Below are 288,358 nucleotides of genomic sequence, written 5' to 3'. Positions count from 1 at the left end.
AGTATGCATCTTCATTTATTTGGGTCTTCTTTGACTACTTTTAATAGTATATTTTAGTTTTCAGCATAAAGATTTTATAGGGGCCAGCATTGTGGTATAACAACTTAAGCTTCAACCTGCAATGCCGACAGCCCATAAGGGCATCAGTTCGATTCCTGGTTGCTCCACTTCTAATGTAGCTCCCTGCATATGCCAAGGAAAGCAGTGGAAGATACCCAAGTGCTTTTCCCCTGGCTCCTGATTTTGACCTAGCCCAGCCCTGGCTATTGCGGCCATTTGGGAAGTAAACCAGTGGATGGAAGAGCTCCTCTCTCTCTGTAACTCCATCTTTCAGATAAATATTTAAAAAAAAATCTTACAGATACCTTTGTAAGATTAATACATAAGTATTTTAGGATTTTTGTGGTGATGATAAACAATATGTTTTCATATTGCCTCTTGGTTTTCAAGTTTCGAGTATCTTTTTCTCTAATTTTTATTATTTCTTTCCTCTTACCAATTCAGAGTTTGGTTCCTTCTAGTATTTCTAGATCCTTGAGATGCAATGTGATTATTTGATGCCTTTCTAGTTTCTCGATATAGGCATTAATTACTATGAGCTTTCTTCTTAACACTGTTTTTACTGTACCCCATAAGTTTTTATATATTGTGTTGTCATTTTCATTTGTTTCTAAAAATTTTCTGGTTTCACTTTTGATTTCTTCTATGAACCACTGTTAATTCAGAAGAATGTTGTTCTCTCTCCATGTGTTGTATATTTTCTGGTGTTCCTTAAGTTGTTGATTTCCAGTTTCATTCCATTGTGTTCAGAAAAGATATATAGTATGATTTCAATTTTTTTTATTTTGTTGATACTTGATTTATGGCTTAGCATATGGTCAACCCTGGAGAAAGTTCCATGCACTGATGAAAATAATGTGTATTCTGCAGCTGTGGGATGAAATGTTCTATAGATATGAATTAGGTCTATTTGGTCAATAGTGTAGATTACTTCTGTTGTTTCTTTGTTGATTTTGTCTATCTGTCCATTCACGAAAGTAAGGTGTTGAATCTCCCATTACTACTGTATTTGAGCCCATGTCTCCCTTTAGTTTCATTAATATTTAAGTAGCTAACAATATAGTATAATGAGTTAAGCCACTGCCTGCAATAGCATAATCCCATATAGGAATCTTTTCAAGTCCTGGCTGTTCTATTTCTTATCCAGCTCCCTTTTAATGGAGGCAGTGAGAAATGGCTAAAGTGCTTGGGCCCCTGAACCCATGAGGGAGACCCAGATGAAGCTCATGGCTTCTGGCTTCTACTTGGCCCAGCCCAGGCTGTTTCAGTCATTTGGGGAGTAAACCAGTGGATTGAAGATCTCTCTCTATATATATCCCTCTCTGTCTCTGTAACTCTGCCTTTAAAATAAATAAAATAAATCTTAAAACACATGCACAAAAATTAAATAGCCAGGTGCCCTAGCATTGGTTGCATCCACATTTACTGTAGGCACATTTTCCTGTTGAATTGATCCCTCAATCATTATATAATGCCCTACTTTGTCTCTTTTAACAGTTTTTTTTCTTGTTAAAGTCCATTTAGTCTGATAATAGATTGGCTACTCCTGCTTGGTTTTGCTTTCTGTTAGCATCATTCCACTTTTAATCTGTGTATATTTTTGTTGGTGAGGTGTGTTTCTTATAGGTAGCAAATAGATGGGTCTTGTTTTTTTTTTTCAATCCATTCAGCCAGTTTGTATCTTTTAATTGGAGAATTTAGGCCATTTACATTCAAGGTTGATTGATAAGTATCAACTTGGTCCTGACATCTTCTCATAAATATTCTTATGGTTTGTTTTGGATTTTCTTTGTACTTTTGTGAGTTGATTTTCTGCATTCACATTCTTTCATAATGCTCTCTTTCTCCATTCCTGAAGTATCACTTGTAATGCTGAATTGTGGGGCAGGTATGTTGCATAGTAGGCTAAGCTTCCACCTTTGGCTTCGGCATGCCATATGAGTGCCGGTTCAAGTCCCAGCTGCTCCTCTTCCAATACAGCTCTCTGATATGGCCTGGTAAAGCAGTAGAAGATGGCTTGGCCCCCTGCACCCATGTGGGAGACTCTGAAGGAACTCATGGCTCCTGGCTTTGGATCAACCCAACTCTAGCCATTGCAGCCATTTAGGGAGCAAACCAGCAGATGCAATACATTTCTCTCTGTCTCTCTCTCTTTCTGTCTGTGACTCTCCATCTCAAATAAATAAATAAATAAATATTATTTTAAACAGCTAAATGAGTAGTAACTCATTCTTCCAGTTTCTGTTTGTTTTGGAAGGTCTTTATTTCACCATTATTTAAGAATGAGAGCTTTGCTGGGTATCATTTTCTGGGTTGACATTTTGTTTTTTTTAGGACTTAGACTATGTCTTGCCATTCCATCCTAGCTTATAGGGTTTCTGATGATAAATCAGCTTGTATCTAATTGGAGATCCTTTGAAGTTAATCTGGTGTTTCTCTTATGCACATTTTAGGATCTCTTTTCTATGTTTTCCATTTGAAAGTTTGACTATAATGTGTCATGGTGAAGATCTTTTCTTTTCATGTATATTAGGGTTCTGCATGCTTCATACACTTTAATGTCCCTATATTTATCCAAATTAAGAATGTTTTCAGTTATTATTTCACTGAGTAGGTCTTCTAATCCATTCCTTCTTTCCATACCTTCAGAAACTCCTAAGACATGTATGCTTGGTCATTTGATAGTATTCCATAAAGATAAAATGCTATTTTTGGTTTTTCTACATTTTTATTCTTTATTTTTCTGGATGTTTCCAGAGATTTGTCTTCTAGCTCAGATATTCTTGCCTCACCAAGTCTGCTGTTAAGGCTAATATCAAGATAAGACGCTTCTGCACAGCAAAGTAAACACTCAAGATTGGAAAAGGGCAACCAACAGAATGGGAGAAAATATTTGCAAACGATACATCTGAAAAAGAATTAACATAGAGATACATAAGGAGCTCAAGAAACTCAACAACAACACAATAAGAAATCCAGTTAATAAATAGGTGAAGGAATTTAACAGACATTTTTCAAAGGAAATGAAATACAAATGGCGAACAGGCAAATGAAAAGATGTTCAGTTTCCATTAACCATCAGGGAAATGCAAATATAAACCACAGTGAGGTTTTACTTCATCCCAATTAGAATGGTTATCATCTGAGAGTCAAAAAATAACAAATGCTGATGAGGATGTGGGGGAACAAGTACCCTAATAATCTGTTGAAGGGAATGTGAACTAGTACAACCATTATGGAAGACATTCTGGAGATTCCTCAGAACTCTAAAAATAGATCTACCATATGACCCAGCCATTCTACTCTTTGAATTTACCCAAAGGAAATGAAATAAGCATATGAAAGAGTTATCTGTACTCACATGTTTAAAATAGCTCAACTCACCATAGCTAAGATATGGAATTACTCCAAATATCCCTCAATTGATGATTAAAGAAATTGTGGTAGATATACTCAAAGAAATACTACTCCACCAATAAAAATGAAATTCTGTATTTTGCAACAAAATGGATGCAATTGAAGATCATTGTGCTTAGTAAAACAAGCCAATCTCAAAAAGGCAAATAGATGTTTTCCCTGATTTGTGATAACTAATGTACAGAGTACAAACAAAGTAATATATATATATATATATATGAACAAAATTGACATTTTGAATTTTTTTAAAAAAAATTTTATTTATTTGAAGGTCAAAGGTACAGAGAAAGAGTTAGGAGGAAGTCTTCCATCTGTTGGTTTACTTTCCAAATGGCCTCAGAAGACAGGGTTGGGTCAAGCTGAACCCAGGAGCGAGGTGACAGGAGGTTCATCCAGGTCTCCCTCATGCGTTCAGGGGCCCAAGGATTTCCACCATGTTCTGCTGCTTTCCCAGGCCATTAGCAAAGAACTGGATTGGAAGTAGAGAAACCAGGACTCAAACTGGCACCTGATGCTGGCATTGCAGGTGGCAGCCTAACTCACTATGCCATAATGCTGGCCCTGAGATTTGATTATTGTTTATAACCCTTGTCTATACTTCTGGAGAATGGTGTTTTTGTACTTACTAGTCCTTGAAATTGCTATTTAGTGTAGGGTTAAGCTTGTGATTATAAAGAAAATTCAAAGTATGTCATCACAAAAGTTAAAAGAAAAATGAGAAAGGAAGGAATAGGGAGAGTGGGATTGAGAGATGGAGGGTATGGTGGGAAGTATCATTATGCTCTTAAAAACTCTATATATAAACTCAAAAAATATGTCTACTGCAAAAATCAAAGGGAATAAAGGAAAGAGGGAGTGAGGTTTGATGGAGGGAGGAAGGGAGGCAAGTATGGATATATTCATAGAATGGTATCTATGAAAATCTGCTCTCTTTATATTAATAAAAATTAAGAAAAAGCCCCAACTAAAACTAAATGTTTTCAGTTTCTGAGTGTTTGTTGCTAGTATATAGAATTATGATTTTCTACATCTCTTCTACCCTTGCTAAACTCTTTTTGTCCTAGTACCTTTCTCTTTTTTTTTTTGTAAAATTTTTGGGATTTTTGTCTTAAGGGAATCATGTTATTTATAGGTAGAAGTGGTTCTATTTCTCATTTTTCATTCTACATGTTGTTTTCCCCTGTCTTGTTGTACTGGCTTGGACTTTCATACAATTTTGAACAGAAGTGGTGAGAGTAGACATCTTTGTCTTAACTCCTGATTTTATGAGAAGTGCATTTAGTCTTCCATCATTAAGTATGATGTTAACAGCTCTTGTGAGAGTATACTTTATCAGATTGTGGAAATTTCCTTTTATTCCTAGTATGCTGAGAGTTTTTGCTTGTTTATTTATTGGGAGAGAATGTCAGAGGTTTTAAAACATTTGCTTATTTATTTGAAAGGAAGAGTGACAGAGAGATATAGAGATCTTCTATCCAGTGGTTCACTCCCCAAATGGCTGCAATGGCTGGGGTTGGACCAGGCCAAAGCCAAGTGCCTAGAACTTCATCCAGCTTTCCCATGTGGATGTCAGGGGCGCAAGTACTTGGGCCATCTTCTATTCTTTCCCAGTTGCATTTGGGGGAGCTGGATTGGAAATGGAACAACTGGAACTCAAACCAATGCTCATAAATGATGCTGATGTCACAGGTGGAGCTTAACCCAGTGTGCCACAACACCAGCTACAGAATGTCAGATTTTTATCAAAGGCTTTCTCTGTGTCTATTGAGATGATAAGTTGCTTTTTTCCCTCTTCTTCTGTTGATGCTATGAATTGCATTTACTGATATGATATGTTACATTTGACTGATACTATTATTTGGGGATCAACTTGACTTGGTCATGATGTGTTATATAATCTATAACCTGCTGTATTATTTTACTTTACTTAATATTTTGTGAATATTTTTGCATCTCTGTCCATAAGAGACATTGGTCTATAATGTTCTTTTTTTATTGGTTTTATTTTGGTATTAGCTAGTGCTGGCTTCATGGCCTCACAAAATTAATTGAAAAGTGCTCCTCTTTCTTTTATATTCTTGAAGACGTTGTCTATAATTGATATAACTTCCTGATTAAGAATTATTTTTCATGAAGAAATTTAAAAAACTGATTCTACTTTAGCATGCAGCTAAAATACCAAAATCTTTCATTCCATGAGGGAGCATCTATGAAGATAATTTTGCTGGGGGGAGTGTTTTTGAGTTATATATAGTGAATGCAGTTTCAATGGTTCCAGCTCTAGCATAAACTATGCTGACTTTGGAAGAAAACAAATTTATTGGGTACATCCTTTGTGCTAGGCACTCAAGTGCTATGTGTTCAGAATATCTTTTATACCTTCCTAGGTGAGAAAAGAGTACCTCATGATACCTAGGTAAATTCTTTTTATTTGAACTTGGCCAAATGATAGCACTATACTTTATTTAAAGAAAAAAACCCTTAATTTTGTTTCCTGATTTTAAAGATAATATATCATTGTTGTAATCATTTTAAATAAAAATAATAAGTTATGCATTTTATGATCTAGGGACTTCTAGTCTTATCTGCAAGCAGCAAAATACTATTTGGAGATATTAAAGTGGGAGGTTTTTTTTCTCTGTTATGCTTTCTAGAACCTTTCCTAGTCATTCCAATACTAGTGATAACTTTTTGTTTTTAAGATTTATTTTACTTATGTGAAAGGCAGAGTTACAGGGTGGGGAGTCAGAGAGAGAAGTCCTCCATCCACTGGTTCATTCCCCAAATGACTGCAATGGCCAGGGCTGTGGTAGGAGGAAGCCAGGAGCCAGGAGCTTCTCCCAGGTTTCCTGGGAATGTGGGTGCAAGGGCCTAAGTCCTGGAGCCATCTCCTGATGCTTTCCCAGGTGCATTAGCAGGGAGCTGGATCAGAAGTGGAGCAGGAAGGACTCAAAAACTGGTGCATGCTATCGGCAGTGGCATAATCTGCAGCAACACAATGCCAGCCTCTAGAGGTAACTTTTCTCATCTGTTACTCCTAGGTCATATTGATGCAGAGAGAACAGGATACAATTTTTCAAATTTTAAGTTCTAAATAAGCTCTAGTTCTTGAAAGCCAAAAGCAAAGACAATATTTTGGGGAAGTAAAACACAGGTATTGTTTAATTCTCAATCTCTTTAAATAACTGGACTCAAAGTCCAGAGGATTCAGATCATTGATTTTATTTCATGAGTGATACAGTGAATAAGAGCTTTTACCCACCAATTTCTCCCAAAAATGGACTTGACCAACTTTCAGGAATAAAAGAACTGTTGGTGCTGATAGTAGACATAGGCAGGACCTGTCTGCGAGTTCAGGTTCCATTTTCCACTTTGTCTTAACCTTGATTCCCATTACTTGGTCCATGAATGGTGAATGAAAGAAAATGTAGGTAGTTTAGGGATATTAAATGGTCAAGTAGATCATTGACTGGCTTCCTCATTTACAGCTTGAGGGGGTGCAAGATTCGTAGAAAATATGAACTACAATAGAACTTGTGAGCTAAACCATAGCTGAGGCTGTAGGAAGAAGTAAAGAGGACTCTGCCCCTATTGTATCTCTTTTATTGTACAAAGTAGAAATTTCTGCTTTTGTGAAAGTAAAGGGAAGGTAATATTCATCCTTACACCACTTTTCCCATTGCTGGGGAGGCTTGATCCCAGGAAACTCATGTACTCAGCCAGGTAGGAGCTTGTGATTGTATTGCTCAGCTCTACAGATGGTAGAGTGTGTATGTGTTCAGTTCAGAGAGTGGAGCATGAAATTGAGAAAAAGAAACCATTTTCTATGGGGTTAAACTACACCTTTGATCTTCTCTGATTCCTGTGTTATTTCTCAAATGGACCAGAACTTGAGATACAAGAAGATTATTATTTATTGCCTCCCACCATAAGCTCAACAATCTTGGTACACGGGCTGGGAACTTGGAGAACTATTTGGAGACCAAAATACAAGAGAAATTTAGCCTTTCACAACAGCTGAGGCAAGCTCTGATACTTTAATAGGTCATTTGTTCTTGGGTATTTGACCTTTTGAGTGCCATTGGTCTCTCCTTTTGTCTGCTCTGCTGGATTTTAATGAATATAAAATGTTCTAGTTAACTTTGACTCGAAGGCATAAGGAAGTCTTGTGAAGTTATGCTTTATTACATAGGCATTTAAAGTGTTAGTGGCTAGGGCTGTGAATTTGGCATAATAGTTAAAATGCTTCTTGGAATGCCCACATACCATATTGTAATCCCAGCTTTGCTCCTACTCCCAGATTCCTGCTAATGCACACCCTGGGAAGCATCAGGTGGTGGCTCACATTGTTGTATTCTGACTATCCATGTGGGAGACCTGGATTGAGATCCCAACTCCTGACTCCAGCCAGGCCTCAACCCTAGCCATTGTGGGCATTTGAGGAATTAACCACCAGAAGAGAAGTCTCACTCTCTCTGCATATATCTCTTTGTTTTTCTCTCTGTGTCCCTCAAACAAAAATGTATTAGTGGTTGGCCAGTTGTTCTACCAAGATTTGAGGCTTTGGCTTTAAAGCTATAGAAATCAGTGTATTTGACACAGTGATTAAAATGCTACTTGAGATGTCTGCATCCCATGTGGAGTACCTGGTTCAAATCCTGGCTCCATTTCCTATGGAGCTTTTGGATAGTGTGCATTCTGGGAAGACAGCAAATGATGGTTCAAGTACCTGGGTCCCTGCTACCCACGTGGGAGACCTAGATTGATTTCCTGGCTAGCCCTGGCTTTTGCAGATATTTGGGAAGTGAACTAGCAGTTTGAAGACCTCTCTTTATTCCTCTTCCTTCCAAATAAATTACAAATGAAAATCAAAATTTGTAAAAGGTACTAAAAATTACAAGAGCTGAAACTAGATTACACATCATTATAGTGTCTGAGACATAGACTTTAAATTTTATTTGGTATTAGTAGCTAGCATCAAAGCAATCTGCTTTGTTTCTATTACTCTTTATCTTATTTGGAAGTGTTTTAGGTCATAGGATGAAGGAGAAAATCAAGGAGAAGGTTAAAATCATACCATCACCCCTCTCTTCTTCTGAGAGACTTCTTTGGGTTTATTATCTATTTTAATACAAAATAACAAAAAAAGCCTTCTAAAAATATTCTCAAGGAAATGCAAATCAAAATAAAAATGCTGTGATACTATGTCGCATCCAACAAAATGGCTACTATTAGGAAGATAGCAAGTAAGTGTTGGTAAAGATGTAGATAAATTGGAGCCCTTGGGCACTTTGGTGGAAATATAAAATTATGTAGTGCTAATGGAAAACAGTATGGTAATTCCTCAAAAAATTGGGAATATTATTACCATATGATACAGCAATTCCACTTTTGGGCAAAACACTAAAGGAGTTGAAAGCAAGGTCCCAAATAGATGTTTATATACTTATGTTCATAGAGATGTTATTCACAACATTCCAAAGATGGAAGCAACCTAGTATCTGTCAACAGATGAATGGATCAATAATATATGCTATATACATACAACAAAATGGTTTTCAGCCTTAGAAAGGAAGAAAACTCAGATGCATGCTACAACTTGCATGAATATTGATGGTATTATGCTAAGTGAAATAAGCCCATCAAAAAAAAATGCTGTGTGATTTCATTTCGTGAGCTACCTAAAGTTGTCACATACGTAGAGACAGAAAGTAGAGTGATGGTTGATGGATGATGGAGTGGAGGGAATGGAGATTTGCTTAATGGGGATGTAGTTTTCATTTTCAAGATGAAAGAGTTCTGGAGACTGGTTATACAGCTATGTGAATGTACTTAACACTATCGAACTGTGCACTTGAAAGTGACAAAGATGGTAAATTTTGTTATGCATATTTTACCACAATTAAAAATAAAACTATTAAAAAATACTTTAAAAATCCTTCTCAAAGAGAAGTTAGCTTTGGCTGTTTTCCCCTTTCCTGTCATATCAGTTTGCCTGTCCTCCAATAACTCAAATTTTGCTTTAAAGTAATCTCTCTTTCTCTTGTTTAAAAAATCTTTCTTCCTTTACCTGAACCAGAGTTTAATACAAATACTTTACCAGGAGATGCAATCCCAGGGCAGGGAGATTGGGGGCAAAAAGAGAGCTGAGAGGGAAAGAGGGTATTATAAGGTAGTACAATCCTTGAGTTGAGCACAGGTCCATAAAACATCATGGATGGTTCCTCAGGTCATATGGGTCATTTCTGGAAGGAGGAGAGAGGAATTCATTTGCCAGCCTCATTTGTCAGCCATTCAATGGTCGAACCTCTCATTGTAAAGAGTTTTCTCCCTTACACTTTTAAGCTACATCACCTGGCCCCTTAAAAAGATAACTAATTTGAAGTTAGCATAAGTCAGTCTGGTGTTTTATTTGCACAGTAGAGTAGCTATAGATAAAAATAAAGTACTGCATGTTAATAAAAAAAAAAAGAAGAAAAGATTCTGAATGTTTTCACCACAAAGAAATGATTCATAGTTAAATGGATAATAGGGCACTCCAAAAGTTTTGGGGAAAAGTAGAATTATAAGATTAGTTCATTTTGATACAAAGCCTTTTTGAAAACAATAAATAGTTTCTTCATAATACTCATTCCCACGAACTTTTTGAATATCCCAGTACACTCACTCTGATTTGAACATTATATAATATATCCAGATGAATTGAAAAGTCAACAGGTATTTCATAAGTATATATAATTTTTATGTATTAAACATATTTTTAAAAATAGAGATAGTTCCTGGGGAGGCTAGGGCGCATGCCCTGTAAGTTTTAGCACTTCCTCCAAGTCCAGAAGTCTGTAGAAAGAGCCCATACCTTTATGCATATGGTGGGGTCCCAGTTCTTTGGCTTGGCTGTGGGAGCTGCTGTATGGATAGTCACAGACTGCACATCGGAGGCTGTCCCTGCAGGTTTGGGGGTGTTGGGGTTGCTTGTGCCATCAAGAGGTCTCCATGAGCAAATGACTGAGTTATCTAGGAGATAGGTGAGAACCTATCAGATCTAAGGGGCATATTAACTGTGCCCTAAACAGGGACACACAAAGGAAAATACGGTAAATCTGTAAGAGATGGTGTAATTTAGCTGCAGCAATGCTGTAACAAACATGCTGCAAATGACACTATCTGTGGAGGCAGCAGCAATACCTGTATGCTGAGAGTGCCTATGCTGGAGGCTGTGATGTTGTCAAGCCAGTGCTCAACACAGGCCTTAGTGGGACTGGAAATTCCTAGAGGCTCAATTTTCTTGATGGAAGAAACCAACCAACCTACTTATCAACCAAAGAATGACCTGGAGGGCAGCGGTGTGGCATAGCAGCTTAAGCTGCTTTTTACAATGCTGGCATCCCATTTCAGAGCGCTGGTTTGAGACCCAGCTGCTCTGTTTCTGATCCAGCTCCCTGCTAATTTGCCAGGAAAGCAGAGGAAGATGGATTAGCAACTTGGATCCCTGCTACCCATGTTGGAGATCTGGATGGAGTTCTGTGCTCCTGGCTTCAGCCTAGCCCAACTCCATTTGTTAAGGCCATTTGCAGAGTGACCTAGTGGATGCAAAATCTGTCTCTCTCCCCAATTTCTCTGTAACTCTGCCTTTTAAATAAATTAAAAATAAATATTAAATACAGAACTGATGACTTCCATCACTGAAACGTCTAAACATTGAACAGAGGCAAGAAGTTAAGCATATGCTCAAGGGAATTCTCCCAACCTGTAATTATGGGAAATATCCTTTTTTAATTAATTTAATGATAAAGATATTCTTCTCAGAAAGTTTCATTTCCACGTTGTACACTCTAGACAAAGACTGGTACACTGGCAAAGCTAAAAGCTATGGAGACTGTTTCTCTCTCTTATTAAGCTCTCCTGGATGTCTGCTTGGGTCTTGGCAACATCTCTGGGTCTGTAGGTTTCAGAAGTTGAAATCTGAGAGTACCATTTTGACATTTATTGCCAATCTAAGAGGCTGGGGATTTACTTGTGGGTTTTTGTTTTTAAGATAATGAAAGTATGCATCATGCTTTAGTATAACTATTTATTTAAATTCCTGGTTTCTTTAACCAGTGGGATATAAAAAAGGGTTGACTGTATTTATTTGATTTGAAAATTATTTAAGAAACTTTTCCTATCCCATTGATGGGGAGCTCAGACTGGAGGTGAGACAGGGTTTGTCTGTGACCCTGTGGCTGAAATGAAAGAGAAAAAGGACTAAGGAGAAATTTCCTTCTTGACGCATAACTTACAATGGGGAAGGATATTAATCTTGGACCTCAGTTCCTCCTAGAAAATTTGATAATGGGATAAAATTATTAGTGTTCAAGTCTGGAATATGAGTATTTCAAATTTGCCTATTTTAAATTTTATTTTTATTGATTTATTTGCAGTATCTTTATTCTGACATTTGATCTCATTGTCTTCATACATGTTGAATGAACTGGATGGAAATGATCTATAACAAGATACATGGTCCAGAGTATAGTATGAATTACACTTCTACTTTTGCATATTTTATAGGCAAGAGTGAGCTCTCCAACTTGGTCCCAGGAGACTACACAGAGAGACAGGTTGGGTTATTGGAGGAAACTGTCTGATAAAGTTTGTGTTACTCCTATAAGACAGCCTGTCTCCTCCTCCAAATGGGACAACCAGTCTGCCTCCAGGTAAAATGTCATGAAGACTGTAAAACTGGTTACAAGTCTTTCCCATTTACAAGTGTGATTTTAACATTATTAAAGGGTAGACGTCTGGCATAGTGGTTAGATCTCCCCTCATGATAGCCACATTCCATATCCCAGTATCACAGTTTGAGTCCCAGCTCTACTTTTTTTATTGAGTTTTTATTTATTTATTTATTTGAGAGGTAGAGTTACAGACAGTGAGAGAGAGAGACAGACAGAGAGAAAGGTCTTCCTTCCATTGGTTCACCCCCCAAATGGCTGCTATGGCTGGAGCTACACTGATCCGAAACCTAGAGCCAGGAGCCTCCTCCTGGTCTCCTATGTGGGTGCAAGGGCCCAAGCACTTGGGCCATCTTCCACTGCTTTCTCAGGTCACAGCAGAGAGCCGGATTGGAAGAGGAGCAGCCGGGACTAGAACTGGCGCCCATATGGGCTGCTGGCACCGCAGGCGGAGGATTAACCTACTGCGCCAATGCGCCGGCCCCCCAGCTCTACTTTTGATTCCAGCTTCCTGCTAATGCACATCCTAGTGCTTGATTCCCTGCCACTTCTGTGAGAGACCTGAACTGAATTACAGGCTCTGCTTTTGGCCTACCCCAGCCCTGGCTACTTTAGACATTTGGAAAGTGAGCCAGTGGATGGGAAATCACTCTCTACCTGTCTATCTCTTTGCATTTCAAGTAAAATTAAAATATGTAAACAAAAGTTTTTTTAAAAAAATCAGTATTATTGAATATCAGTTTCGTACCACTTTGTGATTTAGTCAGGATAGGGACTAATATCCTCAGTTTCTAGAGGACACAAATAAGATACAAGAAGTAAGGGTTTGCCCAACGTCATATATGTGTTTTTTGCTGTGTGAAGTATTTGCTGTTGATATTCCTAAACAATAATATAAGGTTAGAGACAGACTAGGAACAGAGACTTTAAAACAAGATTTGAATCAACATGGACAGCATGACTTCTTTTGAAGATATAAAATTCTATTATATGTCCAGGTATAAAATTCTGCTTTATGTTGTATATATACTTGAATAAAACATACATTTATGGGTATAATACATATTCAGGAGTCCTATTGAATGCAAGGCAGTAAACTCAATACTGAGAATTATACTGATGTAGTGACCAGTCATTATCTGCATGAGCTTATCATCTGGTTAGAACCATATGATAAAGACCACTATGGCTCCAGATCACACATAGTCATTGATGTAAGAGGCATTGAAAGCCCTATGGGTGCTCTGATTATAGAGCATGAGCACTTTTCAGTTGGAGTGACCAGAGCAAGGTTTGTGAAACAAGTGACACTCAAGCTTGTTTTGAAGTTCACCTATGTTTACAGAATTAATCCTTCATAAAATTTCTTATTCTCATCCACGTCAGCTTCTCTGATAGGTTGCCATCAGTTTCCAACATTGTTTGGTTTCCCTGTTTTAATAACTGAAAAATTTAAACTGCTCCTTTCTTCATTCATTCATCTGCTAATTCCACCAGTATGAATTTGAGGATCTAAATGGCTTTAGGAAATGGGAATATAATTACAACAACTATAATCACAATCACAAGAAGTTGGTCTTTGTGTAGAGGAATTTATCATTTATAGAGAATTGGTCACTTAAAAAATTGTGTTTACCATAAAATGTGTCAAGTACTATGAGAAAGATAGGTGGTGCTATGTACTTTGGATTCATATAAAAGGGACACCCAACCAGGAACATTTTCTGGAGAACTATCAGTGATATCTAGGTTTACCACTCAAAAATGAATGGGAGAGTTGGTTGACTAAATGGGGCCGGGGAAGCTAGAAGGTTCAGAGCATTTGAGAAATTTTGTCCAAATTATACCTGAATGGCAAACCTGATCAACCTCAATGATGTGGATCAAGTGATTTTATTATTGGAAAATGGCAGCAGAGACGTTATTATTAGGATTACCTCAGTTCTTTGCCTTACATGGAAGAAGAATTTCCAAGCAGACAAGCAGAGAAATTTAAAAAGATTTATTATAGTCAAAGACCTCTAGCCAGAGTGGCATGGAGGGGGGCTTCCAAGGGAAGAAAAAAAATTCAAAAAGGCCTCATAGCACTGGGGTTTTTAAGTATAATTTAAAAGGAAGAAAAACTTGACAATCAGATTGGCATTCAGTTACCAGTTGGGGACAAAACCCATCAAAAGACCTGATTTACAATTCTGCATCCTGTCTGGCCTGCTCAAGATAAAACAAAAACCATCCAGAAGGGTGGGACAGGTAACTGGTTTTCGCAGTAAGCTGTGACCTCAGGAAGAGCTCCCTGGCTAGTCTCAGGGTAAATCTGGAGATTCTGAAGAAAGGAGGGTGGCCTGTTTGTTCTTGCTAAAGACATTATTTTGGGAGAAGAAGCAAATGTTTTATACCCCAAATTCTACTGGGACCACCCTGACTACCTATAAACCCATCTGACTCCTCACAATTTCAGTTTTGAAGATCTAAATTTCTTCTCATAATCACACATCCCACTTGAGTGCAGGTCTTGTCAGTTTCTCCACAGTTGCAAAGGAAAATCCTGGGAATGGGAAAATGTTTATGAATAGTAAAGCACTTAGTCTATCAAAGAGGAAAGGAAGATGCCTGTGGGAATTCTAATGATAAATTCATAGCTGGCATGGCACTGCACTGAGCAAAAATTATTTTTCTCCCAGTATGAGGTTGAGGACATTGAAAAAAGACATAGATCTGTGCTTATTTTCATAGAAGAGGAAACCAAAAGAATTGTAAGAAAAGGTTAGTTATGAGTGGATTTTGTCAGAGTCTATAGACTTTATTGCCTGAAAATTTTTTTTAAATAGGGTAGATAATCTAATTTGGGCATTGTTCTTTGTGACAGGGACAAGGCCCTGTGTTCAACAAATTGTTTCCTCCTCAAGGATCCTCCACAAGACAATGTTTCTGAGTGTCCTAGAGGTTACTTTAGGGCTCAGTTTTATATGATTTGAGTTTTGGCCTAGAGAATGTGAGTAGACTGCTTCCAAGATGGGTCCTTAACAATATCTCGCTTACCCCTCTCTCTTTTTGGAAGACAATATTATGCTTTTTGTAGCAGAAGCAAGTTGTATCTTTTTGTCATGGCTTACAAGAACTGTAATACGAACAAGTAACTGCGTGCTAAGCCACAGCAACCTATGGGGTCATTTGTTCACCAAAATAGACTCCCATTGGCTCTGTCCGGTGCACACATGCTTCTAGAGACCTTCCCATGCCCTCCTTTGCATGTGGTAGGGGTCGTTTGTGATAATAAGGCTCTATGGTTTACTGGACATAGGAAGTGAAAGAATAGGAATCAATAAAAGTTTTCATGTTTTTTTAGTCTGTATAAAAATAATGATGGATCAAGATGCACTTTTTCAAAATAGACCTAGTGAAAAAGGGCAGGTTTGAAGATTAAAGGGATAAGTTTAAATCTGGGTATATTATGTCAGAAGAAGAGTTAGCATTATATCATGGATGATCTCATAAATATCTTTGATGGAGAGCATCATGGCCTCCTATGTTTAATTTTCATATATCCTATCTGTACCTCATTTGTATTTGTTTATAAGTTCCTTCAGGTGAATTCCAGAGGAATCTTGATCCATGCATTCCCCCTTAGAGTTGTGGAAATGATTCTTCTTTTGTGTTGGAACTGTTTTGAGTTGTCCACACACCTACATGAAGTTACTTGTTTAAATCACATGTTTCCTTTCTTTGCTTTCACTCCTTTTTCTTAAACTTTTATTTAGTAAATATAAATTTCCAAAGTACAGTTTATGGATTACCATGGCTCCCCCCCCAACACAACTTCCCTCCCACCCGCACCTCTCCCATCTCCCGCTCCCTTTCCCATTCCATTCACATCAAGATTCATTTTCAATTTTCTTTATATACAGAAGATCAATTTAGTATATATTAAGTAAAGATTTTATCAGTTTGCACCCACACAGAACATGAAGTGTAAAATACTGTTTCAGTACTAGTTATAGCATTAATTCACATTGAACAACACATTAAGGACAGAGATCCTACATGAGGAGTAAGTACACAGTGACTCCTGTTGTTGACTTAACAAATTGACACTCTTATTTATGGCGTAAGTAATCACCCGAGGCTCTAGTCATGAGTTGCCAAGGCTATGGAAGCCTTTTGAGTTCACTGACTCCGATCTTATTTCGACAAGGTCATAGTCAAAGTGGAAGTTCACTCCTCCCTTCAGAGAAAGGTACCTCCTTCATTGATGGCCCATTCTTTCTACTGGGATCTCACTCGCAGAGATCTTTCATTTAGGTTTTTTTTGTTGTTGTTTTTTGTTTTTTTTTTTTTTTTTGCCAGATTGTCTTGGCTTTCCATGCCTGAAATACTCTCATGGGCTCTTCAGCCAGATCCAAATGCCTTAAGGGCTGATTCTGAGGCCAGAGTGCTGTTTAGGACATCTGCCCTTCTATGAGTCTGCTGTGTATCCCACTTCCCATGTTGGATCGTTCTCTCCCTTTTTGATTCTATCAGTTAGTATTAGCAGACACTAGTCTTGTTTGTGTGATCCCTTTGACTCTTAGACCTATCAGTATGATCAATTGTGAACTGAAATTGATCACTTGGACTAGTGAGATTGGTACATGCAACCTTGATGGGATTGTATTGGAATCCCCTGGCACATTTTGTCCTGAATCTTTCAATATAGCATGCTTTCACTCTTTTAAAAACATATTTCTCATTGGGTAGATCATAAAAGCCAACACCAGATGCCAGATCCAAGTTTGTTACACAAGTAGTTTGGAAGGTCAAAATGATCTTCACAAGTTGCATACCAGAAACTAACTCAATTTTTGATTTCCCCAAATGACTTTTATTGTGAAATCTGTTTTTCACATCTCACCATACTTTTCCCTAATGGCCTTCTTTTGTATTTCAAAATAAAACCAGGAGAAAGTATTTTCGAAAAGTCATTGGTTTTTTATTTTTCTTTGAAATCTCTTGGATTATTCTTTGATGTTTCTTCCTAGAAAAGTATTTTGCCTAGAGTAGGTACTAAATGGGTATTTGTTGACTGGTTTGAATACTTTAGTTGGTTTCAGCTGGCAGAAAACTTAGGGCTCACGTAGTCCAATCATTTCCTTTTTATAGTTTGGGAAACAAAAGTTCAGAATACTGAATTGTTTTGGCCAAGGTCACACTGGGTAGATACAGATCTGCTGCTACTACTGATGATGTTGCTTTTTAAATTATGTGCATAATTCACCAAGCTATCATTTATCTTATCTGATTCTTACAATAACTGAGGTAAGAAAAAACAGTTGTTACCAATACTTCCAGTTTTTTAACAACTGGTGAAATTAAGGCCTCCAGCTCCCAGACAAGTCAAATAGTTGGCTATTGTATTCATTTATTCCACAGATATTGATTGAACTCCTGTTAGGAGCCAACCATTGTTCTAGCTTTGTTTTAGAAATAAAGATGCTGTCCTTCTTTTATCAAGAGAAATAAGAGAAAAAATACTTTAATAAATAGCCAAAATGAACGAATTTGCCTCCTGATTACAACCCAGTGGTAACATCTTTGTTAATTAATTAAAACAAATGAAATTGCTGGTGGATTGATTAATTCTTCTTTCCTAAAGAGGAATAGCTTCTTTAAAGAATTTATCCTGTGAAGAATGCAAAGCATTTTAGATGCAGTAATAAAAAGAGGGCTTCTGAGTTATATAATTTTATGTGCTCAAGAGAATATGGGGAAACATCAGTACATGTTCCCTTTTTCTCCAGCTCTGAGATTTATGATTGGTCTGTTACAATAATAATAACTGAATATTGGCGCAAGAAATATATTTGATTCAGTGGGTAACATTTGACAGCCGTAACTTGTGAAATGTAGAAAAGTTCTTGCAGGAAGCTCCAGCAGAATATGTAATATACAAGAAGGTATTCAGGGAACAGAAAAATAAAAATCAAAGGAACCTGCTACCCAATCTGTTCCATTAAATATGAAAATTAAAATGCCTTAGCAAAATGCTTTCTCTTCCTCTCTTCTCCCAACAAACAAAAGCGTTGGTAGGCAGCCTGAAATTGCTCATCAAGGAAAAAGACCAGACTCGGATTTTAAATGCCTTCCTCTGAATGAAGCAATTAATGCTAAAAGGAACATGTTGTCTCCTCAGCATTTGTAAGGTAAAACATTCATTGTACTTGTTGGCACTCTATCCAGCCTCTACTTGGCCTAAGCAAGTAGAGAAATGGTTTGCTGCATGTGCTGTTGACCTCCAGTAATCAGGAGGCTTTGGCTGGTGAGCTTGACAGGATTGAGTCTCCTTTGGTTAGGTGTGTGCCTGGGAATATGTTCCTGAGTCCCTCCCACGCCTATCCTGACTTGCTGACCTTGCCAGTCCCATCAAGGCTGGCATCACCTCCATTTAAAAATAGTTTTGAAACGCTTTAAAGCAACAGGGTATAATCCATACTTACTTGGATTTGTTGAGATTCTTCAGCCTTTTCAAGAATGTTTACTTCTTAAAGATACTCTCTGGTCATGGGTCATGTCATCACTAGCTCACACGTTTACTCCAAATGCATTAGTTAATGACGTGCAGAGTGCTGGAGTTGGCCATGGGAGGTCCCTGGAGTGGGTACACAGAAGAAGACTTAGCGCTTGTTTTCAAGAAGTCATGGTCTAGGGTGGTGGGCAGGAGAGGAGTCCCTCGTGACAGTGAAGCATGGTGGCTTGGAACAGAGGCCTTGCAAAGTGCAATGGGAACTCTGGAGTGTTGGGGAGAGCCCCCTCCTGTTTGGGAGTAAAGCTGTGGCTTCTGTAATTGTAAGGCACTGTGGAGACCTGCCGGGTGGGGTGGGAAAAGCTGAGGCACAGGTGGCCAGGAGGGTTTGGATGTCTCTTGTCCTCAGACTCCCTGGAGGGAAGGACATCCTCTTTCATTTGATTCACATATACATCTTTCCCATGAGAGTTATGGGAATCAATATGTATCTTTAGAACTTACTTAAAGTTCTAATAATCTTGGCAACAGGAGGCAATGTTCTCTGTTTCACGTATGAGGAAATGATTTATCTTACATAGACATTATTTCATGGTCAGTGCATGAAACCAAACAATTGAAATGTTTTCACTTTCAGTTTAGGATGGTCTGCAGCTGGCATGGAGCAACATAAATATTTGTTAAATGATGGCAGAGACTGCACCTATGTTTGCATACAATAACCTATGATTTATTTTACTAACCTGAATGTCCAGTAGACTTTCTACTGAAGTTGTGATATCTTACAATGAGATTCCAAGAAATTCCCTTTAACCTTGTCTATTTTCAGTTTAGTAGGTGATAATTTAGGTCAACGTTTATTCTAAATGTTTGCTTATACTTTTTTTTTTAAAGATTTTTAAAATTTAGTTGAGAGGCAGGGTTATAGATCAAGAGAAGAGAGAGAGAGAGAGAGAGAGAGAGAAAGAGAAAGGGAGAGAGAGACAGAGTTCTTCCATGTGGTAGTTCACTTCCCAAATGGCTGCAATGGCTGGAGCCAGGCCAATCTGAAGCCACGAGCCAGGATATTTTTTCCGGGTCTCCCACTTGGGTGCAGGGGCCCAAGAACTTGGGCCATCGTCCACTGCTTTCCCAGGTGCATTAGCAGGGAGCTGGATAGGAAAAGGAGCAGCCAGGACTATAACCAGCGCCCTATAGGATGCTGGCACCACAGGTAGAAGATTAGCCCATATGCCATAGCACCAACCCCCTTGCTTATATTTCTTGTTTTCTAGTCTCAGATGAAAATGATTGATTTTTTCCATTGAATTCATTTGTAGACAAATACATAAAGAAGTCTGCTTTATATTCAAACAATATGGTTTTGGTACAGTTTTAAACATTTGCTTTGTGATGATCACCTGGCATAATGGGGGAAACTCTGTACTGTAGGGTCAGAGATGTGGTTCAAATCTTCGTTCTGCAACAAACCAGCTGAGGAACCTTGGACAAGCTCTTTTTCCCCCCTTGGTCTCAGTTGTCTCAGGTATAAAATGGGGCTCTTAATCCCAGCTGACCTCCCTTACTGTTGTTGCAGATCAAAGGAAGTGATTTAATTAAAATAACACAATGAACTATAAAATGCCACTCTAATGCAGGTGCTCATTATTCACTGAGCCCTGGGCCTGTCAGCCCATGTGATCTTCTAGGGGTGTTTGTTTATAGTCAGTTAAGTCCTCTTCACCTTCTCCTCTACCCCTCTGAGATCCACAGAGATGGGGAATTAGCCAAACAAACAAACAAACAAACAAAAAACCGGAGTGGCTCCCATGTAGACAAATCCTCCCCTACTGACCCTTCTCTGGTCTTTCTAGTTATGTCTTAATTACAAGGCCCAAATGAACTGGCACCTTCCAGCCCACCTTAGGATTCTGGCAGCTTCAGGGCCTCAGTTCTCAGAAAAGACTATTTTCTCCTTGCAGAATTTTTCATGTCAGATGTTTTTTTTCTTCATTGTGAGGTTCCATTACCTACTCAAAATGGAGCTGCAGGGTTTTTTCCCCTTGGTCTGTTTTTGTTTTAAGTGATGAGAAAGATGCTTCCGTAAGAACATCACACTGATGGCATTCCATCTTTGTTGTCTCATATCACATTAACTTTCCTGACAAAGTGAAAGGTAGATTTCCCCCTGCCAGCACCATAAGCACTACTGATGCTTCGAAGTGAACTGGGTTCTTTCCCCTCATTCACAGCATCATTATAGATAATAAAAATTCTGGAAGCAGGACTTTGCTGGCAATTTTGGTTTGGGGGATGATGCATGAGACAGAGAAAAGTCCATTTGGAGCTATGAGGTGCTGACACTGGGAAAACTCCTTGTTCCAGATAAAATAAATCAATTTGACTCAGCAGACACATGGAGGGTAGAGCTACACGCTTGTAAGGTGACATGACCTTCTTCTAGTATAAAAAAATACCTTTCTGCTTTCAGACAGAACTTGAAGGCTATGCTTCTTTCTTTAGTCAAAGGAATCTGATCATAGAAGAAAACAAGCTTGAATCCTAGTTTTGCCACTTATTAGCTATGCAAAGCTGAGACTGACCACTGATTATTTATAAAGCAGAGAGATGAAAATACCTGCCTTATCACTTCCTGGTGTGCTGTGAAGATTAAATGAGAATTGGATCATGTGCATGATGCTTTTGTTTTTCTTAAAGTTGATTTTTAAAATACTTTAAAAATTTTAATTTATTTGAAAGGAGGGAGAGGGAGAGGGAGAGGGGGAAGGGGAGGGGGAGGGGGAGGGGGAGAGGGAGTCTTCCATCTGCTGGTTAGCTTTCCAAATGCCCACAAAGCCCAGGTGAACCACGCAGAAGCCAGGTGTCCAGAATTCAATGCAGGTCTCTTACATCAGTGGCAGGTCCTCAACTGCATGAGCCATCACCTGCTGCCTCCTAGGGTGTATATTATCAGGAAGCTGGAATCAGCAGTGGAGCTGAGACTCCAACCCAGGTACTGAGATATGGGATGTTATTGCCCTAAAACAGCATCTTACCCACTATGCCAAATGGTCATTCCTGCATGATACTTCCTGAATTTTCTTATGGAAATGGAGGGACATGTGGTTAAGAGCGTGGGTTTGGGGACAGTAATATCCGATTTCTGAAGATTGCTAGCTCTGTGACCTTGTATAATTTGCTTAAACTTGCTGAACTTAGATTTCCTCATCTTTCAAATAGGATCTGCAGTAGCAAATTTACAGGGACATAAGAAGGATTGAAAGCTGCATGTGAAAGTTTTAATGTCAGTACCTGTTGTATGCATTGTAGAAGTCCTTGTTAGTTATTATCTTATTTCATACCTACAAACCCTGTGAGGGAAGAAGGAAAGTATTATTTATGTGGCTTCCATTGTAAAACAATAGGTAAGTAGAAGCACAGATAGAATGTGTTATTCTATGGTAAAGGGGTATTCTGGGGCTTGAATCCAATTTCCAGACTTAAATAAAGTAGGAATATGATGTAAAACAACAGATATTTTTTACGCCTGTGACTTCTGTGAGTTAGTCTAAGACTGCATCCTCTGTTGAAAGCAAAATATTTCTGAAAATGTCCAGAGGTTTCATGCTGTTGATGCTGTTGATTCACAGGAAGCTCATTGCTGTGCTGGAATCCTCAGAGTTTGCAACATCCTCTAAGGAATATCTTTGATAATATTTGTGGTCCATTTCTGTGATGCAGAGAAGGGAATATGGGAGTTTCAACCAAATGGGAAAATAATGATACCCACGAGAAGTTGTTTTCAGTAGCACCACAAGGCCATCACCCACACACCGACTCCCTCAGGATCCAGGGCTCCAGAGGGCAGAATGTCAGCACAAAAAGGATCTCAGAGATTATCTGGGTCATGGCATACTTGAAAAATGGAATCTACCAACAGAGTCACAAATGTACCTGCAACAATATGTGCTATTGGCAATGTGTCAAGTAAGTGGTCAGTTTGAACCAAGACTTGGGGCTCTCTTCTTCTTTCTCATCACATTTCCTTTGGAGGTGTTGTAGGAAATCTTGACATGAACACAGGACTATCTTTTTAGCCTCAAGGCCAAAAAAGGAGGAAATACATGGATACCAGTGGTTAGAACCTCAGGTGAAAATCTTAAGTCTTTTTAAAATAATGTGGTGATTCAGAGGAAAGAAAACCATAAGTGGTTTAGAGAATTGAGGGAAAAACAAAAACGAGGTGACCTTTGAGTGGAACTCTGATGACCAGAAGCTATGGAAGAGAAAGAAGGATTTGCAATGATAGCCAAGAATAAAAAGACTCTCATTTCCTAATGAGGCAGAGGAAGTCTAAGTCATCACCCTCTCTCGGCCTCAGTTTCTTAACAGGAAAGTGAGGCTACACATAATTCCCTCTAGGTTTAGCTGGTTGTGTGAAAGTGTTTTGCTCAAATCTTCCCTCTTTTTTATCATCTCCTTCCCCAAACCACATCACAGGTCTCAAGACGTGGGTTGACTCTTGGTCTCCTAAGGATCTTCTTATGGGTTGTTGGTGGTTCTTTCCTTGCAGCTTAAAATTCTGCAGAGCCCTTCTATCGTTGGCTATTTTAAAGGGTAGGTACTACAAATACCCTTTAAAAGTAGAGTAGGTTTTACACAACTGCACAATGAGAAAATTCCTTTGAGTCATGCACTCTCCATGAACTCACTTTGCTGGAATCTCATGGCTGACTAACCTCTCTGCCTCTCTTCCTGGAGCATGGGCTGTCATGGTGCTTGGATGGAATCATTGTGCCAAAACTGCCAATGTTGTATGAGTAGAGGCTGAAGGAGGGATGGAAGAGAGAGCAAGGCACAAAGTATTGGAAGTTTGGTGGACACAGGCTTGCCAGATCTTGAAAATAAAAATACAAGAGACCTAGTTCAGTTTAAATCTTAGATAAACAAATATTATATGGTAACCCTAGGTGAATTGGACAATAAAGATCAAGGGGGTTAATCATAACAAAAATATGTTTTAAAAGAGTTTCTCATTTTCAGAGTCCTCATGTTCCTTATCTCAATTTGATCTCATATCAACAAAAGGTCAGTGCCAATTTTCTAATTTTAGAGATGATGAAAGGTAAGGATTAGAGAGCTTAGGTTGACTTTTCTGAGGTCATGCCACTAATAGTTAGCAGTGTGGCTCTTAAGCTCAGTTATATTTACATTTCTTATTTTGAAAAAAAAATTAAGATTTATAAAACCTTTTAGAGTCTCTGTATTCCCTTTATAAACCTTTCCTAATTTTGATATAAAACCAAAGAACAAGGATAAAAGCTAAGACATTAACCTTGATATAGTATACTACTCATTAGAGTACAGACTTTATTCACAGTTCACCAATTTTTCCACATATGCCCCCTTTTCATTTCTAGGATCCACTTCAGAGTCTCACATTACTTTTAGTTGTCAGGTCTCCTGCCATCTGGAACAACTTCTCACAGTTTTTCCTAGTCTGTTATGATCATGACATTTTTGAAGAGAACTGATGAGTTATTTTGTAGAATGCCCCTCAGTTTTTCATGGTTTTCCATTATTATACTGAAGGTATGGGGGAGGATAGCCGAGAGGGGACGTGTCCTTCTCAGGGCATGATATCAGGTATATCATGTTGATACATATTATTGGTGACATTAACCTTGATCTCTTAGATAAGATGGCATCTGCTGGGTTTCTTCACTGTAAATTCACTATCTATTTTCTCTTTGTTATTAGTAAATATTTTGAAAAGGGATACTTTGACATGATAGCAATATTCTGTTTGTACTTAAACTTTCACTGATTTTAGCATCTCATGGTGAATATTTCTTGCTGTATTTGTTATTTTAGTTTCCCAACAACCCCTTTCTATTTTCATCATTTCCTCTGCATTTAGTACCTGGAATTCCTCTGTGGGAAAGAGTTGGTGCTTTACCACTTTTATAACTGTTCAGTTTGTTAAATTCTGAGTGTATTGTTCCTTTTTCTAAAGCACAAATGAAACACAAAGTGAGAGTTTCAGCTATTGTAAAGGCAGGATGGTTTCAGTTGCAAAGTAGAAAGGGACCGGAAATAATTTGTTTCACTACTATTGGCCAAATACTTCCATACAGGCAATCTATGCAGAACTATGAAGACAAGAGAAACACTCTAATATAGTATGCCAGCATTGCAAGTGGTGGCTTAACCACTGCATGACAACATTGGTCCCATAGGCTATTAATTTAACTAGTAATCTAATCAATATAACAAAATAACATTCATGAGAATATCATCAGTAGTCCCTTGGAGTAGAGTGTAGTGGGATGCCAGCACTGGCAATTGAGAATTCTTCTTCTATAGGCAAAGGGTCTATTATCAAGGAATCATTTATATATTGAGGCAGAGATTCTATTATGAGGCATGCTATTGTAAAGAGTAACAATCTCCATTACACTAACACCATAAGGAGAAATCCTTCCTACAGAAGGGCTAACTCCAGTTCTAACAGGCTTTCATGTACGTTCTTGCTCAACTGCACATACTAACCTAAGGTAGGGTGCAGATAGGTTCCAGATGTAGGGAAAATTCTACACTCTAGAGATGAGGAAATGGAGATCACGGTCATGTATCATTTTTTTTATTTGTTTATTTTATTTATTTATTTGAGAGGTAGAGTTACAGACAGTTAGAGGGAGAGACAGAGAGAAAGGTCTTCCTTCTACTTGTTCACTCCCCAAATGGCTGCAATGGCAGAAGCCAAGCCTATCTGAAGCCAAGAGCCAGGATCCTCCTGTAGGTCTCCCTCATGGGTGTAGGGGCCCAAGCACTTGAGCCATCCTCCACTGCTTTCCCAGACCACAGTAGCGAGCTTGATTGGAAGAGGAGCAGTTGGGACTAGAACCCCGCTCATATGGATACCAGTGCCATGGGCAGAGGATTAACCTACTGTGCCACAGTGCCGGCCCCCATGGATCATTTTTTGCTAACAGTGTTGAATCTCAATCTTGGGCCCAAATTTTCTGATTCTGGGGTATATATATGTATTTCAACTTGAGCTTCAATCTTTCATATTCAGGAATTTTTTTTCACTTTTATTTATAAACATAAATTTCCAAAGTACAGCTTATGGGTTACAATGGCTTTTCCCCCCCATAACCTCCCTCCCACCTGCAACCATCCCCTCTCTCGCTCCCTCTCCCATTCCATTCACATCAAGATTCATTTTCGATTCTCTTTATATACAGAAGATCAATTTAGTATATATTAAGTAAAGATTTCAACAGTTTGCACCTGCACAGAAACACAAAGTGCAAAGTACTGTTTGAGTACTAGCTATAGCATTAATTCACATTGAACAACACATTAAGGACAGAGATCCTACATGAGGAGTAAGTGCACAGTGACTCCTGTTGTTGATTTAACAATTGACACTCTTGTTTATGGCGTCAGTAATCACCCAAGGCTCTTGACATGAGTTGCCAAGGCTATGGAAGCCTTTTGAGTTCACCAACTCTGATCTTATTTAGACAAGGTCATAGTCAAAGTGGAAGTTCTCTCCTCCCTTCAGAGAAAGGTACCTCCTTCTTTGATGGACCGTTCTTTCCACTGGGATCTCACTTACAGAGATCTTTCATTTAGGTTTTTTGTTTGTTTGTTTGTTTGTTTTTTGCCACACTGTCTTGGCTTTCCATGCCTGAAATACTCTTATGGGCTCTTCAGCCAGATCTGAATGCCTTAAGGGCTGATTCTGAGGCCAGAGTGCTGTTTAGGGCATCTGCCATTCTATGAGTCTGCTGTGTATCCCGCTTCCCATGTTGGATTTTTCTCTCCTTTTTAATTCTATCATTTAGTATTAGCAGACATTAGTCCTGTTTATGTGATCCCTTTGACTCTTAGTCCTATCATTATGATCAATTGTGAACTGGAGAATTTATCTTAACATGAAAAAGAAGAAAAGAATTTATCCTATTGAATGCAGGTATTTGATATATGAATATAAAGGAAAGGATTTAACATATATATTTAGTTAGGATAAGTCATATGATTTTGCCTTTTTGTGAAATTTTTTACACATTATAAAATAGTGTGTGGATATGTTCTAACATTTATATATATGCATATATGTCATTCTAATATATACATATGCATATATATTTCAACATTAGAATGCATTAAATTTAAGTATTATATTTTCAATATATATGAAGTTACTTTAAGAAGTGTATGGGAAAATGGAACTGAAACATAAGCCAGTTTTCATGCAAAATTTTTCTGATTCTGTTAGCAAAAAATTTCCTGAATATCAAAGATTCGGATCTGGCTGAAGAGCCCATAAGAGTATTTCAGGCATGGAAAGCCAAGACAGTGTGGCAAAAAACAAACAAACAAACAAACAAAAAACCTAAATGAAAGATCTCTGTAAGTGAGATCCCAGTGGAAAGAACGGTCCATCAAAGAAGGAGGTACCTTTCTCTGAAGGGAGGAGAGAACTTCCACTTTGACTATGACCTTGTCTAAATAAGATCAGAGTTGGTGAACTCAAAAGGCTTCCATAGCCTTGGCAACTCATGTCAAGAGCCTTGGGTGATTACTGACGCCATAAACAAGAGTGTCAATTGTTAAATCAACAACAGGAGTCACTGTGCACTTACTCCTCATGTAGGATCTCTGTCCTTAATGTGTTGTTCAATGTGAATTAATGCTATAGTTAGTACTCAAACAGTACTTTGCACTTTGTGTTTCTGTGCAGGTGCAAACTGTTGAAATCTTTACTTAATATATACTAAATTGATCTTCTGTATATAAAGAGAATTGAAAATGAATCTTGATGTGAATGGAATGGGAGAGGGAGCGAGAGAGGGGATGGTTGCAGGTGGGAGGGAGGTTATGGGGGGGAAAAGCCATTGTAACCCATAAGCTGTACTTTGGAAATTTATATTTATTAAATAAAAGTTTAAAAAAAATGGTCCTCAATGAGTGTTTGCAATATGTATTGCCAAGAATAATCTTTAAAGTTTCTCATTTAGGGTAACTATTCTCTTTCAAAATGGGAGAAGGGATCTCCATGTTGAAGTAAACAAGACCTATAGCTAGAGTTCCATAACATTTACAGTAATTCTTCTCACAAGAAGAATAGAACTTTGTATTACTAAGCTTTTAGACTATATTTTCTCATTTAAACACTGTAATAATGCCCAATTGTGGAGATCCTTTATTGCCAACATTTACCCTGTGTTGGCTTTCCAAGCTGACAGAGTGGTACTGAGGTAATAAGCCGAGGCCATCTCCTTTGCTTGTTTCCTTGTCTCATCTTATGAAGTAAGATAACAGCACAGGAGAAACTAAAAGAAGGTTCTCCTTTCCTTAAAGAAAACCTTTAGCCAGTTGTGAATTTCCATCTCAAGTATTCAAAAGAACACTGCCTAAGGTTTGTTGTGACTGAGCCATGTAACTAGGCATCTTGCCTTCTGCTTTAGGCCTCAGTTTATCTTTCTACAAAATGCAAACTTTTAATAGGATCATCCCCACGACTGGCTCTGGCTCTGATAGTGTGTAATTCCATGCTTTGGGGCTTCGGGAGAATGAGCAAATCGCAAAGCTGTATTCCAGAACCACGCTGTCTTACTTGGGCTCTACTTTTCCTTGTATTTGGAGTGAGCCCAAAGAAAAGGTCATTTTTGCAGACATCTTGAGGTTGTGCTCCAATGTCCTCATTAAATAACAGGAGCAGAGACTGGCAGGCCCAGGGGAATATTCAATCAAGGAGGAAAACGCCAAGTCATAACCAGAACCCTATCATCAGAGACATAAACACAAGCATTCATTCGTGGGTTTTAGCTGAAATTGTGTTCAATTGTGTGTGCTCTGTCTCTTATACAGGTTCCATTTGTCAAATGTGTGCAACCCTTCCACTAAGTCAGTCACAGGGGCTGGGAAAGGAAAGAGAGAGAGAGAGAGAGAGAGAATGAATTACAACTGTAAATATGCTCCAACAGCGAAAGATCAAAACAGACAGCCTCTGGCTTGACTGGGTGAGTCACCCTTGCAGTCAGACCACAAAAACAAGCGTGGCCTCTCTTCTTAGCAGCAGTCTTCCTGTCTAGAAAGGAAACACTGCTCTGATTGGAGATACTGGCCATGCTACAGACTTCAGAGCAACTTAGGCAATGGAACAGACAAAAGGGAGAACAGGTAAAACAATTTTTCCAAGTGCTGGTGTCAAGAACCAGCTTCTTAATTCTGATTCGAGGCTGCAGGAAATGCTTTTATCTTTTTGCTTTTGGTTCTTCAGTATGGTGGTCTTCAGCTCCAGTATGGGGCATACATTTTACAGCAAATAATATAGTTGTTTTGCTGGCTGAAACTTGCTGTCTAGGCACTGAGCTGAGCTCTGTGAGAGATGGAGAGATAATCATTGTAAGGAACATCTCACGGGGAAGTGGGAGGAGTACATGCATGATACTGCGAACTGAAATATGTGTTGAAAATAGGAAAAAATGAGCTCATGCAGGTATGAGGCTAACAGAGGTAGATCTTGATGTATGGTCTTCCAGATTGAGGGTCTAGTGTGAGGAAGGCCTATGTGTCCTAAGGACTTAGCAGTTAGTTTGGGTTTAGCTTGGCATGTTATGCTGGGACCAGATCCTGAAGGGACTGAACACCAGGATGAAGGTTCTGGGCATTATCCTGGATGCTGTGGAGACAGGAAGGGAAGGAGCAGGGACACGAGGCGAAGATAGCAGGGCCAACTCTAGGGAGGTATCACAGGGGAAAGCAAGACCTAAGATCAGTTAAAATACAGGAAAGAAATTAATTATGGGCCCTCACGTGGAAACGTCCCCATGGAGGTAGAGAGGAGACCGTAGCGTTACCATTTCTTAGCATCTAATCTATTCAGTGAGGATGTAACTATGAGATGTTCACCATCACAGAATGGTTTAGTGTGTATTAAAGTCAGTGGGCTGAGGTGGATGTGGGGCCATGAAGACGGTGCCACCTCCAGATGACACAAACAGATGGAGATTGCTCACTTTATAGAGATATGGGGGTGAATAGTTTTTGCTAGACTACTCACACTGAAGGTTTTAGTTGCTACATGGGGTTCTGATGGCCACAGGCTGGCTACTCAACCCATACTTCCTTTCCAGCCTATTATTTCTTTCTTGCCAAGGACCCGGATCATGGTCTTCAGAAGGTAGTGATGCCTGGGAAGAAGAACCACCACCTCTCTGGGAGCTCCACTCTTGCTGCCTGTCTGACCTTTAGCAAGTCACCTGCCCTCTGTGGCCATGGTTCATCTGTGAAACAAGCATGTTATGTTATTCAGCATCTTGGGGCCTCCCTGTTGCCAGTTGTTTAAGGGTATATGTGTAGAACAAGCAACCTCCTTTACTAACATTATCTTTCTCAAAAGAAACTTGTTTCATTGACCACTCCTGCCAAACCTAGGAATAAGCAGTGCAGGTATTATTATTTTAAGCACAATGCACAGATGTAATAGCACTACCTAGAAAAGGTAGGTAATTTTCACAAAGAGATACAGTGATCTTATCAGAAGAAGCTCAGCCACCTGACCCCCAATCCAGGGCTCTCCCCATCCTATCAGGCTATGCATGTGCATAGGTTCAAGTGTTGCAAGAAATGTGCTCAGTTTCCCATGTTTGTTCTGGAATATACTTTTTCATTGTTTCTCCTGAGTAAGATCAGACCAACAGAAAGGGAATCACTTTACTGGGGTCACTGCAAAGTTGTACTGGATAAATGCATTCCTTTAAACCGCTTCCTTTCATTGGGATGTGTGCAGATACTGAGCTCGCCTTTGTGGTCAGTACTTCAATGACCAGTTGAAGAGGTCATGCACTTGGATATGGTCAGCAAGCAGATTCTGGATCATCTGCACTCTTTCGTGTGGGTGTCTGTAACCATAAAATTGTAAGAGCGCTGAACCGAAAAGGACCTTGGGGCTCATAAAATCTAATTCCCTGCCCAGGGCTTGATCTTTCCATAGTGGTTTTAATGGCTGTGCAGCATCTTCATGAACTGCATAACTTTTGGATTCTAGCTCTTTATTGTCAATTTTCTCTTGACGTCTTCACATGGTGGCCTCACAGTCAGCTTCAAATTCATTATGACTAAAGCAAAACCTGTGTTACCTTCCCCAAATACTTCTCTTTTCTTCTCAGATTGCATTGCCACCTATTTAATCCAACAAGCTAGTCATTGCTCCTTTCATAACCACCCTCTTCTGCATTTTCTGAGTCCTGTTCCTTCCTCCTCTGACATCTCTGTACCTCCCTTCTCTTTTGTACTCACTTCCATTGTCCCCCTTCTGGCTGTATAGGAGCTTCCATGGAGTGTCTATGAGCTTCCTAACTGATTTATCAGATCCTTAGTAGGGAAATCTGCATTTTAAATTTCTAAATGGAAATGCAGGATGCAGTTCCCAAATTTATCAACCATGGGATCTTCTTACTGCTCTTCCCCCTAGGGCATCTTTTGGGAAATACTGATCTAGCCTTTCCTGATGAATTATAGTTCCCTATAAGTATCACATCTGTCCACCCTCTTTGTCACTGAACTTGTTATTTCCTCAGCTTAGAATGCCCTTCTTCCTGATCCTTGCCATCTGTGGAAATCCTACGCCTGTTTCATGGCCCAATTCAAGTGTCTCCTACTCTCTTTGATCTCATGACCCAGCATAACCCCTGAGCTCTCAGAGGACAGTGTACTTGAGACTATTATAATATTTAAAGTATATTCAAATTTTGTGTCTGTATCTAACTCCCAGCAAATTCTAAGTTCTTTAAAGGTTGAGAACTATATGTTACTCATCTCTGTGGCCAGAGTCTAGAATGTTGTCTCTGTCTTCTTTCACTTCCTTCAACACTGATTGGGAAATTTGGGGTTGATGCATCATGCACTTCATGCAACAAACAAGCTTACAATTTTAGGACAGTGGACTGAAGCTTCAATATCATCTGTTTAGGGTTTTGTGTTGGGAGTTTTAGGGACACATGAACCTTCAAAAAGCTTCTAATTAGTAGTCTTGGTAAATAAAGAATCCTGATTACTGTTAATGGAAACCAATGCTGTTAGCTGAACAAAAAAAATGAAATTTAGTTTAAGATTATAAGGGTGGGAGATGGCACTGTGGCACAGTGGGTTAACACCCTGGCCTGCAGCACCGGCATCCCATATGGGTGCTGGTTCTAGTGCTGGCCACTCCTCTTCCGATCCAGTTCTCAGCTATGACCTGGGATAGCAACAGAAGATGGCCCACATCCTTGGGCCCCTATACCTGTGTGGGAGACTTGGAAGAAGCTCCTGGCTTCGGCTTCGGTTGGGCGCAGCTCCAGCCGGCCAATTGGGGAGTGAACCATCGGATGGAAGACCTCTCTCTCGCTCTCGCTCTTGCTCTCGATCTTGATCTCTCTCTCTCCACTCTCTGGGTAACTCTGACTTTCAAATAACTAAATAAATCTTAAAAAAAAAAGATTATAAGGGTATCAGAATCCAAGGGCACAGAAGCATCTGTGTTTGAACTGAGAAGGACCAGAGGATGGAGAGCCATATGGGACCTAGGAAGTAGTCTTGCTTTGCCCTTGTTGTTTCTGTAAAGCTGTTTTTATCATTCTTGCTAGTCACCTGCATTCTTTGTGTTTGTAGCTATTTGTGATTTGGAAAACTGTGTCAGGTATGTGACTTGCAGTGAACATCACATGTAGCTGAGTTACCTCGGAAACATCATTTCCCCCAAGTCTTTCATCTAAATTATGACAGACTTGACTGGCTCAGATGTCAGCTGTGGTGGTCGAGTTTGACAATTTCTGCATTAAGTCATTTTTCAGATTTGGTGGGATTGTAGAAAAAATATAAAACGTCTTGGGAAATAGTGACTCCATGGGGAAATTCTTTTCCAACTCTGGATTCCAATGCCCATGGCCAGTCAATAAAACTTGTTTTGTTATACTAAGAAAGCATAAGATTCCTCTCATATGTGTAACTCTTCCTCCCTAGAAACATTCCAGACATCTCTAACACCTGCTGCCTTCTCCCCTCTTCATCTCTAGTAAGGCAACATATTCATTTCTCTTCCTTGACTCTCATTTGCATCACAACTCTGGGCCACACCATTGATGTTATGTATATTTGCCAAAGTATCTTCCAGGATCCAAAAATGTTTAAGCAATTCCTCAGTCCAGGTATTCCTCATCTGAAATCATTATGCCTCCCTGTGTATACCACCCCAGGATTTATAGTATTTCTATGTTAATTAACTTATTTAGTCTCCACAAAAAACCCATTCAGTCATTCAACAATCTTTATGGATGACCTACAATATACCATATGGTAGGATAAATATAGGGATGAAATTTTGACCAAAATGAACGTGATTCCTGTCCTCGTAGAACTGACAGTCCAGAAGACTGAGTTCATATTTTTTTTAAGGTTTCATTTATTTATTTGGAAGGTAAAGTTACAGATAGAGGCAGAGGCAGAGAGAGAAATCTTCCATCTGCTGGCTCACTCCCCAGAGGGCCTCAACAGCCAGAACTGAGCCTGATCTGAAGTCAGGAGCCAGGAATTTCTTCCAGGTCTCCTACATGGGTGCAGGAGCCCAAACACTTGGGCCATCTTCCACTGCTTTCCCAGGCCACAGCAACCTGGACACAAACTGGCACCCATATGGGATTCTAGCTCCACAGTGTGGGGAGCAACTGGGAGCAACTCGGACTAGACTAAGTTACTGGAATTAAGACTTATTCTATGCATCTGCTTTCCCACAATACGGCACTGAGAAGGGAGTAACAGCTTCTACACAGCTGCCTCCAGTTCAACCAATAACCGAGTACGCTGCTCTCCTCCTGATTGGAGGAGAGCAGCGTACTCGGCCTGTGGGTAGCAGAGTTGGGATTGGTGGAAGAGGACTATAAAGGAGGAGAGAGACAACATGCACCAGGAACATCTATCTGAAGGATCACCTGTGCAGCCCCCGAGAGAGCCAGCCGGCGGTGTGCCGCTCCCCCGCGGAAGTGGGGAAAGTGGCAGGGGGCCCGCCCCTCCACGGAGGTGGAGGGACGGTAGCCAACCTGGGAAGAACCAGCAGCAAACCCGGGGAGGGCTGAGCAGATGAAAGAACAGCACAGGGTCCTGTGTCGTTCCTCCACGAAGAGGGGGAGCAACACACAGGACAAGGCTTAGCCCACTATGCCACAGCACTATCCCCAGAGTTCATCTTTTTCTTTCTGCTTTTTAGATATAGAGACTAAGGCAGTATGAATTGTCCCATGTAGGTGGTATACAGCCAGAAATCAAACATGAGCTTTCCATTCCCAACCTAGAACTCTAATTTTGCCACCATCTTGCCTTACAACCATTGGCAAATCCCTGAGCACCATCTAGGAGTTAACTAAAAAAAATAAAAAGAAAAGCCAATACCAATGAGAATGTCAAAGTGGCAAATATAGTGGCCAAAAATATGAAAACTAAGTAAGCAACTAAATAAACCAGCTTCTGAAAACTCCAAATTGTGTGTGTGTGTGTGTGTGTGTGTTGGGGTGGGGAAGCTCCCAAACCAAAACAACTAATGACAGCAGCTGCCAGTTGAAAATGAAATATAAAATCATAAAATATATTTTTTCTCAAATCTAGAACCCAGCAGGTATCCTTAAGTTGTACAAAGCAGTGTTTGATGTGAGCATCCAATTCCAGCTGTGAACAGAACTCCACATTTATGTCCTGCCCTCAGCCCTTATTCACTGGCTGCGCTGCTCTCAAATGCAAACAGCCCGAAGTACAGCTTTGCCTCTTGCCTCTTGAGGATGATTGATAGGGTCTCGGTGGGGTGCCAAGAGGGAATGGGCCAGGAGAGGGAAGCAGCATCTTTAATAGGGATGTCCTCCAAGCCACAACACTTTGTCACTTCTCTTAAGCAGGCACCCTCCCCATCCTCAAATCTCTGTACGTAGCAAGTGCAGGTCTTGGTTGTAAAACAGGTAGAAAAGAAGGTATGGTCTTCCTTCTCCTGAGCTGTAATAGAAGATCCTCTAAAGTTAAATCCAATGAGTATTTATGTTTGCCCCCATGCTCTTCCTTGTTAAAGTAGAAAGGTGTAGCCTCAGGACACCTAATTTTCAGCTGATGGGCAAGCATCAAGGGGAAAGAAGAGTGTGAGTTCTCTTAGACATTCATTAAGAGCTTGAATAAAATAAGAGTCCTGCGTCACGAGGAGGAGACATAGCTGTAAGCCACGATTCCATTATAGTTCCGTGTTTTGTGGAAGTACAGTGGAGAATGAGACAATCCATCTGGGTGGGTGCCTTGGAGCTAGGGTTTGCTCAGCAGGACAACATAGCTAAGGTTGTCAGGAAAATGAGAAAGAGGGGAAAACATTGCATGTAAGCAAAGGCTTGCTGTGAAAGTGAAAGTTGTGTTCAGGGAGTGCTTGGTGAGATGCTGATTGTGTCTCTGGTAACAAAGCACTGTGTTTAATGAGGAATAGTTTATGGTGGCTTGAGTTTTAAGGTGGTTAGCGACTTTAAAAACCCACCCAATTAATTCCAATGGCTTAAGAGAGTAGAATTTTATTTATTGCTCACCTCCAAGCCCAGTGCAGGTTGGAAAAGTCGGGAGAGGAGATATGGCAGAGGCAGTCATGCAGAGGCCCAGGTTCCTTCCATCTTGTGCCTCTTTTCTCCCCTTAGTTCCTAGAGTCTTTGTCATTAAGATTGTGGATGGGGAAAGAGAATGAGGACTGTGAGCACAGGAAGCTTAAAAGGTGAGATTGGAAGTAGAGTTCTTCAATTCTGTTCAGAACCTAGCTACATGGCACACTTAACTACAAAGGGTCCTGAGAATGAAAGGCTAAGGGGGAAGATATGCATTGTTGAGCACAACAGTATCTACCACAGCTTGGAGTCTGGAGAATAGGAGGGTGGAGAGTGGAGGAATCAGGGCATTTTACAATACATGATAGGACTTGATGAAAGTCTTGTAGAAGTTTCCTTAAGGGGAAAACATGATAAAAGAGTCAGGCAGGGCTCTAGATGAGAGGTGCCCTGTGGCCATACTCTCAGAAGAAGATGCATAATTCTAACTGACAGGTGTTATACCCAAATAAGAAAAAAAATCTGCTACGATGGTGAGAAAATTGTCAAGAAATCATTCCAGCTCACCTTTTAAAATGGGAACAGTAAGAAACTCAACCAAGTAGACAACTTACAGCACCCAATGTTGTAGAGCACTGTATGATTTACATACAAAATTCTGAACTACACTCACAATAACCCCAGAAGGAGGAATTATTAGCCCTGATTTCAAATGGAGAAACCAATGCCCAGAGAGGTTGAATGACTTTCCCAGGATCGCATAGCAAGGAAGAGTTGAATCTGTAGTTCAAACTCGAAGTGTGCTTTCCCACAATTCTACAGCTCCTTCTCTGCAGTGGGAGAGATACTGACCTCACTTTGAGAAATTTATCCTGATCCAGCCCTGGACCTGAAAGCAGGACCCTAGGGAAGTTCTCAATTACCCACACTTCTGTCTGCCTGACTTTTGGAGGCAGTGAACCAACTCCTTGTTCAGAGAGCACGTATGTGTTAGCTGTCAAGCAGCGCGTGCAGCATCTGACAAGCCTAATATCACTGTTTGTATTATCAGACAATTACCAGCTGAGCTCGTATTCATAATTTGACTAACAACTCGCGGCAATGATTATTTTTCGTCTTCTGGCAAAACAAATATAGCAGCATTTTCTTTTCAGCATCAGCGCTGATGCTCCTTGGCATTCTATCAGCTGAAAGATTTTTTTAAATGTTAGTCGTACTCCCCCACATCTCACTAACTTTACAGTCCCCCATGGCATCTGTGTGCAGTGAACTGAGCTGTTGAGACTAAATGTAATTTGCAATCAAGCTTCTGTTAACATGGAAATGTACCGGCTGGTCTGCTGCAATATGGGTTCTCATTCTGTCTAGCATATGGTTGCATTAAATCCAGTCTCCAGAATGTCTCTTGTTACCACATTGTCAATCCGTGCAGAGCAGAGAACCCTAAAAAACCACTAAAGGAACATATTTTTGGAATTGGCTCTTCTATTGGATCTTGACAAGAGCTGTCCAAAGACATACTTGGTTACTTGAAATGAACTAGCCCTGTCAGATCTATGCACACATACACACAGAGATACAGTAAACTTGAAAACTGGGGTGAGGCTCTGTAGTTACAAGCATAAGAATTACACAGGGGAACAAAAGAAAAAGAGAAGGTGAAGGCTCGGCTCTTTAGTTATGTTTCAGACTGGTGTATTTATTTTTTTCTTGGTATCTCATTATTGGAGGTCCCAGAATGTTGAAGTTGGGTAGGAGTTTGTTGGTCTTCATAGTTAAAAGCGCAGGCTTCTGGGTCTGTTGGATGTGCACTTGAATCCTGACCTCATCCTCCTCGATTTGGTGACTTTGGCCCCATCGTTACCCTTTGTGCCTCAGTTTCTTTATCTCTGTAATGTATGGTAATAAGGCTACTCTCACTACATAAGATTTTGTGGGAGATTACATGTCTGATCATGACACCTGTCTCAATGATTGTCACTTGTATTAACTACCTCTTCCTTGCAATCTCATTCTCAATTCTGATGCTTAAAAACCCCACACAACATTATACACTCAATGCCTCAGTTTCTGGCACCCTTCTGGTGTCCTGGATATTAGTCCCTTCAGAGACAGCCCATTCTTTTCCATAAAACCCTGATAAACAGTTATTTTCTTATATTAAACACAAGCCTCACCTCTCCTTCAAGCCTTTCTCCTGGGACACATGGAAGAATTCTGACACAGTGGTTCCCCTTCAGTTATGATGAGGAAAGCACTCTGCTTCATATTGATTCATTGACTTAAAAACTATGTACCAGAGAGAATGTTTGGCCCCAGGGATGGGTCTGATGAGTCTATCCTGCCACCAACAAGGTGGCAAACAGGTTAAAGCCGATTAAGATACAAGGTAATAGGATCAGTGGTGGTGCCACAGGCAGATGATCAGGGGGTCACTTCATCCAATCTTGAGTAGCTTAAAATTCATAGAGGGGGATAAATACGCAAGGAAGTGGGTGCCTTAGCCAGAAGTAGTATTATATTCACAGATTGTACAAATGGCTCTGAGTACTTTAAGGAGAAAATTTGTTCAACAAATGAAGGTACTTCAAAATCTTTGTCAAAAATTAAAATATACCTTTATTTCAGTGCAAAAAAAAATTCAAAAATCTATTCACATGAAGGGTCTTCAAACAGCACATGGGGAATTCATATTAAGACAAAACTATGCATGGGCCCCAAAATTTTTGTAGCAAAATTAACTAGTTTTAAATTCTGTTTTTCCACAAACATTTTATCACTGCTATTAATTTTATTTGAGAGATGAGAGAGAGAGAGAATGAATCTCCCATGTGTTGGTTCACTACCCAAATGACTGAACTACCTGGAGCTGGGCCAGACCAAAGCCAGGAGCTGGGAATTTGATCTTGGATGCCAAGGATCCAAGTGCTTGAGCTATCATCTGATGCCATCCAGAATGCACATTAGTAGGAAGATGAACTTGAGAATGGAGCTGGGACTGGCAGCCAGACACTCTAATTTGGCATCCTAGCACACAGCCTAACTGCTATGCCAAATGCCTGGCACAATTTTCCACAAGCACTTTGAAGTACCCTTATATTTATTGAGCACCCAATTGTGGTAGACCTGCAATGAAGAACAGAACAGTTCCTTTTTGAAATCTGTCAAAGTTACAGTCTCAAGTATTCATCTGTGTGGACTTCATACACATACACATTATATTTAACAGCTGTGACCAGTGCTAGAAAATTAAATGGATCCCTGATTTGGATGTGGGTGGGATATCAAGGAATGCCTCTCTAGGTTGCACTTAGGTGGAGACCTGGAGATGAATAGCAGTAAGAATGGGGGAGACAGGGAATGCGCATGTGTAGATATGAAAGAGGAATCAAGCTTGGAGACTTGAGGAATTGGGGGAATCAGAGTGATAGGAAGCAGGCTGAAAAAAGTGATTCCACTGTGGAGGTTTAGTGAGTGCAGGGGAAAGACAGGGAGTTTCAGGCAGAAGAGGCAACATACACGGAAGGCCAGGGGCCCAAGAGGACACATGTGGGTTTAAGAAAAGCTCCATCCCTTGTGTAAGGAGGTGAAATGGTCAAGGATTAGTGGCCAAAAGTAGAGAGGGAGCTAACCAGGGTCAGAAATGGAAGCTTTAACTGCATCAAGGAATCGATTATGTCTGGAGACTATACAGAACCACTAATTAGATTATAAATTGTCTTATTTTTTTTGTAAAAAAAAAAAAAGTATTAATCATCCAACTCATTGGTGAACTTCAAGAGGACAAAGGCATGTCTTCTATATCTCCGTATGCTGTCCCCAATCCATCTTCAATTGCTGCTTTTTTTTTTAAGATTTTATTTATTTAATTTTAGAGGGCAAGTTACAGATAGAGGGAGAGACAGAGAAAATGATCTTCCATCTGCTGGTTCTCTCCCCAAATGGCCACAACAGCTGAAGCTGGACTGATCTGAAGCCAGGATCTTCCTCCAGGTCTTCCACGTGGGTGCAGGGGCCCAAGGCCTTGAACTATCTTCCATTGCTTTTCCAGGTGCATTAGCAAGGAACTGGAATGGAAATGGGCAGCTGGGACTCGAACTGGCGCCCATATGGGATGCTGGTGTTGCAGGCAGAGGCTTAGCCTTCTATGTCATGGTGCTGGCCCCCAATTGCTATTGTTTTAGTCCTAGCTCTTCCTTGTCCCTTAGTTCCCAGTTGAGATCTGTGATCTGTGAACGCTGATTCTCTGCACCTTGTGGTAGTGATACGATGCTATGGTCCCTGGATGTGAGGGGTTAGCAGGGTCTGACGACCTCAGAAGCTCTAACATCAGCCACTGCAGTGCTTGTAGCCTACTCCTGCCTGTTGACAAGAAGGTTTCACCCAAAGTATGCAGGATGAATCACCCCGTGATGGGATGGTTTTCCACTGCCACTTGGCCATTCCTTCTAAAGATCACAGGAACCAGGCCTGTTACTGTTCAACCCAGTGCTCAGACTCAGACAGGAACCCATTAGCTCAATTTAATTAGAGAGTCAAACACTTCCAAAGCAACTTTAATATAAGCCTACTTCCCACTACCTCATAATATATTTAAAAATATTTTTGCACCTTTAATGTGGGAATGATTTTCTTAATTCTTTCAGCTTCCAAACTCCATAGATTCAAGATATTTAGCTAGATACCAAGTAGAACAACTATTGAAGTGGTGGTCACAATCCTTTGATCAGTATCTTTTAGAATTATTAAATATGATATTTTTAGACTCAATTATCTGTGTACCAACTTGACAAGCACAGTAGTTCAGGTTCAGTCCTATCATACCGCAATTATTAACACCACCTTTTCTATAGCATTTTATAGTTTTCAAAAAGCTTTTAAATCAATCAGCTGATTCTCAAACGATGCTAGGACAGATGGCGGTGATATTATCCCCATTATACAGATGAACATATTGAAGTTCAGAGTAGTTGAAGGGTCTCTCAGGGTGGCAGCTATATGCTTCCAGCTTTGACACTGAGGACACAGATTCGAGGCCCAAGTGACCTGAGGTACTGCTCGTCATTAACAGATTAGGGGTACTAGGAGGAACAGCTGGCTCTCTGAAAATGGCTGAATGGCTGCTGACTTAGTGAACTGGAGCAAGTCAGAATCCTTTCAGGTTAGCATTAGAGCCTACAGTTAGGAATGAGTCTCCCAATCCATCAGAAATCTATTGTTATACTCCATTGTTCTTCTGTTCAGACTGACCCCGAGCAGGTTTGGGTGTAGACGATCCTAACTGGATAATGTGCTTTCAAATTCTTTACCTCTCTTGATGCCTGCAGAACCTATGTGAGATTCGAATTCTTCTATCTGTCACATTCATTGGGAAATGGGACTCCATTATGGGGTGAGATTTATTCCATGGCAAATAGTGAATAGAGAACCACTGGTGGCTTGAACCGTGGGCCCTTCTCGCCAATGCCAGGACTGACTCCACATTTCCAGAGCATTCCCTCAAGCCTTCTTGCTTCTTCCCTTTCCTCTATGTGGCTTTCCTCTCCTGCATTACAAGTCTGCAGGAAACCCTCCCAAAGCCTGCGACCAGATCTGCTTTCTAGAAAGGTTCTCATATCAATCATAGATGTTTTAGTATGAATTTAAAACTTCAGGTCCACTCTTTTAATTCTCATTGTCATCATCTTGATGTTCTTCATAACAATTTCTTCTTGAGCTCTTACTGCACTACTGGCACTTGGAATATAGTGGTGAACCATCAGATACCACCCATGTTCCCCTGGGTTTAACAGGCTTGTGGTCAAAAGTTTTGGTCCTAAGAGAAGACATCAGGGTTCCACCTGCCTCATAGGTGATCATTTGTTTCTGTGATTTCCAGGCACTTTTAATTTTTAATTTGAAAGTTAGGAATAGTCAAATACTGGGTGACATATGAGGAGGCTTTGAGAATTTTGTGGAATATGCATATTATGATAAAATTACACATGGATTTAAATTTTTATGCCAAAATATAAATTTTCTCATTACATTTTCCCATGAACTTTCTGAAGTACCTCCATAAAGGCAATAAAGAGGAAAAGGTACAAGAAATAGGAATTATGTAATTTCACACTTCAGAAGAAGGAGGCGAGTGGTTTTGCTGTCCCGTGGAGCATTAAAATACCACAGGAGGGATGGATGTGAGTGTTTCTCAATAGCCCTAGGAACGGGCAATAGATTAGGAGGTTCTAAAGGGCTTCCCCTTTTAGTAAAGGGGATTACATTGCTTATTGTCACAGGACTGAACACTAAAGTCAGAAAACAGTGTGGCTTTGTTGTTGTTGTTGATGATGTTTTGGAACAGATAACTACACAATTAATAACTACACTGATCTTTAGAAGTTATTGCAAGTCTACCACAAATAGATTGTGTCAGATAACCCAATTTCCTTTTTTTTTTTTTTAATCTTGCCACTAAATTAGGAAGGTAGCAGGATGAGGAAGTTTCAGTCATGTACTCGAGACATCCTCTTGTGATGTGATTGTACCTCAGATGGTAAAATCTGAACAGGGTTTTGTCATCTCCTGGTTTCATAGTTGAATGAGCAAAAATGACGCATGGGCTTTGGTGTAAGAACAAGAAGACATTTATTTTCATTGTTCAATAGTTTAAATTACTTTTTTTAGAGATTATGTAGAAGAGGGAATGCTCAAATTTTCAGATGATACTGAACTAAAATAAAAAGCAAATACCACATATTGGCCCAGTGCGGTAGTGTGGTACAGCAGCGAGAATTCTGCACTTGGAGGAGGGAGGGTCTGCTCTTGTCTTTTGTCTCTGACTCTCAAACTCAAGGGAGCACTGAAGCTCTTTTGAGGGCTATCTCATCACCTGTAAAGTAGCAATAAGTTGGCTTCTCAGATCAATATGAGCATTTAATAATAAGTGTTTCCAGGGGCTGGTGTTAAGCCGTAGTAGGTTAAGCCACCACCTGTGACACCAACACCAAGATCCCATACATGAGCGCTGGAATCCCGGCTATTCTGCTTCCAATCCAGCTCCCTGATAATGCACCTGGGAAGACAGCAGAAAATGAGCCAAGTACTTGGACCCCTGCGACCCACATGGGAGACCTGGATGAAGCTCCTGGCTCACAGCTTTGACCTGACCAATTCTGGCTGCTGCAGCCATCTGAGGAGTGAACCAGTGGATGGAATATTTCTCTCTCTCTGCTTCCCTCACTCCCTTCCTCCCCCTCTCTCTGTAACTCTGACTTTCAAATAAAATAATTTTTTAAAAAAAACTAGCGTTTCCAGACTAGTATCATGTTTAGTGCAAGTTTTCAACAAATTAATAGAAATAATAAGAGTAACAAAGGATTCATAACTAAAATTATCTATAGCATCTAGAGCACTAGGCAGAAGCCAACACAATGAGGTAAATAATATCTTATGATATATGTATAAGGATGGTCTTAAAGGTTTCAGGACTGAATTTATGACACTGAAGCTTCTGAGATGCACCTAGCACACATCAGTCATTAGTGTGTGTTAATGATGGCTTGATTGGCCCACCATGTTTGAAAATGAAAACATGATAGAGGAATCTGTATCAACACTATGTCAATCTAATGTCTTTACTTATTAGGGTATTTCAGAAAGTTCATGGAAAATCCATAATATGAAAAAAACTATATCCATATATCAAATACTTTCTTGTACCAAAGTACACTTTTAATTCCATTTGTCATGAACTTTCTGAAAGACCCTCATATATGAAGTACTGCTGTGTTGAAATCAGTGTGGGTATATTTATTCTGCATTGTTCTAAAGAACTAAACTTGACTAAGATCAGTGGAAGTCAAAAGAAAAGAAAATTTAATGATACTAGAACGTGTGTAGCAGTGGGGGCTTTCCTGTAATGGATCTGGGTAGTTGAGAGACAAGAGACCCTTTATCAGATTCGCTGGTTTTCCTTGTACTGACTGCAGTGCAGGCAGCACTGATTGCATGAGGGGTGTGGGGAAACTTCATTTGTGCTCCGCCATCACTGTGTTGGCTGTTGAATGAAGTGCTGGTGGCCAAAGTGTACGCATGCGCCCCCACCTTCAGTAAGATGGCAGCCACGGGAAGAAGTAGCTCCCAAGTCTCCTTCAGGGAGCTGAGTGTGACTTGGAGGAGTGGCAGCAGTTTTACAGGAAGGAAGGGATTGCACTCAGAGAACAGAGTTAAAGCTAGAGTATTGAGACATCATAATGGATTTTCAAAAGACTGTTAATGTTAACAGCAGACATTTGGCCTAGCAGTTAAGAAACCCACATCCCACGTCGGTATACCTGGGTTTGGTACCCACTTCCAGCTCCTGACTGCACCTTCCAGCTAATGCAGACCCCAGGAGGTAGCACTGATGCCCCAAGTGTTCGAATTCCTGTTACCCCACACAGGAGACTCTGACTGAGTCTCTGGCTGTCAAGGACATTTGGGGAATGAAACACTAGATGTGATGTCTCTCTCCCCTATCTTTCTCTTTCTATCTCACAGTCCCTCAAAAAATTATGTTTCTAGGAATGAATGCATGTTACCTGGAGGGAAGGGTTAGATCATAAAATATGGCAATGGTCTGCAAGGAATGAAGAAAGCTATGTATCTTTTGTGCCCTGTGCACGTCCATGTCAGAGCTCTGATCTCACATTCCACCATATTATAATCACCTGGGTCAGTCCCCCGGACCCTGTGAGCTGTGCAAGAACAGAGACCGTGTTTTATACATCCTTGTATCTTTACTTCTTACTCTAAGCTTCCACAGCTTATGAACTCAATAAATCCCAGAGAATGAAAGAATAAATAGATGAAAGCGCTACAGCCCTCATTTAAAGGATGGGTCCTGGCATGACTTATGAAGAGCTCATGGATTCTTAGAGGCTTCTTATGAATTTGTGCTGAATGTAACATCAAGAATTACTTCTAGGGGCCGTGCATTCTTCACTGTACTCCTTCAAATGCTAATACTAACAGTAACTTCTAATATTTACTTAGTGCACTGTACACAGCACCATGATAAATGCTTTACCTACTTCAGCATTTAATATGCACAGAATTCCTCTCAGGAATGTATATATCTTCTGCATTGTATATAGATGAGGAAGCTAAGGTATAGAGACACTATTTAGTTTGCCCAAGGTCACGGAGTCAGGATGTGATAGAGCCAGAGCCTGAACCTAGGTCTGTTTGACCCCAGAACTTCTCTTTATTTGTTTCATTAAAAATCTTTTTTAAAAAAAAATAAAGGCAGATGTTTATGCACATGCACACACACACAAAGAGCAAGAGAGAGAGAGAGAGAGAGAGAGAGAACGAACAAGAGAAATATCTCCTATCTTTGATTCATTTCTCAAATACCAACTATAGCCAGAGTTGGGCCACGCTGAAGCAGGAATCGGGCAAATCCGTCTGGGTCTCCCATGAGGGTGGTAGGGACACAACTACTTGTACCATCTCCCCTGCCTCATAGAGTGTGCATTAGCAGGAAGCTGCAATGGAGAGTGGAGCAGGAACTCCAATCTACTCACTCTGATATGGGTTGCAGGTATCCCAAGTGGTGGTCTGACCACTATACCAAACACCTACCCCTGGAGCCTACATCTTAACTACTACACTAGCCATGGAAGGCAGTGTTTGGACCAGAGGAGGACAGGGTTATCCAGTGAGTCCTTTCTCTAGGGTAAACTTTCTGCCCACTAACCCCTTTAGAATTAAAAGAACTGTGTTTGGTTAAGAAAAGTTGAGTTTTGGGGCTGGCGCTGTGGTATAACAGGTAAAGCTGTGCCTGCAGTGCCAGCATCCCATATAGGTGCTAGTTCGAGTACCGGCTGCTCCACTTCCAAACCAGCTGTCTGCTGTGGCCTGGGGAAGCAGTGGAGGATGGTTCAAATGCTTGGGCCCCCGCACCTGCATGGGAGACCCAGAGGACGATTCTGGGTCCTGGCTTCGGATAGGCACAGCTCTGGCCATTACAGCCAACTGGGGAGTGAACCAGTAGATGGAAGACCTCTCTCTCTCTGCCTCTTCTTCTCTCTCTGTGTAACTCTGACTTTCAAAAAATAAATAATTCTTTAAAAGAAAAAAAAAGGAAAATAAAAGTTGAGCTCTGCCAAATTTGGTCTCAAATTCTAACGTAACCTCTGCTCAAGCATGGAGAAAGAAAATGTCTTCAGGAATAGGTTAAGTATAGAAGGGCTGGACTATCATGATGACAGGGGGAGAACTGTCCCTCTCCCTTCTCTCCATAAGCTGCTATACCAGCAATTTCAACATTTGGTTAGAGAACGAGGATTATAAAATAGCAATAAAAAGATTTAAAGAAGTGAAAACCCAAAGACTTTTTTGGCTTTGGGCATATTTTAGTCTGGGAAGTCCTTTGGACAATTTTTCGTTCTGCACTTAGATTGGGATGTCTTCTGTCTGGCAGTCCCTTGGCTTCTGAGGAGCTTCACAGATCAGCACAGGACACAAAGGCAAAGAAGTCAGGGGTTCTATGCTTAGGCATAACTGTTTTCTAGCCTGGAGAAGGAAAGATGACCTATAGCATTTTCAGTCTAGCCAGCAAAGTGCTCTCAAGTAGGGAAGGAGGCCAGAGCCCAGGGAAGGTGCTGGCTTTAAACTATTAGGGTTTTTATCAAAAGGAAATGAAATCAGCATACTAGAGAGATAGCTGTTTCCATGTTCATTGCAGCGCTACTCACACTAGCCAAGATATATAACAATTCAAGTATCCATCAAGGGATGAATGAATAAAGAAAATGTGGTCCATATACATAATTGAAAACTACTCAGTCATAAAAAAGAATGAAATCATTTGTGGCAACAAGATGAACCTGGAGGACATTGTTAAGTGAAATAAGTTAGGCACAGACAGACAAATGCTGCACGATCTCACTTAGACTTGTGGGATCTAAAAAAGCTGGTCTCAGAGAAAGAAAGCATAGCACAGTGGTTCGCAGAGTGTTGGGAAGGTATTAGGGAGGGCAGGTAGACTGTGATATGAGGAATAAGTTCTGGTGGTCTACAGGACAATAGGGCGGCTATAGTTAGAAACATTGCAGTGTGTATTTCAAAATAACTAAAAGAGAGAATTCGGAATGTTCTCTCTACAAAAAAATGATAGATATTTTAGGTAATGGATATGGTAAAAATATCATTTAATCATTATCCAATGTATACATGTATCAAAACATCACATCATGCCCCATCTATGTGTCCAATTATTATGAGTCAATAAAAATAATAAAACTGGAGGAAAAGTAGGTCCTGCATGTTTGTGTGACTTGCTAGCTCCTTGGGTCTGGCAGATGGGGGTGGGCAGGAAGTTAGGGAGATGTGACAGATGCTTACAATCTGTGGGTGTTGCTGGCCAGAAGATGGTCACCTTGTGCTTGTGAAGTATAAAGTCAAACCCAAGTTCCTCTGTCTTGGGACACAGAATGTCCTCTAATCCTTTCTCAACCTACTGGAAGAACGTTTTCCGAAAGCAGTGGAGTATACGGAACACATTAGCTGCCTGGGGTTCTAAATCAAGGTCGTGAATTCCATTGCCATCGAACTTCTTGGTGTCTTTCTGTTTGTCTGCAAGGACAGAGATGAAAGGCGACATGCTAAAGAACCCTACCCCTCCTTCCTGATTGGTAAAAGAAAACTATCCACACACTGCCATCTGGTGGCCACTACTAGTCACTGCAGTTTAAATGAGAAAGTTCACTCAACAAACTTAGAAAGGACTGACCTGCTGCCGGCCAGGAGGACAGCAGAGATAAACAAAACATGGTTTCATGCCCTAAGGGACTCACAATATATTAATGGAAGATAATGACATGTCAACAAATAATTACTACTTGATAAGCACACTTTTAAGAAAAAGCTATGAATGACCTCTCTCACTGGGTGCTTAGGGAAGATCACCTTTGGGCTGGGTTTTAAAGAATGCCTTGTTTAACACCATAACAGGGAGCAGGAAGTCCATTCTAAACACCCGGAATATCACACACAAGTACATGTATAAGTTTAGCTGGTAAGCAAGGAGTAGGAGACAGAAGATACAGACATAATGCCAGTCCAGGCCTTAAATACCTGACCAAAATGAAGAGTCTACTCAAGAGTATTTAGCAGCAGTGGGATCAGATTTGGATAATTCTCAGGTAATAGGATCAGATTTAGGGGTTAAAGCAGTATGGATAACTAGTCTGTACATAGGCTTTTCTAAACCCCCTCATTACCAGAATTTGCCTATGGAAACCCATTATGGGAAGTAGGCAAAACTGTAGCTCTTCTGGTTAACACATAATGAGAGTTCAGAGTCTGGAGAAGAGTCACCCATTGTACTTCTCCCATCCTTGCTACCTGCAGGGGGCTTTGGGCCACACCAGTGGTCCAGTCGAAACTCATTTGGTGGCTGCTGCTACGGAGCATTCCTTACCTCAGATGGCCATCTCTGCTCTGGTTTTAGAGCTAACTATATCCTGTCCCTCCTACGACATGAGATGTTCATAAAATAGGTTCCAGATCTTTTCCTCTCCCATGTGCTGGAGCTGTTTGCAGTTCTGGAGACCTGTTTTATTCATAAATGAACTTTGCCAAACACATAGCCAAATCACCTGCTCCTGTCTCTCAGTTTTATGTTGCTAGAGGATATGTGTTGGGGGGTGGGAGACCAGCCATCTCTGAAGCGTCTATTAAATATCTTTTGTGTGCTGTCCATGTGTTAATTCACATTCAGTATCTACAGCACTTAAGTCATCTTCAAACTACCAGTCATCTAGAGTTAGGAAAAGAAATATTTGGCTCTTATCCAATGGCATGAAAACTGCTGCTTTCATTCTAAGAGCTGCGCTGTGGGAAAGTGTTCAAGAGCCTTTTGATAAGTGGCTGATTTATTAAGAATTCCGGAAGAATTGTAGGACTTCCTATTCTGTAAGTTCGTGTAGCCTCTGGATGGTATTTGCCACAAGAGGAGAGATTTCAGCCCAGGAACTGACCAAGAGTAACCGGTTCCCTGATGGGCAGGGGCTGTTTTGTTCCAGCCGGCATGATTATCTTCTGCCCTCTTCACATCCCCACTTTCAAAAGCAAAACACAAATTCCACCCACCAAACAGCGTTTCCTCTTACTGCTTCTCATGCTCCTTGTCTTTACTCACGCCTTGCCCACTCTCTTTGCACGATGGGGTCAGTTTGCTCTCACTTTCCCACACTAACTTCTCTGTTTCAAGCCTGTGTCCGGAACTGCCTCCCTCTCTCCATCTGGCGGCTGACATCTGCACGTCATTCCAACGCAGGCCCCCACCTTTTCTTAGAGGCCTTTACAAAAAGATGTTAGCTTTCACTCTGACTCCTCCCAGTGCTTTATTATGTACATAGTGTTTTCCACATGGCTGAATAACTACTTTAACATGGATTCTTGCCTGCTTTACCTAGGTTAATTGCTAGTTTCCTGAGAGCACACTAACCAGTGTCAGTCTGTGTACCTAATGCCAGGTTTAATAAATGTTAACTGAGTGGCTATCACACGTTAGAACTAATGGGTCAGCTGTTCTCTGTTTTATTAGACAAAATGGAAATATAACCTCGCCTATTGCCTTTGATAAAGAACAACAAGATGGGAGTGTCTGTGTACTTGCAGACTTCGTGTGGCTGCCTACCATTCACTCCCCTTGTTGAGTTGTCACTGCTCATTTCTGTCCCTGTCTTGCTTCATTAAACTGTGAGCTCCTGGGAGGAAGGAAGCTACAGTGCTTGGTGTGGGAACTAGCTCACAGGGCATGATCAATAAGTATTTTCCCATGCATTCTCCAAGTAGCTATGTGGGTTCATCTGAGTACTGAAGGCATGTGGAACCTCAGTAAGACTTCTGCAAGCCCGCTTTTTTTCTGTAATCATCCTGGATGTAAGTCAGTGAGATAGTGAGCACGAGCAGCGCTACTCACATGCTGTCTCGTGTTGTATGACCAGATCCAGAGTTCTCTGAGGACAGGGATGAGGGGATGTTAGTGCCCAGAGCCTGAGATGGATGACGGTATCTCTGACTCTTCCAGTTCCTGGCTGTGTGACCTGTGCAAGTCTCTCCTTGTAGGGTCCTAGTTTTCCCGTCTGTGAAATGAGAAATTCCTTATTCTGACAATGCCTTGGATTCATTTGGTTTTTGCCTCATTGACCAAAAAAAAACAAAAACAAAAACAAAAACAAAAAAAACTGACTCTGGATGATTGATTAGACCCAATCAATAAATGGAGAATTAGAGTTCAGTTCTGGTTCTCATTGTATTGTTTTGTTTTGTTTGTTTGGGTGCTTTTAAAAAGGGAGAGATAGAGAGGTCTTTGATCTGCTTGTTCACTCCCCAAATGGCTGCAATTCTTCTTGGTCTTTCATGTGGGTGCAGGGGCCCAAGCACTTGGGAATCTTCCGCTGCTTTATCAGACCATCAGTAGGGAGCTAGAGCAGAAGTGGAGCAGCAGGGACACAAACTGGCGCCCGTACGGGATGCCAGCACTGCACACAGCTGCTTATGCCACAGGCGCTGGCCCCTCTCATTCTGTTTTGAAAGTGCCTGGGTAAAGACCTGTGACAATAGTTCAGATGGCACGTGTACCTCCAAAGTGTTCTTGTGGCTTCAGGAACCTCAGGCATTCAGAAAAGCAAGTGGTTTTGTAAGCATAGAGGGCTATATTATTAGGAGCTCACAGCATAGAAAAGGTTGTTATGAGTCGGGAGATATAGCTGATATCCCAGCAACAGTCTTCTCACTTCATAGTCTAAAATTATGTGCTGAGTATTTTGGAGATACATTTTGGAAACACAAATCTGACCCTAAATATAGCCAAAACTGTGGTATTTCAAAGGGCGTTGGAGTTGGGTATTACTTTGTACTTAGTTACTAAAGGTGTTACACTTCTTTGGTTGTGAGAAAGAGAAACCCATTCAAGTTAAATTAAATAATGAATCTGGGAGCCAGGAACTTCACCAAGTTCTCCCACGTAGGTGGTAGAGAACCCTCTAGTTGATCTATCATCTGCTACCCCCCAGGGTATAAATTAGTAGGAAACTGGAATTGAAAGTTGAGCCAGGACCCAAACCCAGGCACTCTGATATTGGATGCAGCATCTCAACTGGCAGCTTACCTGCTAGGCCAAATGCCCAGCCCTAGGTACACATGGCTTATTGAGGGCATGTCTTTAGAAACATCTCTTAGGGAATCAGGAAAACAGAATAAGGAAGGAAAGAGCTGGACAATAATGTGGTCTCAGGTATCACATACCCTTCTGATTCAGGAGAAACCCGGAGTATAACTCATGCTGAGTGTTGTCCCAACCTGAACCAAGATATTATTTTTACCCCATTATCAGTTAATCACTGAATGTGTGGTGAGTCCACTGTCATCAGCCTGGGAAGTTCTTGCAAGATCAAGTGTGTAAGCCATAAGCTATAGCACCTGCAGTGGTTGGGAGATAGATGCCCCAGTGGCTTTTGGGATCAGGGTAGAGCAGCAACAGCATTTACAGGGACCCCTGCATGTTTGCTCTGGAGAGCTTGGCTGCAGGCAACAGAAATTCTGGCTAGTATAAGTGAAAAGAGGAACTGATTGGAAAGTATGGAGCACTGACTGATCTGAGCAGAGGCAAGAAGATCAGACCATGAGTAGAAGCTAAGGCAGTCTTAGGGTACCAAGACTTAGAGGATTCTCTTACAGTGAGGGTTTTCCAGCCACAACTGATTGGTCAGGGCTAAAACACAAACATCATGACTGAATGTCACCAGGCATTGCCATATCCATTCTAAATGAATCTTCATTGTTCCTCCAAAGCCTGTACCTTTGGTAAAAACACCAGATTAACCAAATACACATCCTGCGTCTATCATCTCTATGCCTGGAAGTGAAGAGAGTATAAGATGGCTCTTTTTTCCTTCAATGTGAAACAGGCATCACATCTCTCTAATATCTCACATTACAGTATAGCCTTCAGAAATATTTATGTATATAATTGTATACGTATGTATACAACATGTATATATATAACATATATATAATATATATATTGAATTCTAGACAAGAAAACATGAGGGACTACCAAAATATTTCTATTTAAAAAAAGATTTATTTATTTATTTATTTGAAAGGCAGAGTTACAGAGAGAGAGAGAGAGAGAGAGAGAGAGGCCTTCCATTCATTGGTTCACTGCCCAAATGGCCACAATGGACAGGGCTGGGCCAGGTGGAAGCTAGGAGCCTGGAACTTCATATGGGTCTCCCATGTGGGTTGCAGGGGCCCCAGCACTTGGGTCATCTTCTGCTGCTTTTTCAAGTGCATTAGTAGGGAGCTGGATTAGAAGTGGAGCAGCTGGGATTTGAATTGCTACTCATATAGGATGAGTGGCTTAATCTGCTGTGCTACAATGCTGACCCCAAGAAGAGTTCTTGAAAAGCTTGAAAAGTGGATATTATGACCCTCATTTCATAGTTATGAAAACTGAAGCTTAGAAAAGTGACTTCATTCATGGATTCCAAGAGGTTAATTACTGCATTTCCTTGTTAATCATGAGTTTTTGAGCATTTACAAGTGTGGCACTTTAAGTGTTGGGGATCCAGCAATCAGAAAAATAGGTAAAAATTCCTACCTTCATACAGTGTGCATTTCTATGTGTTCTGGTGTCTGTGGGAGGGAGGCAGAAAATATCATGTAAAGAAAACATGTAGTGTATCAGATGATGCCAAATGCAGAAAGAAAAAAGTCAGGGAAGGGGAGCAGGGGGTTACTGTGCTATGATGTTTCAATTCTGCGTTAGATAATTAAAGCAGGCCTTGCTAAGACCATGTCATTTGAGCAAAGATCTGAATGAAGTAAGGGAATGGCCATGTGACTGTCTGGGAAAAGTGTCCTAAGCAGAGGGAATAACGAATTCAAAATGCTGGGAAGAATGAGCACAGCTGTCATGATTGAGGATCCATGTGAGGCCAGTGTGGTTGGGGCAGAGGGAGCCAGGAAGAGAGCAGCGGAGGGGGTATGATCCAGGGGACAGCTGGTGCAGATCATCGGGCTTTGAAGATCATAAAGATCTTTAGGCAGAGGAGTCACATGATCAGACTTACATGTCTAAGGGTAGAAGCATAAGAAGAAGCAAGCAAACTGGTTAAGAGGTTACTGTAATAAGCTAGGTGAGTAATGTGGGGGGAGTGCTGTGATTACAGTGGTATCGATAGAGGTGATTTGCAGATGTAGTTAAATTAAAAATTTTGAGATGGGAGATTATCCTAAGTTATCTGCATGGGTCAAAAGTAATCCCAAAGATTCTTATAAGAGGGAAGCAGCACAGTAAGAGAGATTATCATTCATAGTAGCCAAGATATGGAATCAACAACTGAATATTATATTGCATATATTATATTATATATTATTATACTACATAGATTATTTATTATAGTATATGGATACCATTGAGTCTGAACAGGGAAGGAAATCCTGTCTTTGCAACATCATGGATGAAACTGGAGGAAGAATTATGTTAAGTGAAATAAGCCAGAAAAATAAAGGCAAATACTGTCTGATTTCATTTTTATGTAGAATCTAAAAATGCTGAATTCTTTGAACCAGAGAGTATCATTTGGTTAGCAGGGTTTAAGGGATGGGAGAAATGGGAGGTATTTGTCTAAACCTACAAAATTTCAGTGGTGCAAGGTGAATAAGTTATGGAGACCTAGTGGGCAATATGGTGACTATAGGTAACCATATTGTATTATATGCCTGATTGTGCTAACCACTTCTCAACACATACCAACATCAAAGCATTCACACCATGTTCCTTAAACATATGATTTTTATTTGTCAATTATACTTCAACAAAGTTGGGAAGATGTGAAGATGGAAGAAGCAGGGAGAAGGGAAGCTTCCATGCCTTATTTTGATGATTTTTTAAGAAAAATTATTTATTTATTTGAAAGTCAGAATTACACAGAGAGAGAAGAAGCAGAGAGAGAGAGAGAGAGGGGTCTTCCATCCACTGGTTCACTCCCCAGATGGCTGCAACAGCTGCAGCTGTGTTGATCCAAAGCCAGGAGCCAGGATCTTCCTCCTGGTCTCCCCGGCAGGTTCAGGGGCCCGAGGACTTGGGCCATCTTCCACTGCTTTCACAGGCCACAGCAGAGAGCTGGATCTGAAGTGAAGCATCCAGGACTCGAACCTGTGCCCATACAGGATGCCGGCATAGCAAGCAGCGGCCTTACCCACTATGCCACAGTGCAAATCCCCTGTTTTGATGATATTAGAAAGGGGCCATGAGCCAAGGAATGTAGTTGGCTTCTAGAAACTGAAGAATCAAAGAGAAGAGAGAAGATTTCTCTCCTAGATCCAGTGGAAAGGAATGCAACTGTACAGATATCTGACCTCACTGGTAAGAAAAAATTGGGTGTTGTTTTAAGCCACTATGTTTTGGGTGATTTGTAGTAGTAGCCAGAAGAAATAAATACATGTTGTATAATGGAGTTAGTGCCAACCCTACTTACTGATGGTTTGGAAGCAGAGAACAAAAGTGTCAAAGCTAATGTTTAGATTTTGTGTAGGAGCAGCTAGAAGGATGGAGTGCCTTCTACCTGCTCTGGAGGTCATTGAGTCCATGTCCACCTGCTCATGTCCTTTCCACTTGAACTACACCAAGAGGTTGAGCCTGGACAACACTCCTGGGATATATCCCCAGCTTCTCTGGCCAGAGGGTTTCTCTCTGCCCCACTGCTTCCCCTTGTTGCCCAGCAGTCCACATCTTCCCTGCAGCCTCTCCTGGCTGGCACTCCCTTGCTGTTCGCTTATGGCCTCAGACAGTGCAGAGCTGGATGAAATTAGGCACATATATTTTCTTTTAAGGCACAGTTGAGAAAACACTGAGGACATGAAAGTTGTTTTGATGTTAACTTCACTAGGTGGAGGCCTGTCGACTGTCTGCAGATGGGATTCTCAGACTGAGGGACAGAGTCCTTATGTGGATGAGCACCAAGACAGTTACTTACGACCATCATATTCCTCTTTTGGCCAACCTCAGTCCAGGACAAGAGGCACTTCAGTGTAGTGAAAGAAGACAGGCCATGGGCCTAGAGCACCTGATTCGGACCATGGCTCTCCTGCCAACCCATTGCCATTCTTTCTTTTTGAACCCCAGCTTCCATACCTGTACATTGAGAATGGCAGCACCAATGTTTTCCAAATGCCCTCTTGGGCCTGGTTCTCACTGGTGCTGGTCGTGTGTCTTCGAGAGAAGCTTGAATGAGTGTTCAGCCATCAGCATCCCAGCACTGTTCTGTCTTGGGTCCTGAGGAGCAGGCACTGACCTGCTTCTCCTGCCTTCTCTTCCTTGCCATCCTATTGAGCTTTATTCTGATCCTGGGTTTGTCATTGCTTAGGCCGCAGATACTGTGCTTCTGTTCCAATTGCCCCTTGCTTTACGTGTCCACAGGACACAGCAGTGAGAGCGGATTCCATCTGGGAGAGGCCATGGCAGATGGTCACTCTTCCTTTCCAGGCTGAACATTAAATGCTAGGAGCTCAGTGAGTGGCACCCTCCTTCTGACTTGGAGTTCTGTTTGACGGACACATAGGCCAGGTTCTGGACACCTCCTGTTCTGGTTTGCCTGATGACGCTTAGGGTGAAAGTCAAGGAAAAACAGAAAAAAAAAAAAAAAAAAAAAAAAAAAACAAAGAAAGAAATGAGTATCTGTTTAGGGAGTATAGCAAGCATCCTTGACCCTCTGGGAGAAAGTTTCCATGAGAATAAAAACAAAAACCAAAACATTGTGTTGTTGTATCCCTGGAGGATGGCAAATCCGCAGTGTGAATGCTTTCCCATCTTCCTCCCTGGGCTGCTGGGCCTACGTGACAGGAGTGTCATGGGTCCTGCCTTCCTGGCTCTTGTGAACATGACCTGTCAAGTAGCCTCAGAGCCTGAATTACTGGTGTCATGTACTGTGCCATTCATGTCAGAGAGACCTGTAAAGGCTATAATAAATAAGCAAATGGGTTCAGGGGACATTATCTATTTACCGTGGCATTTTATGAATGTTACATCATTCTTTTGATTTCCAGGGGCTGTGTTTATAAAACAAACTCTGGCCAATCCTTTTATACTCAAGAAACTATTGAATGTCAACATCATAGACATTTACCATCACTGTTTGAGGGTCCCTCAAGCTATTTCACACAAGTCATAGTAACCACCACTATTTTCTGGCATTCAAGCTGTTCTTTCCCCATTTTTCTTCTGTATTTCCCCAAACAGCCCTGTGTACTAGGTTTCGTGCAGCTGGAGAAACTGAGAGACTGTGGGACCTAAGGCCTTTTAATAGCTTCCAAAGGGAAAAGCAGGGATCACTGTTCTTCAAATGCCCTTTAAGATTCCTCTGATCATGGAGTTCCATTGGCTTAGCCTGTCTGCTGCACTTTATCTAGATCTTGCTGGGTCGTGGCTCTTGGCCTTGCCTTTACAGCTGTTTTCTCCTTTCCACACACTCTCTTCTGAGGAATAAAACCATATTAATTTTCACCATTGATGGTGAAAAAAAAAATTTCACTTTCTGCTAAACCGTCCTCAGACGCACACTTCCATCCAGAGAGCTCGTCAAGGTATTGTTTCTTTTTGCCCCAACGGCAGCTTTCTTCTTAAAACTAATTATTGTGAAAGCTGTTTAGATAGCAAAGTTTATTGTCTCCAGGATTTTCTTCTGAGATGCTGGCAGTTATTCCAACAATGATAAAAATGTGCTCCTCTTACACCACATTTACACCCTGCTGTCCTGGGTCTGTGCCATTCTATGCTCACGACTTTTTGTTTCAATGCTAAATTTTAGAATACTTCTAAAAAAATTCTCAGAATGGTAATTAAACTGAGCCATACACATGAAAAAAGGATAAAGTTTCTTTCCAGCTTTTAAAATAAAGAGATATATATGCAAAGACAGAACCAATTCCAGTTTCACAAGGAAGAGGTCTTAGGAAGATGTTGTTTTCTACCAGGTGAAGGAGGAAATGAATTTGGCATTTCAGGTAGAGGGGACAGGACATACAAAGTCAGAGAAGCAGAAACACGTGCACCATGTCTAGGTAGCAGGGAAGGGGAAATGAAAGGAAGGTGGGAGATGACTCTGCAGGAGAAGGTTGGAATTGGAAAGAAGAGCCATCACCCCTGTCGTGTTGATCTCACTGAACTTAGGCCCAATAGAGATGAAGTGGGAAAGCCGTCAAAAAACTATTGAATACTGTACTAAGGCACTGGGTGTTTGCTCATGATGATGCTGTTGTTTTTGTCTTCATTTTTTTTTGTTATTATCTACAACCTGAAGTCATCCAGACAGCAATGAATTCATTCAATGGCTTGTGTGGTTTAATGATCTGGTATGTTATTCTCAGTATTAGTAGTGGAATGAGAACTGAGAAACTGGACATCTGCTTTATTCATGAACTACAGACTTATATCCACAGATATAGGGTAAGATTTCTTAAAGCAGATGATATATTGATGAAATATTTTTGTCATGTGTGTGTGGGTAAGTGGTTCATAAAATGCAAAAATCCATTGTGATAAGTTTTTGAGCATTTGAAGGAAGTGAAAGAGGTGGTCTTCTCAGAGACTGCCATCTGTGTATCACAATAGGTTCTAAAATTGAAATTCTAAAGGAATGCCTCTGTGGAGCCTGAGTGAGTGGATGGATGTGGAAGTCAAAGGAATGCTGGGGAGAGTGTGGAAGATGTAACCTGGGGGTCTGGGATTGGCTCCTGATCGCACTAGAACTTAAGGATGCAAGTTAGCACCTCTTGGAAAACGGATTATGAGTTGACTCTTCTGAAAGACAGCAATGGAACTGAGAGGAAGGAGCCTAGTCAATATTCTAGTTGACTCTCTAGATTTGATTGAGTGATCTCCTGTTCTTGATGGGAAAATGATGATCCTGCATGCGAATCAAGATGAAGGAACCCAAGCCCTGCTGCATCCAACTTATTTCAGATGATCTTCATTTGGGGGGATATGGTAGAATTTGATTCTCAGGAAAGCCTTTCTCCAATTAGAAATATTGGAATCAACCATCTATTTTGTACCATTGTTATTTTCTTTATTTCCATTTAGTTTTTCTGAATGTTTGGTAAATTTCATTTTGAATGTGTCAGCCTCTCAGTTGTGCTAAGCAAAACAGAGAAAGAATGTGTTTACCATGAGCTGAGAACAAAATAGGAATAGTATGTCTCTCATCCTCCTTGTCCTCCCCAACTCTGGGTAATGGAGACTAGGCTTAGTGGTGGCAACAGGAACCAAAATAAAAGAACTCCAGGGAAAGGCAAAAGCCCAGAGGGAAGTGTTGGGATACTGGTGTTGCTCTACCATGTTCATGGGCCAATTTGTTTTCAAGTGTATTTTTCTATGGGGGATTAAAATCTTGATTGTCTAATGACACTTCAACAGGTTTCCTTTTTGGTGCTCAGTTAGTTGTCACCAATCAGGGAGAACATATGATATTTGTCCCTTTGGGACTGGCTTATTTCACTCAGGGCTATGAAGATTTTTCGTAAGCTGTGGTGGTGAGGAAGGACTCCAGGAAGAAGATACATCCTGATAAAAGGAATAATGTGGGAAAGACATGGGGACATATTTTGGGATTTATGACAGTTAATTTGACTGGCGTAGAAGATACACAAAGGAAAACAATGTGGAAAACGGGCAAAGCATTGTTGTTGAGTCTTTAATGACAGAGTTATAATTTCGTACTCTGATTTTCAATGAGGAAACGAAAGGTTGAGAGCTTTTCTGAGCACGAGGGTTAGTAATGTGACAACAAAGATGCAATAAGTGGGGTCACAATTCAGAAGCTGTTGGGTTTATGTCTGATTCAGGAACTCTGGCAACTCTGGCTGCAGTCAGGTACTGATGGGTATCTGAGTCTGTGATGGCTGGCATGGGGGAAAGGAAGATGTCATCCCAGGCTCCAAATCAAGAGGAGAGTAAGGATCAGGACATGCAAGTGGGAAAGCCTGGGGGACCTTTGCAAACGGATTAACCGGGCTGCTCTGAACATCAAATATAAGTTGGGGAACTTGGAGAGATGACCAAATCTGTCATTGTGCCCACTTTTCTGACCGGTAAAAGGCAAAAATCTACTGTACCTCCTTACAGGGATATTGCAAAGATTAAATGATTAATATTTGTAAGGTGCTTACAACAGATTCTGGCACACAATATGCTCTATATATTTGTTAAACAATTAGAAACAAACACAGGAAGAAGGTTGATCTAACATAGAGTTACTAATAACTTTTCCTCAGAGTGACTACTTCTCACTAGGGCATGGATTCACCTTTATAACACCTTGTTTTAGTTGATATATTAAGTGAAATGTTGGTATGTGCCAGCTCAAGTTATCTGTGATTATGTCTCAAGGCAGAGCCCTGATCAACACACAACACTATTCAGCAAATCCCGGAACCTTTGAGAATGCAAGGCTGGTGCATCAAATGTTTTGCATATCACCTTTAGTTTGTGATCATTTTCATAGACAATTATGCAATATATGACACAAAATAAGATTTAATAGTTTTATTTTATTTTATTTTTAAAGATTTCATTTATTTGAGAAGCAGAGTTACTGAGAGAGGGAGAGACAGAGAGAAAGGTTTTCCCAAATGGTTGCAATGGTTGGAGCTGGGTGGATCTAAAACTAGGAGCCAGGAGCTTCTTCCTGGTCTCCCACATAGGTGCAAGGGCCCAAGCACTTGGGCCATCTTATATTGCTTCCCCAGATCATAGCAGAGAGATGGATCAGAAGAGGAGCAGCCAGGACATGTAGCTATGTGGGATGTGGGTGCCACAGGCAGAGGCTTAGCCTACTATACCATAGTGTCAGCCCCTACTTTTAGGTTTAACCCCTAACATTTCTTAGGGATTAAGAAAAGAGCTTCTTTAATTAAATGATGAGAGTTTCATGTGGCAACAAAGCATAGTAGAAAAGGAAATATTACACTGAGGTTAAAATTCAGTGTATGATGTTAGGTCACTTACTTTTTCTGTGTGTCTTAATTTCCCAAAATTTAAAATGAAGATATTAGACTTCTGTGGATATGATTGGGATGACTTCTCCCATGACTTTTTAAAATTAAATACACTTGGGTACCTTCAGTGTACACCGGGGAGGCAGCAGAGTGACCCTGGAGTAACTGGGATGGGTCCCCATGAGCTGTAATATCTTCGGTTCTAGTCTCATGCAGCCCAGACACACCTTCAGTAGGTACCCCACTGAGACTTGTTCTGAAAACACCTGGGAAAGATCACACTTGCAAACAACAGTCTGGGATCCTAAAAAAATACATATTTTTGAATGTGGTAAAACTTTTTGGATAATAAAGAAACAAATAAAAATACATCCATTTGTATATTTACCTGTCTTTTATGTGGTCTTGGGGACCTTTTTCCCCACGGCAAAATGAACATTTTTTCCTGTGATGTGAACAACTGATCTTCCTGTCACATGTCTTACAACCCCTGTGCTTCACTCTTTTTCTTAAAGTGGGACAAATTTGATTCAAAACACAGTTGCGAAAACTTAGGATGCTAACGCTTCTGCTTGATTTCTACTTTTCCAGTCACTGGCATTTGTCATTCTTTTTACCTCTCTTTAAAATGGAGATAAACTAAAAAAAAAAAAAAAAAAAGCTTCCGTTTAAAAAAAGGTATCTGAAATTTCACAAAGTATGCTGGCATCACAGCATTCCATGAATATTTAATCATCAGCGGCAAGACAGGAGGTTGGAGAAAAAAATCAGGTTGTGATATTTGGGAACAGCAGGTGTGGGAAGGAGGGTGTTGACACCCTCTGAAAACGAAAACGGATAAGGCATGTTGTGTGGCAGGTTCCCTCAGCACTCCCCTGTCACCTGGAGCCACAAACGTGCTTTAAGAAAACTCTAGGGAGCTGGAGCTTGTCCTTCCTGGCCCCACAACCCCTTGCACGACATGGCACATTCTGAAAATGGGCATGGGTTTTGATGAACTCCTTCCCTTCACAGGGGCCTTCATGATTTTTCTTTTGTGGGTCTTCTTATTGTGAATTCAGCTCTGGACCCTGTCCCTGTGTATTTTTCCCCCTGTTACTATCGCTAAACAAACAACTTTGTTTTGTAGAATGTATCAGAGAGTAAGGGTACTCAGCTACAAGAATTTCGGAAGGATTTTTGAAACACAGGGTGTACTTAGGATTCCTCAGATCATGGAAAAGAGACAACAGTGATGACTCACCTATACACAAACTACCTGCCTTCTAGGTTCATCACACACTCCACCCACTCTACCCCCCGTGTTCCAGACACAGGTGTCCCTGCTGCCTCCTTGCAGTAGGGCTGTTTCATCCTTCAAGATCTTATTGCTGGGTTTTTGAACAAGTTCTACATCAGGGCTTTCTGAATAGTTATGGCAGTAGATTAAGAACATGTAACACTTTGGTTCTCAAACTGGTATAGGCAAAGCAGCCTTCTGACCAGTAATACCATGGAGGGTGCTGAGCCTACTCCCAGAGAGTATAAGTCAGTAAAGTCGGGAATGTGCAATTTAACATGCTGTTCTCAGGCAGGTGGCCCAAGGACTGCCTGCACATCACACGCATCTTTAAGGGGAGGGTTTGCTTTTCTGGATGTTTTTTACACTAAAGAATGAAAAAGTATGGGCTAAGACTGGAGTCATAATACCCAAACTATGGGTTTGGCTTTGATTCAGGTGTTCATATAGTGTTAACTGTTGCGCAAAATTCTGTATGTTCCAAGAACAAGAGGAGGGATGTTGCTGGTCAAGAACTAAGACAAAAGAATCCACCCTGTCATCCCCCTCCCAATGTAATTTGGGCTATCTGTGTGCAAACTCAGTCACAGTTCACAGGAACTCATTTAATTCCAAGACAGGATCACCGAGCATGGCCCCTAATGCATTATACAGATGAAAATCAAGTGCAAACTTTTTCCGAGGTATTTCACACCCTCAGTGATATGGCCTTGGCTTTAGAGTCCGCAATTCTTCTTCACTCTTCAGATATTCCAATGGACTAGAACATTCAAAGTCTTCAAATGTGTGGCCAAGTGATGGCGTGTATGGGTGAGGTCCAGGCTAAATGCGGCCCCTTGAGGGAGGGGACCTCATTGGTCCAGAGGAGATTCTCTGCCAGGTGACTAGTTCCTGCTCACTCCAGTCTCCTTCTTTAGCCACAGAGTTGCCACCCTCTCCATTTGGCATTGGAGGAATTCTACAGCAACTTCCTCTCTAGGTCACCTCCTAGAGTCAGAACACAAGGTTTTTCTTGAATTGTCTTGTGGCTCTCATTATTTTGCTTTATATCCTAGGTGAAGTCTTACCTGAAAATTAGTCCTGAAGTCATCACTATGCAGGTGTCAATAGCTTGAAACTTAGTACCACAGAACACCAGCCATTGAGGAGCCCTCAATTTGAGCTCATTGACACCTCTTTATTTTTGTAGATGAGGCCAGAAAGAGAAACTTGCCCGAGTATACACAAGGGGACTATTAAAGTTTATGGAAAAATAAAACTAAAAATTTTGTTGGAAAAGATTTTTGAAGCCCATAGATAGCCTTTTCGTAATATGCATTTCTTGCAAACTTTTTGAAGACTCTGCACTTGCTCAAGGACACCAAAGAGTTAGTGAACCAGTTAAGGAACTTTCCATACATACCCACAGATGCATTAGGACACCTTTTACCCTAATTAGTGCTCTTACTTTCCTTAGAGTCTCAGTGTTTCCAAGGCTTGTCTTATTTACATTGTAATTTGTCACACACTCTTAATTTACATGTTTAAATTTTGTCAGGGTTCACCTCCGTCCTTGGATTTATTCCCTGCTGAGATTTGTGAAATGTTTCAGGCCTTTGAATAGGAGAAAAGAGCCAGTAAAAATCATTTCATTTTACTGAGTTTTTAAAAATATTAAGATCATCTTCAACTTAATTTGATAGCATATATTAAGCAACAGAATCTGCCCTGGGAACAGGACTATTTTACTTGTATGATAGGGCAGTGAGTTTTTCTTCTGTGGATCCCAAACATGCAGAAAGGAGGTTATAATCCAAAAGAGAATTGATGGCATCAAAACTGACATGTTTGGTATGTGAACTCTAACCAGAAATAGTGGTTTCTCTGATGGAGGTGGGCTGTGATGGCTTCCTGAGGTCTGTGTAAGATGCCATTCAGCTCTGAGTGTGGGGTGGCAACTGAATAGGTCCCACATTCACTATAGGGTAAGCCATGTTTTCTCCTGAGCCCTGTGGGCAGGGTGGAGCCCAGGTGCTTAGTAGGAGTGGTGAGCCAAACCCCAAGTGTGAGTCAGATGCCTGATCCACCCAAGATGGGGATAGATGATATAGGTGGGGCCTTTGGCAAGTTTCATGTTCTGGCTTTGTCCTTTCTTTGGATTTAGACTTGTAAGAAAGCGTGTTCCAAGGCAAGGCTGTACTGCATGGAATCCTTCTCTCTGCCCTTTATGGTTAGCAAAGCTACATCATCATTTTTCTCTTCCCAGTGCTTCTAAGTTCTAGATTGCTTTATGAGAGTGGAAATATAAGATTAGGGATAGGACCAGCTACATAGTTTTTGGGACACAGTACAAAATGAAAATGCAGGTACAAATTATCAAGGATTTCAAGATGGTGAACAGAATGAAACCAAACTTGAGGCCTTCAGTGTATAGGGCCCAGTCCAACTACACAGAGTGCATGTTCATGAAACCACCTTGGCAGGGGAGGAGTAGATCAGGGAGTGGGATGGAAGACAGGGTGGAGAGCAAGGAGGAAACTCACTGAGTCACCTCATGCCAGATTGCCTCAAACCAAAGCCAAATTGACAAGAATTATTCTCTGTATACAATGAAAGCAAAAGGTGGTGCAACAGGTACTGCATCTAGGTGTTCAGTCTCAAGCTTTTGCACCAAGAGACTGTGGAAAGCAAGAGTGAAGGAGACACAGAGGCCAAAATAGAGGAGGTGATCCACTGCGGCTCACGTTGCCTGTTTTGCAAAATGGGAACTAAGTCTGACTCTCTAACTTCCCTATGGGTTCCTTTTCCAATCCTTGGGAAAGTTGAATAGTATGAAATTATTCCCTTTCACTGTGAGTTAAATTGGAACTTAGGTATAAGAATGAGATTCATAAAAGGAAATGAGAGAAATGATAATTGAACGAAGAAAACAAAACAGTTAAGAAAGCCAAAGCAGTTTGAGTCCTGTCTGATACACAACATACAGCAACACAGACAAATATCTCTGCAGCAAAACAAATTGGGAAAGGAGTGGATATTTTCAAATAAAATATGCACATTTCCAAGCAGCCTTGGGCTCATCTGATAAGGGACAGATTGTCCACAGTAAATAAAGAGAAGAGAAAAGATGCTTTGTGCTGAATTTAGTCCCCTATTATATCAGAAGGGGCCTTGTTTCTCCTTCTCTAACATGTCACCTCTTTAGCTGCAAGGCATGGCCCCACCTTAAAAGAGGGCAGAGAGCCAAGTATCAGAAGAGACACCAACCACAACAGAGTGCAATTCTAGTGATGTATGCTGTGTGCTATTGGAACTTAAGGAGAAATTCATGCTGCTTAAATTTCTCAGCTGATAACCTGCCTACATATTCTGTTAGTTTCACCAACTGCTGCCAGTATCTATTGATTATCACTGGGCTCTTCTTTCCCAGAAGACTCCCGGAGAGAGGGATGTTGCTTGGGAGGCAGGATGTGGGACTTTTGTAGATAGCACCTATTTGGGCTTGGTGATACAAGTCTACATACCAATTCTTCTCTGCATGATCCACTCAGGGAAGACCTGGGATTGAGTTGGTCAGGTTCTTACCTGGCCAGGAACCACCACTGGCATTTCATTCTACCCATCTGCTTCTCCAGGTGGAAGGTAAGAGAATAGCTCTGTTGAGGCTATCTGTGTGACCATCCACAAGCTGTTCTGTCCCCCTCTGGAAAATGGCAGCAAGTCTAATAAAACCAGATAAGTAATAATAACCCAGATAAGTAACACACTACATCCCTTTTCACTGGCACTAGCATTGAAGGAGAGGAAGAAAGAGAAAAACTTTTTTTTTTTTTTTTTTTTTTTTTTTTTTTTTTTTGACAGGCAGAGTGGACAGTGAGAGAGAGAGACAGAGAGAAAGGTCTTCCTTTGCCGTTGGTTCACCCTCCAATGGCCGCCGCGGCCGGCGCGCTGCGGCCGGCGCACCGCGCTGATCCGATGGCAGGAGCCAGGAGCCAGGTGCTTTTCCTGGTCTCCCATGGGGTGCAGGGCCCAAGCACCTGGGCCATCCTCCACTGCACTCCCTGGCCACAGCAGAGGGCTGGCCTGGAAGAGGGGCAACCGGGACAGAATCCGGCGCCCCGACCGGGACTAGAACCCGGTGTGCCGGCGCCGCTAGGCGGAGGATTAGCCTAGTGAGCCGCGGCGCCGGCCCGAGAAAAACTTTTAAAGGCTGTCATAGAAGAGAGAAAGGGGTAAAACATCAGAGAGAAATCATCTCTAAATGGATATCTAATAAAAATATTTTGAGTTTCTCTTCTCTTGGTTGTTGAGCATGTCATACACAGGCTTTTTGTCTGTCTGTATGTCGTCTTTTGTCTACATACAGCCTTTGATAGGACTGGGAAGAGTAGACATGAAGTGAATTCCCATATATACTCAGTCACATGTTCTGTGATAATAGTGCCTCTTATTCATGCCAGTGCTGAGAATTTCAAAGCTCTCCGACCTCTGTCATCTCATTATCCTTTGCCAACAGCCCAGGCAGGTAGATGGGATTTGGATTATAATTCTCCTGGTGCAGAAGAGGCAACTGAGACTTGGGGGTGACTGAGTTGCTCACCCTGATCCCAGTGAGTGGCAGAGCCACTCATGGGTTTTTTTTCTATGATTTGTGTTCACCCTGGATGTACTGTGTCCTGCTCCAGTTACAGTAGGCTGGATTGTGATCAGAGCTCAGGATAACCCTGGAGAAGGGTTCAGTAGCCCCAAGAAACCTGAAAATTTGGTGGCTGCCATGTGAACAAGGGGCATCTTTTCAAAACTTTTGCCTTTTAATATAATGTGCTTCAAACCACAGGGCTTTGGTTCATTCTTCTCTTAAGAGACCAGGCTACAGTCCAGCCTCTCTCTGTTCTGCTGCTCCTTTTTTGCCCCCCACCCTGAGCCATCAAAAAGACACTTAGAGCTGAGTGGGAATAGTATTTGTCCCACAATTACTCCTAATTGCCCTGTAGTTTTGTGGTGTCTGAGTGGTGTGACCTAGATACCAGTTTTGTGAAACACTCTTTCCAGCCCAGGGTCTGTATTAGGGAGTGAGGGCATCAAGCAGTGAAATCATGCGACAGTGGCTTAGTCCAGCTCAGAGATAACCCTTATCTCTCCCTTTACCATCTGTTGTGCCCTGGTTCTCCTTAGCAGCCCAGATCCAACACCGCCTTTCCTTCTGTAAAGCCTCTGTGGACTTACTTCCTCCTCTGGATTCCCACAGTGCAGGTTCTGATTATGTCTATGTCCACCTTCATTTTCCACATGGTGTGATATGAATTGACTCACATATTTCATCTTCCTAAACTCTGTATGCCAGGGCTGTGTGGCATTCATTTTTCTATCTCTGTCTACCTGGACAACTGAGGATGGCCAAGGCAGTTGTTCAGTTAACTGCCTGTGGAATGAGAGCCATAGGAAAAAATCGAGCACTTATCCACCTGTACCTTATTTTCTGTATAATCTCTCTATGACCTCTGTTTGCCTGGAACTTTGTACAACATCATTTTTTTAGTGGGGAAAGTGTGGATGTACATCAGTTGTTTTTCCTTCTAAATTGAATCCAACCAAACTAGTTCCTCAGTGCACGCCAGTTTCTCTGGCCACCAAATAAATATAAATATAAATATAAATATAAATATAAATATAAATATAAATGGATGAATGAATGGATTTATAGGATTTAGAATGGAAACCTGAATTTTAATCATATGTATTTAAATTTTTTTTCTTCCAGCAATTCACCTGCTCATGCAGTTCATATTTCATTTCACTTTGACTCTTTACATAGAATACACTAATTTGGATGTCAGAATGTATTCATTAAGATTCTGTTTCATTTTTAGCCCAATTGCTGTGTTGGATTTTTTTTCTAGGTTGGTTATTGTATGTGGCCTTTCAAGTTTTATCTACATCTTTGAAAGAGAAATTATGTTTCCAATTTACAGATATTCAAAATAAAGAAATAAATAACTCACAGAACACAACAAAAACAAACAAAAGCTCAAAAAGGCAGAATTTTAACTTGCCATTAAGTGATAACTAGCCAGTAAGTGATAGATCAAGATTCATTAGAGATATTAATTGATCACTATCCATTCAATATGAATTAATTATCACTACAGTCAGAGAATTGTTTGAGAATGAGTAGGTGAAGATGTGGTCCTTACCCTGAAGGGTCTCAGTCTAATGAGAGGAAAACCGCATAGAAAACAATGTCCTGTACTTTAATAGGAACACTGACCAGATAGCCTGTGTCTGTGTGTTCTTGTTCTCATTGGAGCATCCTACTCTACATGTCTCCTGTATTTCTGATGCAAAAGTGGTGGTGATGCTTACAAACACTAATATCCAAGAAGTCACATCATCATAGAAAGCATTAATAGCAGGAGTGTAGGCTTCAGTCTTCAGCTTTCTTATAGCTATTTGTAAGCATACAGATGCCATGGGAGAATGGCCAGAAGGCCATTCCTGCTCTCTCCAGTCAGTTTTCATCAAAGAGGAAGTTGGCAGAGAAATCCAGAGCTTCTTGCAAGGGAGGACAGCAGGGAGAGTTATGTCATTGCAGAATGGGAGAGGCCCCGCCCACCAAACCAATTCCCTGTCTCTGACAGGTTGTGTTCCACCCTGTAAACATCCTCAGTCCTCCCCTCTGACCAGAGCGCAGAAGCCTCAGCCCACCTGGTGAGGAGAGATTCAGACTGAGTGGGGTGACAGCACAAGGGCACTCTCCTGCCAGCCTCATTGGAGCCAGCCACACCTCCGCTGTAGTCTGGCACTTGTTGCCAAGGAAGAGAAACAAGAACCTAGGGTGCCACAGGTCTAGTGAGGTAAGACCAGCAGGCTTGTCACTGGTTCTGCAAAGAGCTGGGGTGTCTCTACGGGCTGATTGCTCCTGTTTTCTAGGCTGAATTTCTGATTGCTTCCACCTCTGACTTGCAGTTGATGTAGGCTCATCGTCTTACATCACCATGTAAGATTCTTCCTAACTGCCCCGGGTTGATGAGGTTTGTAGAGCGGTATTTTTCTGCCTATAACGTCATTAGACATGCTCACATATGTACTGATTTTGATCTTAACTGCCCTGTAAGTATGGTAGGATAGGTATAATTTTCACCATTCAGTCCCCTAGTGAATGGCGCATACTCAATGGAAGTGATTTGTTCAAGTTGGTCAGCAGACTAAGGCCAAGATTAGATTAGATCCCTCCTTTTTCTTCCTCTGCTGTCCCACAAGGCAGGTCATACCATAATCCGAAACACAGACATTAAGAAAGGCCCTCCTAAATTGCCAGATGGACAACACAAGGTGATTATTCCTGTTAGAAGAGATATTTTTTTAATTCATCTGAGAGACAGTCTGTAATGACACATAGGGTCTATCAAATAGTGCTGTTTTTGGAAAACAAATGAGAATCTGTGTATAAAGAGGCCTTGGAGTGACATGCAAATGTGAGGGAGAAGACCCTGTGGAATCTGAAACTTGCTTTGGATCTTTGAATGAGAAAGTTTTAACTTGGGGCTAAATGCCATTCTCCCATTGTCAACAGCAGCATTATGAGGTACACAGCACAAAGGCCCTGGGGGACTAGTCTAGCTTTTCAGTCTAAGGGGGGGGGCACCCCTAAATCCTTCCAAATTGAATCCTGCAATTTCTTCTCTTACATCAGCTATCATCTTACCTTATTGTTCTATGTGTTCAAGAAAATCTCATCTTCAGTGATTATGTAGTTTATTTTTTAAAATGCTAATTTTAGCTATTATTGTCCCTTTCATGCTTAAAAGGTTATGCAATTCTTAGTTGTAGAAGGAAATATTTCCTCTGTTTTGTGGTGTGTGTGTGTGTGTGAGAGAGAGAGAGAGAGAGAGAGAGAGAGAGAGAGAGAGAGAATAAGAAAAAGTGAACATTATGACAGCACCAATTTATTCCATGTGGACTCACAACAGTGCAGTGGGGTGCAATGATATCTAACCATTGGCAATCTTGTGTATATTCTTAGTGTCTTTATGGCTGTATGAGTCCTGGAAAAAAAATCACTTAATTCATTACCTTTTCCCAAATAGAGAAGCAGTGTCCCAGAAAGATGAATTGGTGTGTAAGGTCACATAACCAGGCATCACTGGAGTTGGGAGTCCAATGCAGATCACTTATGTGTTGTGTAATGAATGGTACCAGGTATCCCAAAATGATAGCATTAGCTGTGTCATTTTGTGCACTGTACCCAGATGTCCTTTAAGATTTCCTCCAATTAAATATTTCAGAGCACTTTGACCTTTCCTTAGCATTCGGTGGAAATGTCATCCTCCCCCACAGAGCAGAGGAATTTGCTAAAGAAACTTCTGTGCTTATTGGCTTGGTCCTTATGGAATATTTGTTTCAGTCAGATTTTAGGAGTGCTGCTTCAGTGTTGGATGGAGCAATGGGCAACATGTGCTTGAGCCCTCACTTTCTTCATCCATTCTGAATTTTGCAACTTTTAGGATCCTCCTGAAAAGGTGTCACTCAAGTCAGCATTTGTAATGCATGTTGATTTTTTTATTCAACATTGTAGAATCTAATGGCTGAGCCTTAGATTTCATTTAATCCAGAGATGCAGATCAGTAATCCACAGGTGCATCCAGCATGCAAATGTAATTCTTAAATTGCTACAGTGTTAAACTTGTTACAAGTAATACCCAGTAAATTTCTTGTAAAAAATCTAAATATCTTGTTTTTCAGGAAGATCAGGATATCTGGTAATAATGGATCCACATTCCCACATGGATAACACAGTGGGTGGGTCTGGGTAGCATCTGCTTCCTGTGGGTGGAACAAGTATTCTCCAATCCTCCACAGCCCCCATCTTGTACCTGAGTTAGGCTACCAGGTACTTAAGTTTGTCACTACTGATCTCTTATAAACTCTGAGGTGTTAGGGTTCCTTGAAATGCTTCTTTTTGCAGGGAAACCTAGTTCTACATAACTAGGCCATGCCACAGAACAATGTCATCAGGGAGGAGGTAAAGTTAATTCCTTGGACCAGACTTGCATGAGTGGTAAAAGGAGATATGATGATTTCAACAGAACTTTCCATTTGCCCTGACACCTACCAACAATATTTTGTGAGCTAGATATCAAGACTCTGTGACTTAAAAGCTAAAGTATTAAGCAAACTGACACAGCTCCAACATAATCTCTGGGTGCCTACAAGAGAATAGGAAGGAAAATTGACACTTGCCTTTTACTCAAGCGATCAAAGACAAAAGAAATTAAAATAAATGACAGCACATGGATGGCAACACAGTGCTCTGTCTTTCCAAATAATATAGGACAACTTGCTAAAATCCTAGAAACTAATTCAGTTATAAATTTTCTATTATTCATTCAATAATATAATAATCAGTTCTTGATCATTTACAGTGTTTGTGGACTGAAGCTTGGAAATCTAGGGAAGAAGAGCAGAGAACCTTCCCCAGTGGAGCTTACCATCCAGTTTTTGAAAGTGTGTACCCCAATAACTAATTCAGGACATAATATAATAAATGCTATTGTTTTCCCGAACAAAAAGATATTTACAGCAACTATGATGATGAAGAGAAAATGGCATTTGACCTGGACTTTGGAAAGTTAGAGACAAGAAGAGTTTTCAGCGAGAGAGAAGTTCACTCAAAGCCACAAGTCAGGACTGCCTGCAGTGTCCTTGGGGATTGGACAACATTCGCTGTGGTTGCATTTAGGTACAGTGGGACTGAAGTGGAGTAAGACTGGAAGCCTGGGTCTGTATACAATTCTGGATACTGTGTTGACTGAGGGTTTCAGATTAGTGAATCTGGTGAGGCTTGCAGCTATTGACCAAGTGTTAGCCCAAGCTTATGGCTATCTAAGTCTATAATTTGGCAGAGGCAGAACATCTATATAGGTGTACCTTCCAACTGCTTTAACTCTTTCAGGAGAATTAGCAGGGAAACAAACAAACAAAGAAAAGGAGTATACAGCACTTCTAAATATAGTGGACAACATCAGATTCTAAGTGAGGGAGGCTAGGAGGAATTATACAGTGGAATTAAAAAGATGGGTAAAATATTTTTAAATATATTAAGCAATTTGCAAGAAATATTTCTAAACATATGATAAAGATTTTCTCTCTCTTCTTCTGCCCTCTCTTGTCTATTTCTGTGAGTTATCTGAAAGTTAGAAAAGTGATGTTGCATAAATTCTTCTGAACTTCTGGTGTATGGAGCGTTGTTTATTTGATCAAGTTCATGCTTTTGTCTGGGAAGCAATTACTCCCTAAGAAATAATTGTAGAAGTTCCTTGGATGTACCTGTCCTGAACTCTTCCATAATGAACATTACTGGAAAATAGCATAAATATGTGTGTGCTCCACTGAGGTTCACAGCATTCCTAGTCAGTTGGAAGGAAGGTTCTCATCCTGAAAAGGCTCTCTTGGTCAGCAGAGAAGGGTTTGCAATACCCTGAAGCCCAAGGTATTTGGAAAATAACCAATTTGTCTTTTTTAAAAAATAAGATTCATTTATTTATTTGAAAGTCAGAATTACAGAGAGAGAGGGAGAGCTGGAGAGAGACAGAAAGAGAGATCTCTTATCTGCTGGTTCACTCCCTAAATGGCCGCAATGGCCAGGGCAGGCCACAAGCTTCTTCCTGGTCTCCCATGTGGGTGCAGGAGCCCAGGCACTTGAGCCATCTTGCATTACTTTCCAAGGCTCATTAACAGGGAGCTGGTTCAGAAGTAGAACAGCCAGGACTCGAAGTGGCACCCATATGGGATGGCAGAGCGCAGATGGAACTTTACCTGCTATGCCACAGCATCAGCCCCCAAAATAATCATGTTTTTTCTCATTTTTATAGCATAGTTGTTTGTGGAACTGCTTTAGAATTATACCTGTCTTCAAAGGTCTGTGCTTCATGGGAAGTAGGTAGGTGATCTGATGTAGAGTAAGATGAAATATTTGATAAAATTTATCCATTAAAAACCATTTATTGAGCATCTGTTCAAACATCTATTCATGGTTCATTCATTAGGTATAGTTTATCACATATCTGTTCTATATTTTGTAAAGAAAATTTTTTTAAAATTTTTTAATTTTTTATTTTTTTTGACAGGCAGAGGGGACAGTGAGAAAGAGAGACAGAGAGAAAGGTCTTCCTTTGCCGTTGGTTCACCCTCCAATGGCCATTGTGGCCGGTGCGCTGCGGCCTGTGCACCTAAATGGCCGCAATGGCCAGGGCGGGCCACAAGCTTCTTCCTGGTCTCCCTTGTGGGTGCAGGGGCCCAGGCACTTGAGCCATCTTATGTTACTTTCCAAGGCTCATTAACAGGGAGCTGGTTCAGAAGTAGAACAGCCAGGACTCGAAGTCTGATCCGATGGCAGGAGCCAGGTGCTTCTCCTGGTCTCCCATGGGGTGCAGGGCCCAAGCACTTGGGCCATCCTCCACTGCACTCCCGGGCCACAGCAGAGAGCTGGCCTGGAAGAGGGGCAACTGGGACAGAATCTGGCGCCCCGACTGGGACTAGAACCCGGTGTGCCGGCAGCGCAAGGCGGAAGAATAGCCTAGTGAGCTGCAGTGCCAGCCTAGAAAATTTTTTAAAGATTTATTTTATATATTTGAAAGATGGAGTTACAGAGAGAGAGAGAGAGAGGGAGAGACACACAGAGAGAGGTCTTGATCTTCTGGTTCTGTCTCCAAATGGCCACAGTGGCCAGGGCTCAGCCAGGCTGAAGCCAGAAGCCAGGAACTTATTCCAGGTCTCCTGCGTGGGTGCAGGAGCACAAGCACTTGGGCTATCCTCTGTTGCCTTCCCAGGTGCATTAGCAGAGAGCTGGATGAGAAGTGGCGCAGCCAGGACTCTAACAGATATCCATATGGGATGAGGGCTCTGCAGGAAATGGCTTAACCCACTACCCCACAACATCGGCCCCAGAAACAATTTTTTAAAAGATTATTTATTTATTTGAAAGGCAGTGAGAAAGAGAGAGAGAGAGAGAGAGATCTTTCCTCTGCTGATTTTCTCCCCAGATGTTCACAACAGCCAAGGTTGGGCAAGCCAAAGCCAGGATGTAGGAACACTATCCTGGTCTCCTCAGTGGGAGACAGGGGTCCAAATACTGGCACCATCATCCACTACCTTCCAAATCCTTTAACTGGAAATGTGACTGGAAGTAAAGTAGCCAGGACTTGAACCAGGTACTGTGATATGGGATGCAAGTGTCCAAAGTGGCAGCTTAACCTACAGTGCCATAACACCCATCTCCAGGAATGGGACTGTTAAGATATATCAGGTGCTTACTTTTAGACAGGTTAATTTTGAGATGTTGAATAATGTGTTAAGATATGAATCTGTAATTCAGGGAAGATAACTTAGCTAAAGATTTTAAAATGGGAGTCATCAATATATACATGACATTTATAACAATGAAATTAAGTGAGATGCTATAACATTTTAGGGTTAGGGAGGTTAGGAGAGCCTATTCAATAGTGCACAAAAGGGAAAAAGAATGTGGGTTGCAGTCAGGCCAGCACTAAAATTATTTACAATTCCCAGTCAATGGTAATAATGAGAAGAATTTTTCATTTACTTTTCTATAAACAATGCAAATCCTTATTGTCTACACTATGCAGACCATTCTTACCACTCCTTCTACCTTCTGCTTTACTCTGCTTCTACTAAGGCTGGGAGAGGAGATGGAGAAGCAACAGAGTGGTGGGCAAGCACTAGGGGAACAAGGTGTGCCCTAGGAGCCAAGTGAACACTTCCACCGAGGAGAGAATGCATCAAAGAGACAGTGGTTCCAAGAGCTGGATTTAGAAGATGTTTGAGGACTGAACATGTAGCCATGCATTTGCAGTAGGCTCAAGACAGACAAGGAGAAAAGGAATTGGAGATAGTGCATGTAGATGTTTCTTTCAAGGTGCTTATTTTTAAAGGGAATCAGAGAAAACAGTACTAACCATACTAGAAAATGTACTAAAATATAGAAATGGAAAGAGACAGACTTTTTTTTTTAAGGTGCGAAAGATGATAGAACTGATTTTGTAGAGAGTGTGACTTGATTGACACACATAAATAGAACATTTTACTTTCTCTTACAGTTCTGTGAAGTAGTTCTCATAATAAGCGTTAGTTCACATTTTGGGGGGGTAAGAAAAATGAGACTCAGGGGGATGAGGTCATTAGCCTCACTCATCCTGGTTTCTACTGATAGAGTTTATGGTTCTCTTCATTGCCTTACTCTACCTAGATAATTTAAGAGATCACTTATGGTTCTAGAATCTTCTATAAAACGTTCACTAAGCAACTAAGGACCTTTCGTAAGTTACAGGGAGCTCACACTTTTCTCCGCAGGTCTCCTGAACTGATAGTGATTCTACAACAAATGCAAGCTGTTTAGATCCCTAGAAAGGAACTAAACTCAGTGTGTACATCAACAAAAACTTGGAAGACTCTTCCAAGTAGGGTAAACACAGATTGAATTACATGTATGTTAAAAGTTGTGGACTCAATCTCTCATGCCTTTGCTCCTGGACTTATTCTGACATCAGTTTCTTCCTACAGTGAATTTGTGTCTGTGTAGTTACACCTATGAAATACTCTTTGTTTTTTAGATTTATTTTATTTATTTGAAAGAATTACACAGAGAGAGGTAGAGACAGAGAGAGAGGTCTTCCATCCGATGGTTCACATCCCAGATGGCCGCAATGGCCAGAACTGTGCCAATCCGAAGCCAGGAGCCAGGAGCTTCTTCCAGGTCTCCCACGTGGGTGCAAGGGCCCAAGGAGTTGGGCCATTTTCCACTGCTTACCCAGGCCATAGCAGAAAGCTGGATCAGAAGTGGAGCAGCCGGGACTAGAACCAGCACCCATATGGGATGCCAGCGCCTCAGGCCAGGGCTTTAATCCACTGTGCCACAGTGCCAGCCCGGATATACTCTTATGTTGAGTGATAGTTTCTGTCCACTTGAAGGTGATGCACAGTTAGGGTTCTTTCTTTCCTGGAGCTCCAATGAGACATTTCTGGTCTCAAAGTTACCTGACTCCTAATTGAGACCTAGCTACTCTTTCTAAGCAGGGGTAAGTTGAAGCGTATGATTTTGACTCAGCCATGCCTGACCAGGTTAGAAAGCTTTGCACCTTGTATGTCACTCCCACAGTGGTGGCTGTCCTGTCCCATCACTGGTGGCACCTAGAGGCAACTTGCTAGAGTGAAATAAAACCTTGGTCTTCCAAAAGCTAGTTGTACTGGGTCCTTGGTGTCCTCTAGTGGTTTGCCTTGTGGAAAAATTACTAAATTCATAGGTGTTCAGACTGCTCAGTGTGACTCTCTGTGGGGCCTCAAGAATCCTTCTATTGTACTCTGTGTAGATTGCCATCTAGTGTTTTACCTGGCCAACTTATAATTATTAGCAGATCTGATTCTTTCATAGACAATGCTCTCCTCAAGGACTGAAATTATATATTCAGGTTTCCTTCTACTCTCTACTTCTTTCTTTCCCCTAGTACAAAGCTTGGCCCAAAGAGATTTCCCCAAGATTGTGTTTGAATTTCTTTCATGTCACTTAAGTTTCACAGGGGAAGTTAATTTGTATCACACAGGAAAGAAAGTGGAGTACCCAAGTTCAACACATTCTTTTATGGAGAATTAATTAATTATGCAAGTCTAATCTATAGCTTTGGAAGCCAACTTGTGTGGTTCGTTTTGCTCTTTATTTATAGGGACATATGAGCTTGTATAATTGATGTGTCTCTTCTGAAAATTTCTCTTCATTACTTCATCATTACACAAGGCCTATAACCCTCCTTGGTATCATTATAATCATTAACATCTGCTGATATAATAGAATTTTGCTTTTTCTTTAGTACACTTAATTTATGAACAACTCATACCAATTAAGAAGACATATGAAACTCATAATATATATCCCCCAACGTTCAATCTCACAACTTAAAAAATAGTACAAACTGGGGGCTGGCGCCATGGCTTACTTGGTTTATCCTCTGCCTGCGGCACCGGCATCCCATGTGGGTGCCGGGTTCTAGTCCCGGTTGCTCCTCTTCCAGTCCAGCTCTCTGCTGTGGCCAGGGAGTGCAGTGGAGGATGGCCCAAGTGCTTGGGCCCTGCACCACATGGGAGACCAGGAAGAAGCACCTGGCTCCTGGCTTCGGATTGGCACAGCACCAGCCGTAGCAGCCAACTGGGGAGTGAACCAAGGGAAGGAAGACCTTTCTCTCTGTCTCTCTCTCTCTCACTGTCTGTAACTCTACCTCTCAAATACATAAATAAAAGCTTTTTTTAAAAAAAGCAAGTCAAAAGGAAGCAACATGAATAACGAACAATAGAGAATGAATTTAACAAATATGGATAGTTTTATTTGTACAACAAAACCCATGAATACAGTGCTGCAGGAAATTATTTATTTGCTTATTTCTGGCTTTGTTGAGGTCTAATTGATAAATAAAAATTCTACATAATTTCAGTGTAAAATACGATAGTTTGACATATGTATACAATGTAAAATAATTACTACAATCAAGCTAATGAACATATCTGTTACCTCACTACTTATTTTATGTGTGTGTGCTATGCAACTATAAGATCTATTCTCGTCACAATTTTCAAGAAAGGAATTATTCACTAACTAAATAGTGTAGCTACTACTACTATTATTTGTGGGAAACAGGGTTTAAGGGGCAGAGTGACCATTGGTCAACTTACAGCTTTACCTCTTACTGTGTGACTCTCAGCAAGTCCCTTAACTGAGCTTCAGTTTCCTATCTTACAAAATGAATACAATTACAGTCTCTGAACCATAGGGCCCTGATGAGTCTCAAATAATCAATGCAGGTAAAGCCAAGTAGCTGGCACAAAGTAAGTGCTTAGTGAGCACAGCTGCCATTGTTGCTATCAGTGTCCCTTTTCATGTCAAGTATAAAGACATTTGGCAAAGCATCTACAATACAACTCTAGTTTTGAAGTAGAGAAATCGGATTATGAAGAAATAAATAGAGAATATTCCTAAAGGATATATATGTGTATATATATATATATCATAATTATATACTTTCATTTTCCCTGTATAGTGGTTTTAATAAAGATTTCTTGGCCGGCGCCGCAGCTCACTAGGCTAATCCTCCGCCTTGCGGCGCTGGCACACCAGGTTCTAGTCCCGGTCGGGGCGCTGGATTCTGTCCCGGTTGCCCCTCTTCCAGGCCAGCTCTCTGCTGAGGCCAGGGAGTGCAGTGGAGGATGGCCCAAGTGCTTGGGCCCTGCACCCCATGGGAGACCAGGATAAGCTCCTGGCTCCTGCCATCGGATCAGCGCGGTGCGCCGGCCGCAGCGCACCGGCCGCAGTGGCCATTGGAGGGTGAACCAACGGCAAAGGAAGACCTTTCTCTCTGTCTCTCTCACTGTCCACTCTGCCTGTCAAAAAATAAAAAATAAAATAAAAAAATTTGTTTTCCTTCTTTTGTGTGCAATCTACAACATAATAAGAACAATTAAATGGGTCCAAATAATGATTAACATCAACCCCTAAATATTAGTATCTATAGATGTGGCATCTCTTTGCCTATCATCACAATTATCCTCGTGGTCAAATTACTGACACCTCTTCACACCATGGTTATAAAGAACACAGGACCCGTGTTTGACCAAGTGAGGCTGATTACTTTCATGTTCCTCTGCCCTTGTTCCTGTGCCATTCCACATGCAGTGCACATCGTAAATATTTATGAAGCGTCTTTAGGATTTGAACACTCCATGTTGGCAGTGGTAGTGAGACAAAGCTGAGCCAAGGATGGCTTCTTACCTAGAGGAGCTGATAATTGAGGGAAAAGCCACTTACAGGGTTCGTATTGTTCCATCTATTGAAGAGATTCCTTTGCCCCTTAGAGGGATTTGGTGATTATGGAAACAGTCTGTAAGGAAGCAGGACTGAGTCAGCCCATGGTCCCCGTTTGGCAGATTTCACAAAGCAAGTGTATTTCTCTGTCCCACACATACAGCAGTCTCTGACCTGGATGTAGCCCCTCCCAGCTTCTTGGGTCACCAGTACCTTTTGACAGGATTTCTCCTATGGTTACTTGCTTACTTGTTACCTGTTTACCTACTACCTTCAAGGGTGCCAGAATTTTATTCTGCTATTCCAATCAAGTCCTTTTGTACATATATCCTGACAACCGTGTTTTTATACACTTGATTTACTTCGAGATTCTGTTTATAATATTCTTTCCTTTAATCATAAGGACAATGTTACTCAATGTAAAGAGCACTAGACATTTTAGAAAAGCATAAAAATCAGCCTGTGCTTTGATATAGCAGGTAAAGCCACTGGCTGAGTACCAGCATCCCACATGGGTACCAGTTTGAGTCTCAGCTGATCCACTTACAATCCAACTCCCTGCTAATGCACCTGGGAAAGCAGTGGAGGATGGTCTAAGTGCTTGTGCTCCTGCATCCATGTGGGAGATCCAGACAAAACTCCTGGCTCCTGGCTTCAGCTGGGCCTAGCCCAGGCTATTGTGAACATCTGGGGAGTGAAGCAATGGATGGAAGATTTCTTTCTGTGTCTCTCCTCCTCTCTCTGTAATTCTGACTTTCAAATAAATAAATGAATCTTAAAAACAAAAGTGTAAAATCGTTCACAAGCTGGTAATGCAAAGTTAATCATCTTTAACATTGGAGTGCATGTGCTTCCAAAGTGTGGGTGGGACATTTTTATATAATATTTTATAATTTACATTTTATTTTATAATAAAATCTTTTCATATCAATAAATATCTGTCTACCGGATTATTCTATAACATCTTTTACTACCCTCTTCTCCCAGAGTTAAGCCCCCTTTAACAGTTCAATATGTTAATTTCTAGTATTTTTTTGCTTTTTGCATAGACTTCAGGTTTTGCAAATAAAACATAGGGTATATGTAGCTTAGGATCCCACTCTTCACTTGCTGCTATTATGTGATTTTTTTTAACCAACATTTAATTTTCTTAAAAAAATATATTTTTTTGACAGGCAGAGTGGACAGTGAGAGAGAGAGACAGAGAGAAAGGTCTTCCTTTTTCCGTTGGTTCACCCTCCAATGGCCGCTGCGGCCGGCCCAACGCGCAGATCCGATGGCAGGAGCCAGGTGCTTCTCCTGGTCTCCCATGGGGTGCAGGGCACTTGGGTCCTGCACCCCATGGGAGACCAGGATAAGTACCTGGCTCCTGCCTTCGGATCAGCGGCCATTGGAGGGTGAACCAACGGCAAAGGAAGACCTTTCTCTCTGTCTCTCTCTCTCACTGTCCACTCTGCCTGTCAAAAAAAAAAAAAAAGAATGGAGGCTCCTCACTCGGCCCATAGAGTCTGAGGCTAGCAGAGTGGGATGGAAACTTAGGAGCCAACTAGCTCAATACCTTCTTAGTACCTATAGAAAAAAAAAAAAAAGATTCCCCAAAAAGGAAGAAATGACTTACAGATGAACCCAGAATTCCTGATTCTTGCTTTTAGGCCTTTCCCCACCATCTTTTTAGGTCTTTTCACATGGCTACATGTCATTTACTCCATCCCCCATTGCTTATGTTTCTCTCATATGTATTTAGCCAACCATTAGACTCCTTGAGTCATTTCTCAAACTTTTAAAAGCAATGCTTTGCCTACTATATTTTAGATATTTTGATAGGGCATTAGCTCTTCTAATTCTTACACTGTCTGTAAGATACATGCTGCATCTACTTCATGTTTCAGAGAACTGAGAATAAGAAGCAGCTGGTAAATTGAAGAGTCTGGATTCAAGCCCAGGTCTGTCTGACTCCAGGGCTTTCATCGCTATGCAGTCTACTTCCTGATAAAGATATTGATTACATGAAATGAATCAATTCATATCTGTACTGCCCCTTGTCCATTATCTTGTGAAAGGGTTGACTTAATTAATTCTCCAAACATCTGTGTGCTTGAGTGGTAGGTGAATGATCTTGACCCATCAACCACAAAGTTGTGTTAAACCAAAATAAAGGCATCATTCAGGCTCCACTGAAGGAAGCGCAGTGTCTGCCTTGGCCATTCCTGCTGTTTGGCTGAGTTCTCAAATAGGATGTTGTCTCAACAGCGGAAGACAAACAAGAACTGAAGTTTTACAAAAGTCGTAGAAATTGAACAAGAGATGAAGAAAAACCTTGTTCAATACTATGTAAGAAATCTCTTTAAGAGTAAACACACCTCTCAGGGAGCAGCACTGATACCAGGGAGTTGCTGAAGCGTTAGCAGGCATGAGGAATATCTAGGATATGCTGAGCCATGGATTTCTCTTGGCCATTTTCTTTTGACCTTTTCTCAGAGACAGCTGGGTTATGCTATTATTTCTTCACCTCTGGGGTAATACAGGAGGAAAGAAATTACTTCACTTGATTGTTTCAGACCAATCTTACTTATGGTTGAGGCCCAAGGTCTAGATCAGCTCAGTGTGGACTCTTTTCTCTAGACTGTCCCCTTTAATACCCTCTCTCCAAGGCTTCTTTTTAAAACTGGTCACTCACACTTCTTCCTCTCCTCCTCCACACCACTTGCTAAGTATGACCTTTGCTGTGAGGACTGTAACTCTTGCCAACTCCCTCTGTCCAGTCCATCTGTAACTAAGGGCTTTGTTCTCAGAGGATCTGTTCACTGGAAGTGCCTTGAACTTATCTAAGCAAACATCCTCCACTCTCGCTTTCCTCATATAATTTACATAACAGGGTTGTAACTTCTTGGCCTGCATCACAGTTTCATGACTTCTGATATAAGCTATGCCCAACAGACACTGTCTCCATCTCTCCATATGTCTTTTGATTTATTTCCTAAATGTAGCCTTTGCATATCAGCGAGCAGATAAAAACATTGCCTAATAACACAACTATTTTCACACAGGAAATAGTCTTTATTAATTTTAAACTTTTTCTGACTTTAATTTTTGGAAATTTTCGGAAGCTCAAACTTTGGTATGTTTTCTATTTTTTTTTTTTTTTATTTTTTATTTTGACAGGCAGAGTGGACAGTGAGAGAGAGAGACAGAGAGAAAGGTCTTCCTTTGCCGTTGGTTCACCCTCCAATGGCCGCCGCGGCCGGCGCGCTGCGGCCGGCGCAGCGCGCTGATCCGATGGCAGGAGCCAGGAGCCAGGTGCTTTTCCTGGTCTCCCATGGAGTGCAGGGCCCAAGCACCTGGGCCATCCTCCACTGCACTCCCTGGCCACAGCAGAGGGCTGGCCTGGAAGAGGGGCAACCGGGACAGAATCCGGCGCCCCGACCGGGACTAGAACCCGGTGTGCCGGCGCCGCTAGGCGGAGGATTAGCCTAGTGAGCCGCGGCGCCGGCCTGGTATGTTTTCTGTATGAGATGATTTTATTCCCCTTAATGGTGGGTACTCAGGAAAGAGAAGTAGATGATGAAAATGTGATATTTTCTAATTAGCTTATCTTATCACTTAGGCTTTGGCAGGAGAAGTACAGAGATTCAGTAAAAATATAGATGCTTTTGAACTTTCAAATATTTTGATGGAAATACTTTTTCTCATTAGATATTCTCATTCCCATTGTGGAAAATTATAAAATATATCTGAGAAAAAATATACTATGCTACTACCCATTGAAGATCAATTTTAACACAATAGTGAAATTCCTTATAAATCCCTTTTTATACATAACTATGTTTTTATAAAACCTAAGATCGTGCCATTTGTTATATCCCACTTTGTAACTTAATAAAAAAAAGTATGATGGATGGATTTCTATTATATTTGTACAATATTAGTTTTAAAGGCTAAATTATATCCTACATAAACTATGTCTAATGTTCAGGTTTTTGCCATTGTAAATTAATTATTAATAAGATATTATTGCATTTTTTAAAAAGACATAGGCATAAAAGGTGCATTTGGATTTGCTACTGGAAGATGATGAGTTGAAAGTAGACAACACTTATTGCAAATGATACCTCTCTTTGCAGTGCTCAAATACATCAATGCTGCTTGTAATATTTGCTGGTTTACCCCACTTTCTTTATCATGAGACCTACTGTGTTATTATATATGTTGGTTTTTCATCTATGATTCCTGGCTCGTTTCTCCTTGTTATTTACAAAATGACTAGAATAATGGTTAAGCACTTTAGAACCCCAAAACGGGCCTCAGAAAGCAAGGTTTCTCTCTCAATCTTTCTTCCTCTCACTTTCCCTCTCTTCCTCTCTCTCTCTTTCTCCCTCTCTCTCTCTCTCTCCCACTTCCTCCCTCTTTCTCACCTTCTTCTCTCTTTTCACTGGTATCTTTTTCTCACCACAGCCAACCATAGAAGCTAGAATTCCTCTTCCTCAAGGTGGACCATAAAAAAGAAAAATATATTCCAATGTTCCCCGCTTTTCTGTCTTAGCTTGTCATAGAGCACATTAGTGATCACCAGACCTCTGTTTCAGAAGGGCTTCTGCCCCATGCCCACCTTCATAATAAACCAGTAAACAGAAATATTTTCTTGAGCTCTATGAGACATTTGAGCAAATTAATGGAACGCAACAGAGTGGTTGTGTGAGCTCCAATGTATACTGGTTAGTCATAAAGACAGATAATAACCTGGGGTTTGTGACTGACATCTAAAGAGTGTGGGGGCTTCCTGGGGACTGAGCAGTCCACCTGAGGGCTCTAGCTCTAGGTACACAGTGTTAGAACATAATTGGTTTAGATATACCAGCAGGTATCTCCTGCTGCAGAATAAATTTCTTGCCTGCTGTTGGAGAACAGTCCCCACATCCTTTGGGGTTACACCCATCTTCTGTGTTGGTTGTTGTGGTTTGAGAACAGAAGGGAAGCTCACCTGCATCTATAATTAGGTAATATTTAGTAAACTAGGGCAATAATCCTTGAGATACCTGTACAACATGGGTGTTGAACTAGCACATGCCAGGTCCCTCCTGAACTGAAGATTCTATATGCAGTAACCCCCAATAGGGTAGCTGGCTTTAGCTACTATTTACAGAATTTTCTAATTAGCTTATCTGACTAGTTGGGCTTTGGCAGAAGAAGTACAAAGATTCACAAACACTCATGGCATTTGGAGCCTGATATCACCTGCTTTAAGTGGAATATAATTGAGTAAGTAATGAATATTAAGTAGATGTAATACTAAGTATTACAGATTAACCTGTTTCATTAAAATGGGAAGATAAAGCTTCCCTCACTGATAACAGGGATATTATGGTGACGTGTCAAACAATTCAGTGATCTCTTTCAATACCATCCAGTGTCACAATGAAGTTCTTAGATTCAGAAATGCTGCCAAGTAAGAGTGCTGTGGACTTACCTGTATACCCACAAGAAGAGTGAATGGGAACGTTTTTATGTTCATAAAGAGGACAGATTCTCTAGGTACAGATGTTCTTTGCTTTCATGTTCTGAAGGGATGGACACTCTGTGGGGGCAGGAATCAATACAGTGAGCATGCACACAGGCCACACAGACAGCATCAAGTTTGGGCCTTGTGGACTGCAGTATGTATCTTGTCCCCTGGCCCAGGTGAAACAAAGGCCCTCTGGGAACATTTGATGTATCCCTGGTCTAAAGACATTGCATCTCCTCCAATCAACCCCCACATCTTGCCAATAGCCTTGACTTCATCATGACAGGAATGAATCTTCCATAAAAGCATTAGGAAACCTCTTTCCCCTTGGCATCCTGGAGGCACCGCCAACATTCTTTGCTTAGATTACATTAGTGCCTCCTACTTCTGTGAAAGTCACACAAATAGCTCTTCAAACATGGATGATCAAGATGCCTCACTGATTTTTTTTAAGATTTATATTATTTATTTGAAAGAGTTACAGAGAGAGGTAGAGACAGAGAGAGAGAGAGAGAGGTCTTCTATCTGCTGGTTCACTCCCCAACTGGCCACAACAGCTGGAGCTGTGCTGATCCAAAGCCAGGAACCAGGAGCTTCTTCCACGTCTCCCATGCGGGTGCAGGAGCCTAAGGACTTGGGCCATCTTCCACTGCTTTCCCAGGCCATAGCAGAGAGCTGGACCGGAAGAGAAGCAGCCAGGACTAGGAAACGGTGCCCATATGGGATGCCAGCACTTCAGGCCAGGGCTTTAACCTGCTGCACCACAGTACCAGCCCCAAGACGCCTTACTATTTATAAAGCACTATCAACTATTTTCACTTGATCTTCACCAAAAAATCATATAATATGACAGATATCCATAAAACATTTTAATAGATGAAGACATACATATATAAAAAGGCTGATCAAAACCAAACATCAAACCTCCCTCATAAACTAGCCTTCACGTACATATTCAGAAGAGCAAGGAAATTGGAAAAGCTTGGAGGGGCATTTTGATTTTCTCAGGATGTTTCCTGTCTGCGCTGGCTAGTATCGCTCATGACACTAACAGTAGTTCCAGCAGCTCACACATAAATGCACATCTAACCCTATTTTCTGATTTTCTGGTCATATTTATGCACATCTATACATACATAACTGTATTTTCTTGCACAGCCATATTTTAATTGTTTTGTTTTCTTATTGAAATATAGAAAAACAGAAGGTCATTTGTGTCTCTTATCTAACAGGCTTCAGCAAGAAAATGTGAAAATTTTTAGTTTTATTTCTTAAACATCCTGAGCCATCAACTCTAAAAAAATAATCTTAGCATAAATCTGAATAAATCTTAAAATGGAATGACTTTCGTCTGTCCATACTTCTGCCCTGAACATCATTATTTTAATGAGAGCTATCACTATTGCTCTAGCTCTTGCTTTCCTTCTCTCTGGGTGGAGTTTTCTAGATCCACTTAACTTTTCCTGGCATCTTGTAGAACATGCTGGACTCCAGGTGTTAACATCCTTTCCTTGGTGGAGTGAAAAGTACTCAAAGTAACTTTAGAATTATTTTTATTTCTAATTATTCTGTCTGATTGCATGTCTTTATTAGTATTCAGCATTTTAGAAGCTTAATGTATAGTTCACTATTAAAACACAGATTGTCCTTCAATTATAATGTCCAATAAGACAGGTCACCAGTGGCTATTTTTTAGGCTTAGGCTCCTCTTTCTGGTCTTGTCCCACTCTTTTCAGATACCACTTCAAAATATCGCCCATTGCTTTCAGAATAAGCATCTCCTCCCTCCATTTCCTGCATCCCTAGCCCTGCTCTCAGCAAAGGCTGTGGTTGTCATGGCTTCCCTCTCAGAGAGGCTTCAGGCAAGGAAGTACTTCCTTATTCTGTTGGCCACTAGTGGTGCAATGTCTACTGCGATATCTGCCACAATTGCGTGCACTATGATACACAAAGATGATGCATTCTGTGGGCATCTAATAAGGGTAGAAGAAGTCATGATTCCTTCCCTCGGCAAGCTCACAATCACCTCCTGGGGAGCCCAGTCACAGGTAATGACTCAAGAACTGGCTTGGAGAAGATCATGGTGCCTGGAGAGCAGAGGAACTTTGCTTTTCTAAATTACCATCATGTTTAAGATTCTGAGAAATGGTAAATCTGGAGTTGGATCCAGAAGATAATATTTCCTACATTCTCTTGTCAGGTCTGATCCCTTCAGCCCTGGGAAGAGAGTCTCTGAGCAGAATCCTCTTTTCATTGTATGTCATGAGCATTCTACCTGGTGAAGACATTTATTACTGATTCCTTTGTTCAGCTACTGAATAGTGAACACTTTGTTAGCTTGTGCTAAGGATATCAAAGTGAGCCAAACTTCATCCCTATCCTAAAGAATCTCATGTACTACTGGGGAGAACATGAAAGTTAAGGCAAGCTGTTTGCAATATGGTAAATACTCAATGGAGATGAGGAAAAACAGTGAAGAGGTACCTATCTTAGGAGAAGAGATTGATCAGCGAAGCCTCTAGCTGTTGTCTAAGCTGAGACAAGAATGGCAAGGGTAAAGGAAATGAGGAGTTTGGTGAACTTGTAGGAATAATTATATGGCTAAAATATAGATTATCAGTAATGTGGGGCAGAGCACATGGTAGAAGAAAAGAGAGAGGGAGAGACTTAACAAAATAGAGCCCCTATAGGTTTAGTGGGGTTCATATCTTGGAGGTATTGCCAATTATTATGTCGCCTAGGAGTTCGGGGATTTCGCAGGATGCAGTCATTGAATTCAACAGGTTCAATGAAGGTCAAATAGGTACCAACAGGATATGATTTGTATTTTTGGAGGATTTGTCTTCCTCCTGTGTGTTTTGCCAAATTAGAGAGCATAAGATTTGTGGGACAACAGTTAGAGAACTTTCATAATGAACTTCAGGAAATGAATCAAAGGAACAGAGTAGATAATTAAGTAGATATTAAGGAATTAAAAAATTAAAAACTACATGACCAAGTGTTTGGTAAGGTAAGCAAGGTAAGCCTGGGAAATTTACTAGTTGTGACTTCATCCACTGAAATTGGAATAAGGAGGAATGAGTTTATGAGGACATAAGAAAATTATAAGTTCATCTTTGGATATGATGACTTGGTTCATTAGGATACATATCTAGTTGAGAATTTTATAGATAGATTTGTAGCTTGGAAGAGATATCTAACTGAACATACAGGTGTGAGAGTCACAGTATAGAGCATGATTAGACAATGAAAACATCTAGAGTATACTTGAGAAACATCAGTTTGTGAGAAATTGACCTCCAAGAAAGAAACTATAAGCTGTGCACAAAGAAGTAGAAAGAAAGCAACTGGGGATCTAAAGTTCTAAAGAACAGAAGAAGCCTAGAATTTCATGAAAAATACTAAAACAATCAACTGTATCAAAGAAGTCAAAAAGGATAAAGTATAGAAAGAATCAACTGGATTCAATTATAGAATTTAGGTGAGAAATATATACTGGGACCTAAAAGCAGATTTCTATATGTTAAGGTATTAATGGCCTACAGCAAGGTGGATTTTTGTTGTTTTGGTAATTTGATCACCAGAAACAATAAATCTATTAATCCTTATACTTTCTAAGCCAAATGGAATGAATGTGTTCTTTTCCTCTTGGAAAGCCTTAGACATTGAAAGAGAGTGATCAGTGTCATCTACATTTTCTTTCTCCTCATCTGAATTTCTCCAGTTTGTGCTACTGGTGCTCATATGGCACAGTTAGTGGTCCCTAGAGGTCTCTCAGCATCCATTTGATAACTCCTTTAGAAATATAAAAGGTCGTTTCACAGGCCATGGGTCAAATTTCCCAGTCTCATAATTGAAATGGAAGTGGGAGAATAAAAATCATCTGTGATACAAATCAGTGTCTCTTCATTAAGTCACATAACAAGTATTTAACCATCTGTCTGAAATATACCAAATTGCCCCCAAAAGAGGAAAGTGATGATTTGAGTAAGATTTTAAGTGGTGTCTTCATACAGCTCCTCAGAGCCTGAGTTTATGGGGATAGGAGATAAGTGATTTCAGAGTCCTAGAAAAAAAGAGTCATCAAGGAGAACAGGTTTATCTTGCTCTGTAGGCAGCTAAGACATTCCCAGGAGTGTGAGGCCATCAGAACAGGAAAGAGGAGCCTTGAGCCCATGTTCCTCCTCTAGTTTGCTTTTAGATCTGAGATAAGCCAGTACTCCACTCCCATCTGAAGCTCTTGTTTTTATTTGTAAAATGAGTTGTGACACAAAACCAACAGAACACTCACTTTGACAAGGATAGTCTTGTCAAGGCACCAATAGATTGATATTTCTTTATTTGTATGATTGTTAACTGGGTGTGTTTGTTTTATTGTAATTCATGGATCTGTACAATTATAATCCTTGAGTGCATGCCATACTTCAATAAAATGTATAGTAATAAAAACCTCATTAAAATAAAGGCTATAATTTTTATTCTTGGGATAAAAAACTATTTTCAGCATTGGATAAATGCCTTTCCCAAAATCTCATGAAATCTGAATGGAAGAAATCATAATTGGCCTAAAAGAAAATCTAGATTTAGATGACTTTCTTGAACAAAATTCCCTACCAGGAATATCTGACTATGGAAATTGTGTTCCTGTTCCTGCCTGGCTCAAGGCTTAATGCTAAGAGGGTAGTAATTCCTGCTAGGCACTATTTCACATACTCTTATGGATGACCCCAATGCTGGGACAGAAGTTGGTTGCAATTTCTAAGGACTGCTATGATCTAGTTCTTGAATCAGCATTTTCAAAACCAGGGATCCTGTTGTCTTTGGAGCGAGAAGACCAGGGACTGTTGTAGGTCTGATTATTTTGGCCTCAATGGATTGGAATTTTCTGATTTTTCTGCTCTTCTTTGCCCTTTTTTTTAATTTGTGTTTAGAAAGAATCTTTGAATCATTGCAGACTCTCTGAATAAGATCAGGACCAACATCTTTATCTTGGTCAGTTTCTTGCAAGTTGCTTTTCTTTCTTCCTTTCAGCTTGATGGCCCACTGACAGCATGGCTTCCTTCAACCTTTTCAGATGCATCCTTTGCCTACTGTCTTCTAACTCACAAATTATTTTTTGAGTTTATATTAATATAAACCTCTGGAATTAGTGGGGTAACTCCATGATTTGGGGGGAAATGTGAATGGAAAAACTTTAGAGACATAGATATATGGGTGAAATAGATGTGTATTTCAAATTATAATAATGAACAGTTGCATATTAAAAGAAGGAAGAGATTGATATTCTAGAAAGACAGAAAGAGGGAGAAATGGGCAATGCTGGACCACACTCAGTGGGACTCACCTCTTCAGGGCCTCTAAATCTTTAATTAAGTTGTTATCCCCGTGAAATTCTTAAGTTGAGTGGAATCTTTACAGTGCCAAGCCTAGACTCTGCATTTGGGTTGACTGTGAGGGAACTGTGCCAGCAGATATGGAGGGCTGACAGTGGACAGAAGGGAATACAGAGTAATTTCACACACTTGTATCATCAAAGAGTGGGTAGTTCTCACCAAGTGGAACCAGCTCTTCAAGAGCTGGGGGCTGGGAATGAGTAGATGATATCTTGGTAACACACACGGTACTACCTGCCCTTTTTGTAACACACCCTCCTCTCACCCCTATGCCTTGGCCAGGAATGTCCTCCTCCCACTCCCAACTATGCAATCATCTATGAGGCACCTTTTTTCATGCCTATAACTTCCCATACTGCCTCCCTGGCTCTCCACTCACTTACTCATGCTACTCTCATCTTCTGTATCCACTGTATTTTGCACATAATATCCTATTATGTATCATAGAAGGCTGCAATTGTTTGCTTGTATTTCTGCCACCTCCACTAGACCAAGAGCTTCCATAGATTAAAGACCGTGGCACAAGGGTCTATGAGTGTCTGTATGAATGTGTGTGTACAGATGTTCCTGTTCAAGCCTTCACGGAGAATTTCACTTTCTGAGCACTCACTGTTTATGAGGTGATATGCAAAGAAAGATTAATCACATATGAACCTTTTGGTTCACATCTGACACTGAAGAGAAACAAGCAGGATGTCCACTCACCCATTTAAGGAAATTCTCCTTAATCCCTACTCTAGATCATGCCCACCCTAAATGCTGGACCATGAGTATAGCATAATTCTTGCTCTAAAATTGCTCATAGAAAACATACAAAAGGAAATTGTGTTGACAAAACAGTGTTATCAATGCCACAGGGACTCAATTGTTGTCTTTAATATGTAAGAAAATGACTCTCAAGTGATCTATGACCTCACAAGATTCTCCAGTCAATATCCCTGTCTTTATCAATTCTTTTATTTATCCTTTTTAAATAAATCTCCTCCATTTAGTAAAATACACCATCCTTTCAGGATAAGAACCTTAAGCAAGGTGGATATAGAAGGAACATTCCTCAACACAATCAACACAATATATGACAAACCCACAACCAGCATCATATTGAATGCAGAAAAGTTGGACTCATTTCTACTATGATCTAGAGCCAAAGAGATGCACACTTCCACCATTGCTATTCCATATAGTTCTGGAAGTTTTAGAGCTAATAGGCAAGAAAAATAAATCAAACAGATATGAACTAGAAAGAAAGAAGTCAAAGTATCCCTGTTTGCAGATGATACAATCCTTTTTATTGGGAAACCAGAATATTCTACCAAGAGATTATTGGAACTCATAAGAGTTTGGTAAAGTTGCAGAACATAAAATCAACGCAAAAATTAATAACCTCTGTATACAAAAAAAAAAAAACAGTACCATGGCTGTAAAAGAATTTGTAATATCAGTCCCATTGATCTGTAAGATCAGTCCCACTAGTAGCTACAAAAAAATTAAATATCTTGGAATAAATTTAACCAAAGATGTGAAAGATCTCTACAATGAAAATTACAAACATTAAAGAAAGAAATAGAAAAAAACACAAGCGTGTGAAAATCTTCCATATCTGTGGATTGGAAGAGTAAGCATCATCAAAATATACATACTACCCAAAGCACTGTGCAGATTCAATGCAATCCTAATCAAAATACCAAAGATATTCTTCTCAGATCTAGAAAAAAACTAAACTAAAACTCTTATGCTACACTCTTACGGAAACACAAGAGACCCTGAATAGCTAAAGCAATGTTATACAACAAAAACAAAGCAAGAGACATCACAATACCAGATTTAAAGACATACTACAGGGCAGTTGTAATCAAAACAGCCTGCTACTGGCACAAAAATAGATGTGTACAAAATGGAACAGAATAGAAACCCCAGAGACTACTACATGTATGTAAAAACAACTAATCTTTGATAAATTAACTGAACCCAATGCCTGGAAAAAGGACAACTCTTCAACAAATGGTGTTGGGAAAATTGGATCTCTTCATGCAGAAGTATGAAACAGGACCCCCACCTTACACTTTATACAAAAATCAACTCACAATGGATCAAAGCTATAAATCTATGACTTGATTCCATCTAATTACTAGAGGAAAACATCATGGAAACTCTGCAATACGTTGGCATACACAAAGGCTTCTTGGAAAAGACCCCAGAAACATGGCAATAAACGTAATAGACAAATTGGATTACATAAAGCTAAGAAGCTTCTGCACTGCAAAGGAAACACTGAATAAAATGAGAAGGAACCAACAGAAAGGGAGAAAATATTTGCAAACTATGCAACTAATAAAGACTTAATATCCAGAATTTATAAAGAGCTCAAGAAATTCAACAACAAAATAAACAATCCAGTTAAAAAAGTGGACAAGGAAATGAACAAGCAGTTTTCAAAGGATAAAATGCAAATGGCCAACAGACGCATGAAAAAATGCTCAGGATAGCTAGCCATCAGGGAAATGCAAATAAAAAAAATGATGAGGTTTCACCTCACCCCAGTTGGAATGGCTATCACACCAAAGTTTTAAAAATACTTAAATGCTGGTGAGGATGTGGGGAAGAAGATATCTTAATACACTATGGGTTGGAGTGTAAACTAGTACAACCATTATAGAAGACAGTATGGAGATTTCTCAGAAATCTGAAAATAGGTCTACATTATGACCCAGCCATCCCACTCCTGGGAACTTATCCAAACAAATGAAATCAGCATATGAACGTTATTTTTAACTCCCACCCCCATGTTTACTGCAGCTCCATTCACAATAGCTAAGACATGGAATCAACCCAGATGTCCATAAACTGATGACCAGATAAATAAAATGTGGTACATCTACACTATGAAATACTACTCAGCCACAGAAAAATGAAATCCTGTCTTTCACAACAAAACAGATGCAACTGGAAACCATTATGCTTAGTGAAATAAGCCAGTTCCAAAAAGACAAATATTATATGTTTTCTCTGATATGTGGTAGTTAATATAGAAATCAAAAATACATGCAGGAATGGAATGGACATTTTGTGATTTGACTGTTGTATTTATCCCTGTTTAACTCCTGTGGTGCTGTGGTCTTTCTACCTTTTGCTTGTTGCATATTGTGGTTAGCCATTCATTAACTCTAGTTATAGAGTGGATTGAAATTATGTTTTTTGCAAAAATTAAAGAAAAAATAAAGGAAGGAAAGAGTGGATTTGGGAGAGGGAAAGGGGGAGAGAAGGAAGTGTCATTATCTTCTAAGAATTGTACCTATGAGATACATGAAATCTGTTTACTTTATACTAATAAAAAATTTTGAAAACCTAACACCTCAAAGAGGAGATAACCAGGCCTCTAAATTCTTTCCTTCATAAGTGTAAGAATAGTTATTGAGGCTCTAGAATGTCTTTGGCTCTGGTCTGTGTGAGATTCCCAGCTCAGCTGTCAATGTTCTTGCACATCTGCTTGTTGTGGACTTGCATAGGGTTTCAAAGAAAACTAGAGCACAACATTCCAGAATCTCCATAGTAGGGATCCAGTGTTAGGACTGTTATGGCTAGGCTGATGCCCTGGCTCACTAGGCTAATCCTCCGCCTTGCGGCGCCGGCACACTGGGTTCTAGTCCCGGTCGGGGCACCGGATTCTGTCCCGGTTGCCCCTCTTCCAGGCCAGCTCTCTGCTGTGGCCCAGGAGTGCAGTGGAGGATGGCCCAAGTGCTTGGGTCCTGCACCCCATGGGAGACCAGGAGAAGTACTTGGCTCCTGCCATCGGATCAGCGCAGTGCACCGGCCATTGGAGGGTGAACCAATGGCAAAAGGAAGACCTTTCTCTCTGTCTCTCTCCCTCTCACTGTCCACTCTGCCTGTCAAAAAAAAAAAAAAAAAAAAAAAAAAAAAAAAAAAAAAAAAAGACTGTTATGGCGATTTCTCCCTTTGATCACATAGCATTTGAATTACAAGGAAATTTGCTCAGTTGGAGTTCCCTTGATGAAGACAAGATGGGAAAAACCATACAAATACATGAGCAACCTCTCACAGGATTCAACATTCAAGATACTGGGAACTAGTGAAAAATTAGTCAAATAGTGAAGAGTCACGGAGTAAGAAAAAACCTTAGGGATAATTTAGTTCAACAGCTTTCAAACTTGACCAATTTACTTTTCAGAAGCCCAATAACAGGCCAATGCTACTGCTTTGACCGAAATGTTTTAGATGAATTGAGGCCCCAACCATTCAGTGCTCAGGGCCTCCAGCAGTGGTTTCCGGGAACACCATTTGCAAACCATCAAGTCTGGCCCCTCCTTTTGTAGAACAACCTGTAAGGAGGAAAGGGGAGGTGAGGAAGTGACTTTCACAGGGTCACACCTCTTGGCCTGGCCCTGTATCCTCCCCACACCCCTGTGACTCACAACCCTGGTAGTAGAGCAGGGTTTCTACCTAACCTAGGCAGAGCTGAAAGGAGAGACTCTCCATCAGTTCCACTTTTCTCCAGGACATAGAGGAGCCCTGCTGGCGTGTTATCACTAATGTACAAAATGTGAAATTGTGGAGACTTGTTTGCCAATTTTCTTATCTCAACTGGCACAGAAGCAGGCTTGTTGGAGAGTTATGAGGTGTTAGAGTATTGTTGTTTATCTCCACACATCCCTCTGCTGTTCTCAGACTCAGGAAAGGCTGCACACATAAATTCACATAAATTACCTTTACAAAATGTCAAAATTAAAAGTAGATTTTTATTTTAGGTATGTGCCTGGAGGATGTTAACCCCTTCATGCTGGTAGAGATGTCACCATCAGAAAATACAGCTGAATCTCTGATTAGAGCCCAGGCCACAGGAACTAATTTCTGTGCTCCATCCTCACCCCCATCCTCACACCACCTGCCAAAGGGGAATAGCTCTTCTTAACAAGCCACAGATTTCTGTTTCTAGTCTGCCCACATATACGATTTTTAATCCTTTGGTACTCAAAATGCCATTTAAAAAAAAACATTTTATTTTAGAATAGATTTAAATTTACAAAACAAAACTTGGGAGGTAGTAATATAAAGAGATCCCACATACCCCTCACCCTACTTCCTCTATCATTAACACCTCAGATTAATATATTTGTCACAATTAATGAGCCACACATTCTTTATTGTCTTTATTCAATTTTTAATTAAATAAGAACTCAAGGGAGATACTTAGTCCTTCTGGGCATCAGTTTCATTTGTCACAGGTGTATGTGATGGTCCATGTTTGTGTCTGCTCTAAAAGTCATGTTTAAAGTTAAACCCCTAGTGACCGTATTAAGAGGTAGAGCCGTTAGGAGGCTCTGCCCTCATGCATGGCATTAGTGCCTTGTAAAAGGACCGTAAGGACTTAGATTTTTTTTTACCCTTTTGCCATATGAGGAGATTGTGTTCATCTGTGTACATAACATTCAAGGCACCGTCTTGGGAGGACAGAGGAGGCCTAAGCAGACATCAGGTCTGCTGGTGCCTTGATGTTGGACTTCCCAGGCTCCGGAAGTGGGAGAAATGATTTCTGCTGTTTATGCATGACCTAGTCTCAGATATTTATTATGGCAGCATGAAGGGATTATGACAGCAGGGATTTCAATAGACAAGGGTTTGCCAGCATGGCAACTTGTCTTCCCAAAGATCCAGAGATAAAGTTATGGGGATGATTAAGAAGCTGCTGGAATCTGAAACTGCTGAGTATCACAGAAACCTAAAATAGGGGTTAAAAGAATCCTGTGTGACTTACAGAGGCATCAGGAGACAGATAGGGAGAGTGAAGAAAACAAGGGAGTGAGTGGCTGTGCAGGCTCAGCAGAGGGGACAGACACAGAAGGACCTGATAGACATCAGAGAAAGAAGAGGGCAGGCAGGGCTGAAGGAGTGGAGAATGGATTGGGTGCTGGGGAGAGGTTCACCATGTAACAGCCTTGAATTTTAGCAGCCTGCCTGTTAAATGTCAACCTTGCACTCTTGTTGTAAACTAGGATGCTTTTTTATTATACCTGAGCTGTTCTTTCATGAACTCTTCTGAGAGCAAAAAATCTCCAAAGTCCCCTTTCTTTGCCTCTGACTCATGTCCAGGTCTTCAGTGTGTCTCACTGCTGTTTTCAAGTGTGTGGGTAGTTATCCATCCACTGTCCAGGGAAGTAGATATCTACTGGGGCCTGCTATGCTGGACCTGTCTCTGATTTTGAAAAGCAAACCGAATCATCTTAAATGATGCAGTTGTCTACAGAACAGAAATTTTTTAGAACATGGTGGAAAAGAATCTGCAGTGATAAGGAAATGGGAAAGCCCTGGACTGGGGATGTTTTTAGTGCCCATGGCAAAAGATGGAGCGCAGAATGGAAAATCAATTGGGAAACGTAGGTGGGAGATGCAGATTTGAGTCCGGGCTACCTTGTAACTTCTGTAGATCTAAAACCCTTTCACTTTTGTGAGTCTCTCCACCATCATAATATTAATATTAAACTTATTTTTCTATACATTTACATAGTTCAGTATTTTGTATCTTCTGTTATTTTAGGCAAAATATAATAGGATTTGTGTGCCTTAGATATCTCACTTTTTTTTCTCATGTGAGAAAAAGTTAAAACATTTTCATGGACTTTTGGACTTTAAAAGTTACTTTTTTTCTTCCTGAGTTTAAAATCAGGTTAAACATTTCATAAACTTCTATATGTTTTGTAGAACTTGCACTTCCTGTATGTAATAGCTTCCACCAGTGACACTCATTCTGGGGCTGGTGATGTAGGGGAAGCTTGAACCAGCCCTCCTTCATGGGGGCTGTATTTCTGGTCCAAGGGCAGACCAGCCTCAGATATCTGGCATAAATGTTTGCAGTTTACCAAGGCATAAATTGGATGACTTCTTCTATCCTTTTCTTCTAAAAAAAGTACTTGAGAGAAAGAAAGAGAGAGCTCATCATCTATTGTTTAACTCTTAATGTCCACAATGAAGCTGGGAGTTGGAACAGAATACTGTTACCCTATGTACATGGCAGAAACCCAACTCCTTGGGTCATCACCTCTGCTCCCTGGGTTCACATTAGCAGGAAGCAACAATCAGGAATCGAGAGCTGAAAATTGAACCCAGGTCCTCAAATGTGAGAGGTAGGCATTGTAACCAGCATCTTAGCAGCTGGGTCAAATGCCCATCCTTGCTTTCTCCTTTTTTTTTTTACACTCTAGAAGATACAACCTGTAATTGTATGCAGCTGGAAATTTAGTGTACGTTATATTTAATGTCTGCACAGTATTAATTGGTTATACTTAGTCATTCCTTGACTATTAGATGTTCAGTTGGTTTTCAATTTTTTATTCTTGCCCAGAATGAACAATTAATATTGTAGTCTTTTCCTTCTTTCAGAAAATTTTCATTACAAGAATTCCTTGGGATGAGAATTGAAGTCAGAAATTATGACCATCATTTGTTTTTCTAAGCCTTGACTTCATGCTTCCCTGTGAAACTGCGCTACTTTTACTCCTTTGAGCATTAAATACTAAGAATAATTTACTGAGGGGAATCTTGGGAAATAGTAGTCCTTTACAGTTCTAAATGGTTCTCCATGGATCTGTTGCAAGGTATCATTTATCTATGTGAAAGCAATGGAACCCTTGATTTTGGCTAGATACATTACTGATCTTAATATGTTTTTAGTATTTCAGTGATTTAGTCTATTTAGACTGAGGTAGAAGGACTTTTTTAAAAAAAATTGTTTACTTATTTGGAAGGCAGAATAACAGAGAAGGAAAGGGGAGAGAGAGAGAGAGAGAGAGAGAGAGAGAGAGAATCTTCCCACTGCTGATTCATTCCCCAAATCCCTACAAGAGCCAGGGCTGGGGGGCTGGCACTGTGGCACAGTGGGTTAATGCCCTGGCCTGAAGCGCCGGCATCCCATATGGGTGCTGGTTCAAGACCCCGGCTGCTTCACATCTGATCCAGCTCTCTGCTATGGCCTGAGAAAGCAGTGGAAGATGGTCCAAGTGCTTGGGCCCCTGCACCCATGTGGGGAGACCCTGAAGAAGCTCCTGGCTCCTGGCTCCTGGCTTTGGTTGGGCGCAGCTCCGGCCATTCTGGCCAATTGGGGAGTGAACCACCGGATGGAAGACCTCTCTCTCTCTCTCTCTCTCTCTCTCTCTCTCTGCCTCTCCTTTCTCTGTGTAACTCTGACTTTCAAATAAATCTTAAAAAAAAAAAAAAAAAAAAAAAAAAAAAAAAGAGCCAGGGCTGGGCCAGTCTAAAGCCAAGAGCCAGGAACTCCATCCTGGTATCCTACGTAGGTGGCAGGGGCCCAAGCACTTGAGCCGTCATTTGGATTAGTACTAGAATATCTGGGGTTTAACCAGCACTTTGATATTGGATGCAGCTGTCCTAAGTTGTGACATAACCCACTGTGCCACAATATGTGTCCCAAAGAAGGATATTTTAATTGAATTTTGAATAAACCATCCATGTGGGTGATCTGGAATAGTGTGGGAAGTTCAAAAACACAGCATTTTTCTCTTAGAGATGTTGAAGCAGTTACATTCATTGTCCTTCCAGGATGTCCCTTTGCTGGGAATAGAGCTGCAGTCATTCTGCACTGGGATGGCTGAGCTCAACTTTCCCACCATTTATGGCTGTAACAATCTAATGGAGTTGAGTTTCCTGCTTTCCTGGATCTCAAACAGCTTGGTCTCTGAGTGCTGCGCTTCCCCAAGTGTTTCCAGAGAAGACAGCCTGAGGGAGAGGAAGTGGTGCTAATTAAATCCTCCCTCTGTTTTCCAGGCACAGGAGCCTTCGCAGATGTCTGTTGTTAGGCGCGCATTCACAGAGTGAGCAAATACAGAAGCAGGCTTTCCTTCTCCAGTGACACAAACCTGCCTTCCCAGGTTCTGGAAAACTTTGGGAGTGCATTTCCAACACCCATTGTATTACAAATGGCAGGCCTGTGTAGGAAGAGCACAGAGATGCCAGCAAGGCCAAAGGCCTCACCAGTATCTCCTCTCTCTCTCTCTTTCTCTCACACACACACATACATACACACAACACACACACAACACAATTTCCCCAATTCTTCACTCCTTGTATTCTTATAGGCCAATTTCTGCATTTGTACACCTAACTTTAAAAAATGGCTTACAAACTAATGGATCCATGGAGGGCTCGCTGGTCTCAACGCATGGTTGCAAGTCCAGGTTGTCACAACTATCCAAGAGTGCCCCTAGATAGGTCCCATCTACTAAAGATGGCAGTGGAGTAAAATACAATGCGAGCTGCAAGACTTTTCCCCTTGTGAGTTCTCTTAGCTGACTGTATTTCCCCCTACATGCAAACCCCCTAGGGTAACTGTGTGTGTGTATGTGTGTGTGTATTATATTTGCCTGAAACTATTCCATTTACTTCTATCATCCTGGCATAATTGCTGATAGTACCTTTTTTATGACAAAGTTTCCAGATTTAGGTAATAAACTGTATGATCATACTATTTTTATCTCTCTTGAATACTCTAGTTAATCCCAGCTTCAACTGTGAAACTACTGAGGGTAAGGGATTTTTCTCACTTTCTGGTATTTCCTAAGAACTGAGGAAATGGAAGTAAACCCACTTTTGTTTGATTAATAACACAGAGACCGCTCTGAGAATCAGATGGCATTCCCAATTACATGGTGATATTGGGTTTGCAACCCTGTTCCATGTAGCGTGGTCTTCATGCCTACTATAGGATGGCTGACCACCTGCCTCACTATAAAAATGGCTGCCTGATTTAGGTACACAAGTCATTAGGCTAGCATATGCCCCCTACTTTGTTTTGTTTCTTGTTGCTTTATATTTACAAAATGGAAATCAATTATCATTTTATTTTAAATTGTTCATGATCACTACTAGCACTAAGATACATGGTAAAAAAAATCACCCATGCTATTCATCTGGAAATAACTATTGCTAATATTTTATTTTACTCATTTTCAGACATTTTATAACTGCTGTTCTACCCTAGCCAGATTCATCAAAAAATTCATGGAAAATGAAATTCAAATGTGTTTATTTGGTTAAGAAATGTTTAAATCCATGCATAGCTTTATCATGATATCCATTTTTTCATGAACTATTGGAAGGCCTTTGTGTGTGTGTGTGTGTGTGTGTGTGTGTTTATGGAGAGGGAGATAGATTAAATGTCTTTGGTCATTTGTCAATATTATTTCCTTAGAATTGGAATTTTTTAGTTTAAAAAATATGCTCAGTTCTAAGGGCACTTGTGTTCAGTTCCAAACCAAGAAATACACAATAAGGTGCATTATCATTGCTTTTAACTCTTAAATAATGTTGCAATCTGGTGGTTTTTTAAGCAAAAATACTGTGAAATCTTGAAAAGAAAATTGTCTGACAATGATTATCATAGTTCTCTTCCACTGCTCAGCATCTGGAGTGCTGGGATTAGAGATGAGCAACTGAAACCTCTCACAAGCTCCAGGGGCCTATGCTGATCTATGTTAAAGTGGTCCTGCCGGATCATGGGGGCAGATGAGTCTGTGGTATTGAGCTACAGACATCAGTGTTTCTGTTTAGTTCATGAGTGGAGTATTTGCCAGTTTCAGGAACGTTATTTGCTTATCATAGACTATTTGCTATATCCAGGATGCACCGTGACTTTTTTCTGATTAGAGGATTGTTTTCTTCCCTTGGTTTAGGCTGAAGAAATGTCAACAATTGGGAGCCTTGAAGAATTCCAGCCTGTGTCCCTGCAGCAAGAGGGAGATGAGCAGCCCTCTGAGACTGATCACCTGTCTTTGGAGGAAGAGGACCCAGGCAAGGACCCAGTGCCAAGGCCGATGTCAAGGCAGTCAAGTGTAACTGAATCAACACTTTACCCCAATCCATATCACCAGCCTTACGTCTCAAGAAAGTACTTCGTTACACGGGTAAATTGGTTGGTTCTCTTAAGTACTATGTAAAACCTCTCTTTAGAAATAAATTCTTAATATTCTATATGGCCCACATTTTACCAAGTTCACATTTGTAACCTGTGTAATGGTAACAATAATCATGAAGTTGGCCTTCTTATCCCCATTTTCCAGGTGAGGGATCTGGACTTCAGAGCAGTTAAAGGTCTGTTATCACAACATAATATCAAGGAGATGGAGACCCTCCCCACCCCGACCTCCAGCCTCCCTGGGTCTTTGGTCCCTCACACTTGTGTTTCTACTAAACCTGGCCTCAAAGAACTTATGTTACATGGAGAAAGAAGCACAACAACCATAGCGCAGAACTGTGAGCCCTGTGTTCACTATTTGTCTGGAGAAGAGATTACTGAGTGGAAAGGTTGCCAAGAATGGGTTGAATCTCAAGGATCTATATTCGAACAGTGGATTTACAATGTGGGGTTAAGTTCTTTTAAATCTCAAACCTGTAACTGCAGCCTAGAGCTGAGCCCTCTACCTGTTCAATGGAAAGCAGTGATGGGTATAATGAAGATGGGGCTTCTATATCTAGATAAAACAAAGCAATATTATAAAGTTCTAGCATTTGGAGCAAATGAAGAGTGCTTTCTGGTTTTCTCATACCCTTCTCTCTTGATCGCTCCTTCCAACTTCAGATTTTTTTTTTACTCAATTCTCCAACATTCTTGTTAACACAATAATGGTTAGCTCACAGTGCTACAGTCAACTGGAGAAAACACTGGTGAGGGGAGCATTGTGACAACAGAGTTCATCTGATTTTCATGTATACATGGACATTCCGTTATTTAAAAATATATTCTTCAATTCACTCTCACAAATAAATGGGGCCAATGGTTTGTGACTACTTAAAAACTTTAACTGATGAATCCTGACTTGGTAGCTTTCAAAGCATATATTTGGTTGAGATACAGTTTTAACTAAAGAAACTCAGTGATGTATGTGTATATGTCTGTGTGTTTAAACATTATAAATACTCTCACATGCAATGTGCTCTGGTAGGTGCTATACTACGTGTGTGTTTTTGCATATGCAGAACATATGGTTTGTTTTCAAAAGATGTGAACTTTATTCAATATGCAAACTAAGTCATAAGATATAGCTGCAAAGGAAATCAAAGCATCACATAGAGCTTATTATCTTTAACATTGATAATGTCAGGGTTCAATGAGTGAACAACGTTGGGTGATATAGAGTAAGGAGTTTACCACTGGGGGTTGGTATTATTGTGAGAGTTGGCTGAGAAGCCTATACAAAACTAGTGTCTGTGCATGTGGTGATAGGCCTTAAGTTGGAATAGGACAGATAGTTGGTGTCTATGGAAAAAGAAGAGGGAATTGGCAATAGGGGAAAGTTGCATGGAAGAACTGGAATTCCTGTTAACAAAATGAAATTCATGAGAAAAAACTTGAGCCTTTGTCTATCTCCCACCAACTCTACCTTTCTTGGTGTGAATCACACATACACACTGGCACCTTTTTTCACTGAGTGGCAACCTTAACCAGTCCAGGGGTTACAGAATCTTAAGAAGGATGTCTGACCATAATGAAAGGAGATGCAGGTCCAGATGCTACTCCTTGATAGCATGTAAAACAGGAGATTAATTGTCATAAAACTACTCTAGTGCATCTTGACTTGCTCTGATCTTTACCAAAGAAAATGACTGAAGTTTCATTTCTGCCTTTGGAATCTTCCACAGATGTTTGTTTGTTGTGGCCAATCCTAATTTTCAAACATATAAGAAAGGTAATTCTAGAGAATATAGCTCTATCTTACCTAAATTGACACAGCTCAGAGCCACTAATATATTTGTCTTTCTTTATATGATTTTGTGTGTGTGTGTGTGTGTGTGTCTGTGCATGGTTTACATAGTAAACTCGGATCCCTTCTCTGTCTGCTTCCCTATGGGGTAGGCCAGGGAGAGGTCATCATCCTTGTTTTAAGGGTGTCCATATTGAAGCTGCAGAAGAAAGAAGTGACTTGTCCAAGTCACATAAAATAAGTAGAAAAGCTCCAGCTAGATTCTGTCTGCAAGTTTAGGGCTCCTCCTACCATGCACACCTGAACTTATAGCCCTTTTATAAGAGTTTTCAATGATCGACTTCAATTAGTGTGAAAAATAATTTCATCATCAGGTTTATGGATAACAACCATACATTCTCAAAAGCTTATGAGGAAATACCTTCTAATTTTATTAGACTACAGTGGGCCAGAAGACGGTTTAGGAGTTGGGAGGATGAAATTCCCAGGTGCTCCACGTTTGCTTTCCTTCAGACTAAGACACATAATGTGAAGAGATCTTTTGGCATTGTGAGTTTAATGAGTGTACGTTAATGCATGCAAGAAAAGTGAAATCACATTGTTAGCTTAATTGACATTTATACTAATAAATATAATAATTATGATAGAATAATTATTGTTTTTTATGACAATAAACTTTTAACAAGTAGAAGAATAACTCAGTTTTACTAACTTGTAAAGTATGAATCTGCTGAGGTAAGGATAGTTGAGAAAATGCAGGGGAGCACATGTGTGTGTAGAGAGAAAGTCTTCCTTTCTCGTTGGTTCACCCTCCAATGGCCTCCGCGGCCGACGCGCTGCAGCCGGCGCACCACGCTGATCCGATGGCAGGAGCCAGGAGCTTCTCCTGGTCTCCCATGGGGTACAGGGCCCAAGCACTTGGGCCGTCCTCCACTGCATTCCCTGGCCACAGCAGAGAGCTGGCCTGGAAGAGGGGCAACCGGGACAGAATCCGGTGCCCCGACCAGGACTAGAACCCGGTGTGCTGGCGCCGCAAGGCGGAGGATTAGCCTAGTGAGCTGCGGCGCCGGCCTTACCTGCTTTTTTTTTAATGGAGGTTCAAATGAACTAACTCTGTTAAAGTTCTTAGTAGAGTGCATGGCATATCTATAAGCATTTCCTAAATGACATCTAATTATTATTATAAATACTTTCTGTCTCTTTTTTTCTTTATTTTTAAATTCACATTTCTGCAGTTGGTCTTGGTCATGACATTAAGGTTTCCATGACTCACTCGGATCTCACAGTTGAGATATCATTGTACATGTAGATGGTCAGAGGCAGGAAAGAGGAAGCTAGTTCATTTTCTTGAGGAATAATTAACTAAGGCCATAACTCTTCAAGATTCTGATGTTATGAAATAGTTATCATAAAGTACCTCTTATCAGAGCTGAAATTAAATGAAACAGATGCTGTAGCTCAGTGCTTCTCAATCTAGCTAGAAAACAAGTCAGATTGTGTAGATCCACAAATTCTTTGGCAAGGTTGCTGCTCTGTGACCAGAGAGCACATGCTGAGCACCAACCAAAATGCTCATTTGCAGATGGATAAAAAGGGTCTAGAGAGAAAGAGGTTGCTTCCCCCATCACAATAGGTAATGAAGGTTGACTTGCCTAACAGACTAAGTGGCAAAGAAGGTGCTAGAACCAAATTTCCCAACTCTGATTTCATAGTTCTTTTATCCCATATAACAATGAAAAGAAATGTTTTTATTACATAGGTTATTAGTCTGTTTTTGCATTACTATAAAGAAATCCTTGAGGCTGGGTAAGTTTTAAAGAAAAAGAATTTATTTAGCTTATGTTTCAGGGTTTCATAGGCCCATATTTAGCGATGGCATTCTCGATGGCATAGTTTTGAGGCACAGGGCATTCATGGCAAGAGAGTGTGTGTATATAGGGGTGTGTGTGTGTGTGTGTGTGTGTGTATGTGTGTTTCCTTTGACTTCTCTTATAAAGGCATTAGTATTCAGCCATGGGGACTCCAGTTTGATAAACTTCTCTAATGCTATAAACCTTTCAAAGGGGTTAACCTCTCAACAGCATAATAAGATTAACTTTCCATCCTCTTGAGGTAGACATTGTAGCACAGCAGTTTAAGCTGCAATATGGGATACATACCTCCTTTTCAAAGGGCTGATTTGAGTTTTGGAGAGGGCAAACCATATTCAAACCACAGGGCACAGCAAGCATGTAAAGGATATACATTGCAGAGTCAGAAGGATATGAAGTAATTGGGTGGAAGAATTTTCTCAGCCAAGCATTTTATTTTATTAAAAGGTTTTAGGAGTGAACATTCTGTGTAGTGGTTAAGATACTGCTTGGGATGCCCACATGTCATGTCAGACACCCTGGTTTAAATCCCAGCTTTCTTTACAATCACAACTTCCAGCTATGCATACCTGGTGAGGCAGCAGATGATAGCTCAAGTATTTGGGTTTCTGCCCGCATTTGGGACACCTAGGTGAAGTTCTAGGATTCTGGCTTCAGCCTGGTCCAATTCTGGCTGTTGTACGCATTTGAGGGAGTGAAACAGTAGATAGAAAAATCTCTCTGTGTCTCTCTCTGTCTCTCTGTCTCCCTCTCTGTGTATATCTTTACTTTTCTAATAAATAAAAACATAGTACTTAAAAAGTTTTAAAGTCATTTTACAGGAAGTGGTTTATTGAAGACTAATATAAAAATATAAATAAGCAAAATAAAATATGTCACCATAATCCCATTGTTTAAAGTTAGTCAAAATGTAGTATTGAATGTGCTTTTATACATTTTGGAGTTTATTTTTTTTCTTTTTTCTTATATATAAAATGATTTTATATAGTAAATATTATTTCTTATGTTGCAACATCATTTTTAAAAGAGCCAGGATATCTCACTATGGGACTGTTTTACAATTTCCTCAGCTTTTGAGGATATGCAGGTAATTTCCTGTTTGTATCTTTGAGAATGGAAAGGAAAGCTATTCCTTGGCTTTCTGTGGCAGGATGACACTGTTTCTGAGAGGCCAAGGGTAGACAGCCAGGACTATTGTAATAAGAAAATACATTATATGAGTATCAAGCTGAATTTTCAAAGGAGTGACTGATTTGGAAATATAAATTATTGACAAACAAGAGGCAATGATGGCATGATTACCTCATATGTTAGACACCCCCTCTGAATTCCAGATTCTAAGAGAAGTCAGGCTGGCCTCTTCAACCTCTTAGGTTTATGTGGGATGTCACTTCCTTCTCTCAGGTTCCAGTCTACTCTTTATGAACTAAAACTGCTTTTCTAACATAGCTTAGGATCGTTTTTCTAAGAACTAGAAGGTTCTTAGGGAACATCTAATCCAACTCCTGAAGCACACAAAGGAGGTGTGACTTGTCCAAGGTCAACCACAGCTCAGGGTCGTGTTGGGACTGGAAGGCCTGGAATTCAGGACACCTGCCAGTTTCCACCACACTCTGCTGCCTCTGAGCTTGGAAAATCGATGAGAGGTCACAGAAATTAAGGGCCAAACCCCTTGTCATCAGTCCGCTGGGATAACCTTTTCCTCTTGTTTTTGTTCCTCTGCTATTACTGCTTAGACATATCTAAAAAAGGCCTCTCGCCATCTCTGAACAAAAGTACCCCTCAAGGGTAATAACTTGCGGTATATTATCATAATCATCGTAGTTGTGGAGACCGATATTCAAAAGCAACTTCTCATGAAAGGAACAATACTTAATCCACATGGGGAAAGATATTTTTAAACTCCCTGTAGGACTCTATATTTGCAGATACCTTATCAAAAAGTTGAAAGAGATTCAGGATAGGGAATTATCTCTAAATTTATACTTGAGAATGTAAATTACATACAAACTAATGGGACTAAAGCTATTTGATCTTTTAATATTTAATTAATGGTTCCCCATGGCCTTTTTATAGCCTGTGTTCTATTGTGAGCAACGAGACTTTAATAAGCAGGTTCAAGACTTCCCATTGTGTAGCAAGTTGTCATTGCTTCCATGACACTAATTTGGCTTTCATACTCTCTCCCTTTCCCTCTTCTCTTGCTATAGGGTTCCCCGTGTCTTGCTCTTGCACTGGGGACAACTACATTTATTAGTTCCATTGTTATACCCTGCGTGAGCTTTTTTTTTAGTATAGAAAATAGATATCTCACCAGTCAAAAGGCTTCTCAACTTCCTTCTTTATGCTGAAGTGATAAAGATGGTTTTTCTTTGTAACAGCTGACTCTGAACAATAATGTGACAAGATGCATTCTCTTCATTTTCAGGGAAAGGCACATTTGCTTGGACTTTACAAATCGAATCTGATGTAGAGCTGACTTTCTCAACTTACATGTTCATTGCAAAGCAATCCAGCCTGGCTGTGACAGAGAGCTGAGTGTCTGGGGACATTGTTTTCTATCTCACTCCTTCCTTTTACCATCTTTCTAAGGAGCTCACTACTTGGTAAAAACTAGCAAGGACATGGGTATTGTTTTTATGACAAGTGACCCTGTGCTGGTCTAGCTCAAGAAAGTTCAAGGAAGTAGACACACATGTCTTTGAATTTCCAGCGGGTCAGAGTATTTTGTGCAACAGTTAAGATGTCATTCGAGACACCCATATCCCATATCAAATTGTCTGGGTTTGAATCCCAGTCTATTCCTAATTCTAGCTTCCTGCTGATGTGCACCCTGGGAAGTAGCAAATGATGGCCGAAGTAGCTGAGTTTCTCTGCCACTCACACCAGAAACCTGGATTGAGTTTCCAGCTTTTGACTTTGGCTTGACCCAGTCTTGGTTGTTGTGGGCATTTAAGGAGTGAACTGGTGGATGAAATATCTCCCTCTGACTGTCTTTTTCTGTTTCTCTGCCTTTAAAATACATTTAAAAATGAAAAATTACTATTTTAAAAATATATTAAAGAAAGACATTTCTTCAGTAGTTTGAATTGCCAGAAACAATTTAATGCTATACTTTAAGACTCCATATTCCCTTATTCTATGTCACAATATGTGGACATATTATTTCATAATGTTCTCCTATTTGTCTTAGGCTGCAAGGAATCTCAGAGCTAATGATTCAATTACAGTAACTATTTGATCCCCCAATTTGGTATGACTATTTCCCTTCAATTTAATGTTAGCAATACTGAGAATGATAATAAATAAGTAATAATAAATATAATAAAATATGAAATAATTATAAATAAATATAAAATAAAATAAATGTAATATAAATATAAATATAATAAATAATAATATTTTAAACAGTGTTTCATGGCATCTGACAATAGCTCTGTTATTGATATTACCATCTTATTCATCTAACAAATGAGCAAACTGATACATAATGAATTGATAACTTACTATCAATCCTGCAGCCATGAAAAAGCCTGAGGTTTGAACCTTGATGTCCCAAACACAAGTCAAAGTATCTGCACACTTTTTATTTTTGACACTCAGTGGCTGAAGTTAATTTGTTATAGTAAGCAATGATAATAAAATGGAAGAGAGTAAAATTCTCTACTGAGGTAGATTTCTTTTCTACATTCTGTAAGGGCTTAATCAATGTTTCTACTGTAAGAATAGCCCCATAGGAACACTGATAGAGTTCCAGAGGTTATCATTCCATTCTGTGAAAAACACATTTTATTTTCAGCATTCAAGTTTTGGAAAAAGCTGCAGTAAAATATCACCTCCACCCTCTATTGCCATCACCTTCCTTTCCCAACTACAGGCAATCACTATGAATAGTTTCTATACATCCTTCTAGAATCAGTTTAGGCAGACCCAAGCAAGCATTAGTATTTATTCTTATCCTCCCCAACCCCTTTTTACACAGAAGATGACATACTTTTTCTCTATTCCAATTATTTTTTCTTTTATTTGATAATATATGTTAAATAATTTCATATTAACAAAAGTTTCTTCATTCTTTTTATACCTGTCTCATAATGCATTGTATGAATGTTATCCTATAATAAATCCAACTAGCAACTTTTTTTTTTAAGATTTGTTTATTTATTTGCAAGTCAGAGTCACAGAGAGAGAGGAGAGGCGGGGGGGGGGGGGGGTGTCTTCCATCCACTGGTTCACTCTCCAGATGGCTGCAATGTCCGGAGCTGCGCCGATCCAAAGCCAGGAACCAGGAGCTTCTTCCGGGTCTCCCATGTGGGTGCAGGGGCCCAAGGACTTGGGTCATCCTCTACTGCTTTCCCAGGCTGTAGCAGAAAGGCGGATCAGAAGAGGAGCAGCCTGGACTTGAACCGGCGCCCATATAGGATGCCAGTGCTTCAGGCCAGGGCATTAACCCGCTGCGCCACAGCGCCAGCCCCCCAACTAGCAACTTGTTGATAGACATTTGTTTCTTTTTCCACAAATTTTTATTATACTTAAAGAATGGTGCAAATAATACTTTATACATGTGTCATTTTGCACAAACATAAGAATTTCCATAGTATAACTTCACAGAGGTAGAATGTCTGGATCAAAGGATAGACCATTTTTTATTCTGATAGATTTTACCCATTGCTTTCCATTTCCAAGTAAGATTTGGGAAACTCATTATTATATTCATTGTTATATATTGGCAAAATGCCTGGCATAAAAACATTCAACAAAATGCTTTTTAAAGTATTATTTCATTATTCTCTTAACTCTACTTACAATATTTTCTTCTGAAAAGTATGGGTCTCATTACTGAGTTATATTTGTTGATGCCAGAAGTATGTGAATACAAGAACAGAGAGACAAAAAAGATTCATGTTGAGTCATGCAAGAAAACATTATTTTTAGAGGACTTTGACCAGTGTGCCTGGTAGAGTCAAATTGACAAGGAGGTGAGGTTAGATGAGGGGACAATTGTCATGGGATCACAAGGAATTTCCCTCTGGGGTACTCTAGCCCTACAGGCAGGGGATTGGAAATGAATGATATTGGTACACCCTTCTCTGTAGCAGAAGTTCAAGTGTATTTGATTGATATGCCAGAAGTTCTAATTTCATGACCCACAGGCTTCAGCAGGCATGCAGTGTCTCCTCAGCTTACTGACAACTCTTTCATCAGCAGCAGAGGATGACAGTATCAGCAATCATTTAATCTGCTGGCCCACAATCCAACTCAACAGGAAACTTGTTGAAAGAACAGACTCAGAATCTCTTGGTGCTATGATCATATTTCCTTGATTTTCAGGACATTTTGGTTATCAACTTGTCTCAGGAAGTTTTGGTTTAGATCAGTCAATTGTCCTATTAATATGTAAATAGAGGCCCAGGATGTTTCAAAATGAATTCATGATAGATGTGGAATATGCACCCAGGTCATTCCACCCTGCTTGGAAGTTGTCCTATCCATTTCCTGGAATGAACTGAAGGGTGAGAGCTAAGTAGTTAAGCTCTTTTCCATTTGCCCTCACTTGATTTGAAGCAGCCTCATTCCATTTGAGTGTCTATTGTAAGGAGTCCTGTATAAGATTTTTCTTATAGACACTGTGACCAAAATCTTTCAAAGCCTTTTATCACAGATTGAGAAGCAAGCAAACAAAAATCCTACAACCACCCAGCCCCTGGGAGAAAGTGGCCTTTGAATGAGTCCTTGCCAGGATACTGTCCTTGTTCTCTTTTGTGAGAGACTAGCTCCCACTGGGAGGAATACAAATGTTAGTTTTTATAGCAAGTTAGGTGTTGGCATTAAGGTACTAGTATACGGAGAATATATGAGATCTTGCAATCTGTCTGTTATTAGTGTAGTCAGAAAGTGAAAGGGGTTTCTGTTTCCATCTCTAACACTACTTAGTTAAGTGAACTTGTCAAGTTACTTCCTATAGTAACTGGTTTCCTCATTGACAAAATGAAATGACTTAGACTACATAAACCCTGGACTGTGGTAGTTCTCAAACTTTGCTACCCATGGGACAATCTAAGATACCTTAAGAATTCTTTTTTTTTTTTTTAAAGATTTATTTATTTATTTGAAAGTCAGAGTTACACAGAGAGAAAAGAAGTGACAGAAAGAAAGAGAGGTCTTCTATCCGCTGGTTCACTCCCCAGTTGGCCACAATGGCCAGAGCAGAGCCGATCTGTAGCCAAGAGCCAGCAGCCTCCTCTGGGTCTCCCACACAGGTACAGGGACCCAAGCACTTGGGCCATCCTCCACTGCTTTCCCAGGCCACAGAAGAGAGCTGGATTGGAAGTGGAGTAGCCAGGACTTGAACTGGCACCCTTATGGGATGCTGGCACTGCAGGCAGCAGCTTTACCCGTTATGCCAGAGCGCTGGCCTCTTTTGGAAAAAAAAAAAATTCCTGATGTACTGAAATGTGAGTGTCATTCACTAGGTTTCAATTTGCTACACAGACTGCATGTTCAGGTTTTTTAAAACTCCCTAGTGTTTCTAATGTGCAGCTCAGGTTGTGAACAGCTATTTAGAGAGCAATATTTCCCATAGTACCAGCCCCACACCAACAGCTTCAGCCAGGAAGTTGTTAGAAATAAAAAAAATCTCAGCTTTCATCCTAGAATCAGAAACTCAGACAATGGTAACACAAATCTGCTTTAACACATATTTCAGATGACTCTGATGTGCATGGCACTGTAAGAGTCATTGAAATATAACGTCTATAAACTTACTGGGATGGGTATCGATGGGTATCCTTGAGCTCGGCCCATAAGTAGGGGAAGAATGAAGAAAGTGAGGTGGAGAAACAGGAAGTGCTCATTTTCCAGTTTATATTTACATCTAGAAAATTGGAAGGCTATTATTCTGTATTTTAATGGCATGCACTTTCTGAAGAGAGAAAAAGATTGATTGGAAAATGCACAATTATTAAATGTTTTGAACTTCCTGATAAATATGTTTCTTGGTGAATTTAGTGCTCTGAAAAATGGCTGTCTTCATTTCTATGAAAAGGTATGAGTAAGGTTATAGGAGTCAGGATTTGCATCAATTTTGCTCCACCCAAGAAAGCACGTTGGTAAGTAACAGAGTTCAAGACTAAGTTTTCTATGTCTTGGGGGCTGACACTGTGGCGTGGTAGGCTAAGCTTCTGTCTGTGGCACTGGCATCCCATATGGACACTGGATTGTGTCTGCTCCTCTTCTGATCCAGCTCTCAGATTATGTCCTGAGAAGGCAGTAGAAGATGGCCCAGGTCCTTGGACTCCTGCACCCATGTGGGAAACCCAGAAGAAGGTCTTATCTCCTGCCTTTGGATCCATCCAGCCCCTGCCATTGCAGCCATTTGGGGAGTAAACCAGTGGATGGAAGACTTTTCTCTCTGTATCTCCCTCTGTCTGTAACTCTACCTCTCAAAAAATAAATAAAATATTTTGAGAGAAAAAAGAATTATATCTTTCCTGATTAGCTTTCTGGAGGAGCTTCTGTAATATACTAACTGATCACATTTGAATAGGGCTATATATTCTCTTAACTATGTGTTGTCTTCTTTCCACTCAGCCAGGTGCCATTGAGACTGCCATGGAAGACTTGAAAGGCCACATAGCTAAGACTTCTGGAGAGACAATTCAAGGATTCTGGCTCTTGACAGAGTGAGTAGTAATGGCCAAGTGAAGGACAAAGTATTTTCCTTGATGCTACTATAGCACAATAGGAGATGGACCCGTAGTAGAATTTCCTCTGGTTGCTATATAAAAGTGCATGGTTGACTTTACACAGGTATGGAGTCAAGTTTCCTGGTATGATCAAATTTGACTCCTAGAACTCTTTTGTGGACTGATCCACTCACTCACTCATCACTTCCACAACTTTAGGTTAGGCCTGCATGATTGACTTCAAAGATTTTATTAGCTTCTTAATTCTCTAGTTCCAATCTGTCTCCATTAAAAGTATTCTGCCACAGTGTCTTGGCTTTCCATCCTGAAATGCTGTCATGGGCTATCCAGCCAGATCTGAATGCCTTAAAGGCTGAATTTGCGATCAGAGTGCTGTTTATGGCATTTGTCATTCTATGAGTCTGCATCCCATGTTGGAACATTCTCTCCTTTTTGATTCTCTCTATTGTTATTACCAGACACATGGTCTTATTTATGTGATCACTTTGACACTTAATCCTACCTATATGATCAATTACAAACTTATTATGATCACTTTAACACATAAGATGGCATTAGTACCCACCCTGCTTAATAGGATTTGGAGTCCCATGGCAAGTTTTTAGTTTTACCCTGGAGGTAAGTCTGTGGGAATGTGTGCCAAACCGTATAGCTCCTCCCTCTCTTATTACCACACTTTGTTTTTGCTGGGATCTATTTTCAATTGACTTTATACATCTATCATTAATTCCATGTTAAATGAAGAATTCAACCAAGACACTGTGGTTAAAAAATGTCCTACATGAAGGATCTCTGTGAGTGAGACCCGAGTGGAAAGGGGTCATCAAAGAAGGATGTTCTTTTCTCTGAAGGGAGGAGAGAAAATCCACTTTGCTTATGGCCATGTCTAAATACTGACAGAGTTTTTGGACTCAAAAGGCTTCCGTAGCCTTGGCAGCTCATGTCAACAGCCTTGGGTGATTACTGATGTCATAAATAAGAGTGTTAATTGTTAAATCAACAACAGGAGTCACAGTGCACTTACTCCCTATGTAGGACCTCTGTCCTTAAAGAGTTGTACTATGAGAATTAACTGTAAAACTTGTTCTTAAACAGTACTTTATACTTTGTGTGTGTGTGTGCAAATTGTTGAAATCTTTACCTAGTATAGAGTTGCTCTTCTGTATATGAAGATAATTAAAAATGAATCTTAATGAAGAATGGGATGAGAGAGGGAGTAGGAGGTGGGATAGAAGTTGGGGTAGGGGACAGAGTCGGGGTGGGAGGGTGGGGATGGGGGGAAGAACCATTATATTCCTAAAGCAGTACCTGTGGAATTTGTATTCATTAAATAAAAGCTTTCTTTTAAAAAAAAAAAGCACTCTGCCTTTTACTACATTGGTCTACCAATTATGCTGTTCTGGGTGCAGTGGAAAGGAATGATAGGAAAGAGGATATATGAGGTCAACACAGAAAATTTGAATTATTTTTTATGTGCAATTATATAAACAACAAAAGTGGAGACATTAGGCAACATAGAGAAGATAGCATACCTGTCAGGAATTAGAATAAAAATCAACTCTAATACTGAAGTCTTTATTGCTTTAATAATTGTATACATCCCCAAAGCTTATGTTAACTATTAGAGCTTTCTTTGCAATTGGTGCTATGAAAATGATAATTTCATTTCTGCCTGCCCAGAGAGTCTATTGTCTGTTTGACCTTTGATCCTTTCTTCATCCACTAGGTTAATATTAGTAGTTACCTAATCTTTACAATTCCAAGTAAAATATCCGCAACTGTCAGAGCTGTGCCAATCTGAAGCCAGGAGCCAGAAGCTTCCTCTGAGTCTCCCACGTGGTTACAGGGGCCCAAGGACTTGGGCCATCCTCCACTGCTTTCCCAGGCCATAGCAGAGAGCTAGATGGGAAGTGGAGTAGCCGGGACTCAAACCGGTGACCATATGGAATGCCAGAACTGCAGACAGCAGCTTTATCCACTACACCACAGTCCCGGCCCCACACGTGATTGTTTAACCATAACAAAACCAGCATAACAAATTCCTCAATTATATGTAGTGCCAGTTCACCTGTGAGTTCATCTGATTATAGTTTCAAATGGGTTCCAAGAGTTGAATGAAAATGAACCTTTGAAAACTAACCTATCATTTTTGAATCTTTCTTCATCCCTAAAGTAGAGATAGTGATATATATATATATAATGTATGTGCATATATGTGCACACATATGTGTGTGCATATATGTGTGTATATATGTATATACATATATGTATGCATATATATAACACACACACATATATATATACAATATATATACACATGTATATATGAAAACTTGAGAGGAATAAATGAAGCAACATTGGTAAAAATCTTAGCAGAGTTTCTAGCACATAGTGGATTTTCAAGGGCAATCAGTGTTTCTCTTCTACTCACTAAGAACTAAATATTGGTAAAAGGCTTTTTGCTGTTTTTGGTGGTGGTGGCTTCTGCCTTCATTTCTTTCCTATCCAGCTCTATTATCTCTGAGTTATCTCCTATGAAAAGTAAAGTCTAGGGATAGGAGTTTGGCACAACAGGTAAGTTGCTGTTTGAGATACACACATCCCTTATGGGAATGCCTAGTTCAAGTCCCAGCTCTTCTGCTTCCAATCCATCTTCCTGCTGATGTGCTCTCTGGGAGGCATCAGATGAGGTCCCACTACTTGTGTCCCTACCACCACCTGGGGGACTCAGATTGAGCTCCAGGTTCCTGATTTCAGTCTGGTCTATTCCTGGCTATTGGAGGCATTTGGGGAAGACAATGGATATCTGTCTCTGTGTCTCTATGTCTCTGACTTTCAAATAAAATGAAAATAAATAAATAATCACAAGAAAAGTCTATAATTCAGGATTTATGAAGTCACTTTTACTAAATAACATTTCATTCCCTACTCCCTACTTTCCACTCCTTATCACAGAGTAAAATTTGACTTATGTACATGAAAAATCTATCTTTATTAGGACAGATGTCTACAAAGACTCTGTCCAGTAAAATTTAAGAATGATATATTACAAGAGTTATAATGATCTGTGATTGTTTTAAAATCTGTACAAGAGAGAAAAGTTACCTTTTCATTTGGTTATTATTTATAGACTTTGCCTATATTTCAGCTGAAATAGCATCTTTTTCCATCTTGAACTCATTGTTTGACTATAATGAGAAATTAAAATATGTTATCTGAAAATTTAAAAAAGAAAAAGAGAAAAATATATTATATTCTTAGAATCATATCTATGACTGCCATTGAATCTGTTCTATTTTTATTAATATCACATTAACATGAAAAAGTAAAAAAGTGAACATTTATCTAATTTGTTTGTACAATGTATTTCCCTTATAAAGAAGAATGAAAAATACGGTCTTTTAAAATCCAACTGTGGCTGTTTTCAAATAATAGAGCCAGTGATCTTTTTAATATTGCATATTTTAATTATTTGATGTTATTTGTATAGAAATGTGTCTTTTTGGAATCCATTTGATTGCTTTTGCTCAGTGATTATAAATACTTTAAACATAAGCTTTCCATACAAAAATCAAATTGTATAATCTACACTGAAGCTTAGCACCGTAATTCTCTGTTGTTATTTTAGCATCAACTAGAACAATTAGTAAAACAAGTAGTTTTCAGATAAATGTGAACAGCTGTGCCCTCAAAGACACAATTTTTGAACCAAGCTCTGAGCTCTGAAACTGATAGGAAGGTTCAGTATTGCTGGGGTATATTAGGAGATTCTAGTTTTCTAGTTTCTCTCTCTTCCGCATTTAAATTTAGGATAACAGTGAAGGATGTAGCCTGTGAATATAGAATTTAATGAATTCATAAGCTTGTTTGTTTTCAGCATTTCTTCCTTTGCCCTTTAGAATCCATTTTTCTTTTTTAAGTGATAGTGCTTTTTTGGTCTTCCTCTCTGGCAAAATCTTCCAACTCCTCTTCCCCATTTAAGGTCATTCTCCATAGAAGTTCTGGTTTCAGTCATTTCTAGCATAGTGAGAATTTGCCAGTTTCTTTCTTTTTTTTTTTTTTTTGTCATTAAACCTTATAGATCGTTTGATTACATGTTATGAAATGGAAAGAGATGACAAAATTGGTGAGGTTCTCATCAATGTAGATGTTCAAGCAGGTGATGTGAGGCCCACTGTCAGAAATAGTGTTGATGGAGGCTTTGGATGATTTTTCACATTCAAGTCTGTTTGCAGATTTTTTTAATTGAAGACTATAATATATAAATGTAGGGAAATGCAAAGACAACAAAAGAAAAGAAAACCAACAAGCTAATCCTATCTACCTAAGACAACAACAGCAAAATCAATAAAATCAACACCCTGGCCCAGAAAGGTGACAGCCTGGGGTTCCCCTGCCCCAATGCCTCTTTTTTAATAATCAAAGGAGACCCATTCCTTTAGATATTATGGATTATTGGGGCTATAATACAAACAAGCTCCTCTAATCCCACCAACCACACAAGACTGTCCTCATGCAATACACTTAAATGTGGGTAACAAATGACCAGGCTTCATCATGGTGACATTTAGTTCCTTCCATAGAGATGAGACACCTTGATTACATATCTGGTAATTTGAAGCAAGTTTACTTTTAATAAAAAATTCCAGGTTCAAAATGATGAGAATAAAAGTCTTTTTTAATGTATAAAGCACGCTACAGAGTATTTTTGAATTCATGAACTTGCTTTATCCTCAAGGCACCCTCGATACCTCAATAGTTTCATGCTTTTTATTAATAATTAATAACTTTGAAGTAAGTGGACTAACTTCCCAAACTTGAAGATACAGACTAGCTGATTGGATTGAAAAATCAAGTTCCGGGGCCGGCGCCATGGCTCACTTGGTTAATCCTCCACCTGCGGCGCAGGCATCCCATATGGGTGCCAGATTCTAGTCTCAGTTGCTCCTCTTCCAGTTTGGCTCTCTGCTGTGGCCCGGGAGTACAGTGGAGGATGGCCCAAGTGTTTGGGCCCTGCACCTGCATGGGAGACCAGGAGGCAACACCTGACTCCTGGCTTCGGATCGGCACAGCACCGGCCATATTGGCCATTTGGGGAGTGAACCAACAGAAGAAAGACCTTTCTCTCTCTCTCTTTCTCACTGTCTATAACTCTACCTGTCAAATAAATTTTAAAAAATCATTTAAAAAATCAAGTTCCAAGGATATGTTGCCTATAAGAAATTCACTTTACCATTAAAGACACACGTAGAAAGAAAGTGAAAGGATGGGAAAAGATATTCTATGCAAATAGAATTGAAAAAAATGAGTAGGAATAGCCATATTGATGACAGACAGATAGAGTTTAAGACAAAAACCAAAAAAGGTCAGACGTGATCACTGCATAATGATGAAGGGATCAATTCAAAGGGAAGTTTTGGTGACTGTAAATTTGTATATATCAAATGTTGGAGCATCCAGTTGTTTAAAACAAACACTATTAGATTTAATATTCAACATGCTAATTTCATCATCCAGGCAAAAAGAAAATCAGCCGATTTCATGGTTAAACTGCGCTATAGACCAACTGGTTCTAGCAGATATTTATAAACATACCATCCAACAGCTGCAGAGAATACATTCTTTTCATGAGCGCACAGAACATTTTCAAGGATAAACCACACATTAGACCACAGAACAAGTGTTAACCAATGTAAAAAGCAATTGAAATTTTTTTTTGACAGGCAGAGTTAGACAGAGAGAGAGAGAGAGAAAGGTCTTCCTTCCGTTGGTTCACCCCCCAAATGGACGCTACAGCCAGCATGCTGTGCCAATCCGAAGCCAGGAGCCAGGTGCTTCCTCCTGGTCTCCCATGCAGGTGCAGGGCCCAAGGACCTGGGCCATCCTCCACTGCACTCCCTGGCCACAGCAGAGAGCTGGGCTGGAAGAGGAGCAACCGGGACAGAATCCAGTGCCCCAACCAGGACTAGAACTCGGGGTACAGTTGCCACAGGCAAAAGATTAGCCTAGTGAGCCTAAATTTTGTCATGTATCTTTCCTGACCACAGAGGAATAAATAACAACAGAAACTGTAGAAATTATATAAATATATGTAGACTGGATAACGTTTTTCAGAATGAATGTGGACTGTTTAAATAGTCAAAAGGTAAATTTGAACATTTCTTGAAATGAATGAAAGTGAGCACAACAACATACCCCAAATTATGAAATACAGCACGAGAAGTACTAAGAGGGAAGCTTATAGCAATAAGCAGCCACATCAAACAAAAACAAGAAATATATCAAATAAACAACCTAACAGTGTATCTCAAGGGCCTAGGAAAGCAAGAATTCTGTAGGAGGAAAGACAAAGAAACCAATACAAAAGATTAATGACATGAGAATTGATTTTTTTAAAAGCTAAAGAAATTGATAAGCCTTTAGAATAAGAAAAAAGGAGAAAAGACTCAAACTAATAAAATATGATTCTCATTTTAAATTTTTATTTATTTATTTATTTATTTGAGAGAGATCTTCCATCTGTTGGTTCACTCCTCAGATGTCTTCAATAGCTGTGACTGAGTCATACTGAAGCCAGAAGCCAGGGACTGACTGATCCAGGTCTCCCCCGTGAGTGGCAGGGACCCAAGTACTTGACCCATCACTGCTGAATCTCAGAACGCACAGCATCAGGGAGCTAAAATGGGGGATTGGAGCCTGGTGTTGGACCCAGGCATTCTGGCGGCGTCTTAACCATTATACCAAACACTTGGCCCATGATTCTCATTTTACTAATAAGAAATAGAGGCTGGAGAGCATGAAATGGCCAGATGAAAATGGTATAAGTAGTAGGGAATGAAGAAAGACGGCACACCTGTATCAGTCTTGAGGTTGGCTGGATTCTGATTCCCCACAAAGAGGTATAATATGCAGATATGGGATGATGGATGCACTCAGTTCAGTCTTTACTCATAGCGAGTCAGATCCCTCAAAATAATTGATGTAAGAGAGTCGGGTAGGGTTTTCAGGGTAGGATATTGGAAAAGTGCTCAAGGGCCTTATAAAAGAACCTGAATTCTATCTCATAGGTGATGACAGGAGAAGTATGGAGAAAATGCAGCTGTATTTTTTGAAGATCACCATAGGTCCACAATTCCTTGTCTAAAATAGTTGGGATCACTTGTGAATCAGAATCAAAAAATGTTCAGGTTTTAGAAAAGTAAAACAACAAATATGTTGTTAATTTTATGCTGCAAGTGAAAATCTAGGCCAACTTCATTATGTCCCGACCATAATGAAATCTAGAGTTTGATTTCTTAATTTCTTATTTTGTTGATTGTATAAACTTAAGAAAGTAATGGAGAATATGTTCACAATACAGCTAAAAGTGTGTATGCCTGGAGCTTTTATATTGTATTAATGCAACAATGAGAGAATATTCTGGTCCTCAAACACTGTTGTCCAGTTCCTCAAGCAGCTGTCTTTTTGGTGGATGAATAGAAGTTGACACTGGGAAGGTTATTGCAGCCAGGCAGAGAGGCTTACGGTTTGCAGAGGGACTGTGCTGTGGGCCTGTGCTTTGGCAGACTCCACTGGCTGGCCTCACAGCTCCTCACTGACCCATTGGTACAGGCTGGAGGTCATAGAAAACCTCTTCTTCCTACAGTTATCCCTCTGATGGTCTATACTGCAGGAGATTAAGATAGTGCCCACGTTAAAGGGGGAGGGGAAAAGGGATTCCTTTGACTTCCACAGAGCATATATTGAAGGTACATTTGGACCTGAGAGGCAGTAAATCGGTAATGGACACAACCGGGCCCTACAAATCTTTGTGTTTAACTGTATGTGAGGAGAATCCATGGTAACTCTTGAGTATGCTCTGGGAAACGGGAGGGTTGCCTGGGCCACCATTTCAGGTTTCCAAGGAAATGATAATTCTACTTTAACAAGAACCCAATACATGATAAACATCGAGGAAAAATCTTTGTGCACATAATCTGACTTAATCTTCTTAAAAATCTTGTCACTCACCTTTTACTGACCTGGTTGAGCACATTTTTTGGGAAAAAAGGCTCTGAGGTGTCCTAGAGCATCCAAATGGAGATGTTGAGTGAGTAGTTACACATATATATGAGTCAAGTTACTATCTTCGAAAGTAGTTTTTCAAAGGGAATAGTGAGGGGCTGGTGCTGTGGCATAGTAGGCTAAGTCTCGGCCTGCATCGCCAGCATCCCATATGGGTGCCGGTATGTATTTCGGCGGCTCCTCTTCTGATCCAGCTCTCTGCTTATGTCCTGGGAACTCAGTGGAAAATGGCCTACATTCCTGGGCTCCCACACACACTTGAGAAATCCAGAGGAAGCTCTTGGCTCCTGACTTTGGATCAGCCCAGCTCTGGCTGTTGCAGTCATTTGGGGAGTGAACCAGTGGATGGAAGACCTTTGTCTCTGTCTTTCCCTTTCTCTGTGACTCTGCCTCTTAAATAAATAAATAAAATATTTATTTTTAAAAAAACAAAAGGAACAGTGATTCTGATGTGCTTATTTCTTATAGTACTTTCAAAGGAAGTTAAGGGCATTAAAAAATACCGTATTTAGATCACTAAAGCCATTTGCCAAACAACTAATGTTTTACATAGAGAGCAATGTATTACTATGTAATGTATTACTATGTAAAATAAGAAACATGAGCTTGAAGACATTCTGGAAGAGGCCACAAGGAAAATGAACAGAGAAGCCAAGAGGTAAACCGGGAGGTTCAGCCACAAACCCCAGCTAGACTGCAGTTCAGCTAAAACCGTGAATAATACACTCAGGCGTTTCCAGCTGGGATCCTGGCCTCCAGCCCAGCCCAGACAGGAACTTTATGTGTCTCTACAGCTATAAAGACAGGAGAGTGCTTATGTCAACCTTGCCTCCTCCTCTCACACTCTTGTTCCTTCCTTCTGTAAAAGGACTTTTTACAGAAATTGTCTGCATGCTTTGAGAAGTGAGCCATTAAGTCAGCACAAAGAAGAACATCTCGACCCTCTCTGGAGTCTTAGGAATATGATATGATGGCAGTGGAGTGGCTCTTCTGCAGGATGTACTCAACATGCTTTTATCTGTGTGGGTAGGGTGGCAGGAGATGGGCCCTCCCCTTCTGACACATCAGTGTGAAGTGGTGCTGGGGGAGAGTTGTCCTTATTCTTCTTATTCCTAAATGGAAAGACTTGCCTCTGGTGGCTGGGATCAAGTAGTTCTTGTTCTTCATGTTTGTAAGCAATGCTTAGAGTAGGCTACATCGTCTACTTTCCGGCATCTACCCTGTTTCTGTGTCAGGATTTTGTTATAATACATATGTGAAATCCAACTAACTGCCCATGTCAAATATACCAAAATAAAAATGATGGTGAAGAAGTGGCCTGCTACCATAGAAGGATGCCCGAATTTGGATTCAGAGACCTGGATTTGAATCCTGGATTTGCTCTGTATAATGAGTTGGCTGGGTGAACCTGGGTAGGAATTTCCTTTGTTTTGTTAATTAGTGAATTTGCTGTAAGATGTTGTTTGGTCCATTAGAGATTCATTGCTCTTGAAAGTAGCATACCTACTATTAATTCTTAGTATTCCAGCTTTTTTCCTTAGTTTTGTCTAAGATTGTTATGAATTAATAATAACAACAACATTTATTGAATACTTCAAATGTACTATCTATGCATTTGCCATTAGATGAGTAAATGCTTGCAGTTTGGCTGATCTTCCCTAAATGGTACTTCCGTCAGTTGTTTGCTTGTGTATTTCCTTGTTACCATGTAGCTTTTTGTAAAGTTGTTCAATCACTCACCTTTCATTGCACAATGACTTTCCAAACTCTGGCTACACGAGTTTAAAAGTGTATTGTTATTGGCCAGCGCCGTGGCTCAATAGGCTAATCCTCCACCTTGCGGCACCGGCACACCGGGTTCTAGTCTCGGTCGGGGCGCCAGATTCTGTCCCGGTGGCCCCTCTTCCAGGCCAGCTCTCTGCTGTGGCCAGGGAGTGCAGTGGAGGATGGCCCAAGTGTTTGGGCCCTGCACCCGCATGGGAGACCAGGAGAAGCACCTGGTTCCTTGCTTCGGATCAGCGTGATACGCCAGCCACAGCACACTGGCCACGGCGGCCATTGGAGGGTGAACCAACAGCAAAGGAAGACCTTTCTCTCTGTCTCTCTCTTTCTCACTGTCCTCTCTGCCTGTCAAAAAAAAAAAAGTGTATTGTTATTATTATTATTTCAAAATTGAAGCACCAAGTAAGAGCTATCAGCGAAGCAGAGTAACATTTTATGATTGGAAGAGAAACCAAAATATATGAAACACCCCCATTTGATTCTTGATAAAAATAAGAAATATTTTATAGCACCTTCTAGTTTAAAAGTGCTCTTCTTCAATCTTCTTAGCAGTAGTCTGTGGTGGGAAACGTTGCCCCTCGTTTGTAGCAGAGGGAATCAACGCTCAGGAGAGTAACACAGCTCTCTGGCTACATGAGTTTAAAAGTGTATTGTTATTGGCCGGCGCCGTGGCTCAATAGGCTAATCCTCCACCTCCACAGCTTAAGTAGCAGACTTAAGGCTCCAACTCACTATGCTGCCCTGACTTTTGCTAAAATAGCCTTTGCACAATTGTGCAAAGATCCCACCTGTGCCTTGCTGTTGTATCGTAGCCTCCTGCTGAGCAAGCACTGCCTTTTTCAGATTTGCCATCCCCAGAAGAGCTGACGGTGGTTCCTCTGGCAGACACACGCTTCAAAGACTGAGAATTCTGTTTCTTGGACTTGGTGGGGTAGGTGGAAGGAAGGTTTCCCAGAAGGAAGAGCTCTTTCAGATCTTCAAATGAAAAAGCAAGGCAGCCTGGGGAACAAATGAACATTTAGGGAAAGGTGACCAGGTAGCTTTTTCCAGGCCCAGGCTTGCCTCTTTGGAGTCCCTGGATCCCAAAGCATCCCTGCATGAGCACACTCTCACACCTGATGTCCTGAAACAGACCCAGGAGGGGGGGCAGGGAGGAAGGAGCAGCTCTATTTTCTGGATGAAGAAGCCCAGAGATTGAATGACCTGTCCAAGGGCAACCACTTATTAAGGGTCACGGGAGAGCTTGACTTCATGACACAGCTCTCCTTGCCTGGTTGTCTTCTCATTACACTGCTCCTGCTGCCTTTTGTGATTTTCTCATCTCCCGACACAGCGATCATTGCGGTTTAAATTGGTTAAATGATCTTTGTGCCTGTGACTGCCTTCTTTGTTGATTGTCTTGTATTTGTAGGGAGGAGGGTCAGAGGTCCACTGGGCAGGTTCAGAGAACTTTTCCTCTTCATATATGTCTCTGGCTTGTGCTATTCATTTGACTTTATTTATTCTTTGCCCAGAAACAACTGCAAAAGTCAGAAATCTCTAGGGAATGATGGGTGACATTGATAGATCAAAGCCAATCCCACTTTTATCTTGTCACCGTCTCTTAATGTTGTAAGTATTGCCGAACTAATTCTGTAATGAAAGCTACTATTACAAATAATTTAGAAGAAGACCAAAGACCTGAAGGCTGAGATTTCTAATTTTCTGTAGTCCTGAATAATTTAAGGGTAAAAGCACTATGAAAATTAAGTTAACATTCTGAACTGCATCTTTCAACCATGTCCATTTTTTCATACTTGCAAGTATTCTAGATCCTTGTTATTCAAATCATGATCCTGTGGTCATTAACATCAGTGGCACTTTGGAGCTTATCAGAATAAGGATGCACAAGGCTCCACTCAGACCCACTGAACCTGAATTTTCAAAGGATCCCCAGTTGATTCCTATGACACTGGAATTTGTGAAGTGCTGGTCCAGATCACTCTCATGTTCATGGTCTAGGGAATTCTGTGAGTCCTCACAGCTTCCATATTCTTCTGTTGCATCCTCAAAACCCTGAATGTCTTCTCTGAATTTCTCTCTCTGGGCCTTGTTACCAATATACACCTTTCAAATTTCATCATTCAAATTGAACTGTCTAGTTGACTGACGCCTTGACCTCATGATTGTACTCACCCAGTTTCCTCTATTTTGTGTGTTTCTTTCCTTCCTGATGAGCCAAGCCTTTCCATGTTAATTCCACAAAAGTCAGCATATTTCTCTTCTTTGTGTTCACATGATACCGCATAGTATGGTTCATTGTCCACATTGTGAAGAAAACGTTCCTCAAGGCAGGCATGATCTTGATCTACTTCTATCTAAGCTGTGTCTGCCCACCTTCCAGTGCTTAGTGTGTGGCCCATGGCAAGGCTCAGAACCTATTGTGGACTTGGTCCAAATTTAATTCTGAAAGAGTCATCTACTGTTTGAAGCTCTTTACTGACACAAGCAGAGGCCATCCATTGAGATCTGCCTCCGTTTCCCCAGGCCTCCAAGCAACTCAAAGCCCAGTAAGACTTGCTCTGTCCTTGGGGGAAAGCATTCAGCCTGAAAAGTGCTTCAAATCTATCAAGATGTTAATGACCTGTGGCAAGACTCTGGCAGCAGCTGAAGCACCTCTGTTGCCAGAATTCATTTATACTGGGTGGGTGTTTTCGACAACCACTTAATTAAACACATTGCTTTTCTCTATAAATTCTCCATGGCAGCAACCTCATCCAGATAGCTAATGGTCCCCGAGTGACCTGTGTTACAGGACAGTGAGGGCATTTAGTTACTGCCATCACAAAAGCACTTGGAAGTGTTTGTTTTCCCATGACCGCTACCAGTTAGAGAGGACTTGGAAGGGTCAAGAGGTGAAAAAAGTCTGATGCAGCTAAATGCCCAGCTCTGTCATTTACTAGCAGTTTGACCTTAGATGTACAAATGTCTTTTATCCTCTGGGCCTCAGTTCTTTAATCTATAAAATGGGGATATTAATATGGCTGTTTTAAGGATTGAATTAATTAACATATTCCCAATACTTTTTAATTTAATTTTTATTTTTTAGAAAACTTTTATTTAATAAATATAAATTTCCAAAGTACAACTTTTGAATCACAGTGGCTTTTCCCCCTATAACCTCCCTCCCATCTACAACCATCCCATCTCCCACTCCCTCTCCCATCCCATTCTTCATCAAAATTCTTTTTCAATTATCTTTATATACAGAAGATCAACTTAGTATATACTAAGTAAAGATTTTACCAGTTTGCACCCACACAGAAACACAAAGTATAAAGTACTGTTTGAGTGCTAGCTATACCATTAATTTGCATAGTACAGCACATTAAGGACAGAGGTCCTACTTTGGCAGCAAGTGGACAGTGACTCCTGTTGTTGATTTAATAATTGGCACTCTTATTTATGACATCAGTGATCACCCGAGGCACTTGTCATGAGCTGCCAACGTATGCCCAATACTTACAACACTTTTTGTTACATGGTATGTACCATATAAGAGTGGGTTTTCAAGACACTGTTGTTAATATTTACTTGTATTCATTCATTTGTATATTCATTTATGTATTTGCTGAACTGCTTTCTTAGGCCAAGCACATCCCTAAATGATGAAAATACAGAGGCAAACAACCAAAGATTTCTATCTTTAAGCAGATCTCAAGTCTTTTACATACAGGGCATGTAAAAGAAGTCACCGGAGTGTAATTCATGTGATGTATAATCCTACAAATAATTCCATAGAAACACAGAACTTACTATATATTGTTGCATCAAGTAAAGGGAACATCCAAGACTGAAAGAGGAGGGATTAAATTGGAATCCCCTGGCACGTTTCTAACTCTACTATTTGGGGCAAGTCAGCTTGAGCATGTCCCAAATTGTACATCTCCTCTCTCTCTTATTCCCACTCTTATATTTAATATACATCACTTTTCAGTTAAATTTCAACACCTAAGAATAATTGTGTGTTAATTACAGAGTTCAACCAATATTATTAAGTAGAACAAAAAAAAATACTGAAAGGGATAAAGTATTAAGTTGTTCATCAACAGTCAGGACAAGGGCTGATCAAGTCATTGTTTCTCATAGTGTCCATTTCTAGTGTCTACAAATACTAACTGATAGAATAAAAAAGGGAGAGAACGATCCAACATGGGAAGCCGGACACACAGCAGACTCATAGAATGGCAGATGTCCTAGATAGCACTCTGGCCTCAGAATCAGCCCCTAAGGCATTCAGATCTGGCTGAAGAGCCCATGAGAGTATTTTAGGCATGGAAAGCCAAGACACTCTGGCAAAAAAATCTCTGTGAGTGAGATCCCAGTAGAAAGAATGGGCCATCAAAGAAGGAGGTACCTTTCTCTGAAGGGAGGAGAGAACTTCCACTTTGACCATGACCTTGTCTGAATAAGATCAAAGTCGGCAAACTCAAAAGGCTTCCATAGCCTTGGCAACTCATGACAAGAGCCTAGGGTGATTACTGACACCATAAACAAGAGTGTCAATTTGTTAAGTCAACAACAGGAGTCACTGTGCACTTACTCCTCATGTAGGATCTCTGTCCTTAATGTGTTGTTCAATGTGAATTAATGCTATAACTAGTACTCAAACAACATTTTACACTTTGTGTTTCTATGTGGGTGCAAACTGTTGAAATCTTTACTTAATATATGCTAAATTGATCTTCTGTATATAAAGAGAATCGATAATGAATCTTGATGTGAATGGAAGGGGAGAGGGAGTGGGAAAGGGGAGGGTTGCGGGTGGGAGGGGAAAAAGCCATTGTAATCCATAAGCTGTACTTTGGAAATTTATATTTATTAAATAAAAGTTAAAAAAAAAAGAAAGAGGGGGAGAGATTTCCTAAATGATATAATGGGAAAGAACATTCCAGAAGGAGAGGAGAATATGTGCATAGTAATAGAGTTAGATTCAGTTACGTATGACTGGATTCTAGTGAGCAACAAGGTGGGAAACAGGGTAGAAGGGTAGGAAGAGTCCAAAAAATATTTTGAATGTTAGGCTAAAGAATTTGGATCACAATTTCTACTATATTCACAAATTGGAAATCCATAGGCTATATCCACGCCACTTAGTTTTTTTTAAGATTTTTATTTCAATGACACTAGATAGAATAGGTGCTCCCAGTTTGCCAGCACCTTGCCACTCTCCATTGCCTTTACCTAGTGCTTCCTCATTCCCTGGATGCAGTGATATATGCAAAGCAGCCCTTCTTATCCACTCAAGAGAAGCAACTGTGTGCATCTCTTCCAACTACAAGTTCAGTGACTTCACCTTGGTATCTTTTTAAATGAGTGACCTCTTTATTTATTTGAAAGACAGACTGACACAGAGAGAGGAAGACACAGAGATTGTCCATTCACTGGTTTACTCCTCCTAAGCCAGGCTGAAGGCAGAGAGTAGTAACTTCATCAAGGTTTCTCACATGGGTAGCTGGAACCCAAATACTTGGGCTATCATCTACTGCCTTCTCAGGCACATTACCAGGAGCTGGATTGAAAGAGGAAAAGGCAGGACTAGAAGCAACACTCTAAAATAGGATGTGGGTGTTTCAAGAGAGAGCTTAACCCACCATACCACATACCCATTTGTCTCCTTGGTGTCTTTTTTTTTTAATTTGTATTTATTTATTTGAAGGCATAGTTGCAGAGAGAGAGAGAGAAATCTTCCATGCAGTGGTTCACTCCCAAAATGGACGCAATGGCTGGGCTGAGCCAGGTTGAACTGAAGCCAGGAGCATGGAACTTCATTTGGGTCTCCACATGGGTGGCAGAGGAACAAGTACTTGCACCGTCTGTGCTGCTTTCTCAGTGCATTAGCAGGGAGCTGGATCAGAAGTGGAGCAGCTGAGACTCGAACTGGCACCATATGGGATGCTGGAGTTGCAGGCAGTGGCTTAAACCACTGCACAACACCAATTTCTCTGCTTGGTTTCTTGAAATCAGTTAGAATAGTCATTTATACTAATAAAATAAAATCATGACATCATGATCATAATTATTATTTTAGAACTTATTTAGTAGTTAGAGCATGCCATTGTCTTGATATTTCCTTCATAACCTTTGTGGGCATTTCTGTGTTAAGTTACTGAAAGAGATCAAATAAGGTATTGATGTTATTAGAAAGGCATTAAGCTCCAGAAATAAGTACCTCTGATAATTTAAATCTAATCTTGGTTATTCAAGTGCCTATCAGTGTATGTTTCATTAAAGGGAGCAAATAAGAACCTAGTCTTCATATTGAGGTTGTCAACACTGTTACAGCACCACAGTCATTATATAAACAACCATTATAACCTTTTAGGAATAAACATGCTTCTTCATTCACAAACAGTCCATTGTCCCCAGTCTATGAAGTCCTGTTGTAGGAATGGTGGGGTGGGCTTAGGAAGAGTATATTATGTGAAGGGGAGGAAGCTACTATGTGTTCAGTAGACACAGTTGCAGTCCAAGAGTTGCCGTGGTTTCTGAAGTGCTGTGCTACATGAATTAATAAAAGTGTAGAATTCTGAATGAAGAAAATCTTCAGGGACAGGAGTGATAATGATAAAAGAATCAGTCTTGGGAAGGGTGTTGTGGCACAGCAGGTTAATCTGCCACTTGGGCCATCTGCATCCCATATCAGAGTGCTGGTTTGAGTCCTGGCTGCTTTGCTTCCAATCCAACTCTCTGGTAACCCTCCTGGGAAACAGCAGATGATGGCTCAAGTATTTTTATTCCCGCCACCTACGTGGGAGACCCCAGTGAGCTCTTGACTCCTGGCTTTAGCCTGGCCCACCAATGGCTCTTTTGAGCATTTCAGAGTATACCAGCAGATGGAATGTATTTCTCTGTCTCTTTCCTTCTCTCCCTGTCACTCTGCCTCTCAAATAAGTAAACAAAGAAATCTTGCCAAAAAAGGATCAGTCTACCATGAAGATGTAGCAATCCTAGATGTGCATACACCAAACAAGAGATGCAGCATACAGATTTTTTTTTTTTTTTGACTGTGAGAGAGAGACACAGAGAAAGGTCTTCCTTTTTCCGTTGGTTCACCCCACAAGTGGCCGCTACAGCCAGTACATTGTGGCTGGCGCGCTGCACCGATCCTAAGCCAGGATCCAGGTGCTTCTCCTGGTCTCCCATGAGGGTGCAGGGGCCAAGGACCTAGGCCATCCTCCACTGCATTCCTGGGCCACAGCAGAGCACTGGAGTAGAAGAGGGGCAACCGGGACAGAATCCGGCACCCCGACCTGGACTAGAACCCAGGGTGCCGGCGCCGCAGGCGTAGGATTAGCCTAGTGAGCCATGGCGCTGGCCCCAGATCTTAAAAAGTTGTAAAACTGGGCCTGTGCTATGGTGTGGTAGGTAGCATTGGTAGGTTGCATGGTAGATGGCACCTATGGTGCCAGCATCCCTTACGGAAGCTGGTTGGAGTCCCAGCTGCTCAACTTCAATCAAGCTCCCTGCTAACGGCCTGGGAAAGGACATGGGAGACCTGGAAGAATCTCTTGGCTTCTGGCTTCAGATCAGCCTAGCTCTGGCCATTGTGGCCATTTAGAAAGTGAATCTGCAGATGGAAGACCTCTCTCTGTCTCTCCCTCTCTCCGTAACTCTGCCTTTCACATAAATAAATAAGTCTTTAAAAAAAGTTATACAACTGAATGAAGAGGTAGACAAATCCATAATTATAGTTGGAGACTTCAAGACCATTGTCAATAATTGATAAAACAACTAGACAGAGAATCAAGAACTTAACAATACTATCAAGGAATTGGACCTAATAGATATTTGTAGAACACTCCATTCAGTAACAGCAGAACACACATTCTTTCAAAACACTAGCATTACATATGCTAAGATAAATCATATTATGAGCTCAAAACAAACCAATAAATTTAAAAGATTTAAAATCATGCAGAATATGTTCTTTGACTGCAATGGAATTAAACTAGAAATCAGTAAGAAAAAAAAAAGTGACAGGAAAATATTTAAATACTCAGAAACTAAATAACATATTTCTAAACAATGAGGGAATGAAAAAGGGGAGTCTCAAAGACAATGCAAAGTCCATTGAACTGAATGAAGTGAAAAATAAAAATGAAATGAAAAATTTTAAAATGTGTGCAGCTAAATCAGTGCTGAAAGGAAAACTTAGCGTACTAAAGAAAAAGTGCCCGCATTAATTGAGGAAATCTCAAATCAATAACCTAAACTCTTACTTAAAGAAATCAGAAAAGGAGCAAAAAAAATCCAAAACAAGCAGAAAAAAAGAAAATAATGTAGATCAGCGTAGAAATCAATTAAAAACAATATTAGAAATTAATAAAGAGCCCCAGAGTCCTGGAGTCAAAGCCGGTTCCCAGCCCAGTCCTGTCCCGCAGTCGCCTGGCTCCTCTTTCCTTCCAACATGACAGATGCCTCTGTGTCCTTTGCCAAGGACTTCCTGGCAGGTGCAGTGGCTGCGGCCATCTCCAAGACCGCGGTAGCGCCCATCGAGAGGGTCAAGCTGCTGCTGCAGGTGCAGCATGCCAGCAAGCAAATCACTGACAATAAGCAATACAAGGGCATTATAGACTGCGTGGTTCATATCCCCAAGGAGCAGGGAGTCCTGTCCTGGCGTGGTAACCTGGCCAATGTCATCAGATACTTCCCCACCCAGGCTCTCAACTTTGCCTTCAAAGATAAATACAAGCTGATCTTTCTGGGTGGCGTGGACAAGAGGACCCAGTTTTGGCGCTACTTTGCAGGAAATCTGGCATCAGGTGGTGCTGCTGGAGCCACATCCTTGTGTTTCGTGTACCCTCTTGATTTTGCCCATACCCGTCTAGCAGCTGACGTGGGCAAAGCTGGAGCTGAAAGGGAATTCAGAGGCCTCGGTGACTGCCTGGTTAAGATCTACAAATCTGATGGAATTAGGGGCCTGTACCAAGGCTTTAATGTGTCTGTACAGGGCATTATCATCTACCGGGCTGCCTACTTCGGTATCTATGACACCGCAAAAGGAATGCTTCCAGATCCCAAGAACACGCACATCTTCATCAGCTGGATGATCGCGCAGTCTGTCACTGCTGTTGCTGGGTTGACTTCCTATCCATTTGACACTGTTCGTAGGTGCATGATGATACAGTCGGGGCGTAAAGGAACTGATATCATGTACACAGGCACACTTGACTGCTGGAGGAAGATTGCTCGTGATGAAGGAGGCAAAGCGTTTTTCAAGGGTGCATGGTCCAACGTCCTCAGAGGCATGGGTAGTGCTTTTGTGCTTGTCTTGTATGATGAAATCAAGAAGTTCACATAAGTTATTCCCTGGGTTTATTTCCCTGTAAACAGGCATGTTGTATTATAATCTTGAGCATTCTTGACAGGCTCTTGTCTGTCTTATCAAAAGTAACTATGTGCTGGTTGAAAATGGGAAGCAATAATATTCTTCTGACCAGTTTTCTCTTAAAGCCATTTCCATGATGATGATGATGATGGGACTCAATTACATTTTTTTTTATTTCAGTCACTCTTGATAAATAATTTGAAGAAATAAAAATATACACAATACAAAAAAAAGAAATTAATAAAGAGTGATCCTCTGTGGAAAAAAATCAATGAAATTGACAAACCTCTAGCAGGACTGATGAAGAAAAAAAGAGAGGAGACATAAACTACCACTGTCAAAAATGATACAAGGGTACCACGACTGACCCTACAGACATCCGTGAGATTCCAAGGAATTGCAGCTAAAAACTCAACTCACGTAAATTTGACAACTTTAATGAAACAGACTAATGTGCCAAAACACACAAACTGCAATAGCTCATTCCACATGAACTTAAAAATTTGAATAACCCTTTTCAAATTAGAAGATTACATTGGTAATTAAAAAGTTCCCTCGGGGCCAGTGCTATAGCATAGTGGGTAAAGCCTGCACTGCTGGCATCCCATATGAGTGCTGGTTCAAGTCCCTGATGCTCCACTGCTATGGCCTGGGAAAGCAGTGGAGGATGGCCCATGTCCTTGGGCCCCTCCACACACGTGGGAGACCAGGAAGAAGCTGTTGGCTCCTGGCTTTGGATCAGCGCAGCTTCGGCTGCTTCGGCCATCTGGGGAGTAAACCAGTGCATGGAAGACCTCTCTCTCTCTCTCTCTCTCTCTCTCTGCCTCTCTGTAACTCTGCCTGTCAAATAAAATAAATAAATTATTAAAAATGTTTCCTCAAGGCCGGTGCCGCGGCTCACTAGGCTAATCCTCCGCCTTGCGGCGCCAGCACACCGGGTTCTAGTCCCGGTCGGGGCGCTGGATTCTGTCCCAGTTGCCCCTCTTCCAGGCCAGCTCTCTGCTGTGGCCAGGGAGTGCAGTGGAGGATGGCCCAAGTGCTTGGGCCCTGCACCCCATGGGAGACCAGGAAAAGCACCTGGATCCTGCTTTTGGATCAGCTCAGTGTGCCAGCCGCAGCGCGCAGGCCGCGGCGGCCATTGGAGGGTGAACCAACAGCAAAGGAAGACCTTTCTCTCTGTCTCTCTGTCTCTCTCTCACTGTCCACTCTGCCTGTCCAAAAAAAAAAAAAAAAGTTCCCTCAAAAGATGTGCAGCCCCAGATGATTATTCTGGAGACTTCTATGAAATGTTTACTGACCATAGAGGTCCATTTACATAATCTTTTCTGGAAAAAAGAGAAGAAAACACTTTCTGACTTGTTTCTTAAGTAAATATAACCTGATACCCAAACCAGATAAAGACAGTACAAAAATATAGACCAATATCCCTCATGAATTTAGATATAAAAATTCTGAAAATAATAGTAAATAGAATCAATATAGAATCAATAGTAAAAAGAATATTTTCATCATAGACAAATGGTTTTATTCCAAGGATACAAGGCTGATTCATTATTGCAAAAATAAATCAATATAATCAATAATATATATAATATATATAATATATAAATCAATATAATATAATATTAACAGAAGAAAATCAAATGATTATGTCAATAGATGCTGAAGAGGCACTTGACAAATTCAACATCAATTCATGATTTAAAAGTGCTTAGAGGAATAATTGAGGGAAACTTTCCTCTATCTGATAAAGGACAAAGCCTAAAGGAAACATCATACTATTGGAGAAAGACTAATGCTAAGATTGGGAAAAAGAAAAAGAGAGAAAGGGAGGGAGAGAGGGGCAGGGAGAAGGGGTGGAGAGAGAGAACCTGTATCTACTGGTTCACTCCCCAAAAGGCTGCAATGGTGAGAGCTAAGCTGCTCCAAAGCCAGGAGCCAGAAGCTTCTTCCAGGTATTCCACATGGGTGCAGGTGCCCATGGACTTGGGCCATCCTCTGCTGCTTTCCCAGGTGCATTAGCAGGGAGCTGAACTGGAAGTGGAGCAGCAGGAACTGAACCGGCACCCATATGGGATGGTGGCACTGCAGGCAGCAGCTTTATCTGCTATGCCACAGAACCAGCCCCAGGATCTTCATTCTTACTACTGCTATGCAATATAGTATTGGATGTTCTAACCAGCAAAAGGAAAGAAAAGGAAATAAAAAAAGCACACATACAACACACACACACTCACACATATATACACTTGCACACATATATACATATATGTATATATATACATATATATGTGTATATATATGTATATATACATATATACATATATGTGTGTGTGTATACAGTGTGTATAAGAAAAAAGTCTGATTTGTATGTGGCATGATAATCTAAGCTGAAAATTACAATGAAACAAGACAAAACAAAAATCATAAAACAAGCAAACTCCTATAATTAATAAGAATTTAATGAGATTTCAAGCCATAAGAACAATGTAAATTAACATATGGTATTTGTATATAATAGCAACGAAGAAGTGAACATCAAAATGAAAAATTCAATAACATAATCTCTCTCTCTCTCCCTCCCTCTCTCTTCCTGTCTCTCTCCCCCCACACACAACCAAAAAGAAATACTTACGAGTAATTTATCAAAAACATATACAGCAGTTGTATACTGAAAGCTACCAAACGCAGAGATAAAGTCATAGGAAACATAAATAAATCAGCTGACATACTGGGTTCCTGGATTGGAAGACTTTGCATAGTGAATGCATCAATTCTCTTAAAATCTGATAAACATGTTTAGAACAATTCCGATGGAAATCACAACAAGATTTTTTTCATTGGTATAGACAAATCTGTCCCAGAATTTTTATTAAAGAAAAAAGAAGAAGAAGAAATTAGAGGGCTAAAATATCCTAACAAAGTATAAAGTTCTCCCCACTGGCACTTCGTATTTTCTACCATGAAACTGCAGCCTTTGGCTGTAACTGATTAGACAAAAAGAGGCTAATCTATTAGCCAGCCTATGACTTGAAGGGGCAGCTCAAAGCAGGTGACTTGGATTAACAGAATTTCTCATGACAATCTGAACTGGGAGATACAGCGATACTCCAGCTAGCTGTGAGAGTGCATCTGAAAATTCACGGACAGCCAGAAGTAAATATACAATGAGAGGTCGCAGGCAAGGTGCAATTAAAGAGGCGAAGAATTGGCAGAAGGTGGGAGGAGCCGACCAGGCAGGAGGAAAGGGAGATGCGGAGAGAAGAAACTTGCAGAAACCACCCTGAGAGCAGCCTTTGTTCCTCGTGACTTTGCAGGTTCTGCAAAGCCCAGTTGTGTGTGGCTCTTGTTCTTAGAATTCTGTGGGATTCCTCAGAGTACTTTTGGAACATCTCTCACCCTCGTGGGTTTGCCTTATCTGGACTATATCTTCTGTGCCCACGGAGCCGTCACTGCCAGTGCAGAAAGCGTACAGCAGTCCCATTGCAAACTAATAAGCGATTGAGGCGGCAAGGTGTGTGCCGGCGCGCTATCTTGTTCCTCTCTTCTTCCCTCTATGCTGCCTCCTCTCAGCTGAGCCTGGTTTTCCTTCCAGCTTTCTTGGCTTCCCATCAAGGGCACCCCTTAAAGTAATTTCAGGGGAAGAGAGGGCCCCTCCGGGGGTGAGCCTCTCGTTAGCTCCGGGAGCACTGCGGAGGACCTGGGCTGTACAGCAGCTATTCAGCTATTTTGTGAGATGGAGAGAAAGACAGGGAGTGCCCAGCCTCTTTGCTTTTGTGTAACTTCCAAAATATCCTCCAACCAATGGTGGTGCAGTGGGGAGAGCAAAATTGGCTGGCTGTGTAGAAGAAACCATTGGGAGAGCAGCCTAATGGAATGTCAGTAGCTGGGAAGTGGATGCTGGCCTTGATGTTGTCACTACTACTGTGTCCACGTCCCTTTATTGAGGCTTGGCTTCCTCAGTTGTCAGGAGGGAGGTCATAACTAATTAATGGGGAGAATATTCCCGAGTTGCAGAGAAGCTGTTGCTCTTCCTGCATATGATGTGCTTCTGCTTCAGTCTCCTCTGCTCTCTTCCTTGTATCTTGGCTGTCATGGTGCTGACGTCCGTGCCATCTCGTGCTTCTTGCTGGGTCCCACCTGGAGGCCTGTGTAACATCTCTTTCCTGCAAATACTCTTCCCTGTGACATTCCTCTGTGTCCCTTGTTCCTGGGCTCTGCATTTAGGTGTCTTTTTCCTTTTGTCTGTGTTCCGGAAGGTGGGGAGGTGCCAGCAGAACAGGGGAGTGTTTGCTTCACCACTGTGCCACTAGAGCTTGTAATGTAATGGTTCAAAAATATTTTTTGGAGTAAGGGAGATTGATTACTTCTGGCCTAGTTACCTAGTGTTGCGAATCTAAAGAAATACTTCTTTATGCCACATAGTGCGAAGTTCAATTGAGAATCAATAAAAATCAGTTTGCTTTGGAGCTTCAATCCTGAACCGCTGCCCTTGTGACCATGGACCTGGGCTCATACTTGAATCAGCCATCGACTTCTCTGGTTACTGTATCTAAATGAACGTAGCTGACTTCTTGATTGGCATGCTTGCTTGTTTCCTATTGGGCCTTTGTTCCAACCGCTCCAGGTTCTTTTTCTTCTAAGGTGTCCCACAGTAGACACCAGCAAAGACAACTTTACATATAATACTCAGAGTAACTCAGAGCATCCAATATAATTTAAAAATACCCAGCTGGGTCAGAAAAACAAAAAACAGGCAAACAGACATAACCAATCCTCTCTTCCTCTCTCTCCACATATAAATATATTTATAATTAATAGCATATAATAAATATATAAAATACATTTATGATTAATGACTACTCTTAATTTTTTTAGGAAATTGAAACAAATATTTAATATATCTGAACATTGTTGTAGGCTTGAGCTTTTTTAAGGTGAATTTGCTTCAGTCACTATTTATTTATTAACTCAATAATTGTTCTGGGGCTGGCACTGTAGTGTAGTGGGTAGAGCTGCCACTTGTGGCATGGGCATCCCATATAGGAGCCAGTTAAGTCCTGCTGCTACAATTCCAATCCAGCTCCCTGCTAATGTGCCTGGCAAAAGCAGTAAGAATGGCCCAAGTGCTTGGGTCTCTGTATCCTCGTGGGAGACTCAGAAAAAGCTCTTGGCTTCAAATCAGCCCAGCTCTGCCCTTTGCAGCCATTTGGGGAGTGAACCAGCAGATGGAAGATCTCTCTGTCTCTCCCTTTCTCTCTGTAACTCTGCCTTTTAAATAAATAAATAAATATTTAGAAAAAAAATCAATGTGTTCCAAAAGCACTTAAAGGATTTAGAAGAGTCATCTTCATCATTGTCTTACTTTTCTTAAATATTTATTTTATTTACTTGAGAGGTAGAATGACAGAGAGGGAGGGAGAGACAGAGAGATACAGAGAGGGAGATCTTTCATTCACTAGTTCATTTCCCAGATGGCCACAAAGACCTGAGCTGGGCCAGTCTAAAGCCAGAAGCCAGGACCTCCATCCAGGTCTCCCAACATGGGTTTCAGAGACCCAAGTACTTGATCCATCTTCTGCTGCTTTCTCAGGTACATTAGCAGGAAACTAGATTAGACACAGAGCAACTAGGACTCAAACCAGCCCTCAGATATGGAAGACTTAGTCTGTTGTGCCATGATGCTGGTCCCCATAGTCATAATTGAATACTTTATGTGTGCTTTGTGCTGCATGAAGTTCTCTATATAAAATATTTCTTGCCCTTACAATAGCCCTCTGAAGAATATATAATTATTACCTTCATTTGGGAGATGTGGAAACTGAATCTTAGAAAAATTAATTTTTCTGCTATCTTAGAGATAGGAAGTGGGAGAACTGCATTTCCAACCCCAGGTCTGTGAAATAGAGAGCCAATTGCTTCTCAAGAATCTAACACTTGAAATATGAGATGAAGATCAAGATGGAATATTGGTTACAGCAAATGCTTTTAAGAATCTTGACAAAACTGCTGGTCAAGTGCGATTTGTTCTTGAAATCGGAAAAGACCCCCTAAAATTTACACTAAAATGTGGCCCCTTAAAGTTCTCTAGAAATGCTATCCAGGGTGCCACATATGCTACCGGAATTTGGGGTGCCTTACGATTTCACCATGGGCTTATTACTAAATCCCCGATATTAATAAACCCAAGAGGGTTCTTGCCTAATATTTAGAGAAGAATTGTAAATACCGGCAAAGATAAACGAGGCAGCATGGTACGTTTTAAGCTTTTATTTAGTGAGAAAGATTTATAGGAGAGTGAGAGATTTATTTAAGAGAGAGAGAGGTAAATAGAGGTTCATACCAAGCACCAGGAACCAGCCACGTGGATGAGCATCTAGGCCAGGAAGCCTAGAGCACATGGCCCGAAGGTCATGCACCCTGAAGGCATGGGGCTACAGCAAGCTACTTCCTAGTGAGAGGCCAGGGAAAAAGAGCAGGGCAGGACACACTGTGCCCCAGGCTTTTAACCCACTTCCAAAGGGGAGTGGTTAATTAACCTGATTGGCTGGTGGGCACCCAGGTGTGGCCAGGTAGGGGAATGAGGCCATACAGGGGCGTGGCAAAGGCATGGTCTTCCAGTTCACAAATCTGATCAATTTTAACCTGTATGCCTGCCTACTTCATTCTCAGGGAAGAAGCATGATAAAAGAAATTGATGGGGCGGATCTGGTAGCACAGTGGGCTAAGCCACTGCCTGTGACACCAGCATTCCATATCAGAACATTGATTCAAGTCTTGGATGCTCTGCTTCTGACCCAGCTCCTGCTAATGTGCCTGGAAGAACAACAGAAGATGGCCCAACTACTTGTGCCCCTGTCACCCATGAGGGAGACCAGGATGGAATTCCTGGCTCTTGGCTTTAATCTGGCTCAGTCCTGGCTATTGCAGCCATCTGGAGACTGAACCAGCAGATTGATAATTTCTCTCTGTCTCTTCCTCTCTGTGACTGCCTTTCAAATTTAAACAAACAAACAGACAAACAAAAAAAACCTTAGAATCTGATGTGCTCTTAAAAAAAAAAAAAAGAAGAAAGAAAGACATTGGCATTCACAGAAGAGTTTCTCTGCCCCAGGCCAGGTTACATGATGCTCTTTGATCTTAGAACCATGCCTGGGGCAGTAAGAAGCAGAAGAGGGGGTCGGTGCTCTGGCACAGTAGGTTAATCCTCCACCTGCAGTGCCGGCATCCCATATGGGCATCGATTCAAGTCCCGGCTGCTCCTCTTCCAATCCAACTCTCTGCTATGGCCTGGGAAAGCAGTGGAAGATGGCCCAAATCCTTGGGCCTCTGTACCCACGTGAGAGACCCGGAAGAAGCTCCTGGCTCCTGGCTTCAGATCTGCTCCGCTCCAGCCATTGTGGCCATTTGGGGAGTGAACCAGTGGACGGAAGATCTCTCTCTCTCTTCCTCTCACTATCTGTAACTCCACCTCTCAAATAAATAAATAAAATCTTAAAAAAAAAAAAAAAGCTGGAGAGATTTATTCCTGATGTTTCTAGAACTTGCAATAAAGTAAGGGCAGTCAGGATTAGTTCTTTTGATTCACAAATGTTCCAGTGTTACCCCAAATTCCTCAGGTCCAAACTCCAAGAGGGCCTCCTCTGGTGGTCCAAAGCTACTAGGTAGGGCTCACATTCTTAGAATAGCTCCTGAAAAGGCCTTGGTTTTTCAAACCTTGGTCCTGCCTCTGAATACCTTTTAAAGGCTAAAGATGCCTGGATTCCATCTCAGCTCCCTGGAATTAGAATTTCAGGGAGGGCTATCTTACTCTTAAAAGGTGATTTCATTATTATAGTTTTCATTTATAAATTACACAAACACATCTTATCTACCATGTTATTCTGCACATGTTTTTGTGTGTTTGCACAGCTATACCTTCTCTATAAATTAACCATTCTGCATCAAGCTATCGAATCCTGCTGATCCTTTAAAACCCTCTTCAAACACCTTTCACTCAGAGCCTTGCCTGACTTCTCAGGTGGGTTTAGATGACTTTCAGTGGAGCGAATTCACTAATTACAAACGTGGACTCTGGAGGCAGACTCCCTTTGTTTGAATTCCAGTTCCATAACTTCTGGTTGAATGACTTCGGGTAAGCAGGAATGAAAGTGTTGAAAACCTTCTTCAAACGCGTCAGATAGGTTCCTGGGGGCTCTTTGGCTCCTTTTCTTTATTGTCCTGCACTCTGCACTGGGGCCTCATCTCACCTTTGGGGCCTGCATTCCTCTTCCCTGTGCGTTTCTCCTCACATCTTAGTGAACTGTATACTACTTAAGAGCTGAAAGATCTACTTAGTCTGCCTGCTAAGTGCACAGAGCTTGGTACCTGGCTGGGTGTATAAGATAGTGGGGGATGGGGGGAAGAGACAGTGAGAGAGAGAGAGAGAGAGAAATGAACCCAGAGGAGACCTGCAAAGATGGAAGTTTTGTGGACATAGAGCTTTAATTAGAATACTGCATTTGTTTTGAAACTCCTCTATTTTTCAGAAACCGGAGAGACCCAGGGCAAGAGTAACCAAATGACTGAACGAAATGTATGCGGATTATGTAGCTAACAGTTTCAGAAGGCTCCACTTAACTCAGGATGAGGGAAATTGCTTTGCTTTAATGCTATGCATTTTTCATCTGTTTGTGTTTGAAGGGAAAACTCAAGCTGGATTCTCTTCAGGGCTTAGAACCCAGTGGGTGATCAGGGACTACATGCAATAAATGATTCAGTGTTTGCCTGTTGGGTGGCTGATTTCTGGCTAGCTAAGATATTGCCTTCTTCTTCAAGGGCTGGGCTATACTAAGAGGTTTGGGGGTACAATAAAATTGATGAACATATCAAAGATAGTCACTATTTAATATCAGGAAAGATGCCCCCATGGAGGGGGGAGGTATTAGAATATGAATAACTTTAGAAGAAAATTCTTGGAAGAAAATCATTTCCAACCTGCAAATAGATTTTTACACAGGAGTATAAGATGACACAGGCTATAAGATTATATTGTTGGGCATGGAGTTGCGGTGGCTGGAACAACCTCTCTGATGATTTGAGCAGCAGCTGGAGCTCCTGGAAATTTGCAGTGGCTTCAGCCTGTCATTGCTGGTTCGCTGTTGCCCTCTGCTGGTGAAACTGTTGTCATCCAAGGAAATTACAGACGCCCAGGTGCCTGCTTACCTGGGGCGATCTGGGCTTGTCCCTCAAGTAAGGAAGCACAGCACAGCACAGCACAAGCACAGAGGAGACATGTGGGGGATGCTCCGCAGGAGGAGCCCGACCCTCTCAACCAAGAGCATTGCTATTGTGGTCTCTTCTTTATTCTGTGCCCTGCCCGTTGGAGATCCAGATAGGAGTAAGGCACTGTCTGCACCAGAGGGGCTCCTACTTTGGGTGGGGGAGGATGTGGAGGAACAAGTACACAAATCGCTATCTTATATAGAACAATGGGAATAGGGCCACTTCTGAGGTCTTTAAAGGAAGGAGACATGACATCCCCTTGGAAGGAAAGGTGAGGCTCTGTGGAATACACAATGGTTAACCTGGGAACTTGAAGGATGAGTGAGAGTTTTCATTTAAAAATACTTCTTATCATAAAAGTAGAATGCGCTCATTATAAAATAAACTCTGGCAAATAAAGTCATGGAAAGACACAAAAGACCCTTGAAATCTTAACACTCAGAAATCAGTGTTGACATTTTGATGGGTGCATTCTGTTGTTACTAAGTTGGAAGCATAGTATATGCAACATTGTGTATTCTGCTTCTTCTTACTGTTATATGACATGGGCATTTCCCTCAATGTTACTGATCATTATTTTTTGAAAACATGTCATTTTATAGGGAGCATTTCCAGGGGGTAAACCTGAGGGTTAGATTCCCCAAACAGCATGAGCCAAGGCATATAAAGTTGTACAGAGAAGAGATGGTTCATTCTTTATTAATTCAATTGAGAAATATTTTTTTGAATAGCAATGAACTTGGCAATACATGCCAAGACCTAATTCTTTGTAGAATTGACAATATAGGAGAGGTGATAGGCATGAAATCTCTATCTCTCAAATATATATGTGTATGCATATATATTCATAGAAATGGGTATGAAAATGAAGGAGACATTGTGGGACTATGCAAAGTGAACACGAGAAAGAAGAGAAGTAGTTCCAGAGACCTGGGAAGGTGCTGGTGGAAGGGGAAATGCATCTCAGGTCTATAGGAATGAAGTAGTTGAGGGAGATCAGGAAGAACATCGCAGCAGGAGCAGCAGCATGTGCTAAGGCCCTCATGTGGCTGTAACATAGAAACTGAAAGAAGAGCAAGGGGGATGGGATGGGGAGATTTGTCCTGTGATGAGGTTGAAGAAGTAAGTAGGATCTGGACCTACAGAGCCTCTCAGTTCAGACTTTTTGCCATTTCTCATAACAGCTATGGGAAGTGTTTTAATCGGAGTGTGGAATGAAGATGATGTTTATGTCCTCAGAAGAAACTTCGCACTGCAGTAGGGTGAAGTTGGGAGGGAACAGGAGCAGGTGTGGGTGAACAAGGTGGAGGTGGCTGGTAGCCAAAGTCCGAGAGGGTAATTGCAATTGCCAAGGCAGAAGACAGGGGAAGACAGGGTTAGGATAGTAATGGTGGAAATAGAGAGAAGCAGGTGGTTTTGAGAGACTTTTAGGAAATAAAACCTCTAGATCTTGGAATGTAAGAGAGGAAATGTAATGAAGCCAGGATGATGTCCAGCTGGCCTAACTCTTTGGAAAGAGAGTTCTTTCCCAAGAGAGGGAGCACTATGAAGACAATCTTTAGAAAGGGAAGTGGAGTTTTGTTTCCGGGAGGAAGTTTGCTAGAGAAATCAATTGCAGGAGTGGTCTGTGCCATCACAGTGGCTCCCTCCAGGAGGTGACTTTTATCAGATTGACACACCATGCTGAAGGGTCCTCATCCGGGTAGTGGGAGGAAACATACACTGTGCATGGGTTTGTTGGCCCCCCATTTGTTGCAATTCCCTGCACTACTGCTTGCTCTATGTGAAACATTGGCCATTTCATCATTCAGTTCTGTGGACCTTAGTTTCCCTGTCTTTAAACTGAGGGTGATGTTTAATTCAAAGCATTACTGTAAGGATTCATTGAGAGCATTGATATTCAAGGACTTTGTAAACTTCCAGGCACTGTACAAACATACTATATTATTATTATTGCTATTTCTATGTTTCTTATTATTATTACCACCCAAACTTCAATGGTATTAACATCAGGAATATGTAATTCAATGTTTTCTCCAAGAGTTCTTTGGGAAAAAATGGTGTGATTGAAATCTAAATAAATAAATATACCACCCAGGAGCTAGAGATGATGGCCCCAAACTATTTATAGGCCTATGTTTACTTGAATTCAGACATTCCTGACTTGTAAATTATGCAGAGTCTGTGTCACAGCAGAGCACTTTGGGCTCCTATAAAGAATTCTTTTTCCCGGAATCCTTTACCTTTTAAAATAAATCTCATTATGGAGTGCTGACATTTTCAGTAAAACCATTCAACCAAAAGCTGCAGTGTTTGTAGACTAAAAACAAGTCTGGTTTATTAGGCAGCAGCTTATAACTTACTGCTAAGTAGATGCAATCTATTTAGAGAACTTATATAGATATCTGATAAGACATGGCAGTCTCTGTGTTTTTCTGACTGAGACTGAATGCTGTGTGGATGGCTCAAGAACTCTTCCTCACAAGGCAATAGGAATTCAATCTCAATATGTACAGGGGTGGATGGAAACCACAGCAGCAGATTTAAACCACATCTCTTGGACCTTTTGCTGTTTCCTTCCACTCTCTGATTATCTCTGCTATTGCATTCCGGCAAGTGACTTTGGGTGTAACCTTCTTCTAAGTGTTGTGGAGAGATATGGAGCTAATACTAGAAGACCATAAAGACTGGCATTTACCAGGGCCTCAATCAATGATCTCTTCCTTTTTTTCCTCCTCCTTTTTTACCTCTTATTTTCTTCTTCATCTTCTTTCTTCTTTTCATGTCTCCTTCTGTTCTTCCAAACATGCATTCAACTCCTACTCCTAACTCCCAACTTTGTCTTGTGTGTCAGTATTTAAAATATTCTGAGGAGTGGCTTTTTTTTTTTTTTTTTTTGAGTTACCCAAAGTCACTCAGTATCCTGAGTCCCTACCAGCAAGAGTATTGGCTAACTTACAGAGCCATGACTGAGACTCATTTCTCTTAACCCTCTCCCTAGAATCATAGAGGTAAGGACTAGTACTGTCTTCATTTTACAGATAAGAAACCTGATCCATGTGAAGGTTTAAAGTCCAGTCTTACAGTCACTAAGTGACAGAACTGAAAGTTTCCACCCCCATTTTATCTTCAGTAAAAACAATGTGAGCTTTGGAGGTTAGCATAAACTAGTTTGTGGTGGTGCAGACTGAGTTAGAACAAAGAGATATATTAGGTGTCCTTGGAGGAACATATACTCTGAATGTTTCCTAGAGAACCAGAAAGAGGTGGAGACGTGTGAACCAGCTGACGACGGACGCAGACTTGGTATTACCCCACGGTATTCCATCATAGGAGCTCATGATGGCAAAACATTTCTCTGTCATCTTCCACCTCCCTTCTTCCTTAGTCATGGGCCAGTCTGAGGACAGAGAAGTAGAATTAGCTGTGTCTCTGCTCCTCTTTCTTTGGAGGTGATCAAACCTCATGATCTTCTGCACTAGCAGAGGTGTTTCAGTGAATGCCATTATCTTTAACTTGGAAAGCCTACATACATCCCTGATTTGTCTTCTCTCTGATGCTTCCTATAGGATAGACCACTGGAACAATGAGAAGGAAAGGTTGTTGCTGATCACGGACAGGACTCTCTTGATCTGCAAATATGACTTCATCATGCTCAGCTGTGTGCAGCTGCAGCGGATTCCCCTGAGTGCTGTCTATCGCATCTGCCTGGGCAAGTTTGCCTTCCCTGGGATGTCACTGGACAGGTGAGTATGATGCCTTAGACCCGGGGAAGTGATACAATAGGGTGGGACGTGCAGGGAGGATGATCACAAAACTTAGTTCAGTACTGTAAGCTAGGAAAACAGAGACTTTTGACAGTTGAATTCATGAAACTTCATTGAGTTCTTACTCTATGTCAGGCATCAGGGATGCAACTTTAAGTAAATTTGTACTTTCATGTGAGAACTTGATAAGTAAATAGCTAAATACAAAGATAGAAGAACCATGAAAACAGGAAAGAAATGGTCTCATCCTTATTCATGTGCCAGATAATCAGAAAATATTCTTTGTGAAGCCCTTGAGCCAATGTTTGATGTTAGGGAGGAGCTTCCCAAAGAAAGAGACCCAAATTGTAAAGACATTCCAGGCAGAAGGAACAGTACAACCAAGGGAATGAAAGGGGAGAAATTACTATGCCTTTGAGAATTGAATTACTGTGGAAAGCCCAGTGGATAGAAGCCACGAGGGCTAAGAGGGCTTCTTACAAGAAGTCTCTTTGAGGTTGTCCGTGGAGACTTATTGGGAAGGGGTATAAACTGTCATTGAGATGTTCACATTGACTAAGAAACTTGGTGAAGACTGCAGAGGAGGACTACTGAACTGAACTAGTTCCTGTTATTACATTGGAAGGAACTGCTTTTCTTAAACACTTTTGATCTAAGCCAGAAAGAAAAGAGTCTTCTAAGATTGAATGTGAACAACATTCACTGAAGTATGGGTTTCTTGAGAGCATGTGCTATTTTCCCTGTCCTTTAGGTACCTGACATCAGGCCTGGCATAAAGTGAGATATTTTTTTAAGACACAGGGGAAAAAATGCATACCCTGAGCAAATGATGTCTTTTCCTTATTCATAGCTTACCATATTAACAACCTACTTTTTATTTACTCTTTTCAAGGATGCAGGGAGTGATTAATTGACTTAGTTTATTAAATTTTAAAATTAGAAGATTTTCAATTAGACATGGATAGATAGAGATAAGGGAACTTCAAAATTTTCATGGAAAATTTGTTTTATGAAAAACTATGAAATGGGTTTCAAGATTTTTGCATCTAAATAAACTTATCTTTTAAATCTATTTTTCCACAAGTTGTTTGAAGTACTCTTGGATGTTGGAAAAATATATTTAAACATTGCTAACAAAACATTTATTTTTAAGACCTCTCTTTTTTACCTACAACCTTACAGGTTGTACAATCCCTACAGGTGATAACAAATTCTTAAGTATTTTTTGAAAGAAATAATACATAAATATGAAAGAATAAAAATGTTTCTTATTGAAAAAAGTTTCTGACTATATATATTATATACTTATGCATGTAAGTATACATCTACTTATACACATTTAAAATTAAGTATCTTCCCACATATATTTGTTACATATTATTTAAACTAAGGGGAGTACATGTCACAAATTGCCCTGCCTAGTGCTACATTATCTAATGTTATAGCTTAGAGATTTTTTTAAATAACCAGGTAGAGATCACTACTAGTTTTTTTAGTACAGAATATTCTGTATTAAGTCTAATCTGTTTATCTAGTCTTTTATTGATGGATATTTACTTTTACCATTTTTTAGTAGGAAAATGCTGCACAAATGTGTGATACTAACTGTACTGTAGATTTCTAGAAGTGGCACTAAGAGTTTAAAGTCCATGAATATTAACAGATAGTGTCAAATTGTCTTCCTAACTGGTAGCATTAGTTGGTATTCCCAGGAAGTATGAAAGTAGCCTTTGATGTTTCTCTGTTTTTTTGACATCAGTTTCTATAATCTTTTTCTTACTAGAAAAATCACTTAGTTTTTATCAGATTGGTGAGTATTCATTAAATTGAGAATGCAAGAAAATTAACGATTAAAATGGCAATGAAAGATTATTTTGTATGTATACTTTTCTTTCTTGTGTGAAAATTCAGTTAGCAAGTAGTTGGTTGTTGAATTTCAAAATACTGCTTTTTGTTCATAACAGAATTTTTCTGTTCTCATTCATTAATTTGCATGTTTGTATGTATTATTTCCTATTGCTCTATTTGTATGTGTATTATGCATTTTGTGACTTTTTCACTTCATTTATTTTTTAAAGATTTATTTATGTACTTGAAAATTAGAGTTACACAGAGAGAGAAGGAGAGGTAGAGAGGGAGAGAGAGAGGTCTTCCATCCGCTGGCTCACTCCTCAATTAATCCAGGAGCCAGGAGCTTCCTCTGGGTCTTCCCATGTGGGTGCAGGGGCCCAAGATCTTGGGCCATCCTTCACTGCTTTCTCAGGCCATAGCAGAGAGCAGGATTGGAAGTGGGACAGCTAGGTCTCGAACTGGCGCCCATATGGGATGCCAGCACTACAGGCAGCAGCTTCACCTACCATGCCATAGTGCCAGCCCTGTAATTTTTTTAGCTTAATTTTTATGTACTTACAGTCATTTTTGTTAGGTATGTAAGCTTTATGTATTTAAACTTTCTCTAATGTTGCTTTTGCAGATACATAGAAGTGTTCTATTTTATTTCATATACCCAACTATTTTTGGTTCCTCTTTACCTGGAGAATGGATTGAAATAATTTTAATTGCCACATAGTCATTGTACATATTTATATAATAGAGTATGGTCTTTTCAATATATGTATATGACATGAAATGTTAAGATTAAGGGAATTGGCATGTCCATCACTTTAGACACTTACCAATTTTTGTGTTGGGACCATTGAAAATCCCATTAGCTATTTTGAAAAATGCAATTAATTGTTGTCAACCATGGATACCCTACTATGCAATAGAACATTAGAAGTAGTTTCCCTTATCCTACTACACCCTTGTTCATGTTAACTGTCCTCTCTCCATGCCCCACCCCTAATGTTCCCAGCCTCTGCTTACTACTATTCTAATCTCAACTTCTGTGAGACCAACTTTGTTTTGCTTCCACATATGAATATATCTCTTTCTGTGCCTGATTTATGTTACTTAACATATTCTCCTCTATGCTCAACCAAGTTACCACAATTGGCAGAATCCAAGTGGGATAAACAGAGAGAAAAGGCAAAATGCCTTGCTCTCCTCTCTGTGGTGTTAGCCACTGGACGTAGCCACTTTCTTTTTAGCCTTCAGGGTGCTTCATCAGTCACTCCAGTTGTAACATGGTTCTTTATTCTTTTTTGTCATCCATTTTAGTGAGAGTTAAGGGGGGAAATGGCAGGCAACTCTAATGGATAACCTTACAGACATCAGAACTTTTCTTTTGAATGTTGGGTTATTTTAATCCCCTTAATTTTTTTTATTAAGGTTGACTTTTATACATGGTTAGAAACAGAAAATGTTTTTTTAAATTATTTTTACTCTTTGGACTTTACTGAATATGTTTACATTAAAGTAACCATTTCTTTGGGCTTTTTTTTTTTAACATTTTTATTTATTTAATAAATATAAATTTACAAAGTACAACTTTTGGATTATAGTGGCTTTTCCCCCCATAACCTCCCTCCCACCCACAACCATCCCATCTCCCACTCCCTCTCCCATCCCACTCTTCATCAAGATTCATTTTCAATTATCTTTATATACAGATGATCAACTTAGTATATACTAAGTAAAGATTTCAACAGACAGTACCCACACAACCGCACAAGTTACAGAGTACTATTCAACTATTAGTTTTACCGTTAATTCTCATAGTACAACACATTAAGGACAGAGATTCTACGTGGGGAGCAGGTGCACAGTGATTCCAGTTGTTGATTTAACAATTGACACTCTTATTTATGACGTCAGTAATCACCCAAGGCTCTTGCCATGAGCTATCAAGGCTATGGAAGCCTCCTGATTTCACCAACTCTGATCTTGTTTAGTCAAGGCCATATCACAGTGGAGGTTCCTTCCTCCCTTCAGAGAAAGGTGCCTCCTTCTTTGATGTAAACATTTCTTTGACAACTTCATAGATGCTTCAATGTGTTGTCTTCACTTTCTGCAGAGTTTGATGTATGGCATTTAGATCACTATCATGATGTTATTTTTAATATCTTCTATATCTCTGCTTATTTACCTGGTATTAATTTTTTTACTTGATCTGTCGATAGGAACATTACATTTTGCTATGACTATGATAATTTTTACCTTGTGACTTACATCATGGATGTTTACATTGTCTTGTTTTATGTAGAAACATTTATAGATATTGAATATATTTTCCATTATAAAATTTATCTCCTTTAATTAAAATATATTTTTAAAATATAAATTTAATTAAAATATAAAAATTATCTCCTTTATTACCTTGCCTGCTTTGGGGGAGATACCCTGTCTGTAGGTTATTGCAACAAAAATGTTCATTTGTTTTGAATTTTCTTTGTATATATTTGTCAATTTAGTACTTTAAACTTCTCAAGTCTCTTCATTTTGCCTATGTGTACTTGCATATTTGAGAGGGATTCAAAAAGTTCACAGCATATATGTATTATGAAAATCTATACATAGATTTCACTTTTTTGCACCAACATAAATGTATCTTAATTTCATTTTCCCATGAATGTTTTGCAGCCCCCTTCTTTAACTGAATTTTGCTTTCTGATCCAACCTTGGTGTCCTTTTTCTTTTAACAAATAAGATTAACCTATTTACCTATATGGATATAACAGATATGGTAGTTCTGCCAAATTGATTTTTGTAGTATTGTACTTTTAAAATATATTACCATATTGTCTATATTTGCTTCCCACTGAGTGTATGTCTTTTCTAACATGCATAAGAAGGTTTGGAGTCTGTTGCTCTGTGTACTGGTGATTGTCAGTGAAACAGCATAGTATTCTTAGTCCCATACATTTTAATACTATCTATGACTTCCTATTACAAATCTGTTTCCATGTAAAACCAAATTCATTCTTATTCTTTTCCTGTTTGTACATAATTCATTTTTCAAAAAAATTGATTATAGTGATCATTATTAGTTACTTTAATGGTTGTTTATTTAAATAACACATTACTACTTGAGGCTAAATCTTCATTCTGAAGAAAGAGAAGTCTGCTCTTTGAACTATTCCCGCATATTCTCATCCTTCACCTCTTTCCTTTCATTAGCTTTACCAGACACATTTTATTTTGTATGGAATATTTTGTTTTATTTCCCATGAGGCACCCAATTATTACCACTGTGAGTTGATGTAATTCCAGCCCTCCTAATTAACCTGTGCAGTTTTATCCAGATTTGCATCCTGTGGTTAGAGTGAGAAAGCCTGTGCCAGCAGCTGGCATGCTGTTAAATGCTAGAGGGCTTTCTCTGGGCACCCAGAGGGAAGAAGTAAAGTGAGGAAGGAGTCCTTGCGTGGACTAGAAATGGAGTCCTGGGTTCCAGATCCAATTTTACGACATTACTTTTGTTTCTGCACCTATTAAAAGGTTATATCAATGGTCATTCTGCTGCATTATCAGGCTTATTGTTAGATTCTAATGATATCACTCGAGAGTGCTTGGTAATATGTCTCATAGATATTAAGCACGAACAAGTTCTGATTTTTTTCCCAGATTAAAGCTTTTGTTAACATGGAACTAAGTAGATTAATTTGAGTGTTATCTTTATTTCCAAGTCAGTTGGCCCCTCTCAGGCATTAAGTCATCATTATAAGGTCAGAGGGGAGGCAGTAACAGGGAGAGTGAAGAGTAGGAGGTAGGGGAAAATCAGCAACTAAATAGCAAGTCAACTCCAGAGCAAGTCTTGGGCAGGGTTTGAGCCAATTTTGCTGTTGACAGAAAACACAGCTTTCTCACTGGCAGCCACTGGCTGTGGGTGGTCATGCTGACGCAGTTTATCAAGGGCTTTCCCCTTCCCTATGCAGGCTGACCTGTGATGCCAGGGAGTATGTGTGGTTCACTGACTGCAGCTTACACATGGGAAGGGTTCATGGGTTCAGGTGTTATCATCAGAGTATGAAAGCTAAGTCACAGAATCTATTCTTCCGACTCCCTGTCCAGGGCACTTTTTCTTTGGATAAATAATATTTTATCTCTCTTTTCCTCTCTTTCCTTTACTCTTCTTCGGATCCTCCCCCCACCCCCTCTTTCTTTAGCTCTGTTTTGTTGTTTTTGCTGCTCTCCCTCTGTCCATCTAGGGAGAGATAACCTCTCCTGTTAGTGTTTACTTCTGCTGTTCCTGGGCAGCCAGAAGTCTACCAGTACTGAGCAGAACATGTGTCTACATATCCCACCTACTGATGCTGACAAATCAGAGTTGTTTTATTATTTTCCTTTTGCTTAATGTGAAGGCAAAGGGTGACGCTAAGAGATGACCAAAGGCCATAGCTCTTTTATTTGTGAGAAGAAGGCAAAGTCTCTTTGGATTAAATCATTTACCAGAGGCAAAACCTGGTTGTCTTCCAAGATACCTTGTTGTTAGTATGCATCTTTTGTTATCAGTCCTTATCTAAGATGGGATCCAAATCTTATTGCTATCATAATTGGACTCATTCCCAGAGTTTAATTAAAAAACAATTTCTCTAATCTTATTGTGTCCATAACCTCCCAGAAAAGTGGAAGCGGAAGGGGAAGAAGGCTTCCCTGAGAGTTAACCATAGGGTTAAGGTGATGACTAAATGTAACTACAGCATTTTGTTGCCCTTTGATTTTGGAAAAGTTGCTTCAGTTATTGGAGGGGGGTCTCAATTTCAAATCTATAAAATGTTGGCAATAAAAGTCTCTTCCAGGTTTAATTCACAAGGTCATCAGAGATTTAAATAGTAGATATAAAAGAGCTTTGCAAATTGTAAGAGGTTTAAATAAAACAAAATTTTACTTAAAAATTATAACAAATCCATATTCACTTGCCAGTTGTTCCCTCTTTTAAGGCTTAAGAGAGATAACAATAAGGAAATTGAGATTCTGACTGGTCAAATGACTTTTTTGCCATCATGAAAGCAGATGGGGTTAAGATTTGAAAATCCTCTGATTTCAAATCCACTTTGTCATGCATCTGCATCTTAATTCTTTTCAAATGCTTCACTATTTTTGTTTGAATTGATTATTTGAGAGACAAAGAAGATAGAGAAAGAGAGGAGAGGAGAGGGAAGGAGAGGGGAGAAGAGGGAAGAAGGGGGGGAGAGGAAGGGAGGGAAGGGGAGGGGAGGGGGCAGGGGAGGAAAGGACTTCTATCAAATGCCCATAATGACTGGAGCCAGGTGAGGCTGAAGCTGGTATCCGGGAATTCAATCCAGGTCTCCCACATGTGTGACAGGGACCCAATTACTTTAGCTGTCGTCTGCTGCCTCCCAGAGTACATATCAGCATTATGCTCAAATTGGGATCACATCAGAGACTCAAACTGGGGTATTCCAATATGCGATACACGCATCCTAACTGGTACTTTAACTGCTGGACCAAACACTTGCCCTGTGTTGTAATGTTTAAAGGTATATGGACCTCACTTCTTTACCCCTGCCCCAACATGAGCTCTGTGACAGAGACAGAATGTAGACAGTCTGGGATTACAGAGCAGATTCTGAAGTCAGGGTTACAAGGAGCTGGTCCCAGATCTTGCCTTTGATGACCTAGATCCAGTTAATTAACGATCCATACCCCAGTCACCTTGCTTGGAACCTGGAGCAGGGAGCAGAAGGGTAATAGTATCTCTCTAGTTGGTTCCTGAAGGTTCAGTGAGATGCTGTGTGTGAAGTGTTTAGAAAGCGATCTGATGTGTGGTAAGCATTGGAGTGATACAAGCACATACAACATGTTTGGAGAAAGATCCTGGGGGTTCAGGACCTGGGTGCTGATCCACTTCCCTGATACACGTCTCTTCTCTCTGCTGAATCTCCTCTTGATGAATCAAAAAAAAAAAACCTCTGAAGCTTCTTTTATTTTGTGTTAAAGCTCTCTACCCACAAATGCAGTTCATTCATCTTAAAGTGATAACCCGATTTTCTTAATCAATTATTCCTGCGAAAAGTCTCACTGAAGAGGTTTTCTGCTGGAAGATGTTGCTGTCGTGTTGATATGCCAACGAAAGCTCTGTGGAGGGCAGAAGGAGGGCATCTCAGACATTACTCTGTCATCTCAGTCTTGCTCCTTTGGATCCCAAGTCCAGAGAGCTGCTCCGTGCCCTCAGCTTTCTAATTTGGCATCTCTTCCTCAGATGAGAGCTTCAAAGGGCCTCTGCTCTGGGTGAAACCAGCTCATAGCCCAGGCCGATTCTGCTGGCTTCGCGTCTGTCAGTGCGTTCTAATCACTGTTATAAGTGTGGTTCTGCGGAACACCTCGTAAAATATTTTCCTATTGCTCCAGCAACATCTCCTGTCTAGACAATCTAATTATGAGCGCAGGGCAAATAGCTGAAGTGTATGCCGCCCCCAAGGGTTGCATAACTCCAGGAGTGGGGTTGGAAAGTCAGGGGAGGGGGCGGGAATGGTGTTGCTTACATTTTGTTGACCTGACCAGAAAATTGAGTGCACCAAAAGAATATGGCTAACGTTTAATTAACAAGAAATGATCTAGTAGAAGCTGGCATTTTGTTGTTTTTCCAAACTCAGTGGAGGATTAAAGGTACCGATGTATTTCCCTCTAATCACATCTTTTTCTTGGCTTCAGAGGTGGTTTGTGGTCTTTGCTTAGAAAAAAAAAAAAAAGAAAGAAAAAAGCACTGACTTAATAATCTGCCCTCCCAGCAGCATTCTGAAAATAAAAAGAGACTCTCTAAATATATGTTCTTTCCAAGGAGCAATTCAATTACTCTCAGTGAATCCTTCCTGAACTCTGGCCATGTATCAGGAATTGTGCATGATAAAAGTAACAAGACCTGGATTCTGCCACCAAGTTTTGTTCACGGTGTCAACAGGGAGGCTGGCACTTGTATGACATGCTTAGCTTTGCTTAGGGCTCCAGCTGACGAGCCAACATGGGCACAGGAATAGATGAGAGAATTACCACTGGGAGGGATGGGAAGGTCTTATAGAAGAGGGGAATCTGAGCAGGTGTTATAGGAAGAGTGGAGTTTGGGTAGAGAGAGAGTGAGAAGCAGGATAGTCTTAAGCATAAGCAGATTTGTGCCTCCTAATAAGATCATGCCAAGTCTTCCACGTGGCTGAGGCCTAGTTGTTCAGAAGGTATGGAGGAAATTCATGAGTGATTTTAAAGATTTATTTTGGCATTTGAGAGTCACAGTGAAACAGAGAGAAGGAGAGAGAGAGAGAAAGTAGAATAAAAGAAGAGAGAAAAAGAGAGCAAGAGAGACACAGAGAGAGAGAGAGACTGAGGGAGAGCTCTTTCATCTACTGGTTTACTCCCCAAATGCCTAAAGCCAGTAACCAGGAACTCCATCCAGTTTTCCCATATAGGTGGCGGAGTCTAAGTACTTGAGCCATCATTTACTGCCTTTTAGGGGCATTAGAAGAAAGCTAGATTAGAAATAGAGAAGCCAGGACTGAAATCAGGCACTCTCATACAGGATGCACCATCTCATGTGATAGCTTAACCAACTGTACAAATACTCATTCTTGAGTGGTTTTTAGTGAGTATGAGTATGAGTTTGAGTTAGAGTTATCAGGTAGGAGAGTAAATGATTGGCATTTTGCTTCAGGAAGATAAGGGTGGTCATGGTGTTTTGGAGAACCATAGAAGAGAAACTAGAGGAAAGGACCTGCTCCAGGAGTGAGGCTGTGATAGTGACATTGGGAAATTATAGTTTGTGAACTGGGCAGGTGTGTGAGAAAGGAAGGCATGGGTGTGAGAAGAATTGACAGAAGGTGGCTCTCTGGCATGTGATGACTGGATTGGATTTCTGTGATGTGAGAGAAGTAGGAGACATAGACTGCGAGCCCACAAGTGAGGATGCAGTTCGTGTTTGTTATTTAGGGTGCCTGAGAGGGTATGAGAAAAGATGATAACTGGGATAAACTATTCATTCAAGTGATGCTTACTGGGCACTGTTTTGTGCTGGATGCTACTGTGATACCATAGTGTTCAGAGAGTCAAGGCTTCTACTTTCATGGAGCTCACAGTCAAGGTACAAGCAGACAGCAATCAAATAATGATACCGACAAGTGCATAATTAGAACAGCAATACATGCTTTGACGGACTGTGTGAATTATCTATTGCTATGTTACAACTTACCTCAAGACCAAGTAGTGTAAAACAACAAATGTTTATTATTCCTTAATTTTGGGACCAGGAATATGGACATGGTTTAGCTGGGTCCTTGGCCAAAGCCTAAATCTCGGTTTTACAGGAGGTGTGGCGTCTCAAGCCTCAACTTGGGGGGCGGGGGTCACTTTCAAACTCACACGTGTAGTTGTTGGCAAAGATCAGTTCCTTGCTGTGTCAATCCTGCTGACAGCATGGCTGCCAGCTTCCCCCAGGGGGAGCAAGGGAGAGAGCAAGAGAGAGAAAAAGAAGTTGGGCAAAAGGCAAGCCAGTTTTGTTGTAGCCTGATCCTCTAAGATCACCTCAGCCATGTTCTTTTTACTAGAAGTACATCACTAAGTCCAGCCCATATTCAAGGGAAGGCTATTATACAAGGACTTGAAAATAAGGGAGTAGCATTATTGGAGAACATCTTAGAGTCAGCCCACAACATACTGGGTTTCAGAGCTTTCATTACAGGATTTGAACATAAATTAGAGGTTGGTGGGGGGAGATCAGGAAAGACTTCTCTTCAGAAGCAGTATTGGAGCTGGTATCAGAAGGATGAATAGGAGTTAACAAGGTTAAGAAGGTTATGGAGTGGCCGGCGCCGCGGCTCACCAGGCTAATCCTCCGCCTTGCGGCGCCGGCACACCGGGTTCTAGTCCCGGGCGGGGCGCCGGATTCTGACCCGGTTGCCCCTCTTCCAGGCCAGCTTTCTGCTGTGGCCAGGGAGTGCAGTGGAGGATGGCCCAAGTGCTTGGGCCCTGCACCCCATGGGAGACCAGGAAAAGCACCTGGCTCCTGGCTCCTGCCATCAGATCAGCGCGGTGCGCCGGCCGCAGCGCGCTGGCCATGGCGGCCATTGGAGGGTGAACCAACGGCAAAGGAAGACCTTTCTCTCTGTCTCTCTCTCTCACTGTCCACTCTGCCTGTCAAAAAAAATAAAAATAAAAAAAAAGAAGGTTATGGAGAGAATGTTCCAGGAATAAGGAAGAACATATGCAAACAAGAGGGAACTTGGTGCCTCTGAGGACCTAAAAACAAGGCAATGGGATTTGGACATGCTACAAACGAAAGGCCTAAGGATGCCAGAGAAATGATGAGTTGTGTGTTTAGAGATTGATAAGATGCCATTTTGGAGGAGCTAGAATAATTCTGCTTTCATCTGTCACTTGCAGTGGCGTTCACACTTACAACTAGTCTGAAAACCCTTTCCATAAACTGTGAGACGTCTCTTGAACTGCAGGGGGATGGGTCTGATTCAGGGTATAAATGAATAAAATTGCCCACTTATCTCTTAGGATAATTACTTGCTGTGTAATGAGATAATGTCCCTAAATCACCCTAGGTTTCTTGGGGGGAAAGTATTATATAAACACAGAGCTTTATCAGTGATGATGGAGAGATTTGAGGGATTAAAGTCAGCAGAACGTTGATGCTATGGCATTTTTACTCCAAACTAAGGAATCCATTATGTTCACATGAGTTCTAGAGACTGTAGAGTACTGGGACGTAGTTTGCAGGGGTACAGTTATGGAAAAGCAGGGTGGAAATTTGGGAGTGCTCTTCTTTTAGCTTATTCCCAGTGATAAAGAAGAGTATCTTGTCCTTGTTAATCCTGATTAAATGAGAACAACTACTTAGAAATGCAACATGGAGCCTCCAACACTGTACCAGAAGTAGGAAAATCTGAATTCTTGTCCCAATTCTCCCTCCAATTTGCTGCGTGTCCTTGAGGAAGTTGCTTCCTCTCTTACAGCCTCAATTTCACTCCCCTGTAACATGAAAGGGATTAAATTAGATGATATTAAATTCTCTGTCATATCTTGAGTCAATGGTTAAACAATATTTTTACAACCTTTCTAATTTTACTCCCATGAAATGGGAGTAAATCAGGACTCCTTGTCAGTAAGCAGGGAGTATAGTGATCAACAACAGTTTTTGTTGTGGGAAGCTTTACAATTTATAGCAGAATTTGAGCATTTGGGCCTTTATTTTGCAGATCTAAGGGAAGAATGGAATGGGAAAATGAAAGATTGATTGGATTTGGTAGTTGATCTATTTTTCCAGTACAACTCACATATTCTCCTTTTACTTCTTTTCTTCTCTCCTGTTCTTTTTTGTCCACATCCCCTGAACCCAAGCATATAGTTCATATTTCTGTTTTCACATCATTCTTCTGTCCCTTCATTTTTAAAAACACCCAGCCAGGTATGAATGAGGCTGAATTATTATTCATTTAGATGTTTCTAACTACTAGAATTACCCATCCAATGGAGTGTTTGCATTACCAAACAATATATTTTGTAAGCACAAAGCAAGCATTTCCTATTAGTTGGAAATTGAGTAAGAGGTTATTGGACAAGAGCTTACAATGTTGGTTTTCCCACAGAATAATTTCCTAATTTCTTTATGCCTTCTTTTACGAGATGCTCTCTTAGAAAATAGTATTAAGTGAGACAGGATTTGTCTCCTTAATATAATCATTATTTACAGAAACATTTCTGCAAACTATAAGGTTCCAATTAAAAAGCCCTGGGAGCAACCAACATTCAAAAAAATTGTAAACATTGATTGTTTAATCAATAGGCAGAAAGCTACAGGCAGAAAAACATGGCTACCAAAAAAAAAAAGTCCTTATTTAAAATCTTGAAATATCTGAATCTAGAAAGAAGCTATTTTACTTTTAGCATTCATGAAAGTGCTCCTGTTTGTGGTTTGGGATGCTTTGCATTTGGATTGTACAGGAACAGGAGGACAACCACATTCTCTAGTTTTGGGGGTCACTGAGCCTAAGTAAGCTGTCCCAGTGCGTGAGTAGTGGAATTGATGGTACACCATGTCTGCTGTTTTCAGTAGTGGATTTGTCTCAAGAGCCATGATATGACTGGGCCATCTTCTCCCAATAGACAGGAAGCAGCAGCTGCGCTTCTCTGTAGATTGTTTTCAGACATAAACAAAAAAGGTCCAATTTTCTGTTTCTACAACATTTTCCTTTCTACATCACATCCAGAAAAGTGTCATTACAAATTTAAATTCATCTTTGGAATAAGAAAAATGTTTTCTGAATTCTAATGGCATGGTGTTGGTTCTCAGTAACATTCTAACAGTGTCCTGGAGTTATTGAGAGAAGTCATATACCTAACTGAAACACAATGTATCTCAGGGTGTTTTGAAACCAAATTTGTCTGTTTGACAAAGTTGGGGGCAACTAAATGTAAACAGAAAGAGGGGAAAAAATAGAGAGAGAGAGAGATCCAGCATGCTGGTTTATCCCCTGAATTCCTGATTTGAGTTCCAGGATTCTTGCTTCTAGCAGGACCAACCCCCTCCATTGTGGATAATTGGAGGTTGAACCAGCAAATGGGAGAAATGGGAGTTTTTTCTCCGTCTCCCTCCCTGCCCCCCACCACCTCTGTCTACCTCTCAAGTAAATACAAACTAAACAAAAGAAAAAAGACAAGCAAGCACTCTTCTGTCCCTCTTCACTTCCTCTCTCTTCTACCTATAATTCTCCACCCCGAATGCAAGGATCCAACCCAGGTATGACAGAGTGAGGGACTGGAAGGATCCTGGCTCCTACTTGCTCTATGGAGTCTTGTTTCCACTCCTATACAATCCAACTTTTTTTTTTTTTTACCTTATTTTACTGGAAGAAGAGATCAGAAGTTCATCATTAGATGGGTTTTTCTTTTATACAGTCAAGCCTAATCCTAATGAAGAGATCCGTAAAAGAAGAGAAGTGGTTCTGCCAACTTATGAAGATAGGGGATGGTGAAGTTTAAAGCTTCATTTTGTAGAATGTTTGTATTGTTTAGGATTTTGTGCCTTGGTTCCAATTCCAGATCTGTCACTTGTTTGCTTTACTATCTAACTTTTCTGAGACTTCTGTTCTTATTTCTAGAATGACATTAATGCTATCCACCTCATGGAATTGTGAGGAATAAATAAGTGCTGAACTGGTGATTGATCTAGGTGCTCCAAAATGGTTAGCTTCCTCTTGCTTTCTAATTTGTTTTGCCTTTATTATGAAGATGGTGGTTACCCTACATGTATCCTTTAAGGTATTGCAAAATGCTAATAAATAGCTCCTCCCTGAGGATCCATTGAGTCACAGAGCTGGGCAGTCAGGACTGCAGGTGTGTGATGAGTTTAGCAGGGAAAGACTGTTAATCATGCACTCAACTCAAGGGCTGTTACTCAGCAACAAAATAACGGAGAGCTGGAGCCAGTTTTGGATGGAAAGAAGAAATTGACAGTTGGTCTAAGAAAGCCTAACCCCTATTCATGGGCTTTAATATATCTGTAGGTGTGACCAGGAAAATATTCAGGAAAATGTTCATATGAACAAGATGGTATTTCCGGACTCAGACTACATGGTAGGTGTGTATAACAAGTGATGCCTCTGTAACACACACAGAGAAGTGTCCTGTAAAACTAGTGCATGGCCACCTAATGCACCAGTGGTTGTATTCTGCATCCAGAGGATGCTGACTCTAGCACAGAACATGACTTTTATTTAAAAACATTAAGCAATTGATATTCTTTGGTCTTTTTAGTTAAATAACTGCTTCATCTTTTTCGTATAGTTATCACTATATATTTTCATTGTGCTTTTCTCTTTTATGATAACTTGGATATTGCCATACACATATCCTAGAAAGAAAGTTTAGTCATGATAATTTTCTTTTTTAAGATTTATTTTATTTGTTTCAAAGAGTTACAGAGTGAGTTAGAGACAGAGAGAGACAGAGAGGGATGGGGCGGGGGGGCTTCCATCCACTGTTTCTCTCCCCAAATGACTGCAACAGACAGAGTTGAGCTGATCCTAAGCCAGGAGCCAGGAGCCCAGGAACTTCTTCTGGGTCTCCCACACAGATACAGGGGCCCAAGGACTTGGGCCATCTTCTACTGCTTTCCCAGGCTATAGCAGAGAGCTGGATCAGAAGTGGAATATCTGGGACTTGAACCAGTGCCCATATGGGATACCAGCGCTACAGGCCAATGCTCTAACCCCACCACATCACTGGCCCCAGTTGTAATAGTTTTAATATTATGATTCAGCAAATAGTGCACAATGGCCCAATAGTTTCTGTAGGGAAAGAGGGATGAGCTATATTTTGGTCCTCCCTTTAAATAGCTTGAGATTGAATGAGGGACTAGGAGAATAAATATATAGAAAACTAGTTCTCATATAAATATTAGCATGACAAACCCAAAATTCATAATGGGAATGATAGAATGTGGAAGCATAGACAAGACCACCTTCTACTCCTCCAATTCTTTCTCTTCATTTTTCTTCTTTAGGAATAGGAACTACTGATGAAAAGACAACAGATTGATAACTTTTGATAGAGAAAAATAAGGTGACTCATAGACTAAGGGGAAGTATTTTTAAAAAATGGTGATACAAAGGGTGAAAATTTGTTTTGGAAACCATGACTAGAACATAGGAAAAGTAAGAAAAGGAGAAGGTATTCAGGGACAGCAAGGACAGTATTGAATACACAACAGGAAGTTTTATTTGTTTTGGTTGACCAATTGGAGTCATAAATACTTTAGAGCATGGAGGCCTTGCACAGCTTTGTGTTCCTACAGCCTGTAGATCAACATCAGTATGTGGCGGGCACATTGCTGGTTACTTTCAATTGATAGTGAGGAAATGATTAGAACAGAGCGTGGATAGACTAGATTGCTGACAAATATAGTCAGGTCTGAGTCAGTCCTGATGAGAGGTGTTAGATGCCTAATCTTGGTGTGGAAAGGGGAGGTTATATATGAAATTCTGCATATTGTCCTTTGTGAGCAATAGCGATTAATGGTCTTCAGAATCCAATGGAGCAAAATCACCGGAGATTTGCTTGGATGAAGATAAAGTCTGCAAATAAAATTGCCTTGGGGCTTATGGACCTACCATCCTCAGCAAGGATCAAATTAGATCACATGCTGTGATGAACAGGGCAGCAGGCAAGGATTTTGTCATGTACACTCTTGACTTTGCCTTTAGGGATTTATGCCAAGAATGCCCTGGACATGATCTTGGGTGTGGTGCTGTCCACTCACTCATAATGCCCAGGGAGGCGTGTTGACAAGGACGGGTGGATGGTGGAGCATTGCTGAACTATTTCTTGGCAAACCTCTGTGGGGGAGGCGTTCCCCAAATGCCACAATCCTGTTATTTTTGAGTAATGGACTGAACCCAGGTGGCTGATTGGACAAGGCCACTCCCAATTTCTTCCAGATAAATATTTGGTTGCCAAGAGGTTATATTTAAATGAGAAATCCTTCCATAGGAAGTTGTTGCTTAGGAATTCCTGCAGAGGGCAGGATCCCATCCCTGCTGGGAAATGCCAGGGAACTACCCTCAAATTTACACTGCCTCACTAAGTATGTGGGCCTAAGTTCCCTATTTTGCGGTTCTGTGAATGCCTGTCTCTCTGAATAACAAGAAAACTCATCAGAGTAAGAGACAATACAATATTTTAAGCAAGTGCCCCTGGTCTTTATTGTCATTATTGTCATAATGGCAGGATTCTGAAGCACAAATTGAATCCAATCAAGGATTTGTCTTTAAAGAGAAAAATCCATTCTCTAAAAAGCAGAATGATCTTTTCTGGAATCTAAAGCATGGAGTCTTGGAAATCTATCTATCTATCTATCTATCTATCTATCTATCTATCTATCTATCTATCTCTTTTAGAGAGAGAGTGTTCATCTGTTGGTTCATTCACCACATATCCATAATAGCTAGGCAGGGCTGAGACTAAACGTGGTGACCTGGACTGCAATTCAGATCTCCCAGATGAGTGGCAGAAACTTAATTACTTAAGGCATTAACTATTGCCTCATGGAATCTGCATTGGCTAAAGTCAGGAGCTGGGCTTGGGTACCAAACCAAGCAATCTGATATGATACTCAGACATTGTAATGTTAGGCTACATGACTGTTCTCCATAAGGTAGTCCTGACTTTGCTCTTTCTACTTGTGATCATTGTTTAAATGTTGACTTTTCAATTTTCTCTATGGGGAGAAAGCTCTTATTACATATTTTTCTTCAGTGAATGGGATTATTAAAACTTAGCAATGAAATCTTATAACTGTTTAAGGATCACCTGTTTTTAGAAATACCCCAGTTAATAGAATGAAATCCTGGTGCCAGTGCCTTGGTGTAACTGGTAAAACCACCTGCATCACTAACATCCTATATGGGCACCGGTTCGAGCCCTGGCTGCTCCAATTCCAATTCCCTACTAATGCATTTGGTAAAGCAACAGAGGATGGTCCAAGTACTTGGGCCCCTGCACCTACATACCAGACCCAGAAGAAGCTCCTGGCTCCTGGCTTTGACCTGGTCCAGCTCTGGCCATTGTGGCCATTTGGGGAGTGAACCAGCAGACGGAAGATTTCTCTCTCTCTTTCTCTCTCTCTCTCTCTCTGTCACTCTGCCTTTCTAGTAAAATAATCTTAAAAAAAAAAAAAAAAACGAAATCCTGGGCCGGCGCCGCGACTCACTAGGCTAATCCTCCGCCTAGCGGCGCCGGCACACCAGGTTCTAGTCCCGGTTGGGGTGCCGGATTCTGTCCCGGTTGCCCCTCTTCCAGGCCAGCTCTCTGCTGTGGCCAGGGAGTGCAGTGGAGGATGGCCCAGGTGCTTGGGCCTTGCACCCCATGGGAGACCAGGAGAAGCACCTGGCTCCTGGCTCCTGCCATCGGATCAGCGCGGTGCGCCGGCCACAGCGCGCCGGCCGCGGCGGCCATTGGAGGATGAACCAACGGCAAAAGGAAGACCTTTCTCTGTCTCTCTCTCTCACTGTCCACTCTGCCTGTCAAAAAAAAAAAAAAAAAAAAAACAAAAAAACGAAATCCTGTCTTTTACCAAAACAGACACTACTGAAGACCATTATCTTTAGTGAACTAAGCCAGCTCCCCAAAGAGATATATCATGTTTTCCCTCCTGTAGTAGCCAATATACGGAGTACAAAATATGTAATGTATATGAGTGAAATTTACATGTGGAAATTTGATTGTTTTTTTTATAGCACTTGTTTATACTCTTGAGGATCAATGGTTTTTCTACTGCTACTTGTTGAACTCTTTATTTGGTGGAAGGTTAAGCTTGTGATTACCAAGTAAATTGAAAATATTTCATTGTAAAAATTAAAAGAAAAATAAGAAATAAAGAAGGGAGGGTGGAAGCAAGGGAAGGAGGGGAGGGTAGAAGTATCATTATGCTTGTAAAACTGTTTATAATTTATGAAATACATGACATTTGTTCCCCTTATGAAAATAAAGCATTTTAGAAAAGAAAAATATAGCAAAACAAGATTGAAAGCTCATAAGGCAAAAACACCATCATTTTAGTTTTCAATGTTTTCAGTCCTCTTATCAAAATCCACCCCAACTCCATAACAATGTGTGATCTCAAGCTCCCAGAGTGTGACTCTCCTCCCCCATGATTTTCTTAATCATCTTAATGGTCTCTTCATCATCAGCCACGTGTGATTTTTGTTTCTAACTCTTTGGACCATGTTTCACTAGGGGTTTTCATAATATTCGCTGACATAGGAGAGACCTAACCCATGTACACCAGCTTAAATACAAATGAGAAAAGGTGGGTTCAGTAGATTGGAATAAGACCCAGGGCATTGCAGGGTATGTCTCAGAGAAAACTCAGCTGAAGTAATGGCTTGGGGGCTAGGGCAGGCTTGGCACAACATCAGAGTTCAGGATTTCTTCCTTCTGATTTATTGCAGCAAAACCGATTAATTATGATGTATTTGAATTCTTCCAAGTTGTTATTACTATGGCTCAATAAATGAAAGTGAGTGATAAGAAACATAAGCTTGGGGCCAACACTGTGGCGTAGCAGGTAAAGCCGCCACCTGCAGTGCCGGCATCCCATATGCGTGCAGGTTCGAGTCCCAGCTGCTCCACTTATGATCCAGCTCTCTGCTTTGGCCTGAGAAAGCAGTAAAAGATGGCCCAAGTCCTTGGGCCCCTGCACCCAGGTGGGAGACCCAGAAGAAGCTCCTGGCTCCTGGTTTTGGATCAGTTCAGTCTGGCTGTTGCGGTCATTAGGAGAGTGAACAGTGGAGGAAAGACCTTTCTGTTTCTCCCTCTCGCCTGTCTATAATTCTACCTCTCAAATAAATAAAATCTTTAAAAAAAATCTTGTGGATCTGGAAGGGATTTTTGAATGTTTGGTTCAATGTCTCTTAGTATTAGTATTAGGGACCATAGTCAAGAACCCCAGTGCCAAAATTGAGGATAGAAGTTGAAGATTGATAAATAAGTAATGAGACCATTTATTGGCCTAAATCTACAAGTTCCGGCATTTTTAGGCTTTCTCCTTAGATCATCAGAAAACACAGAAATTGCCCTTTAGAAGTGTCTGGGGAATGGAAGGTATAGATAGTATGTGGAATTAGTAGATGTGGGAAGTTTTGACTTTTTCATAAATGGGATTCTTGGCATTGGCTGTCTTCTTTCTTCTCTTGACTTTAGAAAAGTATTTTTTTTTAATTTTTTTTTTTTGACAGGCAGAGTGGACAGTGAGAGACAGAGAGAAAGGTCTTCCTTTGCCGTTGGTTCACCCTCCAAAATGGCTGCCGCGGCTGGCGTACCGCGCTGATCTGATGGCAGGAGCCAGGTACTTATCCTGGTCTCCCATGGGGTGCAGGGCCCAAGCACTTGGGCCATCCTCCACTGCACACCCTGGAAGAGGGGCACCCGGGACAGAATCCGGCGCCCTGACCGGGACTAGAACCCTGTGTGCCGGCGCCGCAAGGTGGAGGATCAGCCTAGTGAGCCACGGCACCGGCCCTAGAAAAGCATTTTTTTTCCATCTGTAAAGCAGTGAGAGCACAATCCAGCCATTATCCTATGGTTCACCTCAAGACTAACATTCTATAATTCGAAATGGTTACCTGGCTCCTGTTCTTAAAAAGTAATAATGATATGCTGAACAGGAAAAAAAAAAAAAAAGTCTTGTTAAAAGTTGTACTAGCCGGCGCTGCGGCTCACTAGGCTAATCATCTGCCTGCGGCGCCGGCACACCGGGTTCTAGTCCCGGTAGGGGCGCCGGATTCTGTCCTGGTTGTCCTCTTCCAGGCCAGCTCTCTGCTGTGGCCAGGGAGTGCAGTGGAGGATGGCCCAGGTGCTTGGGCCCTGCACCCCATGGGAGACCAGGAGAAGCACCTGGCTCCTGCCATTGGATCAGCACGGTGCGCCGGCCGCGGCGGCCATTGGAGGGTGAACCAACGGCAAAAGGAAGGCCTTTCTCTTTGTCTCTCTCACTGTCCACTCTGCCTGTCCAAAAAAAAAAAAAAAAAAAAATGTTGTACTGTATGGCATGGAACCTGCCTGGGTGTCACAGGTGGGAACTTTCAATGTGACCCATCCCAGCATGCAACCTTCACAACTTTGTCGTTTGTCAGTGCTGGGGAAGAGACTTTCAAAAAAGGTTTTTCCTCACGGCTTCTTAAAGTTGTTAAATAACCAAGCCTTTCTCTTCTATTTGTGTGAAAATCATGCAGTTCCCCTGGGCAATTGCTGGGTGGCAGCAAAAGTGCTCGGGCAGAGGCCTGGTCTGTGGATCTTGCAGGATGGCAGAGCTGCAGTGTTCTTAGGTTCACTTAGTCCTGAATGCCTTCCCAGGTCCTGCAGCAAATAAGAGGCTGCTAGGCCTGGGATTTGTAGTTGAGGGAAAGGCTTCCTTTCTATCATAACTGGACGTTTGGAAAGGTTACAGGATAATTACAGAAGCTACTACAATTTATTTTTTTTTATTATTTTTTTTGACAGGTAGAGTTAGACAGTGAGAGAGAGAGACAGAGAGAAAGGTCTTCCTTCCGTTGGTTCACTCCCCAAATGGCCACTACGCCAGTCCAAAGCCAGGAGCCAGGTGCTTCTTTGTGGTCTCCAATGCGGGTGCAGGGCCCAAGCACTTGGGCCATCCTCCACTTCCTTCTCGGGCTACAGCAGAGAGCTGGACTGGAAGAGGAGCAACCGGGACAGAACTGGCGCCCCAACTGGGACTAGAACCTGGGGTGCCAGCGCTGCAGGCGGAGGATTAGCCTAGTGAGCCACGGCACTGGCCAGCTACTAAAATTTATTAAGCAGCCACTGAAGATGAGATGCTGCCTTAGCTCTTCAGATGCATCATTGTCAATTTCAGTATCACCTCTATCAAGATATTATCTCCATTTACAGAAAAGGAAACTGAAGCAGAGAAAGATGAACAAACATACTCAAGGCCGCAAGGCTAGCCAGTGGCATAGTTAGGAGAAAATACGGATCTGTATGACACAAGATCTCATGCCTTTCCTAACACGAGGTTACTCCAAAAAAGATAAAGCCAAGACAAAAGTCTCATTTCTGTTTTTGTGCTGAGTGAACCAATGTAATGAAAATATTTTGGCTAGAGACAGAATAACAATATGAGATCTTAATATTTTAACACCTTAGAATTGGAAAGACCCTTGTAAATTCATTATTTGATTGGATACACACACACTTCAATAATGTAGGCAGGCAGGTGGCTCGTTCTGAATTTCACAGTTGAAAAAACTGAGGCTTCACTTGGATGTGACGTCACCTTACCAGAGTCCTAGGTAAATAATGGCAGAGTTGGAGCTCTGGATCCCTGGGCCACTTAGTACATTTCCCCCCACAATACAGTGCCTTGAAAAGATGGGTTGTATTTCCTATAAGAGAAGTCTGATACAATTAGTTGACACAGAAGAAGAGAAGGACAGTGTGCAGGGTTGAGATGGTCTCCTTTCACTTGATAGCCCTTGTCTTTCATCACTGATTCCTGCCTACATTTATGATGATGCCTGCTTAAGCTGCAGCTGTTTACGGAATCCTGCACATAGTAGATATCTAACTTAAGCTTGCCCACATGCACATAAAGAAACTGTGAATATGTTGCTGCTTTATTGAAGGCCCTCAGATTGTGCCAACATTCCAACAAACCCGGATAAATGTACCCTAGAAAAAAAATAGGAAAGAAAGGAATCCAGATAGCCTGGATACGGTGCATGCTTAGGTTTAACATTATTTATTTTTGGATAGAATGTATACAAGAACTTCTTTTCAAATCTTGACTATTTGCATCAGAGGAATTCCCAGAACTAGAAGGGACCTAAGAGATTATCTAAGATTCAAAGAGGGCAAATGACTTATGTAAAGTTAAACACATTTACAGGGACATGGAAGCTGAAGAATCCTGATTCCTTAGAAAAATGCATGGGCCTGGGAAGCTAACAAATGTGGGTTTGAACCCTGACTCTTGTTTCCTGATGCTATGACAACAGGTTAACACTCCATATCTCTGAGCCCTGGTCTCAATTTTAAAAATAAAAATATTAGCAACAACTTTGCAAGGTAGTTGACCAGTCTAAATGGCTAATATATTAAAAAGCTGAACATAGTACTTGTATCCTTTGCCTTTATTATATACCCTGATGCCCCAGTGTGGTTTTGATTCTAGTGAGATCACGTGTTTTATAGTTTACAGCACAAATGACCTACGTGATAAAGGAGTACGACTCAGTACTTGATGGGAAAAATTCGGTGCAATAAATCCCTTCATAATTTATTCACGTCATAGGTTAACCATGTTACAGCATGCTTTTCTCATATGTAGTTTAAGCATCTATTATTATATCTGGGATCTGCTTTGACTTGTACTCCTAAACCTGTATAATTAAGTGTTATATTATAGTGGGCTTCACAGCATTGGGTAATGAAAAGAATTCTGGCCTTGTAATCAGCGGAATTTTGTGCCAACTCTACCAGGCACTAGTTGTGTGATTTTAGACAAGTCTTTTTTGAGGCCTAAATATGATAGCTCAGAAGAGCTATGAGGTTCTGATTAGTTTTCATATATGATTTGTCTCGATTTTCTTCTACTAATACAAGGGGTCTTCAAAAATTCATGGAAATGCATATCATAAGAAAAACTGTGCATGAATTTTAGGACTTTTTTTTAACACCAAAATTAACTTAACACTTTAATCCCACTTTTGCAACAAATTTTTCTCCCTCACATATATTGAAACACCAGTTAATGTCTCTATCATGTTTCTCATGGAGTAGGAATAAATGTCATTATTCTAATTCAAATCAACTTAGTAGTAGACTTAAGATGCTATTCCATTTCTTTTCCTACAGAGCCTCAATACTAGATAGGATCATTAAGTCCACTAACCAGCTCAGATGACAGACCTTCATAAATCCCCCAGGTTACAGGAAGGTGGTGCTAGAGACTCTTCCCTCAGATTAACCATGAGGCCTGGTGTCTAGGCTAGAAGAATCAGAGTCAGTAAATTGGAGACCACCCAAAGAAGGTATATTCTCTCCAGTAACCAGTAACATGTGGTTATCTAGCTGTGTTCAAAGGCTTGGGGTAAAAGTGAGTTCAAACTCCTGCTTGGTTGCTTGACCGTGCATGGAAGGCTCTGGTTAGAATGCTCTGTCCTGCACTGAGTTGAAATCAGTTCCTCTTGAAGCTGTCACCTGTTGGTCCTAGTATTTTGCTCTGTAGTTATACAGAATCAAGAGTCAATTCAGTCACTCAGTAACTATTCAGTTCCTAATGTATACCAGGCACTCCAGGACTTAATTTTGGAGGGGTGACATATGACATCTTTCTTTCTTTATTTCTTTCTAAGCAATTAGTGTAATGTGTCAGGTGCTGCCAAATGTAAACACAAGGTCCTGTGGGGATGTAGCAGAATGCACCTCATTCAGCTGAGGGAAGGGGTCAGGAAAGAAATAGCAGGAAATCTGAAAATCAAGTTTTCATGTCTTCCTTCTTTCCATCCTCTGTAGGCTAATTGTATTTGTAGGATGTGAAAGAAATTGTGTTTTTGGAAATAATAGAAAGACTGCGGACACTTGAGTTCTAATCCCAATTTTGTTGCCATTGTCTGTATGTGACAGAAGACAAATCAATTTCTTTCCTATGCTAGAGAAGGCAAATAGCAGCCTTTGTCATGTTTTGTCCCTGTCGTTTCTAACGCATCAATGGATGCACTTATTTGATGGATCTGGCTCAGTATTTCCCTCTTCTTCATTTCTACTTTTCACTGATTAGCCTAAAGTAAGTAGAAAATCATTCTTTTTCCTTGCGTCCTAGCCTTATCATGTCCTGGTGTGTCCCCTTTTCTGTGCCATGGACCTGTACTGGGGTATCCCTTTGCTTACATCTGCAATGTTCCCAATGACCATTAAATGAAAAGCACACCTACAGAAACCCACAGACATGTGTAACATGCCCAGGCACATCGAAAGTTGCCCCCAGCATGTTTCCATTGACCAGCATAGAAAAGGTTGACTAAGACAGTATCTGCCCACTCCTATGTGGAAATAATGTTGTTTTTGTCTGGAAGCCATTGAAAAATACATGGCCCAATGACAAGCTGTTTTGCACTCTAAATGTCCTGGTGCTTCAAATCCTTTATTTCTAAAATTCTTGTGCTCTATTTTTTTTTTCATTGATCCCACGTAGGAATTTTCAGGTAAAGGGGTAATGGCTCTAAACTAAGCGATACAAAGAGACTGTTAAAAACAGACGGACATCATTCCCACCTGTTTCAGCCAACCTCTGTTACTTTTCTTGTAGATAAAGTGAAATGAAACTATCAGATGAGTGAGATGTTTTACAACCACTGGAGGGAAATCCTTTAACTATGAAATCTAGAATCTAGACTCCAAGTCCAATTACATAAAACATTATTTTTCTATATTTGAAAGACAATGAAAATGCCATTTATTCAGCTTGTCTGCATCAATTTCAATGTCAAAGTCACTTTACCCTTGGGGTTTTGATATTATTCAGGACATAAATAATATCATAGATCCAAAAGGAGAGGGACCTCACTGATGAGATTTTGAATGACCCTCCTGTGTGTGATAAGAAAGTAGGAATTGAGGCATTAGGCCCAGGTAGTAGAACTGAGCATTCTCAAAGACTCTGATTTTAGGGCAAGATTTTCTGATGTATTTTCAGTGGAATTTTGATCACTGATTCAGATTTTTATAAAACATTCCCCAGGATTTGTTACTTTCTTTCTTTTTTTTCTATAGATAAAATGAAATTAGGTGGCATTCAGTAACTCTTAGCAATTTAAAAACATTTGGAGGGAGCTTGTGTTAGCTAATATAAAACATCTGGGTTTGATGCTGCACTCCTAACTTCAGCTTCCTGCTAACGCAGAAGCAGTGGCAATGACTATAGTAATTGTGTCCCTTCCATCCATGCAACCTGGCTCTGGCTTTTGGCCCTAGATCCAAACTTCAGGGGTATTTGGTGAGTGAACCAGCAAATGTAAGTCTCTCTCTCTCCTCCCTCCCCAAATAATAAACAAACAAATAAATATGTTTGTGGCAAATGCAATTGAAAGATATTTACTTAAAGCTTTTGGAAATAGTTGACTGATTTTGATCATATTTTATAGTATACAAGTTAATTCTTATGCTCTTTTTCTATGCATTGTTTTATCATATCATAGTTTGGTAATTTAATGAATTTTAATATACATACAATGTAAAGTAGTTATTGACTATAATAATTATAATCCAAAAAGCTGCATTTTTATTAAATATTTACTGAGGTCAAGGCACTGCAAGCATTTATGCCTTTTGATTGCTATCAGGAGGGAATGGAAAACGTATCACCTATAGAGAGTTCTGAGATGTTTTCCATTTTGATTTAATTCCTCCAAATAAATCTTCTACTTGACAACATGAATTAGACACCAAGCAGCATGCCCATAGAAGTAAATCTTCAAGCCAGGTTAAGCAATCTGTTCAAATAGAATAAGTATGCATTGAGCATGAATGTGTGCATACGACTAGTTTGCATGTTGTATTATCATATAGAGTTATGTAACACAATCCATGCTATAAACAGTACTTATTGTATAAACCAAGTATATAGATAGCTTTATTATAAGTTCTAATAAGAGTCTAACAGTGCAAATGGGTTGACACTGAAGAGAAAATTCCTATAGCTGTGGCTACATATGGGCAGCATAAAGGAAATAATATATGGCATGCCCTTTGGAGGATGGGTACCATCTGGGCAGTAGGGATGGGAAGAGACAGTTAGAGGAAAAAGCTTTACTGGGTGGAAGTTGTAGCAAGAACAAAACCACACAGTCAGGAAAGAAACTCAGAGAACAATGAGTGGATAAAGTGTTGCTTAAGTATAATTAATGCATGGTGGATATTAAAGCTAGAAACGAAGGCAGAGGAAGGAGAAAGACTTTGAAGGCAGGGTAAAATATTTATACTTGGTGGTATTAAGGCTACTGTTGAATTTAAATGAAGTATATCCATCTAGCAAATTTTAAATTTTTAAAAAAGATTATGTATTTGAAAGTCATAGTTACAGAGAGAGAGAGGGAGATGGAAAGGAAAAAGGAGAGGGAGAAACAGAGGGAGGTCCTCCATCCACTGGTTCACTCCCCAGATGGCCAGGGCTGAGCTAGGCTGAAGGGAGAAGCCAGGAACTTCCTCCTTGTCTTCCAAATGGGTGGCAGGTGTCCAAACACTTGAGCCATCCTCTACTGCTTTTCTCAGGCCACCAGCAGGGAGCTGGATCAGAAGTGGAGGAGCCAGGACAAGAACTGGCATCTACATGGGATGCCGGCATTGCAGGCAAAGGCTTCACCTGCTACGCCACAACACCAGCCCTGCAAGTTTAAAATTTTTTGATATACCCTCCATCACTACGACACTATGTAAACTGTTGAGAATTCAGAGGAAAATAGACCATCTTATGCCTCAGACATTGGTAGCATGGAGAAGCAAATAATTATTTCCTTAAAATGTTGGATATTTAGGGGGGGTCTTGTTCAGATAATGAGAGGATCATGCAAATCTACCTAAAAGAAGTAAATCCTAATCATTGGATAAGGGTTTTCTAGGTGGAAAGTTGATAAATTCTGCTCCAATAAGTCTCTTGAAAGAGCTTATGTGATTGACAGCACAAGGGGCACTGGAAGGAGTGATTTGACTGGGAGGCCAGGAGAAAGGGAGAGGGATATTAATTAGGAGGCTGGCACAATAGAATAGGTAAGAGAAGATGAGAACCTGAACTCTTGAGATGATTGTAAGCATAAAGAGGGGGTGACCACTCTGGAAGAGGTATAGCAGCACATTTTGATTTGATGCTGGAAGGTGGGTATTAGGGTAGCAAGTGCAGAAGTGAAAGAGCATGAAAAAAAAAGTTAAAATGGCTATGGCTAAAATTCTGTGAGGCAAGATGTTTTGGGGAGGAATGCAGCAGCTAAGAAAATCCTATTTCAAGGGAAATGTGCAGAAATCAGTACTGAGTAACTACTAGAAAGCAGAACAAATGAATTTCTACAAAATTGGCTCATGAGCAAAATTTCCAGGGCTATGATGTCATGGTTTCTTCCTTTTCTCTCCTGGAAAAATTAAGACCATAATACAAATATCAAATTATTGCCTAAAATATACTTTAAAGCATTGGTGTCTAAGGGATTTCAGTTTAGGAAAAGGTTAGTTGATCTTGTGTGTTAACCATAAAGTTTAAAAACCAGACATTATGAACGATCCTAGTCTCTTCCTTGGCCTGCCTTGTGGCTGTTTCAAATAATGCCTTGGGATTATTTATGATGACAGATTTGGTGCTCTGCGTGGAACATATAAATGCCCCCTTAAACAAGCTACATCCTTGGGAAGAAACCAAAAGAGGTAGATTTTCTGAAAACATTTAATTTCCATTTCTTCCTCCTTTCTTTTAGTTAGTAAAATTAGTGATTACTGGACCACATGTATATTTTTAATGACCCCCACATGCTTTAGGGATGAATCATGGTAGCCTCCTCTCTTTGCCTCCTTATTACTTCATTTCTAACTCCATTTCTGTCTCCACTATAATTGCAGTGCTGGGTGAGACACTACTCGGGGAGGAATTAGCTGAACCGTAGTGGTTTGGCAACACAGGGACGGAGAGGAAGTAAAATGGAGTAACAGGAGGGCTGTGTGAAATGTGTAGCTTTGTGGCTTTCTGCCCAACCAACACAGCTTCCCTGACAGTTTCCAGCCATCCTGGGGCTTTTAAAGCATTGAGTGTGAGATGAAGATAAATTCGTATGCTGCACTTGCTCCAAATATAATCATCAGGCTATGAAGGAAGCACCTTAAACACATGTAGCAGCTCATATTCCAAGATCCCAGGGGAATTTCAAAACCGCATACCTATTTCAGAAAATAGTAAATTCAAAATAAGAAGAGGAATTGATTTGGGTGGTCTGATAATTTTGTGGAGGAAAAGAATGCAGAAAATAGGATAAAGTTAAGAATGGGAATGCATGCAGCTTTAGTCTACCTGAAGCAGGGTTTTCTTTTTTTAACTTAATATTCAAACGTCCCCAAATCAAAAAGTGTCGCTCACTGTGATTTTGCAGCGGGCACATGGTTGGCCAGTGTACAGAATATAGAAGACTAAATGAAAATGTATGGCCATGAAGTTCTGAAAGTCAATCAATCAATTAAGGAGGTCCATTGATGGAAAAATATGTATAGGCAACTTCAAAGCAACAGCAGCAGCAAACCATACTGAGGAGCTTGGCAGCATCAATCCAAGAATTAGGATGTAATTTACAGCTTTATTAGTCCCATTCTACAATATTTGTTGGAATCATCATACTAAATCTGACAAAGGGGAAACTAATTCCTGCTTCAGCCTGCTCAGGAGTGAGGAATTCGTTGTCTCCTCAAGTAGCCTGTTTTATTTATTTTTAATGAGCAATAACTTAGAAACTCCTGTTTTTCCAAATCTTTTCCACCCATGCTTGTTTTGCCCCTGTGGACACATAAAATCCTACTTCCTCATATCCATAACCACATTTCAGATTTATGAACATTAGATTATTTCCTATCTCAGCTTGTGTGTGTGTGTGTGTGTGTGTGTCCAGGCTCATTGACCCTCTTCACAGGGGATGTACACTCATCACAAAGAGCTCTGTCTCCATGCACCCTCATTGTACCCTTGGTTGCTTGATTTAGGCTTGGTGGTTTGTCTTTCCACAGTATTATATCTTTGTGAATTTAAAGTGGTGATATAACTGTCGGGCTCAGGAGCAGTGAGGGCTTGGGTAACTTAATGCCTGGATCATCAGGTTGAGTCTTCCCAAGATGCAAGTCTCCTGGTGAGGAGAGAGCTGCAGGGGTCTAGAAGTTGGGAGGGGCCTGGGTTCTCACAGCTCCGAGTCTTCTTGCCCAATGCACAGTGCTGGAATTGATGCGTGGAAGCAGATTGCTTCCCAGATGGAGTGGATTGCTCACCCAGATCTATAATGCTCCATCTCAGTCGTGGAGTAAGTGATACTATGAACAAGTCCTGTTCCTATCCATCTCTTTTTAGTCCATGTACTTATTAGGTAGGGTTGGCTGTGTCAACGGGGAATAAGATAAGTGCCTAGGACTCAGGAAACGTGGCTTCTCATTCCTGTATGTATCAGATTTAATAATTTGTTTCATTTGAAAAAAAATTTCCTATTTATTTATTTGAAAGGGTTACAGAGAGAGAGAGAGAGAGAGAGAGACAGATAGAGAGAGAGATAGAGAGATCTTCCATCTGCTGGTTCACTCCCAGATGGTGGTAATGGCCAGCACTATGTCAGGCCAAAGCCAGGAGCCAGGAGCTTCTTCCAAGTCTCCCATGAGGATAGCAGGGCCCAAACACCTGGGACATCTTCTGCTGCTTTTCCCAGGCCATTAGCAGGGAGCTGAATTGTAAGTGGGGCAGCCGGGACATGAACAGGTGCCCATATGGGATGCCGGTGTCACAGTGGCAGCTTTACCTGCTACACCATGATGCTGACCCCCCAAATCCCTATTTTCTGTGTGCAGGAATTATGCTGGTGCTCTATATAGTATGACAATCATGTTCACAGGGCTGTAACACAAATATAATTATTTCTACTTAATAGCCACCTTCTGGAATTTGAACTCAGGTCTGTTTGTCTTCCAAACTTGTGTTCTTGTTTTTCTTATACCCTTCCCTTGCTAAAATAAGAGGCATGGACTAGAAGACATATCCAGTATGTGAATTCCAGCTTAAAGTACCTATACTCAGTGTTCTTAAAGTATATACATGGCATAAAATAATAAATATCCACAATTCAAACCTGTTAGTATGTATTTGAGGTCAGGGGTGTTCTAGGCTGGACATCAGCAAATTTTTTTTCTAGAGGATTAGGTAGTAAAATACTATATACTTTTTGGACCATAATGTATATATTGCAAATACGCAACTATACAGTCATAGACAGAAAACAAACATGCACAATTTTTAAATAAATGCAATTACCAGTAAAGCCTTACTTACAGTAACATGCAGTGGAGTAGATTTTCAGTGGGCCCTAGTTTGTCAACTCCTGTCCCAGAAGCTGGAAACTTAACACAGTGGAGGGTAGTCCTTAGCTTGTAGAAAGATCTTGCTCTGTGCTGTTCAATATTCTATGCATGATTAACTTGAAGGAAAATATCACAACTGGTAAAACTGCAGATTTCAAGAAGTCACAAATGTTCTTTGTGTGTGTGTTTTTTTTTTTTACTTTTATTTAATGAATATAGATTTCCAAACTACAGCTTATGGATTACATTGGCTCCCCCTCCCCAGTGACTTCCCTCCCACCCGCAACCCTCCCCTTTCCCGCTCTCTCTCCCCTTCCATTCTTATCAAGATTCATTTTCAATTTTCTTTATATACAGAAGATCAGTTTAGTAAGTAAAGATTTCAACAGTTTGCACCCACATAGAAACACAAAGTGAAAAATACTGTTTGAGTACTCGTTATAGCATTAAATCACAATGTACAGCACATTAAGGACAGAGATCCTACATGAGGAGTAAGTGCACAGTGACTCCTGTTGTTGACTTTACAAATTGACACTCCTGTTTATGGCATCAGTAATCTCCCTATGCACCAGTCATGAGTTTCCAAGGCTATGGAAGCCTTTTGAGTTCACTGACTCTGATCATATTTAGACAAGGTCATAGTAAAAGTGGAATTTCTCTCCTCCCTTCAGAGAAAGGTACCTCCTCACAAATGTTCTTTGACATATTTTGTGACGCAATCAGGGTACAGAAAGAGGCAAATCTAATCTAGTGGTTAAATGTCTTGCCATTGGGGTTAGAGGGAACCACATTCAAATGACACCTTTCTATTTGAGGTGAATTCTTGTTAACTTATACAAGATATTCATTTTACCTGATACTTCCCTCATGTGGAAAATTAGCATAATATAACCTATTTCAAGGGTAACTGTAATGATTGTATGTATATGTGTATGTGTGTGTGTGTGTGTATACACAAATTACAAAACTATAACCCTGTGTATGTACGTGTATACACACTGTAACCCTACATATATAAAATTATATATATAATACATATATATATAATCTAGTACAATGTTTTCCATATAGTACAACCGTAGTGAAAGGTTTAAGAACCAAAGCAAAGCATGTCAAATGGCTGGTTTAGAGGAGACATGACATAAACTGATTCATTACACAGAGACAGAGTTCCCTGACCATGACTTCAGATTGTGTCAAGAACTTCATTATCATGCTATAGATTATGACTTTTGGTAAAACAGTACAGAGATATGATTCTCTCTCTAATAAATATGTTTATGAATGAAAAGATAAACTAGATCCAATCCTTTAGACAGACAGAAGAATTAGAGGAAGCAGTCTCTAAGTAACTTAGAATATTCTAATAGATCACAGGTCCAGAGCTGGAAGATTTATGAACTGGTTCCATAGCTATTTCTCACTAACTGTATGGTTGGATAAATTACTATTGGTTGGATGGGAGGAACTAGTAATCCTAGACCTTCTCTTTTGCTAATTAGGGATTTTCCTGTTAACATATATCTCATATCAGCAAGTGCTATTTACAGGACTATTACCACACTAGACTAGAAGATATTCCAAATGATAAACTGTATCTCATTTAACACGGTGTCCCTCGTCCCTCTTGTATAGGGGAGAATGTTGGTTGAACATATCAGCATCATGAATGAGAAGAGATACAGTTAATTTAACACATGTATTATAATAGGAATCAGATCATTCATATCTCCCTCTATGCCTTTTTTTTTTTTTGGCAGGCAGAGTTAGTGAGAGAGAGAGAGACAGAGAGAAACGTCTTCCTTCTGTTGGTTCACCCCCCAAATGGCTGCTACGGCCGGTGCGCTGTGCCGATCCAAAGCCAGGTGCCAGGTGCCTCCTCCTGGTCTCTCATGCAGGTGCAGGGTCCAAGCACTTGGGCCATCCTCCACTCTCTTCCTGGGCCACAGCAGAGAGCTAGACTGGAAGAGGAGCAACCAAGACAGAACTGGTGCCCCAACTGGGACTAGAACCCGGGGTGCAGGTGCCGCAGGTGGAGGATTAGCCAAGTGAGCCACTGCAGCGGCCCCTTTATGCCTTCTTACCCATATCCTCTTCTATCTTTCCACTCCTCTAAACTGTACAGTTGAGACCAGAATATAAAGCCTTTTTGTGTGTAGGACCAGAGGAAACTCATACAAACGGAGCATGTGAGAAATTTAGGCCTTCCATAACCATGAAGCTGCTTGTCATAATGGAACAACACAGGACTTGCAGGCAGATTGTCTGATTTAAGTACAACCCAACCCTACAATTTCTATTTCTATACCTTAGGCAGATTAATTAACCTCTCTGAGTCTTAGATTCTCCCTGTAATATGGGGATGATACTATCTGAATCAGAGGGTTATAATAAACACTAATGTATATAACACACATTGCAGACAATGTAGACTGCCTACCTAACAACCACTTATACCCTTCTGCATTCTAAATAGAAACAGTTGGGGTCTTTCTCTCTTGAAGCCTTCCTGCTGGCTGCTGCAGCAGGTTTCTGACGTCAATAATCTTGCCTTGTTCATTGGAAAGGAAGGAAGGAGGGAAGGAGGGAAGAAGGGAAGGAGAGAAGGGAGGGAGGGAAGGAGGGGGGAAGATATTGGGGCAGTTATCCTAATAATTTGACAGATATAATTTTATAACCATAAAACCAAAATATAACTGGTATTTTCTCACCTTTCTGAATGTCTAAATACGAACTAAATGTCCATTGTAAGCCTGATTTCACCAGAATTGTGTGCCACTTGGATAAGTAAATTTTGTCCTTAATGACTTTTCTTGTTTGACATTTTGTCTTGCTCAGGTACCTACTAGCTTCACATTTTCTTCTGTTACATCAGGGTCCTTCCAACACACAGAAAAGATCTTTTTAAAAAATATTTATTTATTTGAAAGGCAGAGTTACAGAGAGGCAGAAGCAGAGGCAAAGAGAGGTCTTCCACCTGTTGGTTCACTCCCCGGATGGCCTCAATGGCTGGAGCTGAGCTGATCTGAAGCCAGGAGCCTGGAGCTTCTTTTGGGTCTCCCATGTGGGTGCAGGAGCCCAGGGATTCAGACCATCTTCAACTGTTTTGCCAGGCCATAGCAGAGAGCTGGATCAGAAGTAGAGCAGTCAAGACTTGAACCAGTGCCCATATGGGAAGCCAGCACTGCAGACGGCAGCTTTACCTGCTATGTCAAGGGCTGGTCCTACACAGGAAAGATCTTGAAAGGTACCTCCAGGATGATCTTAAATGGCTGCAAACAGTCTGAAAGAGTTTCCTAAGCTAGGGCAATGACAAAAGGCATTGCAGCACTTTTCAACAAATATGAAGCACGAACAGTGGAATTGTAGGCATCAGCAGTGGATAGAGTGGTGTTATTTTGGGCAGTGGGTCATGCAGGCACTCCTGAAGTCATATGTTGTAGGCGTTTGACTGTTCTTTTGGCAAGCCAAGCCAACTCTGGTTGCTGCTTCTACACACTCTACAAACACTTGCATCTGCCTGGACATGCAGATCAAATGGCACAGAAATTGGGAGAGAGGGCATTAAACACATGGTTTTGTACTTCTTTTTTATCATTGCACCTATTTCTCCCCCGTCTCTCTGTAGTTACATTCTGGTCCTCTCTGTCTCTGTCCCTCTGTCTCTGTCTCCCTGTGTGTGTCTCTCTCTCCACCTGTCTTATTTCCCTCCTTCATTCTCTGACTTTCCTTTGTAGCTGCTTTAATAAACTGATATTTTCTGGATTTTTCTACAAAACTGCCTTGGGGCACTTCAAGAAATACCTTTCCAGCTCCCTGTTTTGATTACTCCAAATAGGCATACACAGCTGGCCCTTTTTCTTTTTGAGTAAAACCACAATCCACTCAGCAAATCACTGCTTTTCATTTTGCTGGCTGCAGGGAGAAAGGATCAGATAGGCGAGATGAGGATGTGGAAGGGGGGATGGGAAGATAATGACAGATCTGATGATAATTAATATTTTCTGTGTCTGAATAGTGAAAGTCTCATCCAAGTCCCCAGCCAAGCCCAAGTAACACTCTTGGTGTGTGGGTTTAAGTGCTCTGCAACCAGGCATGCTGAGGCTGGTTAGAGGGAGTGATGCTGTATAGGTGGAATTTTGTGGTTTTCTTTTGTTATTATTACTGAGTAAACCATGCATAGCTAAAAAGGAAACTTTAAATCAACCTACTCTCATGGTGAATTAATGTATTGGGTCTGAGTTACCTACCCCATAATTTAAATTGTCAGAAAGTTTATGTATTAATTATTAAAAGCTTAGAGTTTCCTTGACCATTCATTTTCATTTTTGTATAAAACCTCAATTATTTGTTCCTCATGTTTTTACTATTTTTTTTTTCAAAGCAATGAAACATCCCACATCTGACTGACTCGAGATAATTTTCAGATCCGCGAAAATAGCATTCAGTTCCTGGCGGAGTTCTGGAACTGCCTGCTACATGACTCAAGTTTTATTCAATTTTTCTTCCAAAAAGCCAACAAACTATTTAATATTTGTTGTTTTTTGGAAAGATTTATTTAATTTTTTTTTGTGAAAAGCAGAAAGGAAAAGAGAGAGAGAGAGAATCGTCAATCGTCAACATCCAGTGCTGGGCCAGGCTGAAGCTAGGAGCCCAGAACTCCATCCTAGTCTCTCATGTGGGTGGCAGAGGCCCAACCATTCGAGCCATTATCTACTGCTTGCCAGGTGCTTTAGTCGGAAGCCTGTTTGGAAGCAGAGCATCCATGACTCAAACTGGCACTCCAGTCTGTGGTGTGAGCATCATAAGGGGCAGCTTAACCTGGTGTACCACATGCCCTCCACTGTTCCTTTTATATTAATAGAAGTAAATTAACAATACAAGATTGTCATGATTTGTTGAAGACTTTGACTCTATGAAATAGCATACTTACCTTTTTAAAAAATATTTATTTATTTGAAAGAGTTACAGAGAGAGATGGAGAAAAAGAGTGAGAGAGAGAGAGAGAGAGAGAGAGAGGTCTTCCATCTGCTGGTTCTATTCCCAAATGGCCAAAATGGCTGGAGCTGAACCAATCTGAAGCCAGAAGCCAGGAGCCAAGAGCTTCTTCTGGGTCTTCCACTTAGGTGCAGGGGCCCAAGAACTTGGGCCATCCTCCGATGCTTTCCCAGGTAAATTAACAGGGAGCTGGATTGGAAGTGGAGCAGCCAGGACTCAAACCAGTGTCCATAAGGGATACTGGCACTGCAGGCTGGGGCTTTAACCCACTGCGCCACAGAGCCAGACCCTCATACTTTATAATGAAAATGTTTTAATAGAAAGTACCTGAATGCAGTTAGGGCTTTTTTTTTTATTACAAAATTGACATTTTCAACAATTCCTCTGAAATATAATATTGGGATGGATTCATGGAAGCCGAGAGAAAATTTTGCTATAATAACTCAGTGCTTGAACTTTTGTTGAAACAGAGGGTGCCAAGGGATTGTCACCCTCATTGTTTTATGTCATCCTTGGAGGAGGCAAAAATTGTTGTCTTATTTTGAAAACAGCGAAAAGAAGACAAAGGGTTCTTGGGAAGATCGTTACTTCTCTAGACCACAAAGCTAGTAACTAGCAGAGCCAGGATCCAAATCTGAATCATTTTAAATCAGTCAAAGGCCTGGGTATAGGGTTTAACAATCTATATGTGGCCGTTTTTGTATTATGCAACAAACAAGATGCTTACAGACTTCTCCCTTCTCCTATGATCAAGTTGTTTTTAAAGCAAGGGCAGGTCACTGATGTCTACAAAAATGGATACATAGATCTTTACAGTCAGGTATCTAATGTAGTCTCATCCAAGTACCCTAGCTCTTACTTAATATGTCCCCATTAATTTGAGGAATAATATTTCTTGCCTGGGCCCTTGTTTCATTTTTCCCTTCCTCTTCAAATTTCTCATTTCCTCTTACAAATTCACTTCATGGAGTGGGTGCCTGACTCAGAAGTTGAGACAACTCTTGGGACACCTGCATCCCATTTTGGTGCCCCTGATTCAAGTCCAAGCTTCACTTGAAATTCCAGCTTCCTGCTATTTTGTGCCCAGGTAGGCAGTAAGTAATTGCTTGAGTACTCTCCCTGCCACTGATGTCAGATCTAAAGTTCCAGACTCTTGGATTTTTCCTAGACCAGCCTTGACTCTGCTGGGCATTTTTGGAGTGAGTACTAAGTGAGAGATCTTTGTTTGTTTCTCTTTCCCTGTCTCTGTCTTTCTGCCTTTCAAATAAAATGAAAATTGAATTTAAAAAGTTTTAAATAATGAACTTCTTATTTTTCTACAGTATTAGTTACTACATTTTGAGAGAAGTAGGTGTTATAAGGTGGTTATAAGGATGTTATAAGCAGTTTGGAAAACGTTGGTGGACTTCAACTTGTGAAACTTTCTCCCCAGGACCTGCTACACCTAGATCAAGGTAAAGTGGATCCATGCTGCTGCACTTGTCCTATGAATTCACACAACATAAATATAATGTTCAGTGCTCCAAGAAAAGGAAGAAATACCAGACTGCATAAATTTCATTAGGTTTCTTACTGATGCAATTCAAGATCATTAAACTAATGTGCATTGTGAATGTCTGAAAGAGAAAAGTGTTTCTCAAAGTTTTTTGAGCTCAGAACTCTGCCTTCATAGACTCTCTTACATAAATATTAAAGGCATTGTACATATGTTTTAAAGGCAGAGTTATAGAGGGCAGAGGGAGAGAAAAAGAGTACTTCCACTTGCTGGTTCACTCCCCAAATGGCCACAATGGTCAGGGCTGGGCCAAGCTGAAACTAGGAGCCAGGAACCCCATCCAGGTCTCCAACATGGGTGATGCCACGTGGGGGGCAAGTACTTAAGCTATCTACCACTGCTTTCCCAGGTGAATTGTAGGGAGTTGGATCAGGAGTGGGCAGATAGGATTGGAACCAGCACTTATAGGGGATGCCGGTGTTTCAGATGGCAGATTAACCCTCCGTGCCATCCATCTGACCCCACACTGTGCATATTTTTAATTTATTTCTTTCTCACAGTGAATCTTTGAGGCAGGTACTAACTCTTTTAACTGAGAGTCAAAGGCTAATTTACTTATTCAGGGTTCTAATATTTCTAATGGTACAGCTAGAATCCGAATTCAGGTCTTGCTGACTACAAAGCCAGTGATCTTCCCCTTATGCATCCCTGCCTTGTGCTGTCCCTGGACAGATGTTTCCATACATGATCATTTCTCCTTTCTAAGTACTGTAGTCTTCTTGCATCAGTTTTAGTAGTTATTTTGGGAGATGTTATCTACTCTTTTTTATTTATAGGCCTTTTTATATTTCCTTCGAATGTATTAGTAATTGCATAACTTTATAGACATATCCATACTATAAAAATATACATTTACCATTTTATGGAGTTGAGATACAGTAAAACCTCACCATAATGATTTGAGTTTAGAAATTAAATCACATACAGTATGAGGTCATTCTACTTGGAAGTTCTGAAAGTAGTTGCGTTATAATAATACTCATCTTATTGCAGATACATTATCTTTGGGTTTTGGGATATTGTATTTTTATTATATGTTTTATTAAAACATTTTTAACAAAGTAATTTTAATTTTAACTTGTTTTCATTTTATTTTAAAGAGAAAGAGATAGTTATTGACGTTATTTTTTTTCCCAAAAGAAACCTTTTATTTAATGAGTACAAATTTTGTTAGTACAACTTTAGGAATATAGTGATTCTTCCCACCATACCCGCCCTCCCATCCCCACTCCCACCCCACATCCTTCTCTCTCTCCCATTACCTGTCCCATTCTCCATTAAGATTCATTTTCAATTAACTTTATACACAGAAGACCAACTCTATACTAAGTAAAGGTTTCAACAATTTGCACGTGCACACACACACACACACACTGTTTGAGAACAAGTTTTTCAATTAATTCTTACAATACAACTCATTGAGGACAGAGATCCTGCATGGGAAGCAAGTGCACAGTGACTCCTGTTGTCAATTTGACAATTAACACTCTTATGTCTGACATCAGTGATTATGTCCACTCCACTTTTATCATGCCTAGTTGGGGTCACCGCTATGCAAGACGCTATGCAAGACGGAGCCCCAGAAGCCATGGTTTGACCCCTTTCTTGAATGACATCCTACAACTTGCCTCCCAGCTCACTCTGCTGCAGCTATGGTAGCTTCTTTGGTATTTCTTCAAAAATGCCAAGCAAATGCTCTTGTTTGAGGGCCCTTGCATTTGCTCTTCTGTCTGCCTAGAAAGCTGATCCCCAGTAGTGCATGGAACAATCTCTTGTTTTGTTTATATCTCCATTCAAATGTTACCTTACAAGAACCCTGTTTTTGTTTTTGTGTTTTTTTTTTTTTAAAAAAAAAAAACAGAATAGTAATTTTGTCACATTAAGTCTTTTGGTTTACCCTGGTTTATTTTTCTCAATACCACATCTTTCTCCACATCTTATGTATTTGTTTCCTCCTTGTGTTCATGAATTAGAAGGTGAGCTCCGTGAGAGCAAGCACTTGTGCTTCACAGGGCATCCCCAAGTGTCTAGAATGGTATAAGCCCAGAGTGGGAGCTCAGTAAGTATTTGCTGAGTGCAGATAAGTAAGTCCTCGTTTATTCCATGTCACCTCCAATTCCCAGACTTTGGGAGCAGATGCTTCTACCAAGCAGGAGCAGGCGGATTCTCCTATCCAGGTGTTTGTAGTTGGAACTGAGGCACACCAGTTGAGAATGAAGAATTAAGGCTGGAAGGAGGCTTTTGGAAGATGGAACCTCACAGTTACAGGCCAGCTGCACACATGTGGAAACAGAGGAATGTTTCTAATTTGTTGTCAAAGAGAAAACCATGGTGCAGCTGTGCAGAGGTTTTAGTCATTAGACACCCCGAAGCCTGGGATTGTGAGAGACGGAAAGGCTGTCTGGGTTCCAGGTCAGCTTTCTCCTTTCTGTTGTCTGCTATGTATGAAGCAAGGCTACATTTCTCTATGCGCTTTTGGGAGCTGTCTCATTATGAACTCCCCAATTTCACCGAGGTCAGTTGGAGTGGGCTAGTTGTAAGGATTGCATATAGTTGCTAGGACAAACAGTGCCTTAAATCTCAGGACTGACAACCAGCGATGGCTCACGGGCCAGCAGGGCTTCAGTCTGCTTTAGTCTTTCCATTGTACTCACTTTGCCTAAGGACCACGGCTTCCATACTTGTCACTGCTTGGTTGTAAGACGGTGCTGTACCTCCTGGTCCCACTTGTGCATTTCGGACGGAAGATCAGACAGCAGGAAGAGGCAGAGAGTTCTCCTGTTTAGGTTTTGTCTTTTTCGTTTTGGGGATAAAGTCTCCCTCAGGGAATTCTGCTTATAGTTTGTTGTCCATCCAGTATCTCATGGCCATCTCTAGGCAGAGCAATCAAGTACTTTGGCTTTTTCAGATTCCCATATGAGGTTAGCAAAGGAGAAGGAGCTGGTGAACACAGTATCATTATTTCTATTGAAGATACTGAGTTGATACTTGTATTTCCCAGAAAAATTCACCAGACTTTTGTAATGACTGCTTAAAATATCAGCATTTTCAACAAGAGGTACACTCTTTTTTTTTTTTTTTGACAGGCAGAGTGGACAGTGAGAGAGAGAGACAGAGAGAGAAAGGTCTTCCTTTGCCGTTGGTTCACCCTCCAATGGCCGCCGCTGCGGCCGGCGCACCGCGCTGATCCGATGGCAGGAGCCAGGAGCCAGGTGCTTTTCCTGGTCTCCCATGGGGTGCAGGGCCCAAGCACCTGGGCCATCCTCCACTGCACTCCCTGGCCACAGCAGAGAGCTGGCCTGGAAGAGGGGCAACCGGGACAGAATCCGGCGCCCCGACCAGGACTAGAACCCGGTGTGCCAGCGCCGCAAGGTGGAGGATTAGCCTATTGAGCCACTGCGCCGGCCTAAGAGGTACACTCTTTAAGCAGAACTCACATGTTTATCTTTCCACATTTGTCCTGAAATTTAAGGTGTAAATTTTAAAGAAAACTAATTTTAGATTGGAATCTGGGAAAAGACTAAAAGAACTGAGTCTAAATTGATAAAATTGACTTTATCTCTCAACTATAGAATTACAGAAATTAGCATTTTTATATAGAAAGAGAAAGAAAAATGAGAATGATGTGGGCCTGTGTGTATCTATGTGTGTGCAAACTTCTGAACTTTGGCTAAATGATAAAACTAGTTTCCATAATGTTTCAGTTTAGATCAACAATGTAGTTGCTTCTCTTTTCAAAACTGAGTAACATATTGTATGTAAGAAGCAGATGATGCCATGGTGATAAACTGAGAAAGCAAAGCTTATATGTTCTGTATAGTTATTTCTGAAATCTGTAGTGAGATTGCAGTAGGAAGTAAAACAAAGCTCTAAAGGTCAACATACATTTTTCAGGAGAAAAGGAATGAATAATATAGTACACAGCATGATTAAGAAAAATTATATACTGCTAGCCATATAATTTGGGGATGATTTGCTTACTTTTTAGAAGGGTAAAATTCAATCAGTCTCATACTCATAAAAATCCCTAATAACAGATTCAGTTTTGTAAAGTAACTTGGGGTTTGCAGTGCATTTCTCTTCTTCTCTTCAATGTCTCCTTTACTCCTCCATCTCAGTTGGGTCAGAGGTCCTCTAAGGCCAAATCCTGGGTAAACAGTATCCTTTTGAGCCTACTTGCTGTTTCAAAAACTCGAAACAAATTTCATTATCATGCAGGAGCAAATTAACCTTTACAAATGCAGTGGGCTTCAGGGAAAAAGGAATTACTCATCTGTTACTGCATCCATCCTCAGGTCACTGATTTGTCCCTAATACTATGAGTTTTGAAAGTAAGCAGTTTACGACAGTATTGCAAAAGACCGCAGCTTGTTATAAGCTGGTGGAGTTTAAGGGTACATGTATCTGTATGCAAACTCTTTCCCCTACTTTTTATGGAAGCGTTTATGGAAAATTTTATCCTCTGTCACTCACCAACATGTTGTGTATGACATAAGTCTAAAAGAGTGAACACCTAGGCTGACAAAAACTGATTGGACCTTTAACAAGTCTGGGGGCTGAGTGATGGGGAACACACCGCACCTGCGTTTCTTCCCCTTGGCTGTCTCCACCTGTATGCCCACAGGCATCTCAAACCCAACTCATCATCTTCCCCCATCTCTTGCTTCCCCAACAAACCTGTGTCTCACGTAGTCCTTTATTTATGAGGACAGCCTCATTATCTTACCAATTATCCAGACTTGAAAACTCAGTCGCTCAGTTGTCTTTGAGGTCTTCCTCTCACTCCTCCCCCATCTAATCAGGTTGTCAAATTCTGTCAAGTCTATCTTTGCCTCATGCCTCCTTTCTATTCTTGTTATCATGACTTTAGGTCTTTGTTACCTCTCACTGCAATGATTATGATGGTTTCCTGACTGTGCTGCTATGTAGTGGTTATGAGCTTGGATTCTCAAGTCAGGCTACACTGATTCCAGTTTAGATTCAGCAATTTTTTCAATCTTTGTAAAACTGCTCGCTTGCTCGCTCACTGTCTCTCTCTCTCTCTCTCTCTCCCTCCCTCTCTTTCCTTGGTTTCATCACCTGTAAAATGGGAGTAGTAATAGATTGTACTTCATAGGATTGTAGATTGTAGTTGAGATTATTTTATCTAACTTGTCTATAACAGCACTAAATAAACATTACCTACTATGAGATTATTAGAGCGTGTTATCACCATCACCAGCAATCTGCAAAATCATTCAATTTAACACTATCATATTATCTCATAAACACCACTCTGATCAACTCATGTCTATGATCGAAATTTTGCCACTGATGCCCCAGTATCTACATATGCTTTATAAACTATATTACAAGGAAATCTCAGGTGACAGAGTTGTGATAGCAACTATGAGAAGTCAGAAACATCCTGTAACTCTCTGAAGTGTGAATTTTAATGAGTGTTAAAAATTTATATTTTAGACTATTATTTTTATGTTAAAATCAGCCAATGTAAGTGAAATGCAGTAGGAAGCATAATTATATTAATAATGTTATGAATTAAATGATAAAATAGAGATTGTACACATTTATGACAAGTGACCTTGGCCCTGTGGGAGGCACCAAGTGGGAATATTCTAGTGACAAAATGTAAGAAGCATATGTTCTACTTCACAGCTTTACACTAAGGCCTTTGTGACATGGTCTAAACATACTTTCCTAGTGTGTCTAGCCCTGTGTTTCATTTGTATAATTCATAACCTTATGGAATCAAATACTTTGATGTTTCCCATATATGTTTTATCTTGCCTCTGCCAGTGAAATGAACTCATGTGCTTTCTTCCTTTCCCTGTCCTAAACAACACATCCATCTCCCCACTCACACATGCTCTGTGTCTATATTCATGCGTGTCTTAAAGCCCAAGTCTTGTTGATGAATTAGTAGAGTGTGACAGAGTTAAGAGATCTGGACAACGACTTGCAGGTTTCTTTCACTGAGCACCTAAATGTAGAAAGCTTTGTCTTAAACTCCATAGGGATAAATAGAGCACATAGATAAACTTGCATCAACAAAATCAGCGAAGAAGTTTTTGATCTTCTGTGGAAGGAGTAATATTTTGTGAAGGGAAAAGACTGTATAGTTTCTCGACAGAGAAGCTTGGTTGTGTTTATTGAAGACAAGAGTAGGTATAGAAGAGTTTTGGGATGAGGCCATTTTGGAAGACCATTATAAATGTCTTTTGGATTATACAGAATAAGGTTAAGGTAGGCAGGCCATTCTCAAAACAGTCAGTTATAAGTCAGACATTGGGGTTTTTGAAGAGGTAACTAGAGGGGAAGTTTTCTAAGAATATGTGACTGAATACTGATACAGTTGTTGTTTTGTTAGAACAAAACAAAATAACTGCAGCAAGAAAACCTACTTAGACCCATTACTAAACCCAGACCTGACTTCTACAAATTCTGTGACCTGAGGGGAATTACCTTTCTAGATTATAGCTCCAACAGAAATAATAATTAATCTGGGAATCAAATGAAGCAATCTGTTCATATATAAAAGCACTTTGTAAATTTTAATAGAGTTTCTTTATCAGTGAGAAGGAGAATATAGTATACTTCTTCACAGAGTTATTCTGAGAAATAAACGCGAAAGTATTCAAAGCATTTACAAGGTACTTGAAAATACGGTGCCCAGAGGCTAGTGTTGTGGTATAGGCATTTAAGCCAGTGCCTGCAATGCCTGCATCCTGTAGAAGTGCTAGTTCAAGTCCTGGCTTCTATTCTTCTGATCCAGCTCCCCACTAAGGCTCCTGGGAAAGCAGTGGAGTATGGCCCAACTACTTGGGCCCCTAAAACCCACATAGAAAACATAAATGGAGTTCCAGGCCCCAGGCGTCAGCTTGGCTATTGTGGCCATTTGGGGGAGTGAACAAGAGGATGGAAGATTGATATCTCTCTCTCTCTCTCTCTTTCTCTCCCTCCCTCCCCCTCTCTCTGTCATTTAAATAAATAAATAAATCTTTAAAAAATATGGTGCCCAAAGGAATAAGTATGAGGGGATTAAAAAAGTTTGTAAAATATAGAATTAAATGATAAGGTTATCTGTGTGTAAAAACTTGAAATTGTATATACAAGAAGTCTTTAAATTTTTGTGAAAAATTTGTATTATAAAAAGTATGCATGTATTTCAAAATAAGTTGCAACAAAATAAGCTTATTTTTTAATCCCATTTCTCCACAAATTTTAAAGTACCCTCATATTAGAGACGACTATTATCATTGTTATAATAATTATTCATGTTCCTCAACAATAAAAGGGCATGATATCATTAGGGTAGCATTTGGATTATTGTTTTAACACCAACTTAAAATTTAGGGCTACATATGGGTAGAATCATTTTCCCCTTGGAAAATTCTGCACCTTAGAAGCTATGGCCTTAATTATTACTGATTTTAATTATCATCTTTTGTTTGCATAGTTCTTTGTCATTTCAAAGGACTTTGGCAAATGTTCATCCCATTAGCTCATAAGAACAACCCTGATTATTAAACAAGGCAAGAGAAATAATCACCAACCAGGAAATGGGTAAACTGAAGCTGGGGACCTTGTTTTCTGGCCATTCTCACACAGGAAGCCTGGGATTCTTATGGAGGGCTCCTCTCAGAGCTCCTATTGCACAGCTCCTCAGAGCTGTGGCCAGACTTCTGCTTACCGCTAGCTGTCATTTCAAGGGACCTCCTGAAGGCCAGGCACTCAAAGAACACAAATACTTTCTGATTCTCTAGATGGCAGGCCGTGGGACTTGGGGACTGCCTCTTGAACTCATTCCTTTAAAAAATGTGAAAACATCTTCCATGTTCTTTCCTTATGATTTTTTCTACAATAAGAACTTGTAATCTGTTTTAGGGGCCAGCACTGTGGCACACTAGGTTAATCCTCCGCCTGCAGCGCCAACATTCTATATGGGTGTCAGTTCTAGTCCCAGTTGCTCCTCTTCCAGTCCAGCTCTCTGCTGTGGCCTGGGAAGGCAGTGGAGGATGGCCCAGGTGCTTGGGCCCTGCACCCGCATGGGAGACCAGGAGGAAGCACCTGGCTCCTGGCTTTGTAGTTCCGGCTGTTGCGGCCATTTTCTCCCTGTCTCTCTCACTCACTGTCTGTAACTCTACCTGTCAAATAAATAAATAAAAGTCTTTAAAAAAAAAGAACTTGTAATCTGTTTTAAAACTTTTACAGCATCTATGTAGGAACTCTAAAAAAGACCATTAAAATGTTGGCAATTACAGGGTTTACATAGAACAGTAAGAGTGATTGCCTCTGGTTGGTGAGATTATATATAATTTTCCCTTTTTTAATTTTGCCTTATCTGTACTTTCTACCAATTTTTTTCCTCCCATTACATTTTATGTAAAAATAGTGATTATATTAGGTTAGTGACAGTACCATACTGTCACTAGCACGTATTTTCTCCACTTACTACCTGGGGAACATTGGAAAACTTCTTTGCCTCCCTGACTTTCAATTTTCTTATCTATGAAGTGGAAATAATAATAATAGTACACAGTTTGTAGAATTATGGGGAGGTAGCAAGAAATCATTGAATGTACAGATCCTAGGATATGATAGGTGCTCAGTTAGCATACCCATGGGTCTACCAGTATTCATATCTCTTTGTTCTTAGCTTTAGGCCAGGGGAAAAAAATCAGCAGTGGTTTTAAATTCTGTATGGGAAGAACCATAGAAATTTGTAAATCATGTAAGCAAAATCTTTAATCGAGCCGTTATTCCAAATCTCAGTTCTTCCTTATGTGTTGTTTGATGACCAGCTCTAACAAGATTTTATAACTAAATGCTACATGATAGCAGGCAGAAAAGCATGGTCAGATTCTCCCAAAAGGAAGGCCAGGGAGCACTGTCTACAAAGATGGCCGTGGAGGTGAGGAGCAGGTAAGAGGCCTCTGCAGTTTCCGGGACAGGGCAGAAGGTGGACGTTTCAGGGTCCTGCTGGGTGCTTGTTTTGGCCCTTCCTCAGCTCGCACTGCTTAGTAGGAAGCTGCAGTCTCTCTGTTTGGGAGCTTAGGCTCCGTTTAGGCAGCTCTCTAATTGGTTTATGTCATTCATCAGGAATTTCTTTTCTTTAAAGTTGGTGACTCGATGCCAGATTGTGGGGAGGGATTTCGTACCACCCATATCTGTTTTGTTGCTCCTCCAGTTAGAAAGCAGGTGATGCAGAGGCTCCTCTGGCAGTGTCCTTAGCTTGGCTCCCAATTTCAACAGAGTTGGAGGCCTGGGCTGGTTGGCTGGGAGGCCCTCACCGCCCACCCCAACCTTGGCAAATCAGGAACAGCACTGGTGCACCCAGCTGAAGGGGCTAGACACTCTGTGTCTCCTGGGTTCAATTGAAGCCTTCCTGATTGGGCTCTGGAATAGCTAAACAGCTCTCTCATTGCTCTGGAGGTTTGGCAGAAGGAAGGTGGGGGCAAGTGTGGAAGGAAAGCAAGCAGAAAGCATCAGAAGAGGATTTGCTACAGATTCCTCAAACTCAGCAGGTTCAGGAATAAAGTCATCTCCCCCCTCAAACCTGTGCTAACTGCCCTAGTCATGGGCACCACTGTCTTATCACTCACGAATGAATAGAACCTCAGAATCATGGAATAGAAGGGTACATGATGTGATTTTCCAAAGAGACAATCAATTAAAGATTGAGACCCTATTATTGGGGCTGGCGCTGTGGCACAGAAGGTTAATCCTCTGCCTGCTGCGACGGCATCCCATAGCCCAGCAGCCAATTCCAGTCCTGGCTGCTCCTCTTCCAATCCAGCTCTCTGCTATGGCCTGGGAAAGTAGAAGATGGCCCAAGCACTTGGGCCCCTGCACCCACATGGGAGACAGGAAGAAGCTCCTGGCTCCTGGCTTCAGATAGAAGATGGCCCAGGTGCTTGGGCACCTGCACCCGCGTGGGATACAGGAAGAAGTTTCTGGCTCCTGGCTTCAGATCTGCATAGCTCTGGTCATTGTGGCTGTTTGGGGAGTGAACCAGTGGATAGAAGACCTTTCTCTCTGTCTCTCCCTCTCAATGTCTGTAACTCTACCTCTCAAATAAATAAATAAAAATCTTTAAAAAAAAAAAGGACCCTATTATCTTTTACTTTGAAGTCAACCTTTCTCTTTCTTTTCATTGTAACTGCTATATTCCAGGTCTTCACAGTTTTTCTGCTTCCAACTGTTCTCTACTACTCTGTACTCTCCCAAATCCATCCTGTCTCTCAAGTTGTGATCATTCAATCTACGGGAAACAAAGCCATGTTCGGGATGGGCATTTCGACAAGCAGTTGAGATACTGGTTAAGGCACCTGTGTCCCATATCAGAGTACCTGAGTTTGAGATTCAGCTCTGTTGGCTCAAGCTTCCTGCTAATGCACACTTTAGGAGGCCGCCGCAGTGGCCCATGTGGTTGGGCCCTTGCCACACACATCAGAGACCTGCGTTGAGATACCAGATACTGGCTTTGGCTCAGGCCAGTCTTAGCTATTGTGGGCATTCAGAGAGTGAATCAGATGGGAGCTCTCTCTGCTTGTCTATATCTTTTCTCTCTGCCCCGCAAATACATACATACATATCATGGTCAAGTTCACATTTCTTCCTTTATTGAAAGCTTTCCTTAGTCCCCTATTGATAGAGAACAATACTTTACAGAATAAGCATACACTGCTTAGACTAGATTTCAAAATCTATTATTGACTGCAATCTACTTGTCCAACCTTCTGGATGAATTCTTCCCCCGCGGATACCAAGTTTAAGTCAACTAGAACATTTAACATAACTTCCTCCTGGTATACCACTAGATTTTTATGCCTGTAGGGACTGGAGATTTTGAAGACTGAAATTGAAGATTCTATGGAATGATAAAAGTGAAGAAGATTTGGAAATACATATTTAGAAAATATTTTGCCTCAACAGTGATATGTAATATCCTATAAAGGGTATAATATTACACAGGAGACATATAAAATTTATGCTTGGGTCCCACTTTGCTTCTTGGGTATAAGAGAATGTGGTAGGGTAAAGAATGATGAAACAAGTTTATTTACATACTCTATGTTCTACAAGATTTTTTGTGGAAGTTTCTCTGGAAAAACAGAACGGGTCTTCAAACTTTCATAGAAAATGTGTATAAAATATTATGCATAGATTTCATTTTCTTTTGCATCCATATCTACTTATTTTTATTTCATTTTCCTATAAGCTTTTTTTGAAGTGCCTTTATAGTGTCAATCTCATCTGTCCCTTTTAGAGAGATGGCAAACCTGTATTATGGGTGGGGGGGAATACATAAGCTTTGCATCAAATAGACCAAAAATAATACGTTAGCAATTTTGAGTAGGCTCTTTGAACTCCAATTTACTCAAAGACAGAGAAAACAGTATCTGTTTGCAAATTACTACAAGATATATAGATAATGAATGTAAAGTGGCTGATTAATAAATATCACCTCTGTGCCTTGTCATACAAGGACATTACTACCATAGGAAGTGTGCTGTGTGTAAGCTGTATACTTACAGGCAGAATATGAATGCCCATTTTCATATGCCAAACATTTAGAATCACACACAGAAAGCCAGGGGGAATATCATCGTTATTCTTTTTTTCTTTTTAAACTTTTATTTAATAAATACAATTTCCAAAGTACAACTTTTGGATTATAGCGGTTTTTCCCCCATAACCACCCTCCCACCTGCAAACCATCCCATCTCCTACTCCCTCTCCCATCCCATTCTTTGAAGCAGAAGGAATCTGTTAATAAGATTTGTAGGTTAGCCGGCGCCGCGGCTCACTAGGCTAATCCTCCACCTGTGGTGCCGGCACACGGGGTTCTAGTCCTGATCGGGGCACCGGATTCTGTCCCAGTTGCTCCTCTTCCAGTCCAGCTCTCTGCTGTGGCCCAGGAGGGCAGTGGAGGATGGCCAAGTCCTTGGGCCCTGTACCCGTGTGGGAGACCAGGAGAGGCACCTGGCTCCTGCCTTCAGATCAGCGCAGTGCGCTGGCTGCAGTGGCCATTGAGGGGTGAAACAATGGAAGAGGAAGACCTTTCTCTCTGTCTCTCTCTCTCACTGTCCACTATGCCTGTCAAAAAAAAAAAAAAAAAAATTTGAAGGGTAAGAGTGATACTCATTGGGCCAGCACTGTGGTACAGTGTTTTGTTTTGTTTTTAAGATTTATTTATTTGAAAGTCAGAGTTACACAGAGAGAGAAGGAGAGGCCACCGGTTCACTCCCCAGTTGGCTGCAACGGCCAGAGCTGTGCCTGTCTGAAGCCAGGAGCCAGGAGCCAGGAGCTTCCTCTGTGTCTTCCCATGCAGGTACAGCAGGGGCCCAAGGACTTGGGCCATCTTCCACTACTTTCCTAAGCCATAGCCGAGAGCTGGACTGGAAGTGGAGCAGCCAGCACTTGAACCAGCGCTCATATGGGATGCCAGCACTGTAGGTGGTAGTTTTATTTACCCTCTAAGCCACGAGGCTGGCATGTAGTAGGTTAATCTTATGCCTGCTATACCAGCATTTCATTTGGGCGCTGGTTCTAGTCCCGGCTGTTCCTCTTCCAATCCAGCTCTCTGCTATGGCCTGGGAAAGCAGTAGAAGATGGCCTGAGTGCTTGGGCCTCTGCATCCATGTGGGAGACCCGGAGGAAGTTCCTGGTTCCTGGCTTCGGGTGGATGCAGCTCTGGCCTTTGCAGGCATTTGGGGAGTGAAGACCTTTCTGTCTGTCTCTCCCTCTCACTGTCTGTAACTCTACCTCTCAAATAATTAAAATCTTTTTTTTTTTTTTAAAAAAAAGAGTGACACTCATTATTCACTCTGCCTAGGGTGAGATGTAGAAAAACTCCAACACTTTCCCATATGTCCTTCTATTAGCAGTAACTTTTGCCTAGTGTTTCAATACCCACTTCTTATTAAATTTTGATTTTCCAATGAAATTGTCACTTCTTTAGTGATTAACTAACTCTGAAGACTCACAAGGAGTCTCCCCATCTGTAATACAGACTTTGCTTCTTGTGGTTTTCTCCTCCTGTCTTAGAACACATATCTTCCTAGTAGACTGTGAGCACCCTGAATGCAGAAAAATTTCCTTTTTCATCTCCAATGAACACTGCCTATGGAAGATCTTTTTTTTAACATAAAATTCCACTCAGCATACATTTGAATGAATGAATGGATGATATTGTTGCTAAATAATAACTCTAAGCCTTTAAATAAGAATTCATTTTTGCATAGTATTCAGAACTTTAGTCAACATAAACTCTGTTACCCACTACTCAGATTGCAAAAGAGAGCTTGCAAAGGAGCGCTTGGTTTATTTCCCATTTAGACTATTATGAAGACGCCTCTTTGATATTCTAAGACTCATTTCTTCTTTGCTGTCTGTAGGGAATATATGTGTGGATGTGGTTGAAGAAGTCTTCATTTGTACCCAAATACCTTTAATTTAAATGATCAGAAGTTAGTTCCCAGTGGTACATGTTGCTATACTGGTCATGAAGCAGGATTAAGAAAAGGTCATGCTCAAATTTTCTCTTTGGCTCTTAATAGTCTCTATTTACATTGTAAATAGAATTAATTTGCTAGACTCTAAATGTTCTCCTACTAAATTATGTTGTGAAAAGGGGATTTATTTTATTTCATTTTTAAAAGATGCATTTTTTAAAACACATGAGCCATTTCTTAAACTTTGACCAGGATAGATTTTTAAAAACTCATTTGGGGTTTTATCTCCCTTAATTTAAGAACTATGTGGAGGCACACTTGCTGATGAGCTGGCAACTCAGTGCCTGTCTTACTAAGATATTACACATGCAATTCCTCTTGCGTTTGCCTTGAGCATTTAGCCTAAATAAGTCATTGGGAGGGTTTGTTTGTTCTACCTTTAGTTTTTGATCAAAAGCTTCTTTATGAAAGATCAGGTGCCAAATGTGGAATTTAACTATGAGCTATATTTTCCTTGCTTAATTTCTCCAAATCTCAGTTTGAAAATCAACTCTTCATGATATAGTTTAGCAGCAGTAGGTGTGACAAAGACTTAAAACTTTTTCCTGCAGTTCCTATTTTACATCCTTTGTTGTATAATCCATTATATTTGATAGTATTTTTTAAAAAGACATTTGAAAATGTGTTTGATGGTGAACACGAAGTGTGTTGGCAGTGTCTTAATTCACCAGCACAGCTAGTGTTGTTGTTGGCTGGCTTAGCACACATGCAGCCTCTAAAAGGAAGGGGGAGGTCGTCATGGCATACTCCACAATGACTGGATCGCTGTTAGAGTATTGTTTTCCTTTCTTGGCCACATACTTTAATAAGGACTTCAGAAAACTAGAACATGTTCAGAAGAGGGGAACCTGGCTGGAGAAGGGATTTGAACCTTGTCAATTGAGGAGTGGTTGAAGGAAGTAGGTATTTGTTGTAGTTGTTGTTGCTTTTTAAAATAAAGCAGGGTACATACCCAGATATTCAAATGCATACCATGCATATAGAAGGACTAACTATAAGACAAATATTGATACCATTTTAAATACTTAAATAATCTTCAAGCAAACCTCAGTGTGCTTTAATAATGAAACAAATTTTATTTGATAATTTTACTGTAGATTAGGGAAGTTGTATGAATTAAAGCCTTTGAATTTTGCCTGAAACAGTAATTCAGTGCTAGAAACCTGTCCTGTGTAGATTCTAAGTTTACAATCAGGTAACAACCATCATGCCTTTCATTAGTCAACCAAGACCTATGCCTGGGCCCACACTTCAGACAGCCCTTCTTTGATCATTTTCTAATTGTGCTCATCCCTATAGTGTGAGGAACTAGCCCTCAGTGACCAAGTGGTTCGTTGACCCAGCACCCACACTACTCCCTTGCCAGCTACTTGTTCTTAGAACTGGTAGCAGGAGGAACTTGTTAGAAGTATAAAGTCCAGAGCCACCAGTTCTACTCCAGACTGACTGAATCAGAATTTATGCAAGGGCCAGGGTGAATCGAATGCACTTTAATGCTTATCAAGCATTGTTCCATACCATGCTGAATACCTGACATCCTGAAGTTCCCTGTCCAAATGGCCCTGCCCCTGTTTTCAGGGCTTGTATGAGCTTCTTCAATGAGTCTGTCCCTCCAAGAGCTTACTGAGTTGCTGATGCACATATACTGGGCCTGAGGGGTGACAGGTGATCATCTGTGGAGTGGATCTCTGGATGGAATGTAGAAATATGGTTGATTGTTCTCACTCATGTATTCAAAGTCTGCCACGCTGAGATAAAAGCTACTAGGATTGGGCAAGAAAGGAAGGATCGCAGCATTTATTGATGCTGTTGCTCTGGGCCTGGGTTGGAGACGCAAAACTCTGTGACAAAGAGAAATCACCAATAAAGGCAAAATCATAAAATTCCAAACCCATGTATATGCAAAGCAATACTTTTGCCACATGAAGATAAATTAAAAAACAAGAACAACTTGAGAAAAAAAAAAAAGTAAACTTTATCTTACTTACCCCAAAGCAAATAAAAACTGTGGAATGTAGGTGAATCAGTTCTATTTCAGGAAATGTATGAAATTTCCTGACTTTGTACATAGTTTGGTATTTCACATCACTTTCCTTCTTCAGCCTTCCCCTACACCCTCCCAATTTCTGATTTGGCAGGTTTTGGTCAGAGCAAAAGAAGCTACCAGGAGTGCAAAAGAATTCAGAAATTCCTTTTCTGCTGACTTGCTTTTCCGAGTTGTGCTTGTGCATTTTAAATCTACTCTAGTGGTTCCAGGCATTCCACACACAGCCCTACAATGGTCTGCTCAATTCGGTTAAAGGGATGTCTGTAATGTCATGGAGGAATATGAGCACTGAGATCTAAGCCCACATCTGCATCCTCTGAACTCCGCAACTTCTTTTATTGCAGCAGTGTACCTACATGAAGCATGGCCTTTTTGTTGTGTGAATTTTACCTCTGCTATTTAGAAGATAAGCCATGGGGCATCTGAATCTCACAGAATCATTTCAATGACTCCCATTGACCAATAGCAGGAGGAAAAAGGTTAATTGTGGACTGTATTTGCATGTAGAACTTAGAGAAGGACATTTTTGCTTTGTCTATATAACTTGTGGTATGAAAGATCATCAATAAACTAAAGGAAAAAATAAAATAGTGCATCACATATAATTCCTTGAAATTTCTATTTCAAACTCCTCCAACGTGAGGAGAGTGAACATCTTTTTAGCCTCAAGAGCATGATCCATAGGAAAGTGTTGGGAGAGAAAACTTGGATTCTTGATTTGTCTCAGAACCATCTCTACAAACCACCTTTCTACACAATCCTGGCTGTTTCCACCAGGGCCATGGGGAGCTGGGCCAGAGTTTGTGGAGCTCTGGTTCTAATTGCCTGTGTACGTATTCCAGGCCTTCTACCCTGACTCTCTCTTGAGCGGAAATGGGAACAGATGAGAGTCAGAAAAATGCTTTTCTCAGAAGAGGCTTTTTTTTTTTTTTTTTTAAACCAAGGTACTCTGTACATGTTGAAACTTGGTTATTTGGGGCACTCAAAAGTTACTTCCTTTTACAAGGGGAGACACAAGCATACACAAATCAGAGGCTCTTGTGATTTGCCAAATGTTTCAATTCATAATAGAGGGAGTTGCCTCCAAATGTGTCCTTCATGGTGTGGCATTTTTCTTGGTAGCTTTGCAAGACTTACCTTCTCTCTCCACCTGGCAACCTCTTGGCATAGAAAGCTTCCCCGTAGATGGGCATGCCAGCATCTGTAGCAAAATGCTTTCGCAACAGAGTCAGAGACAAGCTACCTGCAAAGATACAGCCACTTCCTTCCTGGGCATTTCTCTAACATGATTTCATGTAGATCTCAATATTAATAAAGGATCTCTCCCATTCCCCTTTAAACAGGGAACACTTCAAACTGATTTTTAAACTTTGCATTCAGAACATAGACTCATAAAAAAGCAACAGCAACTAGATTGCTCTAGTCTAAGGATTGAGCACTTATATTTTGCTTTGAATTGTGTATTTTTATAGAAATCAATCCTAAGTCTACTCATTTCAAACTGTTGGCTATGTACTACAAAATGGCGTCATGAGAACAGTCGACATGATGTGGGCATGGGCCTTGTCTTGACCAACTTACCATTCCTTTGATGATAGAAAATAAGTATTTAGAATAATTTCACACTGATGATATTAATGCAAATGGGAACCCAGGTTCGGTGTGTGGAATTGTTTGGTGGGAGCCATGAAGAGTTGTGGTTCTGAGTTTTGGGAGTGTGCGCTAGAATTGTACTTGGCAGGCCTGAAGTTGCAGGCTGATGAAGTGTTTCTCAGATGGCTTGGCAACTGGAAGCTCTTTGGGTTTCTGAGCTGGTTGAATCAGCCACATGGAGAGAAGTAGAGGGACGACTGGTTTAAGGAAAGATAAACCAACTATGAAATGGGGACTCTGAATTGTCTTTCCATCTGTTTACCCGGAAAATGAATGACCAATTGGTACAAATGCTTCCTTTCATCGTGGTCCTATATAGATGTAGGAGACATGGAATTATGAGGGGATGTGGAATCAAAGAGGCCTACATTTTAGAGTCGGCTTCATTACTTACTGCTTGATGGCTTTGGATCTCAGGTTTCTCATCTGTGAAATGGACATTACATATCTCTCTATCCCTCTCGTGAGCTTGTAGTAGGATTCAGGATATTGAGCGCAGAAGAACCAAAACACTGCTGGACACTTCCTAGTCCTTGCTCTGAGAAGGGATGACAGTACATTAAACATGAAGGTTATGCTTTTCATGTAAAACATACATGCCCCTCACAGCAAAACTTTTCCCAAGAAGACAGAAGTGATCCCATAGTTCTACCAATAGTGTGAGTATTCTAGAATGTTTGTTTCAATCTTTTTATGTGATTCCCACTTAGGGTTAGTGCCAGGGTAATGGACTGGAAAGGAAGCGGGATTAATGTTGTGCTTCTTTAAGTTTTTATTCTTCCTGTTGCCAAACTTGCCTTTCTTTTTGCAAAGAGAACTGGAGCTGGACCAGATAAGCTCTGGATCCCTGCATCTGACTTTTTTCTTCCTTCAGTGCAGACATAGCCCTGGTCCACACCTGTGCTCTGAGCACTGCAAGGAGTGGGCAACCTGCACCAGCAATGCCCACTATATGCCCCCTTTGCTAACCAGCACTGAGATCTTCGTAACTTGCAAATGCAGCTCAGGGCTCTGGACTGGGAGGCTGGGTCAGCGTCCTACCTTTGGATCAGAAATATCCATGTGTGAATTCCAGCTCTCTACAGCTCTTTGTCTCCAGGTATTTCACATTTCCTTTCTTAATTTTCAGGTGACAACAATTTCCTGAGGAACAATGTGATTGATGAGAAATGTAATGGATGAGAATAACAATGTAATGGTTAAGAAAATGTTTTGTATGCTTGATGGCACTGTCCAACTAGCAAATGTTGAATGTACCAAGCATAGTTAGGCACTTTACATTTTAATTACATTTAATCTGCATGGCATATTTTTTTTAAAAGTGTCACAATCCCCATTTAACAGAAGAGAAAATTGAGATGTGGTAGCATTGAGAAACATACTAATACAGTTAAGTAACAACCACAATTAAATATGTTTAAGATAAAGATGATATTTCATTTGCTGTTTCTCTTTTTGTTTTCTGCTCCTGTCATCACCATCACTACTATCCACCTTCTCCCATCCAAGTACAAACCAGGCCCGACCCTGCTTGGCTTCTGAGATCAGATGAGATCAGGCATGTTCAGGGTGGTAGGGCCATAGACTACTCTCCACCTTCGATTCTGTTCTTTTTCTTGTTTGCCTTTAGTCTTGTCCTTTTTTTTAAAAAAAAAAAATTTTGACAGGCAGAGTGGACAGAGAGAGAGAGAAAGAGAGAGAAAGGTCTTCCTTTTGCCCTTGGTTTACCCTCCAATGGCTGCCGGGGCCGGCGCGCTGCGGCCGGCACACCGTGCTGATCCGAAGCCAGGAGCCAGGTGCTTCCTCCTGGTCTACCACTTGAGAGTGCAGGGCCCAAGCACTTGGGCCATCCTCCACTGCACTCTCGGGCCACAGCAGAGAGCTGGCCTGGAAGAGAGGTAACCGGGACAGAATCCGGCGCCCCAACTGGGACTAGAACCCGGTGTGCCGGCGCCGCTAGGTGGAGGATTAGCCTAGTGAGCTGCAGCGCCTGCTAGTCTTCTTATTGACACTAAGCAGGAGGTTGACAGAGAGCCAGACTCAGTCTTATTCGTGGCCTGGGGCCCAAGGAGGGCAGCTGGGAGAGCCAGGCCTCCCACTCCTCCCAGGCCTCTGTAGTTTTGAGTTTGGTAGTCAGAGAAAAAGTCCTTCAGTTCAAAACCACTCCCGACTGCTGCTCCAGGGATTCCCACCTGCTTCCAAGTTAGGGTTAGGCTACTCCAGGTCATTCATTCATTGCCCTGTTAAATCACAACAATAAATTCCACTAATTTCTGTAGACTTCTGACTTGTCTACCTCCACTCTGCCAGCTCAAAAGTAACCCAGCTGGGGGCCGGCACTGTGGTGCAGTAGGTTAATTCTCTGCCTGCAGCACCAGCAGTCCATATAGGTACCAGTTCTAGTCCCAGCTGCTCCTCTTCCAACCCAGCTCTCTGCTGTGGCCTGAGCAAGCAGTAGAAGTTGGCCCAAGTGCTTGGGCCCCTGCTGCCATGTGGGAGACCCGGAAGAAGCTCTTGGCCCCTGGCTTTGGATAGGCGTGGCTCTGGCCTTTGCAGGCATTTGGAGAGTGAACCAGCAGAAGGAAGACCTCTCCCTGTGTCTTTTCCTCTCACTGTCTGTAACTCTACCTCTCAAATAAATAAATAAAATCTTTATTAAATAAAGTAACCCAGATGGAAACAAATGCAGTTATCATGAAAATACAATTCATGAAACATGGCACAAACAAAAATTATCTTATTGGGCCTTTGCTGCTGTTGTTTCTTCTTTTGTGTACTCAATGCTATTCTTTTCCAATCATATTCTCAGCTTGTCAAAATCTTCATATCCATCAAACTCCAGCTAAGAGGGCACCTTCTGTTTATAAAGCCACTAGAGTCCCATGAGTTCCCTTGGGGCTTGTTATGTTTCTATCCAGATTCGTTCACAGTGCAACTTCTACGAAGTTGAAGGTCAGTAAACAATTTTATTTCTTTTTATTTTGTAATTTATCTAGGAAGGAGAGAAAGAGAGAGCAAGAGAGAGCACGAGCTCACTTGCTGCTTTTCAATCTTCAAATGCCTGCCATAACCTTAACTGGGACAGGCCAAATCCAGGAGCTGGGACTCAAGCCAAGTCTCCCATATGGGCTGCAGGGACCCTACCCCTTTAGCCATTACCTGCTGCCTCTCAAAGTCTGTACTGGCAGGAAGCTGGAATTGGGAGTTGGAGCTGGGACTCAAAATCAGGCACTTCCAAATAGGATGCAGGCAACTTAACTACTAGGCCAAACGGCTGCTCCCACTTCGGGTTTACCCAGAGCTGTTTCTCTGGGTTCTCCGAAAGGAGGGTATCAGGGATTTACTTAGAATGTTGCCACTGCAGTAATTGTTAAATGCTTTGGGAGTTACACCCTCAAAGATTTAGTGAAGGGATCAGAACAGGAGGTTCCTTTTCCCAAATGTGACAAAGCCCGTGTCTGCCAGGAATGACAGTAGTAATGACAGCATTTCATGTCATGCCCATCAGAGCAGAGAAGGCTATCCCTTTTTAATCCTGGGATCACATTTATTCTATTCCGTCAGTCATAGATTCCAATGAGCCATTTAGATGCTCGTGACTAAAAGAACCATAAAGTTTCTCCAAAGATTATTTATCATTGTCTTCACTGGATTAACTGTCCATTTACATAATGTCTGAAAAACCAAAGCTTTTACCAGAAAAATGGATGCATTTCCATCATAGGAAACAGCCTGAGAAAGAGGACCTTTTGTTTATTTGACCTCAACCCTTATGGTAATACATGCCCAGTTTCTCTGTTTGGAAAAAGCAAATCACAACAGCAGCCAGCGCTGGGAATGCTGATAGTATCCTGATGGTGATGGAAGGGTGCTGGCATAAGAACTAATAAACTTAGCAATCAAGAATCTTTTAGAGCTGTGGGCAAATAGTCTTACTCTTCATATATATCAGCTAGCTTTCCATAAAGGGAAGTATTCAAGTATAAGAAAGCACTAAAATGTGCTTGGATAGTAATTTGAATAATATGCTAGACTTTAGTCTCTGTTTTGGTGAAATTAAGGGGGTCAGTGATAAAGGATATAAGTGATGAGTAATAAATCTCTTCCAGGTCTTAAAATATGAGGTTTGTGATAGCTTATAATAAATAGTAAAATATATAGTTCTTTTTAGTAAAATCTACTTAAAGAAATAAATATGCAAATTTAAAAATGACTTCTGGGTCCAGCGCTGTGGCATAGCAGGTAAAGCTACTGCCTGCAGTGCCGGTATCCATATGGGTACCGGTTTGCGTCCCTGCTGCTCCACTTCCAATCCAGCTCTCTGCTATGCCCTGGGAAAGCAGTAGAGAATGGCCCAATTCCTGGGCCCCTGCACCCGCATGGGAGACCCGGAGGATGCTCTTGGCTCTTGGCTTCGGATTGGCACAGCTCTGGCCATTGCAGCCAATAGAGGAGTGAACCAGCAGATGGAATACCTCTCTCTCTCCCTCTCTCTCTGCCTCTCCTCTCCCTGTATAACTCTAACTTTCAAAAAAATAAATAAATAATCTTTAAGAAATGACTTCTACTCAAATAATCCACCCCTGTGGCTTCTGTGAAAACAAAGAACAAAACGAACTAAAAACCTCCTGTGTGTTATTTAACCGAAACCCAAAGCAGGTAATCCTCCTGTCTGGTGGTCAGAAGTGTTAGTTTGAAGAAGTTAGATCATCTTCTAAAGAACCCTATTACTCTAGAAGTAGGAAAATGGAGGCCCAGCAATGTACCTATATCTAAGTCACAAAAGTGCTAGGATGGGATCCTGGTTTTATTGTCTACCAGTCCAGCAATCTTCATACTGGAAGACATCTCATTCTAAAAATGGGATAATATGGCATTGAAATTCACACACTAGCTTGGTCTAGGAATTCATGCTCTTATCCATCTTCATTAAAGAAGGATGCATTATGGTTACAATGAACCTGGTATTGTCAGTGCCCATGTTTCACTGTAAGCGCTTTCTGTGCACACACAAGCACATCCGTCACTGTGTTGTGAAGTCTCAGGTTGGGTCTTTGTTCTGGACCTAAGTCTTCCTCCCCTCACTCACAAGCATGAGCACCTGTAGGGCAAACTCAACAAACACTTCTGAAACAGATGACCATCTGCTTTAAGCACCTGCAGGCCAAGAGGTTTCATAGTCTTTTCTGAGAAGCCTTTTCCAATTATTTTCTCTCACTTCCTCTGTTTTTATTTAACCCTAAGTCTTTCCTAATCCAGGCTAAGATAATTTCCTCTCCTTCTAAGAATTTCTCATATTCAGTAAGTTATCCATTGGCTTTTCATCTAGTGAGTATAACAAATTATTTGGGCCTTGCTGGGAACAGAAAAGTATCCTAGAGATGACCTAGTTTGAAACGTCTGGCTTTCTAGATAGACCTGTAGAGCCCACAGAGAAGAAGTGAAGTGTTTAAATTATCCAGCAAGTTAGTGACTTTTGAACCCATGTCTCCCAATCTCCACTGAAGGTTCTTACCCCCTGGCACACAGCACGCATGAATCTGTCCTGTGAACACTATGGATCCATTCTACTTCATCATTAACTCACCCTTCAAGTAATAGAATCCACAGGGTCTCTTATTACCCATGCCAGTAAATGGTTAATCTCACTGAGCCCAAGGCCCTGGAAACTTCTGGGAGGGAGCCAGGTGAGCAAAGAGAGAAGATAAAGGCAGCACCTGCCCGATGGGTTTGGAACAGCCTGGGGACATGAGAGAATGTAAACACATTCTGCAAATCTTATTGTCTGACTCTGTGCCAGCCTCTTTTGGGTTCTTGTCCAGGAAAATATTTCGTCTGAGGTCATTCAATGAGCAAAGGAGCATTGAATACCCTCCAGGGTGCCAACTCTGTCCCTGCTTTTGTCCAGAATAAATAAGCAAGGGACTAGCGTTTCATGGGGGGTAGAAGGCTGGCCTTTCAACAATACAGGCTGTAAGGAAGGGGAAAAAGGAGACAGTTAAGAAAATACCTGGTGTTGTTCTGCACTGCGCTCTCCTCCTCCCCTCACGCTCTCCTCCCCACCTCCCCAACCCCAGTGGCCTCCCTCTGTTTGCTCACCCATACTTACAAGCACACGCCCTGGGTTTAGAGCAAGAGTGAATGTCTGTGCTTCCTCATAAATCTCTGCGTGGTGCCTCGAGCTATGTTTTTAATTCTGTGGTGGAGCTTTGAGCTGTGAGAGGAGTGGAAAGGAGGGGCGGCTGAGAGGCAACCATGGAGGCTGCCGTTCCTCCTGCTGGAGCCCATGTGCTCCTTCGGCTCTGCCAACAGGGAGTTGAAAGCTCTGCAGAGAACACTCCCAATGCAGGTTAGCAGGAGAGTGTGGCCCGGGGAAGGAAGCTGGCTGTGTTGTCCCAGGTCAAAGGCTGCTTGGCTTCTCTGCACAAAGAAGAACCGACGGGAAGAGCAAATTCACCCAGACTGTTGGACCAGCTAGCAGCTAAAATTGTCTTCAAGGAAGGGGTCCCTCCAGAAGAAATAATATCTGGTCTTAAAAAACCTTATCATCCACAAAAGTTTTCCTCCACTCCACTGGGAGCAACTTTGTGCATTGTTCAAACACATTTATTTTTCACAATCAGATCTTTAGCCACTTGAATAGCGTCTTCTGTAGCGGCCTCATCTTTTCAGCATGTCTTTACTGTTCTGGTGTGGAAGGCAAACCTTCTATGGGTCTGCTATGATGACTTAATGTAGTAATTACTTGGGCCTTCCATCCTGCCAACTACTGTGTTTGAGTAGAATTCTGAGTCTGAGTCACTGCGAACAACATGCAATTAACATAACTGAACCAACAACTGTGATCTTTGAAAATGCTGATCCTCGGTTATAAATACATGCATCTATAAAATTTTTAAAATGCTCATTGGCCTCTAAGAGGTCTCCTAACTTACATAGTCTATGATCCTAAACTCCTGTTATAAATCTCCTTCCACCATATCCTTATGGAGTCCTTCCTCTGATTCTGCCTCTTTCTCAGTGGCTTTGAACTTTAACTGAAGAATACATTACTTTTCTTGCTTCCACACTGGAAGTGGGAGCTAGATACAGCTGGTTTCTTTGAGGACAGAGTGCAGGAATAAATCACGATGCCACAGAGGCTCCTCTGCTTGTGTGAAGAGAACTGCAATTTTCTCTCTGTAGCAGGTTGAGGTACGGGAAAGTGGTGTCTGTCAAGTTGGTTCAGAGGTCATCAGGTCATGGACTTCCGGAATTCAGGGACTGATTGTCCTCCATTTCTCTGCCTCCAATAATACCCTGCACAGAGAATGTGTGATGTAAATGGTGGAATTGAAGAAAGGGAACCCGGGAGTGTTTTGGGATGCCACCTCTGAAGGGATTGAAAAGATGATTTTTTAACTCATTACAAAAACTAATTAAGGAGCTATGCTTATTCAGTCTGAAGAAAAGAGAACTAAGGGCTGATTTGAACTATCTGAATGGAAATCTCATTGATGAACTTAAAGTAGGAAATCATTCATCTAAAAATACTGATGGAAAACAGAGGCTGGACACAGGTGTATCCTGGGACTCAGAATCAGATGGAAAGAGAGGGATCAACAGCTGAAGACAAGCAAAGACTCTCCTAGAATTTCCTTTGTGCTACAGTTTGCTTCTCTGTTTGATCTTTGTCCAAGGATCATGCCATTTCCCCTTCCCCTTTTTAATTCTTTCACCAGTGGTTCTTGGTAATCTCATAAAGTCTGGTCATATTCTGTATCTAATTTCCTGTACCTACTTCTATGTCTACCAAAGTAGATAAAAAGTTCCTATATAACTTAATTAAAAGTATCAAATCACTGGCAGTATAGTAGGCATTATAGTATATAGTAGACTCTAACTATTATATTGTTGGTTGGGCAGTGCTTTATAGCACACATGCATTCTCCTCTCGGTCTTCATGGAGTTGTTGCAACCTAAACATTAGAAAGTTGATGTGAAATGCCCAAAGACACAGAGCTAGTGCCAGTCATGGGTAACACCCAGATATGGTTTCAGAAAGAAAGTTGCCAATTTTTTCCTTGTTTATTAATTTTGTGTTAGCATTTCTGACTTAGCACTGTATCCCCATTTGATTAACACTGTAACTCCATGAGAAAAATCCAGTCCTTTTATCCTGACCATGTAACTTGTTTATAGTTTCCCACTTAGCTGTCAATCCTACTTTATATTATAGTATCTCATAATTGCTAATTTGAGTCTATATATAAATCCAGTCATTTTGAGAGAGAGAGATTCTGTTTTTGATGTTTACCAGGGATTCTTGGGTAAGTATTTTGTTCATAATTAATGGCAGACTTCTTAGGATAATTCTTTTAACTTTGTTTCTATGGGAAATAAGACTACATGTGTGCTAGAAGAACTTTAATGTCAAACATTTTGGTAACAGTAACCCAGAATGAGGAAAAGATACCTGGATAAAGTTTGAGGAGACCACAACTCTCATCAGCTCATTTCTGTCTGGTAGTGAGCGTTATGGAATGCCGTGGTATCTTCTGAGTCTCCATTTGCTCATCTATAGAAAGAAGGCAGTGCTAGAACTGTGGCACAGTGGGTTAAGCCACCGTCTGCAGCACCTGCATCTCATATGGGCAATGGTTCAAGTCCCAGCTACTCTGCATCTGATTTGGTTCCCTGCTAATGCACCTGGGAAAGCAGAAGATGGTCTGAGTACTTTGGTCCCTGTACCCACATGGAAGACCTGGATGAAACTTCTGGCTTCTGCCTTCGGTCTGCCCCAGCCTTGGCTGCTGCAGCCATTTGAGGAGTGAACAGCAGATGGAAGATTCTCCCTCTCCCTCTCCCTCTCCCTCTCCCTCTCCCTCTCCCTCTCCCTCTCCCTCTCCCTCTCCCTCTCCCTCTCCCTCTTTGCCTCTCCCTCTCCCTCTTTGCCTCTCCCTCTCCCTCTCTCTCTTTGCCTCTCCCTCTCCCTCTCCCTCTCAGAAGATCAGAAAAGCATCAATTGTCTTCCCAATTGTCGCAATGACATTTGATAAAAGAGATGACGATTAACAGCCCTCTTACACTGAAGGCTTTGCAGGAGGGCATGAGAGGCCCACCTTTGTTTTCTTCTTGTAGACATTACTTAGTTTTAGATTAATCTTCCTGCCTTTTACCCCAGGAGCTCAGGAAAGAAGGTTGACTGAACTTATAAATTTACAAGTTTATGATATCTCTGAGAAAGGTCTTTGTTATGGTCAAATTGATTGCTTCTCTAGAAATCAGGGTTCTTAAATTTCAGGCTTAAATTTCACTTGGGGCTTCCCTTTGGTAAAAAAATGTGAAGTGTACTTAACAGAGAAGCTATCTTGGCAGATTTTCATCCCCTTTGGATAAAATAGAAAATTACACCCAGCACATAAATTGAGATATGAAGCAGTAAATAATTTCATTGTGCAAATTGTTTTAATGGACTCAAACAGGAAGGATCTATTAACCAGCACACATGAAATATTCATTGAATTTAGGGTGTCAGGACAAAAAAGTAAAAGACTGCACGAAAATCCAGAATAGAGGATGACAGATGTCAGTATGGCAGCCTGGAAGGTGAGGGGCTGGGAAGGGAACTTTAGCCATGTATACAATATTTTTCTTTTCCTCTTCCTCTTTCTTATTTTCTTTCCTATTCTTTTTATTTTATTCTTCTTGGGCAAAGGATTAAGTACAAAAAAGTTGGGTGTCAAATATAATCATGAAAAATCTGAGGACTGAGCAGCAGAGTGTGCCAGGCTCTTTTCTTACATTCCTTTTGATAGACGCAGTTCAGGGATCAGCCGACGCGGGAGTGGGTATTATATGCACATGTGTGAGGTTGTGTTTATACACATCTCTCCATGGATAAACATTCAGAAACCACAATAGCATTCCCAAAGGAATCCTTCCTTAATACAGGAAGTGACAGCTTTGCAAAGGCACCACAATTAAGCTCTGGTTTTTCATTCTAGAAATCCAGGATTTAATTTCTAGAAAAAAAAAATCAAACCCCTGTGATGTTCCATAGGGCTGTTTAGAATTACAGGCAATGCAGTTTTAAAGCTGAATGAATGCAAGTCACCTGAGCTTGGTTTAACCTCCAGGCATCTACTTGCATTCAGAGATGTCTAAAAGCACAAACCATACATTCTTCCAGACACATCTGTAAGAAGACACAGAGATGGCAGTTTTGTTTTTCAGCACAGCCACATTCGTCTGCCATAATATACTTCCTACGCTCTTAAGCTGACTTCATTTTGCTAGGCTCTTGGGATCTGGGTCCTCCCATATGTTGTAGGCAATGATTGTGAATTTACTGGCAAAGAGAAGACACAGTTTGCTTAGGAAATTTGACATGTTTGTTGCTACAATTTCACTGGATGGAATGTGGGCAGGGAATAGAGGACACTGAGATACAGAAGCTGAGGTTACAGGAGGTTCTGAAGCGATCACCATTCCTCTTGGAGATCACATATGACCTGCCATTTAGGAAGTCTCATGTATCTTCTCATCAGCTCTTGGCTATGTTGACTATTTTGTGGGAATTGTCACTGTAGCCATGTCATCTCCTTTCTTCTCAAAACTGCCTCCCACTTTGACTGTTCCTGTCCACCTCTTTGACATCTCCTGTCTTCTTTCTCTTCTAATTGTTCCCATCAGGATGTGGACATGAAGTCCATATTTCCAGCTCAGGCCACTGTCCTGCACGCATATTTCTAAGCATTTCCACGTAGACTTCTTTGTAATATCTTGAACTCACCATGTTGAAACCAGATTCATTCTTTTTTTTCCTCTTTTCCTAAATTCCCTTGAACAATTCAACTAGATGGGCAATAAACCACTTACTTATTCCAGCTGCAATATAAGGCTAACTGAAGTATTGCATTTCTTTCCTCCTACCCTTTTCTTTTTGCTTTAATTCTAATGAAAATGACTAATGGAAAATCCTTTCCTTGTAGGAGACAAGGAGAAGGCCTTAGGATCTACTGGGGGAGTCCAGAGGACCAGTCACTGCTATCACGCTGGAACCCATGGTCCACTCAGGTTCCTTATGCTACCTTCACTGAGCACCCTATGAAATACACCAGTGAGAAATTCCTCGAAATTTGTAAGGTAGGAAGCAGGTGGGGCACTACTCTTAGATTAGCTTTATTGGTTGTTCTAGAATGTGTGCAGTTAAAATAAAACAAAAAAGACAAGATACAACCTGGGGTTTCTATAGACAAAATCCTGAAGTATGTGGACATTTTTAGTAAACAACGGAGCTGTTTTTTACTCATATGTAAGTAGCATGATGCTTCTCCCTTGAAAATTCCTTTAATGTAACATTGTTTGAAAATTGCATGTTGTCTGATTGCATGTATTGCCTATAGAGTATATGTAGTTTTTATAAGTACATCCTAATAATTTTATTCAAGGAAGAAATGTAGAATAGAGTAAACTATGTGTAGTCAGAGGTGGCTCTGTGGTCATGTTTAAGTAATTTCTCTCCTTTACATCCTGGTATCCACATCCCTAAAATGGAGATGGTAAACACTGCTCTTCCTCACAGCTTTGTTGGGTCTAGTACGTTTGATAGCATGCTCATAAGTACTGTCCACAAAGGGTAAAGCAATTAGGATTATTTCTATATCCTAAAGTCTCATCTCTTCAAGCATATTTTAAACTCATTAGTGGCCAGGACAGTAACTTCTACTGTTCATTCTTTCATCTTCCCCAGAAATCTTAAGTCGTGCTGGGACACCCTAAGTAGTCAGGAAGTGAAACAGTTGGAAGTGAAGGTTCAGTAAAGAATCAAACTTTGGGCCGGCCCCGCAGCTCACTAGGCTAATCCTCTGCCTGTGGCGCCAGCACCCTGGTTTCTAGTCCCAGTCAGGATGCTGGATTCTGTCCCGGTTGCCCCTCTTCCAGGCCAGCTCTCTGCTGTGGCCAGGGAGTGCAGTGGAGGATGGCCCAAGTCCTTGGGCCCTGCACCCGTGTGGGAGACCAGGAGAAGCACCTGGCTCCTGGCTTTGGATCAGCGCGGTGCGCCAGCCACAGCGGCCATTGTGGAGTGAACCAATGGAAAAAGAAGACCTTTCTCTCTGTCTCTCTCTCTCACTGTCCACTCTGCCTGTCAAAAAAAAAAAAAAAAAAAAAAAAGGTCAATCTTTGCAGGTACAACAAAACAACAGAGGCACGTGAGATTGCACTGATAAGCCTAGAAACCCTTACCTTCTGGATCCTTTGGTATCTGCCTTTATATTCTATTGTTTACTTCAGAATATTATAGCTCTTTACTTACTATAAATATAAAATTTTGTAATTCTTTCTTTGATAGGCTATCATGTATTATTTTAATATACCTATTCATGCCAGGGTATGTATATTAATGAAAATATGTATTTTAAATTGATAAATCCTCCTATTTTAAAAAGAGTTCAGGGCCAGTACTGTGGCATAGGGGGCTAGGCTCTGCCTGTGGTGCCAACGTCCCACATGGGCACCGGTTCAAGTCCGAGCTGCTGCACTTCTGATCCAGCTCTCTGCTATGGTCTGGGAAAGCAGTAGATGATAACCCAAGTGCTTGGGCCCCTGCACCTGAGTGGGAGACCTGGAAGAAGCTCCTGGCTCCTGGTTTCCAATCAGCTCAGTTCTAGCCGTTGTGGCCATTTGGGGAGTGAACCAGTGAACAGAAGACTTCTCTCTCTCTGCCTCTCTATAACTCTGCCTTTCAAATAAACAAACAAATAAATAAATCTTTAAAAATAATTCAAGGCAACCTATATGTGATTAGAGGCTAGATAGGATCTTCACTTCTGTTAATATAGAAGTAAGTATGCCTCGAATACCATTCTCCTCCCGGAATAAGTCCAGGGTCCTCTCAAAAAGTACGCTAATGTCTGCAGAGGCTCACGGTACCATGGGTTACCTCCAGCTCCAAGCTACTGCCGACACTAAATTAGCTCAGTGTGTGGGTCATGTTGCTACTCTTCATGTGATACTGCTATTGCACAATGCCTCCGCAGAAGTGTCTACATCAGCCGCTTGCCTAACGCTTCACAATCCAAAGCCAAGAAAACAAACTAAAATGACAACCAGTAAGGACACCATAACACTTGCACAAAGGCATTTATGTGAGAATACATTCACTGAGAACATCAGGGAGAGAATGTGTGAGTTTGCATTTTCCAAATCCCCTTAACTTCAAATGCAAAATCAGATTTCCCTGTTTTTAAAACTTCTAACTAATAACAGTACTCTGACACATTGTTTTATAATCCTCTCTCTCCTTTTTCTCCTGCCGTTGTCCCTCACAAACTTTTGTTCTTCTATCATTATTATTAACAATATAGAGCAGTTTGTTTTTCATTAAAACATCTGCTAATCCAAGTGAAAGAGCTTAATAACATCTTGTCCCAAAGATATTTCCCTTCTATAAAGGAAAACTGGTTCTAACCGTTAAAATAATAAATATTATTGAATTAATAGTAATTGTATTTTATTATAAGTCAAAATAAATACCAACTGCCTTGGTTATTACATCCATTTATTCCTGGGCCAAGTTTTCTCTTATTCATCATACCTGGTGCATTAGGTACTTATTCCCCGAGTGTCCTTTGCTGGAAGAAGTTCAGGGTGAGAGAGTTAAGAACAAGCTTTCCATGAGAGTATTTCAGGCATGGAAAGCCAAGACACTCTGGCAAAAAAAAAAAAAAAAAAAAAATCCTAAATGAAAGATCTCTGTGAGTGAGATCCCAGTGGAAAGAACAGGTCTTCAAAGAAGGAGGTACCTTTCTCTGAAGAGAGCAGAGAACCTCCACTTTGACTATGATCTTGTCTAAACAAGATAAGAGTCAGAGAACTCAAGGGGCTTCCATAGCCTTGGAAACTCATGACTGGTGCATAGGGAGATTACTGATGCCATAAACAGGAGTGTCAATTTGTAAAGTCAACAACAGGAGTCACTGTGCACTTACTCCTCATGTAGGATCTCTGTCCTTAATGTGCTGTACATTGAGACTTAATGCTATAATGAGTACTCAAACAGTATATTTCACTTTGTGTTTCTATGTGGGTGCAAACTGTTGAAATCTTTACTTAATGTATACTAAACTGATCTTCTGTAAAAAAAAAAAAAAAAAAAAAAAAAAAAAGAAGGAATTATCAACTCCCAACTTGATGCTCACTGGGATTAAACATGACAATAGGTCTGATCTGATTTCATCATCATTTAAAAAATCATCTATTATTTTTCACTTTATGTTTCTGTGTGGGAGCAAACTGTTGAAATCTTTACTTAATGTATGCTAAACTGATCTTCTGTATATAAAGAGAATCGAAAATGAATCTTGATGTGAATGGAAGGGGAGAGGGAGTGGGAAAGGGGAGGGTTGTGGGTGGGAGGGAGGTTATGGGGGGGAAGCCATTGTAAACCATAACCGTACTTTGGAAATTGATATTCATTAAATAAAAGTTAAAAAAAAAAAAGAACAAGCTTTATGAACTGCAGAGAAATACCACAATCTCGTAATATCTGATAGTGCTTTGATTGATAATGCTACATTTAATTACAATAATTTCAATAATAAGATAGAAAATAAAGTATCAAAGAAATTATGGAATGATTATTTTCCAAATATCAATGAATATAATTAGTAGACTAATTTTATCTTTACCTTCATAAATCAATGGCTAAAAGGGAATCTTAGCACTTTTTTTTAGCTGTTAACGGATAGAAGTAGGAAGAGCAGGGGTGTGTGTGCACACATGCATGTGAATCGGATGGGTGGCTAGTTGGTTAGTTTTCAGACAAATGAATGTTGTGGGTCTGTTAAGTATATTTCCTTTAAAATATTTCTCCTTCAATTATTATTCCAGATTTTCTTTTTCCTTCCTGGCAGCAGTCTGGCACTTTCACTTGCCAAATCATTTATTATTCAAAGGCCACCCCAAGTCCCAGCTCTCTAGGAAAATAAATGATCTCCATCTGGGATGTGAGACGATAAGTACTTTGATCCAGTTCTTAGAGTATTAGTTTCCTTTTTGTTGTTAGTTTATATGTCACAATATTATCTGTGTTTAGGACATTTTCCAAGATTGGCTTTGATTAAGACCCAGTTATATTAATGTAAAAGAATAAATACATAAAACGATAATTTGGGAGATCTAGATTCCCTTTTATGTGAGTGTTTTTATATAACATAAGATTTTAAAGCAGTGTTATAAACTTTTTTTTTTATCTCTGTAATGAATGAAATAGGGAAAAGTAGAAGAATATGGGGAGAAATATGTAATTAAACCAAATACCTGAAACAATTTAATTAAATTTAACAAACCTATTGTTGTAGAGATGAAAGAATGATGTAGAGTTCAGTTACACACAGACAACCTTTTCAAATTATTTGCAATCTAATGGAATGTATTAAAGTGTTCAGGGACAGGCACTGTGATGAGTGGGTTAAGCTGCCACTGGGGATGCCACATCTCATATCTGAGTGTCTGGGATAGAATCCAGCTTTGCTTCAAATTCAGCTTCCACATAATAGGCAGCTCATGATGGATGAAGTACTTGTGTCTCTGCCACCCATGTGGGAAACATAGATGGAGCTCTAGGCTCCAGACCTTGATCTGGTCCAGCCCTGACTGCTGCTGCTATTTGAGAGTGAGCCAGCAGATGGAAAACTCTCACTGGCTCTCTTACTCTCTCTCTCTCCCTGTCACTCTGCCTTTCAAATAAATAAAAATGCATAAGTAACTTTAATAAAAAATATTCAAACTTATTTTTACCCAGAGTCTTTCTTCTATAGCACCTGGAACAACAAGTGCTAGTCAACAAAGCTTTTCTGACACTCACCAAGTACACCTGTTAGAATTATTGTTGGGGCCAACACTGGGGTGTAGAGGGTAGAGCCACCACCTGCAGTGCCAGCATCCCATATGGGCATCGGTTTGAGTCCCAGCTGCTCCATTTTCAATCCAGCTCTCTGCTATAGCCTGAGAAAGCAGTAGAAGATGGCCCAAGTCCTTAGGCCCCTGCACCCACGTGGGAGACCCAGAAGAAGCTCCTGGATCCTGGCTTAGGATCAGCACAGCTCTGGCCATTGCGGCCTATAGGGGAGTGAACCAGCAGATGGAAGACCTCTCTCTCTCTCTCTCTCTCAAATAAAATAAGTAAATCTTTTTTTAAAAAAAGAATTATTGTTGAGGGTACAAACATAAACAATACAATAGTTTTGCCTTTGTGGATACAATTATTTTAAAAAAGAGACACATTTAAATCAAATGGTAGGAAAAAGAATACTGTCTAAAACAAAGGTTTGGATCAAGTGAAAATACATCTTCATGAAGGTATATGGAATATTTATAGATAAAGTATAAAGTATAATAACTAAAGTTCTATCTTAGATATTCCTCACTGTAATTATAAGAGCTCACAAAACAGATAAATAAGAGCCTAACCTAAGTTAGGGAGAGTAGAAAGGAACAAAGGTAAGGAAATTTTGAGTTACTCAAGATATAGAATTAACAGAATCAAGTAACTGATAAGCTCTAGAAGGTGTTGGATAAGAAGTCAATGTTGATAGAGTTCTGGGTTAGAAAGAGAGTGATTCCATTAAATTGAAATGGTTAAAACTAGAAAAAGAATAGGTTAGGGTTTAGTTTAGTTGAGGACATTTTGCAGTATGAAATATCCATAGAACACAGGGTTGGCTTGGTTGTCAAGCACTTAGACAAGTAGGTCTGAGCTCAGGACAGACAGCTGAGCTAGAAGTTTCAGCTTCAGGCCATGTAACAATGGGTCAGAGCTGAACTATAGGGCTGCTTGCTCAGGAAAGTACCCAAGGAAGGAGCATCAACACATATAATTGCATTCAAATTTAAATTTATTTATTTCTAAACTTCAACATTGCTCTACATAATCTCTCTCAAATTTGTGCAGCAATGTTCAAATGTGTTATTTCTCCCCTTATGCATCTCATGAACTCTGTATTCCTCACACATCTGGCAAATAGAGTAGCTAAATGGCCTTTTTCTAGTCATGCTTATCTGTCCACACATATTCCTTGGGTTACTTTCTTTCTTTTTTAAATATTTCTTTTTTATTAATTTGAAAGGCATTACAGAGAGAGAGGGAGAGACAGACAGAGATCTTTTATCTGCCGGTTCACTCCCCAAATGGCTGCAATGGCTCTGGCTGAGCAGAGCTGAAGCCAGGAGCCAGAGCTTCATTCAGGTCTCCCAAGTGTGTGCAGGGGCCCAAGAACTTGGGCGGTCTTCTGCTGCTTTCCAAGTTGGATTAGCAGGAAGCCGGAACAGAAGAGGAGAAACCAGTGTCTAACAGGCACCCGCATGGGATGCTTGCATCACAGGCAGCGGCTTTAACTGCTATGCCACGTTGCTTGGCTCTTAGGTTACTGTCATAAAACAATTATAAAATCATAAAATAGTAATTTTTGGTATTGATTTTACTGTAACAATAAATAAATTTCTTCTCTTGAGCTTTATACTTATGGATTATAGATTGATATTTTCATTTAATTCAATTAAACACTAGAAGATCAAAATAATTGTCTTCATTTTACTTTTCTAATAGAATTTTATTTTTTCTAAACATTTCTATTTCTCTTTCTTCTCTTCTTTTTCTTTTATTTTTTTAAAGCAAAAATGGTGAAGGAGAGGCTCACTTTGTTTGTTCTATTCACTGATTCACTTCCCAAAAGTCCATAACAACCAAAGCTAAGCCAGGCCAATATCCAGGAATCAGTTTGATTCAAACTCTGTCTCATAGGTGGGAATCATCATCTGCTGCCTACAAGGGTGCCCATTAGCAGGAAAGTGGATTAGAATGGAGTAGCTGGAACTTGAACCAGGCACTCTGATAAAGGATGTGGGCAGCCCAAGCTGCAGCTAAAATGCTGCACTAAATACCCACTCCTATCTTTGCTTTAAAATTGAAAACACTTCATCATAGGGATTAAGTGTATTGAGTAAATCCATGCAATAATAGCCCTAGATGCACACTCAAATAGTTTGCTAATACGCAGGAAAATGGGTATAAGTCTGGGTGTATTTTGTATGTGAATGTATGTATGTGACTGTAAATGCAAGAGAAAACAGGAGAAAGACTAATGTGTGTATTCATATTTATTGATGTGGTTTGATACTATGCATTGCAACCTGGCTCAACTTTTTTCAGTTATTTTATCTACTTTGCAGTTGCAACTTGTAGCCTTATTTTTCCTTTTTTTTTTTTTTATCATTAGTTTTGCTGGATTCCTGGATTATGTAGGCAATATTGCAGGGAAGAGCTGGTGACCACGCCCAAAGCTGGTGAATAATCATGAATGGATTACAGCTTCTTTCCTGACATTTTGACCTGTCCTCTTAAGGAGATCATTAAACCAAGGGAGCAAGAATATGAAGTTAATTTGTTTGCTAACAATTTGGCTCACTTTCATTGAAGGATTGAAGAGTGGGGTAGGATGATGTTTGGAAACCTCTCCTGTGTAGGAAAAATGTAGCTTCTACACACCTGAACTTACCCACACTCATGGTATCTTAGCAAAGCTAATTCCAGGGAGTATGTGCAAGGATAGTGTATATATTCATCCTGCAGTGTGACTTCCCAAGGAGAATCAAATACTGAGTACTGGGTGAGCACTCGATTTCAGAATGCTTTCCTCTCTACACAAGGCAGCTGAAAACCTGTAGCCTGAAGGCTTAGAAAACCTGCTCAGCAGAGGAATGTGAGCCTGCAGGCATGAAACCTAGTCCCTTTGCCCAGTGTAAACAGGAAGCAAATGACGGTTGTAATAAGGAAAACTGAGACTGTAGGCAGTGAACTGTTGGCAGACAGCACCTGAAGGAGCCAGGGGCCCAGGCACTCAGCTGGTAAATAATTGCTCTAAAGTCAAGAATACTCCACCCCCCACCCCCATGCCCACTGCTATATTTTACGCTAACCAATACCCAGCCCCTGTGTAATCAGAGTTGTTAAAACTTAACCCCCCATTTTGGAAACTGGAATAAAAGAAGGAGCCAGAGGTGGGTGTATAAAAGCTTTTAGAGAAAAGTATGTGGCTGGTGGCATTCATATCAGATGACACAGCGTTCCCGTCACACAGATTGAGTTCAGGTGCTTAAAATGCTCCAAGAGCCAGCTTGGGGACTTGGCCTTTTGTCTGCCCCTCCTTCAGTGCACTACTTATTCTATAAGCATGTCCCCCACCTCCCGCCCCAAACACGCACCCCAGAAATGACTGGAAGTGAAGTGCATCTGACTCTAATGAAATGCCAAGTTCATTGAGTGTGAAGAAGTGTCAACTTTTTCTTCTCAGCATTTAGATTTTGAGGCCACAAAGGATTCTCATGAAATGGAGCACATGATGAAAAACATACAATAATCCAATGTGACAAACAGTTGTGGATCTGTGAAAAGGCAGTTTGATAATTCAGATCATGTTGGCTATGGAAATGTTGAGATGAATTGCAGTTTTTAGGAGATCAGGATTCAATGATGCTGATAATGATATCAATTATGGAAAAAAAAAACCCGCAAAGTTAATATTCTTGGTTATTGACAAAAGCTTCCTTCATGGCCTTTGCTGTATGACTCCCAGTTCAAGTCTCATCTCATTCTACTTCCATTCCTGCAATACATGAGCACACAGCCACGCACACACACAGACACATATAACTTACATACAAACTCTTTAGTTGACTTCATCTTTACAATGACACTGTGAGTTTTACGTGATCAATTTAATTATATTATGGAAAAAGGAAACATAAATTTAGAGAAGTTGAATAACTTGTACAAAGTCACACAGCCAGTGAATGCCACGGCTACAACTTAAGATCAGGTGTGTGTGATCCCAGTACTCAAGTTACATCATGTAATATACACTACCTTGAAGTTCAGTGGTCCATAAGAGGGGGTGATTTTGCCCCAGGAAGGTTTTGGCAATGCCTGGAGATATTTCTGGTTGTCACGCTTGGAGTGTGATTGCTATGGATATCTGGTGGGTAGGTGCAAGACATGCTGCTTAACACTCTAACATGTAAAGCCATTCTCCTCCATAGTAAAGAATTATCTGCCCCCAAATAGCAATAGTACCAAGGTGGGGAGACTTTGTCTTAGCCATATAGAGGTATAAAGGCAGTCCTATTTATGACTCTAGCTTTTAGAAAACTGGATGAGGGGCTGGCACTGTGGCTTAGCGGGTAAAGCTGCCACCCACAGTACCAGCATCCCATATGGGCACCGGTTCAAGTCCTAGCTGCTCCACTTCCAATCCAGCTCTCTGCTATGGCCTGGCAAAGCAGTAGAAGATGGCCCAAGTCCTTGGGTCCCTGCACCCACCTGCAAGGCCCAGAAGAAGCTCCTGGCTCCTGGCTTCAGATCAGCGCAGCTCCTGCTGTTGCAGCCATCTGGGGAGTGAACCAGCAGATGGAAGACCTCTATCTCTCTCTCCCCTTCTGCCTCTGTAATTCTGCCTTTCATATAAATAAATTAATCTTTAAAAAAACTGGATGAAATATTTAAGTGTAGGTGTAAATGAATTGTACTAAAAGGAAAGATTAGCCTTCAGTATATGGGAATGCATTATGCAGGAGATAGGATTTGAGCTTGGTTATGAAAGATGGATAGGAATATGAGTATTACAGATCTTTGTAGATTGAATCATAGATTATTAGAGCTAGAAGTTCCTAGGCAATCTATGTCCAGTGATTTTCATCTTAAAATCTTTTAAAATTAAATATTACTCAGAAATAAAACATATAAACTGGAGAGAGAGAGAGGGAGAGAGAGAGGGAGAGGGAGAGTGAGAGGGAGAGGGAGAGAGGGAGAGAGGGAGAGAGAGAGAGAGAGAGAAGCTCTCAGTGATGTGGTTGATGGGATTGAAGAAGTAACTTGCTTGGCTTTTGCCTTTTCTTCCCACATCCTCTTCCTAGACTCTCAGGTACCAATTGTTCCAAAGATATTAACAATGACACCTTCTCTATTTTCAGAAGAATCAAGATTTGGATGAAAAATTACCTGTGGTCACCCAAACTTTGAATAAATCTTGTGTTCAGCTTGCAACACTGGTATCCCATATTGAAGTGCCCATTTGAATCCCAGCTTTTTCACATCTGATCCAGCTCTCTGCTAATGTGTCTGGGAAAGCAGTGGAGGATGGCTCAGGTACTAGGGTCCTTTTGGCGTTCCAGTCTCCTGGCTTCATCCTGGCTCAGTCCTGGCTGTTGTGGCCATTTGAGGAATGAACTGGTGGATGCAAGATTCTCTCTCTCTCTCTCTCTTTCTCTGTAGTTCTGCATTTCGAATAAATAAATGAACTTTTTAAAATAAAAAACTACTTAGTTCCACATTTTTCTATTTCTTTGTCAACAAAAAATCAGTCCTTTCATAAATTAGATTTTAATACTATGTTTACTAAGTATTAGATTTTAATTGTACTGCTCATAATAGCAGTATTGTATAGAAGGGAGGACTTTGGGGATTAGGTGAGGAGATGTACATTCAAGCCACTGCTCAGCTGCCTTATCATTTGACACTGACAGATTTCTGAAACACTTGGACTCTCAGTTTACCTATTAAATCCCCTATACTTTGCTCAATAACATTTTTTTCAATTTGTTGATTTCTATCCCCTGTCCTATGCAAGGGTACTTCAGAAAGATCATGGAAATATGGAATTAAAAGATATGTTTATTTTGGTGCAAACATAATTTGAAGTCCATGCATGGGTTTTCATAATATGCATTGCACATGAATCTTTTGAAGTACCCTCATAACCTATCTTGTTTAGGCTACTAACTACACTTTATGAATATAATTTTTGAGTTTTGGATCTGTAGTTATTCCTTTGGACATTCCTTTGCTTTCATGACCTTCTGCTTCTGATGACTGTGGTCAGTTATTTTTTAGAATGTCTCTCAATTTTGGTTTGCCTGATGCTTTCTAATGACTAGAAAAAGATCCAATTTTTCTCTTTTACATAGATGTTACCCAATTAAATGTCATATAAATGTTACCCATATAAATGTCACTTTAAATAAAATAGAGAGGGAAAATATTTTGCTTTTTGAGAACTCACAGATGTTGAGGTACTCTAGTACATTCTATCTTATTTTATCATCAAAAAATTAATTTATTTTACCTCTGATGTTATTTTAAAAGCCGTGATTTCAATGCTTTTCAAAACAGCAAGCTGAGACTCAAAAAGAGGAATTGAATGTACAATGTCACACAGCTAGTATGCTTCAGAAATTTCATTTGCTTGACATTTTCTTTTCATTTGAGTTATTCCAGCTAGTAATGATAAATAAATTCTTCCAAGTTTTAGGGTTTTTTCTTTTTATAAAAAATATGTATTTATTTGAAAAACAGACTTACAGAGAGCGAGAGAGTGAGAGTGAGAGTGAGAGTGAGAGGAAGGAAGGAAGGAAGGAAGGAATCTTCCATTCACTAGTTCCCTCCCCAGATGGCCACAATGGCCAGGGTTGGTCCAGGACAAAGATTTTCTCAGGTGCATTATCAAGGAACCAGATGTCAATTTACTAAAAAAAATCATAATAAAACCAATGTGAAAAATATACATTAGGGGGAAAGACTGTAGGCTTCTCTTACTGGAATTCATTGAATTACCACAAGTGGATACTCTTGTGTTAATCACATAAAGCAAAAATTGGCCTCTTTGTGAAGAAAAAAGGAAGAACAATGATCTCTTTATAGAGAATACTTAATAATTTGGGTTGGACTTGGAATGAACTCTGTTTTAATTTAGAACAGAGAGCCATTGCCTAGGAAATAGATTGGGTCTCTTTGTGAATAGGCTAAGACCAATATTCCTAGTATTCTACTCACCATGATGTAGAAGTAGAGTGACTGCAGATAACTCATTTACCTTCTACATTTCTAGCAAGGAAATGATGACACTTTTTTTTTTTTTTTTTGATTCACCTGATAGATTTTATTGGAATGAGATAATGGATGTAAAAGGGCTTACTGAAAATCCAAAGAGATGGACTTTCCTCATTTAGACCCTTGTTTACATCTCTGGAATTCTCCCTGAATTACTCTCCTCTTTTTAAGGAAAATAAGGAACTGTAGTGCAACATGGCCCGTTGAAAAATAATTTTGGGGGACACATTGAACTTAAAAGTACAGGAGTGAGCTCATTTAGTAATTTAATTGAGTTTTGCGAGAATTCATCTCTCTATATGTCTTTGTTCTTTCATCTTTGTTGGTTTCCTGCTTAGTCAGGTTTACTCTATATGAAAAAAAAAATAACTACATAAACCTCCAGTTTTATATTCTATCAGTTTGACAACCAAATTTGTCATATGCCCATACCTAAATCAATCTCTGTGACCAGACCAGTGGATTTCTCTAGTTAGGCTTGAGAACATCAACTTCGTTTAAACTGTTGATGTGTTGCCTAACAATGTTTCAGTCAGCAATGGATCACATATGCAACAGTGGACTCATAAATTTGTCTTACTTGATTACGTTACAGCTGTCTTAGTTTGTGTTGAGAATATCCTATTATGTTCAAAAAATGGCATTAGCTAGTGATGCATTTATCACAAATTAATGGGGCTCACGCAGGTAAAGCCACCGGCTGCAGTGCCACCAACACATATGGGCACCAATTCAAGTCTTGGCAGCTCCACTCCCAATACAACTCTCTACTGTAGCCTGGGAAAGCAGTGGAAGATGTCTCAAGTCCTTTGGCCTCTGCACTCATTTGAGAGATCCAGAAGAAGCTCCTGGCTCCTGGCTCCTGGCTTCAGCTCAGCTCTGTTATGGCCATTACAACCATTTGGGGAGTGAACCCCTCTCTCTCTCTCTCTCTCTCTCTCTCTCTCTGCCTCTCTGTAACTCTGTGTTTCAAATAAATAAATAAATCTTTTTGAAAAAAAGAAATAAATTAATATACCTGCTGCTAGGTGATATGCGACTTTCTGAACTAAGAGGAAGATGGTAAGTCTCTGAAGAGAAATCTAGATATTCTTCGTGGAAAGGATGCTGAACTGGCAAATACAGCAGGTATCCATTTGGCTGTTCTAACCTGTTGAACTTCATTTTTATCTGTTGAAATCCTATTATTCTTGTAAGGATCATATCAATTATCTGCTTTTGAATTAATTCTGATCCTTTAACCATGTGCATGTCTCCCTCTTTTGACTTCTTTTACCTTTTAATACTTTCTTTACAGCTTATATTAGTGGACTTTGTTTAACCATCACAAGTTCATTTCTAGATTTTCTGTTATAGTGAATCTTCTTCGAGGGCAGACTATATCTTACTTGAAATCTTCAGCAGCACCCAAGAAGTGTCTGATTAATAATAGATTATCAGCAAATATTTATTAAATTGACTTCTTAATGTTGTACAAATAATGAATAATGAAAAGTAAAGAAGACAAGGAAGGCAATTTTATTATGTACATAGCTTTTTAACTGATTAATTTATTAAAAGACCAGCAGAAGCAATGTTAGCTATTCTGAAAATAAATTTATGTATAAGAAATAAGAAGTGGTGTAGCAGGTAGAGCCACTGTTTATGATGCTGGCATCCCATATGGGTGCCTGTTTGAGTCCTGTCTGCTCAACTTCTGATCCAGCTCCTTGCAAATGACCTGGGAAAAGTAGCAGAAGATGCCTAAAGTGCTTGGACCCTGCCACTCATGTGGGAGACCCTGATGAAGCTTCTAGCTCCTGGTTTCAACCTAGCCCAGCCCTGAGTGTTACAGGCTCTGGGGAGTGAACAAATGGGTAGAAGATCTCTCTAACTCTGACTTCAAATAAATAAATTAATTTAAAAAATAGGGGGGCATCATTGTGGCATAACAGGTTAAGCTACCACCTGCTTCACCTGCATCCCATATGGCGACCAGTTCAAGTCCCAGCTTCTCCACTTCCAATCCAGCTCCCTGCTAATGGGACTGGGAAAGAAGCAGAAGATGGCCCAAGGGCTTGGGTCCTTGCCACCCATGGAACATGGCCCAAGTGCTTGTGCCCCTGTCACCCTCATGCAAGACCCGGAAGAAACTCCTGCCAAATTAATAAATAAATCTTAAAGAAACAAACATACAAACAAAAAGAAGTAAGGAAAACTACAGCTCTAGGAGAAAGATAAATAACAGAGGGGAGGGGAGTCCCTAGACCTACTCTGCATTCACTAACTCAGTGCCTTCTCCCTTTCTTCTTCAGTTGTCTGGGTTCACGTCTAAGCTTGTTCCAGCTATCCAGAATGCCCACAAGAACGCCACTGGATCCAGCAGAGGAAAGGGCCTGGTGGTGTTAACTGAACCCATTGTGATCGAGACCTACACAGGCCTAATGTCATTCATTGGAAACCGCAACAAACTGGGGTATTCCCTTGCCCGTGGAAGTATTGGTTTTTGACTCTTTTATCCATCATAAGTGAAGATTATGTTCCAGCCCACTGTATTTTTGGACTGACTGATTATTTTTAAAGAGTGCTACATGATTTTGAATATTTGATATTTCAGGAAATCTAAAACCTTGATTGATAGATACATCCTTCTGATCATAAATAAAACAATCAAATTTCCTTAAAATCTGAAGATAAATACTTCTGAGCCCATCAAAAAAATGTTATCACATGAGGACTTTATTACAAACTTAAGGTAGACTGTCTGAGTTATAGTTTATCCTGCTCCCTAATTGTAGGCATTTTCCAGGTCTTAGTCTTCTGTACTCTTATTTAATGTTTCACTGAGGTGCCACCATCTTTATTATTTTAGCCACTAGTTATAAGGGGATGACTTCTATATACTCATGCTCATCTCTGCTATTTATCCAAAATTCAGTTTTGCATTTTCATCTGTCAGTAATCTACGTATCACTCTTTCAATGGCCCCTCATATTCACATTTCAAAATCCTGTATTTCCCTGTAACATTTTTGTGGTGCTAGTAATCCATCCCTGATACTCATCAATTCATAGTTCTCTGAATTCTTTGTCAAATACATTCCATGTCAAATACATCCCATATGGCTTAACATGTACCCCAATGCCCAGATATCCAACTCAGAGATCATTGTTCTTTTAAAATTGTTCATTTATTATGTCTCCTTTCCATTCTCAGTACTATGTCATTTGATCAAGTTTTTAATTCTACTCACCTGATTATTGCTACAGATTTTTACTTGGGATCCCTGTTCCAATCCATCCTGCACTTGACTGCCATCTCCTAAAGCACAATTTGATTGTATCAACCCCTAAGGAGGAACTTTCAATGGGTCATGTCCTTGTGTAGTTTTTCCCTCAAGTATTTCTTTCATTAGCAGACCACTTTCTTCTAATGAAAACTTTTGCAGAAGCCCAATATATAAAACAGATAAAAGTAGGACCGCTATATTTGCAGTGGAGATGGGAAAACCTCCTTCTTTTAAAAGATCTCAGAAGTGCAACACTTAGAGTGTCCAAGGATTTCACAGAGTTTTGATGACCATATTTTAAAAATGCTGTCTTAACTCATTTTATTTCTGTTTCTCTTTTTCCTTTTAATTCTTTTTACCCCCCTCTTCCTGAGTTAGATCTAATTTTGAAAAACCTCAGGACATTATCTCCTCTGTTCTTGTCTCTTCAAGTTTCTTTTCTTTTTCAGGTGAAAATTTTATGTTATTTAAATTTATTGAGGAATAAGCTTCAAATTTGAATACCATAAACATTATTACAGTAAGCTTTTCGCCTTTTCTGAAATTCAATATCTCTTTGACACCCTCCTTGGTATTTAATGTTACAATTCCAGTTAGTTTTTTAGTTGAAGTTTACTTTAAAATATTTCCTTCAAATAGATTATTTTTCTTAGTTTTCAGGGTTTATTCTTTGATGCATTCATAAACATTAATTTGATGCAGATATTCAAAACTTTAAGTCTTGAAAACTTTCATTTTGACTTTGTCTTTATTTACTTTCATTAATACTTCTTTCCTTTCCATCTTTCCCCTTCACAGCTTCCAGATTTTTACCCTTATGATGGCAAATATTGTTATAGTCCCCAAGGCAGGGAACTTTTATTCAAACTGTAAAAGGAAATGTTGAAATCCTTAGCTGTCCTGTCAACAGTAGTGGAATGAAAAGTCGTTGGATTGTTTTGGCAGTGGTTCTGAAGCAGGCATTATTGGCAAATTATTATAATATTGCTCTCCAAAAAACCCCCACACGCCTCAAGATAGGGCATTTGTTGACAGAAATCTCAGAAATGTCCTGCACATTCTTTGGAGTTACCATTTAAGATCAGCATGACAATTGACTTCTCTCTGCACATTTGTCCCCCTTGTACTCTAAGCCAGACTGCTCCCAAATGACCTTCTAAAGTACCCAATGGACCATCATCAATGGAAACAGCTTAGAAGGGATAGGAGGAGGGAGAGATGTCTTAGTCTTGAGATCCAGTCTGTAGCAACAGGGTAAGCATTTAATGGAACCCAAACTGTTTCATATGAACTCAAAGATGATGTGAGAACCATCTTTACATTTCACTAAGACTGTCATATTGGACATTCCATGAACTGTTAAATGGGATCTAGAAAGCAAGGTTATGACCACAGGGTGAAGAAATTCAGGAATTTGAGTAGTAGCTCAAGATAAGAAGAACTTATTACAGTTACACATATCCAATGATGGAATGGTTTGCCTCTTGAAATAATGAGCCCACCATCACTTGGCATGTTAAAAGAGGGACCAGATGATTGGTATATTCCTTTAAGACCAGTGCCCTTCTGGTTCTCCAAACAATTGTGGCTAATGATTAGATAATTACATCTTTTTTTTTTTTTTTTCTAAATAAGACCCTGAATATTTACTTTAGCTGTCTTAAATTTTAATTTCCTTATCTCCAAATTGGGAGTGATAACCACTTCTGCCTAGTTCATAAAGGTCCTGTGAGGACTTAATGAAGCAAAGTTAATTTTTTTTTTGACAGGCAGAGTTAGACAGTGGGAGAGAGAAACAGAGAGAAAGGTCTTCCTTTTTCCGTTGGTTCACCCCCCCAAGTGGCCTCTACGGCCGGTGCTGCACTGATCCAAAGCCAGGAGCCAGGTGCTTATCCTGGTCTCCCATGGGGTGTAGGGTCCAAGGACCTGGGCCATCCTCCACTGCACTCCCAGGCCACAGCCTAGAGCTGGACTGGAAGAGGAGCAACCGGGACAGAATCCAGCGCCCCAACCAGGACTAGAACCCGGGGTGTCAGCCCCACAGGCAGAGGATTAGCCTATTGAGCTGCAGCACCGGCCTAAATTATTTTGTTAACTACAAGGTAAAATACTTGCCTGCAGACTGATGTGGATTTTGTAGGAATTATCCAAGGAAATGAAATTTAGTTTTCTCTAGTAATTAAATCTTGGTCACCATGGTCCGCTGACTGTGAATTGTCTTCTTCACACTTGGTATTCTCATTTGGTCTCTGTTTTAAGCTTCAAAGGGGAACTTACATACATTCATAGGTTTTTCCCTCAGGGTATCATCTGAACTGTACCACTAGAATTTCCTAAAGGGGCATCAAAAATTTGATAAGAAACAGGATTAGACATAGAAAGCACTAAGGACAAAGAAAATCACCACACAATGTCATGGTTGGTGATCTTCTTCATCTGATCCTTATATTATTCAGGAATTCCCAATAGAAAATCTCCATTAAGGCTCCTTTGTGAAAGAAAGCATTTGAACTTCTCCATAGACATATTCCTCACAGTCTTCTGATACATCTTGGACAGCTCTGATAGATAGTTCTCCTTTTGTTCACATAGAACCTGTGACAGCTGTCTGCCATCTCCATTTAAAATATATGTTATGATCTGGAGTAAGTTTGGCTTGGGTTTCCATGGTGGGATGTAAGACATTTGGGAACAGAGGCAAGGCTGATGGATTCTCTAGTATTTATATGAGGAGACATGTCAAAAATCACCCTTCCTGACCTGCCAGGGTCAATTGGGCCTCTTTAGAGTTCTGACCTTTGGCTGTCTTCTAAAGCAGAAAAGAGAAGCTAACTTATGAGTTGGCTACTTTCAGATCTTGCCTTGGCACCCACTTTTATTGTCCTTTTGCTGGAACATTACTAAGAAAGCCAATTAACAGAGCCCTGGAGCCACAAAAACACCAAAACCATCTTATCTAAAACTTTTATTTCATAGAACATGAAGCAAAGAACTAAAAACTAGGAAGAAATGTCTCAGAAATAAGAGTTTCTGGCAATACTGGGATCAGGCTAACTCTTCCAATTCTTTTTCCTGGCCTACTGCTCTTTCCAACATAATATCTTCGTTTTCAAGGGGAAAAGCAAGTTACCTGAGTCAATGTGCTGTGGTTGCTGGTTTAGTTCTGAGGTGAGGAAACAATGGATCATAGTTGTTTAGGGGGAATTTCCAGAAGTTACCCTGACTTTCTTAAAGGCTAAGGTCACTCGTGGAACTCTGTGATTTCCTATCTGATCAAAATGCCCAAACAAAGCTGCGGAAGCCAGCACAGCCAGCAGGTATTTTGTAAGGCAGCTTTACCCCTGCCTGGCATATTCTGGGGCAGTTGAGGGGAGGGCAAAGATATTAAATTTAGCCTTAAAACCTCCTAGGAAATTCTTTACACACAAGAGACAAAGTTGGATAAAAAAAAAAAAAAAAAAGACTTGTGCCAAAGGGGAAGAAAGAGAGAGACTAATGCCTGTGGTTTTCAAAGGTTAACAACAACAACAACAAAAAAGCCCAAGTATTTGCACAGGGATGAATGCTCATTGGCACTTGGCCAACAATTATACAAGGGCTTGTGCCCACATCCTGTAGCTGTGGTTTAGGGACGCTGCTCATGAGTGACTTCTTATGCTTAGTGGCAGGAAACCTTAGTCACTGATGTGTAAACTCACCTTTGGTCTACACCTCCCACAATGTGCTCTGAAGGCAGTTAGGGGGCCAAGCCTCCTGATTTCCCTGCAGATACCAGTTCCCCAGAGGCTAAGAAAAGAACTCGGTTTGAGGCCTTGGAAGTAACTGAGAGTTGACCAATACCAACCTATTCCACCTGACTGTGGCAACACCTTAGGATAATTCTGTAGCCAGAGGAAAAATTATGACATCTTCCTCTAAAAATTCATCCTCAAAGCCCAAGACAAAACAAGTGAGCGGTATTTCATTTCAGGGCTTCAGCCAGTGTGAAATATGAGGAATAAAGTCATGAGGCTGCTTCTCAATGTACATCTTGTATCTTGTACCCTATCTGATACTCAATTTTAAACAAGTTCTTTATAAACAACTAACAAATCTCTCTTTCAGTGAAGCCAAATGGAATGTGAAGGTCTGATTTAATTAAATCTTGTGTTTTAAATTAGATAGGAGAGCTCATCATGGTATTTCATGGATGCAGAATGTATTGGGATCAAGCATTCTGAACCACCGGTGTGCCTCTCATGTCCTGCCCACAACGTTTATGCCACGCATCTTAGAAGTGCATTTTCCTTCTTTTCACGTCTTTTGTGAAGCAGTTGACTCTGAGATTGGAAGAGGTCTTGAATTCATCTAATTCAACCTCCTCTCTATTGAATGCCCTCATCAGAGGCATTTATAGCATGTGGACAGCCAGTTTCTGCATGGACTTTCCCAGAGCCCAGAACCCTTAGCTTTCTAAAGCTATTAATTCCATTAGTAAGCAGCTGCAGCAAGTAAAAGTCTGTTATGAATACTGTACCCTTTAAGACTTCCTCCCTGGAAATGTACTGATTTACTCTTAGAGCTTTGTTTGAAGTCACCCAAAACAACTGAGCTTCCTATTTCATATGCTCAAGCTTTAAAAAAAAATATAATTAACTGATGTTCTCTCAACAGGTAGTGATAGGATTTTTATTTTTTGATACAAAATTCCCAATTACTACACCAGTTTTCAGGTGATTCATTATCTAGAGCCTTTATCAAGTGTGTTTCTTGCTGTGGACTATTCTATTTGGTTAACATTTCTTTTAAAATATGTTCACAGTTTAACTGTAGGTGGATCATGCAGATAACAATAGAGTAGTTTTTCTCTGGTTTGCCACTAATGTTTGTAATAAAATCTAGGTTTTCTTGATCATACTGCTTTTTCACTTGAAATTTAACATCAACTTCATATTCTAGAAAACGGATAGTTTGTATGAGTTAGTAAACCCATTCAAGAAACAGAGGAGACCACTTTGGTATGAATTACTCTTAGCAAACCTGTATTTACTCACAGGAATCATTGCATTTAAGAAAAAAACACTTTGCTAATTTTTTTCTAAAATATTTGCTTAACACTTTGTCCTATAGTTCTGTCCAAGCTGGTATCAGACTTCCATAGTATCTGGAAATCAGCATTATTTTTCAATAAGACTTCTTCTGTCTTCTCTCTAGAGGATGAAGTGGGCATGATTATTTTAATTGATAGTAGAATGGCTTGATGTCATCAGTTAATGAATTGTGGTGTCCTAATGGCAAAAATAGATAGGCAATCCACTCTAGTCTTAATTCATCTGTATAAACAGAACTGTTCTGAAGTCTGACTTGAATCAGCACCTGCCAGTCCAGAATACCATCATAGTCATTGGATTCAAGTGTCCAGACTCAATGCATCAGTTTTTGCTGTCGTTCTTTCCTACAGTAAACAACCACAATGGAGGTGTTCATGATGTTGGGATTCTTCTCACAAATCTATTTCTATTTTCCTGGACCAGGAAGCATCTCTACATCTATCTTCTTAGGGTATATAGAGTCTAGATGAGAAGGTTTATATAATAAATTCGCTTTAGCATCTCAAATTCCTTAAGCCTTTGGATGACTTCATCTAGCATTTCAACTTCACTCACTTATTCTTCCTTTGGATCCATGTTCTAACTAACTAGAACATGGTAAACTATTAGTCTCTCAGTGTCTCAGATACATTGAATCCAGTATCTTGGCCTTGTTCATGATAATCAATAAATTTTAACTGGTCAAACATTATGATCTAAAACCCTTAGAATCAGTTAACATACAAGTTCTCCAGTTTTGTTGATACAAATTGGAAAAACTTCACAATACTTTGAGATATGTTAAACCTTCACATGAATCACACTTTGAAACTTACTTTTTAGTATTTTGAGTATGAGTCTAAGAATAGTGTAGAATGAGAATGAATTATCACACATTGAATTAGATACTGACTCCAACTGCAGTTGTGAATGCAGATGTGTTGTCCTGGCACACATATGAATTTATTGATCTGGAGATCATTTTCCATTCATTTCATCTCTTATCCTCTCCTTTCCCCCCCTTGCCTTTTTTTCCCTCCCTCCCTCCCTCCCTTCCCTTCTTCCTCTCTTTCTTTTTTTTTATAACTTTTTTATTTTTTATTTTTATTTTTTTGACAGGCAGAGTGGACAGTGAGAGACAGAGACAGAGAGAAAGGTCTTCCTTTTGCCATAGGTTCACCCTCCAATGGCCGCCTTGGCCAGTGCGCTGCGCTGATCCAATGGTAGGAGCCAGGTACTTATCCTGGTCTCCCATGGGGTGCAGGGCCCAAGCACTTGGGCCATCCTCCACTGCACTCCCTGGCCACAGCAGAGAGCTGGCCTGGAAGAGGGGCAACCAGGACAGAATCTGGCGTCCCGACCGGGACTAGAACCTGGTGTGCCGGCGCCGCAGCCAGAGGATTAGCCTAATGAGCCGCGGTGCCGGCCTCCTCTCTTTCTTAAGACTTATCTATTTATTTAAAAATCAGAGTTAAAGAGACACAGAGAGAAATCATCCATCCACTGGTTCATTCCCAAAATGGCTATAACAGACAGGGCTGGGCCAGATTTAAGCTAGGAGCTTCATATGGGTCTCTCACATGGATGACAGAGGCTCAAACTCTTTGGCCATCTTCCAGTGTGTTTCCAAAGCCATTAGCAAGGAGTTGGATTGAAAGTTGAGCAGCTGGAACAGAATCCAGTGCCCATATGGGATGCCAGCATCATAGGCAGCAGTTTTAACTGCTATGCCACAATACTGACTTTTCCTTTTCCCATTCTGTTTCCTTCCTTTCCTTCATTTCTCTTCCCTTTACTTTTCTTTACTTTCTCCCTCTTCTTTCTTTATGACCTGTTGTTAAGATCATCAGAAGCAGTTCGTTTTTGGCTAGCAGGACCAGCAATACCATCAGGGTTACACCAACATTGCAATGCTATATCCTATTCTAGTAACAGAGAGCTTGATTGCCTCTTTGCCTGATAAAACATCATATGAGTCCATTTCATTGATGATGGCATATTGAATAGACCAAGTAAGCAGAAATACTAACTATTTAGTTACCTAAGACATATACATGTTAGTCCATATCCTCAAAATTCTGGGGCTTTTGTCATCAAAAGTTACACTGAGGGCTGGCGCCGCAGCTCACTAGGCTAATCCTTTGCCTGCGGCGCCAGCACACCAGGTTCTAGTCCCGGTTGGGGTGCTGGATTCTGTCCTGGTTGCTCCTCTTCCAGTCCAGCTCTCTGCTGTGGCCCAGGAAGGCAGTGGAGGATGGCTCAAGTCCTTGGGCCCTGCACCCCATGGGAGACCAGGAGAAGCACCTGGCTCCTGCCTTCGGATCAGTGCGGTGCGCCGGCCGCAGGGCACTGGCCAAGGCGGCCATTAGGGGGTGAACCAACGGAAAAGGAAGACCTTTCTCTCTCTCTTTCTCTCTCACTGTCCACTCTGCCTGTCAAAAAAAATAATTAAAAAAATTTTTTAAAAGTTACGCTGAGGACTTTTATATGGAATCAGTCATTTGGCAAATGTCAGTATGTGCCTCCTAAGGCAGATGGAAAAATTTTGCCTTGCATGGTTAAGGCAGAGCCTCAAAACCTAATGGTGTTGTTTAGGTTAGAGCCAACATATAACTCATTTCAGTCTGTTACTTGAATCCATTGAACAAGTAACCCAAAAAGTTGTCAGCTTTGAGTAGGACCCCCTCTATAAATCAAGAAACTAGTAGCGACGTAACATAATTGCTACCATACACACCTGAGCAGCTACCAGAGCTAGCTAGTGGTAGAATCATGTTACAACTTCTGACTATCTCAAGCTGAATTCAAGTTCACATAAGGTAAGTGATTTCACTATATTAAACATAAGGTATTTTTAATATATGAATCAAATAGTTAAAGTATTATTAGAAATGGAGGCAAAACTCTAGACTGGGTTTCCAAAAGTGACTCTTAGAACAACACTACAGAACTGGCCCACAAAGTATTGGTGACCTACCTTGTGCAGGAAGCTGGGCAATTACAATGGCATTATCCCACCAACAAGCACCAGGATTATACCACCTTAGCTACTATATGATGATCAGGAGCTTCTGTTAGAACTGGCAGTTCTAGAACCACACTAGGCCTGCTAGATCTGCATCAACAAACTGGATGTAGCACATCTGTCTCCTTCCTCATTTATACTGAAGCAGGACCAAGAAAGAGCATTTCATGTCTTCCTCTTAATAGAAGTAGAATTTGTTGGGTGCTCATTAGATATCAGGCAACATGCTAAGATGTTTCCTTTAGTTGTATCAATGGATCATCATATATCTTTCTCAAGAATGTAATTGTGATACCACCTCTTTGATTTTGAGATGAGGGAAGTGAAATATCAATGAGGTTAAGAAACTTGGCCAACATTCTTTCTGGGGAGGCAGATTTAGGCTAAATTATGATGTAATCACATCCAGAATCTAACTACAAAGGAACCTAAGGATTTTAATATTTAGCTTTGTAACCTCTGCAGTATAAAAGATATTGAGGTGACTGTTCTATTGGATCCACAACCTGACATCTTGTAGATAACTGTTAAAATGACTTCTCCTTGATTGCCTGTGAGCTCTCTGAAAATCTCCCAATTTCTACTTAACCCCTTTACTTGTATTAGGCAGCCAGTAAATGTGTTTTTGATATTGATGCCATAGGCATTTTGGTTTCAACCCATTTCAGTAGCACATGCTTAAGCCCCTGTGAAACCACTGCCTTTTTGTGGTCTGGTTTTACAGAGCAGCAGACCACATTAGGCATTCTCCATGACTTTCAAAAGAAATAGTATTTTGATTGCACCAAAGGCTTTTTCATTCTCCCAAAGACTGCTGTGGTTACATCAAAAATACACACACTCAATGTATCAAAGCTACAGACAGTGAAGAATGACATGTTACTAGAGAAAAACAAAATCACACAGGCTAATTGAGTGATGTCCAGGGTGTCAGTCAGGAGCTTGTGAATTTCAGGACAGAGGTCAGTTAGCAGAAGTGTACAGCACACCTAGAATGAGCAGAACATGATGACCGGGCAGATACCCTGAACAGAAGAGGTGGAGGTGTCTCAGGAAGAGGTGATAAGCTGAGGTTCTCCTGGCCTGCTATCTGCTTCAGAGAGCGTGAACTGCCATCTGACTCTGGTGACTTTCCAGATAATGGCTCAACAGTAAAGAAGGAAATGTAGGACAAAACGATGCTTTTCACAGGAAATAAATGCAGTACTCACATGTGGATAAGTTGAGTTTGAAGAGCTATGGAACTTCAGTGAAAAAGTTCCTGTCTATGTAGCATGTGAAGGCATGTTGCTCAGGAGACAGTGTCTTTGCCTAGAGGTAAAGGTTAGCAAATCAGGCAAGAATGAGTAGTAGTTAAAACTTCAAGAATGTATGAAATTGCTTGGAGTGAAGGTATAAAAGAGTGCTACCCAGTATAACTTTCTGCACATATGGAGAATTTTATAGTTCTTTAGTTCTGCACTCTCCAACACAGTAGTAAGTAGCCATGATATAGCAGATAGGAATTAGGAACCGAATTATTTCATTCTAATCAGCTTAAATTTAAGATGTCTAAAGACTATCTTATTGAACAACACAAATATATAATGAAGAGAAGTGGTGACAGAGAATTAAATCCTTAATAATAGCAATTTTGAGTGGCTGATGTTATCTTGGTAATTCCAAAGACACACAGGAACACAAACCTTTATTATTTTATCAAATGGTAAAAAAATAAAATGATACAAATTAGTTTGTGTTAGAAAGCAACAGCTTCCTAGCCATGTCTTCCAATTTCCAACTTAGTAGTAATTTATTTTAAGAACCTTTCTTTCTGGTTCTGCTAGGGGTTACTTCTATCACTCTAAAAATTATTTTTATTTTTCAAAGCATGGATTTACTAATATTAGATATTATCTACTAACTTCCTTTTCTGAAAGAATAAGACAATTTGCCTCCACTAAAAATGTATACTTCCCTCCTTCACTCTCTCAATGTTTATTATTCTCACTTTACTACTTACAATATTTGTTACCTAAATAATAATGCTTTCACTTCTATTTCTCTATCAACTCTAGTTTCTACTTCAACTAGCTTTTGTGGAAATAAAGATGTTTGTTATATAAATCTAGATTTTTCTCTAGCAACTCTTATGTATTTGTTTACCCCTCCATCTTATACATACATACTTCTACATGATCCAGATTGCAAATATTTGCATTCTGTGATGCTGTGATGCACCCATAGGAAGTGCTTCATGCTTGTCTACAGTTAATGATTCTTAGGTAGCTACTGGTGGAGCCGATGGAGGGAGGTATGTGAGGCTTTGATGAGTCATTGGTTTGCCTTAGTTCTCCATCTGAGTTTGATGCTATAAAAATGATGATATGGGGCTGGTGCTGTGGCCCAGTGGGTTAATCCTCCGCCTGCAGCACTGGCATCCCATATGGGTGCCGGTTCTAGTCCCGGCTGCTCCTCTTCCAATGCAGCTCTCTGCTGTGGCCTGGGAAAGCAGTGGAGGATGGCCCAGGTCCTTGGACCCCTGCACCCACAGGGGAAACCAGAGGAAGCACCTGGCTCCTGGCTTCAGATAGGTGCAACTCCAGCCCTTGCAGCCATTTGGGGAGTGAACTGGCGGATGGAGGACCTTTCTTTCTGTCTCTCCCTCTCACTAACTGTAACTCTACCTCTCAAATAAATAAATAAATAAACTTTTTAAAAAAGTTGATGGTATGTATTGTCTTATGTTTCAGATGACAAACATCTGTCATACATTTTAATTTTTTTGTGATTCCTACAGGTCTATAAGTTATGAATAGCCTAATTTTGTAGACTAAAAAATCAAAACAGAGAGAGATAATATGACGTGGCCAACCTCAGGCAACTGAGATTTTGGAAACTTGAGAGTCAGTTAAGTTTTCTGATGACACATCACCTCCCAGATCTGTTCTTCGTAAGCTTTCCTAACCACCCAAGTTTGCAAAAAAAAGGTCCAGGTTGCTTTTCTTGATTCAGATTTACAATTCATAGTGCATGTTGAAGCAAAGACATTCGAAGCTGTGTGCTGCGACCACACATTCTTTCAAGGAACTCAAGAAATGCCTTCAGGCATCTGGTGCTTCATGAATCCAGGTTGACAAATGCTCACCAATGGGTCAAGAATCATCTAACATTAAACTAACGTTTATCATGCACTTGTGTGCTAACCTCTGTACTAGGATATCTTATATACTTTATCTTACTTCTCAGAGCATCTCTGTTTAGAAGACTATCATCACAGATAGCCTTTAGTAGTCAAAATTTTAACAATTAAGTCTTTTTTTTTTCTGTAAAATGGGGTAGAATAAACTGTGCTCCAGATATATATCCAAAAGACAATTGTAGTAAAATCAAGTGGGATTAATTAGTTTGGTTGCTTGGGAGATAGTACTATACAAGCATAATACCGATGAGTAATAGTGAAGTATTAAAAGGCTTTGTTCCTGTTACCGGCAATGGAAATGACCCAAATGGATTGGCATTAAGGAACTATTGCTATGCACAATGTAAAGGGCACTGAACAGTCTCATAAATCGCTAAATTTCAGTGAAGATAGTGCTAGAGCGATTGTGTAACAAAGATGGTTCCTTCTCTACAAAACCCATCCAAGATTCTTCCAGTGATTCTCAGTAATCTTGTGGTTAATATAAACTCATCAAAGAGATATTGAAGGGATGGGGTGGTTCCAAATTACAGGAAGCCTAAAAACTTTAAAAGATTAATTAATTTAATTGAAAGGCATATATACATATAGATAGATAGATAGATAGATAGATAGATAGATATGGAGAGAGAGAGACAGACAGACAGACCTTCCTTGTGCTGGTTCTCTCCCCAAATGGCCACAAAGACTGATGCTAGAGTGGTAGAAGCCAGGAATCAGGAAATCAATCTGGGTCTCCCATATAGGTACAGGGGAATTTTTCACTGCTTTCCCAGGCCATTAGCAGGGAGCTGCATCAGAAGTGGAGCAGCTTGGACTCACAGCAGTGGTCCTTCTGGCATCGCAGTTGGAGGCTTAACCCGCTATACCATAAAACTGGCCTGGGAACCCTAAAACTTACATGACCTAGGGGGAGAGCTCTCTAAGAAGAAGGAACAGAATATTATAAATATGAAATTAGGCTACAAAAATAAATATTTTTGAAAGACAAAATAAATCTCAATCACAGATATTACAAGCCTAACAAATATTACAAAAAATTTAAAATACAGAAAATAGCATAATGTCTTATTAATTAATACATAATGCTTTATTTATGCTTGTTGTTATCTACTTACTGGTCAGCTAACACTTCATATGATGATACATTTTCTTGATTTGTCATTTTCAGGAACAAGAACAGATAGTTTAGTATTTTCTCAGTTAGTTGAATGTTTTTATAAAACTATTATTGATAGATAAGAAAGTTTCATTATTCATAATTCATTACTGGCAATGTTATTATAAGTTTAAAAATGATTTTCAAATTTACTAGGATATCTGTCAACTTTCTTCCATAGATGAGATACCAGATTTGGAAGAATCACCACACAATACCTCCTGGTTTTGTATATTTTCTATATGTTTTTAAAGATTTATTTATTTATTATTTGAAAGGCAGGGTTACAGAGAGGGAGAGGGAGAGGGAGAGGGAGAGGGAGAGGGAGAGGGAGAGGGAGAGGGAGAGGGAGAGGGAGAGGGAGAGAGAGAAAATTTTCCAATCCCTACTTCACTCCCCAAATGGCCTCAGCAGAGTTGGGCTGATCCAAAGCAAGGGACCAGGAGCTTCCTCTGGCTCTCCCAGGCAGGTGCAGGGGCCCAAGAACTTGGGCCATCTTCTACTGCTTTTCCAGGCCATAAACAGAGATCTGGATTGGAATTGTAGCAGCTGGGACTTGAACCGGCACCCATATGGGATGCCGGCACTGAAGGTGGTAGCTTTACCCACTATACCACGTCACCGGCCCCTGTATATTTTCTATATTTTCAAAGATTTATTTATTTATTTGAAAGGAACAGCTGCTGAGAGAGAGAGAGAGAACAATAGAGAAAGAGAGACAGAGATCTTTATGTGCTTCACTAGTTCACTCCCCAAATGGCCACAATGGCCAGAACGGGGCTCATCTGAAGCCAGGAGCCAGGAGCTTCTTCTAGGTCTTCCCACATGGGTGGACAGGCCCAAGCACTTGGGCCATCTTCTGCTGCTTTCCCAGGCACATTACCAGGGAGCTGGATGGAAGGTGAATTAACTGAGGCTCGAACTGGCACCCATATAGGATGTCAGCACTTCAGGCAGTGGCTTTACCTGCCATGCCACAGCACTGGCCTCCATATATTTTCAACAATATTTTTCTAAAACTACTGTCAGGCTTCCCATGCTACATGCCATAGGACACATTTATTTTTCCATACAAGGTGAACTTTGACTCTGCCTTTCCTGTGGAAGTATTCTTAGAGGCCAGTCCTAATCAATAGCTTACTTCTTCATGAAGGTGATTAGGAACCACATAATTATATTCTAGAAAACTCCAACTAAATGGAAACTTAACTCAATTGTCCTTAAATCATCAAATATTGATGACCATTTTAATGCTCAACAGGGAAGAAAGAGTAATGGATGGGAAGACAAAATGGAAAGAACAGCATTCTTTATCAACGGCAGTTAAAATATTTTACTTGTGAAAATTTAAGAAAAGAGAGAAAAGAAAAATGACCATAGGAACACATGGTTAATGCCCTCCCTAGGGCCTCAGAAGGAGCCAAGAAAGGGAGGTATTCTGAAACCCTCATTAGCTACATAGCAAAATTCATTCTGATTACAGAAAGGTGGAAGGAGCAATACCTTTGTAGTGTGAGGCCATGATTCTGGTCTTGGCTCTCCCCTGACTCAATATATGGGCCTTGAGCAGGTTATTCATTCCCAATCTTCAATTATTACTTTTAAAAACAAGCATTTTCAATATATAATACCTCAGAGTCTCTTCTATCTCTGACATTGAGTTGTTCAGAGAGAATTGGCAGTAGTAGCAAAATCTGTACCTATGAGGGTCTCCCTTCCTCTCATGCTTAGGACATAGTGCCTCAAGGCCTAAATTCAGCACTTTGTCTTTTAAAAATGCAATGATGCAGCTCTTTTCAAGGAAAAGGGTGTAGTCTTTCCTTGAAGTTCCCTTTGCATCCTGGTGATCTTCTCGTGAGTCACCAAATGATTGATGAAGGGCTTGTTTCCATGGTGACCTTGTCTATCCTACCTAGCAGCTGGGGAGATTAACCCAACTCTGACACAGCTTCCTCAGTTGGGCTGGGCATCCACTTAACTAAAGCACGCAGGGCAGGACTTGACAGCTCTGCACTTTGGGCCCTGGAAGGATTACACAAAGGAGAAGGGTGGGAGCTTGGTGAAACAACTCATCTTCATCCTCATTTTTTCCATGGTTAAGGTCTCAAGAGATAAGTCCTAGCTAGAACAGAATGGTAACAGCAAAGGAGTCTTGAGTGAACTATTGAAGGCAGAAAGAGACATCTCAGTGAGTAGGGCTGTCCACTGAGACTTGCCGACACTGTTTGCTTCTGGCCTTCACAGGGTGGTCTTCTATCTGCCCTGGCCCATTGGCCTAAGTTTGCTACACCTCAGTCTTCCTAACTGTCACTTATTTGTCTTACCATTTCTGAGCCTGTCCTCCTCTAGCCACCTTTTCCTTAGATCGGACGAGAGAAGACCAAGAACCATTTGCGTGAATGAAGGGCTGTGCCTAAAAGTTAATGGACAGTCACAGCTGCATGTGAGGATCCAGGCACGGAGTACATTCTAAAATAGAACTTGGCCACAGAGGGCATGCAGAAATGTCGTGCCGTGCCCAGTGCTGCCAGGGAATGCAGCTCTGAAGCTTGAGTTTTTCGCACCTTAAACTCATTAAAGCCCTGGCTTGCATTTCACACATCACATCCCTCCAGAATCTCTGGCTTGCTTCCTTAACCAGAATGCCCTTTTCTTCCTCAAGTGGCTTGATTTGTTCTTTAGCAATTTGTTATTGACATTATTATTCACCAGTATTTTCTGCATGCCAAGGCTATACTAGTGAGGAGCAGAATGTGCATGTGAAAGGAAGAATTGCCCGCTTTATCTGAATTACAGGATTATAGGCATGAAGAGCAAGAAGAGATTCTAGGAGTCATGTAGTTTTACCACCATTACCCTACAGTTTGGGCAAAAAGAGGATGAAAGTTTACACAGTGAGCTGCCTGATAACCAAGAAACTGGAAGCTGATTTCTTGTCATGCGTTCATTTCCATTAAACGATTTTAAAATAATGATTACTAACACCAAATAATATTGTGAATGTGCTTAAATTTTGTAGAAGTTGGAACCTGATACAATCGTCTAACAAATTGCCTTTATCTCTTGCTTTCATTTTAGAATAGAGGATGGGCTACAAGTGTCAATGGAATTATCGCCCGATGTATACAAACATCTGAATATTTGTTTTTGTTGTCCAAATCTCCATGTACAAACATCACAGTTCATAATTAAATACACAGATGCATTCATATGTGTGCAGGTGCTATCTATACTAAAGTGAGTTACTGAGAAAACAAGAGGGCTAGATACCCCCCCACCCTTGCATTCTGTGAGTAGAACATGGCAGACTGAGATACGTTTTTTAAAAGCTGTAAGTTTATGGGAGAAGCACTTCTTGCACATGTTAGAATGCTGGGGCTAACTGGGCAATATGGAGGGAGTGCTGAGATTTGAATGCCTTCACTTTTCAGTCATCATGGTCAAGATGGTTTAGGCCAGAAGCATTGATGGCTACAAAATCTAGGGGAGGGGAGCTTGATGAAACAAATATATTTGCTCCAGTGCTGCGGCTCAATAAGCTAATCCTCCACCTAGCGGCACTGGCACACCGGGTTCTAGTCCCGGTCGGGGCGCCAGATTCTTTCCCGGTTGCCCCTCTTCCAGGCCAGCTCTCTGCTGTGGCCAGGGAGTGCAGTGGAAGATGGCCCAAGTGCTTGGGTCCTGCACCCCATGGGAGACCAGGAGAAGCACCTGGCTCCTGCCTTTGGATTCTTTGGATTAGTGCGGTGCACCGGCCGCAGCGCGCTAGCCGTGGCGGCCATTGGAGGGTGAACCAACGGCAAAGGAAGACCTTTCTCTCTGTCTCTGTCTCTCACTGTCCACTCTGCCTGTCAAAAAAAAAAAAAAAGAAAAGAAAAAAAGAAAAAAAGTAAAGAAAAAAAGAAACAAATATATTTGCTAGGTTTTAAGTGTTTCTCACATATTGTTAGTTGGGAAAAAAACAGGTGTACGTATATAGAGAGGGGGCCAGCTCTCTGGTATAGTAGGTTAAGCCTCTGCCTGCAGCACCAGCATCCCATATGAGCACCAGTTCATGTCCTGGTCACTCCTCTTCTGATCCAGCTCTCTGCTTATGGCTTGGGAAAGCAGTGGAAGATGGCCCAAGTGCTTGGGCCCCTGCACCCATGTGGGAGACCCAGAGGAAGCTGGTGGCTCTTGGCTTCTGGCTTTGGATCTGCCCATCTCCAGGCATTGTGGCCAACTGGGGAATGAATCAGCAGGTGGAAGATCTATCTCTCTCTGTCTCTCCCTCTCTCTATCTGTAACTCTGCATGTGAAATAAATAAACTTTAAAAAATGTTTATAGAGGGAAGGAAGAGGAGAGGATGGTTACTTTAGCGAGGATCTCCAGAGAAGTCCATAGTAGGAGGTAGTATTTGAACTCGTTTTAAAGGATGGAAAGAAATTTTACATGCATATAGGGTAGCTGACTGATAATCTAAGAGGAAATATATCATGGAGTTAAGAAAAGACTTTGAAAGTGTTGGCCATAAGGAGGAATTTAAAACTCTACTCAGAAAAAGAGAATTCTCAAAGAGTTATACCTAACTTTCTAGGTGTGAGTTTTGTATTCAGGCAAACATACTAAGTAAGTATAATTTTCAGATTCTGAGACTTTCCTGTTTTATCCATTTCCCTATAAAGAAGTCTGAAGAAATTCTGGCTTTCTGCAACTCCAATTCTGATTTTGCCACTTGCTTACTCTGGAACCTTAGACAACTGACACACTCTACTCAGAGCCTCCATTTTCTTATCTATATAACTCATTCATGTGGTGATTAAAATGACAAAGCCTGAAAACTCTGCAGTTCTAGTGCTTCCTACATAGTAATATTTAAATTCTTCTTTACATGCCTCCAAAGGGTATGGAGACAGGCATGGCAATTGGACTGGTTGGATCACTTCTTGAGGCCAGAATTTGTTGACAAATGAGAGTGATCTAGTGGGTAATCAACTCTGCTTTTTCCAGCACTGAAGGTTTTCCTGGGACATGTGACTTCAATTGCTAAAACTGGGACAGTCCCAGGTGAATCAAGACAGTTGGTCATGTTACTTTTGCAGTTAAGAGTAGAAGTTCTAGCCAGCGCCACAGCTCACTAGGCTAATCCTCCGCCTGCGGCGCCAGCATACCAGGTTCTAGTCCTAGTTGGGGCGCCGGTTCTGTCCCAGTTGCTCCTCTTCCAGTCCAGCTCTCTGCTGTAGCCCAGAAGTGCGCTGGAGGATGGTCCATGTCCTTGGACCCTGCACCCACATGGGAGACCAGGAGGAAGCACCTGGCTTCTGGCTTCAGATGGGCGCAGCGCCGGCAGCAATGCGCCAGCTGTAGTGGCCACATGGGGGGGGGGGGTGAACCAATGGAAAAAAGGAAGACCTTTCTCTCTGTCTCTCTCTCTCTCACTGTCTAACTATGCCTGTCAAAAAAAAAAAAAAAAAAAAAAAAAAAAAAAAAAAAGAGTAGACGTTCTAGAGCAAAACCTCAGATGTCCCAACCTTAGTTTTGCCATTACCATGGGCATAATTTGGAGCAAGTTGCATAATGCTTTAAGTTTCAGTTTCTTCATCTGTAAAATAAGGATAATAATTGTGCTAAGCAGTAAAAAAATTTTGGTTTTGAAAATTAACTGATTTAATATATGTAATGCTAAATATTATTCATAATAGAGTATACCAAACTTTGTCTTCACTCTCCTAACTGTAGCTTCCTTTAGCCAATCATTTAAAGAATGGCCTCCATGGTCTACTGTAACAGACCAGGAGGAAGAGGTATGAACTAGGCAGTAGGAGCAATGTAAGGGTGGGTAGCAGGCCAATTAATAACAACTTTACACAATGATTAGCATGAAGGAGACCCAACAAGGCCAGTCTACCCCAAACAGTACTGATTTTCAATATGGAAAGCCAGGGCTTTGGACAAAGAGCTGTCATGACAGAAACCAACCTCTGAAGAGTCCTGTCAGCTCTGCCAAGAGCTGGGCCGCTGGGAATAGAACTGCTCAGGGATCCAAGGACTCCCAGACCAGTGCTGAAGACCCTGATGGCCCTCCCTAAGCTGAAAAAGCCCTTCACTCTGCCCAGCTTCTAAAGTAACCACTGCCATCAGAGGTACAGCCTAGAGTTAGTAACACTGCAGGCAGAGCTATACATTTCCTTTTAGAGATGTCACCTATTCTATACCTGCTATTCAGGCCAGCTCTCTCCCCAGGCCAGCCAGCTAGAAGGAGTCAGCAGGGTGCCTACCTCAAGGAGGGTCACATCCTCTTTGTGATGCCTCTTCAGTACCCTTTGTGAAGAGATAGATAGGTCTGGGCCTCACATATACCTGGCCAGGCCTTAATGCCCAATGACTATCATCAAGGCCCTCCTGTCAGTTTCTGTTTGCCTCTCAATGGGGGATTTTTCTCCTTATTTGGATGGCACCTTTCTTAGGTCCTCTAATAATGACTGTCCTTCATATTAGACCCTGTGCATTTAATCTGCTTCTTAGATTCACTTTGTCCAGACCTGAAGCAATGAAATTCTAGATGACTCTGTACAAGAAACCTTGGATGGAAGCGGTTTCTGCAAGCTGGCACTGCGGTCCCCTGGAGGGACCACCTCCTGCTGGAACCCTGTCTTGACTGCCCATCTCTAATCCACCCCTACTCAGCTTGAAGAAGCCAGAGTGGCCATTATCCCATACTTCTAACAAAAGTTAGGGTCCATTCTTGGGGGTGGGGAAGGGATGTGAGGGGTCAGCAGGTCAATAAGCAGTTAGATTGGTCCCGGTGGGAAATGAGGAAAAAGAGAATCCCTCTAAGAGTATGTAAAATGCTTGCTTCCCCTAAAAGTTATTTTTAGCGAGATCAAAGTGCTAAATCCCTCTGTGTGTTTCTCTCTGAATGATGCCTTTAGCAAAACAAAAGTGTCTGGTCCCACTACTTGAGCTTCCAGTTTTATCAGGAGACTAGCAAGGGAGTGATAATTCCATGTTTCTGAGCTCCCAGTTTACTGTGAAAACAAGTTACCTATCCCATCCTTCTGATGCCTCTTTTGTTTCATCATGAACAAGCCAGTCCGGGCAAATAAGATTACAAATCAGGTCTTTTGATGAGTTTTGTCCCTGCCTTGTAACTGGTTGCTAGCCAATTGTCATTTTTCCCCAAAATTGTGGTTAAAAGTCCCACTACCAACAACCCCTTTGGGTTTTGCCTTTCTTGGAGCCCCACCCCCCTTTCCTGGCCACTTTGGCAGGAAGTCTCTGACAAATAAATCTTGCTTTTTTAAAGAAAGAATGAAAGGGAAGGGAAGGGAGGGGAGGGGAGGGGAGGGAAGGGGAGGGGAGGGGAGGGGAGGGAGGGGGGAGGGGAGGGAGGGGAGGGAGGGGAGGGGAAGGGAGGAATGGCTTGGGAGAACGGAATCATATTAGTGTCTCTTGTGTACTTACACACTCTTCATCATCACAAAGGATTTGAAGAGGAATTGGACTCACTGCCGATGCACATGGGCCCCTGGGTTTGCTCTGTTCTCATACTTCTTCCTGTATTGTGCCGCGAGTCTTTTGTACCGTTGGATGCTTTGGAAAGCTATGAGAGAATTTTGGGGGTAATCCTTTCCCCTCCTCCTTCCCACCCTTCCTGCAGGAGGTAGTGTGATGGATGGGAAGAGCATGAGGCTGAGAGGACACTGGGCTCTGCTTCAGCCTCAACCTTGGCCACCACCCTTCCCTCTCTGGACCTCAGTGTCCTAATCTTGCAGATGAGAGGGTTGGACGTGATCCCCAATGCCCTTTGATTCTGGGTGGAAACATGGCACAGACTCATTTTCTTCTTTTTGTCCTTGCATCTCCCGAGAGCAGCATTCTGAAGTTTTATACAAAAGGTGGTTTAGGCTCTGCCCCCTTTAATTATGGTCCATTAAGGCACCAGATCCCTCCTGTCTGCCGAGTGTGTTATTTAACATTCTCCCTGGCAGTGCCTTCGCCAAGGACGCAAGCCATCACACTCGCTTGTGTTGATGTTTATGTTGAGAAAGTAGATAATCCTCACGGCAGTGACAAGTTGATTGAAGCAAGTAAAAACCGAATAAGGTTTAGAATTCTAATTGCTGACAGATTCATAATGGTGTGTGAGGCCTGGTGTCTGCCTGGCTGGGCCTGCTGCTCAGAACAAAGTGTGAAGTTAAAGAGTATATTGTTTCTGCTATGAAATTTCTCAACCCCCCAGAATTGTTTTTCTTTCTGAAGGGAAGCATGGGGGACAAACATGGCTTTCTAAACATGAAGAATAAAAACATCCACAGCAGGTAAAATAGGAGGAACTCAGCAAATATGCAGTGTTGTCTAGCCAAAAAGTAACATAGAGTTGGAGGTTGGGTGGTGATGTGGTATTACTTGGGGCAGATCACTTAACCTCTGACTCCCTCCCCCCACCCCATTATATGTAACCACATAAGATCAGGATTGTTTTGGTTAAAGGCTCTTGAAAACCCAGGTGCCAGCAGAAAATCTGTATGGTTCATTGACATTTATATGTGCATCTGAAATTACACAAAATGGATTGCAAGGATTCACAACAACCATGTAATACTGACTATCCTTGGGTTGACAGGAAGGGAGTAAGACCAGGGCATTGGAAAATTATTTAAGCTGTAGTTGCATAGTTTTGTTTCTTAAATAAAAATGTTTGAAGTAACTATGACAAAATATGAACTTTTCAATTATGAATACTTGGAAACCCAGTTATTTTTGTATTTCTGTTTCTGTAAATTTAAAAATAATGCTGACTATTCATTGATGCTTGCAATGCTACAAAAGTCAGAATTTTGTAAGGCACCCACTTTGAACTTCACCTTTCTCATTCATAAAATAGAAAATAGATCTGGGTGATATCTAAGTTCTTTTAAATATCCAAATTTAATTTATTGTAAGAGAATAACAACAAAGGTGGTTAATTGGCAAGGCAGAAAAAAATTACTATGTTCAGCCAGTATGCTTCAAAGGTTGTATGGAATCCCTCTTCAGAATAAATGTGATAATGGGGCCAGCGCTGTGGTGGAGCAGGTAAAGCCGCCGCCTGCAGTGCCGGCATCCCATATGGGCACCAGTTCTAGTTCTGGCTGCTCTACTTCTGATCCAGCTCTCTGCTATGTCCTGAGAAAGCAGTAGAAGATGGCCCAAGTCCTTGGGCTCCTGCACCCACATGGGAGACCTGGAGGAAACTCCTGGCTCTTGGCTTCAGATCGGGCCAGCTCCAGCTGTTTGTCATCTAGGGAGTGAACCAGCAGATAGAAGACCTCTCTCTCTCTCTCTCTCTCTCTCTCTCAGTCTCTCTTCCTCTCCTTCTCTCTTTGTGTAACTCTTTCAAATAAATAAAAATAAATCTAAAAAAAAATGTGATGGTTTTATCTTCCTCTGAATTTCTGATACATAGTTCAAAAATGCTAGCTTTGAAAAAAACAACCTTTGAGAATCATGTCCAGCATTTCTGTGCCTTAACAGAAACTACCAGTTTGATTAAGAGGCAAGTGGTGCTTACTTGGGAGGAAAAATGGGCTCTGGGAGGAAATTTGGTTTGGGATTTGGACAATTCAGGATTTTAGTCCTGTTTAGTCTATCTGGATGACTTTGACCAACTCACTCAAACCTCTTCAGTCTCTAATTTCTTCATTTGTAAAGTGAATGAGTTGAACCAGGTGATCCTAAGATTTCTTCTGTAAGAAAGATAAATGTTTTACTGCATAATAAGGCAAAATTGAAAGGAAAAACCTGAAATAAGCACCGGCTGATCAGGAATATAATCGGAAGAGTGCATTGTGATTATAGTAATTAGATTCATTGTGGCCAGTGTGTAGGTCATCCACAAGCCAAAGTTCCTGCAGTGTCATTTCAGAGTGAAGTCATCCTTTCCGTCCTTTCTCCATGAACTTTTTAATGCCATCTTCTCTTTAGAACATTCCCTGCCCAGTGCCCTGGTCTTGTGCTGCCCCAGGCTCCTTAGCTCACCATGTATACTGAACATTATTTTCTTGACATTCTCTTGAGTGTTCTCCATGAAAATATTTTTAATGTACTTTATGGTCTTGGATTGGCTTCTTAACCACTTTTGCTCTCAAGAGTATCTCTCAAACGTGCCCCCTGGGTAACTCCTAAAAACTTAAGTGTTGAAAATTTGGAATTGAGAACTTTGGGCTTGTGAAAAATAATCCTTTACTTTCTCAACTATTGTCAATATGGACTGGAATTAATAACTCCCTTCCTACACTTGAAGGAAAATATGGAGTACTCTATTTTAAAAACAAACTTTAATTCTATAGTATAATTGTCTTATTTTGTCTCTTTCTATCCTCATTTCACACCGATTTTTTACTTTTTTGGAATCGACTTCCAAATTTATGTTAGTTTTTCTCCAGTAGGATGGTGAGAAGCTTCAGGCACATTGTGAGCTAATAAATTGACAGTTTCTAGATTAAAGCAAATGTGGAGACAATGATTAAAGAGCTTCTACCCTAGTAAAGTGAATAATAAGCACTCAGAGATTGTCCTTGAATAAAGGACCCTGTGGGCATATTTCAACCTCCATGCTGTGGCCATGGATTGGAGGAGGGCTAGTTGAGAGGAATAACATATTATAAATCACTTACTCTTCATATTTTTTTTTAAGGAGACAGAGATTGAAGCCATGACTCATGCTTGCCAAGACTTTAAACCTGTGGTTCCAGGAAGTCTACATATTTTGAAACTGAGACCCTGAGTTATGTTTCCAGAATCAAAAGGCAACCTGAATATTGATACTCCTCTGGAAAGTTGAGGACAATAAGATGCGATGACTACCCCTCGTTAGCTATTTTTCATCAATTACAATTCCATTCTAATATCGATAGTGGTATAAAAGTCAGGAAAAGTCATCTATTGGCCACTTCAAATACAACGAATGCAATATTAGTCATTTTTCACATTGAATCCTTTTGTTAGCTTTTAATGCCTGCCTTTTCAGAACTGTTGATTTTTCTTTAATGAAAAGTCTCACCCTGATCAGCTTAAAGTGTAATTGACAGAGAAAACAGAGCCTGGATTATTGTTACTGTCAATGGACCATAAAGGAGACAAAACCTGATGACAGTGATGTGTAGCAGAGAGGTTTCAGTGATATTGTAGTTTCTGATGCCCTGACAGTCAACACGTGTTTATGGAAATCATACTCTGCTGCCAGATTTTCATCTCTAGCCTTAGGGAAGAGGACTGTGATGGTGAGGGAGAGTTCTGAATGATTCCTCAGGAAAATCATATGTCCTTTATTGGGGTTGATTTCAGCTAGCTCATTTGTTTTTTAATCTATTTTTTGATGTCAGTGCTGTGGCATAGTAGGCCAAGCCCCTGATCTGCACTAGTTCATAGCTTTCCCATATGGGCACCAGTTTATGTCTGGCTGCTCCTCTTCTTATCCACCTCTGCTTATGGCCTGGGAAGGCACTAGAAGATGGTCCAAGTGCTTGGGCCACTGAACCTGCTTGGAAGAGCCAGAAAAAGCTCTTGGTTCCTGGCTTTGGATTGGCCATTACGGCCATTTGGGGAGTGAGTCAGCAGATGGAAGACCTTTCTCTATGTCTCTCCCTCTCTCTGTCTGTAATTCTGCCTCTCAAATAAATGGATAAAATCTTATAAAATCCATTTATTTATTTTTATTTCTTTGAAAGGCAGACAGAGAGAGATAGAGGTAGAGATAAAGATAGAGTTAGAGATAAAAATCTCCTATCAGCTGATTCACTCCCCAAATGACCACAAATAGCCAGGGTCTGGCCAGGCTAAAGCAAGAAGCTGGAATGCCATACAAATCTCCTACATGGACAGCAAATACCCAAGTACTTGTTCCAACACCTGCAGCCTCCCAGAGTGCACTTCAGCTAGAAACTAGAATCAGAAACTGAGCCAGGATTCAAAACAGGCACTCTAGTGGCCCCACCAAATGTTTACCCCAGTTAACTTTATTTCTTGCCTTTCAAACAGTAAGAGACATATGACTAAACTGAATCATTTTTCTCCTGATATCTACAAGAAATAAAATATCTTAATATTAAATTTGATGAAGGGAGTTATGTAGCCCATCCTTTTCATTTAAACATCAGAACTTGAGCCAATAGAAGCCCATGATCACAGGTCACTGAGAATCAGAGTTAGACATTGAATTTGATGTTTCCACTCTCAGGCCCTTGCTCAGTTTGAGGTCTAGATTTAAACTGTGTTGGATTTAAATTCTGCCTCTGTTCTTTAAGAGTTGTATTGCTTGGGTATGCTAATTAAGCTTACATTATCTTAATAGCCTCATATGCCTATTAGAGATAATGATATCTATTTATAGAATAGTGTTAAGGATTATGTGATACAATATAGGTAAAATGCTTAACATAATGCCAAGTACATTTTAACACAACACTATCGGTATTATGATTGCCACTGTTATTATTGTTAGACCTGAATCTGACAGCATAGTAGTTAAAAAGGGATAGTCCTCAGAGAGGGAGGTGTTATTTTATGGTCACAAGGAAAAGGAAATGGCAAATCTGATCCTATCACCACTGTCACTCTTCAGAACACTTTGAGGCTCCACCTCATACTAAGGCTGCATTCTTTATCCTCAGACTATGGCTCACAGGGCCCTTCCTGATTGGTACTTATAGACTTTTCTATAGCCATTCTCCCTCCTGATTCACCTGCCTACAGATCCCCTTCCTAGGCCTTGATTAGCCCCATCTAGATTCTCTGAATAATCTGTGTTCTTCCTCATCCTAGGGCTTCACACTCTTCCTCGCTGCCTGACAAATGCCTCCTCTTACCTCTCCTTGTTAATACCATTTACTCTTTAAGTCCCTTAGCTTCACTGAGGCCACCTTAGAAAAATCTATGCTTACTTTTTTCACATGCAGTAAGACATAGATTTGAATTTCCTATTTCCTTGTCTAGCTTGACAAATCTCAGGTCAGTGACTCTATCCTGTTTACAGTTAAATTCCCAGTTTCTGGGGTACTTTGTGGAAGCTGCTCAAAGATGTGTTGGATTGAGTGAATGATTTACAAGTCACTTTTCCTGACACAAAGCCTCTTGCAGGTTGAAGGTAACGAAAGCTTTGTTTTCCTCTTGCTCCTGACTGGAGCCTTCACACTTAGAGTTGCCCTTACAGGTTGGGGTTAAAAATCACTGAAGCAGCATTTTCCCAGTAGTGACCCATTCAGGCCTCTGACTGCACTATCAGGGTTTAGGAGTGCAAATCAGCTTGCCCTGAGAGAAATCTGGAGTATCAACAAGTAGGCCATGGGAAAGGGAGGAGAATGGTGATTAGATGTGTGCACTAAGCAAGGAACTTGTACAAGTATGATTTTCATCATCTCTCTGGGTAATCCTCCCTTACATTTTCTCATGATTGCCTGCAATAAGATTTCTTAATCATTCCTGGGGTTTAGACTGTGATCTCTTGAATGTATAATTATCTCCATTATTCCAAACAAAGGAGACGCGTGCCAATTGGAAAAAAATAAAAATAAAAATGTAGCCTCAAGCAGAAATTGAGCTCAATCCCTGCCCCATTCCCAGATTCTTCCCTTTTTGGTATTCCCCAATACCCTCCATTGCATGAAATGCTTCACATCCCTGTGTCTGTCCAGGGCCACATAGTAGATATGACAGACTTCCCAGGCTGCTGCAGCAGCAACTGAAGCAGCCACAGCCAACATATGAGGCTGTGGCTGTGTTTCAATGACACTGTGTTGATGGCCACTGAAATGTGGAATTCCATATAAATGTTTCACAAAGTATTCTACTTCCTTTTCCCTCTTGCCATTTAAATGTGGAAAAACCATTGTTTGCTCACACTTAAGCAGGCACTGGGCTGTGTTTTTCCAATCCCTAAGCTACACCAGGGTTCTCAGATGGGAGTCTATAAAAGATCAAGGGAGATGTGTGGTATAAAAACTCAGGAGCACACTCTGTTCCACTGATCTTATTTGCCTTTTGTCACAATCTATAATTTACTTTGAATTTCAAATGCAATTAAATGTAGGTCTGTGGTTTCTTTTTATTTATGAAAGGAGTTTTAAAAGATGTGGAAGTCTTTTGATTTTGGTTAACTACAGTGTTTTCGCATCTACATTTTATGGGTCCCTGGAAGTGCTGCAAGTGATCTTCGGTTTCTGGGGGTATTCTGGGCCACCATGGACCCAATAACATTTGTAAATTTCAAGTATTCACAGCCATGATGGGGAGCTGAGGCATGAATAATACAAAAGAGTGGATATAAAAATCATTTATACCACATTCAGCTTCAAAATACATCATGGATATTATTTTCCTCTGAAGATTTACCTTCCTAATCCCCTTTGCTGATATCAAAATGAGTTCGCATTACCTGAATTCACAGTGGATTATAACCGAATTGGGATGCAAAAGAGGAATGTGCTGTAAATGAAATGAAAGTCACTCCCCATGTTAAAACTTCCTTCTTGATGCCTCTTGACTCTTCCAGCCACTGAGCTTTCTTTTCCACCACTTCCATGTACCCTCCCATCTGAGCCATTGTGTTGTCTCTCCCATTCTGACCATTCATCCTGGGCTCTGGGACTTTCCCGATGTTTCTCAAGTGGCAATTAATCAGATCCTAGGAACAAAAATAATTCTTGTGACCTAAACATGATTATCTCAACTCACCTGGACAGGAGATAAGTCAAATTGGAATAATGAGTCCTGTGATTTCACATGCCCAGGAGACTCATAAATAATAATAAAACAAACAGTTCTGTGCATCTCTCTAAAAGGTCGTCTGAGCATGCCTCTTAGGATCCTGCAGCAGGAACACCAAGATGACTTAAAGTTTGTGGATACGGGGATTCTTGACTATAAGTGCTTGTTTACTCTTCCTTCCTGGCAAGGAATCCAAGCCAATCTATTATTTAGGAAACTTAAGATTTTTTAAAACATTAGCTGATGTGTTCACCACCTTCCAGCTTCTTGGATCTTGGACCTATTCTCTCTAACCTCATGACCTCACACTGACTTGCTACTGCACATGCTCAAACATAAAAAAGGAGGAAGTACTCCACCTCTGAGTTACAAAATAGGCGTTTGGAAGACAGTGGCAGAAATAAAAGCCTCCAAAGAAAATTCTTTAGAACTTACAAGAGCCTTAGTATTTTAAACATCACCAGTGAAAATTCTGGCATTAACTGATTTTGGCATAGGAGCAATAGACATGATTTTTTTCATAGAGGGGTTTTCATAGCTAGATAAAAATATGTAATTAGAGAAGTGAATAAGCTTATAAGAAGCTGACAAAAATTTGTGAGAAAATGATTTCCCACTCAGAGATTAGCAAGAAGGAATTGGGGGATGAGTCTCTAAAATGGTGCAATATGAGATTATGGGTGAACTAGAACTAGCTTCCTGAATGGAATCTGCTGGGGTCCTAGGGTACCCTTTGCTGGCAGAAGGGAGCAACACTGGAGTGGGACAACATTGTATTTGGGTAAAGGATTGAAGACTTATCTTCCGGAAGTCACTGCAACCCCAGAGAAGCATGGAAGGGATCCAGGAACTCTCCATGCTACCCTTTGAGGGCTTGGGAATCGTAATTTGTAGGCCTGGAAAAATTTCATGGTCAGAAAAGGCAACAACCAAGCCGAAAGTGTTGCAGAACCTATGGTAAGACAAGCGTGGGACATCAGTTAGTAAAAACTATCGAGCACTGACGGTGTGCCGAACACTGTCTTAGCCTCTTGGATTACAGTAAAAGGGAAAAATAGTGACAAAAATCTTTGCCCTCATGAAGTATTTTGTTAATGGGGGAGGGAGAGGAATGGAAAGTAAACACAGTGAAAGATTGGGGAGAAGATGGTAAATGCTATGGAGAAAAAAAATGGTTAGAAGGAAAGTGCTGAAGGGAAATGGCCAGTTTTAAATAGGATAATCACAAATGGTCTCACTGAGCAAAGACGAGAGGAAGCTGGAAAAGAAAACCATGGAGACACCTAGACACAAACAGTGCAAAGGTCCTGAGGCAGGAGTATGTTTTGAAGTGTTGGAAGGAACAGGATGCCAATATGGCTACTGTGTGGTAAATCTGGGTTTAATGGGGATGATGAGGTCAGACAGGTCACATGTGCCCAGGCCCTAGAAAGCCACTTACGTCATTGCAATCTTTGATGCTTATCACAATGAGAGAGGAAGCCTCTCACTATTTTAACAGAAGGGAGACATGGTCTGACAACAGTGGGCTGTAGATGTTCAGAGTAGGATATCCTGTAGTCTAGAGTAAGATAGCCTGTAGTCTAGAGTAAGATAGCCTGTAGTCTAGAGTAAGATAGCCTGTAGGGATCAAGGGGGAAGTGGAGATTGCAGTGAGGAGGCCACTGCAAGAATCCAGGTGAAATGTGAAGGTGGCTTGGAACTGGGTGCTCCAGCACAAATTAATACAAGTGGTTGGATTATGGATGACTTTCGGAAGATAGAAGCAATCGTATTTTATGAGGGCAGGCGTTGCGGCTCAACAGGCTAATCATCCTTCTGCAGTGCCAGCACACCAAGTTCTAGTCCCAGTTGGGGCACCGGATTCTGTCCCGGTTGCTCCTCTTCCAGGCCAGCTCTCTGCTGTGGCCCGGGAGTGCAGTGGAGGATGGCCCAGGTGCTTGGGCCCTGCACCCCATGGGAGACCAGGAGGAAGCACCTGGCTCCTGGCTTTGGATCGGCACAGTGTGCGGGCGGCAGCGGCCATTGCAGGGTGAACCAAGGGCAAAAGGAAGACCTTTCTCTCTGTCTCTCTCTCTCTCACTGTCCACTCCACCTGTCAAAAAAATTAAAAATAAAAAAAAAGTATTTTATGAGAGAATACACGTGGGTTGTGATAAAGAAAAGTCAAAGCTAACCTGACAATTTTTGGCCAGAACAAAAGACAGAGGTGCCACTTACAGAGTTTGGAAGACTGAGAAAAGAGGTGGTTTGGGTCATGAGACATTAGGGCTTCATCTGGAATACCTTAAGGGTAGGATGTTTTTCACTTTCAGGAGGAAGTGGGGTCTAGTATACAAGTGAGTAGGGAAGGCAGTAGAGCACGCGGGCAGTGATGTTGGTAGGTAGAAATGCAAACATCTCTGCTAATGCCAGTTTGTGTCAATACAGTCAAGGACTAGATATATTTCTCGTGATGTAACATAAACATCTCTGAGCTTAGCTGCCTCCTTGCAAAGACAGAAGGTAAATCATTAATTGGCAGAATAAATTTAAAATTGCTAAAGTCCTGAGTTCCAAAAATTAAATTATTTTTTGTCAACGACAGAATGCTGGCTTAAATAAACATACCTGAATACATAACAGTTTTCTTTGTGGATCTGTTTTGCATAATGGAAATATCATATTGCTACATTGTATTTTGTGAGAGGATGAGAGATAGCAAGAGGGAGAGAAAAAGAGAGAGAGAAGCAATAGACAGAGAGAACTCCCATATACTCTTTTACTCCCCAAATACCCACAGTGATGCCAGGCCAGGTTCTGAAACTGGAAGACTGGAACTCAATCCAGGTCTCCCACATGAGTGGCAGGAACTGAATCTCTTGAGCCATCAACACTGCCTTCCAGGGTAAGCTTTAGCCAAAGGTTGGAGTCTGGATCTGGAGCCAGAAACTGAAACCAAGCACACAAATATGAGAGGCAGGCTTCTTAGCCTTCAACATACTGTTAGTTCAAACACCCACTCCATGCTAAATTTAACAGCATTGTTGAAGGAATTTCAATATAATGATTGAATGAGCTGAATGAAAGAATAAACTAGAAGGCACATTTGAGACCAAGGATATAGATGTGGAGCACCAGTCCAGTTGATCCGAGAAATATATAATATATAATTATCTTGCTCCCATTTTGTTTTGTCAGAATACATCTGGATGATAGCTCTCATACCCAGGGACTTTTGAGTGCCATTGACAATCTGGGGAAGTTTCAGAGACTTCCTGTGGGGGAGTAACTTGGAGAACTCTCCTGGAATTATCTTTGTCATCTTCATATATCTGAAGAGTTGGCGTGGAGATGAGATTGTATTTGTGCTCTGTGGTTCTGAAGGTTAGACTAACATTGTGGAAGCTCAGAGGAAATGGTTTTGCAAGGTGAAATAGCCGGTGTTATTTGAAGATGTGATGAGCTGCCTCTGGGAGTGTGTGGGTGCTTCTGAAGGGAGATTCCAAACAGAAATTCCACAGTCATTTGGCAGGGACTATATAGAAAGGGTGGCATCAAGCTGTTTCCTAAACCTCGGATTGAGTTTGCCAACAATGGCATGGTAATTGACTAAGACAAATGCCATCTCTGAAGCATCAGCAGAAACCAGGGAAAATAAAAATCCCAGACAAAAGTCATGAAGCCATTTTATATACGTTTGCGAAGAAAAACCATAATTGGCCACTTAATCTATAGACTTTTATTGGCTGACTTAGTAGAAAGATTTTAGGTGTATTTTAAACACAAGGGCTAAATGTTGTCTAAATAAGTAATAGACAATTTGGCAGGTAGGGATAGTTTCAGAAGAGAGTTCTTATTCTCACTTTCTAAAACAAACATACACAAGAAAAGGGAAAGAAGAAAAAATTTCCTAAAGGAGGTTTTAAAGGATCAGCAGCTGGGATTGAAGGAGAGGCCACAAAGCCCCATTTTACTGTGGGGTGTCATTTTTCAAACGGCTCCTAATCACATTGCAGAGCCTGTCTGGAAGGGCCAGAATATTAGTGTTCTTAGCAGCAAGACAGTTAAGTGATTATTGTCTCATGCAAATGCATCTTGATTTCAGCTGAGAGCCACACAGCAAAATTACTGTCTCTTGTCCTTGAGTTGATCTCAGACACTTTTTGACAAACAAAAATACTACTGTCATGCCACTAATGGGTATGTAGAAGTTAGAATCAGGATCTCAGCTCAATTGCATACCATCCTACTCTGAGTGTGGAATTTGGAGTTTAGAATTTTGGGCAGTCATTCCTTTTCTTGTTTTGCTTTGCTTTGCTTTGTTTTGTATGTTTTCCTGCCATCAATTTAGCATTTCATGCCCGTTTGTTCAATAAATGCTTTTCTTTTTCAGTATGTACCATTAAGTGCTGTATTAGTGACAATTTGGGATTATAGGTTAATTAGGGCAACGTGCTGCCTTCCAGGAGCTCTTAGTAGGAGGTAAAATCCAGAAAATTGACACCAAGGGTGCTAGGTGTTACATTCTACAACAGAAGTGTGAGAGGACATGGTGGTAGTAGATTTTAGAGAGGTGATGGGCCAAAGTTTAGAGGTAGTTGGGTGTTAAGCAAAGAAGGGGAAAATGGAGGAAAGTATCTGGCAGGAGGTAACAGGTGTGTTAAGAAAGGAAGAATGAAATAGGAGACAGAGTGACTATTTCTGACTGGCTAGAGGAAAAGTCTGATGGATTTACAGGGTCAGGGGTTAGGAAAAGGTATTATGGCTACAGTAGAGCCAGATCAATCAGAAAGGACCTTGGATGTCAATCCAAGGAGTTAGAACAGTATTATGAAAGTCATGGGAGACATTCAAAGGCTGTAATTATGAAGTTGCCAAATCCAGTTTCAGCATTTAGAATAGTGGGAAGTGAAAATAAAATAACACGGAAGTTGTTTCAATAAGAAAAAAAAAAACCAGTAGAATACAAGGTCAGATATAATCTAAACTGCTGCATTTAAATTCCAGTGTCATACGCTCTCCCCTCTGACTTACTCTTTTTTCTTTCAGCTGACGTGATAGAGATGCCATTAGAGTTCTGACAAATGTATTCACCCATGCAACCACCACCTCAATCACGATCCTCCCAAGTTGTTCTCCCGTGCCGCTTTGTAGACAATCTAAATTCACTTCCAGACCCAGATTGCTGTCACTAAGAATTGCTTTGTCTCTTCTAGGATTTCATGCAGGGAGTACATTCCTCTTGTCTGGCTTCTTTTACTTGGTATATGTTTTTGAGACTTAGCCATATTGCTGCATACATTAGCACAGAGTAGTGATCCACCATATGATTGTATGAAAAATTATGGATTCATTAAACTACTGATGCAAAGTACATTTTTTTCCACTGTTTGACTTATTCTATTTTTTTTTTTTTTTTTGACAGGCAGAGTGGACAGTGAGAGAGAGAGACAAAGAGAAAGGTCTTCCTTTTTCTGTTGGTTCACCCCCCAATGGCTGCTGCGGCCGGCACACCACGCTGATCTGAAGCCAGGAGCCAAGTGCTTCTCCTGGTCTCCCATGTGGGTGCAGGGCCCAAGCACTTGGGCCATCCTCCACTGCCCTCCCAGGCCACAGCAGAGAGCTGGACTGGAAGAGGAGCAACCAGGACAGAATCCGGCGCCCCGACCGGGACCGGGACTAAAACCCTGGGTGCCGGCGCTGCAGGCGGAGGATTAGCCTATTGAGCCAGGCGCCGTCCCGACTTATTCTATTTTTAAAGGGAATGCTTTAAAATCTGCTGGACTCTATTGACCTTGGGGTCAGAGACAGGACTTCTCACACATAAGATAGTAAGTGTAACTTGCCACAGGAGTTCTGAAGGACAACTTGGAAACAATTATTATAGTTTAAAAATTTGCAAACTTTTAAAATTTGGCAATTATAGTCTTTAGAATATGTCGCAGCAGTAATGTCTGCGTAAGTATTGAAAGCCATTGCTACAAAGATATTTTCCACTGAACAGTTTTGGTAATTTACTACATCCATTCCTCTGAAAATTTTCATACAAGGTTTATCTTCTGCATCTTTATCATATACTGCTCCTTGGTTCTAAACTTCTTTAATTAACCTGTATGTTGGGACCTGTGCTGTGGCGTAGTAGACTAAGTCTCTGCCTGTGGCACCAGCATCCCATATGGGCTCCGGTTCCTGTCCTGGCTGCTCCTCTTCAGATCCAGCTTTTTGCTTAATTGCATGGGAAAGCAGTGGGAGATGGCCCAAGTGCTTGGGTCCCTGAATCTTTTGCTCCTGGCTCCCGGTTTCAGATCAGCCCATTTCTGGCCCTTTACGGCCATTTGGGGAATGAGCCAGCAGATGGAAGACCGTCCCTCTCTGTCTCTCCCTATGTCTGTCTCTAACTCTACTTCTTGGATAAATAATTAGCCTGTGTGAAAATTTACGAAAGAGTACAGCTTTTCATGTAGCTAATTTCTTATCCGAAAGTACCAGTTAACTTTGTGTATATATCTGTATCTAGTTATGATTTTATATTATAATTGTCTGAACATTTTGACTGATTCACAGCTACTATTTTTGACCTTTCTTTGTCATAGTTCTAAATTTGGGCAGAAAATAAGAAATCACACGGTTACTTGTTTAAAGTGTTATTGTTTCTCGCCTTTCCCTCTGGTATTCTGGGACATTGCTTTAGCCAACTGGGTTGTAACCAAATGCCTTTTTCCGAGAGTTTTGGGAGTCCTCTAAATGAATCCACCCTATTAAGTGCACATTGTAATTATTTTTGTTTTTGATAGTTGATATAATTTTGTTATAGACCAAACATCCTTTAGAGTGAAAGTCCAGGTTAAAGCAGACCAATGAGTCCATGGATGCTGTGCCCACATTTTGGCACCCACGCTCTCCACTTGAGCTCCCATCACCACAACTGGAATGCCTGTGGCATCTAAAAACCATAAATGCCTTTGGATGGATCCATAGCTCAGTGAGAAGAGGCAAATCCAAATCCTGGTAGTAGGAAAGTCGAGATCTGAAATTTGCACTTCCACTTCTTATTTATGAATTCAATTATTCATCATGTGCTATAAAAGTTATTTTGATACAAAACTCTTCTAGATTCTAGGTCAAGAGGTTAATATAATAACAAATTGTTCTTTGGTGTTTAGGACTACCTGTCCAATGACAGAGACAAAACAGACAACAATGGTCATGTTGAATCCTTGTTTGATGCCAGGGCCATGACAAATATTTTATATTATTTTATTACTTAATTCTCGTAGCAGGCCTAATGATTATCCGCATTTTACCCAAGCAGAAACTGAGTTATAGAGAAGTTATCCAACTTGTTAAAAGTAGCACAATGAATAACTGCCTAAGCTAAGATTGAATCCAGCAGTTAATCCAAGGGCCTGTATGTTTAATCTTCTCTCTATGCTGCACCCAAAAAGAATGCAGCAACTTCATGAGTGCTACTGGTGGCTTGAAAGTCAAAGTCCTTCTGCAGACTTTGGGAAAGGTATGGGCAGCCATCTACGATGACTTCAATTGCTCATCATTTTACACATGGACCACCTATTTTCTCACATTTTTCTGTTTTTGCTGCTACGTTGATGTCAACTTGAAATGAGAGCTCACTCCTGTATTCTCCTTATCAAATTCTGCTTGTCCTTTAAGATTTAAGCCAAATGGCACTTATTTCTTGAAAACTACAGACAGAATTATTGTTTTTTAATTAACATTAATTAATTTGGGAGACAGAGAGAGGGACCTCCCATGTACTAGTTCATTCCCCCAAAACCAGGAACTCAATCTAGATTTTCCACGTAAGCGGCAGGAATCCAACTAAGTGAGCCATCACTACTTCTCCCAGTGTCGACATTAGCAGAAAGTTCAAGTCAGGAGGCGAACCCAGGATCTCTGACATGAGATGTAGATGTTGCAATTGGTATCTTCAACACTAGGCCAAATGGCCACACCCAGAACCAAGTTTTTTTTTTTTTTTTTTTTTTTTTTTTCTGTATTCTATTACCATGACATGTTACTTTTATCTGTATTTTATTTTGCCTTATGTTAAAGTTGACTTTTTTAGCATTTCTATTTAGTTAGAGTTGTGCCAAAGGTGAATATTTTCATATTTTATTCCTAACACAAGGTGTGGTCACTGCTCTCTGAGTAATGGAATGAATTCATTTGTCAGATTGTCCAGAAGTAGGGATACTATGACCTGTCAGACTGCTAAGGGTTAAATGTTACCAAGAAGAAGTTGAGAATGAAATAGGCACACTTTTATTATAAAACAATCATCCATGTTCAGGTAAAATACTAGTCTATCCTACCATATCCTGAAAAAAAAATTGAATTTTTCTTGAATACAGCTTTTTTCTTTCTCTTTCAGAGGAAAGAAGAGCTGAGCTGAAGTAGGTTGTGCAACTGTAGTTGTGGTGATGGAACGCGTTCATAAATAATACAGACCAGCCTTTCCCTCTTGCAACTCCCCAAAGTGCAGGCCCATCCTCATAGCCTGGAACATCAAGATTACTTCTCAACAGCGACCTGATGCCACTGCATTGAAGGATATAACCTCCAAGAGTCTGCCTAATTCTGTGCTCTTTGCCAAGGAGACCCAGAGATCCCAGGAGCTTAGACAACTTCCTCACTCTATGGCCCAAATACAGGCTTCACAATTTCTCTGAATATTTGCATAGAGTGTAAGAGACATTAACTGAATTGTGGAAAGTAACACAGCTTCTTCCCAGGATTTTAAAAAATGGGGTCCCCCAATCACATAGAGCTTTAATCAAACTTAACAGGTATTACCTATTAGAATTTAATCATATCCTCTTCTTTCATAAAATAGAGAAAATATTGGAACTAAAAGCACAGATGCTGTGTGAGAAAAGCTAATTTTTATGAGCCAAGGGAGGAAGACAATAAAAGAAGACATAGTTTCTTGTTTCCCTATCACCTAAAGTCCCCCTAGATCACACTGTCTGCCATCTCAGCTAGCGTATTAAGTTAACTGCAAGCTACTCAGAAAGCTGTATCTATTTCAAGGTCACAGCTCTGGCTGTGTTTTCTTTTTCTTTTCTTTTTTTTTTTTTTTTCAGCTGCGCCGTTGGTTGGAGAGGGTTTCAGCAGGGTGGGGAGATAGAAGGTGGAAGAAAAGGGGGTGGTATTTTTATTTCAGCCTTCAATGTCTGAGCTTTGGGACAGATCTTCCTGTTGTGAAACACTGCAGCAGTTGTTGTGGTTTGAAAATAAACAACATTCCAGTAGTTCCCCTAAAGGCAACCCCAGGCCTGATGCCCTGTAACATTTCCCTGGCCCTCCAGTGATGCGGGTGGCCGGCATTAGTGCAGTACCTGCTGCGGCACACACAGCAGTAGCTTTGCTGTCTCTGTGCTCTGAAACCTGCTTATGGTAATGAGTCTAGGGTGGGATCTGTGTGCCTTTGCCTGGTTGTTAAATTGATGAAACTTCAAACTTGAGCATCTTTTGTGTAGCTTTGGAAGTCCAAGCTGTGCAGATTGGAGGTTGGTAAGAACAGATCCTCTTTGCCCTGATGTGAAAGGTTCTGTCTTCATTAAACTTTGAGACTGACTTAGGACTCACTGAAGTTATGTAAGGCCAAGTGTGGAAACCAGTTGCAAGCTGTTAATAAAATCAACATGGGCTTATGGTGAAAGGGTTGGGTCCAATGGTTTAGCATTTGAAATGAATTTCTCAAAAGTTCTTGGTTCCTATATATGGAGGCATGGCTTTAAGCTGCATAAAACCACAACAAATCAAAGACTAGCTTAGACTTGCCTTGCACTTTATGACTGAGAGTTTGATGATTCATGGACTGCAAATGCAAATTCTAGTCCCTATCTGAGGTCTACCAGCAAACCCCATCACAGCCAACAGATTCATGGAAGAGATTCTCTCATTGTGCGTAACTTGCTCCTGTTAATCAATTGTGCTGACATTCATCGTTATAGTCATTACCGACAGTAAACTATAAGGCATACGATGCGGGATATTATTGACTTCATTTTCACTCTAAGAAACTGAGGCATGGAGATGAAAGACCTACCCCAAATCTTACAGTTGCCACTACTGTAAAAGTGAAATGGCTGTTTGCATTGGGTATGATTTTACCTTTTGCATATGTATATGTGTAATTGCTAATATAGTGGATTTAAGGTGGCTGTCATAGCAGACATCTAAGGTAGCCCTTAGTCATTCCTTCTTCCCTGACTCTCTTCAAAATAAAAATAAAGTTTCTTGGATTTGTTTTTTTTGGTTTTTGTTTTTGGTTTGACTAAAACTTTACTCTCAAATGCTGGATAGAAACTGCTGTATGAAATAGCTTGAGCTGTGTTCAGATTAAAATACTGATTGTGATGTTTTTGATAAAAACATAAATTACCTAAATAATAGAAGGATTAATAAAAATAAAAATTATATTTAATCACTAATAAGTAAATAAAACATTATATCTTGCATCATTTAAATAAGGATGGACTGGGAATGTCTAATGTTTGAAGTAATGACATAAGAATAGCAAATTCTTATAACTGAGAAAGTAATACAAAAAGACGCATGTAATTAACAAGCTCAATTGTCATAGATTCTTAGGACAGAAGGCAGTTAAGGAGAGCAAAATCTATAATATGATAGCAGATGACTCATACTAGTTGGAATAGGGATTGAGGATAAGATTTTAAAAAATAAAGATAATCCTAGTAAAAATGCCTCATGTACACAATACCATATTTTTTGCACTTTGCAAAGCTATTTAATATCAATGATTTCTTTTTATCTTTAGAAAAATTCTGTAATGTGATAAAGAGGTGGGGTGGAAATTATCACAAGTGTGTCCATTTTATAGGCATGGGCATAGAAACCAAGGACTAAAACTGTTAAACACCTTGTCCAAGGTCATATAAATAGAAACAAGAAGAAGTTGATAATCAGCTACTGCACTTTTTACTTTTGATTAGTGCTTCTACTTAGCATTTTTATAACAGCATGCATAGCAAAATCTGTGTGTATATACAAACATGTACAATACAGAGTTATGATGGCCAATAAATATATGGACAAAAGTAGAAGAACACAGAGATTTTAAGGCATCAGTTAAATAATTGAAAATAATTTTACTTTTCTACATTAAAAATCAATGAATGTATAGGCGTTTGTCCTAGTGGTAAAATACCCACATCCCTTATTGGAGTACCCAAATTTGAGTCTTGGCTCTGGCGTTAGTGCTTGACTCCAATTTACTGCTAATGCTGACCCTGGAAGGCAACATTGATGGTTCAAGTAACTGAATTCTTGCTACCCACATGGGAGTTCTAGATTGTTTTCCTGGATCCTTCCTTTGACTCCTGCCCAGCTCCTAGCCATTGCACAGGCATTTGTGGAGTGAATCAGTGGATAAATTTCTCTCTCTCTCTCTCTCCCTCTCTCTCTCTCTCTCTCTTCCTCTCTCTTCTGCATCTCAAATAAATAAGGAATAAGAAAAATCAATGAAAAGTTTCTGTAAAACTAACATTTAAATAATTCAAATATTGTGTTGATATAAACCTTTTCTTTTTGGATTCTTTTTCTAAATTTTATTTAAAATATAAAAGATATAGGACATATACATATTTGTGAGGCACTATGTTACTTTTCAATACATGTGTCAATTGTGAAGGTGTAATCAGAGTAAGTATATTTATCTGTTTAAACACTTATCATTGCTTTATGGTGAAGACATCCAAAATTCTTCTAGTTTTTTTATGAGCTACATATGAAGTACATTACCTATAGTTATATCACTGGGTGACAGAATCCAATAGCTTCTTACTGCTAACTAGCTATAACTTAGTACTCATTAATCAATGCTTCCACATTCCTTCTCTTCCCTCCCCAGCCTTCACTAGCTACCATTTACTTATAAGTTCTATGAGATCACCCTCGTTTTTCATTCGACCCCACATATAAGTGAGATCACGTTAGATTTATGTTTCTGTGCTTGATTAATTTCATGTAACATAATGATCACCACTTCTTTCCATGTTGTTGTGAATGACAAAATTTCATCATTTTTATGGGTAAGTGGTATTCTATTGTATATTTGACCCATATTTTCTTTCTACATTCATCAGTGGATGGACAGGTTGTTTCCCCCTTTTTTTTTTTAAGAATTTATTTATTTATTTGATAGGTAGAATTATAGACAGTGAGAGGGAAAGACAAAGAGAGGTCTTCTATCTGCTGGTTTGCTCCCCAAATGGCAGTAATAGCCAGAGCTGGGCTGATCTGAAGCCAGGAGCCAGGAACTTCTTTCAAGGCTCTCACGTGGGTGCAGGGGCCCAGGTGCTTGGGCCATCTTCTACTGCTTTCCCAGGCGATAGCAGAGAGCTGGATCAGAAGTGGAGCAGCTGGGGACTCAAACCAGTGCCCATATGGGATGCAGCACCGCAGGCAGAGGATTAACCTACTGTGCCACAGCGCCACTCCCTAGGTTCTTTTCATTTCTTGGCTATTTTTGATTGTGCTTCAGTAAACTTGGGAGAATAGATGTCCCTTTGACAGACTGATTTCATTTCCATTAGGTAAATATCCAGTAGTGGAATTTCTGCATCATATGGCAATTATATTTTTAGTTTTTAAAGGAATCTCCATACTGTTCACCACAATGGATGCATTGATTTACATTACCACCAACAGTGTGCAAAGCTTCCCTTTTCTCCACTTACTTTGCCAACCATTGTTATGTTTTGTCTTTTTGATAATTGCCAATCAGCCTAGAAGGAGGTGATATTTCATTGTGGTTTTGATCTGCAATTCCCTGTTGATGAGTGATGTTGAACATTTTCTCATGTACCTATTGGTGGCTTCTTTCTTAATGCTGTGTCTATTTTAACACTGGAGATAAGAAATATAATATCTGGGGCCAGTATTGTGGCATAGTAGGTAAAGCCACTGCCTACAACACCTGCATCCCAGATGAGCACCAGTTCATGTCCCATCTGCTCCACTTACAGTACAGCTCCCCTTGCCAATGGCATGGGAAAGCAGCAGAAGATGGGAGACCCAGAGGAAATGCATGGTTCCTTGGCCTGGCCCAGACCCTGATGTGGCCTTCTAGGGAGTGATCCAGTGAATAGAATCTCTCTCTCTCTCTCTCTCTCTCTCCTCCTCTTTTTCTCCCTCTCTCTCTGTAACTCTGCCTTTTCAAATAAATAAATAAATAAATGTTTTTTAAAAATCTGTAAAGCTTGCTCATAAGAGAGGGCATTTCTTAGCCGGCGCTGCGGCTCAATAGGCTAATCCTCCACCTTGAGGCGCCGGCACGCTGGATTCTGTCCCGGTTGCTCCTCTTCCAGTCCAGCTCTCTGCTATGGCCAGGGAGTGCAGTGGAGGATGGCCCAAGTGCTTGGGCCCTGCACCCCATGGGAGACCAGGAGAAGCACCTGGCTCCTGCCATCGAATTGGCGCAGTGCGCAGGCGGCAGCGGCCATTGTAGGGTGAACCAACGGAAAAAGGAAGACCTTTCTCTCTGTCTCTCTCTCTCACTGTCCACTCTGCCTGTCAAAAAAAAAAAAAAGGACATTTCTCTTTATTAAAAATTCAATGTCTATTAAAAATTATATATAACAAAATCATTTCTGTTCTACTTTAAATTATACTTTAAAATATGAGTGGATGCATTAGAGTATGAGGCACAATTGTCTATAAAGTCTGATGAAAATTCTTCCAGTGAAAGCAGCTAGAAGGAGGATGTGGTACTTGGTGGTAGAGAACCAATAGAGAAGTCAGCCAGGGGCCCCTCTACCTGTCCTTGTCTATTCAGACAGAGAAACAAGGATGCAAGGAAGAAAAAATGTCTGTAGGTTGCCAGGAAGAACAGCCACCTTCTGTGTTTTTGGTGTTTGTTCCCCTCATCATCTCCTACCATGTTTACAGGAGTAAGTAGGGCCTTACTACCTGTTTGAAACCACATGAGTCTCAGTGTTGAGAGCAAGACCAATAAACTCCTGCCATGACTTGGGAACTACCTCTCTCCCCTTCCCATCTGTCCCAGGGCAAGCTGGGAGTTCACCTATAGCTCTCTAGGCAAAGACTTGGACTATAGTTTCATGGCACAGCTTTGTGTTGGTAGCCATGATCTGTCATTGTGGTGTAACCCCAAACACAATGTGCGAGGACTCAGAAGTTCCACTTCTTTATTTTCTACCAATGAGATCTAAGATCAATTCCTTAGCCTCACCTGACCTGTTTTTTACCCCTTACATGGGGTTTAAAAATTCCTGCCATGAAACCTTCCAATATTGGGGGAAGATTAAGTAAGGTGAAGGGCATTAATATGGACAGACCCTGAAATGAAGTAGAGGTATTAACTGTTGGCAATGGCAGTTATAATGGTTCCTGCCTACTTCAATGGATGATTTGGAAGCTTCAGCTAGGCAATGCTACAGTGGCTGATGCACAAGAAGCCAGGGACACATTTTGCTAATGCTATTGTTCCGCATTAACAAACCATTTGCTGTGATTGCCATACTCTGAAACAGCAAAGTCTTTCTGGAAGTACATGCTGGAATTGGAATGGTGAGACTTCAGTTCTATTGAGCTAATCCCCAATTATATATAATTTCATTATTCCCAAGGTTTATTATGTAGTTGTTTACATAGTGGGCAGTAGAAGTAAAAACAATCTAAAGGGCTTTTTGGCTTTCAAATGTTTTCTTCTGCATTCACTCCAAATTTTGCTCGAGGGCCGGCACCGCAGCTCACTAGGCTAATCCTCCGCCTTGCAGCGCCGGCACACCGGGTTCTAGTCCCGGTCAGGGCGCCGGATTCTGTCCCAGTTGCCCCTCTTCCAGGCCAGCTCTCTGCTGTGGCCAGGGAGTGCAGTGGAGGATGGCCCAGGTGCTTGGGCCCTGCACCCATGGGAGACCAGGAAAAGCACCTGGCTCCTGGCTCCTGCCATCGGATCAGCGCGGTGCGCCGGCCGCAGCGCGCCGGCCGCGGCGGCCATTGGAGGGTGAACCAACGGCAAAGGAAGACCTTTCTCTCTGTCTCTCTCTCTCACTGTCCACTCTGCCTGTCAAAAAATAAAAAAAAAAAATAAAAAAAAAATTTTGCTGGAGGATAGACTTTAAGGGGGAAATGTTACAGGAAAAGGAGCAAACCAAGTTGGAAAGATCACTAGATGGACATCTTGTCCTAGGTCTGCCCCTAACTCATAGTGTGAATCTATGTTCCTTTTCTAATAATTCTGGTTTCCCACTGGTAAAACAAGAAGAGTAAGCCTAGATTTTCTCAGAGGACCAGGATCACATGATAGTTGCAGTGAAGCATCTGAAATATATTTTAGCACAGAGTTGCTACTAAATAAGTAATCATTATCTCTTCCTCCCACAACGCCATTTTCCAAAGAAGGAAAGTAACAGCATTCTGTAATTTTGGAATTATGTCCTTTGACATGGTGAGATTTGGCATAGACATGTTGAGATGTTAACCTAAGGGCAGAGCCTTGTGGGAAAGTCTCCAGAAATCAAAAATGGCTTCCTGGACTCAGAAACCCTTTTCTAGTCTACCTCTAAAGTAGTTTCCATTGTGATAACTTTATAACTGCCTTCTAGTTGGAGCAATAAGTATTGCATGCAAAGCAGCTCATGCTTGGTTGTTTCCCTGAGAATGGTAATTGATATGTTGGTGCCATGTCAGGTGAAGCATCAGAGTCCTTTGGAGAACAATGTCTGTTTGTAAAGGGAGGATATTGAACCAAGCCCAGCAGACCACACAGAGTATTGAACTTAGAACCCTTACCTAATTAATTGCTGTAATTGGCTTCACAAACCAGCCAGCTTCACTACAAAAACATTATCTGTTAGAACTGAAAAGGGACCTTAGAAATCCTCTCTAATCAAGCTCTTCATTATGTAGGAGAGAAAGCCTGCTACGAGACATTAAATGTGACTCCTCAGGGATTACGGATCAATGGACAAGACAGGACTGGAAGCTGGATGTTTTGACCCCTAGACCCTCTGTCATTAATGCCTAAAGATGTCAAGGGATAGAGAATACATTTTTCTTATGATAAACCTTCCAGGAGACTCTGGTGTATGTTTGGGATTGAGAGCTTCTGCTTTATATGCAGAATATGGAATTTCTTTCAAGACAAATTTCCTAAATCTCCTCTAGATACGAATGTGCTCAAGTTCAGTAATTTAGTGGTGTGGAGAATATTTTGCATCCTTAAATGACAAGTGCTGCAGAAGATTGTATTAAATGGCCTTGAGAATGAGGTTGCTGTCCTTATATTGGGTCAATATCTGGTTGGGGAGTGTGTGTTGTAGGCACAGATCTCAATATGTGGGTTTCAGGTTTTTGTCTTGCAGGTTTCACTGCTGTGTTGCTTCAGCTATTGAAGATACAAGCCATGAAGTCTCTTGCCTCTGTTGCCCCTGTTGGAAGACTTATTATAGGTAGTATGAGACCCTAGGTCCTGCAGAACCCAGACAGATCAAACTGTGAAATCGAGTAGAGGACCTTGTTGGCTGGCGGTGACGTTCATGGAACCGTGGAGAATTCTGGGGGAGCTCAGCAATATCCTACACATAAAGCAGAGGCTCTGGATCCAAGGATACATCAGAGTCTCCCAGAAGGTTTATTTTTTTTAACTTTTATTTAATGAATATAAATTTCCAAAGTACAGAATATGGGTTACAATGGTTTCCCCCCATAACTTCCCTCCCACCCGCAGCCCTCTCCTTTCCCGCTCCCTCTCCCCTTCCATTCACATCAAGATTCATTTTCAATTCTCTTTATATACAGAAGATCAGTTTAGCATATATTAAGTAAAGGTTTCAACAGTTTGCACCCACATAGAAACGCAAAGTGAAAAATACTGTTTGAGTACTCGTTATAGCATTAAATCACAATGTACAGCATATTAAGGACAGAGATCCTACATGAGGAGTAAGTGCACAGTGACTCCTGTTGTTGACTTAGCAAATTGACACTCTTGTTGATGGCCTCAGTAATCACCCTAGGCTCTTGTCATGAGTTGCCAAGGCTATGGAAGTCTTTTGAGTTCACCGACTCTGATCATACTTAGACAAGGTCATAGTCAAAGTGGAAGTTCTCTCTTCCCTTCAGAGAAAGGTACCTCCTTCTTTGATGACCTGTTCTTTCCACTGGGATCTCACTCGCGGAGATCTTTCATTTAGGGTTTTTTTTTTTTTTTTTTTTTTTTTTTTTGTCAGAGTGTCTTGGCTTTCTATGCCTGAAATACTCTCATGGGCTTTTCAGCTGGATCCGCATGCCTTAAGGGCTGATTCTGAGGCCAGAGTGCTGTTTAGGACATCTGCCATTCTATGGGTCTGCTGTGTATCTCGCTTCCCATGTTGGATCATTCTCTCCTTTTTTTATTCTATTGGTTAGTATTTGCAGACACTAGTCTTGTTTATGTGATCCCTTTGACTCTTAGACCTATCATTATGATCAATTGGGAACAGAAATTGATCACTTGGACTAGTGAGATGGCATTGGTACATGCCACCTTGATGGGATTGAATTGGAATCCCCTGGTATGTTTCTAAATCTGCTGTTTGGGGCAAGTCAGCTTGAGCATGTCCCAAATTGTACATCTCTTCCCTCTCTTATTCCCACTCTTATATTTAACAGCGATCACTTTTCAGTTAAGTTTCAACACTTAAGAATAACTGTGTATTGATTACAGAATTCAACCACAAGTATTAAGTAGAACAAACAAACAAAAATACTAAGAGGGATAACATATTAAGTTGTTCATCAACAGTCAGGACAAGGGCTGATCAAGTCACCGTTTCTCATAGTGTTCCCAGAAGGTTTATTAAATCACAGAATTCAGGCCCCAACCCCAAAGTTTCTGGTTCAGTAGATCTGAATAGGGCCAGGAAATTTGCATTTCTATGAATTTCCTTGGTCTAGGAGATTGCACTGTGAGAGCTGCTGGCATACAGCATAATGTGTTGATGCACACAGCTGATATCCAGTAATCTGAATGGAGTATAAAGAATTCTGGAAGTACTCTCTGTAATGGGCTTTCTGGGAAAGGACTTTAGCTCTTTCCTGTGGGTCAACTTGGGTCTTTAATGATCTGGCCAGTATTTAAGAAGGCATTTGATATTCTGGTTTTAATGTAAACACTTCCCACCTGTCCCAAGTATGTGTATCCCTTTCCAAGAGCTTCAGCATTTCTGACATAGGCGTGAGTCTAATCTTTTCACTCCTCCCCTTCTCACTCTCTCCCTCTCTCCTGGCTAGCATCTGTTCTTTTCACAGCTGTGTCTGTTTCAATCTGTCTGCTTCTCTCTCTTCTCATCCCTCACCTCTCATCCCCCCATTAAGATCAAAATACTCTGTTTTTATTTATTTATTCCACAGCTGTCAGTGTTGTGTCTGGGTCACTGTGGTACAGCTTGCAGGGAAATGCGATCCATGGAGAGACCTTAAAACCCCAGATACTTGTAGTAACCAATGTACACACAGTCGGTAACAGACCCTTTCCCCAGTCTCTGAGCCAGAATGGAAATGGCTGACTTAGGGCTGTGTTTCAGGGTGACCCCAGGAGGAATGAGACTTAAGGGTGCGTGGAATTTACACCAGGCCATTTAAAGGTACTCAAGAATTCTGAGTATTTAAAACTTTAGCACCAGAAAAGGAGACAGAATTGTTCACTGGAAAGAGCTCTAAATTAGGAGACAAGAAACTAAAGTACTAATTTCAGCTCTGCCATTAATACACTGAATGACCTTGAACAACTCCCCCTTCCTCTCTCTTTTTGCTCTCTCACATTCATTCCCTTTTCTCATGCATTCTTACATTTAAAACAGTGAACGTGATTATAAAAAATGATATATCCTTTCTCCAGTGGGTCCAAGTTACAGAAATAAGAAGAAGTCAGTGAGTGATTCTTACATGGTAGGTCTGAATCCTTTGTAGATAGTGATCTCGGGTTGCATTAAAGGGACTTTTCTTGCTTTCACTGTGATAATTGCAAAATTAGAAAGTGTAGGACTTTGAGGCAAAGAGACTAGGACAGTGAAAGCAATGAAAGCTAATAAATCAACCTGATGATGATTTATTCAGCGAATAACATGCTGAACGGAGATTTGAGAGGCAGCATGATAAGCATAAATTCCACCACTAGAAAAAAAGGCACACTAAAGTGGAATAGATATGGAAAGGAATCAATATGAAAGAAGGATTACAATGCAGTAGAATGAACCTTCTTTCATATCCATGTTCTGAGCAAAACCAAAATTAAAAATTAATTGCACCGAGTCATGCAGCTAGCAATGAGGGAAATGGTATAATGTGTGAAATTAATGAGCTACTAAGTGATGTTTTAATTCAGTCACACTAATTTCTCACATTGCTAGGTGATCTTTATGGGAAGTGGCTGCTGTCATATTGGTTATTAAAAAGACTCTTCTTTGATGCCTGAAGTGCATTCCTGTAAGCCCAGTTCTTTTTTCTTAGTGCTTCAATATATTTTCATTTTGTATAAAAATATATGTTATATATAACAAGATAAAACATTACATTAAATAAAAATTCACATTTTAAAGCCAATTACAGTTTACAATGCACAGTTATATATTCTGTATCATTTGATTAATGTAATAACCCTATGAGGAGACCAAGTAATCATTTTTGTTCTTATTCTTCACACAGAGTGGCAATGTCATCAAAATACAAATCTGAATCTTCATTAATTTCAAAACTTTTTATATTCCCTGGTACCAGGATAAGTGAGTATGTGAAGAAAAATAAGGTGTACTTTCAGTCCTTGAAAACAGATTCCACGAACAAAGTGAAATGTCTAAATGAGTGGTGCATTAATGAGTTACATGGGCTATGATGAAAGTACATAACAATTGCAGTAGGAGCACAGAGGTGGAAATTTTAGGAGGGAACTTAAAGGTTTTTTCTTTTAATCTTTAATTTATGTAAGCATCCTGTTTGATAGACATTGAAAAACATATTGATATTCCCTTTCTTAATACACACAGATCAACATCTAGGATATGCACTAATAAAGATACCTTATGTAGAATAACAGCATTCTAGAAATAGTGACCATTGTGTCCATTCTATAAAGCAAATAAAATTCATCACCTCATTTAAATTACAAACAAAACACATATATTTTATACATATAAATGCATTCTGTATATTGTACAAGAGGAAAATTAGGTTAAAAGATAATGATCATTTTCTATAAAATTTTTTAGATACTCTCATATATATATATAAAAACATATGCACACCTTCTTGGAGATATAAATCTTAAAAATGGGTTTGAAGATATTTTGCCTAGGAAAGAGTAAGGAAGGAGACTTTTAAAGGGATTTTGTGCAATAAAATAATGATCAACTCTGAGCAGGTCACCTTCCTTTATAGGACTTTCAGTGTATTACAATAACTTTTAAATTTTAAGATTTTTTTTCCCACTGTAATAGTCTTTCCTTTTATTTCTTTTATTTTATTTATTTATGTTTTTGTGTTGAGAGATTCTAATCTAAATAGTACTCTGTGAATGTGGACTGTTTTTAAAAAGATTTATTTAGGGGCCGGCGCTGTGGTACAGCGGGTTAATGCCCTGGCCTGAAGTGCTGGCTGGCATCCCATATGGACACCGATTCGAGACCTGGCTACTCCACTTCCAATCCTGCTCTCTGCTATGGCCTGGGAAAGCAGAAGATGCCCCAAGTCCTTGGGACCCTGCACCCACCTGGGAGACCCCAAAGAAGCTCCTGGCTCCTGGCTAAAGAAGCTCCTGGCTCCTGGCTTTGGATTGGTACAGCTCCGGCCGTTGTGGCCAATTGGGGAGTGAACCAGTGGATGGAAGACCTCTCTCTCTTTCTTTCTCTTTCTCTCTTTCTCTCTCTGCCTCTCTTCTCTGTGTAACTCTGACTTTCAAATAAAAAAATTAAAAAAATATTTATTTATTTATTTGCAAGTCAGAGTGAAGCAGAGGGAGGGGGGATGGGAAAGAGAAAAGGAGAGGCTCTTTCATCTTCTGGATCATTCTCCAAATGGCAGCAACAGTGTGGTATAGGCCAAACCAGCATAGCCCACTGTACCACAATGCCAGGCACTTTTAATAGGAAATACGATTTTTTATTTTATCACTCACATTGACTAGATCATGAGATGCCCAGATATTTAGTCAAACATGATTGTGGGTGTTTCTGTGAGGGTACTTTCAGATGTGACTAACATTTATATAAGTAGAATGCTTAAAGCAGTTTGTTCTCCATAATGTGTGGGGCCTCATTCAGTCAGTTGTAGACTAAATAGAACAACAACAACAAAATTGCTGATCCTTCCCCAGGTAAGAGAAACTCCTTCTTGCCTAATGATACTTGAACTGGGACATCGATATTTTCCTGCCTTCAAACTGAAATTATGACTCTCCCTAGGCCTGGAGCCAGCCAACCTTCGGGCCAGAACTACACATGCATTTTTCAGGGTCTCCAGCTTGCCATTGCACCCTGCAGACCTCATGACTTACCAGGGCCCATCACTGTGTGGGCCAATTCCTCATAATAAGTCAATTCATTATATACACATTGTGTATATTTCACTGATTCTGTTTTTGCTGGATACACTTGACTAAGGCAGGGGTTTTACTTATTTTCTATATTATTATGCAAGCCTTTGACTACTTTTAAACTAAATGTGTACCTTTACTATTCTAGAACATTAACACATAATTTTCACAAAATTATGTAATTTATATCATAAATCAGTATGTCTGCTTAACCTTTCTTCATTAATTTCTTCCAGTGAAAGGCATGCTCTAAGCTGAGTATGATAAAAGAATCTTTCATTGGACATATGTACAAAATTCCTTCAATAAGTATTTATTGAGCAACAATAGCTATGTTTGATAAGCCATTGGAGCTCTCACACGTCCCAAAGGAATCATCTAATTAAATGCCTTCATTTTACAGAAATCCAATAATTATCATAATTCACCCAACAATTCAGAATCAGAGAATGCACTAATATATTGCACTGTTGATTTGCATTCTCAGAGGCTGCTTTCCTGACTTAAGGTCAGTGGCATTTTCAAACATAATTTTCCCAATGTCAAATATTTTACCACAAGCTTAGTTCAATCGTAGATTTTTCAGAGACTTCTAATTCACAAGAAATTTTGCCAAACCCTGTTGGAGCAATTTGGTAACAATACTACTTGGGAACTTCAATCATATATTTGCATAGTTCCTAAGCAATAAGTTGACAATACTGTTCTTTAGTGCCTAGGGCCCTAATTTGTGAGCCAGTGAAGACTCTTACTAATAATTTTCTCAGAGCCCTTCAGTAAGTCCTCCAATTTTTCTGTGTCCTTATTTTATCATTAATGAAGTTATGAGATCTGTTTATAGATCTCAATCTTTTTCTGACTTTCAAAGTGTATAACTCAAATTTGGCTTTTGTATTGTGTTGTATCATGTTGTGTTGTATTCAGGATGATAACGACAAGTTGAATCCCATTATTTTAAAAGGTGAGTGACTCTACCTTGCACAAAGTTTGGTGTGAGTCTCATTATTCATTGATTTATGTACTTTATATAAAATTTTTGTTTTGTTTTTCTTTTAAATGTTTCTGTATTCTTATTTATAGATAGTACTGGGTCATGTTTGGCACCACTAGTTGTCACATTAAAAAATGACTGCAGAGGTCAATCTGCTGAAATCTGTGAGTAGTCTTTTAACACCTCTATGTCTTTGTTTATAAAATTGAAAGAATTTTGTTTGTGGTGAAATCAGCTCAGCACGCAGTGAGAGGAATTTGGTGGCCAAACCCCACTGGAGAGCAGACTGAAAATTCTGCTTAAGTGGCCCCACGTTGGAACGGACTGCTTTGTGAATTCTTTCCATCTCCAATTCTCATGATTCTGCAATAATGCTACTTCCTGAACATAAAAATAGGCTGCTCGTGGAACAGAGGAATTGTGGCTCCCTTCCTTCCCAGAAAAGGTTTCCTATGAGGTGAGTAACCCACAAAACTGAATAGGTCCAATTCTCAACTATTCACCTTTTTTCAACTCAAGGAAAACATCACCTGCCTTTTTTTTAACCACCTAACTTTTGAAGGGCTGATGTGACTGTGAGTACTGAGATAGACACATTCTTGGAAGCGAAAGAGACTCTAAAAATATAGATACTGTTGACCTGGCATCAATAAGCTCTTACTCCATCTTTTCCTTCCTCCTCCCCCACCCTGCAGTCTATCTTCAGTGAAAGTAGCATCCAAATATAAAATAGATGGGTCGTGTCCCATTCCATGGGATCCTGAAATGTCTTTACTTAAACTGGGATGAAGCCCAAGCTGTGTTTGAAGTGACCTAAACTAGGGCACCAAGAGCAGCTGCTCCTGCTTTCCAGCTGGACCCTTGCACCTGGCAGGGAAGAGGGCAAGGAAGAGTTACCTTGACAAAGCCTCATTTCCAGGCATTTGGAGATCAGCTGCACAGATTGCTTAAGGCCCAAAGCTGACAAGTGCCAAGCAAACCAAAACAAACAGAAAGGAAGAATCAGAACAACATGAAATTATTCCAACCTGATGTATTTGTAAAGGAAATAATCCATTTACAAGTGTGCACAACATTCATGGTACACTCTGTACTCTGAACAATGACATGCATTTTACTTTTTGATAGCTTGTTTAACTCATGTGATTCTTAATTTATCAGGTACTCAATATTCAGGTTGACAAGACAGTTATTCAAAATTTTCAGGTGGATTTTGATACGACATTCAGAAAATGGGATAGATTTGTGTCAAGGTTTGATTTACAGTTACAGGCTTAAAGTAATAGCAAATGGCTTAGCAGTTAGAGGCAAATTCATCAGTTCTTACTATTATTATCTGCAACTTATCAAGATGCTATCTTACATGTGTCATTTTTTGAAGATCTTTGTGTATATTGTTTCATCAAATCTTTCCTACAACCTGAAAAAATGCAAGGTGTTATTAGTATCATTTCATAAATGTAGGAACTAAGGCTCAGGGAAATCACATAAACCACGTTTACACAGCCAGGTAGTGGTAGGTCAAAGACTCAAACGCCACCCTCCTGCAGCATAAGCCTGTTCTGTAAAATAGTATATTGCAGAGCAGGAAAATAATTTGAAATTGTAACTGATCTTTTTCTTCTCCAATCCTAATACTTTCTTTAACACTATTATGTTACCCAGCCAAACTGGGTAAATCTAAAGGTACTAACAAAAATATTAACTGAGCAGGGCAATTTCAAAAGGCTGATCTTTTAACTTTTGAGTTTGAAGGATGTAGCCTTTAAGAGGGTCAGAGACTGGCTGATTTTACACTAACCTATTTCCTCCTCCTCCTCCTGGCACATGGCATGACTTTACTTTTTAGCCTACTTTGCAGTTAACTGTGGCCAGGAAACACTAGTGGAAGTGATGTGTTCCATTTCTAGGGCTGGTCTGTCTTTCTGTCTATCTATCTATCAATCTATCCACATGCACATACACACCTACCACATGAAATGATCCATGCCCCTTTCCTCTCTGCCTTTGTTGATTAGAGTGAGAGCATTGGCTTGGTAAACTTGAAAGGTGCATAGTAAACAGCAGAAGCTATAAAAGTTGTAGACCACAAGTCCCTGAACTATTGGATAGAGGAGAGCCATTCTTTTTTGGATAAGTAACACATGCTTATATTTTCCCATGAATAAATATGTTTCTATGGTATTAAGCCAGCCCAGTTTCAGGTTTAAGTGCTGTGTGCCACTACAGGTGACAATGGAAAAACAATTGAAAAATAGATTTGATTACAGAATTAAACCAGTCATATTAAATAGAACAGACAAAAAAACTACTAAGAGGGATAATGTATTAAGTTGTTCATTAACAGTCAGGGCTATGCTGATCAAGTCACCGGTATGGCATGTACCAATGCCATCTCACTATTCCAAGTGATCAATTTCAGTTCACAATTGATCATAATGAAAGGACTAAGAGTCAAAGGGAGCACATAAACAAGTCTAGTACCTGCTAACACTAACCGATAGAATAAATAAAGGGGAGAGTGATCCAACATGGGAAGTGAGATACTCAGCAGACTCATAGAATGGCAGATGTCCTAAAGAGCACTCTGGCCTCAGAATCAGCCCTAAAGGCATTCCCATCTGGCTGAAAAGCCCATGAGAGTATTTCAGGCATGGAAAGCCAAGACACTCTGGCGAAAAAAAAAAAAAAAAAAAAAAAAAACCCTAAATGAAAGATCTCCGCGAGTGAAACCCAGTGGAAAGAACAGGTCATCAAAGAAGGAGGTACCTTTCTCTGAAGGGAAGAGAGAACTTCCACTTTGACTATGACCTTGTCTAAATATGATCAGAGTCGGTGAACTCAAAAGGCTTCCATAGCCTTGGCAGCTCATGACAAGAGCCTAGGGTGATTACTGATGCCATAAAAAAGAGTGTCAATTTGTTAAGTCAACAACAGGAGTCACTGTGCACTTACTCCTCATGTAGGATCTCTGTCCTTAATGTGCTGTACATTGTGATTTAATGCTATAACTAGTACTCAAACAGTATTTTTCACTTTATGTTTCTATGTGGGTGCAAACTGTTGAAACCTTTACTTAATATATGCTAAACTGATCTTCTGAATATTAAGATAATCGAAAATGAATCTTGATGTGAATGGAAGGGGAGAGGGAGTGGGAAAGGGGAGGGTTGTGGGTGGGAGGGACAGTATGGGGGGGAAGCCATTGTAATCCATAAGCTGTACTTTGGAAATTTATATTCATTAAATAAAAGTTAAAAAAGAAAAAGAAAAATAGATTTGAGATGATATCTGATGTATATGTTTCCTGTGGGAATCTGCAGTCCAGATAAGGGCTTTCTTGAAAATCAACAAGACAAATGACCTGATTTCTTCAAGAAATGTTTTGGGTGGTGAGGGTAGAGTGTGAAGATTAATGAAGGTATTACCTGAACATGAAAGCAGACTTAAAAGCCATATCAATTAATAGTTATAAGTCATTTTTATTTGGCTCTGAATTCAAACAAATGAATTGTTTAACAAGCAAAATATTTACTAGACACTTAAGGAAGTGTGAAATGTGTGAATACTAAGTAGACATTTGATTATATTAAGAAATTATTGTTGGCTTCCTATGATAATATTGTGTTTTTTGAAATCATTTTTGTCATTTACACATGTCTTAAATTTGTTTTTTAAGTGGGATGACTAAATATCTGGGATTTGGTGGGGAATGGTCAGGTATGTAGACAAAACAAGATCAGCTTCAGGTAGTTGATTGCTGGAGCTGGGAAATGGGTGCGTGGAGTTCCTTACATTTTCTCTACGTTTGAAAGTATTTGCACTTTTTATAATTAAAAAGTTAAAAAAAGAAGAAAGCATGTCCCAGATGAGGAGACCTGCGCGATAAAGCAATGAATATGTAGAATTCCGTGACCCAGAAAAGGTTACTTCATACTTACAGCACAGCAAACCAAAACCCTCGGGAGGACAATAGATTCCGCACATAGATTTGTGGAATTAGAAAATTGAGAAGCCTGTCCCTGGCTTTCCAGGAAATCCTGGGCAGGAGATAAATCCCAGTGAGGAAATACCTGCATGGTCTATGTTAACAGGACCTCGGCTTCACAGTCTCCTATAGCGAGATGAGGACCAGCAGAGGGGGACAACACAGACAGTGAGAACTGATTGGCTATGAGCAAAGGATAGAGGGACATGAATCAAATGCATAGTTGGTAATTCGATGGCAACAGAAGACTAGATTCCTCCTTGTACTTTGACATAAAAGAAATCCCATGGAATTTACATGTAAACCCAGGACAGGGAGAGGAATATTAAAGAGACCAAGATTAAGATTTCAGCACAAAGTGCAGGTAGGCCTGCATCCCATATTAGAGTGTAAAAATTTGAGTTCTAACTATTTTCCAGCTTCCTGATAATTCAGGCCATGGGAGGCAACCAGCGATGGCTCAAGTAGTTGGGTTCCAGCCACCGACAATGGGGACCTGGATTGAGTTCTTAGCTCTTGCCTTCAGAATGGCACAGTCCTAGTCATTGCAGGCATTTGGGGAGTAAATCTCACTAATTCTCAAATTATATTAAAAAAAGAAAGAATCTATCACCTGGAAAAAAATGGAGATTCAACATTAACAAGAAATTAAATTCTATACAAAAAAAGAAATTTGAAACATTTTCCCACGTGTTTTTTAAAAATATTTTATTTATTTGAGAGACAGAGTTACAGTGAGAGGGAGAGACAGAGAGAAAGGTCTTCCATCGCTGGTTCACTCCCCAGATGGCTGCAACAGCCAGAGCTAAGCCACTCTGAAGTCAAGAGCCCGGAGCTTCTTCCAGGTCTCCTACAAGGGTGCAGGGGCCCAAGCATGTGGGCCATCTTCCACTGTTTTCCCAGGCCATAAGCAAAGAGCTGGATGGGAAGAGGAGCAGCCGGGACGTGAACCCGTGCCCGTATGTGATGTCAGCTCCGCAGGCAGGGGCTTAGTGTACTGAACCACAGCACTGCCACCCCCACCCCCACTACACATGTTTTCTTTCTTTTTTTAAAAGATTTATTTATTTATTTGAAAGTCAGTTACACAGAGAGAGAAGGAGAGGCAGAGAGAGAGAGAGAGAGAAAGAGAGAGAGAGGAGGAGAGAGAGAAAAAGAGAAAGAGAGAGGTCTTCCATCTGCTGATTTACTCCCCAGATGGCTGCAATAGCCGGAGCTGCGCCAATCTGAAGCCAGGAGCCAGGAGCTTCCTCCAGGTCTCCCACGTGGGTGCAGGGGCCCAAGGACTTGGGCCATCTTCTACTGCTTTCCCAGGCCATAGCAGAGAGCTGGATTGGAAATGGAGCAGCCAGGTCTCGAACTGGTACCCATATGGGATGCCAGCACTGCAAGCGGCAGCTTAACCCCACTTATTTTCCAACTAGCCTTCCTAAATACTACAACTATAGTGGCACTCAAAAACTTGGTGATAACTTCTACCACATTCAAACCAGAAAGATGAAGCTCTAAACGCATCCTTATTTCCTTTAGATTTCTTCTTCATTACCTGCATCTCAGCCTTTTAACTGTTAAATATTTGAATCCTTAATTCTGTTGCAGCAAGCTCTTTCTAGGAGATGAAAACCCTGGTTAGAGCCAGAGTCTACTAGTAACTGTTAATTTGATGGGAGGAAATATTTTACCTTGCCAGACCTCAGTGAAATGAAGCTTTGATTCTAAGTCTATGTGAAATTCCAACTGGTTTTGTGTGGTCTCCTGGGGTGCCAGGAATGGGAGACGCTACCGTGCCCATCCACTAGTTGACCAAACCTGGTGAGGCTTCCTGGGTCTTTTATCTGCAACAGAATTTCTCTGCCTGGATTAGGGGTTCAGCATAGAAGTAATCAGTACTTCTGGGCCGCGCCATGGCACAATAGGTTAATCCTCTGCCTGTGGTGCCGGCATCCCACATGGGCGCCAGTTCTAGTTCCAGCTGCTCCTCTTCCAATCCAGCTCTCTGCTGTCGCCTGGGAAAGCAGTGGAAGATGGCCCAAGTGCTTGGGCCCCTGCTGCCATGTGGGAGACCAGGAAGAAACTCCTGGTTCCGGCCGGCCATTGAGGCCATCTGGGGAGTGAACCAGAAGATGGAAGACCTCTCTGTCTCTACTTCTCACTGTCTGTAACTCTACCTCTCAAATAAATAAATAAATAATCTTAAAAAAAAAAAAGAAAAAGAAGTAATCAGTACTTCATGCGCTTGCTGTTAGTGGGGCAAATCACAGAACGTCAAATTCTATAAATCTTGAGGAAACTTAGAGATTATCTAGTGCATCCTTCTGTGACCAGAGACACAAAATTTTCTGACATTACCATATGTGTTACTGGGGGATAAATAAGTAGAAAGTTAAAGTTTAGGCAAGCTGGAATTCTTGGGCCCTTGCAATGTAAAGCTATCTCTAACTGTTGAATTGCTACATCTGCCTTCCCAGGATGCACCTACACCATCTGAGGCCAGGGCTCATGCTAAGACCCGCCCTATTCGCGCACCCAATTGGTGTACCACCCAGTTCCATATAAAAGGACGGGAAGCGGAGGGCGTCTTTCCGCTGTGGACTCTGCTCAGGTGTGTCTGTCTGATCCGCTGTCTTTCCGCCACAGCCCTCACAGGTAACACTGCCCCTAGCTCCCTTGCCACCTCGTGGAAAAGACTCGAACCTATGGCCTCACGTGTGCTCTTCCGCCACAGAGCTCAGCGGACCCTGCCCAATTACAGGTACCAATGTTGGTTTTAATTCTCTCTCTCGTGTATGTGTAATTTCTTGGCCCACTCAGGTTGGGTATTTCTCAGTGTGGGGCAGCGCCGACGCGCGCGCCAGAATGTGCTATATTCCCTCACTGCCAAATGAACTCTCGTTCTGTTTTTATAAGATCCCGGGCTCCACTTAGTGTTTGTCTCTGCAGGAGACAAGAACCTGAATCAGAAATTAATATATTCATTGTCTGCATCAATGGGAGAGGTAGAGCCGTGCTTTGAACATGAGTATTTTGGTTTACGGTTCTGTTATCCTTTCCAGCTCCGTGCAACTTCAAATTCAATGCTGTAGATGTCAACAAAGCCGTTTTGTTGTTGTTGTTCAATACCAAATACTGTCGAGGGGCTTGTGCTGTGAACAGGGCCTTGTGAAAGCTTCTGAGTGAACCACGTGAGTCCTCAGGAGGGGAAGGCTCGCAGCTGAGGGGAGGGGCTCCGGCACCGTGTAGTTGTACCGGATGACCCAGTACTGACTGAGCTCTGATGAGGGCTTCTCACAGGCTTCAGGAAGGTGCTTTGATTGTGAAGGTGGGAAGGAGCACCCTTCAGAGAAGAATGCTATTTGAACTGGGCCTTGGATAAAATGGTGTCCATTTTAGGATGGGAGAAGATATTACAGAAGGGAAAAACAGCATCAATAAAATATGGAAGAATAAGAACGTGGTGTATTTAGGGTGAAACTCCAGTGTACTAATGAGCCCAGAAACCTGGAAACATTAGATATTTAGACCCGGGGTTCAAATTTCTCAAGGAAGAGAGGGTTGTCTACTAACAGTCAGCTGGCTAAAGCACACGGCAGTGATGTGAGCATTGTAGACACAGAAGCTCTTGGAGTGAGTTTCAGAGTTCTAAAGAGGCTTTAGTTTGGCAGAGTTATCCAGATCCCTGTCCGGAAAGGCACATTTACATATTTCAGTGCAGCACACCAAAGTGAAGGAAAGTTATAGGGCGGAGCTTTGTTTAAATCCCTTAGGAGGTAGATCAGCTAGGGCTTGACTTCACCAGCAGCTTAAAGTTGAAAGTTTGAATTCAACTAGAGACCACCAGATTAGCAATGGGAAGATTTTGGCTGCAGGTCAGAACCCAGAAATACCATGATAAATTTACTTAAAGTGGTTTAAATACTTTAAAATAAAACCATTTGCCCATAAGAGCTTTGGGACTGTGTAAAGGACTGACTGAAATATTCACAAGTTTTCATTCCTGCAGTGACAGGCTCAGCTGACATTGACAACGATGCTTTTTCTCCTGAGGGCTTATTTTAACATGTTTTACTAGTACAGCTTTCCATAATGAAAGCCAATAATCAGTTCTAAAAAAATGGCAATGGATTCACCAAGGCTTAGCATTTTTCTGTTCTTAACAGTGTTGCCTCTGCCTTTGTATCTGTATGGTACCTACAAATAACTCTTTTCCCAAGAGAATTATTTCTGCCAGTGAAATAGAGAACATATTAAATCGGGATGCCTTCTTATGATACAAGGCTGATCTTGAAAAACGTCTTCCATATGTACTGACTTGAAATTTTGTAAATCTTCAAGAGCTTTGGCTCAAAAATCCAATACATAGATTTCAATCCACTTCTACTGTTTCTCTCTGAGACCTTGAGAAACTTTCGTAGATGCAGGTAGTAATGGTAACTGTCTCATCGGGATGATTTGAGACTTAGATGAGAATTCAGAGAGTTTAGGGAACGTCCTCCTCAGCATCATCCTCAGATCTCTGCAGCACAGTTAAAATGGAAGCAGGTGTCAGCTCGCTGTGTTTGGTCCCAGGAAGCTAAGTGGAGAGAGATGAGCACTCATGGAGTTGTTCAGTCCACCTTTCTCTGATGCTGGAAGGGAGTTGCTCTGGTGCCTATGCACTGGGTTACCTGGTTCTGAGGTTACCTGGTTCTGAGAGTAGAAGTGGATTGAAATCTATGTGTTGGATTTTTGAGCCAAAGCTCTTGAAGATTTACAAAATTTCAAATTTACATATGGGAGAAATTTTTCAAGATCAGGCTTGTATCATGAGATTACATGAATTCCTCTTTTAAGTGCAGTGGTTGTTTAACATTCAAGCCGGTTTGAGTTGAATGGTTCTTTACTGGTAGCTAAAACCATCCTAACAGAAACCATGCCTTCCAGGAGTGTTTGCAGGTTTAAATGAGATAATATATGTGAAGTACTTAACAAAGTGTTTTAAAAAAAACTTAGAATGCTGCTGGGCAGACGGTAAGGACTATGAAAGCGTTAGCTATAATCTTAATAGTAACAGTTAAAATTTATCAATTTATTTATTTGCATCAGCCATCATTCTTGCCTTACCTCATACTCCACGTATATTGGATATCTACTCCCCTACCCCATTCCAGCTAAGCCAGAAATAGCCTCATCTCTTCACTTCTGCTCACATAGTTCATTCTGCAGGAATGACCTGTCTTTCACTTAAACTCTTGTTGAAATTGTCTCATCCTCTGAAGTTAAATACTGTGACATCTCATTGGTGGTGTCTTTGCATATCACCTCCTTTCCAGGAAACCCCTGGTAGAAGTAAAAGCAATCTCTTTTGTGCTCCTATAATATTTTCCACATTGTGCCCTGATTGTTCATTTTCACCACTAAAATACAAACTTCTTGACTGTGCAAAATGTTGCCCTTTGGCCTTCCAGAGATTTATACAAGGTTCTTGTTCTGAATAGATACCATATGTATACTTGTTGAAATAATTATGTTGTCACTTCACATATTAATGCCAGAAAAAATAAAAAGTCAGGAAATTTCAGTAAAGATATTACTAAAGTTTTCCTAACTACCTAGAAATTAAAATTTCAGTAAATTAATGCCATATGCAGGATACTATGGAAAGCTTTAACGCAGATAAGAGCTTTTTAATAATAATAAACATTATTTTTATGACCGTGCCAATAAATTTTTTACTCTTTAAAAACATATATTCCATGATTTCCTCCCACAACTATCACAATTGATTTTCCTAAAATTGTGGAGGTTATACTACACATACTCATCATACTTCAGAAGTTTTTAGCCTGATACATTTTTTAAAAGATTTATTTATTTGAAAGTCAGAGTTAAACAGAGAGAAGAGAGGCAGAGAGAAAGAGGCCTTCCATCCGATGGTTCATACCCAATCGGCCACAAGGCCGGAGCTGTGCCAATCTGAAGCCGGAAGCCAGGAGCTTCTTCTGGGTCTCCCATGTGGGTGCAGGGACCCAAGGATTTGGGCCATCTTCTACTGCTTTCCCAGGCCATAGCAGAGAGCTGCATTGGAAGTGGAGCAGCCGGGTCTCGAACCGGTGCCCATATGAGATGCTAGCGCTTTAAGCTATGGCTTTAACCCACTGCACCACAGTGCTGGCCCCAGCCTGATACATTTTATTTATCTAGTGCTAAATTCTTTAAATTGTATTCTGTTAACACACAGGCGGCAGCGCAGCCACAGCAGCATAGCTCTACTGCCTCCATCCCACTACTAATAACAATACAAAAAGTTAACACAAAGAATTGGAGGGCAGCTATTTGGCCTAGCAGTTAAGCCACCACTTGGGATGCCCATATCCCATATCCAAGTGCCTAGGTTCAGTTTCTGGCTGTGTTTCTGATGGAAGCTTCTGCTAATGTGCACCTGTGAGGCAGCAGGCTCAAGGGATTGAGTCCCTGCCACCCCCCAAGTAGACTTGGATTGGGTTCCTGGCTTTGGGAGGTTAGGGTGTAATAAATAAGAATATAATTTTCTGTGTGTCTTAAATAAAGTAAAAAAAAAAAAAAAAAAAAAAAAAAAACAAGCAGAAAACTGAACAGCAAAATCAAAAGCTAATTCTTTTTTAAAAAAGTTAATTTTGGCCAGCGCCATGGTTCAATAGGCTAATCCTCCACCTGTGGCTCTGGCACCCCGGGTTCTAGTCCCAGTCGGGGCACCAGATTCTGTCCCGGTTGCTCCTCTTCCAGTCCAGCTCTCTGCTGTGGCCTGGGAGTGCAGTGGAGGATGGTCCAAGTGCTTGGGCCCTGCACCCCATGGGAGACCAGGAGAAGCACCTGGCTCCTGGCTTCGGATCAGTGTGGTGCGCTGGCTGTAGCGGCCATTGGGGGGTGAACTAACGGGAAAGGAAGACCTTTCTCTCTGTCTCTCTCTCTGACTGTCCACTTTGCCTGTCAAAAAAAAAAAAAAAAAGGTTAATTTTAATTCATGTGACTTTATCTAAATTAAGAAAAAGAGAAAGGCAATGAATAATTGTACTAAATATTCAATAATAAACACTATTTAATAAATTATACTATTATCTATAAACATTAAATATAAAATACTAAATTATCTGTAAAAATTAGCTAAAATATTAGGAAAGAGTTATGAATAGAAATGATTTTTTTCAAGAAAATTAAAAATTTGACTCAAGAAAAAATAAACATTAATTAATTGAATAAAATTCATAAAAAATAGAACTGATAATAGGATGTCTTATGCAGAATATACAGATCTCAGGTATTTACTTTTACCAAATATTCAAGGATTTTATTGCAAAAATATTATCCAATGTATACAGAGAAAACTGCTCAATTCATTTTATGAAACAGATCTTACCCCAGTCTCAGTAACAGTAAATAAATTTATATGGCATTTTATTATATGTCACTACCTTTTAAGAATAAGTCATAAAGTGGGAATTCATGAAATTTGACTGAATGGCTGGCAGAAAAATAAAATTATACAGTTCAGTTATGGACATCTAATAAAGCTGAAGATCCCCATATACTTTGGTTCATCTTTTTTTTTCCTGCAAGAAATATAAACACTCTTGTGTTTATAGTCTAAGAGACATGTTCTGGAATGTTCATTGCAACCCTCTATCAGTGAAGAGTTAGAAACAATATGTATCAAAGAAGGGTACAGTTAACACTCATAAACAAAAGATACATACATCACTGTTGAAATACCTCACAAATACAGCATGGATTTGTGTAGTAAACAGCAGAGTGCAGAGACTTGATAAACATACAATTACAAAACAGATGCTCCATGGAAGCAGGGGATAGTATTAGAATTAGGAAGAACATAACATAAACATCCCAGGTCATATCTGTAAGTTTTTAATCTCCCTAAATTAAAAAAAATGCAGAAAAAGTTGGAGAAAACAGAATTATTCCAGAATTCAGTTAGAGAAAGCACATTTTTCCAGAGTTAAAAGTCCAGGCCGAAGTCAAACATAGTTCCTAAAACTTTCTGAATTATAATGGACAAATGTGTTCAAAGATTGTAATGACTATTCAATATATCATTCAAGCATGAGGTTAGGGTGTAATAAATAAGAATATTTATTATTAATTCTCATACATGTTATAATCAGGGGGTACACTGTACATGAGCCCTTTTGTTTCCTGACAACAAAATCTAGCCAGTTGAAGAATGAGTCACAAGAATTCGGGAATGAAGACAGTAAGATTAAGATGAGAAGACTACTGGCGAGTACTGACTCCACTTAAAATAAATTTTAAGGACTTCTACTTACTATGATAACAGAATGCATATTTTATTTTTTGTTGGTTTTTATGTTTTAGTTTTTTTTTCAAATTTTATTTAATAAATATAAATTTCCAAAGTACAACTTTTGGATTATAGTAGCTTTTACCCCCATAACCTCCCTCCCACCCGCAACCATCCCATCTCCCACTCCCTCTCCCATCCCATTCTTCATCAAGATTCATTTTCAATTATCTTCATGTACAGAAGATCAATTTAGTATATACTAAGTAAAGATTTCAACAGTTTGCACACACACAGACACACAAAGTATAGAGTACTGTTTGAGTAGTATTACTGTTATTTCGCATAATACAACGCATTAAGGACAGAGATCCTACATGGGGCAAAGGTGCAGTGACTCCTGTTGTTGATTTAACAATTGACACTCTTATTTATGGTGTCAGTAAGCACCTGAGGTGCTTGTCATGAGCTGCCAAGGCTATAGAAGCCTTTTGAGTTTGCCAACTCTGATCTTATTTATACAAGGTCATAGTCAAAGTGGAAGTTCCCTCCTCCCTTCAGAGAAAGATACCTCCTACTTTGAAGGCCCATTCTTTCTGCTGGAATCTCACTCACAGAGATTTTTCATTTAGGGTTTTTTTTTTTTTTTTTTTTTTTTTTTTGCCTCAATGTCTTGGCTTTCCATGCCTGTGAAACTCTCAAGGGCTTTTAGCCAGATTGAATGCCTTAAGGGCTGATTCTGAGGCCAGAGTGCTGTTTAGGATATCTGACATTCTATGAGTCTGCTGTATCCCACTTCCCATGTTGGAACGTTCTCTCCTTTTTAATTCTAGCAGTTAGTATTAGCAGACACTAGTCTTGTTTATGTGATCCCTTTGACACTTAATCCTATCATTATGATCAATTATGAACTGAAACTGATCACTTTTAGTAAGATCGCATTGGTACATGCCACCTTGATGGGATTGAATTGGAATCCCCTAGCTCTACCATTAGGTGTAAGTCCGAGAGAGCATATGCTGAACTGTACATCTCCTCCCTCTCTTATTCCCACTCTTATATTTAACAGGGATCACTTTTCAGTTAAATTTAAAAACCTAAGATTAATTGTGTGTTAATTAAAGAGTTCAACCAATGGTATTAAGTAGAACAAAAAAATTACTAAAAGGAATAAAATAGTAAGGTGTTCCTCGATAGTCAGGACAAGGGCTGATCAAGTCATTGTTTCTCATAGTGTCCATTTCACTTCAACAAATTTCCTTTTATGTGCTCAGTTGTCACCGATCAGGGAGAACATATGATATTTGTACCTTTGAGACTGGCTTATTTCACTCAGCACAATGTTTTTCAGATTCCTCTATTTTGTTACAATGACTGGATTTCATTTTTTACTGCTGTATAGTATTTCATAGAATACATATCCCATAATTTCTTCATCTAGTCTTCTGTTGGTAGACATTTAGGTTGATTCCATGACTTAGCTATTGTGAATTGAGCTGCAATAAACATTGAGGTGCAGACAGCTCTTTTATTTCCCAATTTAATTTTTGGGTAAATTCCAAGGAGTGGGATGGCTGGGTCATGTGGTAGGGCAATATTCAGGTTTCTGGGGAATCTCCAAACTGTCTTCCATAGTTGCTTTACCAGTTTGCATTCCCACCAACAATGGGTTAGTGTCCCTTTTTCCCCACATCTTCAACAGCATCTGTTGTTAGTTGATTTCTGTATGTAAGCCATTCTAACCAGGTTGAGGTAAAACCTCATTGTGGTATTGATTTGCATTTCCCTGATTGCTAGTGATCCTGAACATTTTTTCATGTGTCTGTTGGCCATTTGGACTTCCTCTTTTGAAAAATGTCTATTGAGGTCCTTGGCCCATCTCTTAAGTGGGTTGTTTGTTTTGTTGTTATGGAGTTTCTTGATCTTTTTGTAGATTCTGGTTTTTAACCCTTTATCTGTTGCATAGTTTGCAAATATTTTTCCCATTCTGTCGGTTGCCTCTTCACTTTCCTGACTGTTTCTTTTGCAGTACAGAAACTTCTCAATTTGATGTAATCCCAATTGTTAATTTTGTCTTTGACTGCCTGTGCCTCTGGGGTCTTTTCCAAGAAGTCTTTGCCCGTGCCTATATCTTGCAAGGTTTCTCCAGTGTTCTCTAATAATTTGATGCTGTTGGGTCGTAGATTTAGATCTTTAATCCATGTTGAGTGGTTTTTGTGTAAGGTGTAAGGTAGGGGTCTTGCTTCATGCTTCTGCATATGGAAATCCAATTTTCCCAGCACCATTTGTTGAATAGACTGTCCTTGCTCCAGGAATTGGTTAGATCCTTGATCAAGTATAAGTTGGCCATAGATGTATGGATTGATTTCTGGTGTTTCTATTCTGTTCCATTGGTCTATCCATCTGTTTCTGTACCAGTACCATGCTGTTTTGTTTATAACTGCCCTGTAGTATGTCCTGAAATCTGGTATTGTGATGCCTCCGGCTTTGTTTTTGTGTACAAGATTGCTTTAGCTATTTGAGGTTTCCTGTGCCTCCATATGAATTTCAGCATTTTTTCTAGATCTGAGAAGAATGTCTTTGGTATTTTGATTGGTATTGCATTGAATCTGTAAATTGCTTTTGGGAGAATGGACATTTTGATTATATTGATTCTTTCAATCCATGAACATGGAAGTTTTTTCCATTTTTTGGTATCCTCTTCTATTTCTTTCTTTAAGATTTTGTAATTCTCATCATAGAGATCTTTGACATCCTTTGTTAAGTTTATTCCAAGGTATTTGATTGTTTTGGTAGCTGTAGTGAATGGGATTGATCTTAGAAGTTCTCAACCATGGCATTGCCTGAGTATACAAAGGCTGTTGATTTTTGTGTATTGATTTTATACCCTGCTACTTTGCCAAACTCTTCTCTGAGGTCCAATAGTCTCTTAGTAGAGTTCTTTGGATCCCCTAATTTATTTAGGGGGATTCTTTATGAATCATATCATCTGCAAAGAGGGATAGTTTGAGTTCTTCCTTCCCAATTTGTATCCCTTTAATTTCTTTTTCTTTTCTAAT

General features: G+C 40.6%; 1 protein-coding gene, 1 long non-coding RNA gene and 1 pseudogene across 2 annotated transcripts; 2 read left to right on the top strand and 1 right to left on the bottom strand.

Moving 5' to 3' along the window:
* Nucleotides 1-67,222: 67,222 nt before the first annotated feature.
* Nucleotides 67,223-223,956, top strand: TPRG1 (tumor protein p63 regulated 1). Its single transcript, XM_070072371.1, has 6 exons — nt 67,223-67,427; nt 99,025-99,255; nt 110,514-110,605; nt 142,679-142,855; nt 208,109-208,262; nt 222,354-223,956. The coding sequence occupies exons 2-6, from the start codon at nt 99,034-99,036 to the stop codon at nt 222,546-222,548; spliced, it is 840 nt and encodes a 279-aa protein (XP_069928472.1). The 5' UTR covers nt 67,223-67,427; nt 99,025-99,033; the 3' UTR covers nt 222,549-223,956.
* Nucleotides 128,859-130,082, top strand: LOC100354802 (ADP/ATP translocase 2 pseudogene; annotated as a pseudogene).
* On the bottom strand, nt 192,539-204,431 carry LOC127482914 (uncharacterized). Its single transcript, XR_007908833.2, has 3 exons — nt 203,245-204,431; nt 198,177-198,278; nt 192,539-197,673 (listed from the first exon to the last, which is right to left on the bottom strand). It is a non-coding gene; the product is annotated as an uncharacterized lncRNA (long non-coding RNA).
* Nucleotides 223,957-288,358: the final 64,402 nt, after the last annotated feature.

This window comes from Oryctolagus cuniculus, chromosome 4 (assembly GCF_964237555.1).
Source record: "Oryctolagus cuniculus chromosome 4, mOryCun1.1, whole genome shotgun sequence".
NCBI lineage: Eukaryota > Metazoa > Chordata > Mammalia > Lagomorpha > Leporidae > Oryctolagus > Oryctolagus cuniculus.
Note: the sequence above shows the minus strand (reverse complement) of the source record. Positions and strands in the feature narration are given on the sequence as shown.

Excerpts from the sequence above, each read along its gene's own strand:
- TPRG1 (XM_070072371.1), top strand. The coding sequence starts at position 99,034 with ATGTCAACAATTGGGAGCCTTGAAGAATTCCAGCCTGTGTCCCTGCAG. Across the intron at positions 142,856-208,108 it reads CCTGGGATGTCACTGGACAG|GAGACAAGGAGAAGGCCTTA; the intron begins GTGAGTATGATG and ends CTTTCCTTGTAG. Across the intron at positions 208,263-222,353 it reads AATTCCTCGAAATTTGTAAG|TTGTCTGGGTTCACGTCTAA; the intron begins GTAGGAAGCAGG and ends TTTCTTCTTCAG.